The following is a 288,358-nucleotide window of genomic DNA, read 5'->3' on the forward strand; positions in this document are numbered from 1 at the left end:
AAAGCATAAGGGAGAGTGTACCTGGAAACCTGACTGTCCAAATTTGTGCTCTGAGGGGTTGAACTGGAAAAGCATAATTATCCTGGCCTGGGATAATGATTATTTGTGTGTGTGTGTGTGTGTGTGTGTGTGTGTGTGAGAGAGAGAGAGAGAGAGAGAAATTTTTTTGTGAGAAATGAATATTTGTGTGTGTATGTGTGTGAACATTTAATTTCTACTTCTCTTCGCAAATTTTAATTATACAATATAGTGTAATTTTTAAAAATGAAAATGAGAGCATACTATTCATAATGTCATGATGTTCATGTTAGCACTATACATTTGGATACATTTTCCATTCTGAAGATGTTCCATTACTTAAGCCAGCTTTTTTTGACAGGCACCATTAATATTAAAATAATATATCTAATCCTGCTTGTTTTGATTCCAGATTCACTAAGTATCCTTTTGATTATTTATAAATGTGTTTTCATGTGCAGACCAGCTACAAGGAATATAAATGTCTGGTCTTTGTTGAAATAATTAACAAATGGGCATTTTGGTTATAACATTGCATATAAATTTGGATAATGAGTGTTTTATTTAGTGCCTGGTCACCTGTGGGAGTTCCTAAAACTGTAATCAGTTTTGTGTATTTGCCCCAGAGTAGGAAATAAGGTGACTTTGCCTGTATAATACTACCTAGAGAGGAAAGTTTATACTTATCAGCCAGGCTTCCCTAGGGGAGGCCTTCTTCTTGCATTGTATTTCAAATTTTAACACTATCTGTCTTCGTTGTTGGAACTGATGGGTTTGAGCAACAAGAGCAGGGACATTATTTGGACAGTCTTAGTCAAAGGAACAGAGACTTGAATTGGACCTGGAGAGACAGATATGATTTAGATGGTTGACCCAGATGGGTCAGTCACTGTTCACTTCTGAAAGACATGATTGCAAGATGCTATTCAGCAACAACCATCAGGAAGCTTTGAAAAAATAAAGGTTTATTTCTTCCAGAACCTGGAAATTACACAGCATCCCTAAAGCCACATGATGAGCTTGGGGCGGGAGGGGGAGAATGGGGAAAAGCACACAAGGGTGGAGACGGGGGGTGGGGGGGGATGTCTACTTTTATTGGGGTGGAGAGTAGGGGCCTAGGGCTTCTTAGACTCACTGTTAATGAATCTAAATGTAAGAGTGGGAATTTAAAATGATGGCAGAGAAAAAAACAAACTGAAACAAAACAGTGGCCTAAGTGGTCAGTTATCAAACTCAAAAAGATCTCTAAAACAAAGGAGTCCAGGGGTACCCGGGTGGCTCAGTTGGTTAAGCGTCCATCTTGGGCTCAGGTCACAATCCAACGGTTCGTGGGTTTGTTCGTGGGTTCGAGCCCCGCATCGGGCTCTGTGCTGACAACTAGCCCAGAGCCTGGAGCCTGTTTTGGATTCTGTGTCTCCCTCTCTCTCTGACCCTCCCCTGCTCACGCTGTCTCTTTCTATCTTGGAAGTAAATAAAAAACATTTAAAAATAAAATAAAATAAAACAAAGGAGCCTGGGAGGTGGGGAAGTGGTTTGGCTCTATCTAATCTTGTGGCTGGTGATGTTTATTTGAGATAGTACTCTTTGAAGTGGATGCCTCAGCATTCAAAGCTTAAATCAGACACTTGCATTACAGAAAAGAAAAGGGAACTGTCAGTGTTTACCCTACTATACTCTGGAAAGGGAGCAAGAAAACTACCATTATTTGCAGATGTTACCATTGTCTCCCCCTCCCCTCCCCTCATATCCAAAAGACTCAACAAGAAAGTTTTCTATGATAATAAGTCAAATGAAAACAAAGATATAACTGTCCTATATAGCATTTACAAACAATTGGAAAATATAATGTAAAATGTCTTCTTCTTTTTTAATGTTTATTATTTATTTTTGAGAGAGAGACAGAGACAGAGCACAAGCGGGGGGAGGGGGGGCAGAGAGAGAGGGAGACACAGAATCCAAAGCAGGCTCCAGGCTCTGAGCTGTCAACACAGAGCCCAATTGGGCTCAAACTCATAGAACCACAAGATCATGACCTGAGCCAAAGTCGGACTCTTAGCTGACTGAGCCACCCAGGCACCCCTAAAAAGTCTTATTCTTGAAAGAAAAAACCTAGGGACTACCTAGATATAAATCTGATAAGTGATATGAAAGACTTACAAGAAGAAAACCATGAACTGTTTTAAAACATAAAGGAGGACTTGAGAAAATGGAAAGGTATGGTGTGTTTCTGATTGGGAAAGCTAAGTACAAGAAAATTTCCCTTCTCCTGAAATTATTCTATAAATAGAATGCACTATACAAAATCACAACCAAATTTTGTTTGTGGGGTTTGGAGATTGTTTTGATTCCCTGCTCCTTCCATAGGCCTCATCTCCAAACACCGTCACATTATGCTAGGAAAGGATCGGATAAAATAGGCAGAGGGAATGAATAGGACCTGAGGTCCCTGGATGTGGAAAAACACTGTTTTGGAACAATGCTGGGAGTGTCTGACCACAGCAAAACCCCTCAGGTGTAAGATTCCTCTCAAGAATGTAACGGATACCACCTACTCCCCCTCAAGTTTCCCTCAGGAATTTGATAAAAGACCTGAGAATGGCCTTAGACCACCCCTCAAACAATGGAAAGGAGCCAACCAGGAAAGGACAACCCAGAGTTATCCAGCCAATAAGGGTAGAACCTGAGAAGGAACAAGGGGGAAATGAAAGGGAGGCACCAGAACCTTATAAATCCGGGACCCTTCTCTATAGTTTTCAGTCATTCGCTTTTGAATGTCCCCTCTCTGTAAAGAGAGCTTTCCTACTATTCTTCCTTTCTAATCTTGTATTTTAATGAACTTTTGCCTGCTGCTCATTTTGTGTCCACCTCTTCATTCTTCCAAGTGGGGAGACAAAGAATCCCAGGTATTGTGGTAAAAAAATTCTGCAACAATATTGGGTTGGGGTCACATGAGTTTTGGGGGAACACAATTCAGGCCATAGCACTGGGTTGTTGAAAGTGTTGGAAATAAAAAAATAATAAATAAATAAATAAGAGGGGAGCCTGAGTGTCTCAGTTAGTTGAATGTCTGAATCTTGATTTTGGTTCAGGTCATGACCTCGTGGTTCTTAGGTTTAGGTCATGACCTCACAGTTCTTTGGTTCAGGTCATAACCTTGCGGTTCATGGGATTGACTCTTTTGTTGGGCTCTGCGCTGCCTAGAATTCTGTTTGGGATTCTCTCTCAGCCTCTCTGCACCTTCCCTGTTCGTGCTCTCTTTCTCATGCTCTCAAAATAAATAAAAAATCTTAAAAATAAGTGTTGGGTAATGGACACTTCTTCCATCCTCCCTTCTACAAGAGTAAAAACAGCCCATGACTTGGGAGTAAAATACAACAATCTCTTAACAAATCACCATCTGAGGGATCCAGAGAGTGCCTGTGTGCTCAGATTAGGACCACCTGTCCGCACGACTCCACATCCATTTGCAAGGATCAGGTGGGAGCTCAGACCTCTGTCTCTTAGCAAGACTCCAAAGTGACATTGTTTGAACTCATAGTTTTAGGACCTCCAGCACTGGTTATCCCTATCCTCCGGTCATGCAGTGGATCCTGTGGTGTGCTGTCGACATAACAGAGATCAAAATTATAAAAATATTAGTAACCTAAATATAGAATGTCATATAGCATAAACATGTGAAAGACCAATTCTGTGACTGTAACAGACACAACGTAGCTTTTTAGGAGAGTATTAAGTGAAGGGTGGCTTCTCTGACAATTTGTGACTATATCAGCTCTCATGCTTGCTGGCTTCTTGGACTAAAGCCACAAGCACAATCTGCAGACATCATACAAAGAGGGCATAACATAGTGGACCCGGTGATCTGGGGAGAAGGAGGCAGGGGAGTGGGGAAGAAGAAAGACGTGGCGACGGTGAATGTCTATGAGGGAGGGAAGCTGAGGGCAAGAGGAGGGGACTCTTTTCTGCAGAACCCTCTCAGTCAGGCAGGGCTGGGTATCCTCACTGGGAGCAGAGATCCTCAAATGTGTCCCCCAAGGGGACATAGTTAACAGAAATAAGAACTTGCATTTCCAGAGAGTTTTCCTCTGGAGATTCTGATTCCCTAAGTCTAGAGCAGGGGCCATGGAACCCATATGTTTATATTTAACAAGTGATGTCATGCTAGATAAGACACAACTTGACTAAAGGTAAGGATAAGTAAAGGAATTATGTTTAGCACACAAATAGCCCAATCTAAAGTTCATGGAATATTTGAATGCACAGAGATAAAACAATAATCTTATAGCATAGCATTTGCAGGGGGCATAGACAAAATGGTAAATAAAAAATCCGAAGCATCTTAATTTTGTCCTTTAGAAGAGCATTAAGTTCACCTTAAGTAGTTGGCCAGGTTTCTAAGAGTTAAATTGAAGATGTGACCAAAGAGTAATATGGTAGGGTAGGTACTCCGCAATGAAGGTTTAGGAGAGAAACTGGGGATGAAAGCATGTCGCCTGCTGCCACCTCGTGGCAGACTTGTGTAGTTAACAAAGACAGGTCACAGGACAGAATAGCAAACGCTGGTCTACTACTATTTATGAGGGGCAAACTTCTTCTTCTAGGACTATTGTTTCCTCTCTCGATTAAGATGCTGATAAGGAGGTTGCTGGTTAGAAATAGGGCAGCCAATACTGTCCAAAATAAACAAAGCTTATCTGTTGACTAAATACAGCCTGTGAAACTCTAGTTTACAAACTTTAGGCTAGAAGAACCATTGCTTGTCATTTAGTGGTTCTGTCAATGCAAGGCTTGCCAACAGAAGGGCAGCCAGAGGAGGAAGATCAGAGAATTAGTGTCATTATCTCGTACAATACATTTCAGCGGGTGCGCCTGATGCCAGTAGGCTGGGTCTGGGGGACCCCTCTGGGTCCCCCAGGACCAGCCAAGAGGATCCTTGGCTTCTCAAAGGATGGAAATCAAACTCTGAGCCAGCAGCGGGTGAGAACAGAGTTCATGAGGATGTAAAGAGAGCAGAAACAGATGGAGTATCTGTATAGGAGATACCAGGAAACTCAGAAAGGAAAGGAGCATGAGTCTTGTCTTTGCTTGGGGTCTGGGGGTTTGATTGGGGATTATTTATGGTCTGGTGTAAGTGTCCTCTTGTAGAGCCCCTCCCTAAGGAACGTGGTGGAGGCCTCCTCAGAACAACGTAAGCCAATGTGGCCCAATCAGCTCCTTTACATGTATGCATAGCTTTGACATGACTGTAGCTTGGACTGTGTCACCATATATGGGAGACAAAGAAGCCGACATTGCATAAAAGGCTACACCCTGCTGTGCTTGGGGCTCAGTTTTTCAGGTACAAACCCACTGAGCCTGTGCTGGCACAATGAATAAAGTCTCTTCCTGGACAGAAAAGCCTTCGTGTCCCATCTCTCTGTGAGAAAATCCTACTACACTCTCAGGCACTCAGGAACTGGTTAGAACAAGACAAGGTCCCAAATGCTATTCCTTGGAGCGAGGGGGTCTTGGTGTTGAGATTCTAGCTTTGGCGGTCTGGAATACACATATCATAGTTTCTTCCAGTCATCTCACTTGGTCCTTCCTTAGATGCTATCTTTATTAGAGAAATTCTTAACTCCTTGTCCCTCACAAGGAGTACATATGCTATTTGCATTACAAAGCGTATGCAAAATGGGGTGGAATGCAGGTCCTAGGAAGAATAGAAGCAGAAAATGAGCAAAAAGCCAATTTGTATGGTGTCCTTCAGTTTCCCTATCTCAGGTCCCCAGACACAGTCCTCAGGCTTCTGTGTCACCTAACGAAATTTGAATTCTTTTGGAGCCAGTTATTCCTTTCCTGGCCAGGCAAACTATTCTAATAACCCAAATCACAAACACTTGTTTACATTCTCACTTCACGCACAGGTAATAACCCAGTGGGTACAAGGACCAAAGTCTTCATATGACTAGAAATCCAGCACGGACTAGGTTTGACCCTTTTTTCAAAGCTGCCTAAATTCCACTGGGTCTTTTGCCCGCCCTCCCTCCCTCCCTCCCTTCCTTCCTTTCTTATTTTTTTTTAAGATACAGCAATCATTCTTGCGTCTCTGGACCCCTATCTGATTTCATTAGGTAGATTTTCATAGTTATGTGAGGCATGCAGCTTTTTGTTGATAATTTAGATTGATTACTCTTCTAGCATTAAAACATAGGCATTTAGTTTAATTGAATGCGAAATAGTTTGTTATTGACTAAAAATCAATGTTTAATTAGCTTAAAATGGACTAATGTTGAGATCAGAAACTACTTATTGATTTATGTTTCTTATCTTTTCTCTGGTCAATGTCTTGTTCCAAAGAAGCAAAAAAGCAGCAGCTGTCAACTCTCTTTGCACCTCAGAATCTTGGGTGGAAGAGGGACAGAGGAACGTTTTAAAAAATGTCCATGCCAGGCCCTAAACCTAGAAGGACCAAAGTCCCCAAGTGATTCTAATGTGTAGGCAGGTCTGTTTTGAATTACCTGTAAGAAAAACTACAAGCCCCGAAATCCATCAAATATTTTGGGTTTTCTCCAGAACCTTTCATTTCAGCACTAAAGGGCTCCAAGTAACGTTTTCCTAAGATGCCGGAGGCTGATTCTTTCGCCGGCACCAGAGATTGACGGCACCAGCAGCCAATCGGCAGTCTGAAAGAGTCCCGCTAGAACCAGTAAGAGGCAACAGAGCAAGGCACTTTATTTCAGTAGAAAAACCAGGTCGTAGTAACAGAGGCCAACAAGACGAAAAAGTCAGGGACACTTTCGACAGCGACAGCGCGGAGGACCGGGGGAGTGAAAGGTGGGGACTGGGGACCGCAGTGTACACCTGGAGGACCCAGCCGCCTCGCGTTGCTAGGGAGACGGTCCTTACTTCCGGGCGCTCAGCGCACTCGCGTTGCGTCACTTCCGCCCGGCCAGGTTGAAGCGACTTCCTCTTTTCTTTCCCTTCTTCCTTTACCTGGCCCCGCCCCCCGGAAGCTTCTATGGGTCCTCGCCTGCGGGTCAGGGTTGAGAAGTGGGGCTGCAGAACGGACCTTGGTGACTAACTGCCTTGAGTTCCGCTCCGCCGCAGCGCGAGTTGGAAGAACCCAGGTGAGATCTGTGCCAAAGGCGCTGTGAGGCTGTGCGGGCCCTCGGGAATCTCCACCATCTCCGGCTCTGGGGTTTCCCTCTCCTGGGCCTGCAATTGGGCGCGCGGGAGGTTGGGGTCTTGTCTGGCTCCTCAGTCTCCTCTCTCCCCAGATGAGGTCCGACTCAGGTTACTGCCACCGATACCTCTTTTCCTGGAGTTTGAATTGCAAGCAGAGTAGTGTGTAGTCTCGGTGATGGCAGGGCTGCTTTCGAAAGTAGCAAAGTGCCTTAGCATCCATTTCTCCTCCGTCGGGCTCTGAAACCCTTGAAGCAGTTTAGGTAGACAGAATCTTTGTTCGCCTCCATTGTACATATGAGGAAATTGAAGCTTTTGGAGAATTCCTTCAAGGCAACGCAAGGCTCCCTAAGAGGTAGAATTGCTATTCACACACAGATCTAGGTTCTCTAGGGTTGCACAAAATCACGAGGAGAACATTTGGAAATAGAGGAGAAACTAAATATAAAAAAAGGAGCTAGTGTTTGTGAATGCGTTCTTCGTGTCAGGCATTACGGTAAGTTCTTTCTGTACTTACTAATATCTTGTAAAGGGGCACAATAATTATATACTGTTATTCCTGGTTTAGGAAATTGGGTCTCAGAGATGATACATGACTTGTTCAGTATTAGCGACTTAGCAGATATATCCCAAGTGTCTTTCAGCTCTGTGATTTTACCAACACAATAGAATTAGTTCCTGTCCTAATCGAACTATTTTTCTGATTCTGGCATTTCAGGAAGTGAGATTTCTGACATTTTCCTCGGTCTCTTCATCCTTTGCCCATTGTCTTATTTCTTAGCATTCTATTTAGAAATTGGTGGTTGTGTAAATTCAGCCTTGACTCTGACTCCACAATTTACTTTTTTCTTTCCAAGAGGAATTTGGGGATTGTATTGCTTGGTATGAAATGAATGGATTTAGGTTAAAGAGGCTGGCCAGAAAAATTGATCGTTTTTACATTATAGTCTCTTTATTGTTACTCTTTTTTGCATGTCTTACCTAAGTTTCTGGGTGGGGGGTGTTGTTTGTTTTTTTCCTCACTCTCCAGGAAAACGTTTATTATCTGGGGCCAAGATGTCCGGAATTGGAAATAAAAGAGCCGCTGGAGAGCCTGGCACATCCATGCCTCCGGAGAAGAAGGCAGCTGTTGAGGATTCTGGGACCACCGTGGAGACCATTAAGCTCGGGGGTGTCTCTTCAACGGTACGTGGAAACAGTGCTTTGAGAGTGTGCTTCTCTCTTCTCAGTTGCAACCTGAAAGTAAGAATTTATGGAAGCCTTCTGATGTAAGAGACATTTAAAACGTAGAGGGAAATAAAAGAGCCAGAAGTAGGTGAAGGGATGTGGTGGTCGGTTCTGAAGAGAGATTTATTGACATTGATGTTTATTTTTGGAGGTGTGCTTCACACTCTTCTCTGGAGAGTCGTGCTTGCTACACATTGATTATAGGCATTTATTAGTGGGAAACTATACATTCATTCTTCATTCACTGAAAAGTTCAGTGCTAGGTACTACGAACAAGATCACAGAAGAGAGTGGTGAAGGATGAGAGTCTGAGGCCAGACTACCTGGAATTGACTCAGCGTCACCCCTTCGTAATGCATGGCCTTTTGTTAATTTCCCTGTGCCTCTTCTTGTCTGTAAAATGTAATTCTTGTACCCACCTGTTGGGTTGTTGAGAGGATAAAATGAAAGAGTCTCTGTTAGGGGTCCAAACATTACCTCTACTTTGGTAAGTACTCTCTCTCTCTATATGAGCTATTAATAATTATTATTGGGCTAGATATTATGAATATAATGGTGAATAAAATAAGACATTGTCCTTGCTCTTAGGGAGTAGACCGTTTCATTAGACTGTTATACACCAGAAGCTTATAGTAATATTATATGTCCATTAGACATCAGAAGCTCACTATAATAGGTTTGGATCTAGATCAGGAGTCTATTCTGGAACTCAGCCAAGGGGGTATGGCGTTAAAATGTTTTACATTTGCACAGCTTATAAAACCACATCTCCTACTTATTTGAATTCAGGTTCAGAATAGAGAGAATAATGGGAACATTCAGAGTAAATTGTTGATGAAGTGTCATTTCTGAGTTCATCAGCGATTCAGGTACTCCATACTGTTGTCAAGAGGTGATTTCATCTAAGCACCGTCTCACGTCATGCATCCCAAGGACATTTGCTAATTCAATAAATCTAAGTATTTGTTGTACATCTGTTATTTGCCAGACACTATGCTTTACCTGAGGACAGCTGTTGGACTTCAGTTTGTAAGGTGTCAGGACAAGGGAACAGAGTATTCTAGTATTTATGAGTGGGATATGTGCTGTTCATAGGGATAAATAGCCACATGCTCTAAGGGAAGCAGAGGATACATCCTAGTTTGGACTTTATCCACAAGGCAGTGAGGAGTCATTGGAAGGTCTTAAGCAAGAGAGTAACATGCTGTGACTTATGTTTAGAGAACAGATCGTAGAGGGGCAGGGGCTGTGAGTTCACTTAGCAGAATCATTCCCTTGTTGCTTTTTCCTCTTCTTCCCATTTCATCTCTCTAAGTGTGGGGAACTAGGGCATATATCCTCTGATTCCTACCCCAGTTGGTTAAAGGTTGTAAAGGCAGTAACTCTTCCTCTGCACTTCAGGGTTGCTGTAGTGAGCCAGCTGAGATTATGGAACAAAAAATAAAAAGACTCCAGGTGTGCTTTATGTCGGAACACTGGCGGTGTGAATGGAGCTGTCCACCAAGGCTGTGCTGAAGTCTGGCAGGCTGACAGGACCTGGCCCTGGGGCACAAAAGTGTCCCACTATAGAAAGCTGTTGCAGTAATCTTGCTGAGGGTTCATGGTGGCTTGGGTCACTGTGGAGGTAGTGTTGACAGGCTTTGCTGTTGGATCGGATGAAGTTTATGAGATTCCAGAATTTTCGAAGTACAGACTCTTCACATACTGAGCTAAGGAACAGTATGAGAGGAGCATAGTTTTGGGGAAGCTGTGGAAGATGAATTAGGAGTTTGATTTTGGACATGCAAGTTTGAGATACTTAATAGACCTCTGAGCCGGTAACTGGTTGGATACAGTAATCTGCAGTCTGGGGAGAGGTCTGGGCTAAAGCTGTACATTTGGGAGTCATCATTTTGTAGGAAGTATTATTTGTTTATTTATTCATCTTAATGTTTATTTATTTTTGAGAGACAGACACAGAGCGTGAGCAGGGAAGGGGCAGAGAGCAAGAGGGAGACACAGAATCCAAAGCAAGCTTCATACTCTGCGCTGTCAGCACAGAGATAGCTGTCAGACAGAGTCCGAGTTTCATGACATGAAATCATGACCTGAGCTGAAGTCAGATGCTTAACCTACTGAGCCACCCAGGTGCCCCATGTAGGAGGTATTTAAATCCATGAGACTAGAGGCTCTAAGCAAGCACAGATAAGGAAGAGGTCCGGGAACAGAGTCCTGTAACACTGTGATATTTTCATGTCAAGGAGACGAGACGAGACTAACCAAAGAGATGGATAATGAAGTAGGAGGAGAAAAAGAGAGAGCGAGGGCCCAGAAGCCAGATGAAGAGAGTGTTTCAGGAAGGAGTTACTCAGGTGCTGCTGATGGCTTAAGTCAGGGGAGCATTGGGTAAAGGGAAGACTGAGATGTTAGGATTAGCAGTAGAAGTTTCTTGGGATCCTCAATGAGAATCTTGTTTGTGGAGTGATGGTGCTAGACACCTAATACAGTGAGCTTAAGAGAATAGGAGAGGAGAGGAATTAGGGAAAAGAGGACAGAGACCATGATTTGCAGGAGTACTGATGTAAAGCAAGATAAAGAAAATGGGGCATTAGCCGGAGGGAAATGTGGGGTTGAGGGAAGGTTGTTTTGTTTTTATTTTAAAGTAGGAGCTATGATAGCAATGATTTGGTAGAGAGGATAAAGCTGATGGAGTAGCAGAAAGAGGAGACAGTTGCTAGTGTGATTTCCACAAATAAGGGAGAGAGCATGTGATATAATGCACAGCAGGGGGGTTGGCCTTAACTAGGAGCAGGGCAGTTGATCCATAGCAGCAAAGAGGAAGGCAAAGAGTTCAGATATGGGTAGGTCGGTAGCTGCAGTTGTGGGAGATAGATGTGGTCATTCTCTTCTGATTGCTTCTATTTTTTTTTCAGTGAAATCAGAAGCACCTCATCTGAGAGTGAGGATGGGGGAGGATGTGTTGGAGGTTTGACGAGACAGGAGAAGGTATGGAGTAGTCTCTTGAAGAGGGAATGGACCAGAGAGATGGAGTATTGCTGCTGGGCAGCACTGAGGACCTACTTGACTGTGATCATGAGTTTAAAGTCAGCCCAGGCAGCATGGTGCTTTGTGTTTTCTATTCATGTTCAGCTGCATGGATGTAGGCCTGGAGTAGTGGAGAGTTGGATGTTACCAGGGGTGGAATTTTTACTAAGCAAGTGTAAGGAAGGAGCAAAGTAGGAGAAGGTTATGGAAGGGTGTGATTGTGACTGATTGTGGAATTTAATGTCAATAAAGAAGGGAGTAAAGAAGTGAGAGGAATGGAGGATGGGAAAGTTATAGGACCAGTGGATTATAGGTTCTCGGGGAGGTGAAGGATTGTGGGAGTCCGGAAACTAGAGAACATGAGCTGGAAAAGTAGGTGGTAATTGTGGAGAAGTTGAGTACAGAGAACATACACGTACAGATCAGGCTAAGAAAAAAAATAACTGGGAGTTCGGTGGCAAAGGAGGTAGAAGACAAGATCATTGGAGGAGAGGAGGTCAATGACTTGATGATTTGAGATACAGGTAGGATCATCTATATGGGAATTGAAATCAGGAAGAACTATGACATGAATAACATTGGAGAGTGATAATAAGCTAGGTGCTAAATCTTCAGGAAACGTGGGGAAGTGACCTAGGCATTTCTAGACAAGCACAGCAAGGCAGGGTGGCAGGTGGTGCAGACCAATGGCATGAACTGCAGAGCTAGCAGGTTCTAGGGAGGAAGGTGGGGTAATGGCCTGGAAGTGGCAGTGGAGAGCGAGGCGGGGGTCTACCCGCCTCCAGGTGCAGAGCGGTGCTGGAGAAACCTGCAGGGAAACAGAACTCTCATCCAGCTTTAAGTTAGAGCAAGAAGGGGAAGGGAGTGCTCAGAGAAGAGGTTGAGGATTTCATTTGTTAATAGTATTAATAAGCTGGTATAGTTGGGAAACTATTGGCTGTTTTGGCATATCAAGACTGTTTTAACCAAAATAGAAGAAAGAAAATAAAAGCAAAACAAGAAATTGGTGTTCTCATAAACAGTTCTTACTTTTTAAAATATAAGGTAAGAATGTAGTCCTATCCAGTCCTGTTTTCTTTGCCTGGGATCTGCCCCCTCCCCCCCACCTCCAGACCCCAACTTGTCCTAGGGAAGGAGCTATGGAGAGAAATGAAAGATATTGAGAGGGGTGTGGAATTTCTGATGGAGTCTTATTTTTGCAGAAACAGAAGAGAATGGGATCCTGAGCACAAGTTGGAGGTCAAGGTATGGAAAATAGTGGAGACAAGGGACTGACAAGGAAAACAGAGAGAATTTAAAATTCTGAGAGATCTAGATGAAGGATATGGGGATAAGGACATGAGGTACCTGGAAAGCTAGGGTTTCATTTGAGGAATTTAAGATTTCAGTTGTGGCACAGTTCCAGATAATGACAGAAGTCCAAGATGTGGCTTTTGAAATGCGTGGCTGAAGCACAGGGAGTATCACTGGAGTTAAGGGATTCAGAATGCAGCCTGGGTACTAGAGGATTAGATGGTTTGTCCGCACGTGTACACATCCATGTGTGTATTGTGGTCGCTGGATATATTGGCAGGGACTGAGACAGAGAAGGACCCAGGTGCCAAGGTCTTGAATGGGTGAGGGGCAGTGCTGAGGAGGGAGATGGCAGTGTTGATCCGGGGAGGTGATCTAGCTGGACAGCAGAGCCTCACAGTATTTTGTGGCTATCCATGTGAAGAGAACAGTCAGGTGGGTGAGGTCCAAGTTCTGGCAGATTAGTGTCATTCTTACTTCCCGTTGTCATCATAGACTCTTTCCTTTATTTCTTCTGTTCCTACTTCTTATCCAGTTATTGCTTGTAAGATTTAAAAAATGAATAGCTCTAGTCATAGGAAGTAGCTAAATAATCTGACCCGGTTGAGTTTAACAGCTGGTTTGCCTAATTTCTTTGTGGAGACTAATAAGAATGGTTTCATGGAGCAGGAGGAGCTAGACATTCGGACACTGCAAACCAAAAACCGCAAGCTGGCAGAGATGCTGGATCAACGGCAGACCATTGAAGACGAGCTCCGTGAGCACATTGAAAAACTGGAACGCAGACAGGCCACTGACGATGCCTCACTGCTGATTGTCAACCGGTACTGGAGTCAGGTAGCTACCTGTGTCTTTACTCAGATTTTCATTTGGGCATTATAGTTCTCCTTTGCAATCTCTTCATTTCCAGATTCTGTTGTTTTTTCACGACTGTACCTCCCCTTCTCCAGTTTGATGAAAACATCCGGATCATCCTTAAACGTTACGATCTGGAGCAGGGCTTGGGAGATCTCCTCACAGAAAGAAAAGCCCTTGTTGTGCCAGAACCAGAACCAGACTCCGACAGCAATCAGGAACGCAAAGATGACCGAGAGAGAGGCGAGTGTCTGTGGTGGATTCTGCCACTGCATGCTGTGTGGGGTTTTAAAGTAGAGCTTGGCTTGCAGGCTTTCCATTTGAGGAAAAAAGGATTTTGATGTTTCCAGTTTTATAATGTTGATGGCTTCTTTTCCCCCACCGTGTCCTCAGGGGAAGGGCAAGAGCCAGCTTTCTCCTTCCTCGCTACCTTGGCCAGCAGTTCCAGCGAAGAGATGGAATCTCAGCTGCAAGAGCGTGTGGAGTCCTCCCGCCGGGCTGTGTCCCAGATTGTGACTGTCTATGATAAATTACAGGAAAAAGTGGAGCTCCTGTCACGGAAGCTAAACAGCGGAGGTGAGGCAAGAACCAGGACGCTGGGAACAGAGGGGGAGGAATGGGAGATCAGCTTTGCATGTTCCTTTGTAGTTTGCAAACCTGTGTATTTAACTTTAATTAAATTCCTTGGAACCTAATCTCCAGTATTACCGGTAATACCAGTAGTGCCATTGCTGTGGCATGGTAGTATTTTACAAGTGTTTTGTATGAGCCATGTGACAGTCCTGTAGGAAGCTGAGGAACGCCTCATTCTGATACTCTCTGTTAATAAAACACTTTTATAAGTAGTAGAATTAATTTTATTTTTTAACGAGTAGCTCTGTTTCTGGATGTATGTGTAGTATTGGGCATTGATTTATTACTGATAGTAACTTATTTTAAATATTGGTAATTATATTTTTAAAATTTTTGTTTATTAAATTGAATTTTAAAATTTTTTAATGTTTATTTTTGAGAGAGAGAGTGAGAGAGCGCGCGCCAGTGGGGAGACACAGAGCGCAAATAGGGGAGAGGCAGAGAGAGGGAGACACAGGATCTGAAGCAGGCTCCAGGCTCTGAGCTGTCAGCAGAGCCCGATGCGGGGCTCTAACCCCACAGATCGAGAGATCATGACCTGAGCCAAAGTCAGATGCTTAACCAACCGAGTCACCCTGGTGCCCTAGTTGTTTCACCTCAAAGAGTCAGTTTTAATATATTCATTGTTTTTTTCTGTTGTCTAATATTTTCAAAAAGAGTTGGCTTACATTTTAGAGTTGCTAGATCTCTGTGTTTAAAAAGAGAAAAAGAGGGGTGCCTGGGTGGCTTAGTCAGTTGAGCGTCCGACTTTCACTTAGGTTATGATCTTGCAGTTCGTGGGTTCGAGCCCTGCGTCGGGCTCTGTGCTGACTGCCAGCTCGGAGCCTGGAGCCTATTTAGGAGTCTGTGTCTCCCTCTCTCTCTGGCCCTCCCCTCACGCTGTCTCTCTCTCTCTCTCTCCTAGAAATAAATAAAAATATTTAAAAAAAAAAAAGAGAAAAAGAGAATATTATATGGATGGAAAAGGGTCTATTTGAAATAATTATGATGATGCAGAGACGTGTACAATATAGTAAAGTATTTGTGAGGCTAGGTTGCATCTTCTTAAGTGCCCTGATTTTACATTTTAAGTATTACTTTCAGTAATAATTTTGGTTTAGTTGTAATACCTTAATTTCTCTGATTATTCTTTTCTTTTTTTAATGTTTATTTTTGAGAGACAGAAAGTGCGCATGCATGCGAGCGGGAGAGGGGCAGAGAGCGAGGGAGAGAGTAAACCCGAAGCAGGCTCCACACTGCCGGCACAGAGCCTGACGTGAAGCTCAAACCCTCTCACACAGGCTCTGTGCATGCTCATGCCCTTTCTCTCTCTTGAATAAACTTTTTGTTTTGTTTTGTTTTTATTTATTTATTTTTTTTACAAATAGTTTATTGTCAGATTAGTTTCCAGATAACACTCAGTGCTCATCCCCACGAGTGCCCTCCTCTGTGCCCATCCCTCCTCCCCCCCACATCCATCAGTCCTCAGTTTTTGTCAGCATTCAAGAGTCTCTGATGGTTTGCCTCTCTCCCTTTCCCCCACCATTTCCCCCCCTCTTCTCCCCCTTGTTCCTCCGTCAAGTTCCTCCTAATCCTCCTATACGTGCAAACGTATGATATTTGTCCTTCTCTGCCTGACTTATTTCGCTCAGCATAACACCCTCAAGGTCCATCCGTGTTGCTACATATGGCCAGATTTCATTGTTTCTCATTGCCATGTAGTATAGAATAAACTTTTAAAAAACATTAATTTTAAGTTACAAATTGCTGAGCTTGAAAGGTAATTGCCCTTGATAAAACTGAATTTTCTAAGAGGTAAAGTTCCATAAAGTATGAATTGTGGCATGAACTTAACATGCCTTTCTGTGAGTTCATTTTTCCCCATGTTTATTTTATCCTTGTGTCAAAGGAATTGTATTTATCAGCTTGTTTATCTATTTACTAAGTGTTTATTGAGCTCTTACTGTATTCTAGGCCTTGTTCTAAGTATCTTAGGATACTAAGAGGAATAAATTTCAGCTTCTAGTTCTTTAAATTTTTTTTAACGTTTATTTATTTTTGAGAGGCAGAGAATGAGCAGGAAAGGGGCAGAGAGAGAGGGAGGCACAGGATCTGAAGCAGGCTCCATCCAGGCTCTGAGCTGTCAGCACAGAGCCTGATGCGAGGCTAGAACCCACAGACTGCAGGATCATGACCTGAGCCGAAGTCAGACGCTTAACCGACTGAGCCACCCAGGCACCCCACAGCTTCTAGTTCTTAACTTCGGTTATGAATCAGATTCACTTTGAGAGCCTTCAGAGCATACGTGTTTTTGGCCCTGCCCATAGGTATTCTTATTTCGTAGGTGTGGGATGGGTCCTAGGGAAGTGTCTAATCTTTAAAGTTCCACAGGTGATTCTACAGGCAGTATTGGTTGAAAACCACAAAAACCACCACATGACCAACCTTTTCTGTATGGTGTTTCTGAGTGATGCCAAGGGGTAGGTAGTAGGAGAAAGCACAATTTTTCCTCCTGTTACTGTCTCTAAATGTATTAACTTGGTATAATAAATTCTATAAATTTATCTGCCCTCTTTGTAAATTGTAGTGTACATTTTGGCTTTTGAGCTTTAGGAGTGCCCCTAGCATTGTATTCCAGAACATGATAAGTAATTCTAGGCTCGTATCTTTATTCTTCATGATTTTATAGGTGCTCATTTGAACAAGGAAATTTCTGCTTTCTGGCCTCTTCTGCCTCCCAAACAAGATGCTTCATGTTGGGATTAGTGAATAATTTGTGATAGCCTTATGAAATAGATTTTTATTGCTATTAAGTCTGACACTGATCAGAGATACCTCTATCTTGCCTACAGTTCTAAAATGCAGTTTTTGGGTGATTGTGTCTAGTCTGAATAAAGTTACAGAACCTCTCCATTTCTTTTCTCCATGCATTTTGACTTTATAGAAAGGGATGGGAGTTAGGTGACCTTGACTCTGTGCCAGCCTCTACTGAAGCACAAGTTTGGCTCATTTCCTTAAGCAAGTTATCTCACCTCTGAGTTCTTAGTCATGTGAAAATAATAAAAACCAGCCTACTTAAAGGTTTTCAGGAAAATAAAGTGAGATAGCATGTTAATATTTTGGTGGGATGCAGAGTTTTAAAATTTGACACTAGAGATGCTAAACTAAAGTGCAGTTCTTCTCCCTCAGATAATCTGATAGTGGAGGAAGCGGTACAGGAGCTGAATTCCTTCCTTGCCCAAGAGAATATGAGGCTACAGGAATTGACAGACCTCCTTCAGGAGAAGCATCGCACTATGTCTCAGGAGGTACTTGACCAAAAAGGAGAGATGGTAGTTTCTAGTGGCCTGTGGCAGACACTGACTCAGAATTTTGAATGCTTCAAAGGTCATCTGACTCTAGAAAGCCTATTTGTATATTGAAGAGTGAAGGGCAGGCCAAAGCAACCAGTTCTGAGAAATCAAAATCTGCGGAAAGGTTAAGGGGAGAAAACAAATGAATACTTCTCCTAGATTGTGCCTCTGTTAAATAGACACTACGATGGAGTTTTTAGGAAGAAATACCATCATATATGGTTTTGTGAAACAACAGACCGAATTCCCAAATAATGAATTACCCCAAATATAAAAGATCATGTACAGTGTTACTGAGGAATGGGTTGGTGAAATTCATCTGCGAATGAGACAGTAGAAACTACTATATTGATTATGGCCTGGGAACTTGAGGAATGTGGGTTTTCCATCTAAACTTGGGCACACATAGTGCCACGACCAAACTATGTCGTGATTTGGGTATTTATTTATTTATACACATGAGTACACACACACACACACACACACACACACACACACACAGAGTGATTGAGATAAAGTGATAATAGGCTTTAAAGATTTTTCTTCCAGTCCTGATTATTATTTTGGTTTAGTTCAAAGGATATTCAGCTGAAATTTGACCTACTTTAGGTTGGCCACCCAATTCATTCGCTTATTAGTAGGTTAGTAGTTACCATCTACTTAACGACTAGCACTTAAACACTTGAGTATTATCTCTAATGGTCAGACATTTCCTATCTTGCTCTTAAGGGAACAGATTCAAGGAGATTGCTAACTGTTTTGAGCACACAGGCAGAAAGTAATTGAACTGTGATTTGGATGTACTTCAGAGCCCATGTTCTTTTTTTTTTTTTTTTTTTAATTTTTTTAACATTTATTTATTTTTGAGAGATAACATGAGCAGGGAAGGGGCAGAGAGAGAGAGAGAGAGACACTGAATCCAAAGCAGGCTCCAGGCTCTGAGCTGTCAGCACAGAGCCTGATGTGGGGCTCGAACCCTCGGACCACAGACTGCAAGATCATGACCTGAGCCGAAGTCGGACTCTTAACCGACTGAGCCACCCAGTCGCCCCCACCCACCACCCCATGTTCTTTATTATGCCCTTGTTTCATAAACTCTATTGCCAGGGTCTGTGCTGGCTGCTTGCATGAGAATCGTCTGCGAAGGTTTTTGATACATGTGGATTCTCATCATCAAAAGGGTTAGAGTATAGCAGTGCTTATGAATAGATTGGAGTATAGTAGAGAAATAGCATAACTTCCCATCATGTTTAAGATATAAACTAGGTACAACCAAGATGAGAAGGTCCACCTCTTCTGGCCCTTTCCCAAATCTCATTTAGCATTACTAAGCTGGAGAGAGACAGTGCTTCGCTTAACTGAGCTGACGTCCACAGTGGCTCTCGTGGCTGGCTGCTGCTGTTACCGGAGCTGGGTGGAAGCCCCCCTTAGGCCCTCCACAAGAACGTCTGCATGTTGCCGCTGCAGCGAGGCAGTTTCAGGGTAGTGGGTCTTACATGGCAGTTGTCTTCTTACAGAGAATGAATGTCCCAAGAACATAAAGCAGAACCTGCATGGCCTTTCAGACGTAGCCTGAAAGTCTTGTAGCATCATTTCCATTGTGTCACTAAAGTTGACCAGATTCAGGACGAGGGGACAATGCCACCACCTCTTGATGGGAGGACTATCAAAAGATTTTGAGGCCGTATTTTTAAACCAGCCCAAAGGTTATGTATAGATTAACGCGATCATGTGACAGTATTGTAATTACAGTAGTAAATAGCATTAGCTGTTGCAAAGTGCTGAACTAAACGCAGAACAACATTTTTGTATGTTTAGAGTGTCTGATTCAAAATTACCCTGGGGTCAGCTTGAAAAAGAGAATGGACAGTTTCCTTTCATTCCCTTTGGTTTATCATTTGTGAGAATGTGGAAAGGGAAGTTGGGAGCAAAGATAGATGTCTTCTGAATATACATTTGAGTTTTTATCTCCAAAAATATTTGTTTAGTAAAATCAAAGATGTTATTGTTTACTTCTTTAAAAATAACATTTTCTGATAGGTTTGTGGTCTATCAAGGGAAATGGTGCTTCTCAGAGGTAGAAAAATTGTTGCATCCCAAGTGGTCTTTCCCTCATGAGAGTGAGAATTCTTAGAGACTTTTACAGTTTTCATGATTGTAAGTGCTCCAGAATGGTTAAAGGAATCTGTGATTTCATTTTTATATTCATACATTGGAAAGAGGGTGAAACATCCTCTATTTCAATTTTGGCTATAATGATACATAAGCAGGGGTTAATTTTGTGAGATTTATGATGTACAATAGTGATGTAAGGCATTCTTTTCCTAACATGGTCTTTTTTTGTTTTTTTCCGAATGCCTGTCTTTGGGATGTAGTTTTCCAAGTTGCAGAGTAAAGTGGAGACAGCTGAGTCACGAGTTTCTGTCCTGGAGTCCATGATCGATGACCTGCAGTGGGATATTGACAAAATCCGAAAGAGGGAACAGCGGCTCAACCGACACTTAGCAGAAGTCCTAGAACGGGTAAGTGCTCTTTCATTCATAGTTTAGAGACTAGAATCATTTTTAAGGAGTCTACTCAGAAAGGATGGACTTCGGGGCACCTGGGTGGCTCAGTCAGTTAAATATCTGACTTCAGCTCAGGTCATGATTTCACAGTTTGTGGGTTAGAGCCCCGCGTTGGGCTCTGTGCTGACAGCTCAGATCCTGGAGCCTACTTCGGATTCTGTGTCTCTGTCTCTCTCTGCGTCTCCCCTGCTTGTACTCTCTCTCTCTCTAAAATAAATGTTAAAAAAAAAAAAAAGGGACGGATAGACTTGGGCAGTAGTACCTGGGGACACAGTGGACTCCTTTGAAAGCACTTTGGTTGTCAGACTAATATCTTAGGGTCTCTCACTAAAGAATCTTTGTCCTTCCTATAGGTGAATTCGAAAGGTTATAAGGTCTACGGAGCAGGGAGCAGTCTGTATGGTGGCACAATCACTATCAATGCCCGCAAGGTAAAATCAGCGACTCACTCAGGTCACATTTCCTACCTCATGTCGGCTGTTGTGCAAGGTACTTAGGAGGTTACAAGAGGTCATGGGGTTTTGCTAGGAGAAAGGATCAGTGAGGGTGGAAGCTTAGGAATGGGAATGATTGAAAAATTCTTTCTTTGTTATGTGCATTTTGTGATTTTCCTCTTCTTTCCAGTTTGAGGAAATGAATGCAGAGCTTGAGGAGAACAAAGAGTTGGCTCAGAACCGGCACTGTGAGCTGGAGAAACTTCGGCAAGACTTCGAGGAGGTCACTACACAAAATGAAAAGCTGAAGGTAGGAGACACATCTCTGAAAGGCAGTAAAATGAAACGTTTTGCCAGTCAACTCACACACATACTGGTGAGTCCTCATAATTTATGAGGGAAGAGGAAAATGTAAGTTTTGTTGGTGTATCTATTTATTTACTTATTGTTTGGACCCTCCCTTGTTCTGCAAAGGATTTCAGGCTTCCTACAAAGATATATAGACTGAATCAAAGTGCTCTAACTTAGGAATTGTTGAGAAAAATGAGGAGTAGGATAAACTAGGGTGATGATCCAAAATGGATTTTTATTTCTTTTTTTTTTTTAATTTTTTAAATGTTTTATTTATTTCTGAGAGAGAGAGCGAGCGAGTGTGAGCGAGGAGGATCAGAGGGAGGAGACACAGAATCTGAAGCAGGCTCCAGGCTCTGAGCTATCAGCACAGAGCCTGACATGGGCCTCGAACCCATGAACCTGAGTGAGAACCGTGAGATCATGACCTGAGCTGAAGTCGGACGCTCACCCGACTGAGCCACCCAAGTGCCCCCAAAATGGATTTTAAAAAGTGGGGCTTGTATACAAGATCTATACAAGGAGCATATACATACTGTAGCAGGGTAGGCTACTCACGTGTCAGCAATTGCCAAATGTGGGTCACACAGTTTGGCCGTGCGGTTTCTAACTGCCAGAACAGAGAAAGAAACATGATCAGTGATCAATTCTCTTGGGTTTCAAACACGCCCATTAAAACTCTCTCCCCAGGTTCTTGGGGGAAGAAGATGAATTCTGAAAGTCTTCCTTACCCATTTTTCAGTCCTAGCCACGTGTCTTTTACAGTTTGATTTGTTTCTAGGTGAATATACGAAATAAAGATGTTTGAACTGAGAAAACAGAAGAAAACAACCTGACTTAAATCAATTGAAGTGTTTAGGTAATTAAAGCAAACCATTGCTTAAGAGAAGCCTAACTATTTTGGATACGATGTCAAAAATATATTTCTCAGAGACTTTTAATAAAGAGAACAGGTTAACGACAAAGGTCCTCAACTATGTTTTAGAAACCAACATCCTGACCAGTTTCATAGGGCTTTTTTGTGTCCCCACATCTGACAGATTTCAGAGAGCTCTTCTAGGGTCCTTGGGTGTAGGCTGACACACAATGTGAAACACGTATCAATTAAAACAGTTCTTGGGTGGAGAATACAGGTCTCTGATGTTACCTCCTGGACGGTTTAATTTAATTTGATGCAGATTTTACAGAACTAGAGGAGTGGGGATGTAATCCAGAATCTTCATAAAGCTTGTGCCAGTTGCACAGGTCATCACTCAGTGACAGGTTTTGATACCTGTCTAGCGTCCAGGGCGCAGATGCTACGTTGTGCCTCTGACTTGTCTTCGGGCCCCTCAGGTGGAGCTGCGGAGTGCGGTGGAGGAGGCGGTTAAGGAGACTCCGGAATACCGCTGTATGCAGTCGCAGTTCTCCGTCCTGTACAACGAGAGCCTGCAGTTGAAAGCGCACTTGGACGAGGCCCGGACTCTGCTGCATGGCACCAGGGGGACCCACCAGCGCCAAGTCGAGCTCATTGAGGTAGCAGCCCAGCTTTGTCTTCTGCGCGTCAGCTTTTCTGCCTCATAAATTTTACAGTTTTACCCTCTCATGAGCAATTACTGCTCCTCCAGCAAACATGTATAGAGGGGCCATAGGTCTTTACTCTGCTAGATGGTGGGCATCCTGCCATCAGATCAGACAGCCTGGTGGGGAGCGTAGTGTCCCTTAGAATGCAGCGTGGTACAGCAGAGGCATGGCCAGCAGAGGCAGTGATAAAGGAGACAGAGCATCTCATTTGACTGTGGAGCCTTCCTGATTCCACTTGCCAAAGTGAGGTGTGAATTTTAAGTTTGCTAGTGGAAAAAAATAGGAGAAGGGCATTCCCAGCAGTGAGAAGAGCATAATTAAAAGTAGTGCAGAATGGCTAGAGCCTTATGTGCAGAGAAGAGAGTGGAGAGGAAGAGAGAAGTGGGTGGAAGCTGCCTCACTTTACAAGCCATTAGAGCAAGCAAGGGCCAGTGTACAAGCTGTTACAGCCTGCAAGGGCAAATGTGAATTTTTTTTTTTTTAAGGCAGAAGCTTATCCATGTGTTTGCTTCTGTATCTTCCACAGGCCTTAAGGTAATGTTTATAGTAGTTGGTCTTTTACTGTGTGTCTGCCAAAAGAATCGAATTTAATATGTCTTACCTTACATATGTTTATGTACTGTTTTATTGTTTAGTACTCCAAGTAAATGACTACATTCTCGATGTGGGGAGCCATTTGCTTTATTTCTTTAATATCCTGCCAGTTCACAGATTAGTTTTTGTAGCTGCCTGGTGCTCATAAATATCGACTGAATTGGAACTTTTCAGAGTAATCCCTTTTAGTATGTTCTTATTTTCTTCTTAGATTCTTATAGGTCAGAATTAAGAAACCTAATAACAGGACATGATGATATCTTCACATTTTTATAAGAATTTTTCACTGGGTCCTTTTTCTGTGTGCAGCGAGATGAGGTTAGCCTTCACAAGAAGCTGAGGACTGAAGTGATCCAGCTGGAAGATACGCTGGCCCAGGTCCGCAAGGAGTATGAAATGCTGAGGATAGAGTTTGAGCAGACCCTCGCTGCCAACGAACAAGCAGGTACAATTATTCTTGCTCTATCTTGCAGTTTGCTGCAAGCGCCTTCCTTCAGAAACAATGTGGTTCCCTGGGTTTGTTGGTATGAAGTGGAGCTCAGGTGTCCCAAAGAGCCTTCAATCAAATCACTGGAATTCATTTTGGCTCACAGCCTAGGTGTTTGCTTTTCAAGATTGGCCAGTTTTGCTTTCTTCTTCTGAGAAGGAGTCTTTCTTTTAGTAATTTTCCCAGTTTCTCAGAGTCCCCTGACGGGTTCTGCACTTTCTCTCCTTGTGCCTTTGCCTTTACCACAGTTCTTCATAACATTGCTGTTGCTGTATTTAAGGCCCCATAAACCGGGAGATGCGCCACCTTATCAGTAGCCTCCAGAATCACAACCACCAGCTGAAAGGGGAGGTCCTGAGGTATAAGCGGAAATTGAGAGAAGCCCAGTCTGACCTGAACAAGGTAACCAGGAGGCGTGTAATGACTGATTTGCTGTCCAGTTTGGAGAGCTGGCTTTGGGTGAGGAGAGGAGTGTGGCTCTCACAGGTGATGTGCTGCTCTCTGCCTTTGTCCCCCAGACGCGCCTGCGCAGCGGCAGTGCCCTCCTGCAGTCTCAGTCTAGTACTGAGGACCCGAAAGACGAGCCCGCGGAGCTGAAACAAGATTCTGAGGACTTATCTGCCCCGTCCTCTGCATCGAAGGCATCTCAGGAGGAAGTCAATGAAATTAAGTCCAAACGAGATGAGGAAGAGCGAGAACGAGAAAGGAGGGAGAAAGAGAGGGAGCGAGAAAGAGAGCGGGAGAAGGAAAAGGAGAGAGAACGAGAGAAGCAGAAACTGAAAGAGTCAGAAAAAGAAAGAGATTCTGCTAAGGACAAAGAAAAAGGGAAACATGATGATGGAAGGAAAAAGGAAGCAGAAGTTATCAAACAATTGAAGATTGAACTCAAGTAAGAACAGAATTTAAAGTGTCTGTTTCTGGGGCGCCTGGGTGGCTTAGTCGGTTATGTGTCCGACTTTCGCTTAGGTCATGATCTCGCAGTTCGTGGGTTCGAGCCCCGCGTCGGGCTCTGTGCTGGCTGCCAGCTCAGAGCCTGGAGCCTGTTTCAGTCTGTGACTCNGAGCCCCGCGTCGGGCTCTGTGCTGGCTGCCAGCTCAGAGCCTGGAGCCTGTTTCAGTCTGTGACTCCCTCTCTCTCTGACCCTCCCCTGCTCATGCTGTCTCTCTCTCTCTCTCCTAGAAATAAATAAAACATAAAAAAAAAAAATTAAAAAAAAAAAAAAAAAGTGTCTGTTTCTGACTCAGAAGCTAAGGTTAGGACATCATGCATGAAGTGTTTGGTTGATGGCATGGCTTGCAGAACATTGTAATACTTTGGGTGCAACTAAATGCACAGTTAATTGTGATCTTAGTTCTCGATCAAGTGTACAGTCCAGATGGCTTGCATGGGGTACTGCGTAGTCTGGTTCAGTGGTCGGGTCTCGGTAAACACTGCAATTGTAGCCTCATTTTTTTTTCATGACTCCAAATTAAGGGACAGGGTGTCATGATTTAAGTATTGCTCATGAGAATTATTGAAATTAACTCCTGGCAGCTAGCTGGCATGAACTGCAATTTAAATTATACTGGGTAGAATTTATATCACTATAACTTGAGTAATATTGATCTGTTTGCCTGACAGTTAGCTGGTTTGTGTATGTATCAGGTCATTTTAAGAGATTTCTTAGGAGGTTTACTCTTCCAGGCATTGAAATGGTAAGACAAACCTTCCAGTTAATGAAACACCAACATCATGTCACATACTGCCCCTTCTCTTCCTGCATAACCAATAATTTCTCTGGTAGATCTGGTTACTTCTTGCTTCCCACTGGTCGTGGTTGTGCCTTTATTGATACTTGGATTTGAAGGACAACTGTGCTCAAAACATTTGAACTTCTTTGGTATATAAAAGTATAGGTAAGAGGCTTGATAATTTAGTAAGAGATGAAGTTTCAGCCTTCAGCTGATGGCTAATCACTATCAAATCTAGTTTTCTCCCTCTTTTTTTTTTCTTCTCTCCCCTTAATTGCTTTAAAGCAAATGTTTTGTTTTTTTTTTAAACATTTATTCATTTTTGAGAGAGATGGACTGCGAGTGTGGGAGGGTCAGAGAGAGAGGGAGACACAGAATCTGAAGCAGGCTCCAGGCTCTGAGCCGTCAGCACCAAGCCCAACGTGGTGCTTGAACCCATGAGCAGTGAGATCATGACCTGAGCTGAAGTTGGACACTTCATCAGCTGAGCCACCCAGGAGCCTCTAAAGCAAATATTTTTTTCAAGTGTGGTATTGGAATCACCCGGGTGACTTATTTAAAATATATTCCTGGACCCTATCTCAGACCCACTGAATCTTGGTTTCTAAGAGTGGGGCACCAGAATTTTGCCTGTTTAATTAGAGCCACAGTGTGTATTTTATAACTTTATGTTGGGGAACTTGGTGTGAAGGGAGAAATGACTCCATTACCCTGCTTGCGTTTCTATAGTTTCTGAGTATATCCACAAGTCTGGTGGTCTGTGTAAAAGTGTTGTTTTTTAGATCTGTGATATAAGGTGTAAATAGAACTGTTGTAAAATATTTTGCTCAATTCAAAATTCCCTTGCTCTGATGTTCTTTGTTTTCTCATTGCACCATCCCCCTCCCTCTGTCACTCTCATCATAGGAAGGCACAGGAGAGCCAAAAGGAGATGAAACTGTTGCTAGATATGTACCGCTCTGCCCCAAAGGAACAGAGAGACAAAGTTCAGCTAATGGCAGCCGAGAAGAAGTCTAAGGCAGAGGTAATCTAGTCTGCCATTACCTGTCATTCTGGTTAAAATCTTCATTTGTGGGATTTTCCTTCACATTTCTGAAGAATACCATTTTCTTTCTTCGTCTTTAAAGTTAGTGTTTGAAACTCAGCAGGATTTTCTTCCCTTTCAGAGACTCTGTATTTTCCACTGGGTGGTGAGGTATATCAGAAATTCTGGGAATAGGAGTAGCCTTTTCAGACTTTTTAGTCCCTATTTCCTATATAAATCATTGTTATGGTGAGTCTCTTTCCTGGTTTTTTTTTGGGGAAGAATGTCTGATTCTCTTAAAATTTGGAGGCCTTAAAAATAAAACGGAGTGAGAGCCACCATCCTGAAGGAAGGTACACGTGCACTCCTCACCAGCACTGTACAAGTGTGTGATGGTGGAACAGAGTGGAATTCCTCCAGCATGTGATGGTGCACACTAGGATATCCTTTATCCCTTTTCCTGGTTCGGCCAAGATTCTTCTGGTGTTATGGGCCCTCCGTCTGTGCACAGGGTTAACTGAATTTTGACATTGTATCATAGCCTCTTCTTTGTGTGTATGTGATTCCTTACTTTCTCTAGTTGGAAGACCTAAGGCAAAGACTCCGGGATCTAGAGGATAAGGAGAAAAAAGAGAACAAGAAAATGGCTGATGAGGATGCCTTGAGGAAGATCCGGGCAGTAGAGGAGCAGATCGAGTACCTGCAGAAGAAGCTAGCCATGGCCAAGCAGGTGGGCGCACTCTCTGTAGTTAATCAGGTTTTTAAGTAAATGTTACTTGACAGCTAAGTTATTGACAGTGAAGCTCGCTCTTTCATTCTAGTCTTTTTTTGTGTAAACATGTTTTACTCTATATTGTTTGTTTTTACATTGAAGTCTTTCATTCTTCAGTTATTTTGTTTTATTTATTTGTGAGGCAGGGAATTTCCTGTTATTTCTGAATGGATAGCCAGTTTTTCAAACATGGTTTATTGGGGCGTCTTCCTTCCTCTGCTGATCTGGAATCAGGGATATAGTGAATGTTAATGAAAAAAACATATAGATTTTTATATACATTATGATTACAAATATCTTCTAAGGAAGACATGTCCCCAAATAGGTTTTAAGTAAGTAACCACTATGTTAACTGTGGTTGTCTCTGGGTCCTAGAACTGTAGAGACTTTTCCCCTACTCACAATGAACATGCATTTCTTTATTTTTACGTCTCAGCAAATTTTATTGACTTTCAATAATAAAGAAACCAAAGATAGAAAAACTATATATGTTCACTGTGAGGAACACCTTCACTGTTTCTAAGAAGTAACAAAGTGACAAAGTAAAGTGGTTTTAGTGGTGACTTGATTATTTAGTACCTTGATTATTATGTACCTAGATTATGGTATGTATACTTATACTTTTTTCCTTTATTTATTTTGAGAGAGTGAGCGGGCATGAGCTGGGGGTAGGGGCAGAGAGAGAGGGAGAGAGATAATCCCAAGCAGGCTTCATGTTGTCAGCACAGAGCCCGACGCACAGGTCGATCCCACGAACCATGAGATCATGACCTGAGCTGGAATCAAGAGCTGGTGGCCCAACCGAATGAGCCTGCCAGGCACCCCTGAAGATTTTATTTTTAAGTAATCTCTGCACCCAGCGTAGGGCTCAAACTTACAACCCTGAGATCAAGAGTCATAGACTGTACTGACTGAGCCAGCCAGGTGCCTCTAGGTTAATTTATTTTTTAATGAATATTGGGAAAATTTAGTTTCCAGTGCTCATTTCTTTGAAGTTAAAAGATTGTATTAACATGTGAGTTCTTTCTCTGTACTTAATTTAATTTAATTTAACTATTTATTTGAGAGTTTATTTTTGAGTTGGGTGAGAGAGAGGGGGACAGAGGACCTGAAGTGGGATTTGTGCTGATAGTTGAGAGCCTGATGCCAGGCTTGAACTCATGAACTGTGAAATTATGACCTGAGCTGAAGTTGAAGTTGGAAGCTTAACTGACTGAGCCATCCAGTGCCCCTTATTTATTTATTTTTTTAAAGTTTTTATTTGTTTATTTTGAGAGCATGTGAGTGGGGAAGGGACAAGGAGAGAGGGAGAGAGAGAATCTCAAGGAGGCTCCACGCTGTCAGTGTACAGCCCAACACGGGGCTCAATCTCAGGACCCTGAGAACATGACATGAACAGAAATAAGAATCGGATGCTTAACTGACTGAGCCACCCAGGTGCCCCTCTCTCTCCATATTGTAGGAGGAAGAGGCTCTCCTCTCTGAGATGGATGTTACAGGCCAGGCCTTTGAAGACATGCAGGAGCAAAATATCCGTTTAATGCAGCAGTTGCGGGAGAAGGATGACGCAAATTTCAAGCTCATGTCAGAACGTATCAAGTCCAATCAGATCCACAAGTTACTTAAAGAAGAGAAAGAGGAGCTGGCTGACCAGGTTTTGACTCTAAAGACTCAGGTAACTTGAATAAAGATTTCCCGAATTCTGTTGAAGTATGGCACTTTCTACTTGCAATAAAAATGAGTATTGTGGCAGTTCTTTTATAAGAAAAGAGCCTGAAAACTCAGTGTACATTGTTAGCATTCTGGTAATAAATTATACATCCCTGCAAAGTAGTACAGTATAGCTGTTATAACAAATGTGGATCTGCTAATATAGAAAATGTTACTATTAAGTAATTTGTTTTATTTTCCTTTTGTGTTAAAAATATGTACATCTTTGTGTTTATGTGTTGTGCGTTTCACAAATTTCTGGCAGCTGTATGAGGAACTGTCAGAGTGGTTACCTGATTACCTCTGGATATTGGGATGAGAGTTTGGCGGGGTGTGATTTTTACTTTTTACCCTTTAATGTTGATTCTGCTTTGTGTGTGAATCTCCAGAGCAAGACTCCTTTAGAACATCTAGCCATTCTGAAAGAGATACCCCTGGGCTTCTGTTTGAGCTACAGTTTATGTGGTTTAATATGAATTGCCAGGCTTTGAGAATTAGTATGGCCGAAGGAGATGAATATCTATAAATATAATTTCCTTTGTTCTTGGCAATTTGGAGAAGAATATTTTCAGTGGTTTCTTAGACTCTTGTTTGAATCCTCAACAGTGCTTTATTGTTGTTGTTCTCTTTTTTTGCATGAAAAGTGAAGCTTTTGATTATTGTAGTCTTGCATGCTTTTTGAAGGGTTTATGGGTAAAGGCAGTGATGGCTTGAAATTTCAAACAAACTCTCTTTTTGTGGGCTTAACAGTGCCTAGTCAGTTAATATTCCTTTTTTCTTTCCTGTTTGTTGTTAAAATCTGGGTTTTTTTCCTTCAAAGGTTGATGCTCAGTTACAGGTAGTAAGGAAATTGGAAGAGAAGGAGCATCTGTTACAAAGCAACATTGGCACAGGGGAGAAGGAGCTGGGTCTTAGGACTCAAGCCTTGGAGATGAATAAACGCAAGGTATGATTGCTTTACTCTGTAATCTGAAGTGACAGTTTGTCTCAGAAGCAGATAAGTAGGACACTGATGAAATTACAGGTTCACTTTCTTACTGGGTTAATGTTTTGCGATCAGTATCAATAAAGTGACGTGATTTGTACGTCCCACCCAGGCGATGGAGGCGGCCCAGCTTGCAGATGACCTCAAAGCACAACTGGAATTGGCTCAGAAGAAACTACATGATTTTCAGGATGAGATTGTGGAGAACAGTGTTACCAAAGAAAAGGACATGTTCAATTTCAAACGAGCCCAGGTAGGAGTGATTGTACTTTCTTTACATTTCACCTTTTAGGTATTTTCTGAGTTCTGAAATGATCCATGTTATGAAAGAGTCATTGGTCTAATGTATGTCGTTTCCTACTGGATTTAAGTTCCTTGAGTGAAGACACCAGGTCTGTTTTCTTCACTGCCATCTCCCCAGAGCCTGCTGGGGATGGTGGGTTGAAATAAATATTTATTAAATGAATGAATTGGTGAATTTGTAAAGAAGTAGCAATGCATCAAATTAGAAAATTTTTAAATTCCATAATTTTTCTGTATTTGGCATGTCAAATGTTTCTTATGATGACTTTCTATCCTTATCCATATATCTGTAAATTATTTTAATCCAGTCTACCTTCAGTTTGAAACTAACTACCTTAAAATAAAGTGGCTTATCAAGTTCTTCTCTTTTTAAATTCTGAGACTGTTTTTATGGAACTGGACTGACAATAGTTAGGTGTAACTCCAGTTTGCTAATAGATTATGGTTTGGGGCTCTAGGTTCAGTTTTCTGCATACCTGTAAGATAATTGGACATAACAGGACAGAAAGTCCTTTTTTTTTCCCACAGCAGAGAGTCCAAGTTGAAGCATATTTTTCTGAAAAATGGCAGGTCTTGGGGAGTGTGTCTAATGGGTATGCTGTCTTACACAGGAGGACATCTCTAGGCTTCGAAGGAAGCTGGAGACCACGAAGAAACCAGACAATGTACCCAAATGCGATGAGATCCTGATGGAGGAGATTAAGGATTACAAGGTTAGGAAAACGGCCTCAATGATTTCTCTGTGTTTTCTGGTCTAGGCCTGAAGTGGCCTGCTAATAGAGTGGGAGAATAAATACTGGTCGTCTTTACATGAAGGTAACCAGAGGATGGTTTATTTTATTTATTTAGTTTTTAAAAGTTTATTATTTTAAAGTTTATTTAATTTTTTTGAGAGAGAGAGTGGGGATGTGCAGAAGGAGGGAGAGAAAGAATGCCAAGCATGCTCTATGCTGTAAGCACAGAGCCCAATACGGGGCTGTCTCATGAACCATGAGATCATGACCTGAGCTGAAATCAAGGATTGGACACTCAACTGACTGAACCACCCAGGCACCCCAAGGATGGTTTATTATGTGTGTGTGGGGGGGGGCGGGGGGGGGGATGTGGCAATCTTGTCTTAGTGTGTAGTGGGTTTCCTGGTTGTTTGTTTGCTTACATATGACAGCCATTTAAACCTTTATACTTGATCAGATTCTGACTTCTGTTTTTTTTTTTAGGCCCGCCTGACCTGTCCATGTTGCAACATGCGTAAAAAGGATGCTGTACTTACCAAGTGTTTTCATGTTTTCTGCTTTGAGTGTGTGAAGACACGCTATGACACCCGTCAGCGCAAATGTCCCAAGTGTAATGCTGCGTTTGGTGCCAATGATTTCCATCGCATCTACATTGGTTGAGCCAAGCCGAGAGAAGAAGAGGGACTGGCTAGACAGGCACTTACTCATTAACCATCAAACCTCTACCTCTTCTCTCCTTGACTGTCACCTACAGGGCAGTTTGTCTGTCAACGACCTTTCCTTCGCAGACTTTATGTCCAGGTTCTCCTCCCTGATAGCTACATGACTTCAGGGAAAAGGACTGGTAAAGGCAAGTCTTGGGTTTTAGAATGAATTAGAAACAAACCTCTTATTTGTCTTCCCCACCAGCTTGTTTCTTTCCTGCTTTTAGATTTTTCAGCATTTTTCTTCTTCAGGCTTACTGCATAAATAATCTTGGATTGTGCATTCCACGTGAAGAAGCAAGTTGGTATTTTTGACATGGAGAAGGGAACAAAGAAGAGTGTTTTTTTTGGGGAGTGGCTGTTTTGGGGAGTGAGGGCGAGCTTTTAGAAATAAGCTATCCATGGGCACAAGCATTTCTTGATTTGGGTAGTAAACTTTTTGTAAACTCGGATTATAAAATGGTATAATTGTGCTACTTTTTCCTGGATGGTTTGAAGCCTTAATGAAATCATGTCCAGGATGATTCAGTCCGTTTCCTATTCACTAACAAAGTAACTCGTTAAGGTCAGCTGGTTTCCATGTTGAAGTTACTTAAGTTTTGAATGTTCTACTCATTGAAAGGTCTTTAAATTTCTCGAGGCCAGAATAATTTCAAATACAGTAGCCCCTTTTATCTTACAATGAAATCAAGATCGGAGAGGATGGGGAACAGGACTGAGAAGGTGAAGAGATCTTCTGGGTACTCTGGGAACTTGATTACAGGGAGGCGTTGGTGAGCCATGAATTACCCTCATCTGCCTCTCCACAGGGATTCTGGTGATCCTTGTTTTCCAGAAGATTCTCTGTAATGTTTCTGTAGGACTTTCTACTCCATAAGCTTGAATTAAAGCAGGATTCAGTTTGCTTTAGTGTTTGTGTTTTTCTTGGGCAGGAGTTGGTTTGGATTTGGATATTTACTGTTCCTGACACTTGGCTAGGAAAGCTGGCCACCCAGCCTCAGGGGACTGCAGCCTGTGGGATGTCATGGAGGAAACCACTAGTCCCACGGGAAGCTGGGTTTAGGGGAAGACCCTTTAAGTGGGAAGATCAGGGAGGCTCTTGGCCCGACTGGTTTGAAGTCCTGGCAACGTGGAGAGCTCTTAAAGTCATTTTGAGATAATTACCAAAAATGGCAGTGATTTTTGGACAGTCTGGCTTCTTTTTACAGACAAGGCCAATGAACGGGCTTCAAGAATACCCACAAATTGTACACAAATTTTTTTGTGTGTTGTATGTATATTATTCATAGCTTTTTTTCAGATTCTCAGAGGAATTTTGAGACTTCACAAATCCCCAAAATGTTCAGAATTACTGCTGTAGATCCATAAAGAACTTTTTAGAAAATTTCTTTAATGCCTAAATAGAATGCTAATTTCAGAGATTCTTGGAGAAGCACTAGAAGTCTTTTTCTTTTTTTTCAGGTCTCATGAGGGATGGTCTTTTTTTCTTTACTTTTATTGTTATCTTGGAAATTGTCTTGGTAATTTGGACCAAAGTCTGGGTTTGTGTTCTCTAAGGCATGTATCTTTAACTACATGGCTTGGCTCTTACCTTCTTACCTTACCTCTGCAGGGATCTTTTTCAAAGTTGCTCAGCCATTTTTGCTAGCTGTGGCATTCTTACATGAGTTTCCGTTGGGATGCCTTATTTATTTTCTTAATCTCAATCCACGTCCAAAGGCATCTTTGTCCTTCGAGGGCAGTTCTGTGCACATAGTACTCAGTGCACATGGTACTCAGTGCATGCCACTTGAGTAATGGATGTGATTTGATATTGTGGAGATTAAGGGGGAGATACTGGTTGATTGGGAAATGGTCAATTGGCTTCTTTTAGACCTAACTGCGATGGTGATGCTCACTTCTTGAAGGAAGTTATGTGCTGCTCTCATCAGTTTCCATGGTCATTTGTCAATAGATAAAGCCAAGTACCAGTGAGTCTGCAGAAAAGTTTCGACTACTTAACCATGAAAGTCTACCTGACTTGATACGATAAGACAGCTACATTGAGAGGAAGTAGGAACTGGTGGGTGGTGTGCATGTTGGATTGGCTTCCACAGTAGGAAAAACGTGGCATAGAAAAACCTAAACATTTCCTGGATCTGTAATCGTCCCACCCCAAAGAAAAATTAAGCTTTACCTTCTGGAGCTTTCTGCCCAAGTTCGCTCTTCCTAATGTTAGATATTAGGGTCTTATTTGTAGCATACTTCACAGGTACTAAAATGAGGACATGGAAAGAGCAGTGTCTTAACATAGTTCCCAGTCCCCCGCCACAGGCCTGGCACCTAGCACTCCAGGAAGGTCCACGCAGTGAGGTTAACTCAGCTCCTTGCTTCTGCCAGCAGGTCCTCCGAGGTCTGCTGAATTGGACCAATGTGTAATTCAAACTGTATTCATGTTGTTTTCACTGCCTAAGTGGAAACAATTTTTCCTTATATATTGAAGTTACTCTTCAGATTTGAATTTTCCTAAAATATATGACTATATTTTAAATTTCCTTTTGTGGTGATAACAAAAGGAATTATTTTGAATTCTAAAACGCCTACCACTGTTCAAGACAGTCCATGATAGCTAGGGTGTCTTTTGTAGGTTTAGTCTTGTTTTAGATAAAGTTGGAAGCATAGTATATTTGCATTAGTAAAATAATGCTATGCTTTGAGGATTTGAGGCTACTGAAGTCTACGGAGTGGAATAATTGGAGAGGATGTGGGAGCTGAAAGGAACTTCAAACCATGTCCTTATTTTAAAGATGAGGAGACCGGTGCCAGGGTTACTCAGTATAGTAGCAGAATCAAAATGTGGCAATCAGACCTCTCTGTTCTCTTTTACCCTAAGTGGAGACCTTATGAATAGAGTGTTTGTCCTCAGGAAGATAATAAAATGCTTTCTGAGTCTTTTTAGTCTTTCTAAAGACCTACATGAACTTAGTATATTTATCCTTTTTTTTTTTTTTTTTTTTTTGAAGTTTGCTTGTTTATTTTGAGAGAGAGCACAAGTGGGGAAGGGACAGAGAGAGAGGAAGAAAGAATCCCATGCTCTAAGCATGGAGCGCAACGTGGGATTCGATCCCACGAACTATGAGATCATGACCTGAGCTGAAATTAAGAGTTGGACGCTTAGCTGACTGAACCACCCAGGTGCCCCAAGGAAGACAAAGTTTTAAATATACTAACATTGAAAAAGTCTTAGCTAGGTCTCTGCTGTGGACTGAATGTGTTCTCCCCAAATTCGTGTATTAAAACCCTAATCCTCAATGTGATGGTGTCTGGGTATGGGGTTTGGGGAGGTAATTAGGTCTCAGTGGTTGAACTCTCATGCTGGGATTAGTGCCCTAATGAGATGAGGTGGGAGAGCACTTGCTTCCTCTCTGCTTTACACACACACGCGCGCGCACACACACACACACACGCACAGAGGATAAGTGTCTTTTTTGCTTCCAGAGTACCTGATGTGCATGTATCAGAATATATGCCACATTGTTTTGCCAGTTTGTATGTCTCTCCCCACTGGGCTGAGCTCTGTGGGCTCAGAATCTGCTGTTTATCTTTCTCCAGCAGCTATCCCAATGTCTGGCTCAAAATAAGCATCCAAACAATGAATGACTGAACGATGCAAAACAACCTTGGGTAAGCTGGCGGTTGAATTAGGTCACCGTAGGTTTATATTTGTATGAGATTCAACTTGGTTATATTCCAAAAGGATGTGTGTGAAGAATGCATCCTGCTAGCAGGTTCATGATGGTACATTTGCCAGCCACTAAGAGGACGGAGTGTGTCACAAACTGCAGGCTGCCTCAGACTGTGGGACTGAGTGATTTTCAGCTGTATTTGTACCAGTTCTCAGTTGAGCCAGGAAGTCAGAGATGCCTAAAACAGCTGTTTCCGTGTGACTCAGGCTACGGTGTTGAGTTCAGTGGTGCAGTTAGCGTACAGGCTTCCTTTTTTGCAGAGCTGGGGGCCAGGCTGAGGCAGGGGCTGGAGGCACTGTGGCAGACTGACGGGGGTTGGAGGAAGGAAAGGGAGTCTTAAGGCAGTGATCAGAATCCTGACAATGTAGGCTGTTCTAGAATTGTACCACCTGTGTGTCAGTCTCTCTCTGCCACTACTCTTACTAGCTGTGTGACCTTGGGCAACTTCATTAATTCCCTGAGCCTTAGTGTTTCCTTCTGTAAAGTGGAGTTTACCTACTTAAGATTTTGCTTATTTATTTTTGAGACAGAAACAGCATGAGCAGGGGAGGGGCAGAGAGAGAGGGAGTCACAGAATCTGAAAAAGGCTCCAGGCTCTGAACTGTCAGCACAGAGTCCAACGCGGGGCTTGAACCCATGAACCGTGAGATCATGACCTGAGCTGAAGTTGGATGCTTAACCAACTGAGTCACCCAGGCGCCCCATGGCATTTATCTACTTTAGACTAGGTCTGGAGAACCTGTGCTGTGGGGCCCCAAAGATTAAATGAAATAAGCATTCAGTAACTGTTAGCTACAGTAGCTTTGTTTATAGGTGGGGAAAAGGGCAGATAATGAGAAGGTCTTCGAGCTTAGAGAGCATGCCCATCTTATTCACTGTTGTGTCTCTAGCACTTGGCACATAAATACAGGCTGTTTAACAAGCAGATGGTTGTTGAATTCCCTACCACCTGAGGGTGGTCGGCAGAATATTTTAGAGATGTCTCAATATTGCGGATTTTCCTAGAATGTCTTTTAGGTGAAGTCATTTTGATTCTACTTCATGATGCCTGGGCTCTGAGTTTTCTCAGCATGTTTTGTGCTATGTGGTCTTAACTAAGGAAACTTATAAATCACAGCACGAGTAGCTCTCCTATGAGGAAGGGGCTGGTGCCATGTCCCATATTTGAATCCCCAAAGATAATGCCAGCAGTACATCGGAAAATGAAGTTTCTATCCGAACATTTATTCCACAGTCATAGAAACTGAAGATGGAAAAGACCTGAGGACATCCAGTCCATCCACATGGTTGTACAAGAAAAGTGGCTGGAGCAAAACAGCCTGTTCACGTCATGCTCACGAGACAGCATTTCACTTCTTCCTGGAGCGGAGCGATTGCACACATAGTACAGTGAAGACACAATGCAAACACTCTTTACAAACCTTAAGAAAATACTTCTAAATACGTTATTTTAATAAAACGGTCGGGGACTAAACTAAAAAAGTGAAGGAGTCCTGGATTAGATGGGTGGTGTCGGTGGGTGAAGAAAGGAACAACTCAACAGAGCAGGTCGTGAAGCGGTTCTGATGACTAGAACACAGGTTCTTTCCATGAGTGCTGGGTTTTCTGGTTTGCCTATGAAAAATGAGTTGGGAGGAAGAGAGGCTCTAAAGGACTTTCTTTCCCCTTCATTCTTTATCCATGCCTCGGACGTGCTTACTAACTCCAAGATTTTGTTGGACCCAGCACCCACACCGGAAGCCCACTGCCAGGAAGATGTAGCTCGGTTTGACTTGGTGGCTGCTCTGGTTGGCGCAGAAGCAGAAGCTCCCGGGTAGGGCTTGTGCAACAGCAGGATCCGTGAATAATGGAGAGTCCCCTCCAGGCACGTTAAAGAGCTCAACTGGTTGTGTCCCTGCGGCTGCCTCACTTGTCTGTCCCATTCTTCCAACTCCTCTTTAATGGCTGGAAGGATCCCCTTGCCTCTCCACCTCGAGGGATCCACACACACTCTGGGGCCCTTATTATTATTATTTACATGAACCAAAGCGTAGCCCCTATAGCCCTACTATAGCCCTATCGGTTCCTGCTCACCCCGCCATACTTTATTGTGTGCTTCCTGTGCCAGAGGAATTTCCCCTTGGGACACGGGGTGGGGTGTGTAACACAGTCAGGCTGTTACGTGTCAGGTTTCCCCGCACCAGAGCTCGAAAAAGAACGGGCCTTCCTGGTCTCATAGAAGCCCAGAAGAGGAGGCCAGGTAGCATCCCTGATCTCCTTCTTCCTTATTAAAATACCACCCCTCCACCTGAAGATTTTGATCTTTGTGTTTTTTGAGCCTGAAGGGAGCTGAAAGAACAGAGGTGGAGAACAGAAAGAAGGGTTTTCAAAGGACCCACCATTTCATGAACTCTTTTTATAAAACACAACACACTGTTGCACACATTGCAAAAACACTGTTCAATTACTACCGATAAAAACAACCATTGCTACTTAAGACAGCTTCATTTCACAAGCAATTACGCTGTTTCTCTTTATCCAGAAAATGGAGGCTTTTTAAGCAATGCTGACAGCAGTAAGCCTGCTTTCAGCCCCTGCTGCTTCTTGCCGCATCCTGGCCACAGTTTTGGCCAAGTAGTTCCTCAGAAGGTACTCGAGAAGCTGTGCACTGGCTGTCTACTTTGTGAACAGGCAGGGCTGTCTGGCATGTTGCCACTGCTCAGCGCGCCCCAGGAGAGAAGCTTAAGGTAAACCCGATATACAAAAATCCAAACTTACAAAACAGATACATTAAGGGATAATTAATTGCATTACAAAAGGATTCTTTACAAAAGAATTCACCTCTGGGTTCCTTTAAATAGCCAGCTTCTCAAGTACAGTCAGACTATGAGCTGAGTTATAAAAATGTGTATGTACATTAGGAGCATGGCTGTTACGTGAGTTGAGGTACACCCGTAGGTCAGCCTTCCAGGCTTCGCGGAGGTTTGGGGAGCGCAGAGCATGATGGCCACGTCTACAGCATCCTCCGCTGTTGCAGATGGGTGGGGATGGCTACCAGGCATAATTTTCCAAAGGCAGTTGCAAACCTATTTCTGGGCCTGGGGTGAGAACATGGGAGTATAGGGCATTTCAAAGCAGAATTGTCCTTTCTGTTTCCAAGGGCTCCCCTGTTCTCTGTTTCATCTGTGAGGCCGAAGTCTAACTAGAACTTTCTACCTCCCTCATCAGTATCTCTGTGCCTACACCCAGCCCAGGGTTTTCTCGGACAATTCACTAAAATGTTGTCTAATTACAGCTTAGGGTATATTCTCTTTCCCTGGGGGACAAGGTAGCTCTTGGTGGAAATGCAGGAGAAATTTTGTGATCGAGGAGCCTTTCTGATGATGTGCAGCTGTTACAGAGCACAGCACTTTGGGACAGTGCTGTGAATTCATTGTGGGCTTTCCATTTGATATGAAGGTGGAGCAAAATAATAAGTAAAGAAGTCTAGTCCTGAATGGTGCCCTGGGGTGGAAGTGGCTGTATGGAAGGTGAATCAGCAGGTGTGTGCTAAAATGTAAACTCAAAAAAGGTTCTTACTTCTCCCCAGGCCTGGAGCAGCCATACTTCTAGAAGTGTTTCTTGAAAAGTGATTGTTGGATTACACTTGTCAATCACCTGGGGGAGCTGGTTAATAAGTAGGTTTCTGAGCTCACCCTCCAGACTCCCCAGCTCACCCCATCTGCTGGGGAAAGGTTCTGGCAATCACATTCTAATGGGCTCCTAGATGCTTCCTCCCCTACGCTAAGCCCTGGGAACTGATGTTCCATAGTTGGAACTTTCCCTTCCTGCATGCATGTCCACACCACTGCAGCCAGGAAAAGGGTGCCTGCACAGAGGGGAAGCCAGGTTCCGGGTATCTGTTTCTTGGGGGCACTGGGTGGGGCCTGGGGGAGAAGGGAGGGACCCCACCTGGTCACAGCCCCTCGGGGACGAATGGCTGTGTGGCTGGGTGACTGACTTGGTAGTTCCCGCAACTAGGCTCTGGACAGCACAGGGGACAGTCCCAAATGTTAAAGCTTGGTGTTTGCAGGGGAGGTTTGCATTTGGGATTCCTAGAGCGAAGAGGCAAGTGTTGACTTGAAAATGGCCTGGGATGTGATTTGCAGAGACTTTTCACTTCACCCACAGTGTCAGCTCACATGTCCTGTACAGGCAATAAGCAGGGGCATTCCAGTATCATCCTGAGGCCACATCCTTGCTTTGCTTTTCTCTCTTTTCTTTGTAAAAGGCACACTCTGTAGTGGAGATGCTTAGTTAGATTAGTCCTATTCATTCCTTAGCCAAAGAGCTTTTCTGGCCCAGAGCTTTTATTCTTGGGCATGCTGTACATTTTTAATGCCTCTTCTGCCTGTCCTCTGTTCCCGCTCACTCACCACATCCCTGCCCCCTTTCGTGGTCCTACTAAACGTGGGTCAGGATGGTGTCAGAGATCCAGGACCCTCTCAAAAACAGGGCTCTTGCCTGTTCCAGTCAGTCTTCAGTCTGCTGTGATGCTAATGAGTTCACTTAATGTTTTACATACCCAACTCCCTGTCCCAAGTTTCTCTGGCCCTTATCTGGTTCCATGTTCAGAATGTAGGAACAAATCTAGACGGAACACTTGTATCAAAAGCCACAACCCTGGATAATCCTGTCCTATGCTAAGGTTAAAACCAGGCATGAGGAACAGCTTTCTCTCTTGTTGGTGTTAGTGCAGAGAAAGGGCTAAAACCCAGAACTACTTGTGCGGCACCTGATGAGACAGGTTAACAGGAGCTGGGGTTGCCCGGTCATTCACAGACCCTTTACTGCGAGTTTACTCCTGCCTGATCTACGATCCCTGGTATTGAAATCCCCCTACCCCGGAGAGCTAGGGAGTCGGCTTCTGAACAGCTGTGGCTGCGTTTTAGGCTGTGGGACGAGCAGACCTGACCTCTAAGAAGACTAGACCTCACCTTCCCCACACTTCCGTCAGTAGTTACAAGGGAGCATTACAAAGTGTCTGGAGGGCTCAGAGGAATGCCAGGAACGGAGAAGGGGAGCAGCACGGTCACCTAGGACTCACAAGTCCGGCTGGTCCTTTGATACTCTTCCAGCTCCGTTTTCCTGCTCACAGCCAGCCGCAGTTCCTCCCGGATCACCTGAATCTGCTTCTCGAGCTCTGAGAGTTCCTGCATCACTGAGTCCCGAGCTCCGCTTAGGGAGTCCGCCTTCCCATTGGTGGTCAGCGAGGCAGGGAGCTCTCTCCTCCTCGGAGGGAGTGGCATGTCCTGGTGGGCCTGGATGTCCAGCTGGTTTCGCCCTCCTTCATCACTGAAGACGTACGCACGTCGGTCATCATGACTCAGACTGGAAGTATTCCACACACTGGGATGCGGACGGGGCCCCACGTTGGACCTAGGGAACAAAGAGGCTCGTCAGATTCACCTTCCATTCTGCAGCACCTAGAGCGCTGACCCGCCACTGTGGGCCATTTCAAACCATGACTAGAGCGGGTTATGCATTCAGAGGTGAAGCAGCAAAGCCACGGACACACTCCTGCTGGAGTGGCACGGGGACAGGAAGAGCCAAAACAGTTCGTCCCAACTGCAGTTCCGGCCCTCGCCAGATTGGAATGGGTGTAACGTCTGGAGCGCCGACGGACCAGGCTGTGGCACATTTTATGAAGGACCTTGGATGTCTTTCCATTCCCTTCCTGACGGTGAGGCTCAGAGAGCAGCAGTGCCTGGAAACATTCTCTGGCCATAAAGACGGTGCTTTAGTAAAAGTGAGAATCTGGTGGACTCGAAGCAGGATGCTGCTGATCGATACTATGAAATGGCTCATCCTCAGACCCACAGGACTACCGTGATGTTTACTGCTTGAATTTGAGGGGAATAAAAACATACAAGCTGCAGGTTTCAGCAAAAAGTTTTCCACTATAGGGATGACTTTACGTGGGTTGAGAATGACAGCTCGGGTCTGAAGCTTAGAAAGAAACCCCAAGAAAGCCTCAAATTCTTGCTGGAATAACGAAAGTCAATAGAAAGAGATTCACAGTCCTCTTTTAGGCTTCCATCAAACCAACTACCACATCTCAGAGAGATGGCTAGGGACAGCAAGAGTTGCCATCGGACAGGCACAAGAGGAGGTGTTAACTAACACACTCTGACAGATGCAATGCGAAGAGCTTCTTGCTTCAAGAACAGACTGGAGCCTTAAGCAGGATAGCTGCTGATTTCTTCTAACCTTGGAGGAGGAGGAGGAGGAGGAGGAGGAGGAGGAGGAGGAGGAACAGGGTTATGACCACTTTTGCAATCTACCACAGGGCAAACCTAAGTAGAAACACTCCATTATAAAGTCCTTGTGTTTTTGTTCCCATCCATGTAACTGAATCAAGACTTTATTTCTGGATTCTTACTTTACAGAAGAAGGGGAGGACCTCCGGGGGCAGGCGACCAGGGAGGGGTAATAAAGTCTTGATTCAGTTACATGGATGAGAACAGAAACACAAGGGCTTAATGGGATGATTCTGTTTCATCTTGCCCTGTGGTAGACTGCAGAAAAGGTCACAATCCTCCATTCCATCCTTGTCCCTCTGTAACGTGACTTTGCAGCTCATCTTTATCAAGGGGGACTCAAGGGGGGGGAATCTGGCTTTTCTTCCTCCTTGAATTTAGTCTGGTTTCATGACTTGTTTTGGCCAACAGTTTAAGTTTTTGGGCCATCGTCTAAGTCTCATATAAATGGGCAGCTGGCACCAGAGCTTAGCTGTCACGTGTCCCAGGCTGAGAAACGGCTCTGCTGGCTTCATACCTGGATCAGAGGTGTGGTTATAATTTTACTTTCAGCCCTACGGATCCCTTGGATTTTTCCTTCAAATCTTTCCCAATTGAATTTGAAAAATTTCAAGACAGTCTCATTTGTGGTGTGTGTTACATGGTTTACAGTTTTTGTGTATCTGGGGGTGAGGGGAAAGGGGGAAACGGAGGGTGTTGGAGACCCAGTGTGGTGAAGTGTAGACCAAAACTTACATGAAATCCTAGGTTCAATAAACCAAAGACTATGCATAGTCTCTTGTAATATCTACTTTTTCCCTCTGCTTTAAATAGAAAAGGAGCAACATCTACTTTCATATCATGGCCCAGAATTTCTTTGAGCCTTTCCTCCAATCCACATGTTAGTAATTCGTTCATCTATCTTTCTTTTTTTAACTCAAAGGAACCTTTATTCTCCAGCAGGTACACACACATCCACCATCCCTGGTCTTTGGGACCACACTCATCTGCATTGACCCACTTATCTATTGTTTTATTCATTCAATAAATACAGAACACATAGGAGGGATGCCAAATTGTAGCAGACACAGGCATTTGTGTAGATATTCTTCCAAGAAAAGAGGGAAAGAGTTTTCAACCCAACAGACCTAACTCTGGTACCACAGATTGAGTCCTAGGGAAAACTAGGAGAAGGGCGTCTGCACATTTTCCTGGCATGCCCGGGCAACCACAGAAATCAGGTAAGTAGAGACAGGCAATCTGGTTTTCTCCAGAGCTTTGTACATATATCTGGGAGTATATATAATACAGAAAAATAAGCAAAAGCTGGCTTCCCTGACAAACTCTGGAGGCCAGCATTTACAAGTGCCCTGGTAATCGAGGTGTGGCTCTGGGGCCCCTATGAATATAAGCTGACAAATACTCATGTCAGGTTTGATGTCTAATTGGAAGCCTCTACAGGGTTTAGGTTATGTTTTGTATCGAACCTTCCTCAGCCTTAGAGTGTGATGTGACCCGTGGGTGAACTGCATCTGACACTAACAATGAGCAAAACAAGCTTTCACACGCCAATTATTTAACATTGAAGTTCAGTACTCCACGAGACCATTCTGAGGAGATGTGACAGCTGGGGGCACCTCAAACACTCACGGCCTCTGAAAGGTCACAGCCGGGTGTTGGGTGGTAGGGAGGTGGCACAGCAAGTGTGGGCCCAGGGTAGGCCATGAGGGCATGTTCTTAGTTCTTCTCAAAATAAGGGGCTCCAGATGGGAATCTGCCAAGAAAAGTGGATCCATGGAGAGAAAGACACATTTAGTTCTCAAGTGAGGTGAGAGAGATGTGACTAGGGAATCACACCACGGTTGGAAATGGGATCACTGGGCTTCCTGTTTCTAGTGTGGCTGGAAAACAAATGCTTTGTCATGAGATAATGTCTTTGCTGCTATGTCTTCTTGTGTTCCTCTGGCTAAAAAATTGTGTTAAAAATAATGACAGAAAAAAAAAAATCTATGTAATATGACATAGAACAGCTGTGACCTGATTAGTCTACAGCTTGTCGCTGACAGGGCTGCAATATGATCCAGGAATACCACAGACCGAGAGGGCGGGAGGTGCTCGCTGACTGGAAAGAGAGGCTCCGAGAGATAACGGAAACGGTTGTGACAAGCTAGATGCAACCCGGAGACAAGGGGTGGCAGCAGTCCCAGGGGAGGTACAAACAATGAAAAAGAATCATGCTTTTCACCCCTTTGTCCTTCTCCGCTATTGTGAGTGAGAAGCGTGAGTGGCAGATTTCAAAATTACCCAGAAAGCCGAGCGTTGAGCCGAAGCTCTGCCACAGAGCTGCCTGGAGGGGGTGCCCTGAACCCAGGCCTCCGGGCCTAGGAAAGGAGGAGGAGGGCACCCCCGGCAGCAGGCAGCAGAGGCCAGCCAAGAGCCGGGCCAAACGCTACTGGCATCTTCAGCCACAACAGCCATTCCCAGGCAGGATGGGGGAAGGTGCGGAGCTTCGATTTTCCAATGTCATCTATGTATTTAATGCTTGTTACTTCCTATTAGCGAGATGCTTTTTCTGAGGAGTTGGTAGTAAGAGTGCCAGGAAATGGATTAAGCAGAACGCGTCTGTTGCATATTTCCAACACTCCTAGGAGTGTTGGAAAGGAGTAGGGAGCAGAAACATGCCAGAAAGGCAATACGGTGTGAAACGCATTGCCTGCAGTACTCATGAATTAAGTCTTATGTGTACTCTGTGCCCGAGAACAATAGCTAAAATGGCTTTGTTTTCAGGGCTTTATATGCTTTATCTCATTTAATCCTTACGGAATCTCTAGAAAGTGGGTACTGTTTTTATCTCAATTTCACAAATGAGGACAATGATGCACCGAGCGGTTAAATAAGTAACCTGCTCAAGGCCACATGTATGGCAACGTCTGTGACAGGATTTGGACCCAGACGCTTGACTGTAGGGACAACAGCTGCATTGTTAACCATGACATATATTGCCTATACTGCATGTCATGTCCATATATGTACAGATACGTTCTTTATTCTCTGTTCTACTTCTGTTTGAAGTCACATATATTTTTACTGAGGGTGTTATCAGTAACTTGGTCCTGATTTCATCTGAATTATTTATACATGATTTCCCCTTGGAGCAGGGAGTCTCAGTTACATCTCTTCACTTTTATTTTTCTTAAAAATTTTTAAATGTTTGTCTATTTTTGAGAGAGACAGAGCACAAGTGGAGGAGGTGCAGAGAGAGGGACACGCACACACAGAATATGAAGTAGGCACCAGCTTCTGAGCTGTTAGCACAGGGCCCGACAGGGGGCTCGAACCCACAGAGCTATGAGATCGTGACCTGAGCCGAAGCCAGACACTTAACCGATTGAGCCACCCAAGTGCCCCAACATCTCTCCACTTTTATTTTAACCAACGTAAAGACGCCTGGCGCTAGTCTCTTCTTACCTCTTTTCCACACGTTTAGTTTTGAAACGCTGCTGCTTCTCCTCTACAAATGATGTGTTTAGTGCTCTATGTAATCTCTGGTGGAAAGAACAGATTCACACATTAGAAACACACAGTCTGGGGAGAAAGTTACCTCCTGTGATTCAACAGTGTACCTCATTGTTACAAATCTTTTAACTTCTTTAAACAAATTTCCAGGGATGCCCCAAAACAGATCAACAGCCTTCAGCCCTAAATCTCGAGAGAACCAAATTCTAATTCTAAGTTATTATTTTACCTGGAGGGAAAAAAGTAGTTTGATAGTAAGCTTAGAAATGCTCTGGGTTGTAAAAAGGTATGTGATATCAAGAGGAGCTGTTACAACGAGTGTGTGGCAAAGGGCCTTGTGGAATTGCTAAAGGTGAGTCAGAAACTTAAGTCTGAACTTCTTAGCAGCCAGAATAAAGCAGGCAAGAACTCAGAATGAAGTCAGTCATGTTAGCCCACAACAGAGGTCACTGGTCTGTGGAGTTCTCCTGAGCAGACCAGATACTTTTCAGGATGAAGCAGGAAGAACACGGTTCCATGTGACCAAACTAATGATCGTATCCAAGAAAAAAAAAAAAAAGGTGTGCATGGGTGTGTGTGTTGTGGGGGGAGGGGAATGGTGTTAACACAGCAGAGACGTTGGCATCTCAGATACACGGGGCAGCCTCACAGCCCAGTGACGCTCAAGAGGCCTGAGGGAGGCCCTGGCCGGAGACCAAGATGGCCCCGCGGGCCTCGCCGGGGTCAGCTGACACTGCCGCCAGAGCCCCTCCCCTTCTGATTCTCAGTATCTTTCCGATTCTTCTATTTTGCCCCTCCGTGCCAGCTGCCTTCGGGGGCCGCGGTGCAAGGGAGTGTGCCTGAACGGCTGCTTGGCCTGGCGGTTTCGGTCATTCCGTGAATGAGTGTGCCAGTGTCCGGCTTACACGGCAGGACTTCGATCCTGCACGGCTCCGCCTTGGCACCACTGGACCTCAGACTTTGGGACCATTGAAAACGGGGACAGAACAGGGCTCAGTGGGTTCAACTAAAGGGAAACAAGGACTTGAAGCCCATTTAATGGGTTTCAATTTTAGCTAGAACGGAGTCTGTAGGAAAAAAAATCTTTCACACCATCTCTTCAGATTGTCACTATTAAGTGAAACCAGGTTAAAAATAATTCTGTTGCTTCCAATATGAGCAACAGTGGAGGGTTATATGAAAGGACTGGGTGTTGTGGGGTAGGCTAATTCAAGAGGAAAGTGAATTAATGGGATAGAAGGAACTCTTATCTTCTACAGCACCCTGGTTCTCTTGGGAGCTTGTCACCTGTCAGCCTGACTTGGGGCTCTGGACTCTCCCACCCCTGGGGATTCTGACAGTTAAGAATCCTGCGGCACTCACCTGGCTGGTGTGGAGCCAGTACTGCAGCCTAGATTTGTTCTTGATTCGTGGAAGCAGCAGCCTGTACACTATGTGCTCACCAATGGTGGTCAAGATGGACAGACCAAACCCGATGCACAGCAGCACGAAGAGTCCAGAGAAGTGTTTGATGCCCATTTGCAAAGTCTGGGGCAGAACGGGAAAGGAAAGGCCATGAATATGATGCTCCGCCTGGCCCCAGGCTTGGTTTTAGATGGAGAGACTTTTCCGTTGGACCCAAGGAGAGCTGGAGAGCATCCCTGCGTGCTTGGCAGCCTTCACTATACTACACGTTGTGAGAGGAACCCAGCCAGGCCCGAGGACCTGGGGACACCCTCCGGGGAGCTCCACACACGCAGTCCTATTGTATGAATGGTCCCTGCATCTGGAAGGCCCTACTATCTCTAGAGAGAGACTGAGAGATAGAGCAGGAGAGACCAAGAATTGAGATGATTTACTAAAGCACTGAAGAGTTATCAAGGAAAGAACCTTTCTCAGGGACACAGAATGAGTAGGTTTAAGGGGAAGAGATGATGAAATTTGATAATTTTGACATTTAGATCTGGAAGAAACATGGAGATCATCTAGTTCAATGTCCTCATTAAAAAAAAATTTTTTTTAATGCTTATTTACTTTTGAGAGACAGAGAGAGAGGAGGGGAAGGGCAGAGACAGGGAGACACAGAATCCAAAGCAGTCCCCAGGCTCCGGGCTGTCAGCACAGAGCCGGACACGGGGCTCAAACTCATAGACTGAGATCATGACCTTAGCCAAAGCTGGTCGCTTAACCGACTGGGCCACCCTGGCGCCCCTCAATGTCCTCATTTTACAGACGGGGAACCTGGGACCAGGGAAGTGAAGTAAATTCAGGCAGGTCACAAAATTAGACAGCCACAGAGGAGAAAAAGGAAGGACCTGATATCTACTCATTGCTTACTTTTTCTGCACTGAGACAGGCATTAAAACCACAATTTACAGTTGAAGAAACTGAAGTCCTTTCAGGTTTTAAGTAGCAGAGCTGGTCTATAAGTCTGTGTTTGTTTAGCTGCGAAGGCTGGGCTCTTTCTGCTAAACAACCAGACAGCAGCAGTTACGCGACAATAGTTACAACGACTATATGTGGCAGGCACTTTGCTAAGTGATTCCTGTATGAGATCTAAGAGAATCCTCACAAGTTCTCTAAGAAATGGGTATTATTCAGTCACGGACATCAACAACGAGAGACAATCCTGCAGAAAGAAAGACTTCTGGCACACGGAGTGCCTACTACATGTCAGGCACTCTTTGAAATACCAGGAGATGAAGAGAGGAGGCTTGCGTCCCTGCCTTTAATCAGCTTAAGACTAGGGAGGAAGCAAATGGTACATACACTGATCCATGACTTCTCAGTTTTGTGGAGGAGGTGGCTCATGAGGTAAGATTTAAGGTAAGAGAGATAGAATGTGGAGGCATGGGTGGGAAAGTAGGCATTCTGAAGACTGTAGAAAAGGAGGGAAAGAAGCGACCTCTGGTGCAGTGGTGAATGGAGTTGTGAAACAGACCAGTGTGGCTGGGGGGAAGGGGGTAGGAAGCTCTATATCAGTGACAGGGGCTGGGATCCCTGGAGAAGTAATGGCTCTCGGTGACCCGGGGCACAGAGCATGCCCCAGGTATAGGAGCCTGAGCACAAGGCAGGACTAGGCAGACCACCTGAGAGTGAGGCAGATGCCCAGCCCTAGGGAATAAGAGAATGCTGGTCTAGGAAAGACAAGAGGTGTATCAGGTCCTGAGAGCTACGCAGGTCCCATGGATTTTTCTGGGACATCTCTGTACGAGTGGTGACCAACCACATAACACTGGCCTCCAGAAAGTAGATTCAAATGTGTGAAAATAGCCATTGGGCTGGACCTGTCCTACTGTGTACAGGATATGGCTGTTATATAAGGACTCAATGAGTTATTACTACTACGGAAGAAAAACAAAATAGAATTCATTTCCAACTTTAACATTAAGGTCATTAAACATTCAGCAAAAACACTTAACATACTGGCACTGCTTTCTTAGAAGGTGCTGCCAAGATGAAGGAGACAAATGTAACTTATGGCGAAACATCACATTGTGCCTTTGAACACATGGCTTCCCCCCTTTTCTTGTGTGTGACAAGAACTGGTTTCATTTTCTTCTTCTTCTTTTTTTTTTTTTTTTTACAGATAGTTTATTGTCAAATTAGTTTCCTTTTTTTTACTCTTTTTTTTTTTTTTTTACAAATAGTTTATTGTCAAATTAGTTTCCTCATTTTCTTCTTCTTATTACCTCAATAACAAATAGGCTGTATTCAGTTTCTTTCGCACGTTTTTTTTCTTTCAATTTCTGTTGTTTAGACCCACATACATTTAATAGAGTAATAGATATAGTTAAATTGGGCATAGAATATGTGTGCCAGACATCATACCTGCATATTATGACCTTATGATAACCCTACAGTATTATTATTCCCATTTCACATTCAAGGAAATGGAGTCTCATAGAGATCAACTACCTTACCCAAGGTCTTACAAACTGATAAATGAAGGAGGCTGGCTATGGATCCAGGACTGTTTGATGCTAAGACCTGCGCTGCTTTTCAAGTGAACACCATTTACAGGTATCCCTTGCTATCTGAACTCTTACTGTCTATTCCCTAGAACAACTTGCAGATATTTTAATTAGAAATCCACCATCTGAATTGAAAATCCACTACAATCTGCCTGTGAGCATCAACGAACGCGTTTAAATTGTGTCTGAGTCTGAGTGATAAGATGTCTCGCAGCGGTCGTAATATTCAGCTGTTCTCTCAGGACCATGTTGAATGTGCTGTGCATTAGCTATGCGCCTCTGCCCCACACATCACGTGGGCAATTTCTTTCTAATAAAGTGGAACTTGCTCAACTTCACATTTATCATTGGCGAGAGGAAGAAGAAGAAGAGAAGCAATGGATATTCAACGTCAAATCTTGAAAATAAATTTAAGCAGTGAAGACAAAATGACGGCAGTTGCAAGTGATGGGAGTACGGACATCACATCCCGAAATGCGGTCCGGGCCCAGTGGTGTGTTGTCAGAGCTGCGTAAATGACAGCAAAGCAATGCCAACAGACATGAGGTTTGTGTTTTCTTCATCCCATTGCTTATTCTGCAGCCTCATTTGATAGCTCGCAGCCACACACGTCTGGGGTCTCAAGTGCCAAAGAGAGAAGACTGTCCTAGGATTTAGTCATGGGCAAATCTCACGCATTCACGGCTTCACCTAGTCCGTCACATGCTCGTTCCAGGACATCTGATCTCACTGAGCTACCTCTTTAATCAAGAAGTAACCACTCAAAAATTTGCCTTGCTTATTAAATTTTGCTAAATGTTATTTATATTTGTTATGCTTCTTTAACATTGTATTTTATTATTTATGTTAGCATAAATTCATTGCATTGTGGAGGGAAAACATATGTTGCATACCACTAATTATGAATTCAAGAAGTGGTATTTTAAGTGCTTTATATTATGCAGAAATCTTTGATGGAGTGTCATATATAACAATCCATGCATTATCCCTTAGATATTAAACATTTACTTGTGTCCAAGAGTGTTTTAGTGATATTTTAAGAAATTGATTGGGGTTTGGGGTGAGGTGGGAATGCTTTGTGTCTTTTTTTGTTTCGTTTTTCATTTTTCATTGAAAACAATGGAAAGGACTCCCACCATCTGGAAATTCAGCCAACATATTTCTAGGAATGGACTAGAATCAGATAAAGGGAGATGCCTATACTGTCAGATGTTCTGAGTGGTCTCTGCCCACACCATCAGTGTTCCCAGTGATAGACAGAGGCCAAGACCACCAATTTCGTTGCTGTCTAAACCGTGCTTTGCATCTTGCTCAGATGTGGACATTTGAAACATCTGACAGCTGGTTAGATAACTGACTAGTTCCGAAACCTCCAGCAGGAAATGCAGTGAAAGTATTTCACGCACCATTTGCCTTAGATGTGACTAAGTCCCTAGCTCTCAGTGCACATCTCTCCATACACAGCAACTACCCACTTTCTGTGGTCCTCTAAGTAGTAGTCTATACCTGTTTCAATTCCTCTGTCCTCATTCTCTTTTGGACTCACTCCAATCAGGCTTTTCATCCCAACCTATAACCTTGGTGATGACTCCTGTCGAAGCCATCAATGACCTCCACATTGCCAGAGCCAAATTAGTTTTCACTGATAAATGTATCAGGTTTGACACCATTGGTTATTTCATCCTCTCTGATATATTTTCTTCACTCTTTCAGGATACCTTTGTTCTACTTCAGTCTTGTTTACTGGTTCCTTCCCATCTTTCTGGTCATAAATGTTTGCATGCCTTTAATTCTTTAGCTACATTCACTTTCCTATCCAGACTCATGGCTTTAAACACTACTTATGTCAATGACTTCTGCATTTACATCTTCCCCAACTCCCTATTCAGTCTCCCTATTTGGATATCTAACAGACACCTCAAACTTAAGACATTGAAATAAATTAATCCCTCCTCCCACTACCCCCTCTGGAAACTGCTTCTCACAGTTTTTCTCATCAAAGAATCTCCATTCTTGCAATTGCTCAGGACAAAAGCCTCAGAGTCATCTTTGACTCCTCTCTTTCTTTAGCATTCCATACCTAGTGTGTCTGCAAATATGGTGGACCCTACCTTCAAAGTATATCCAGAGTCTGATGGCTTCCCACCACCTTGGCCACCCACTCTGGTCTATGCCACCATCATCTCTCATCTAGACTAATGAAATAGCCTTCTATTTGGTTCCCTGACCCCCTCAGTCTGTCTTCTGCACAGCGTCCAGCTTAACCTCCTCACAATAACATGTCATTCAATGCCCGGTGACAGTTTTCCGTCTCATATAGAGTAAACATCAGAGTCCTTACAATGGCCTACACGACGTTCCATGCTTTAGTCCCGCACTTCCTGAATTCATATTCTTCTCTCACTTGTTCACTCTGCTTAGCTATTTGGGCTTCCTCATGCTTCCTTAAGTCTATGGAGCAGTTGAGGGTCTTCATTTTCTGTTCTCTCAGCCTATAATTCTTCTGCCAGCAATGAATACAGCAATTCCCCACGTTTTCTGCAAGTCTCTACTTGCAGAACAGGTTCTTATTAAAGAAAACCGAAAGGGGCGCCTGGCTCACTTCAGCTTAGGTCATGATCTCACGGTTCATGAGTTTGAACCCCGTGTGGGGCTCTGTGCTGACAGCTCAGAGCCTGGGGCCTGCTTCAGATTCTGTGTCTCCCTCTCTCTCTGCCCCTCCCCCACTTGCATTCTCTCTCTCTCTCTCTCTCTCTCTCAAAATAAATATTAAAAAAAGAAAAAGAACAGGAGTAGGGGAGGAATAATGGTTTTAGTGAGAGGTAAAGAAAAGAGAGGCCATGGAGCTTCCGAAACATCGATGACTCCTAGATACTTGGAAGCAAGATGAGTAGGAAGCAAATGCTGTTTCTAATTTAGAAAACCTGAGATTATATATATATATATATATATATATATATATATCCACCCACTCTTTTGACCAGAAGAACGGCAGCTTAATACATTTGGCAGATTTATTGTTGTGTCTATACGTACTACCCTCTGGGGGGGAGGGAGAGACAACAGACCCCTGCCTGAGGTGTGGGCCCCAGAGGCACCAAGGACCACTTCCAGGGCAGGGGGTTCACGTGGCTGGAGATGAGAGTAAGACTGTAAGCTGTAATCATTTGGAATTTCTAAAAAAAAATTAATGACATGGATAAAGGAGACAGAAGATGTTCACTCAGAGGATCTGGAATTTTGTCATCAATGAAGACAGACTAAAAGATCATATTTAACAAAAGAAACAAAAAGAGATGATTTTCAAAATCCAAGGGGGTGGGCAATGTGTAAGCAAAGTTAACGGTGCTCACACATATGGATAAGCAGAATAATCTAGATGGACAGCAATCAGGGTCATGGGAACTTCCTATCACTTCTCAGGCCCTGGAGACTGGGGCACCTCTGTCTTATTAAAAAAAATTTTTTTTAATGTTTATTTGTTTTGGAGAGAGAGACAGTGTGAGCAGGGGAGGCAGAGAAACAGGGAGACATAGAATCTGAAGCAGTCTCCAGGCTCTGAGCTGTCAGCACAGAGCCTGATGAGTGGCTCGAACCCACAGACTGCAAGATCATGAACTGCACCAAAGTTAGCTGCTTAACTGACTGAGCCACCCAGGTGTCCCTGCCCCCGTCTTTTTAAACCTGGAATCTGCTTAATAGCTTTGTCAGCATGGCATTGCCCATGCTGCTGAGGAAATTCTCCCTCTCTCCGTTCCTTGCATTTCCCAAGCCCCTGTCCCTTCTAGGCTTTGACAACCATTTTTCAGCCTCAGACCTGGTGCTTAATTTGCTACATTACCTCCATTGTGCAGTCTTTTGAAAATCTGAATTTATTATTAAAACAACTCAGAAAAATATTTCTAAAACTTAGAGATGATTAACCATAATCCTTTTCTTTTACAAATATTTTCTTAGTTAAAAAAATATTTTAGGGGCCCCTGGGTGACTCAGTTGGTTGAGTGTCTGACTTCCATGCAAGTCATGATCTCTCAGTTAGTGAGTTTGAGCTCCATGTTGGGCTGGCTGCTGTCAGCCTGTGAGTGCAGAGCCCACTTTGGATCCTCTGCCCTCATATCTCTATCCCTCCCCCTCGTGCGCTCTCCCCAAATAAATAAATATAAAAAAAATTTTTTTTTATTTTTAAGCAATCTTTACACCCAACATGGCGCTTGTAAGAAATAAGCCACTGACCCAATCAAAGGAGGGACATGGACACTAGGAGCACAGTGAAGCGAGGCTTTAATCAAAATTCTTGGAAGAGTGGGTGTCTGATGGGCAGGCACACTTGGGGCAATTACAGCAGACAATTTATCTCTTAGTGTGCAAGTCCCTCCCCTGGACCCTCATTGGCCGAGTACTACAGAGGTTATAGCCTTACACAGACATCGCCTATGTCCATGTAAGGCAAAAAGTAGTCTGACTGGAACAAACGTACATTCCCGGAGGTGATGCAGAGACTTTCAGTCCCTCCTCCCTTTATTCTTTGGTGCATGCCCATTGCAAAGCCTGTGAAAATAAGCCTGGTGAAACGGAGAGGGGAAGAAGAACCAGGAAGTGAAGTGTCCAAGGGTTTGGGACTCCATTATGGGGGAGGGAGGGCTTCATATATATTTCCAATATGTTGACAGCACAGCTTTCATTTAGAATTTCTGAAAATGAATCATCTCCCTTCCTTCTCACAGGGCTCAGACTCACAAACCCAAGGTCAAGAGTCTCAGAGTCTACCAACTGACCCAGCCAGGTGACCCTACAAATACTTTCTTTCAATTCTTCATTTTCTCTTCTGAACTGCATATGAACCACATACATATGTATTTTCCAGAGTTATGTAAATATATAACAATCATGCTTTTTTAAAAAACACAATTTTCTAAAAATGTGTGAGTTTACAGTCATTTTATTTATTAATTTTATGGCTCTATATTATCACCTATTATTTATCACCTTAACTAATCTCAAACTGTCAACTGTTGGATTTTCTTTAATATTATTCATTATAGATATATATATGATAAATATTGCCGCCACAAAAATATTTTGTGTATAGCATTTAAAAAATTGTTTTTGATTCTCTGAGATACATATTGCAGTGAGTGGGATTAACAGGTCAGACAGTGTAACCATTTTGATGCCTTGTAATGTGTGAAATGGCCCTCACAAAATGTGAAGAAAATTATCCCCAGGGCTGCTTCTATGCACAGATTGCTCACATCCTTGCCAAGCCTGTTTTTTTTTTTTTTAAAAAGAACGTTTATTTATTTTTGAGAGGGAGAGAGAGAGAGAGAGAGAGAGTGAGAGAGAGGGAAAGTGGAGGAGGGGCAGAAAGAGGGAGACAGAATCCGAAGCAGCTCTAGGTTCTGAGCTGTCAGCACAGAGCCCGACGCAGGACTCAAACCCATGGACAGTGAGATCATGACCTGAGCTGAAGTGGGACCCTCAGCTGACTGAGCCACTGAGGTGCCCCAAGCCTGTTTCATAATTCATCATTTTTTCCTGTTTTAAACATTCTAATTTGTATTTATTTAGTGAGGCTATGTTTTGATGTTTGTTTTTCCTATCTCCTTTTGTATAAATCATATATTTATATCCTTTGCCAGTTATGCATTTCAGACAAGGCAAGGCTTTTTACTGGACAAAGCTATTAACCTCTTTCCAAACATGTTATTTATGTTTCTCTAATTTTTAAGTTTTACTGTGAGCTTTGTTTTGTTAGGTTTTATTACACGAAAGTTTGAAATTTTATATGGTTACATTTATTTAGACTATTACAAATTCTTCTGTTGTTTCCATTGTTACAAGAGTATCAGTTGGGATAAATGTTTCATGACCAGTTGCTTTATTTTCAAAAAATAACGAACACTCTAGTCCATCTTGAGGTTTTGTACTAAAGAGTGGAACACGTTATTTTCTCTTCGTTGAGACTTTCCATTTCAGCTCCTGGCTTCAGAGCTGCCTTAGCCAATGAAAGGTCACATTCATCTTGGGGTGGCTCACACCCCTCTACACTATTGGTTTTCATTTAAAATTTTCAGAATTTAAAAATAGTGGCAAATTGGGGCGCCTGGGTGGCTCAGTCGGCTAAGCATCTGACTTTGGCTCCAGTCATGATCTCACGGCTCATGGGTTCAAGCCCCGCATCAGGCTCTGTGCTGACAGCTAGCTCAGAGCCTGGAGCCTGTTTCAGATTCTGTGTCTCCCTCTCTCTCTGACCCTTCCCTGCTCATGCTGTCTCTCTTTCTCTCTCAGAAATAAATAAAAAAAAACATTAAAAAATATTGGTAAATAAAAAAATTGTGAGGACAGGGATGCATGGGTGGCTCAGTCAGTTAAGTGTCCAAGTGTCTTGATTTTGGCTCAGGTCATGATCTGATGGTTCATGCAATCGAGCCCTGTGTCAGCCTCTGTGCTAACAATGTGGAGCCTGTTTGGGATTCTCTCTTTCCCTTTCTTTCTGCTTTCCTCCTTCTCACGTGTGTGCCTGCTCTCTCTCAAAATAAATAAACATTAAAAAAAAATTATGAGGACAAACATAATGTAAAAGGAACAACAAAAAAATTCACTAGTGGATCAGAGTAAGCCTCTGAGCTGTCAGGTTGTATCCTTTGATCTATGCAGCTTTGTGGCTGCTAGTGTCCCTTCAGTGTTCTGTTTTTTCGCTGTGAATCAGCTAATGCCTTTAAAGCTGACACATGATTTGCTGCTCTTCACACAGTCACCGGCCTTCGGGATAGCTACAGTAGCCAGTATGAAAGGAGAGGGGTCCAGTTCTGATTCTCAGTCTAGTGGCCTGACTTTTATGATGCCACCTTGTCCTTAAAAACACCCAAGCCTCTTCCTTTTCAAGGCATGCAAAATAGACCAAACACAGTAGCTGTACCAATGGCCTCCTACATGATCACAGAGAGAATCAATAGCATAAATGAAGAATAGAATTTGTTACTAAACAACAACAAAATTTCCTGGGAGTTTTCCCTGAGAATGCCTCTAAAGCATGGGAGACGTAAGAGGATAAACCAACAATGCTAGGGCCCTACTTTCTCCTGTGTTTCACACACACACACACACACACACACACACACACACACACACGGTGTCTACTGGTTTGGGATTACAACATATGGTAGAAAGCAGCTACAATCCATTAATATAGGATTCCTAACAACATATTGTTACCGATTTCTACAGCCTTGTAGCGTATTGGTTGCCATCATAGGTTTAATCTAAATAGTGTCACTTATTTTTCAAAATGAGATGAAAGTGGAAGATGACTTAAGACTGCCTTGCCTAGATGACATATCAGATAGTTAGTATCCAAAAATATAAATAACTTATCAAACTCAACAGCCAAAAACAAATAATCCAGTGAAGAAATGGGCAAAAGGCCTGAATATACACTTCTCCAAAGATGACATCCAGATGGTGAACAGACACATGAAAAAATGCTCAACGTCACTCATTATCAGGGAAATACAAATCAAAACCACAATGAGATACCACCTCACACCTGTCAGAATGGCTACCATTAACAACTCAGGCAACAACAGATGTTGGCGAGGATACAGAGAAAGAGAACCTCTTTTGCACTGCTGTTGGGAATGTAAACTGCTGCAGCCACTCTGGAAAACAGTACAGATATTCCTCAAAAAATTTAAAATAGAATTGCCCTATGACCCAGCAATTGCACTACTAGGTATTTATCCAAGAGATACAAGTAATGCTGTTTCGAAGGGGCACATGCACCCCATTGCTTATTCCAGTGCTATAGACAATAGCCAAAGTATGGAAAGAGCCCAAATATCCATCGATGGATGAATGGATAAAGAAGACGTGGAGTATGCATATGCAATGGAATGTTACTCGGCAGTCAAAAAGGATGAAATCTTGCCATTTGCAACTACATGGATGGAACTGGAGGGTATTATGCTAAGTGAAATTAGTCAGAGAAAGACAAATATCACATGACTTCACTCATATGAGGACTTTAAGATACATACAAAACAGATAAACATAAGGGAAGGGAAGCAAAAATAATATAAAAACAGGGGAGGGGGACAAAACAGAAGAGACTCTTAAATATGGAGAACAAAGAGAGGGTTACTGGAGGGGTTGTGTGAGGGGGAATGGGCTAAATAGGTAAGGGGCATTAAGGAATCTATTCTTGAAATCATCGTTGTGTGCTAATTTGGATGTAAGTTAAATAATAAATTAAAAAAATTTTAAATCTTTTCTAAAAAAAAAAAAAAAAAAAAAAGGACTGCCTTGCCTAACTATTTTTTCCCCAATGCGCAGAATGAAAGTGGTGGCGGCTGCTTGCTCCTTGAGAAACAGTTCATTCCTTTTGTGAAAACTGAGGCTCGATTACATTAATAAGACATCAGAAATAATTTGAAGTGGGTAAATATAAGAACTATAAAAAATACGTGGCAATGCGGTGAGGTAGAAAAAGCTCAGTGTTTGGGGTCAGAAAGCCTGGTTTAAGTTCTTGCTTTGCCGCTCACCAGCTGGGAGAACTTGAAGAAGACTCTAGATCTCTCTACAGCATCATCTGCTAAACTGAACGATGGCACCTACCTCACAGTGTGCTTATGATTAAATCATATAACAAACGTAACAATACCTGGGACAGGAGTTCAATAAATGTTAACTACCATTATCACCCCAAGAAGTTGTACAGAACTAGATTTGTTGGCAACCGGCAATTAACAGAAAAATCAGAGTATTATAACTTGGAAATGAATGTGATCTTTTTTCCTGACTATCCATACAACCAAACACCCATACAGTCAGATCTTTCCAGTTGCTGAAGCTAGAAACAGGCTCGGTTCAAGGTCATTGCCATAAAGCCCTGGGTAGATACATTAAGTAGCCTGATTGAGCAATTAGCTTGTTAATTCTAGCCATTCCAGAAGCTGAAATATTTTTACTCTTCTTGTTAAACTTAAACATGTAATTCAACATGGTTCAAATGCTTGGTCATAATTTTAAAATTTCTGTATTTTAATGTGCACATTGCAGAGTACATAATGTCTCTGAGAGGTCTTCTTCTTGGCTAGCACTACACATGCTCGCTTTACTCATGCAAAATTTCCTCCACAAAGCTAAATAGGTTGGGCTTGAATGAGCGTCTTTAATTTTTTCAAAACATTTTAATAGACTTTATTTGAAGAGCAGGCTTATGAAAACCTGTAGAAAGTATAAAAATTTACATATATCCCTACTTGCATGCACAGTTTCACTTAGTAACTTCTTCAAGTGGCTTATTTGTTTCAAATGATGAACCAACGTGATATGTTATTGTTAACTAAACTGCGTTATTTACATCTGGTGCACTCTTGGAGTCATGCCTTCTATGGAGTTTCCCAAAATGGGCAATGTCGTATACCCATCATTATTGTATCACACAGAACAGTCTTGCACTCCTAAATATGCCCTGTGCTCCACCCATCCATCTTCCTCTCCTCCTTTGAACTTCTGGCAACCTGACCTGATCTTTTTATCAAAATGAGGGTCTTTCTTTTAAACTTTCTTCATCAAAATGTCTACTGTTCCCTCTGCAAATGAAAGGGTAGGAAGGACTATGACATTGCTTCCCTTCTGGATTAGGATTACACAAATAATTCAGTTAATTTTATTTATTTAAAATTTTTAATGTTTTATTTATTTCTGAGAGAGAGAGAGAGAGAGAGAGAGAGAGAGAGGCAGCGTGAGCAGGGGAGGGTCAGAGATAGAGGGAGACACAGAATCCGAAGCAGGCTCCAGGCTCTGAGCTAGCTGTCAGCACAGAGCCCAACACGGGGCTCGAACCCACGAACCGTGAGATCATGACCTGAGCCGAAGTTGGACGCTTAGCCGACTGAGCCACCCAGGCGCCTCTGTTCGGTTAATTTTAGAGTGGTGTAGCTGAGTACCAAGTAAGGGTTCAAAAAGAACCAATAGATCTCCTGTTTCCCTTATATATATTAGATCAATATATATATGGATATATATATTGATATATATTGATCTAATTTTTTTAATATTTGAACAATAATCTTTATTATTGTATTTTCAAGGGTACATATAATCCTGAGCTACTGCATTTAGACATTTATCATTTACTCTTTTAAGTTTACATGTATTTTGCTCCAAATTCTCTGATGAGTACATTTTTATATTAGTCAGAGAACATAAATAATTTAAACTATTATTCTTATCTCTGGAATAGCCAATTAATTTACTCATATCATTTCATCATCTTACTTCTACTAGGAACTAGAATGAACCCATTGTGCTCTAGGGACTTTACATATTTTATTTATTTTTATTTTTCTAGTAGGCTCTACATCTACTCACAACCCCTAGATCAAGAATCGTACTGTCTACTGAGACAGCCATGTCTTATCTTTTTGAATCCTCAAAATAACCATAGGACGGATCCTTGTTTTAATTAGGAGAAATGACACCGAGAGTTTAAGTAACTTGCTCATGCTCACACAGCTAATAAGTGACTGTCATGCAAACCCAGGTGTGAATGACTCCAAACTGAGTTGTCTGAATCTTTGAATGATGCTATCCTTCAATGGGGGTATGACTCATAACACTACAGGGTTGGTACCATTTACTGATCATTAATACATTAGGACTGCACAGGAATTAAAGGGACAAAGAATCCTTTATTTTTTGGTAGTTCCTACATAATCTCCTAAATAAAAAGTATGGGAGCCTTGATAGATGGGTGCCCTGACAGTAACTAAATGTGTGGGCTTATTTTTCTTTCTTTTGTTTTTTCAAAACTAGCTACTGTCTTCTTCAAAATATAGGGATGATAATATCTTTCAAACAGATCTTCTGCATCCTGAACAAAATCACCTGAGTTTTGTCCAGTGTAGGGAGAGTACATTTCATTGTCCTGGTGTTTTGAGACCAGGGGGAGTGGTCTACTCTGAGGAAGAAGATGGGTGTGAAGTGGCAGATGCTGGGACCAAGGACAGCTTGTTTTCTGAGAACTGACAGTCAGCGGGACCGTGGAGAGCTGGTGACATCGGGGGTACAGGCAGTGGTATACTTACTGGTACACTGGTTCTCCAAACAGAGGACCTTTCTGTGATACACTAGTCCCACCACAGCCTATTTCAAGCTATCGACACAACACCACTGAACACAGAGCTAGGAAGAGACGCCTACAACTGGTCCAGCGGGAACAGGCTCTGCTACGCCCTGTGGCTGCAGATTTATTAGGGTGTGAGGAACGGAAAGTCTTCCTGAGATGCAAGAGCTCTCATTTTTCCTGCCGGGCCCCAGGTCTGATGTTGAAAGCTAAGCTTAGCTAGTGCAGACAGCAGTGGCCCCTGCCTGCTGACCGGGAGCAGCACCAGCACCACTGCAGCGTCCCAGGGGAAGCCCGCTCCAGCTGGGGTCTTCACTGCCTCTGCCTTTTAGGAAGAATGGCTCTGAATCCGTCCCCTTCCCTTTAATTGGGGAGTGGTGGGCGGGGCTGAGTTTTGGAGGTGAGAGCTTTCTGAGAAGGTCCCTGCCCTGTCTGGAAGGAACCTTAACTGACCTTAATATTGGGGTGGGTAGCCCATCCTGAAAGACCGACCGCCACTGAGGTTGAGAGCTGGGCTGGGCACTCAGTCCAGGCTTAGTATTTCTTACAAGAGCCCTGAGACCAGTCCCAGGGCAGGCGCCGGAACACTGAGGCAGGAGGAGGCCTCCAGACACACTCAGGGAGTTCTGGATGAAGATGGGGAGCAGGCTGCACCCTGCGAAAGGGAAAGATGGGCTTTCCCGGCCCCGAGAGAGCTGCTTAAAAGCTGCTCAGCCAAGAGAAATGTATTTATTCCTGTTGCCACAACGGGAGGTTAACAATCCGTCAAAAGATACCTGGACACAACGGATAAATGAAGTCAGTTCACCTAACACCTGACTTAAATTGTGCAATTTTCTCCCCTGTGTAAAAGCACGAGAAGTAGAGGCAAAGATATGTAAATTTTCTTATTTTTGAATTTTTCAACTTCTTCTGGACTCTTTAGAGTTTGGTTTCTGGGTCAAAACAAAGAAAAACACGTTTATAAAAGCCATTTGCTTTTCTTTCCCCACCAAGCTCCTGCAGAGTGTTACCCTGAATCACTGAGAGAAGAATTAATAACACGGAGCTGGTCATGAGGTTCGTGTTAGGCCATGTGGCTTGGCAAAGAGGAACACTGGCAAATAAGTCAGAGAGACAGCTGCTGGGCTGCCTGGAGCCGATCTTGAAAGAGACACAGGAGTTAAGCGAGAGTTGGTGGGTGGTGCACTTAAAAAAAAAAAAAAAAGGCTCACACGATTACCACCAACTTCTTGTGGACCTCCAGGTTTCCAACCACCGCGCTGAACTCCTCGAAGGATATTCTCCCGTCGCCGTCCCTGTCCAGGATGATGATGGTTTTGTCCACGAGCTGCTGTAACTGCCAGTCTTGCAGGTGGTTCCCCACCATCATCTTCAGCACCTGGAACAGCTCCCCGTTGGAAATGTAGCCGTCTTTATCCATGTCGTAGACGCTGAAGGCAAACCTCAGTTTCTGCTGCTCGTCGCCTCTGACGCTGAACTGGGAGGTCCCCACGATGAACTCCTCGAAGTCCACTTCTCCGTTGCCGTCGGCGTCGAAGATGTCGATCACTCGCTGCACCAACGGGTTCTGCTGCAGCTCGGGCAGCGACAGGAACTCCTCGACGCTCAGAGAGCCCGAACAGTCCAGGTCCAGCTTCTTAAACCTCTTGCCCAGCCTTTTAATTTCTTCGTGGTTGAAGTGGGAGCACATCTCCGTCGGGTAACTGGCTTCATTTCCCATCGTGGACGCGGGCGCCTGCCCACGGGGGCGGTGGGCGCGGGCGGGTACAGGCAGGACAGTTGCGCGGCGGGAGCGTCGGGTGGGGCAGGGGGCAGGCGTGGAGGGCGCGCGGGACCCCCACGACCCGACGGAACAGGGAGGGAGGGGTAGGCGACACGAGGCGGAGAGGGAGAAGCCAGGACGATGGGGGAGAGCGAAGGGTGGAGGGGGTGGGGTGGAGTATAGGGGTTTGTGTGTGTGTGCGGGGGTGGGGGTGGGGGGGTGGATGCACGCCCAGCAGAGCGAGGCTGCGAGGCTGCTACCCCTCCTTCCTCCCCTCCGCCGCTCGTGCTTTTCTCCCGAGCCCCCTTCTCTTCTCGCTTCCTCTCTTTCCCTTAAGGAAGTAAACTCCAGGGGCGCCTGGGTGGCTCAGTCTGTTAAGCGTCCCACGTAGGCTCAGGTCATGATCTCACGGTTCGTGGGTTCGAGCCCCGCGTCAGGCTCTGTGCTGACAGCTCAGAGCCTGGAGCCTGCTTCGGATTCTGTGTCTCCCTCTCTCTCTGACCCTCCCCTGCTCACGCTGTCTCTCTCTCTGAGAAATAAATAAAACATTAAAAAGAAAATTAAAAAAAAAGTAAATTCCAAAAGGGCAGTATCCCCAGCACAGGGCCTGACAGGCAGTATGCGCTTAATAAATGTATATATTGAATGACTGAGCGAACTGCAGTCACGGGCTCTTTATGCTAGCCTCGTGTAAGGTCTAAATGAGGTGATACATCAAAGCCTTGATGTTATACATATTTCCTAAATTCCCCAGGGGAGGGGGAGCCACAATTGACATCCTTCGAACAGTGGTCACTGACCTTTTTCAGGACATGGGGTTCAGGGTCTTTGTAAGAGATCACCCCACCCAGATGTCACACAGAATTTCTCACGTGGATCACTTATAAGCAGTAACATACTCCTGAGGAATACACACAATGCTGAATTCAGGGCAGTTTTCTTTTCTTTTTTCTTTTTTTCAATGTTTTATTTATTTCTGAGAGAGAGCAAGAGAGACAGCGTGAGCAGGGGNTAGCATTATAATTTTTAAAACAATTATGAATTATGCATGTATCTCAATCAATCCCAAGGATATTTCTGGATTCATGGGCTTAATTTATCTTTTATTTTACTTCCTATTTTTAAATTTTATTTTTTATTTATTTTTATTTCATTTTTAATTTATTTTATTAAAAAAATTTTTTTAATGTTTTATTTATTTCTGAGAGAGAGAGAGAGAGAGAGAGAGACAGCGCGAGCAGGGGAGGGTCAGAGAGAGATACAGAATCTGAAACAGGCTCCAGGCTCTGAGCTAGCTGTCAGCACAGAGCCTGATGCGGGGCTTGAACCCATGAACCGTGAGATCATGACCTGAGCTGAAGTCAGACACTTAACCAACTGAGCCACCCAGGTGCCCTATCAGGGCAAGTTTTCAAGAAGACACAGTTCCCAAGAATGTAGCCTTCGTCATCCTATTACTTGGAATCCTTCATCTTGTAACTGGTCTTCATCTTTGTTGATTGGGTGCCTGATGGCTGTCCTGCAGACCACTTTGGGAACAGTTATAATGTGCCAGAGAAGCCTTTTGCATGTTTTGAGAGTGACAGTGGCCCTGACACGGTCTCTCTTCCCTTTGCTTAAACTGGATTTGTCCTTTTTGTTAAAGATTAATCTCACACGCTGCCCCTCCTTTCCTATATACCTTTTTTCCTTTAGGAGCACATCACTGACCCCAAATACAAAAGAAATAAATATGATTCAAGAGCAAATTTGATTCAAAGGGACTAGGAGGAACCCCAGGCGGCCAAATCAAACTGAAGGGGGCACTCACTTAAAAAGTGTTAGTGTTTCCTTTGTGCTTTACATTAAGCCAAAATATCATTCTAGAGGCAACTATGCTTAAACTTGCATGGCAAATCCATGGGATGGATACCGTACCACAAGATCTAGAGAGTTTAAGGGGGAAAGAAATGGTCTTTAGTCTAAAATATTTAACTTATTAAATTATTATCCCAACTGATTGATTTAACTAGATCTGAAAGAAACATGTTGGGGTGGGGAAAAAAAAATCTAAAATAGAACAACCCAGCATCAGATCTGAAAACTGCCCACTTAGTAGCAGTAAGGACTTACAACTTGAAAACATTGGTTTTTCCATCTGTAAAATGGGGCTAATAATACATTTTGTACAGCTGGATGAGGATTAAAGCTGATATTAGTCAATATGATAGGGCATTATCATTATAATTATTATTACTAACTTCAGTACTATTTCCTCTGCTGGCTGAGATGAAGTTCTAAAGAAAGAACAGCGGCAGCCTGGGCACTCACACGTATGGATGTCATTTGATGAGCACGCTCGTGTGCCTTTTACAGTATGCCACTTGCTGCTCTCACACTTTAGCAGCAGCAGCAGCCCTGGCTCCTCGCCCAGCACACTCCCCGAGGACTGGTTGCACACCTTCTGTCACAGGCCTGAGGAACACAGTGACCGACCTCCCTGGCTCATCAAGCACCCTCACGGAACCCTCACTGATTTTCCCCTAGAGGTCGTCACTTGGAAAGCAGTTGTTAGTGTGGAAACTTTTAATAAGTGTATTCCTCTATGTGTTTTCTTAGAAGGTAGTGAGGAGCCGTGGAAGGAGCATAAGAATTCAATAGACCAAGTTCCAGTCTTTGTTCGGCCCCAATTAGCCGTGAGCCCTTAGAGGAGCCATTAAATAGGGTTCCAGCCTCTGTGTCCTCAACTGTACAATGGTGATCTTAATTGTAACTGCCTCTTCCACTGCATGAGGCTATTCTGAGAGGAAGAGGAGGGAGTGCATATAGAAATGTTACATAAGAGAAGTACCGTCACAAGAATTCACTAATGGTTGAACAGACGGTATCAGGAAGATGGTACCATTTCACTGAAATAATTCAGTGTGCAGCCAAGAATTGCCCTACTCCTGCCTTGCAGAGGATGTAACCTCATGATGAATCTTAGGTTTTAGTTAATGTGCAGTTGAGTTCCCCATGGCTTCACTGTCCTAGAGCATTATTATGGGGCTCAGTGCCATGGCTTCAATTTTCTCTGGTCGTTATCCTTAGTCATTTCTACTGTTACTCTTTCTGTTTATTACCGTGGAGGGATCTGGACCATTGGACATTCCCTGCAGTAAGTAAATTAAAAGGGTTGACTGATTGTTTTAGAAGAAATCAGGAGCCTGATGGCACTTTCATTTCAGCAAGCCATTTTTTCCCCCTCAATAGTTCAGGTAAAGAACTATGAGGTGGTCATGTGCAAAAATAACTGACATTAGGAAATAAAACCAACAGAAATGGGAGTGAGGAGTCCTGTGGCTCATTTAAGGCTTTGTCTTCAAAGTTAGTCAGGAGAATGGGTTTCTGAGCCATGTCACACAGCTATTCTGGGAGCTTCTCAGGTGGGTGTTGACCTTGACCTGGAAGCCTTCACCCATCTGTGATGTTGCCAATCACCATACTGGCCATCATTATAGACTGTGGAACCATTCAGCCCTGAGGTGAAAACCATTTCTGAGCATCAGATTTCTCATCTGCAAACAGCAGGAATAATATAATGGTGTCACAGTGTTATTGTAGGTTTAGGTGAAAGAACATCTACAATAATCAAGAAGCCATCTAAATTAGCATGCCAAAGCACACTAGGTGCTCAATACCTTTGGTACCCTATCTCCTTTCTTTTCCGTTTCTTACTTCTTTATTTGCTTTCTCCAAAGCAGATGTTTGGCTTTGGATATATGTGTTTATTTTTCACAAGGATGTGACATTGTTTCAAGTTTAAATCCATTTAGTACATCCATTTAGTACCTCTACTGTGTGCCAAGCCCTGTACCAGCTGATGGGTCTTCTGTGGTGAACAAGATACAGTCCCTTGAGAAATATACAGCTTTGCGATTGAGAATCTACAGTTTTATGAATAACTGCAAGGATGTAGCACTATCTGGTCAGTCTTTTATGTTTATCATGTGTATTCAAAAGGATCAGGGTATTATGTTTGATTTTTTTAAAAAAATCCTGGAATGGTGTTTAATATGAGCAATGACTTTCAATCACCATTTTCCTATTGAACAACTCTGTGATCTTGGGCAGAATTACTTATTTGAATCACTGCTCATCTGTAAAACAAGGACAATGATTGCTAACTCACAGCATCATATTCAGAATTAAATAAGATAGAGCACAATTAGGCTCAAGGTCTAGCATATAGCAGGTACAAAAATGATAGATGTTATAATTATTGCCTCCATTAGGTTTGCCTGGAAATTTTTAATAGACTATTTACATATATGTAAGTGCAGATATACTCAACTAATCATTTGTTTTTTCCATGAATGTTTATTGAACATTTACTATATGACAGGTATGCAATACTGATCCAAAGCAGATAATTTTCCAGCTGTCTCTGTCCTATGGAACTTACAGTTTTGCAGGGAAAATGGACATTAACGAAATCACCATGCCCAGAAAGGTGAAAGGGGGTACCTGCAGTGAGTACTGCAGGTAAGAGGTAACACAATAGGAATTTGTGGTGCCAGGGGAGTTCACACAATAGGAATTCGATCTAGTCAGAAAGATAAACTACACCTTTATTGGAGAAGTGGTGATTGAGCTGAAATATCAAGAAGAAATAAAATACATGTTCTAGGCAGGGATGAGTGTTCCAGAAAGAAGGAGCTACATACGCAAAGGCCCTGGGGCAGGAGGAGCATACCAAGTAGGAGACATTCAAAAAGGCCACCGTGGCCAGAACAGGGAGGTCAAAGGAGAGCATGGTATTAGATGAAGAGAAGAAATGTCTGACTATTCCCTAGACACTGAAGAAAGTGCAGTGTTTATTCAATCATTCCTTACAGGGCATCATTTATCCAATCATGCTTCTTCACCATGTAGAGCATTGAGGGCATTCAGGGATGGTCCCTACTCAAAGCTTACTGACTGCTAAGTGAACTGAGGCATTAGAGTTATACTTAAATTATAACACAAGATGGAAGAGGAAAGATGTCATCAGAGAGGTAGGGCTAAGAGCTATAAGAATTCAGAGAATTGAGACATGGTTGGCAAATTCCTATAATTCCTGCTGGGAACAAATGGAGGAAGACTTTTCTTTGTAAGAAGTATTGTTTGGCCCCCGTGAGGACAAGAGGGACAGGCACCCTAACCACACAACTGGAAAAGGGAGGGGTGGGGTTAGCAGCAACCTGTGCGGTGTGGCTGAAGTACTTGAATAAAATATCAAAGGGAAATGGACAGAACCAGGTCAACAAGAGTTTTGAATGTTTGGCCAAAACATTTGGTTTCTATAGGACATGGAAAGAGTGACTGAAAGCACAGAAGAGTGACTGATTCAGAATTATATTCTGGAAATGGGAGACCGGCAGCTAGGAGAGCAGCTAGCAACCAGGGACCACTACATGTGCTGGTCTGGGAAATGAGAGCTTGCGCTAGGCTGAAAGAGGCACTGGAGGCGAAAGGCGAGGTGTGTTTGCTCGGCTGTCACAGCAAAGTATCACTAACTATGGGCTGAGGCAGAAGTTGATGGTTGCCCAGTTCTGGAGACTAGCAGTCTGAAATCAAGAGGTCAGCAGGACCATGGTCCCTCTGAGAGCTGTAGAGGACTCCTTTGCGTGGTCCGAGCATCTGCCTTTTGCTGGCCATCTTTGACATCCCTTGGTGTGCAGCTGCATGAATCCAACTCTTCCTCATGGTCATGGTGTTCTCCCTGTGTCTGTCTCTACAGAGGAAGTGTCTTCTTATAAGGGCACCGGTCACACTGCATTAAGGAGCCATGCTTCTACAGTACGACCACACCTCAGTTTAACTAGCCATGTCTGCAGTGACCCTGTTTCCAAACCAGGACTTGTTCTGAGGTACCAGGGGGTTAGTTCTTTAGGATCTCAACATGTCTTTTCAGGGGACACAGTTCAACCCATAACACCAGGCTTGAAGTCTTGCTGGACACAAAGATGGGCGTAAGCAGAGGTGAGGCTTCAGATGTGATTGTACTGGCTTCTCCGGCTGACCAGCCCTGTGCTAAGACATCGGGAAGCCATCTATAATGTATGATAAGAGGGGCACCTTTATGGGTCCCAGGGCTCCCCAACGATGCTGCTTTGTCATCTAGCATGTCCTGAAATTCCACCAACTCGTACAGCTGCATGGGGATAAAGTGTCTTCAGAGGCCTTGGATATGACAGAGGAAATGTGAATGCAATCTCACATTCTTAGACTTGGGAACAAAAAAGATGGCTTTTCTGATAGTTTGTGACACTTCACATTGTAGCCACTAGATGGCAATGTTCACACATTTCCAAGCTTTCTGTTTTTTTTCCAAGCCAGAATCTTTAGAGCCTGGAAGCAACTACTTAGCACAGGGAATAATTAGGGAGAGGTACTGTTTCATGATTCCCCTATAGATTTCAGTGTGTAGAAACCTTAAAAAGTGGAAGGAAGACCGTCTCTGACAGTAGTTCTAATCAGTTTAAGCACTGTTCATACCTTTTGGTTGCATAGTAAATAATTATTCATAAATATTCATGAGTCCATAGAACGTAACCAGGGGAAAAGCAAAAACTATTAACTGTATTTGGTCCCAGGTATAATTTATGCCCAAGCATCTCTGGTATATAAAGGAAGAGACCCTTATTCTATGAGCTCTGTTTACCTGATCATTAGCAAGGGTGAAGAGGGCACTCGCTAGAATTAGTTTTCCTTGTAGTAAAATTCAAAACTGTCATGTATTGTAAGCAGAGAGCACCGGAGAGACAGCCCTACCTTTGTGATGATGTGGCATGAGTCGAAAACAACATGAGAGATTGTGGGTCTTCAGCCTGCCCGCCCAGAGCCCGGATTTTGAAATACCATTGACCACATTTAAAGAAAAATAGTTACTGCTGTTTGTTTAAAAACCTGATTTAAGTGCATCCCAATGATCTGCATAAACTCTCTTCTTGTTTCCACACTCAAGTCTAGAAGCTGAGTTGGAAGAAAGTCCTCAAGTCCTCCGCTAAAACAGTCTTCAGTTTTATAACATACGTAAATAATACATAAAAGAGTATGTTGGAATTATAAGATGCTTGTAATTATAAGATGCTTATACTTGCTTCTTACACTGCCTTTTTGGAGATGGGTCCAAAAGGGAGGGTTCACCAACTATAATTTCTTGTATGTGCTTGTTATTTACCAAATATATTTTCTTCTGCATACATAGATGTATACTTAGGGAAAGAGGAAGGAACCTTTATCAAGCTAAGTATTCTTCTTAAAATAGCTCACTAAATATTCACTACTTAGAAGTACTTATTACTATCCCATTTGGGGGTAAGGATCTGAAGTGGGTTTTTTTTTTTTTTTTATGTTTATTTTTGAGAGAGAGAGAGAGCGCGAGCTCACGAGTGCACAAGTGGGGGAGGGGCAAAGAGAGAGGGAGACACAGAATCCAAAGCAGGCTCCAGGCTCCAAGCTGTCAGCACAGAGCCCGATGTGGGGTTGAACTCACGAACCCTGAGATCATGACCTGAGCTGAAGTCAGATGCCCAACCGACTGAGCCACCCAGGTGCCCAGGATCTGAAGTTTTAGAAGTTACATGGCTTGCACGGACCCATGGTGATGGAGCGGGGTGTCAAATCTCAGTATGTCTACGTTTGGAGCTGAAATTCTTTCAGTTATTTCAAATTGCCTTCGATATGGAGATTTAAAAAGATGCCCCTGCCCTTGTGGAGGTAATCAGGAGGCTATGAGGCAGAACACAAGGAAAGGTGACTATGATTTCAGAATCCCTGAGAAGGGCACCACTAACAGGGTATAAAGTTGGGTCCATCCAGCACGATGGGGTGCAGTATCTCTGGGGGATGGGGCCAAGCTGCATTGCTTTTCCAGGCCTCAGTTCCTTGCTCATGCTCAGACTGGAAGGTTCCTCCCCCTACAGGGGTTACCTCCTCCAGGAAGCCTTCTCTGATTCCTTCTTCCTCTTCCATGAGTGATTCACAGGCTTGCCTGTGTTACCTATCTTATATCTCCTTCCTCTGTCCCTGTGACTGTCTGGTGTAGGGCGTTTGTTCACAGGTCTGTCTCCCTGTGAGTTCTGGAGTCACCTCTGCATCAGCTGCACGTGGTTCAGGGCTGGCACACGGGAGTTCAGTACATGTTTGCTGATGAATGGCTGGATGGACGGATGGATGGATGGATAAATCTGTTCTGGTAGCAGAGTAAAAGGAAGTGAGGCCTTTCTGAGACTGGCCTCCCTTCCTTCATGTGCGATTCCACTCCATATCATAAAAGGACACACGTACGGCTTTATGCTTCTTCAGGTTTCCAGAAAGTACTACCTGGATAGGTTCCATCTGACCTTATGCTTGGCTTAAATATTAAACTTAATTACTTAGGCTATTCCAAGGGAAGCACTCAGCTGTCAAGGTGGCTCCCAACATACACGGGTTTTCAATTTAAAGCAATCTACAGTCATTAACTCTCCTTGCCTTGCCATAACTTTCATCAGGTTGAATAGCAGTGACATTTTAAATTGAAAAAGGAAGGGGTAGGGATGAGAGGGGCAGGAGGCTGTTGAGATGTGACCTAGTTGTCAAGAGCAGAAAAGACTGCATGGAAACTCACCCCTCCCCCACCCCCATACTATCTCCTTTGGGTTTTAAAAGATAAATTGGAAAGAAAATTGACCGGTATCGAAGCTTCTTTTTTTTTTTTTTAAGTGTTTATTTATTTTGAGAGAGAGAGAGAGTGTGATCAGGGGAGGGGACAGAAAGAGATGGAGAGAAAGAATCCCAAGGAGGCTCTGCACTGTCAGCACAGAGTCTGATGCCTGACCATGAGATGAAATGAAGAGTTGGGACATTTGGGGCACCTGGGTGGCTCAGTCGGTTAAGTGTCTGACTCTCGGTTTTGGCTCAGGTCATGATCTCACAGTTTGTGAGTTCAAGCCCCAGATCGGGCTCCACATTGACAGTGCAGAGCCTCCTTGGGATTCTCTCTCCCTTCCCTTCTCACTCTCTCTGTTTCTCTCAAAATAAATAAATAAACAAACAAATTTTAAAAAAGTTGGGACACTTAACCAACTGAGCCACCTAGGTGCCCCAGCATTGAAGCTTCTTGATGTGATCTGTGTGATTTGTTTGGGTTTCAGTGTATAGTTGACTAACGCTTTCCTCCTCCCCCACCCCAAAATTATCAGAGGGAAGAAAGTGTCTGTCACGAGAAAACTCCGTTTTCTTCGTGAACAAAATTAGAAGGCTTTACATGCGATGCACATTTTGGTGGGCTGGGGTGGTGGTCAGAGACAGAGAGCCCAGACTGGAAGCCAGTCCGTTCACTGCCCTTCTCCTAGGACACATAGTTTCAGCTAGTTAGGTCAAGATCCCTCTAAATGTATCAGCTTGAGAACCACAGCATTCTCTAAGCTGGACACGCTACACAGCTCAATCTAAGGTGAAGAAACAAGCTTAAGAGAACTTAAGTGATTTGCTCAAGGTCACTCAGTTGGTTCATGGCAGACTCAAGACAAATATGCCAACTACCGTTCATTCGGCACCTACTTTTGTGGACGTCAGGCACTTTTATGTATATCATCTCTGCTCCTTACACCAAGCCAGAGCATCAAATACTGTTCTCGCCATTTAGCAGCGGAAACTCAGAGAGGTTAAGTAGTTTTTGTTCCTAATGTTTTGATGGGCCTTGTTGATGTAGATATTTCAAAACCATGGTTATTTTTACATTTGCACCTCTACAGTGATCCTGAAAACAAACCATTCAAATTCAACTTTAAGACATTACCTAATTATCAGCTTAACAGACATCTCACTTCATCCCTGCCCAATGGCTTCATCCCTTAGTAGATGAAGTTCAGGATTGGGGAGGCCATGGGTGGAGAAATTTCAGGGATGCAGTGAAGGTCAAGTTGAGGATGAGCTCAGGGATGGAATGGTGCCCAGTTTCTTATCGTGCACTTTCCTTGGTATTAAGAAACACCGAAAAGTAAAATGGTTTACTTTTTGACTGCTCCAAAATTTACTTCTCCTTTTCCTTACGCCATGTAATCAAGGTCTCTGAAATCCCGAGATGGAACTCTTTTCATGGCAACGTCCAACTTCCTGCTTAGTGTGTATTTGTTTCCCGCAGCACTCAATAACAACACAAGGAGACACCTGGATTCAGAGGCAGAAAACATTGTAACAATCCAGGAAGATAGGACGTCAGCCGAGGTTGAGAGATGTTACGTAACTTTTCCAGGCATAAAGCTGCCTCCTCATAGGAATGGGAGAGATAGGATGGTCTGGTTCCCAAGATCACTATTGTTCCAGTGGACCTGGTTGTACTCTCTCCTTTCTGACCAGGGCAAGGCATGAGCTGTCTCGCTGTGGCCTGGACCTCCGTGTTCTGGTACAGAAGCTACACATTCTCAGATGGTCAGGCTGCAGGCAGTTTCCTCTAGCTGTCCCATCCCCACCTTCACCTACACCAGGGGCTGTGCTCTACATTCTTCTGCCCTTCCAGATCCACTCTCCACCTTTTCCCATTGAGCTTTGTGCCCTGGGGAGGTCCTCTGTGGACCACATTGACAGGCTCCCTTGACCTAAGGCTGTGGTGGAGAATGAGAAGGTGGGAGGAAACTGAGGTCAAGTGTTTATTCTCTGGCCTTCTCCCAGCCAGGTCACCATGGGCTGGTTATGTCCCTCACCAGAGGCTATGCTCTTGTTAGAAAGCCCTCTTCTTCTACTTCTTTTTAATGTTTATTTATTTTTGAGAGACAGAGCACAAGCAGGGAAGAGGCAGAGGGAAAGGGAGACACAGAATCTGAAGCAGGCTCCAGGTTCAGAACTGTCAGCACAGAGCCTGAGGCGGATCATAACCTGAGACAAAGTCGGATGCTCAACTGACTGAGCCACCCAGGCGCCCCCTAGAAAGCCCTCTTCTATCCCTTACTCCTGGGTTCTAGAAATGGCTTTCTCCATTTTTTCCCTTGAGCCTAGATGTGATAATGACTCCTTCACCTTACCTGCTATGGGACACTACTATTTCTGTTGGTTTCCTTAACCCATACCTTTACAAATGTTTTCTTGAAAACTTGCTTGGACTGAGTGTGCTATCCATTCTCTGCCAAGATCACTATTTCCTTTTGCTTCTTTACTATTCTCAGTTGGTTAAAAGGTTCAATCAATTATTTACTCAATCCATTATATAAAAGAGACTTAAAAAAAAAAGTATTATTGGGTGCCTGGGTGGCTCAGTCAGGTAAGCATCTGACTTTGACTCAGGTCATGATTTCGTGGTTTGTGGGTTTGAGCCCTGCATTGGACTCTGTGAGAATCCACTTCAGATCTTCTGTACCCTCCCTCTCCCTCCCCTCCTCTGCTGAATCTCTCTCTCTCATTCTCTTTCTCTCAAAAGAAAAAAAGGTATCGTTATACATCTTAATAATTTCTTGGAGAATTTTGGGAGTTTGCTAAACAGTGATCTGCTGCCATCCTTTCCCTAGTTTGCAAATACCAGATTTTACAAAACTGTTGGCCTGGAACTCTAAATTCACTCAGTGACGTTACCAAAAAAAAAAAATTACATTTTTTTTGCCGAGTCAAAGGAAAATGGAGGAATTTTAGAGTCTGCCATATGTTTTCCCCAGTGGAGCTGACGGACAATAAGTCTACTGTGGGCGTAAGCACAGCCGTGCTAGGAGCATCGTGAAGAAACATCTGAGGCCAATTTAAAATTCCTCTTTGAGAACTGCCAGAGTCTGGTCGGCAGAATTGGACCTGCAATTTTCTATGTGACTCTGGGGGACCAGATAAAGCCCTGAAATTAAAAAAAAAACTGAGTTTATCCTCTAGAGAGACTGCAGCTAGACAGCTCTGGGGTTGCCAAGGGATGGGAGATACATAGATCAAGGTTCTCACTGGGGATGAAGTACTAATGTCCAATTACCAGAAATAAGAAGAAAAAGCATCTTTCATATAGTGTTACTAGGCGACCATATCACTTATTAGCCAAAGTGGGATTTTTTTTCAGAGTGAAAGGGTGTTTAATTACTCTGTGGCAACATATGCAGACAAGGACTGGACATGGAAAACGGGGAGTCGGGCCAGAGATAAACAGAGGAATGTCCTCCTCAAGGGCACCTGTGGGGAGAGGTCCCTCTAGAACATAACTGCTCCTGCTGCACGGTGCCCTGAACTCCTCCCCCTGGAGGCTGAAGGAGGTGGGACACGTTCATTAAACCACTCTTTTATTCGCTCCACACAAGAAGCCCCTGACGAGAGGAAGAAGCTGAGACTGAGGAGAGTTGGTGCTTTGCCCAAAGCAAGTCGACAGCAGAGGCAGGCTTCCAATGTGGCTTGGCTGATTTCAGGGCCAGTCCTGGTTTCTCTACACTATCACAGCCCACCCATGGATGGCATTTGAGGCACAAGGGATGGTAGGGAAAGCAATCGCATAAATGCTTCCTTCTTCTGACCTTTTCTGGGAGAAAGCTTTAAAAAAAAAAAAAAAGGAGGCAGAAACTCATGGATTGAGCCAAGGGAAATCCAGCAGGCTTCATGGAGGAGCCCATGCTCAGCCAATGGAAGTCCAGTTTCATTTAATTATATTCTACCGTTAGGTTCGGTGAGGGAGACATCCTGAAGTGCTGTGTTGGGTTGTTCAAGACAAACATGCCGGCTGGTTCACAAGGACATGCACTGCTGTTTAAATGCACACATGGGAGCACCATCATGAGGTGATTCTTACCGCACAGAGCAGGATGCGCCACAGTGCAGAGCACAATGCCTGAGAAGAAAGAGCCCCAGAACATTCCCCAAGGCTGGGGTCAGCCTTCTTACCTCTACACACACAGAATATCCTTCTTCTTCTTTTTTTTTTTTTCTTCTGTCTCTGGGGTTCCAATTAAGGATCCGCTTCCCTTCCATTCTCCTCATTCCTACCTCTCTCCCCCTTCCAAATTCAGCTGACCAGGAAGGAGGGCCTGGGGTGGTCTTAACAACCATAATTTGATCCTGATGTCAGTCTCTTATCCAACTGCTTCTAGTTCACTGCATCCAGAATTTCCCAAATGCCTCTCGCCTGAATTTGGCCTGGTAAAAAAAACCATGGCTTGAAAAAAGAATTCAGTGTATTTTGTATGCATCATCTGAATGGGTTATGGCTTCTGCTGATTATTTGTTATTCAAAATCTGTCTTCTTACTTGTCCATACTTATTTTGGCTTTGCACAAAATTACTGATAAATCCATGAAATCCTGGAATATTTATAGAGAAACCTCAAAATCCTTAACAACATGAGTGACCTGGTGGCTACCGTATTTGGGCATAAGCTCGGTATTTGACCTGCATTATCCACCTAATTTTCATCATAATCCTATAAAGTAGATATTACCATCACCAGTTTGCAGAAGCTGAGGCTCAGAATGGCCAAGTAACATGTCCAGTATTACAGAGCTGATAGTGTTCAAATCCAGAATGGTCTCTGAAGCCCATGTTTTGAACCATTATGCTGTACTGTAAAGAATATATCTCCAGATGATCTTCTGGATCAAAGCTGGGAGGGCTCTTGCAGATGATAAAACCCAAGCACCTCCCTGTAGAGATGAGAAGTGGTTGGGATGAGAGAGGAAGCAACTTTTCCATTCATAGAGTGGCTGTAGAATAGGTGAGGGATTGCTTTCTCAGCGTCCATTCTCCTGTGCCCTCTTCCTAAGGGAATGCTGCTGTTGTTTAGGTCTTCCTTTGTGACCATGTATTTGAAGGGGAGCTGCCCCATCATCAGTCCTAGGAGAGGAGTCACGGTTGGTCTAATCCATCATGATTTCATTCTCCTCCATCATGATGATTTTGGCCAATGAAATAGAGAATCTAGTGAGGGTCTTCAGGGAAGTTTTCCTCACTTCTTAAAAAAGCTGTAGGAGGATACCCGAAGCCATCTGAACCTCAGGAAATGCTCCTGATGGAGGGAGAGAAACTATAAATACTTCCATGATTTAATACCTTTTGTGTCAGGTTTCTTTTTTTTTTTTTTTAAGTTTATTTATTTATTTATTTTGGGAGGTAGGGAAGGAGGGGGGAGAGAGAGAGAGAGAGAGAGAGAGAACCTTAACCAGGTCTAGCAATGCCAGTACAGAGCCCGACATGGGGCTCCAACTCATGAACCATGAGATCATGACCTGAGCTGAAATCAAGAGTTGGATGTTGAACCGACTGAGCCATCCAGGTGCCCCTGTGTCAGGCATCTTTCCGTAAATGATCTCCTTTTTTCAGAACAAAATAGCAAGGCAGGTTTTATCATGTTCATTCATGGATGAGAAAAATGAGACTTAATAGCAGTTAAGTCAATCAGTTGTTAATTGGTAGAGTCAGGATACAAGTCCAGAAATACATGGCATCAAATTTATCATGCTTTGTGGTAGCTCTTTTCATACAGGAATACATAGATTTATGTTAGTCTCCAGAAGGATGTTCCCCTCTATGTGCCTAGGGGGTTAGGTTCTGAGTCTGCAGAGCCCTGTACTTTGAATCACTTTGGAATCAACTTTGGAAATCAACTTGGAAATTTTGGCATGAGTTAACCATGGTCACAGCAAATGGTAGAAATGCCAAATGAATTGCTGCTTTGCACAATTTAAGCAACTGGTTTGTTTGCTTTCTGACCAGTATCAGCCCAATTTTACTTCGTTTAGAAAAAGCCATGCAAACCTCTCCAAATAATGATAAAAATGCCTGCCTAACAGGGGTGTAGTGAGAACCAATGAATTAATGTCCCTAATACAGGTTTTGTCATATAGTAAAAAACAGAACATGCTAGTTCCCTAGCTTCCCATTTTCCTCTTTGCTTCCTTTAAATCTTTGCTCTATGACCATTTTCTCAATGAGATATAATAGGAGGTTAAAAAGAAAGATATGACTCAGACTGGCACAGGGATTATGGGCAGGCTCTGGAGAAGCAAGATTTCAGCTGAGAGTTTATAATGAGAAGGCATTAGCTGGTAAATGTCAGGCGTAAGAGCATTAGGGAAGGAGGATGCAACAGCATGTGCTGAGATGCCAAGGCATGGAAGCCACTGGCGTATCTCTATCTAAAATGGCCATTGTGGTGGGGCTGCAATGAACCAGCGGAAAGTGGCACGAGATGAGGCTGAAGCTGTAGGCAGTATCAAGTCTTACAGGGCATTGTAGGCCATGTTCTGCGCTTCAGACTGTTCCCTAGTTAACATGGGAGGCCAGTGCAGGCTTCTAAGTCAGAGTGATCTGCATCATGGAGAACAAACTGGAGAAAGGCAGACATGAAAACAGAGAGCAGTTAGGAGACTTTTGCAGGGGCCCAGATGAGGGATGATGGCTTGAACTAGAGCAATGACAGTGAAGATGGCAATAAACAGACATACTTGAGACATATTTTATAGGAGGAAAAACTATGGCTTGTTGATAGATGCAGAAGGTGACATGTGGGAGGCATTAAGGATCCTTGGCAGTTTCTGGAATGAGTAACTGAATGAACAGAGGCGCCATTACCCAAGATGTGAAGTGCAGGAGGAAAAGCAGATTTAGGAGAGAAGATCAAGGGTTTGGTTTTTGACAAGTTAAATGTGAGGTGCCTGTAGGATATCCAAGTGAAGCTGTCAAACGGGAAGGTAGACATATGGATCTGGAGTTCAGAAGAGTCTGTGTAGAAATACAAATTTGGGAGTTGTTGGCAAATAGAAGCTATTTGAAGCCATTATTGTTGTATTGTTGGTTATAGTTCCTCCCCGGCCCCCCCCCCCCCTGAAATGTCTGGCTGACCTTGTACTGGTTTATTTGGCTTCTCTTTTAAGTACTTGAACCAATGGTTCTTGTTATATCTTTTAGTCTCCTATCTTAATTATTCACTTTGATGGCTTCTTTCTCATTACACTGTAAAGGCAGATCATTTCAATAGAAAGATGTAGATTCTGACTATTTATTTGCCCTGAGCAAATCACTTAGGACCTCTGGGTATTACTTTCCATCTATAAAAGAAAGGTATTGGCTGTTTTCAGTTTAAAAAATCTATGATTCAGTAATCTAAGAATTACTGGGTAAAGTATGTCTATTTTTATAAACCCACAAAGGATTCATCTTTGGACTACTGGGAAATTGGCTTTGATTTGATCTTGAAGGATATTCTGAAGTCCACATCGTGACCAGCAATTAACACTTAAACTGAACACTGTTAATGAGAATCTCAGATACTATTGCTGTAATTTGAACAGCATTTCTTCTGCACTTGAGAATATGGCATATAGAAAAAAAAGAAAATTCAGACATTTACTCATCAAAACCGCATCACACTTAAATCCAAGACAAACTTGTCTTATTGCAAATTCCTACAGGAATGGGCACTCTTGAAGTGAAGTTGAGAGTAATCCAAATATCATGGTGAGTTTCAGTAGATGTAATGGCCTGCTTTATTGACCACAAGATACATGTAACAGCATTTCTCCATATTCTTCAAAGTGAAGTATACAAAGCATCAACATTATCAGCACGTCTTCCTTACCTCAGTGACAGCAAAGCTTCTCTTTCCACAGGGAACCACCTTGTACCACTTGTCATGCAACACATCCATGAACCCATGTGACTTGTACTGACTGATTAGCTCGGATATGTTGGAGGTCAGTGGAGAGTTGGGTGGGAGACCAATGCCATATCCTAGAAGAAAATATAACCTAAGATCAGCTTTTCACCTGAGAGGTTCCTCAGAGGCTGCCACCACACTTGTGTGATATTGCCATCGGATCTGTTAACAAGGGTAGGGTGAGCTTTCACCATCTTTCCTTCAAAAGACTCAGAGATGTCCAAGGTATGATTACCTTGGATCTGCTGCCTTTCTGAGAAGAGTCCAGAAAGGAGAGGAATGGACTGTACACTGTGTCATAGTGGCACATTGTATTCCAAGGCCTTCTGCGCTTCCCTTTAAGGTAATTTTTTTAATGTTATTTATTTTTGAAAGAGAGAACAGGAGAGGGGCAGAGAGAGACAGTGACACAGAATCTGAAGCAGGCTCCAGGCTCTGAGCTGTCAGCAGGCTCTGGCCTGACGTGGGGCTCAAACTCATGAACTGTGAGATCATGACCTGAGCCAAAATTGGATGCTGAACCGACTGAGCCACCCAAGCACCCCCACCCTTCAAGGTAATTTGGGAAGCTATCATTGAGGTCTTTACCAGGGCTAAGATTCCCTATCCACCTCTCCAAAACCCCTCCTCTGAACCTTAAACACAGAAAATTGGATTAATTATAATCTCTAGTTTATGGCATTTTCTTATCATTGGTCATGCATGACCCTCTTTTATTTTGTTTATTAATAATGAGACCATATAAACATACAATATAGCATGAAAATGAAAACATCCACAAAAACATGTCCAAAAAAAAGAGATTCTGGTAAATACCAAGTGTTGGAAAAGATGTAGGTCAATAAGTTCACTTACACATTGCTTCTGTGAATACACATAGATATAACCACTTTGGAAAACAGTTTGTTATTATTTTGTATAGTTAAACATGTACATGCTCTAAATGAGCAATTTTAAGCACATTCCTAAAGAGCTCCTCCACAGCCATACCAGGGAATAGGTAGCAGAATGTTCTTAGAGGCACTGTTCATAATAGCAAAAACTGGAAACAACCCAAATGTTCTTTTTAAAAAATATTTATTTATTTTTGAGAGAGAGAGTGATCGAGAGTGGGGAAGAGCAGAGAGAGAGGGAGAGAGAGAGGGAGACAGAGGATCCAAAGTGGACTCCGTGCTGACAGAAGAGAGCCTGATGTGGGACTTTAACTCACGAACTGTGAGATCATGACCTGAGCAGAAGTCAGACGCTTAACTGACTGAACCACCCAGGTGCCCCCTGCAAATGGTCTTTGACAAGAGAATGGATAAATAAATTGGGTAAGATTCACACAACTATAATATTATATAGTGTGAAACATATGAACTAGAACTACATGGGATAATATTGATGACTCCTAGCAGTACTGTAAGAAAGATCAGCCCCAGAAGATTCCAGCATGAGTCCATTGTGTAAATGTAAACATGTTCACAACAAAACAATCTATGTTTAGGAATTCATATGTATGTGACAAAAGTATAGTTAGAAAAGAAATCAAGGAAATGATAAGCTGAATACCCAGGATAGTGGTTATTTAAAGCAAGAGAGGCAGAGGGAAGGATGAAGGAGGAGCACGGAGGTGGACGTAATGTGTTGTCAGAGTTTCATTAATCGGCGTGGACTCTGCATTCTCGCTCTGTGTGGTTTTACTTCCCTTCCAAACTATTAATTTGCTGTTGGTCTCTTTGATGAACCATGTGAAAAAGCTAATTAACTACATTTTGTCTTTAACTATTGGACAGCAGGGTCAAAAAAAGATGTTTTGCCCTCAGGATGATTGAGGAAGATAAATTAAAGGTACAGTTAGCTCTTTTTTTCACTGATAAAGACTAAAAGGCTGTCAAGAATTCAAAGATACTTCATGAAAACAAACCCTCACTATAACTATTCTATCTTACAATTTATTTCCAAGGACATTAGCTTTTCTTGTTTGTTTGTTTTTTAAATTGCAGATACACAAATCCTTTTTAAAAAAAAATGAGGCTTGAGATATGTTTATAACCAATAAAAGACAAAAAATAAACAATGCAAAAGACATTTTTGAGTTTTAAAGAGCTGTATGTTTTTTTTCTCCTTATAATTTTTAACAATGGCAAGTCAAGGAAATGATGACAATGTCAAAAGCATGATTAGAATTTTCCATCCAAAGAGCTATTTTGAGTGTCTACTTTGTGCCTAGTAGTTTTGGTTTGAAAAGCAAGACTGACAATAAAAGACTTTAAATAGGCAGCCTCTTCTTCTGCTGATGTTATCATTAAATAACATTTTTTATAATAGGTAACTATAAGGAAGTAAGCAGTTTTCTTTAGAAACTTTTATTATAATGAATGCTATTACAGCTCAGTTGTACATTCACTCATTCAGTCCTTATTTACAAGTCAAACACAATAGCGGCCAAGTGTCTAAGAATTTTCAAAGGCTTACTGACTCATGCATTCATTCATTCACTCATTCATTCATTGAACAAATATTTAAGTGAACAGGCACTATGTTCAGTGGTCAGGATTTAGCAGTGAGCAAGGCAGGTCTAGTACCTGCTGTCATTGAGTATATACATTAACAAGGAGATAGTTATCACTGCACCATGTAATGATTCTATCATTACAAGTAAGAGAAATGCCATGAGAGAGAACTGGGGCGTATGCAACATCCAGCAGGAGGAATTGGAACTGTTTGGTAGAAGTGGGTTGATGGTCAGGATAAGTAGGCCAGGTTTGCTGAATATTACTGTATTTCCCCCCGAGGCAGTAATTTTCAACAACAATTTCTAACATGTATTGAGAGATGACTATATACCATGCTCTCTAATAAACCTTTTATGTTCCTTACGCTATTTTGCACATCTTGCAACTAGACTAAGATTGTATGCTAGACTGTGGTATACAGTTCCGTTAAATCACTCTGAAATTTAATAAGAACTAGAACAATTAATTAAGCCCCTACTGTGTACCAGATAATATTCCACATATGTCTAACCCCTATATGAACTTATGGCACAATGTGTATGACTTAGAGACTTAAAGATTGAATCAGTAAACTGCCCAAGGTCATAGAGCTCATAGTTGGCCAAGCTAGCATTTGAAAGTAGGTCTGTTTGAGTCCCAAACCAATGCCCTTTCCACTGTGTCCAGGACAGCATGTGAGCAAGACAAGAGAATACTTGGCCTATTTCCTCTTCAACACACGCCCTATCACTACAATCATATTGATGTCCTCTCCTAAACCAGGCGATTCAGTAAAAAACCACTATCCTCTAAACTGGTGGTTTGTTTTTAGCAGACAGAAATATATATTATTCATTGGCAGATTTTGTTTATAAACTTTCTTTTTTAAAAAAATTTTTAATGTTTATTTATTTCTGAGAGAAAGGGAGACAGAGAGAGAGACAGAGAGAGAGAGACAGAGACAGCGTGAGCAGGGGAGGGTCAGAGAGAGAGAGGGAGATACAGAATCTGAAACAGGCTCCAGGCTCTGAGCTAGCCGTCAGCACAGAGCCCGATGCAGGGCTCAAACCCTTGAACAGTGAGATCATGACCTGAGCTAAAGTGGGACACTTAACCGACTGAGCCACCCAGGCGCCCCTTATTTATAAACTTTCAATAAGCTATGTAACTATAGTGTAAGTACAGCCCCAATAGGTATGTGATTGTACATATATGAGGGAATTAATTAGCAAGGACACTCCCTGACTACTGTTTCTCCTAAAAATCTTCTCAAAGCCAACAACCGCAGACTAGGTTAGTGTAGTAATGGTAAAACTGTTTTCAGTTCTCATTTGATAAGCATTTGTTGCACAAATCGGTAATTTCACAAACATGTGTTGAATGCTTATTCTGTGCCAGATACTCTGCCAAGGGCTATGGAGACCTCCAAGTTAAGTCAGACACTAATTCTTTTTTTTTTTTTTTATTTCTAGGAGAGAGAGAGAGTGTGAGCAGGGGAGGGTCAGAGAGAGAGGGAGTCACAGACTCTGAAACAGGCTCCAGGCTCTGAGCTGGCAGTCAGCACAGAGCCCGACGCAGGGCTTGAACCCACGAACCGCGAGATCATGACCTAAGCGAAAGTCGGATGCTTAACCGACTAAGCCACCCAGGCGCCCCAGTCAGACACTAATTCTATCCTTATGAAGTTCATGGTGGTAAGGGGGGAGATGAGACAGACATAAATAAGTACACAATGTGGTAAAAAGCTATAGGACTTTTCTGGAAGACAAGGTAGATGATGCATAAATTCAATGAAGGTAGAATATAAAAACCAGATGCAATGAGGAGGATGGATAAAACTCTCTGGAGTTCAGAGGAATGAGATCTTGCTACCAGATGAAAAGAATAAGAGGAGGCATCTTAGACTGATTCTTGATAGTGGCATTTGGGGTAGAGGAAAAAAAAACACACGCTGTAAAATTTAAAAAGCTGAAATTAATACTTACGATGAATCTATATATTCTAAGAATAGTTTTTTGGCACTACAACAAAAGTATTAAAAACGCCTTAGGGAAAAAGCTATGTTGAAGTTGTGGAGAGACATTTATAAAAAATTGTTACATAGGAAATAATAAATATTAAATCACTCTATTCCATCACGTCAAAATTAATCTGCAATTGACTGCTAAAAATAGATTACTGTCCTTTTAAATATTCTATTTTAATGTGTATATTGAGTATTGGAATTTAAGTGATTATTGGCATTAATAATTATATTATGAGCTAATTAAAACAAACTATGCATATAGAACAAGGGGAGAAATAGGAAAAACGCTATGTTGTGATTAGAAGAAATACTTGTTAAAAGACATAAAACTCCACTTTATTCAGAAACATAAAATAGTAAAACCTTGAAGGCTTCATTTCTGTCCTTCTTTTTATCAGTTGCTTTTCAAATTTGATTGTGTTCATTGGTCAAAGAATTCTTATTTTTAAATTGCTGACTCAACCTAGCAGCCTGAGTTGTTTTCATTATCATTAGAAACGTGGCTTTGCAATAAAGACGAGGTTGACTATTTTGTGGTTGATGGATGAAGCAAAATGGAATCCTTCAACCCTAAAGATGAAGGCATCAGGCACCCTGGAAATTGGATACAGCTTAATAGCCCAAGAGAACAATTTTCGGAACAGAATCCTGATCTTTTCCCCATGGATAAATCAGCTTTACTCAGCTAAGAGTGGTAGAAATATTATTTTGGTTAGCAAATGTATAGTTAGAAATTCATAGACTAAAAGAATCTTCCTGAAATACAGTTGGGAAATAGATATTTTGAAAATGAGATCTTAGATAGGGTTAAAAAGACTTCAGGAAGAAAGATTAATTCATTTTTGCTGTCTGTCCTTGGAATACCATATTTAGCTGTGCTGGGGCAATGGCTGTGGAGAACATATTGTAATAGCCCCAGCTGTAAGGAAGACTTTAAAAATGGGTTTCCCTCACCCCCCGAACATCAAGGTGGAGAGAGAAGTGTATGGGAGAAGCTGAGATATGTGAAGGCTATCTTTCCTGGAATAAGTTTATAGGGAACTGGTCTCAATTTATGAATTTCAATATACTGAATGATAATTAATTTGCTGGGCACTATGTGCTTGTCCATGCTTTACCTGTATTACTTTACCTTCACAATAGCTCCACTCTAGATGTACTAATCATAAACCCAGCATGCAGATGAGGAGCCTGGAGAACAGATGAAATGACCAGACCAATGGGACACAGTGAGTAACAGCAGCTTTGTTCTAACCCAAGCACTAAGACTCCAGCCGTGTATTATGTATCAGTGGGAAGCAAGTAAAGGAGCAAACTCAAAAACAGGCAAAGGTCTTTGGCAGAAAGGTCACAAATCATTACTGTGTGGTTCCATTACTCTTTCTTCTCATTTGACCTTTATTGTCAGCTAACTCCAATGCATAAATTTGGGACATGTATTCATTTATCTCAACGCTTTCTTCTTTTCCAGAGCACACTATATGTCTCTGTGTCCCTGATGTGTGGTATTTAATATGACGAAAGGCTTTCCACATGCTTCTGAATTCTTAATAGTTTTGGTTTGCTGTGCTGAGTCCTCAGGAAAAGGGTTCAAAACCAAAATGAAGCTGCTGGCTCACATTTGCCTCACCTTTTAAGCCTAAATAAATGCAGAATGGAGAAGTTGGGAGGGGTAATCAGTAGTCACAAGCTGTTGGTGTGATATCAATACTATGTAAAGTGAAGGTACATTCAACATGAAGGAATCCAAGGATGCTGTTTTCCCTCTTAAGTTCCAGAAGCCATTTAAGTGCTTGGGAAAGTAGGTGCAGACTCTCAGGGTCCTTTGATGAACTACATCAATAAGTGAATTAAATACTTACTTCAGATTTAACCTAATGAGTTATACAATAGGTAATACATCATCTATTATATAACTGTTATTTCAGAGCTGATACAGATACATATATAAAACATTTCTGTAAGCTAACAGGGTAAGAATTGGTCATAAATTGCTTTCATGCATTTTTATGCCTATAAAGTCTGATTAATTACTAAGTCCACGTCTTTATAAGTTCAAGAAACATAAATGTTCTTAAAGCATATAATATTTTTAAAATTTTCATTGAGAGAAATATTCCCTAAAAAGTTAGGACATTGACGTTTTTGTTTTGTTTTTTAAAGCAGCTATCAAGACTTTTACTAGTATCTTGATCACATTGTTTTTCATAACTTGTAAGTATCCTCCCATTGTATTTTACCAAGTTCTGGTTGTAAGCTGTGAACTTATTGGCAGGGGCAGTACTGAATTAAATTTTCTGATTGGCACGTCATCCAGACTAAACCAGCAATGGTTTTTTGTTTTTTTTTTAAAGAATAAACCAATGATGAGAATGTTTTCTATTCAAATCTGTAGTCTTTCTGTTCTCTTGCAGAGAGAGCTCTTTCATGCGCCATTTTGTGCTCATCCCTTTTGAAAACCCTTTGGAAACAATGTGGTGTGTGGAGATGATGGGAACTGTAAGGCACTAAGTCTCAGGAGCACAGATGGAAATGTAAACAGGAAACCAGTGGGGAGTTAATTGTGTGGCATCTGGCACTGGGGTCTAGCAGAGGCAAACAAGCCATCTCACCACTGTCTTTTGACAAGATAGGGTTGCACCCTGAAGACAAAGGTGGAGAATGGAGTCCCTCATTCTTATGCCCGCTGCAAATGATTCATTGTTAGTAGCTGCTAGAGGCAGAAGGGACCTCAATTACCCAGTGCATCTAGGACAGAAAAAAAACTCTAACATCCCTTCCTTATCCCCAGATGCCACAAAAAATGGTATTTTTTCCATTGTTACATCAAAATGGGGTTATATAATAAATGTTCTTTTGGTTTTCTTTCTTTCTCTTTTCTTTCTTATTCTTTTTTTTTTTTTTTTACTTTGCTATCTCAGATTGTAGTTTTAATATAAGACAACTACCACTAAATCTCTCTCTTCCTGAGTTCTATCCCTGGTTCAGGTGGAGGTCATTTTGCCTGGAGAAAAGATTGATTTCTCTTAGGAGAAGCTCGAAGAAACAGCATCAGCTCTTACATTCTCATTCATCACAAAAACAAAGACTGAAGTAAAAAATTTGCTGATAAGTTTAGGGAAGACAGAGACCAACTGTGGCTGGGAAATTGGAATCAGAATAGTTTTGATACACTAGTTAACATACAGGAAAGCAGAGTTTTCTGGAAATAGGACTTGTGCACCCCCATGGGACTGTTTCAAGTCAAAGTGTTTTCTGACAAGTGAGCATAGCTATCTTGAGAGCCAGCATGTACTGTCAGAGAAGGGAAGCTGGGGATTAGGGGATGTGAAATTTACTGGTTCAAACTATCAGCTCCATATATCAACTGTTGTCCAGAATGAAAGGAACGCCTGACAAAGCAATCCTTTTTGGTCCTGAAGTTTGACTGATTGGTTGATCACGTTGGGAGCCAAAATTTGCTGCTGGGGGGGAGAAAGGCAAACCTGCGGTCCCAAATGGGGTTTTGTTTTGGACTCTTAAAGATTCCTAAGGTACAGAAGGAGATTTGTTTTTCTATTGTTTTCCTAGCTAGTGGAAAAGCATTTATTTAGGAACCATGAGATTTGCATCTAAATGTGTGATTATGTAAAATTGATGTAATGTCCCTGGACTTTCTTGTGGATAAAACGAGTAGATTGGAGTAGATCAACACTGAGGTCCTTCCAGTTGTAGAATGCAATCATTCTAAGTTTTGTGCTGGATTCATTTCAGGATTTGGCCATTAGAAAATACAGATTAAGTGAAAATTGTTACACTGTACCACCACTCTCAGATATCTGAAGCAACATCATTTGGGTAACAGCAATGTTTTTTTGTTGATGTAGTTTTTCTAACAATTGAGTAAATAAATTTTTGTGGAGTAGGTGAAAAATAAATTCCTAACTTCAGCAACTTAATAACTAAGTGCTTATGAGTTGAAAATGAAAACAAGGGAAGATGAATAGCATTTTGCCTCTGACCTTGGCGTTTATGACTTGCGAGGTTGGCAAACTGAGCACATCCTGAGTAAAAGTGAATCGAGAGTGACTGGCTAATACCTTCTATAGCAAATGGCTTTCCCACTGTCAGAAGTTTGCAGTCAGCATCTATTGACACTTCATAATCCAGAAGGGCTTTGTCCATGATGAAGGCGTCTAGTTTCTCTGGATCGTTCCTATATTTAAGACCAAGAGAAGAAAAGAGAAAAATGATTCATTAATGGACAGAAAGGTTGACAGCTGGCTTTTGTTTAGGGGACAGAAACCTGGACAGAAAGGGCAGCCCAAGTTAGGTAGCTGTTGACTCAGCCTGTTGATAACTCCCTGACCCATAGAGATCAGAGCAGGGGAAACAGATAATCTTCTAAGACAGCACGACATCTTTCCAATGGGTTTGTCTACCAGTTCCTTTTATTACTACTAAATCCAACAAAAAAGCCAGAGTGATTGTGAATTGAAGGGGAAGGTTCATTTCTCTTTCTTAAATTAATTTATTTATTTTGACAGAGAGAGCACAAGGGGAGGGGCAGAGAGAGGAGGGAGAAAGAATCCCAAGCAGTCTCTGCACTGTTAGCACAGAGCCTGACACAACGCTTGAACTCATGAACCTTGAGATCATGACCTGAGCCAAAACCAAGAGCTGAACTGTAAACCGACTGAGCCACCCCGGTGTCCCATGGTTCATTTCTCTTACATTAACCGAATGACTCCTTTGTGCAATGCATGGTATTTATTGTTCTCCACACACTGTATCACTCATAATGACTCTGGGGTGGTTGGTATTATCCCATTCTAGCAGACGACAAGACTTAGAGAGTCAAAGTAACTTGATCCAGGTTACATAGCTAGTAAGTGTTGGAGCCAGGTAGTCTCATTAATCAATATATGGAAAATTTTATTTCTTTCTGTTAGGATCGTTATCATATTCTTCAGAGATCAGACATCATTTCATACTTAGGAATACATATTAAGAAAATACAAATATGAGATCTGGCACTCCTAGGGAAAAGATGGTTGAGGTCTCTTTAAAGTCCATGAGCTAGTATTCAATAAATGAGGAAGAGGAAGCATAGGTATATCTCCAGAGCATTAAGATTAATATATCTCCAGAGAATCATGTTTCACTCCCATCCTAGGAGGTGGTTCAGGCAAGAATCATTTAAGGTAGGTGTCCCTGACGTGTATCGGTGAATCAGACTTGGACAGGGCTCAAGATGCCAACAGATGCCTTGTGTTTTCTTCATGTGTTCTCACCATTTTTTTAAGGTAGGCATAGATATGGTCCAGAGGAAGAGGAAGATGTCTCGGCATGGGATGAGTTCCCATTTAGAAAGGAGGCAAGGAAGGAGGAGTTTCAAAAGGAACTATTTAAAGTGTATGCAATGAGTCTTGTTTCAGCCACCTCAAATCCTTTTTGGAAAATTATAGGACATACATCCACTTACGAAAGGCTTTCCAACCCTCAGAGCTATACAACCATTTTGGCAAAAAGAGTAACTCTTCTCTATTCTATCTGGGCTCAGTCCTTCCTCTCTTAGAACCAAAAATAAGTCTGTTGGAATTCAGTTCAGTGGAGTGGCCTTCAAACTCAGAATGGAACATGACTACATCCCATCAAAAATCTAAAAACAAAAGATATAACACTATCCCTTTGAGATTCATCAGTGGGGAGGAAGTCCATACTGATGTGGACACAGAATGAACAGATCAATTTCCCTTCTTGATGCCAATGACCACTACTTCCTCTTTCTACTCTTCCAGGAAGAGAATAGCCTATACAAAATGCATTCCCTTTTCCAGGGGTATTGGATTTAAGTCGCAATGAGACCTGTCTTTAACTTTAACAAAAATAAAAAACATCTCTCAGTTCCACAGCTGTGAGAAGCTTCAGAAAGGGTTGAGGATGTGAATTGTCTCCTAGGAGCTGATGATGAGGAACCTTAATGGAATCTTGGCAATAAAATAAAAATCAAGCTGAAAGATGTTTCTCCAATAAAAGTTTTACTGCCGCAGTAACGGAATGTACCTTGGGAGCTACATAGCAACAAGTCACCATTTACCAACACTGCAAATATTTGAGGTAGCAGGAACAATAGAAAAAAACTGGGGTTCAGTTTTTCTAACCAGTAATTGCTGAAGTCCAGTCTCAGTGGTGTCCTTAAATAATTACTCCTGATTTGGGACCGCAAAGTGAAGTTAGTTACGACAGGTGTCTATTGCACAGGAAGGCAAGAAGCAATTAGCTCACAGACTCCCATGGGGCCCTGAATCACTGTGAGGATGTGGCTGGGTGTGATCCAGGTATAAGCAGCTTCTAGACTGGCTGAATCATCCTTACGGCTGGCAGGGGCCCCTGTTGTTTTTCCCATCATAGAATCATCCTGCCTTTTTTGAGAGTTCACTTGATAATACCCACACCACAAAATAACACATATACCCCAATAATACGTATAGTATAGGTGACTCTAGACCTGTGCTGTGCAGGTCAGGGCTCTGGGATATCGGATATCAGGGGGGTAATAGGAGGACTGTGGTTTCCTGGAGTGGTGGCTGAGAGCATACACAGTGACTAGGCCAAAAGTGGGGAGAGAAGCCCAAGGATAAGAAGTCAGAGGGCATTAATGGTAAATTCTGCCTGTATGCCAATTCCACATGCCTCCATCAGTGAATCACCTAGGGAGCTTGTTAAAATGCAGTTTCTGCATTTCTCACAAACTCCCAAGGGCTAACTGGAACATGGATGCTGCTGGAACATGGACTATTCTTTGAGCATCAAGGGCCTGCTTTTCTGTTATGGTTCCTAGACTGGCCTGCAGCAGTGATTGGATTGTAGGGACCCGGTTCTGACCCCGACTCTGCCACCTGCTAGCTAGATTACCATGGACAAGTTGCTTCTTTAAAGGTCTCAGCATCTTCATCTATGCCTGCTTTTCTAAAGAGTTCATCTCTCCAGACTAGAGTGGGGACAAGTCTGGGCACCAGGGCCTTCTGAGGTGAAGCTTCCAGAAGACATGACTAGCCTGAGTGGAGTGGAGCTGGGGACAGCCGCAGTAGTGGCTCATCTTGCTCTGTGCACACTGCCAAAAGAGCCCGGTTTGTCAGCGATTACTATCTAGCTGGGAGCCACTGCCATCTGCATGACATCTTACTCTCTCTCTCAGCCATGAATCTTCCTGAAGGGCAGAGTACAGAAGAGGAGCTGGAAGGCAAAGGGGCACTACACTCTGTGTTAGAGACGGACTCTAACATTTTAATGCTCTTACAAAACTGAAAGTGCCATTTCCTAGTGCTTATACATCCTACAGAACTTTGCAAATCTGAGAGCCCAAGGCTTCCTCTCTAGACTCCATAAAAAGTCCGCAAGTAGTTTCAGGGGCCTGTCACCAGAGCTCTTGAGAAACATACAACCCTCATGTCCCATGAAGTTAATTTATTTATTTTTCTTTTTAAAAATTTATTTATTTATTTTGAGGGGAGGGAGAGAAGAGAGAGAGAGAATGAGTAGGGGAGGGACAGAGAGAGAGGTGGACAGAGGATCTGAAGTGGACTCTGCACTGACAGCATAAAGCCTAACATGGGGCTTAAACTCACAAACTGTAAGATCATGACCTGAGCCGAAGTTGGATACTTAACTGTTTGAGCCACCCAGGTGTCCCTATTTCCCTTCTCTCTTAAAAGAGGATTTGAAGCAGCAAGTGCTTTTGTCCATTGGGAAGATTACTGTGGTTGACCATAGATAATTTTATGGGACACAATTTTAGGGACAGGAGCCTTGAATGTACGTCATTGTCCTCAGACCATCAGGCACAAGGGAGAGGACTGCTCACCCTCATGCTGTGGTGTCTGTCAGGAGCTGTTCATCCCCTCCTCCCAGGCAGACTAGATGAGCAGATCCCTAACTGCACCATCTTTGCATTCAGCTTCGCTGAATTACAGGCTCTGATAATCTGCCATGGCAATGTGATTGCTCTTGATTGCTTCTCATAAATTCTGATGAGACGAACGCAGGCATGGGAATCATTGCCTTTTATCTTATTTCCTTTCTACAGGAAATCTCTAAGATAAATTCCATTTCCTTGTGGCAAAAGGAGACAGTCTGTGGGCTTAGAGATTCACTGTGCAGGAAAGGGTTGCCTTGGGACACTTTATCCTCTGGCCACATTCCCTGAGTGTTTGATCATTTCAGCACCATTGTTTCCTCGGTGATGGCAAGCCAACATTTACGTCCCCCACCATCTGCTACGCTAATGACCCCACTAGCACTTTGAGCAAAGCTACTGCCAACTGGGGACTATGCAGGTAACTGGTAATCTAGGTCACATAATTGAATGCACACTATTCCATACTGCCTTCTCGATCTCACAGTGTGAGGCTTTACTGAACACACAGTGGGTATATTTAGCTGTCATTTTAAAAAACCAACACATACTATATATATCGGTAGCTAAGATGTCTCTTTCAGAGAGAACTTTCTGGACCTGAGAGGTTGACACTCACTTCAGATACTCCACTCCGTCAGGGGTGGCTGGTACGTTGTACCTTCTCATATACTCATGCATCTCTGGGAAGCTTTGCCTCACATAATCTTCAGCACTGCTTTCCCGGACAGTTCCAAAGCGGAAGCCTTGAGAGGGATGATGCAGCTATAAAGGAGAGAAGAGAAAGGTCTTTAATATAAATTATTCTTAGAATTAGTTTCAAACTTTTCTTCTTCCATCATTCTTTGGGACCTAATAGTGATTCACAATTTTTCAAACACACATTGTCATTAACGCGTACATAGAAATGTGCAGATATGTACATGCTCTTTTATATCCTAGCTTTCACATAAGTAATTGTTCCAACTTCAGAAGCAAATGTATGGAAACAACAAACATAAAACAATTTTCTGCTTTATAATGAGAACCTATAAAAATTCTTTAGACACTATATAAACTGGCATGTGGAGCCAGCCTCACTATTATAAATTGCATATCAGACAAAGGCATAAGGATAATAAATTAAAGGTTGTGCTCCTTGGTTAGAACTAAACAAAAGCCAGGTTAAAATGTTGCATATTGAGGGATGGATGCCTGGATGGCTCAGTCGGTTAAGCATCCGACTTCGGCTCAGGTCATGATCTTGTGGTTCATGGGTTTGAGCCCCTGCGTTAGGCTCTGTGCTGGCAGTTCAGAGCCTGGAGGCTGCTTCGGATTCTGTGTCTCCCTCTTTCTCTGCCCCTCCCCCACTCATGCTCTGTTTCTCTCTCTTTCAAAACTAAATAAACAAATGTTAAAAACAACAACAAAAAACTTTGTATCTTGAGGTTGAAATACATCTGATCCAAAGCAGTTAATACAACTATCTGTTTTATGCTATATTTTAAGTTTGTTGAATTTATAGTTGGTAAAATTATGAAATTATCTCTTTCCTTTAGATAACTGTATTTTCCAGTGCTGAGTCATGCTGTATACTTGCTCAAATGGAATGGGATGTGAGACAGTTAGGAGCCACAGAGGAGAAGGGGAGCAGGGGTAGACTAATATAGTTTTCACATGAATATAGTGCACAACCTTGTAGTGAGGAGAAGTAGCACACCCGGAGCTCTGCAGAGGCTTTCCGTCACCAAGGATAATAAGGATACAGCACATGCAACACTATTATTCATGAAAGTTGTACAGAAGTATTAATGTAGCATCTAAACCTAAGATTATTTCCAATGTAAGAATGAACTGGAATTGGGCCATGCTATAAAAATAGTTGAATATCTTGTAGTCAGCAGTCACAATTGTCACATTAGAGCTCCTGCACTTTTTCGTTCTGCTTGTTCTCTTGATATCACTGATTTTGACCTGAAGTCCTGGGACAGGACTCCATGGATGGGCTTCATGAAGTTTATATGGTCCTGAAATTGTAGGCAGCATTTTATTTTATTTTTTTAATAATTTTTAAATGTTTATTTATTTTTGAGAAACAGAGAGAACATGAGTGGGCGAGGAGCAGAGAAAGAGGGAAACACAGAATCTGAAGCAGGATTGGGGCTCTGAGCTGTCAGCACAGAACCTGACACAGGGCTCAAACCCACGAGCCATGAGATCATGACCTGAGCCCAAAGTCGGTCGCTTAACTGACTGAGCCACCCAGGCACCCCAGGCAGCATTTTATTTAAATATGTTTGTAATTTTCTTTGATGAAGAAAATAATACAGAGTTTCTTTTTCTTAAGTTTATTTATTTTGAGAGAGACAGAGAGAAAGAGAGAGAATGCAGGCAGGGGAGGGGCAAAGAGAGAGAGGGAGAGAAAGAATACCAAGCAGGCTCTGAGTTGTCAGTGCAGAGCCCCACATGGGGCTTGAACTCATGAACCATGAGACCACGACTTGAGCTGAAATAAAAAGTTGGACAGTTAACCAACTGAGCCACCCAGGTGCCCCTCTTTTTTTTTTTTTTTTTTGCAATTTCATTTTTTTTAATAAATTAGGTTTTCAAGTTGCCTACAATGCCAGAAGGCTAAGAACTCACTAAATATGGTAACAATTTATATTTAAGATGAATTAGTTTTGTAACATGATAAAGATCTAACAATATGGCAATAAAATAAATAATAAATAAATTATATGGCCATCCTTATAGAATGTTATGCAGTGTATAAATCATGTTTTGAAGCATATGTATATATATATATTTTAATCTGAGAGAGATCATGAGCTGGGGAGAGGGGCAGAGAGGCAGAGTGAGAGACAGAGGTAGAGACAGAAAGAGAGAGAGAGAAAGGGAGAGAGCGAGAGCGAGAGAGAGAGATAGAGAGAGAGAGAGAGAGAGAGAGAGAGAGAGAAACTTAAGCAGGCTCTACGCTCGTGGAGCCTGACACAGGGCTTAACCCAATGACCCTGGGATCATGACCTGAGCCAAAATCAAGGGTTGGATCTCAACTGACTGAACCATCCAGACTCCCTTGAAGTATATTTAATAAAACAAGACAAATGCTCATATGACAAATGGACAAAAAGCTTTTATATGGTATGATCAAATTAAATACCTATATAGTTACTTTAAATGTTATGATCTCCAACATGTACCATATATGTTACAAACACACACACACACACACACACACACAGAGATAGACAAAGACACAGACACACACACTTTGGAAGAAAATGTATCAAGATACTAACAATGGTCGTTCCATTGCTGGTGAAATTACAGGTGTACTTATTTATTTATAGATTTACAGAAACAGTCCTCATGTCTATAACTAGAACAAAGTTTATTTTATGATCAGCAAAAAAAATTCCTCACTAATTTATTCAACATTTATTGAGGGCTTACTTTGTACAATTTTCAAAGTTACTGGGACCACAGAGGTGAATACCTGCAATCATTCCCACGTAGGAACTCACCACCTGGTTGTTTATATGTTGCAGATCCCCTGGTGAGGAGGAGAGAAGGCATGCCCTTGTGTTGAGTGTAATTGTGCCATACACTGAACAAATTCTAACGTTCTCGGCCAGCAGAGCCTTAATGAGGCACCAACAATAATAATAGCAGCTAATATTTATTATGTGCCAAACATGGTGTTTAGTACTTTATATGCATTATCTTGTTTATTCCTCATAGCAGCTTCACAAAGTGGCACTATTATTACTTCCTTAAAAGAAACTTTTTAAATGTTTATTCATTTTTGTGTGTGAGAGAGAGAGACAGAGTGTGAGCAGGTGAGGGGCAGAGAGAGAGAGGGAGACACAGATTACGAAGCAGACTCCAGGCTCTGAGCTGTCAGCACAAAGCCTGATGCAGGGCTGGAATTCATGAACCATGAGATCATGACCTGAGCTGAGGTTGGACATTTAGCTGACTGAACCACCCAGGCGCCCCTATTACCTCCTTCTTAAAGATTGGTAAACTGAAGCTTAGAGAAGTAACTGGCATAAGATCACACAGTTAGATGTAGTAGAGACTGAATTAAACCCAAGTCTGTCTGATTCCAAAGCCCATGCTATTATCAACCTGCCTTGCAGCTCATGGCAGCAACTGGAGAGAAGATGCTTATTACAATAAACTCACTAGTCTTTTAAAATATTCTCAGGGAACCTGATGGCTCAGTCAGTTAAGCATCTGACTCTTGAATTTAGTTTAGGTCATAATCTCACACTTCGTGAGTTTGAACCCCATGTTGGACTCCTAGCTGACAGCATGGAGGCTGCTTGGGATTCTCTCTCTCTCTCTCTCTCTCTCTCTTACTCTTTCTCTGCTCCTTCCCTACTCACACACATGCTCTCTCAAAATAAATTAATGCACATTTAATATATTGTCCTTAAGCCTTAGGCCCCCCTTGGCATTCTCACAGTGGCAAACTGAAGCCTTGTGGCTTGAGCAAGGCAAAGCTAAGAGCATTCTGTCTGCACAACACCTATTTATTTTTTAAGGCCTACGTCAAGTCTTTCTACATGAAATCTTTGGTCTTAACTAGCTTCAACCTCTTATCTAGAACAAAACCAGAAACAGTTTACTGTTTATCTGTGTTGGTATAGAACCTTCCGCATATAAAATATGTAGTCTAGCTATTTATTTAACCATCTTCCATTCTTCTTGTGCATTACTTCCTTTGATTCTCCCAAGAAACTCATGAGGTATTTTTATTTTCTTCCTTTTATAGATGAAGAGACTATTGATTAGATAGTTTGTCATTTGCCCAAGGCAAATGGACCTGGGATTTGGACCCAGGCAGTCTGATGGAAAAAAGTGAATTTTTGAACAATGTGGATGGACATTGCTTCTGACTCTTGGTGTGGTTATTATAAAACTTGTGGCTTATGTGCCTGGCAGTGAGCTAAGGGCTCTAAATATTTTTTATTCTCACAATAATCCTGCAAGATAGATGTGATTTTTGTTTGTTTGTTTGTTTGTTTGTTTGTTTTATAGTTACGATGCTGAGGTTTGGGCAGTTAATGTGACATTAAGATTCTCATAGCTAGCAATTAGCCTGACTTAGCCCACCACTTCCCCAGCATGAAGACTGAGTTTCATTCATTTGTATATCATGGTGACGTATATGACACTTGGCACCCAACAGGTGTGCTATATGTTTGTCAAATTAACTTGCTTTACCACTTACCTATTTCTCTCCACCTGCCTAATATCTCAGTTCATTCATCACTTCCCTAACTCGCTGCCTGCACCACACCCTCCTCTCATAAGCCCTCACAGTACACAGAATTGTCTTTGATAGAATCTGTCACAGTAGCACTTCTGAAATTAAATTGTGTCCTAGTTTAATGTCTAGACTTTCAGCTTTTTCACTGGACTGGAAGCTGTGTGTGATAAATGTATGATTAACCGCTGTATTCCAAAGCCTTTCATCGTATAGTTGCTCAGTTAAAACGCTTGATGGATGACTGATAACTCTTCTTTGAACCCAGAGTGAAGTGAGGACTTGGTCATCCCACTTAGTACAAGAGGAGCTAACAACTCCAGCTGTTGAAATGAACCCTCCTTTTAAGGTAAAGAGATGTTAGGTCAGTAATTCAATACTTTTGTCTTATATATGGAAAGAATCCCTTTCAGAAGTCCATTTCTGCACATTACTCTGTTATAATACTTTTATAGCCTACAAACTGTTTCTAGGCAAATCTTGAGCCTCTCTTGTCTGCTGAGCGGGTCAGTACTTCTTTCCTTCCCATGTTGTGGGAAAGAGTCACAAACCAGCAGACCCAGGCTCACATCCCAGTGGAGATCTAGCCCTTTGTGTTTCTTCTTTTCCACGCCTTTTGGTTGTCTTTTGTTCGTGGGCTCCTGAATCTGCCTCACATGGCTCTAATGCTTGTGAAGAGAAACTTCCTTCAACACTAACACAAATAACCAGGCTCCAATGGGAGGGAGCATTTTATTAGCCCAACAGGGACCCTACTCTACCTTGGAGATGTTTTATAAACACTGCCACTTGTCTGGTCCAAGCCACCATCATTTCTGCTCCCTGCATACTTCCTCTCTTTCCCTCCAGTCCAGTCAAAGTAATCTTCTTAGAGCCCAAAGCTGATCACTTAACTCACTTGCTTATCAACACTGATCAGTGGCTCCCCATTGCCCTTGGGATAAACGTGGCCTCCTCATGAGAACTCCAAGATTCTGCATAACCTTTTTCTACCTTCTTTTCTCCAGCTTCATCTCCCCACTCTCTTCCTGGTCCTCTAAGCCTCTAAGTTCTCTCATTTCTTCCAACACATACTTTTTGTTTGATCAGAGCTCTTGACCATAGTCTTCACTCTGCCTGGAATACTCTTTCTCCTCAATCCAACCTTTCCTTTGTATAGCTAACTCTTAAACATTGCTTCCCCACAGAAGCTTTCACGGACCCCCTAGTCTAGATTAGGCCACCTATAACACTCTCACACTATACCCTGCCATAGTATTGATAAAACTTGGAATTATTTGTTCAATGTCTGCTTTTCCTGTTAGCTTTTAAGTTCCCACAAGGGCAGGGCCCATGCCTATCTCAATTGTGTGGTCATAAGTTGTCAAGAAATGTTAGCTACTCTTACTGTCATCATCATGGTCATCATCATTATCATGGTTATGCAGCAAACACAGTGCTTGGCACACAGTAGATGCTTGATAAATATTGGTGTCATGAATCATCATTATTTATATAACATTCTCTTAGGTTACACACATTAAAAACTTGATACTTTTGTCACATTTCACGTTGTTTTTCTTTCCCCGTAAAAATTATTTTTTCCCTTTAATTCTTATCTTAAATCTTTTGAAACAATATATTCTTTTAAAATTTCTATGTGTGAGATTCTAATGGAAAAACACAATGGGCTATTCAGCAGTCACTGAATAATGGAATCAGAAAAGGGATCTAAGAAGAACGGATGCAACCCGATGGGCCAGCACAGTCCATCCTGTGTGTCCATGTGGTGTGTAATTCAAACAGCCAGGGATGTCAGAAAGCCTGCATCAAGGAGGGAAGATAATATATACAAAGAGCTGAAGCAGTTGAGCTGTGTTACAGCCATCACCAGGAAGTCCCAGAGAGAGAAAAATGTCTTTAAAGTTTCAGCTAAATATCTCGCCAGCTCTTCTAGTTCTGTTTATGTTTGTTTCAACCTCTTTGGGCCTTGGGGAAATATCAGAGGTTAAACTATCCATCTGTATGTGAACTGTTCAGCATTAATGGAATACTGAACTCTACACAGAGCACCTGCATGGAGAATAATCAGATACTCATTTTGGAGAAAGCAGAGAAATGCTCAAAACAAAATGGAAGCAAACTCAGGGAATAATCAAGGGGCTATGTCCAAGGAGATACGATGCTTTAGATTTGAAAACAGTCTTAATGGTGGGTATTTTCATTTAAGGTCTACATTTGTATCTATTTGAGATTGTACTTTAATAAATGGAATGTAGTCACTAGACTTGGTTTAATGTCCCTTAGAATTGAGCGGAAAGGGGAATACTTAACCTGCCAGGTAACATGGGATAAACTAGCTATTGAGACCATAGCTCCTCCCCATGTCATTATTCCATCCACTTAAAACCTGTGTAATCTATAATATGGAGTGGTCTCAGAATTCAGAGGGGTTGTAAATGTCATCTACTGTAATCACCCATTGATTTCTGAATCCTTTATGGCTAAGCTAAACACACCACCTGGAATTTCTTTAAGATGTAGATTCTGATTCACTATGTCTAGGTTGGAGCCTGAGAGTTTGAATTTCTTATTTTTAAAAACATTTTTCACATTTATTTATTTTTGAGAGAATGAGAGAGAGAGAGAGAGAGAGGAGAGAGCAGGGAAGGGGCAGAGAGAGAGGGAGACACAGAATCTAAAGCAGGCTCTATACTCTGAAGTGTCAGCACAGAGCCCAATGCGGGGCTTGTACTCACAAACTGTGAGATCATGACCTGAGCTGAAGTTGGATGCTTAACTGACTGAGCCACCCAGTAGCCCCTCTTTTTTTTTTTTTTTTTTTAAGTTTATATATTTTTTGAGGGTGGGAAGGGCAGAGAGAGAGGAAGAGGGAGAGAATCCCGAGTAGGCTCTGCGTGGTCAGTACAGAGCCCTACGCAGGGCTCAGGGCTTGATCTCATGAACCATGAGATCATGGCCCAAACCGTGATCAAGAGTCAGATACTTAACCAAATGAGCCACCCAGGCACCTCAAGAGTCTGCATTTCTAACAAGATCCCGGTTGATGCCAGCACTTGGTTCATGGACAAGACTTGGAGCAGCAAGGCTTTATTCATAACATCACTATTAAGTGCCTGTTAAGTCTCTGCTTGAATGTCTTCAGAGAAAAGGAAATCACTCCTCTTGAAGCCTATCTTCTGTATAGGAGAGATGATCCTATGTCCCACCTAATCAGTCCACCCATTCAAATATAATAATAATATTAATAACAGTGAATATTTTCCATATATTTACTATATGCTAATACATTTAAATCTAATGAGATTGTTACTTTTATTATTTGTCATTACATCTGAAGGGTTAAGATTCAGGGAGATTCGGCATACTGTGTAAGACCAGCAGAAAACGATAAATTAAGATTTGAATCTGACTCTATAATTTGCAGCTCTCACCCTGTCTAGATTTGTGTTATTTTCCAAGTTTTAAGTTTAAATAACACATAAAGTTAAAGTTTAACTTTAAATAACACATGCTACACTTTCAAAGTCATTTTGGTTATTATAAGTGTGGCCATATAATTTATAGTGCAAACTGGGACACTTCTTCAAAAGGGGTCACTACTGATTATTACAGAGGAAAAACAGACCCACTAAGATTGTTCCCAGCAAATAGGGATGTGCGTTCATGGAGTTATTACTCATGCTCCAAACATTAGAATACAGAAAAATGAGGCTGGAAACAATGTTCCAGAGCCCCGTTCAGTCTCTCTCTAATGTGAATGATGGAGTACACTTTATGTTGTAATTCTTTTTTCCATGTTATTCCTACTTTCTTCTACGAGAGCGAGGCTCTCCATTTAAATTGAAGGGTTTTCCTTCCTCTCTTGATGTTTAGGCTGAAGCCCTCTATGTTAGGTCAGCTTATCTCTAGTCAGCACCATTTTCTGACATCATGTTTGATTTATATGAGCTTTAGTCCAGGTCCTTCTGACAACCTGAGTCATTGCGTCCAAACCCTTGTCTAGACTAGAGGTTAGCAAACTATGCCACGTGGGTCAGTTGTGGGCTGCTACTTGCTTTTGTAAGTCAAGTTTTATTGGAACACAGACATGCCCTTCGTTTACATCTTGTCTATGGCTGCTCTTGTTCTATAACAATGGAGTTGAGTAGGTGTGAAAGAGATTGTCTGGTTTCACAAAGCCTCACATAGTACTATCTGGCCCAAGAAGAAAATGTTTGCCAGTCACGGGCATAGACAATATTGATCTAACTATTTCATTGATTCCCATATTTGAAAGTTTACTCCATTCTAAAACCCCATCAATCACTTATGGGATGCCACCTTCATAGGTGAGTGAACAGAAGTGGGGCTGATAAATCTCAGCAGGCTTCCTGGCGCTGCACAGATTTAGGCTTTAGTCTGACAGCACAACTCACTTTGAGCTGCTTGGAGTATCAATGTCCCAACAGAAGGTTCCCAGCTACTACAGTCCTCTGTGTCTTTTTAGGGCCAGTAATTGAAAAGCTCTGGTCACAGAATTTCAAATTGAAGCATTAGTATGATGCTTGGAATAATTTTGAATTACATCTTAAATTCAAGGGCAGGTGCCATTGGTGCTGTCTGCACAGGCCTGAAGTTATGAGAACCGGCCAGTGACACGCCTGCTCACTCTAGCTGAGATGTTTCCTGCATTTCATTCTCTTCTTTGCCACATTCCTCCAGACCTCATCCTTTTGATGCAGACTTAGTGTATCTGCCATTTTATCAAAGCTGCAGCTATTTATGAGTTCTGTATTATTTCTTTCCTTATTTTAATAATGGTAACAGCTGACCTTTATTGGATAGTTCCTCCATTCCAGGCATTGTGCCAAGATCTTAAATTCATCACCTCAAGACATGTAATGTGTAATCCTCAAGACATCTTTTTGTGCTACATATAATCATTATCCCCATTTTAAAGATGGGGGTGGGGAGGGCGGGGACTGAAGCTTAAAGCAGTTTAGCAACTTGCCCAAGGCCATACAACCAGAAAATGGCAGACCAAGGAACTGAATCCAGAGAACTTGTGCTCTTAATCTCTACTTTATACTGCCTTCAGGAAAGATTCGTCTTCTCTGAGAAACTACAGATATTATAGGCACTCCTCAAGACTAATGGACATTTAATCCGAACAAGTGCCAGCTTCAAGAAATAAGACAGACAGCCTATACTCTTTGGGTTTTTAAACAAGGTATTTATCACGACTGCAGCAACAACAGCAAAAATAGCAACATTTGAACTGTGCTGTTTACAAAACTCATTCATGCATGTTATTCCATTCACAAGGCCCAAGTAGTAGGATGGTTTCTGTGTTCTATTCATAAAAAACAAAAAACAAGCTAGATGGTTTGGCCAAGCTGCCAAAAACAAGCACATTCATCCTGTATCCCATGGGGCCCTAGCAGTCTTGGGGTGGCTGCAGGAGGACTGAACCCTGCTCCCCCTTCCCCACCCTCCCAACCCCCCGTCAGCACACCCACATCTTCACACACACCTCTGCTGCTATGGCAGCCATCCTAATGCTCTGGTCACTGGTCACTACCTGAGTTACAGGTGGGGCCTAGGGAGTGGACTTGAAAAGAGATGCCGAAGTCAGGAAGGCTATAAAAATATGGAGTCTAGGCTGGAGGACATGCTACAGATCATTTAGTCCATTTACTTACTTTTACAGCTAACAATATAGGTGGCTTCCATTTATTAGGCACTCTCTATATGTCAAGCATTGTGCTAAAACTTTAACATGCATTATGTATTTTAAGCCTCAAAACAACCCTATGAGGTATTTACTCCAATTTTCATACAAGAAACTAAGACTTGCATTTAAATAAATTGTCCAAGATCACTCAGCCAATAAGCATACAGAGGATTTTGAACTTAGACCCCAGAGTATTTGTATCTAAACATTCCCCTTTCGTACTTTCTGATCTGTACCATTGGAAGATTTAGGCTCATAATGAGTAAGGGACTTGCTCCAGGTCCCACAAATAAGGCAAAGGTGAGCCTGAAAAACCCTAACTCAGGCTCAAATATAATCCCGTTAAATAAATAATCCCCTTCCCAAAGGAATATGGCTGATAAAAGTAATTTTTATTTCTTCTTTTTAGTATGTCACATTCAATAACACTTCCCCATCTACTATTTATGAAACCATAAGTTTCCAGTCTTTATTTCTTTCTTTAAACAATTAAAGTTGTTTGGCAACATGCATGAAATGGCATTGTGGAACTCATTTACCCAGGCTTTGGAAGTCTGTGGTATATTTCTGAGTCATGTATAGTAATACAAGGATGGGGCCTATTATTATGATTTTTATAGTATCCAGCCTTTAAACACTAGAGAGACTAAACCAAAGAATAATAGGATTTCTATAGGGGAGTTACTGCTGTTGTGCTATCAGTGTTCTACCTATGTCTTTTGTTTCCCGTTCCCTTTCTTTCATATGAGTCATTTTGGCTTCTTCTCTGGCCCTGTCTTCTTCTATTCATCTGGAACTGACTATCCTATTTTTTTGTGGGTTTTTTTTTTTTTGACATTAGTTGATTTATTTCATTTGTTTTCACCCATTTTTTATAGTTTCAAATTTTTATTTAAATTCTAATTGGTTAACGTATAGTGTAATGTTAGTTTCAGGAGCAGAATTTAGCAATTCATCACTAATGTATAACACCGAGTGCTCATCACAAGTGGCCTACTGAATACCCATCACCCATTTCATGCATCCCAGCCTATCTTATTCAGTTCACTGAGATCCTTCCAATTGTCTTCCGATTGTCTTCTTCAAAATCCCCTTCAAATCCCATTTTACTTTTAGTGATCATGCAGAGCTAAGTCCATTTCTCCCTTATATACCAGATGAATGATTTCACTGCTGGTACTACCCACACTAATGGTGTTTCTAAATGAAGAAGCATGGAATAATCATACACACAATGGTCGTGATGGTGAGGATGATGACGATGATGATATAGCTCACCATTGCCAGGCATTGTTTAAATGCTTTAGACATACTAACTTTTTAAATCTTTACAACAATCCTTTGGGGCTGATTCTTTCATTCTATCCATTTCATAGATGAGAATCCTGAATCACAGAGCAACTGACTTGTTTCTGCTTATGGAGCCAATGAATGACGGCGCTGGGTAGTCTGTGTGGCTCCATTTATAATCTTGACCACTATGGTTTTACCAACTATCTCCTTCACTGCTGTGACTCAGTTCCCTTATCTGCAAAATGGTTAAATGAAAGAATTCCACCATTGTACATAGAGCTCAACAATTGATTATGGGAGCTTAATTAGCTCTTAACAATCTGCCAATACCCATAGCTATCATTTATTGTGCCGATTATGTATATGGGCCTCCTACATGCATCATCTCATTTCAGCCTTCCCATACCCCTAAGAGGTAGCTTCTGTTAATAACTCCAGTTTACGGATGGCGAATGAAGCTCGGAGCTGTGAAATCACTTTCCTCAGGCTCTTTAGCCTATAGTGTTGGAGTCGGTTGGTATGCATACTGATCAGTTGACACTAGAATCCAACTACATGTAAGATATTGTTGTAATGGGATTTTCAAAGGTAAATATGATCATAATGCTAGTCTAGAACCATAATTCTTCCAAAGATGTGATTCTACAGTAAGTGGCAGAACTGGGGCATGAACCAGGTCAGCCGAGGCCAGAACCAACACGTCTCTCGGAAAAGGGGAGGATTCCTTTAAGCCCATGACATCAGAATAACCCTGGCTTTTTGTTTATGTAATTGACTGGCTATCCAGCCAAGCTTCAAGGTGAAAAATGACCTGTGGACTGTGGAGCTCAAACTTCTCGCTTGAGTCATTGCCCATCACCAGCAGTACTGTACCCTGCAGACTGAACAGGCAGTAAGGTCCTTGCTGAACCTGGAGTCAGCAGTTCTGGGCTGATTAAATGCAAATGAATGAAAACAGCAATAAATTTATCTCCAGGCTATGTGATGTAAGCTTTTTGGCACAACTCCACCCAAATCCTTGTGCATAGGAACTTGTCTTAATGCCAGTTTTTATTTAATTATAAAATCAGAAGATTGAAATATTAAAGCATGTCCAGTTTGGTCTTCATTCAGGGTGGGGTGGGTGTAAAAGTACAGTAGGAAGTTTAGCCTGAAGGTCAGTAATCCCACAGCAGAGACCCCAGGAAACCAGCCTCTTAGAGAAGCTGCCAAAGGAAAACATCAAACAAAAAGACAAGCTCTGAATAACAGTAAAAAGAGAAATCCTTTCCTTTTGGTACATTTTTTTCCCCTAGGCTAGTCCTCGGGGGTGACTTCGGCTATACCCAATAATTTTATTTGCCAGGGCTGAATAGGCAATCTGTCTTTGCTCTGGAGCTCAAGGGAATCAGTGATTGAGCCCTTATGATGGAGGGACCCTCAAAGATGCAAGCATCTATTCCGAATAAACGTAGCCAGGAAAAGATGCCTCTCCTCCCACCAGGGCAGCTTGCCTAGACCATGGCTCCCAGCTTTTCTTTCCACTTGAGACCAACTTCCAGTTTATGACTGAGCTGGTGTTTGCTTATCTTTCTTTTCTGTTCAGCACATTTGCTCCCGTTAAATGAATCACAGAGTAGCATTTTGCTTTTTGAGCTAAGCATCAGAGGGCAGCAGTCAGCTGAGTTAAAAGACATTTTCTTTTTCCTTCTTCTGCAAATTTTAGAAAATTTTCATGTAGCAGTAAAGAAAGAAAACAAAACATGCAACGATTCATAAAGTTTGCAGTTGAGAAAAATGAGGATCAGCAAGATTAAGCAATTTGGCCAAGATTATAAACAGCTAAGTGGAGTTATGTCATACACACATTTAACATACTAAACTTGTGTGGTGCCTCTGGAATTGAACCTGAATGTAGCTTCTGATTCCACTACCTTGAATAAGCAAACAAATTAGGAGAATGAGATGAATTTATAACTCATATGCAGAAGCTGGCTTGGTGCAAACTGGAAAAACAGATCCATGAACTGTCTCCGGTAGCTAGATAGTAGAAGTAAATGCTTAGTAAGTCTGATGAATGAATATGCCCACAGTGTAGAGAAGGAAAAAAACAAAAGCTGACTCAGAACTTAAAATATTTATGATAATTAATCTACACTGAGTTTAAAAAACATGCATTCTAGGGGCACCTGTGTGGCTCAGTCGGTTAAGTGACCAACTCTTGATTTAGGCTCAGATCATAATCTCAAGGTTCAGGAGATTGAGCCACACATCGGGGTCCATGTGCTGACAGTGAGGAACCTGCTTTGGATTCTCTCTCTCTCTCTCTCTCTCTCTCCTCTGTCCCTCCACCACTCATACTGCTCTTTCTCAAAATAAATAAACTTAAAAAAAAAAAAAGGGCATACAGGGTCACCTGGGTGGTTCAGTCAGTTGAGAATTTGACTTTGGCTCAGGTCATGATCTTGCTTGCAGTGCATGGGTTTGAGCCACACATCAGGCTCTGTGCTAATGGCTCAGAGCCTGGAGCCTGCTTCAGACTCGGTGTCTCCCTCTTTCTGCCTCTTCCCTGCTCATGCTCTGTCTTTCTCTGTCTCTCAAATATAAATAAACGTTTTTAAAAAATTTTTTAGGGGTTCTTGGGTGGCTTTTAACCTCTTAACTGACTGACTTTGGCTTAGGTCATTATCTCACGGTTAGTGAGTTCAAGCCCTGCATCAGGCTATGTGCTGACAGTTCAGAGCCTGGAGCCTACTTCGGGTTTTGTGTTTCCCTCTCTACCCTTCTTCCCTCACACTCTATCTCTCTCTCTCAAAAATAAGTAAACATTATAAAATTTTTTTAATTTTAAAAATATTTAAAAAAAGAATACACTCTAAAACAAGTTGAATGTATTTCATCAGTTTAACAGTAATTGTAAGTGGAAGCTATTTGATTATTTTAAAATCATCATATGTTATATCAGTATACATTAAAAAATAATGAACTATTTGTAGCTAAAAATATTGATTTAAAAACCTGTTTAGTTATTAAACCCTGAATTAATATTTCCTCTTTTTAAAACTTTTTATGGTTCATATTCTGACTGGTAATATTCAGATGAGTGGGCTCATTTGTAAATGGACATTTTTCCCCCCAGAATTGTAGAATGCTAGATCTAGGTGATATTAGAAACATTTGATTCATAATCCTTAATTTGCAGAGGAAGAAACTAGAGTTGACCAAAGTTAAATGAATAATCCAAGACCAACAGACTTGACTATGGCAAAATTGAGGGAAGAACCAAGTTTGCTGGACTCTTGAGAATCCAGGAGTCATGCAAATAAAAATAAAGTGTGAATACATAGATATTTCAGAATGAAAAGTGACAGAAACAATCCTGAATATCTGGGTTAATGTTTAAGCTGTTGAAATGGAAATACTTAACTAGTTTCACTTTATGAAAAAATTTCAAAAACATATTCATTTGTTTAATGCTAAAAGTAATACACAAATCTATTCTCACTGTAAAATGCAAACAGAACTTCCATGGCATAAAACATAATAGTATCGCTGTTTCCTCCCTGATTCTACTGCCTCAAGAACTAGCCGTTGCTGCTATTTTAGTGGTTATTATGAGTATTTTTGTGCTTACCTTGAGCTCTCAGGGGCTGCATTTGGTATTTAGATGTCCTTTTTTGGTTACACCCTAGAAAACGTACAAGCTTTGTTTGAAACCAATGTTTCGTTCAAGGAACATGAAATGAAGTTCCAGTTTAAATGTGTGGCTAGCAGGTATGTAAACCACAGAGAGATACCAATCTCTTAGATTTCCACAGTAACTTTCTTTGTCTATTTATTCTTAGCCAAAGAACTTCAGAAACACCCTCTATACCTATCCGTCCCCAAACTCTGGGATGTCAGGAGGGAGGAACTGTTGTGTTCTCCATTTATTGAATAGGAAACCAAACTCTAAAGACATTATGTGTGTATAGTCTCTTCATTTTATTAATGGCTCCAATTCTTCCCTCTGCCATGTCACTGTGAGTGCCCCCCCTTTTGACTCTAGTTCCAGCCGGAGAACTTACTTTGGTCATTGAAATGTTAGCATAAATGATGTAAGCACAGTCTTGGAAGGTGCTTATACCTTCTGCTTTATGCTATAGCCCTCTGCTATCGCCATGAGAAGGACATGTTTGGGGTTAGCCTGCTGGAGGATGAGATATGTGAAACAGAGACTGGTAACCCTACCAAATATTGAAGCAACCCCAGATCAGCCAACAGCCAGCTTACCCCTAAATACGTAAGTGAGCCCAGACAAGGTCAGCTAAACCTGGCAAATTTGAGAGCTACATAAATGCTTTTTGTTGTATGCCACTGATGTTTTGTGGTTTATTATATGTTATTATCATAGTAACAGGTAATTGATAGAGTGGTAACAACTATAAGTTGTTAAGTGAAGATCCAGAAATCTAAGATCTTCAGTCTCTAAGCCTAGTGCTCATGTCATCTGGACCAATTTTGCCTTTTTGCCTTTGCACACATTACTTCTGCCTGGAATTCCCATTTCCATTCCTCCTGGTCTTCCTATAAAATGCAGATTAGGTACATCTCCTTTTATTTATTTATTTATATATCTATCTATTTATTTATTTATATTTGTTTAAAATTTTTTTAATGTTCACTTTTGAGAGAGACAGAGCATGAGCAGGGAGGGGCAGAGGGAGAGCAAGAAAGCAAGAGAGAGAGACACACACACAGAATCTGAAGCAGGCTCCAAGCTCTGAGCTGTCAGCACAGAGCCCAACGTAGGGCCCGAGCTCACAACCTAAGATCATGACCTGAGCCGAAGTTGGATGAGAGCCACTTCTCCCTTTGACATATTTTTATTATTTCACTAATCACAGTGTGGTACCATTAGTTGTTTACTTAAATGTATTTTTTTTTAATGTTTATTTATTTTGAGAGAGCGAGGGAGAGTGCACGTGCAGGAGAACACGTGAGTGGGGGAGGGGCAGAGAGAGAGAGAGAGAGAGAGAGAGAGAGAATCCCAAGCAGGCTCTGTGCTGTCAGTGCAGAGCCCAATATGGAACTGGATCCCACAAACTGTGAGATCATGCTCTGAGCTGAAATCAAGAGTCAAATGCTTAAATGGACTGAGCCACCCAGGTGCCCTTACTTGAATGTATTTCTTAAGGGAATAAATTTCCTTGAACTTTAACAGGACCCACCACAGTGCCTCATCATTACTTTTGGAATTCTATTAATTGGTAGAAAGAGCAGGTAAGAAGAAATGAATGATTTCTTTTTTTTTTAATTTTTAATTTTTTTTATTTGAGAGAGAGCGAGAGTGTGAGTGTGTGTGTGTGTGTGTGAGTGAGTAGGGGAGAGGGGTGGAGGGAAAGCAAGAGAGAATCTCCATGTTTAGTGTGATCTCACAACCCTGGGATCATGACCAGAGCCCAGATCAAGAGTCAGACACTAAACAGACTGAGCCACCCAGGCACCCCAAATGATTTCTTGCTAAAACCTTTCAAACTATAGGGACGCCTGGGTGGCTCAGTTGGTTAAGCATCTGATTTTTGCTAAGGTCATGATCTCATGGTTCGTGGGTTCAGAGGCCCACATCAGGTTCTGCACTGACAACTCAGAGCTTGAAGTCTCCTTTGGATTCTCTGTCTTCTTCTTTGCCCCTCTCCCACTTATGCTGTCTCTCTTTCTCTCTCAAAACTAAATAATAAGCATTAGAAAATAAAATTTTTTTAAAGCTTTCAAGCATATTTCTGATTTAGTCTTGCCTGCCATCTGAGTTAGGGCTCCTGGGTCAGGTGAACAAGGAATTCTTTGATTCAGCACATTTATATCATATATACCATGTGCCAGTTGATGATCACCGTGAATAACATAGAAAAGGTCTCTACTCCTATAGAAAAAAAAAAACCCAAAAAGCAAACCAGATAATTATAGATTAGCGATAAGTTGAAGAGAACAAGAGAAAAAAATGGTATGATGTGACAGAAAGTCAGGTGGGGAGGCCACTTCTCATAGGGAGGTCAGAGAAAGGGATATCTTCACTGGGTACTTAATGGTGAATACATTTCCTTCCCTATTTTACTGCAGGATTTTTTTTAAGTTTATTTATTTATTTTGAGAGAGAACAAGCAAGCGAGTGCAAAGGAAGGGCAGAGTGGGTGAGAGAGAGAGAGAGAGAGAGAGAGAGAGAGAGGAGAATCTCAAGCAAGCTCCACATTGTCAGTGTGGAGCCCAATTCGGGGCTCAAACTCTCCAACAGTGAGATGATGACCTAAGCAGAAATCAAGATTTTGATACGTAACTGACTGAGCTACCCAGGCGGCCCTTACTGCAGTGTTTTAATCTCAACTTGATTACACATTTTCTGAGGACAAAAATTATGTGCACTGTTTTTTTTTTAAATTTTTAAAAAATGTTTTATTTATTTCTAGGAGAGAAAGAGAGAGAGACAGCGTGAGCAGGGGAGGGTCAGAGAGAGAGGGAGTCACAGACTGAAACAGGCTCCAGGCTCTGAGCTGGCAGTCAGCACAGAGCCCGACGCAGGGCTCGAACCCACGAACTGCGAGATCATGACCTAAGAGAAAGTCGGACGCTTAACCGACTAAGCCAACCAGGCGCCCCATGCACTGGTTTTTATATTTTACTCTAGGTGTGGAGAATAACTTGCTTGCTGATTTATTAATCTGATAACAAGGGGACACAATAAGTTCATCGTGTGTGTGCGAATGCGTGTTCCTTTCAGATTTTAAAATCTATGATATTTGCTTGGAGGGTTATTATAAGTCTGTAAATTCTACAAATAAATTTCATATTCCTTGGTAATACTTCTGGGCTTCTTCTGAGATTTCCTATTTAAAAATCGTCCCCGGCTTTGTTCTAAAGATGTATGTCAAAGCATAAATCTTGAGTGCCATGAATATTGGCTGTAATTCTGCCTGGAGAAGTCAAGGATGCATTTGATCTTGGCCTATTGTTAGAGGTCTGAGAAAAGCAACTAGAGTGGATCCTAAGGCTTTGTATTAGATGTAATTTGTCCTTCATTCATCTAGTCATCTACAACTCTGGGATTATGGTCATCTACAACTCTGGAGAATTTAGATTTATCAAATATCACTGAACACTGTCAGAGGTCAGCACTGTGCTCAGGGATTTACATGCATTATCTCATAACTGTCTAAGGACAGTGCTATGAGTAGGATTTATTTTCATTTCTATTCCTTAGGTGAGGAATTTGAGGCTTAGAGTTTAAGTACCTTGCCCAGGATCATAAAGTCCAGTTACATAGCAGAGGTAAGGTTTAAAGGCAAATTTTCCGACTTGAAACAGAATTTAGAGATTTTTCACTTTTTTTTAAAGCATGTTTATCAAGGGCCACACTCTGCAGTAGGTTCTGGAAATACATAATTAATCAAAATGGCATGGGGCAATTTTCATCAGATACTTTTATGTCACCCCATGATCCTCAGAAGAAGAGAAAAGAGAAACTGAGAGAAACAGGAATGGGTTTGAGGTATTCTCTGTAGCAGTTTGTCTATTTAGAAGAGCAACTTTGGCACTGAATTCCCCAGAGAGCCAATAGATGCCAACATTTCTTCTTACTCCAGGCACTGTCCCCTAGTCATGGAATTGACCCCCAGTGCGTTGATTATGGATGCCAGGCAGTAAATGCTCCACAATGCCCAGTGGCTAGAATTTTTCTTTTTTTCCCAATCTCCTTGGACCAGGGCACCTGGGGTTTGGGAAGGCTGGTTAGCCTTCATATTTCCCTTCACTGCAAACTAGTCAAGTAAACGTGTCTTTTATTGTGGCTTGATTTTCTATCAGTATTTAGTTTTTATGTATTCAAACTTTCCTCTAATATGCATAATTGCTGAAAGAAAAAGCTGTAGAACAGTCATGAATTATGGCTTTTAGAGGAATGAACACTGTAGTTAATGTTGCAAGACAGCTTCCATTATAATCCCGTTTTCACATCCTTGTGATTTCTTAGGGGGGCTGGGGGGGGTGGGGAGGAAGAATTTTCCTTTGAGCTAAAATTTTCCATGGTTTGACTCAGCCCAAGGTGATTTTAAAAAAATGAAACATTTGCACAAATGCTTCCATTTATTCTTGAGTTATTGTATTTGGAAAATGCTGTTCATTTTTTACTCCAAGTATTATTAGTGCATAAAAAATTCCAAGTATGAATGGCTATTAAAACTTCAGTTATTATATGACACTTGTCTCAGATGTTGCCTAGATTATTTCTTTATAAAACTATTAAAGCATTTACTGCAAAACGGTTAAATATTTGTTCTCAGAGTTTTATTGTAATGCTTGGTTGACACACAGCTCTTCACAGAGGAAATAAATATTTAGGTTACTTTCACCATTTTGTAATTTATGAAGAACTCTAAAGTGGCAAAATACATTTAAAATAATTTTTATGCTTTTTGAACTATATTAATCAAGCTTCTGATTTTTAAGCTCGGGTCTGTTTTAAGGGCGTCTCTTATAAATGTCACATTGTTGAGACTTCTTCTAAAAATGTCACTTCCTTAGTGCAACCAACTTTCAGGGAGTAGAATTACCAATAATTACCATAATGCCTAAATCAGTTCTTCCAATATCTAAGAATTTCTCTTTAGAGCTTGGGGTATGTGTTTAAGTAAGTATTTTGTCCTATTGGTTTGTGTCTTTAATTTGTTTTTTTCTTCCACTTATTATTTGATATTCTGAAACATAATCTTCACTGCATCTACTTTTCATTTAAATGCATATGACTTTAAATAATTTTTTATGTTTAACTATGCTAAAACTCTGTCAGGGTACCTCCTCACAAGATGAGAAGACACGTATACATAAAATGTGATACAAATGAAAATAATATTATCATGGGGCGCCTGGGTGGCTTAGTCGGTTAAGCGTCCGACTTTCGCTTGGGTCATGATCTCGCGGTTCCTGGGTTCGAGCCCCGCGTAGGGCTCTGTGCTGACTGCCAGCTCAGAGCCTGGAGCCTGTTTCAGAGTCTGTGACTCCCTCTCTCTCTGACCCTCCCCTGCTCACGCTGTCTCTCTCTCTCCTAGAAATAAATAAAAAAAAAAAAAAAAAAGAAAATAATATTATCACTGAAAATAATAATATAGTTGTTTGAAATGATATTGAAATATTATTGAGAGGTGACCTGTGCAGTAAGTCTTTCTGGCCTTTCCCATTTGGTGGCAATCTTTATATTCTCCAAAGTGAATGACAAATGGTATCGTCAGTAGGTAACTCTTTCACATTAAATGACCTCTTGGTTGTCTCTTTTAGAATCGTGTACCTGTTATTCCATTCAACTCAATCTTTTACTTTTTAAAAAAAATTTCAATTCCAATATAGTTAACATACACAGTATTATATTAGTTTCAGGCAACACATATTTTACAATCTTATCTGATTTTGTCATCCTAATTAGTTACCCCTTGAATATTGTCTCTATAGTCTTTGCATCTTATTCTTTCCTTTTGTAACTGGAGATGAGGCATTTTATAAAAAATGGCCTGGTGTTGGAGCACCTGGATGGCTCAGTCAGTTGAGCGTCTGACTGGCTCCAGTCATGATCTCCCGGTTCATGAGTTCAGGCCCTGTGTTGGGATCTGTGCTTACAGCTCAGAGCCTGGAGACTGTTTTAAATTCTGTATTGCCCTCTCTCTCTCTGCCCCTCCTCTGCTTGTGATCTGTTTCTCTATCTCTCTCTCTAAAATAAATAAACTTAAAAAAAATTTTTTTAATGGCCTGGTGTTTTCTCATTGCAAACTCTGCTCTGGTGCACACACCTATACATATGTACACCCATACACACATATAAAATGTACATATATGCTGTATTACATATACTGTATACTTCTCATATACACATGTATCACATGCACATGTATTACATTACATAGAATATATACCAACATAATATTTATAGTAGGCATGTATATAATGAGAAGTATGTATATGCATTTTACTATACTGCATTCTTTTTCTTTTTTTAGCAACTACATGTGACATATAATGTTGTGTAAATTTAAGGTGCATAATGTATTACTTTGATACGTTTATTTATTGTAATGAGTGCCATTTGTAGTGATATTAATCCCATTGCATAGTTACAATACAATACTGTCATCTCTATTATTATACTGCACATGAGATCTCTAAGGCTTATTTACTGTTTGCTGCAAGTTTGCATGCTTGAACTACATCACTTTTATCCCTCCAGCCCCCCAGCCCCTAGTATCCACCATTTTAGTTTGTTTTTTTACAAGTTTGATTTTTTTAGATACCACATGTAAGTAATATCATTCAGTATTTGTCTTTCTCTGCTGACTTATCTCAATTGGCAAGAACGCGCTCAAGGTTATTATTTTCTGATTCTATCTCACTTTTTCCTCTCGCATATCCACACAGCTGTTCCTACCATTTAGAGGGAGGTCAGATCTCTCTATCTTACTCTCAATATGTGCTTGTTAAGAAAGAGCTTTCTCCTCTCCCTATCCTTTATAATTCTGACTCATCAAACAGAGTTTAGTTCTGCTTACTTCCTGAAGGAGGCCTTCTCTGACAGTGTCCCTACTACCCCAGTTGGTCAGGATCCTGTTAGTACATTGGCATAACATTCTATTCGTCATTGTAACATTAAGAAATTTTTTTTAATGTCTTATTTATTTTTGAGAGAGAGAGAGAGCAAGTGAGCATGAGTGGGGGAGGGACAGAGAGAGAGGAGGATGGGGGACAGAAGACCCATAGTGGGCTCCACGGTGACAGCAGCAAGCCCGATGCGGGGCTCAAACTCACAAACCACCAGGTCATGACCTGAGCCAAAGTTGGACACTCAACCCCCCGAGCCACCCAGGAGCCCCTCATCATTATAACACTGATCTCAGTTATGGTTATTTAATGGCTGATTCCCCTGCTAAAATGAAAGTGCTCTGAGGGCAGGATTAGGGATTGGACTTGTCTGTTGCTGTACCCCAGCTCTTGTCTTGGAGCAGCAGATGCAGACACACGGTGACGCATACATATTTATGGGATAGATGGATGAATGAATTGCCTGCCTGACATTCTCATTTTAAAAAATAATTTCTATATTTGAAGTCATTAGTCAATATGACTAGGCATTTAATATAGTTTTTCCTATAATTGCTATAGAGAACTGGCTAGTTATGGTACTCAATGGCTGAAAGCATTTCAACAACTCTTGCCCACGGGGAGCTATAATTTCACCTTATGATATCATAAACCACTCAAGGATTTCATGTAGTTACCAGAACCTTGGGCTAAAATTATAACCCTGAAAGCCCCTGCTACCTATTAGTCATTTGGTACATGACACAAAGCAAAATATATTGTGCATTCTTGGACTTCAGATTGGATCTCAGTATACTGGCTGCTTGATTTTATATTTGACCTGTAAAATATTCAGCTTTCTGAAAGTTTAAACCATCTGAAAACCTAAGGTAATTCACAAGTACTAGATTTATATCAAGCAGCAAATAAATATATTATGAATTTCTTATTTGTTCTGATAATTGCTTTCCTCAAATTACATTCCTGAAATGCTGAGCAAACCTTTGGGAGCCACGAGTATTCCTTCTCTTGTATGCTTAATAAGTTTTTGAATATAGCTTGTATAGTGTAGCACATTGTACTGAAGTCATGATGGATATGAAATTAGGGAACTTGGGTTTAGGTAGCAGCTTGAACTTTGGGAACAAGTCACTTAACTCTTCTGAGCTTCAGTCTTTCTTTCTTTCTTTCTTTCTTCCTTCCTTCTTTCTTTTTTTCTTTCTTTCTTTCTTGTTTGAATGTTTATTCATTTTTGAGAGAGAGAGACAGAGAGCAAGCAGGGAAGGGGCAGAGAGAGAGGGAGACACACAATCCAAAGCAGGCTCTAGACTCCGAGCTGTCAGCATTATCACAGAGTCCAATGTGGGGCTTGAACCCAAGAACCACAAGATCATGACCTGAGCCGAAGTTGAACGCTTAATTGACTGAGCTACCCAGGTGCCCTGGTGTTCTTTCCATTTAAATGTCTTTTCTGCTGCAGAGATGCAGGAGATAAACAGAGGTGCTGGACTGCAGCATCTGGGAAGCAATGGATTGCTTTACAAATGGCTTCTGTCGTTCTTATTTGTCATATTAGTGAAGCAAAATGATCATTTTCTAACGGCATGTAAAAATGAAAAGAAAATTGCTGGATCAGGATAAAAGCTTGAATTTCCTACACGTAACACTTCTTCTTTTAGTACTCGGTTATGGATAAGAACCCGTTACCTGCTTGTAGTAACATGATGCGAAAACGGGCCAGCACCCTAGTTCCTCCCGCTGAGCTAGAAACCATGGCTTGTCAAGTGATTCACAAGATGTGAAGAGCAGGGTGAGAAATGGGTTAATAATGGTTCAGAGAAAAAGCTGATTGACTGGTTACTATCTCCAGAGAGGAAAGAAGAAGAGTAAAAAGGCTTAAGAAGCAACATGAAGAACTTCTTTGCACTGAGGGTAGAATGGTGACAGAGATGAAGGATTCTTCTCTGAAATTCCTTAGGGGGTAGACTGCTGTGTTGCTGGTTTGGCTAGAAGGCACGAAGTAGTATAGATCAGTTTGATGGTGAGGCAGGTAGATAATGAAGGACAGAACTGTATAGGTCCACTATCCAGGATGTTTACCAACGAGGCTCAAACTGTAGCTGGCAGGCTGGGGCTCTGAGTCAAAGCATCCTTCAGGTGTTGGGAGAGGACTGGAGCTAGAAATCACCAGGGCTCTGAAACTGTCAATAGGGCATGATGAAAATTAGAAGATGCCTGTGGAGCTTAGTCCTGGAACATGTCACTGCTGGAGGTGAGAGCTAAGAGTGGGACCAGCGGCAACGTGACCGGATGCTGGGTCAAGTGGGGACTGACTTACAGTGACGCTTCTCCAATTGTCCGATAGAAATGAAACACTCAGCGATCTCGTTAAAATGCTGACTCTGACTCAGTAAGACTGGAGTAGGGCCTGAGATCCAGCCTCAAATTCTGAATTTCTTTTTTTTTAATTTTTAAAAATGTTTATTCATTTTTTTTTGAGAGAGAAAGAGCGTGGGTGGGGGAGGGGCAGAGAGAGAGGGAGACACAGAATCCGAAGCAGAATCCCTAAAATTCATCAAAAGGTCCATATTTTCCTTGCTGTTTATGCAGAATTATGTAGTCTAAATTAATAACCCATACAGGAAACTAACCGAAGTCTCCCTTCTTTCATGGAACATTCGTCTTATCTTGAAATGTATGCGGTATATATATATAGACGCCACCTGGAGGAAAATTTCCTAATACAAAGAACTGGCTGTTGGAAGAATTTCAGGACCTGTGCCAGGAAGAAAGAGGTGAGGAGCCCCTGATATCATTGTATTCTAGTGGCGAGCAACTCTTGTCCGTGGGTGCCAATTCAGTAAAACTAAAGATGTTAGTAGCATGTTTTTACAGATGGACTCTTTCATTTTATTTTTTCATGTTTATTTTTGAGAGAGAAAGAGAAAGCAGGGGAGGGGCAGAGAGAGAGGGAGGCACAGAATATGAAGCAGGCTTCAGGCTCTGAGCTGTCAGCACAGAGCCCGACATGGAGCCTGAACCCACGAGCCTGAGATCATGACCTGGGCCGATGTGGGACGGTCAACCGACTGAGCCACCCAGGCGCCCAAGGGCTATTTTATTTTATATGCTTGTTTTGTATAATCTACTTTTTTTACTTGACTGTATATCTAGCTCATTTTTTTTCTTAACAGCAACATTATATTTCAGGGAAAGAATGTACCCTACTTTATAGCCAATCTCCTCTTAATGAGTAGAAATGATTTCTAGACTTTCAACAGTATAAACAATATCTGTTTTGTTTTGTTTTGTTTTGTTTTTAAGTTTGGTGGGCACCTGGGTAGTTCGGTTAGTTAAGTGTCTGACTTTTGATTTCGGTTCTGGTCATGATCTTATGTTTTATGAGTTTGAGCCCAGCATTGGGTTCTTTGCCATCAGTGCAGAGCCTGCTTGGGATTCTCTCTCTCCTCTCTCTGCTCCTTCCCTGCTCTCTTTTTCTCTCAAAATAAATACATAAACTTTTAAAAACAAATTTTATTTTTGTAAGTAATCTCTATGTAGAGCCAGTGTGGGGCTTGAGCCCAGGACCCCAAAACAAAGAGTCTCGCGTTCCACCTACTGAGTCAGCCAGGTGCCCCTAAGTAGTATGAACAGTATCTTAAAGAACAGAGACTGATTTAGTCTCTCTTTCCTCTGAACAAAACTTTTGTGAGTTGAGTAGTGCTTAGGTAGAGTGGAGTAACAGTTTGAGAGATTTCTCAGAGGTTAATTAGCACCAGTGTTCATACTTGGACACCACAGCTTCGTTTGGAGACTCTGAACTGTAGCCAAGAGAGGAGAGGCTGCCATCTTAGAGGAGTGGTGACAGGGGAGAAGGACGGCATCTGCGACTGTCACAGTGGTGCTGGGGAGAAGACACTATGCAGATAAGTGAGCCCTCCTTAGTTAGGAAGTGCCCGGAAGGACACATTCCTATTGCAACACTTCCCTGGGAAGGGTGTTCATGATGATGATGGTGAGAGTGGGGTGGGAGCTAATCCTTCCTGGATCTGTGTCTCTCACTTCTTCATCCCATACATACTGTGTGTACAGATTCAAATGTCACAGCCTCAGCAGTAGTCTCTGCCTTTGAATCACCTCTGTGTGTGAGCAGCCTTCCCAGACTAAGTCCAGGGGTGGGGAAAGGACTACCTCAAATACACCAGGTCGGAAAGAACATACTTTCTACATATGTAAATGAAATACTTAGTAGGAATAATCAGTCAGATTTTGTTGGGTATGAATCCTGCCTCTACTATTCATTAGCTATATGGCTTGGACAAGTTACCTAATTTCTTTTAGCCCCATTTCCTCATCTGTATGGATGCAGTAAAATTTAAATGAGAGAAATCTATGTAAAGCAGTTAGCAGAGTCCCTGGAACATGGCTGGTATCCAATAAATGTTATTATCACTATTACTTACTGATGTTTTCAGTTTCTGTCTCTGAAACTGTCACTGGTCTTATTGTGAAGCTAATATATACATACATACATACATACGAAAGTTCATATGTATGTCCCTCAGGACTGATCACCATTTTAAATATGTAAATCATGGGAGATACATATATTTATATACATACATTCACTTATATTCTTATTTGCCAATAGATTCACTTCCATTAATTTTATATTGTCAGATCACACATGAAAAAAGCTCTAATCCAGGGCGCCTGGGTGGCTTAGTCGGTTGAGCGTCCGACTTTCGCTTGGATCATGATCTCGCAGTTCGTGGGTTCGAGCCCCGCGTCGGGCTCTGTGCTGACTGCCAGCTCAGAGCCTGGAGCCTGTTTCAGCCTGTGACTCCCTCTCTCTCTGACCCTCCCCTGCTCACGCTGTCTGTCTCTCTCTCTCTCCTAAAAATAAATAAAACATTAAAAAAAAAAATTTAAAAAAAAAAAAAAGAAAAAAGCTCTAATCCAAATATGATTTAAGGAGATGTTGACATCTTGTTTTGGTTGGCGTGAGGATCTTCTGTCATTTGGCATTTTTAAAGCAGCAGCTTCCTAATAAAATGCTATGGTAAGTGCAGTTCTTGAGTTTGAAAAGTATTAATGGATTCTGACAAACAAAATCTTTCTGAACTCAAGCCATAAATAACATCATATATGTTATATATAATTTTTACATTATATATGATGTATACATTGTACATATATACACACTTAATATATATGCACATATATACACAGTATATGTAATATATATATACAATATATATATGCATATATATGTATCTGTGCATTTGGGTGGAGCAGGTCTGTACACAGCTGCAGTTGGGAAAGTGCACTCTAACTTAGCTGAATTTCCCAGACGGAGTTCACAAAGGAGCTGAGCTCACAGTTAAGCCTCCTGACATGCCACTGGATGGATACCCAGGGTGGTTAGATCATGCTAGCTCCTGATCTGATTAAGGATCAAAATGTGAAATTGAGGCTAAATCATAAAAATCCAGCACTCATCTTAATTCACACTGTAAGGAATTAAAATATGTATTTTAGACATAAGAGAAGCCCCTTCAGGGGTTGCCTGAAACTTCTTTGGACACACAGATATTTATTAAGCATGAAAATGAGATTCTTCACAAAGAAAGCCCTCAAACCTAAGCTGCATCGAACTTTTACCTATCTAACATCAGGACTTTGTCCTCTGTATCATCCTACGCTATCTCCTACTGGAGCTTTCTTTTTATTCATTTCATAGTATCTAATATGAGAGTGGTCCAAATGCTTGTAAGACAAGATGTGTCCAGCAGGACAGAGGCAGAGGGTGGGAGCCCCTCCCACTTGCAGGTGGAGGGTGTAGCCACAAGATTTCCACATTATGTCCAAGAATGACTTGGAGTGACTTAGCTCTCCCTAATTACAAATGTGTGTCCATTTAACATGTGTTAACTTTTAAAGTAAGGTAAATATATGTGTGTGAACACAGAGTTGCTGGACATGTGTACTGATAATTGTTTATTATTAAGATGTGAATAGTTATAGATATTCAATGATATATTTATTGGTACAGAAAGTATCTATGCATACAGATATTGCTTGCTAAGCAAGTTAATAATGTAAACAAAGTTATAAGCCAATTTTCCACTAATTTAAGAGAAACGTTTGCAAAAATTTGGCACATTCTCTGTATTCAAATGAAGGAAGTGATCTTAGACATTCATTAATGCAAACCCAGCAGGGTGTCTAACTGAAGACACTTTGCTGCTGTTAGTATGAATTACTGTGTCTATTTGAAAGTAATAAAGCTGCAATTATTTTTAAAAATTCTATAAAGACGCCCTCTCAAAAATATTTTGGAAGTAGGTGAAGAAATAAACAGATCATATGCTCATTTGTTCTATTTTCCACTTATCAGTCTGAATTAGCAAAATCTTTTTGGTGTTTCAAAGTTTTTTATATTGAAGAACAGGAAGGGAAGGGAAATACACAACTGTTCAACTCCTAATAGGTGTCAGGTGCCCTGTGTCTGATCTTTACTGAACTACCTACTCCATAATCTGCCACCAGGGACCCAGAACCACCCAGGCTAGGGCAATGTGACCTGGCTCATGTTCTCATTCAAGGATCCTACACCTCTGATCCTTGGCTCCACTACGGGCATCATGGTCTTAGGTTTTTTTTGCTTTGATGATCTGATTATACCAATCTCATGGCTCAAACACTTCAGGTCACTCTTGGATATAACTTGGAGCTCACGTGGTATACTCTGCCAATTGCAAATGAGAGGTGCTCCTACCCTTTGTCTCTCTATTCCTGGACACATGTTGATCACCTCTGCTTGGCATCATAACAAGTCCATTATGTACCCAACACTTATTTAAATGAGTGATTGCTATAGGCTTAGACTCTAGGGATATAGATGTTTTATTTTATATAGATCTGGTCTCCACTCTGATGTAGTTTATAACTTAGTGGTAGATGGAATCAGAACTTCAGCTAGATTTCACATCCATTTTCTCCTCTAATCTTTTCAAATGAGGTCACAGAGGCTACGCCAAGTGACTTGCCAAACATCATGCAGCTAACCTATGATTGAGGCATGCTTCAAACTTGGATCTGTCCAACACTAGAATTTTTCCCTTTGGATCATATAGTACATTGCCACATACTGTGGCTTTCCTTCTATTTGTTCCATAGCATCTAGTAGGAGAATGGTTTTATTTAAAATTTTAAACTTTATTTCAGAGAGAGGAGAGATTACAAGTGGGGGAGAGAGGCAGAGAAACAGAGGGAAGGAAGGAGGGAGGGAGAGGGAGGGATGGAGTGAGGGAGGGAGGGAGAGAGGGAGAGAGAAAGAGAGAGAGAGAGAGAATCTTAAGTAGGCTCCATGCTCATTGCGAAGCCCATTGAGGGGCTCGATCCCACGACCCTGGGACCATGACCTGAGCCAAAGTCAAGAGTCAGACACTCAACCGACTGAGCCACTGAGGCAACCTACAAGAATGGTTTTGAATGGTCTTTTTGAATGATGTTCCTCCCTATAGAAGGCTATAGCCTTACTCTGATGCTGCTGCCATTTTTCATTCATTTATTAATCGAACAACATTTGTTGAATATTTACTGTTCACCCAATATGGTGAGAATCTGGTGGTGAACAATGGGACAATTAACAAGTAAACAAATAGATGACATGACAATTTCAGATTGTGCCAACTCCTATGAATCAACTGAGTGGGAATAATATTTTTCTTCTGAAAGTCTCTGTGGAAAGCACAGCATCTTTATATATTTTATGTTTATTTATTTATTTTTTAGAGAGACAGAAAGAGCAGGGTCCGATGTGGGGCTTCATCTCACTAACCGAACTGAGAGATCATGACCTGAGCTGAAATCAAGAGTAGGGTGCTTAACCAACTGAGCCACCCAGACACCTCAGCATCTTTAAAATGTAAATATTTTACTACAGGACCTTACCCTGCCTGGATTCACTGCAGACAGCAGCAGTGACTGTGGAGCAAACATCGCTGCTGTGACTATTGTCTCATGTCTAAATTATTCTCATTCTTGGCTTATTATGTACTTTCTCATTACATAAATAAGCCATGAACACTTGGATAGAAATATGTGAATACTCTAGAAAATATGGATGAAAATACTAAAATATTTCCTGTAGTTACACTGCTCAGATATCAGTACTATTTAACATTGTATTATATTTCCTTCTGGTCACTTCTCTTTATAGCTTAATGTATGCATATTAAAAAATTAAAAATACACTATATACCTTTATATCCCAACTTTTCACTTAACTCATATTTTGATTTTTTGACATTTTAATTATAATTTTTTTAGTTGAAGTATGGTTGACATATATTATTATATTAGTTTCAGGTGTATGATTGTCTAACATCCTAAAAGCTCTTCAGAATCATCTCTACCGGCTATATTTTTATAGAACATAGGGATATTATAATGTATTACTTGTATTATTTCTGGACATTTACATGGTTTCCTAGTTTTTGCTATTTTGGGTAAGACTGCAATGAATCTTTGTAATAAATTATTGCCCATATATTTTAGTTATTTCCTTTGGATGGATTCCTAGACATGGAAGGAAGTCAAAAGTAAAGGGGCATAAACGCTTTTAAGGCTCTTGATACAAATGGCCCAGCTGATTTATGAACACATTGTATCAACCTACCCTCCCAATAGCAGTGTGTGCTGGTCTTAATGTACTTCAACCAAGACTGAGAGCTATCAGTAAAACATTCCTAATATGATAGGTCAAAATATCATCTCATTACTGTTTCAATTAGCATTTCTTCGAATCAATTACAAGTAATATTTAATTTGTTTATATTTGTTGGTCAATTGTACTTCCTTTCTGAATTTCTGTTAACATTCTTTATTTCGTTTCTTTCTTTTCTTTTTTTTTTTTTTTTGTGGGGCCTGAACTCACGACTCTGAGATCAAGACCTGAGCTGAGATCTAGAGTTGGACCTTAAACAACAGAGCCAGCCAGGCGCCCCTGAATTGCCGTTAATATTCTAATTTATTATCTGATTTTGACATTACTTAATGTATACCTTGCTTTCTTCCTGAAAAGATTTAAGGCAGCTTAAAGGTCACACAAAATACAAGACAGGATAAATTAAAATAGGATGAAGTAGGAAAAAAACCCAATATGAAGCCAGGAATGATGCTTTTTAAAATGTGTAACACAACAAAAATAAATCTGCTGTTAGTGGGCAAGCAATTGGCCTCCAAACCTTCCAGAAGTTAGCTCAGAAAGAGAACCTTGCCATTCACCCAGGTCACAGCAAATGAGAAAGAGATAGGGAGAAAGAGACAGAGAACTAATGTTCAAGATAAATGTAATTAATATTGGTATTAAAATATGACAAGACTTTTAACTTTTCTTATTTGTGCCCCTAGTTGTCAGACACAATGCAAGTTACTTTACTTGGATTATTTTAATTTCCATGACTACTCAGTGGGAGCGTGTACTGGATTAATACTGTTTACAACAGTGCTCAGCATATCAGAGTGGTCAATGAGTATTAAATTTTCTGTTATTATTACTAAGATTAAGTATTTCAATATCTAGAAGAACAAATCCCTTGAATCTTCTTTTTTGTATATTAAATTGAATATGTATGAAAAGAATCTATTCAAAGCCCCAACCCCGCCCCTCCTTACAGACAAAACTCTCAGGTGTCTGTGCTTTGCCCTAACTCTTTGTTTTCTTAGGTCATGGTGCCTTTCATTCTCAGAAAATAGACCCCAAATACAAAACATAATATTCTCTAGCCTGATCACAACCCACATCTTGGACCAGCCCCCAGACAGAGCCTCTTGAGAACCCTGCTACCTTCTGCTCTACCTGGCCAAGAGTTGCTCCCCTCCCTCCATGGGCAAGCTATAACCCTCTCACAGCCTTCAAACCCCCTTAAAAGGTCCAGCCTGGGGGCACCTGTGGCTCAGTCTGTGGAGCATCTGACCCTTAAAAAAAATTTTTTTTAATGATTATTCATTTTTGAGAGAGAGACAGAGAGACAGAGCATGAATGGGGGAGGGCAGAGAGAGAGGGAGACACAGAATCCGAAGCAGGCTCCAGGTTCTGAGCTGTCTGCACAGAGCCTGATGCGGGGCGTAAACTCATGAACCTCGATATCTCGACCTGAGCTGAAGTTGGGCGCTAAACCAACTGAGCCACCCAAGTACTTCAAGCAACCGACTCTTGATTTCAGCTCAAGTAAAATGATCTCAAGGTTGTGAGATTGAGCCCCCCGTGGGGCTCCACACTGGGAGTGGAGCCTGCTTGGGCTTCTCTCTCTCCTTCTCTCTGTGCCCCTTCACTGCTGGCGGGCAGGTAGAAACACGCTCTCTCTTAAAAAAAAAAAAAGGCCCAGCCTGACATTTCTGTAGATGCCGGGCTCCTCTCCTCCCTTGGACAGGGAATAAACTCTTCCCTGCTTATTGCTCTACTCTTTGTCATGCGTGTCACTGGCCACCCTAAAAACATATATTTTAGCAGATTCAGCAACAGTCAAACAAGCCAACAAATATGTCCTTTGGGATTTTAATTGGATTTGCTTTAAAACCTATTAACTAATCAAGTAGAAATTTACCATCTCTAAATTTTCAGTCTTCCAATTCAGTAATACGGCAGTTTGCTTATTTATTTATGATTTATTAAAAAGACCTTACTGAGGTATAATTCACATACCATACAATTCACCCACTGAAAGGGTATAATTGGATAGGTTTTCATATGTGCAAGATATGCACAGCCATCAGCACATCCTATTTTTTTTTTTATCCAAACCATGTTGTGTTTTGTACATTAGGAAGTGTGTTAATGCAGTTCTCACAGAGAACACATCCCTGATCTACCATAGGGTTTTACTGCCAGAGTGAATGGGATGTGTCTCCTCTTAGGTTTTCTAGCTGGACATACATGGAACCCGTGAGAAGTGCAGCTCTTCTCAGACTATTGCATTTCTCAGAATTTTCTTCTTTTAAGAGGTTTTCTCTCTAGAATGTCTGTCCACTCTTCCTATTCCTCGCCCTACTCTTGCCCCCCTTTCCATGGCTTTCCAATCTCATAGCTCATGATGGAGTAGTCACGACTGCAGTTCTCTCTCTCCGATCTTAGGGCTTCTGTACACACTGCCTTGTCACCCTGAGGTGCTCTTCTCCTGACACCATCTCTGGCTCCTTGTTAGCTCATTTACATCCTTCTGATCTCAGACTGGAGGCTGAGATTCTCCATTCAGATCAGGTCTCCTGTGAGGCTCTCAGATTCTGTTGTATTTTCTTTTGCAGTGACTTACCACGATTTACATCACTAGCTGATTTATGTGCTCCCTTGATTAATGTCTTTCTTTCCCACTAAACTCCATGCTGCAAAGGCAGCGTCTGTTTTCACTGCTAAATTCCCAGCCACCGAGCCTGGTGCCTGGAACAGAAGTTGCTGTTACTGGATGAATTAAAGAACGAGTGGATGGTTTGGTGTGGCTCAGTTTTCTTTCCTGTCACCTCAAACTCCATTTTCAGCCTTGTTTGCCTTGGAGTTCTGGCATCCCTCCTTTGTTCAAGGCCTGCCTTTATTACATGAATTCATATGTTTTATTGGGCAGGCACATGCTGTTATATGAAGATCAATAAAGATGGTTTTTATTATTTTGGGAAATGCTTATCATTTCCTACTAGGGCTACGAGAGTGTCCTTTACTTTAATATTTCTGGTTAAAGTTTGCTCTTGCCTTCACAGCAGATCTATTTAATTTTTAATATTTACTTGAAAGTTCACCAGGCTAGGACTGTATTTCTAAAGCAGCAGCATCATTTGCCTGTACAAAAATGGCACTGGCCTCCTATTCCCTCTAAGGAGATGACTTTTTTTTTTTATTAGACACACAGAGTTAAAGGGGACATTTTATGTGAGAAGCTGGAAAAGCACTAGAAGGTCCATTAAAATCAGCAAATAGCACACTTCAGATGCTTATGTAGCCTTTCAACTGGGCCAATTCAACTCTATGAGGGGAGGTGGGGCTTTATTTTTTAGTGTGCTTTGTGATTTATGAAGGGATTTTCTCTTCTTGTCTCATATCTCTGCACATTGAATGTCAATGGCTGGAAGGCTCTAAGAACAACCAAGTCTGTACCTTAGGTCACAGGCCCAGAGGAAGACTTTGCTGGATAAAAATAATGCTGTGGTTTCTATCCATCTGTCCATCATCTCAAAGTGCTAAGAAGAAATGGCTTTGGATGATGAGGCAATGGATATTTGCTTCCATCTGTCTGCTTTACTCTAGTTTCTGCATTGCCTCTAATGAATAGTGCTAGTTTTATGTCAGAGAAATACCCATATAAGTTCTATTAAATACATCCCTCATAAATTCTTGCTTTCATGGTCTTATGCTTCAAGAGCCCACCTGCTTTGAAGCATGGAGCTTGCTTCCCAGAAGAGTCAGTGGGAGGCTGGGAGAAGCTACATGTAATACTTTTAGTGTAAAATAAATTATTCTTGCAAAAATCATTAAGTGAGGATATAGAACCATCCTCTTGAATTTCATTTGCACAGCAGTCCAGTCCCTCTTCCTTGGGGTTAGCTATGGGAGCAGCCAGCAACAAGATGATTTCTTCCCTCCGACCCCTGTCAGAAAAAGAAAGAAGTATTCCAACCTGCCTTGGCTACTGTAACATGTAGTGAATCATAAACTGCTCTGTTCTGCCCAACATTTTGCTTTTAATTTTACTTGATTCAAATAGTTCCCTGAAGCCAGTGAATCTCAACTCTGAGATGGTAATAAAATATTCACGCTCTTAACAGTTTTATTAATTGTGATAAATGTATAGCCAGCATGCCAAACAGTTATGATCAAGAAGAAATATGGTGCCATTACATTCGCTCTAAGTTATCTAATATCATGGTAACCAATAGTTATGTGGCCAGGGCTCAATTTACTGATGGGCTATGTATAAGACAGATCACAAATCTCAATCTCACTTTTTAAGTCAATAGGTTTTCATCCAAACACATTTTCCCATGGAATCTTTTGTAAGTGGTGTTTGGATTCCAAGACTGATATTTTTTGTTTTTAAAAATAGCTGTGGGGCACCTGGGTGGCTCAGCTGGTTAAGCGTCTGACTTCAGCTCAGGTCATCATCTCATGGTTCGTGGGTTTGAGCCCCATGTCAGGCTCTGTGCTGACTGCCAGCTCAGAGCCTGGAGCGTGTTTCAGATTCTGTGCCTCCCTCTCTCTCTGACCCTCTCCTGCTCATGCTGTCTCTCTCTCTCTCTCTTTCAGAAATAAATAAAACATTTAAAAAATTAAAAAAAATAAAAATAAAAAATAAAAGAAACTGTAGTCAAAATTTTTGGCTAGAAATAGAAACCTCTTACGAAAACCCACTATTATTATAATTTAAAATAATATATGCCACAGAATGGTAGGAGGAAAAGGAAGGAAGAGATGGAACTTTGGGGGGTTCCCTTTTTCAGATCTGGTGGCTTAGATGGCTTCTAAGAGCTGAAGACATCCTAGGAGTATGTTCTTTCATAAGGTGCTTCTAGAGGAGTCTAAGAGGTAGAATTGTCTAAATGTTCAGGCACACAATTATAACAGAGAAGGACAGAGTAACTAAAGAAGAGCTGGAGAAGGAAAAGAGCATTAATGTGGAGGCACAGGGAACTCTGCCTGAGGTGAATTAACTGAGCCACAAGGATTGCAACCGGGATGAAAATGGCAGCACGGTATAATGCGGGCTGTCCTAACATCTAGCAAGTGAGAAGCACAAAACGGGATGAAAAGAAATAAGACAGATAGTGAGTAGGGGGTGGAAGCAGCTTTACAGTGTGACCAATACACCATACATATCACCTTTCATTCAGATGTAGGGCATTTTCACCTTACAGCAGACACACAAATGTCCCAAGAAAACTACAGACTTCTATGTAAATGACATGTTTTTACTTAATTGAATTAAAAGTCACTTCTATATGACTTTTATGTAAAGGACATATTTTCACTTATCTGAACTAAAATGCCATCAAGCGGATTGGAAAAGTGAAACTGGAGTCTGGAAAAATACTAAGAAAAAGCAAGCCACATAAACCCAGTGTAATCAGACATAAAATACACGCACGTGCACACTAATAATTCTCACGGTTTGGCACTGGTCGGCCCTTGTCCTCTCTGATAACCACTGGCAAGAAGCTAGACATGGCAGGTAGGATAATATCAGTCTTTATCTCAAAAGAGTAAAAATTCAAGCTATAGAAAGAGGGGTCTGTGTGACTTCATTACAGGGCACCTTTATCTCCTATTTTCCATCTGTCTCTCCACAAATCCTGTTCTCCAACAGTTTGGGACTCCTTTATGTCTGGTGTTTTCCTTCAAACAACAACTTTTCTCCCTACCACCTTCTCCCTTGAGGATCTCATATTCTCTTAGGGCTTTAATACAAAGGATCACCTTCTGGCCAGGATTCCCACCAGCTTTCAGTCTTGCTCTTGAACTCTGGCTTCCAAATGCCTGCTGCATCTCGTCTGAATGTCCAAAACAGATTTTAAGATGCCACGTACGAAACTGAACTGATCACCATATTTTCTAGTCCATGAGTTGTCTTTTCTGCTTCCTTGAATGGTACCACCTAGTAACGCACTCAGACCTGCAACTTTGAAGGAGACTGTTGCCTCTCTCAGTTAACTGTCGAGTCCTACTGACCTGACCACCACCATAGTTCTTGCATCTGTCTTCTTTCTATCAGTGACTATAGCTACAACATTGACTCTGTTGTCTTTCTCTTCTAATCTTGTTTACACGCTGCTACCACAGCAACCATCCTAAATGGATACTGTTCCACTCTGCTATTCCATTGTTCAAGAATGTCAGTGGATAGGGAGCTTGGGTGGCTCAGTCAACTGAGCGTCGGACTTTGGCTCAGGTCATAATCTCACAGTTCGGGAGTTTGGCCTTGTGTCGGGCTCTGAGATCTGCTTCAGATTCTCTCTCTCTCTCTCTCTCTCTCTGCGCCTCCCCTGCTACTCACTGTCTCTCTTTCTCTCTCTTTCAAATATAAACAAACATTTTTAAAAAATATAAACAAAGAATGTCAGTGGATCTCTACTGTCAGATGCAGTTCACCTGTCTTAGTTGATGTCAGTGATCTTCTGTTATCTCAAGAGAACTTAATTTTTTTATTATTACTTTTTAAGGTTTATTTTAATTTTGATGGGGGGGGAGGGACAGAGAGAGAGGGATCAGAGGATCTGAAGTGGGCTTCACACTGACAGTAGTGAGCCCGACGCTCACAGGGTTCAAACTCACAAACTGTCAGATCATGACCTGAGCCAAAGTTGGACACTCAAGCGACTAAGCCACCCAGGAGCCACCAAACTTAATTTTTAGACATAGATCTCCCCTCCTTCCCTTCATGGAACATATGCTATGGCTAAATTGAACTCCTCAAGATATCCTGACTGTGCTTGTACTTCCACCTCAAAGTAGTTCATTCTGTTCCTTTGCTTGGAATGGCCATTCCTATGTCTTTGACACACATGTCCAATTTCCAAGTGTTTTTCAAGAATAGGCACACATTTTTATCATGTTAATTAAGCTTCCCTTTGGTATACTAAGTGGAAGGTGATCGCCCTTTCCTTGACCTTTGACAGTATTTCATGTTTTTAAACTTCAGCATCTTTACAACTTACTAAATTGTTTTCTCCTATACTGGTTTTATTTACCTTTGAATTTCTTGACCATTTAGTATAAGAAAAAAGATATAGTCCCCTAAAGAGCTTAGCTCTTCACTCATTCATCGATAGGATGAAAAGTGCCCATCAGTAACTGGGTGCTATATGGAAACCAACTTGGCAATAAACTATTAAAAAAAAAGAAGTATCTAAATAAAAAAAAAAAAAGAATGAATGCTGAGTGACTGAAAGGGCATGAAAATTATTTTAATCATATCTCTTCATGGGAGGGTGAAGACATTCTGTCATTTGCATAATACCACATATCTGGATGACAAGTGAACAATTCTGTCACTAACATTATTCACCCAGAGTCCAGAGGTCAAGTATTGCTTAGTCAAATAACCTGGGTATCTTTATGTGTCCAAAACCTAAAAATGAAAGACTTTACAGCATAGAAACAACACTAGAAACAACATTTTGGTTGGAACTTTAGTGGAAATTCATTTACTATCTCAAATTAAAAGTATTTTAGATTTAGTATTGTCCTACTGAATTAAGAACTTACTAGCTATAATACAAAGTCAACTGTCTAGTTCTGCTCACTTTGTCTTGGGGTTGAGTTAGATTTATAAAAACTTCACCTTTTATTCTGGAGGAGTTGGGGATGGAATGAGTGTCTTTTTGCTTAAAGAAATTATTTTACTGCTGTGTGCAGTGTATCTTTATGTTTTTTATTCAATCCCTGAAAATAATCATTGCTTCAGGCTTCTCACACACAGCATCCGTGACTTAATTTTGATAATCCTTGGTTTTGATTAATAAAACTCCAGTCAGTATTGTATTCACCTTTTTACATTAGATATTGGTCTGGAATCTTCACAACAGCCATATATTGGCTTGTTTTTTTGTACTAGATTGGATTGAATGGTTTCCACTTTGAGTTTGTAATTTAAGCACCACATTGGCAAGATTCATGTGAAAAATCTAGGTAAGCCTCTAACAAGACAGTGAACCTTTGGGAGATCTACAGGTCTACTCGGGCAAAGAATAAACAGAGGCTACAAATACCACTGCAAAGTGCAAATGTTGAAGCATCATGAAAATCTCTCTTTAGGGCGACACATTTATTTATGCAACAGACTTATTGGTGCTCACTGAATTCCAGCTCCTAAACTAAAATCCTGAGTATGAATTAAAAGGCAATGCAGTTCCTTGCCTAATCAGTAAGCCACTGTTTGTTGAATCTTTTCATGAGGTTCAGGTCATGAACTTCCCAGGAGGTTTGCAGTGTATGGGTCAAGTTTCTCATGTTCATTTGTTTGCAGAACAGATTTTATATCTTGATCCAAACCATTCATGAGAATTCTCTAAAGCTGCCTCCAGCCCTCTGGGCCACTCCATCACTTGATAAAGACAGTTATAAATGTCTTATATGTTGATGCTCTATGAAATTAATATTAAATGTTTAATGGAAGGGCATCTGGGTGGCTCCGTCGGTTAAGTGTCCAACTTCGGCTCAGGACATGATCTCACGGTTCATGAGTTTGAGCCTCGTATCGGGCTCTGTGTTGACAGCTCAGAGCCTGGAGCCTATTTTGGATTCTGTGTCACTGTTTCTCTCTGCCACTGCCCCCCCTCCCCCCCACTCACACTCCATTTCTCTCTCTCTTAAAAATAAATAAAAGATTAAATAATTTAAAAATAAATGTTTAATAGAATTTTATAGTAAAGATTCAATATCTTGAGACTTGGTGTGAAAAAGAATATTTGAAAAGGCATGAGTATTTCCCAATTTGAAATGCTCAGCTGAGCTCAAGTTGTTTTAAACACAGTGTGTCCCAGGTATGCCCACTGAGTTACAACTTTCTCTAATCTCTCCTAGGTGGGTCGTGTACATGGGAACACACTCCTGCCCTGGATCTGAATTCTGTTCCCTATCAGGACTGTAGTGCTCTCTTGGGTCTTACTCCAGTTTCCTTGAACCCTGACAACCACCTCGTCACTACTAGCCAAGGGGGACGAGGTTCTCCATACTCCTAGTCATTGGAAGGGGTCCTGTTTTAATCCGGAGAGAAACAAATATGGCTCTCCTTGAGTGTCACCACGGCTTTAGTTATTTACCTGAACTCCATCCATCTCCTGCCCCTTAGGGTCAGATGTCTAGGATATCAAACGCAGCCTAGAATAGATATACTTATTTGAATGTCCTTGGACATTATAATGTGGCTGTTGGCACCATCCCCTCAGCCAAGGTGGCCAGCTGTACAGCTCTCCTTACTGTGTAGAGATGCCCTCTTCTTTTTTTTTTTAAGTGATGTTTTGTCATAGACACTATTTCCATTCTTTTTAAAAAAATTTTTTTTTACATTTTATTTATTTCTGAGAGAGAGAGAGAAATACAGCATGAGCAGGGGAGGGTCAGGGAGAGAGGGAGACACAGAATCTGAAACAGGCTGCAGGCTCTGAGCTAGTTGTCAGCACAGAGCCCGACGAGGGGCTCGAACCCACGAACGTGAGATCATGACCTGAGCCGAAGTTGGATGCTTAACTGACTAAGCCACCCAGGTGCCCCGAGACACCCTCTTCTTAATTAATTCTCCCACTTCAGTTAGTTTAGTACTCCTTGTTCTATGTCCACTGAGTTCTGTCATGTCTGACTCTGAGTGTTTATGATAAAATGTTAGCTCTTTAATTTTAACTCTCTTTAATGGTGAGAAAAAGAGTCTTTACAATTTAAAACATGGATCCTACTATGTATTTTCATTAATTCCCAAGAGAAGTAATAAATCAGTTTCTGAAGTCTGCTTTGTGTGAAAATACTTTGTAAGTCTATTATTCTTTGATGGACATTCTGTGAGATACACAAATAACACAAGAGAAACATACTAATAGATCTTCTTACCAAAAACACTTTCTCTAGAACAAACACTCCCAGAACCCCTTCACCTTTTTCTGTCTCACTCAATAACACAATAAAATATTTAATTTAGTTCAGAGTCTCTATAGATAGCTGAGAGAATATTCTTGTGTTAGATGAAAGAACACAGACATACCACAGCATAAGACACAATATATGCAGTTACAATGGACAATAAAGAAAGCTAGAGTAAAAAGGAGTATTACCTTAGGATCATGTATTCCAGAAAGCTCTTCATAGATCTTCTCGCCTACCATGACAGCAGCCAAGTTCGCCGTGTATGTAGAAAGGCAAAACATACAGAAAATGGCCCAAAGGTTCATTAGAAATCTGCCAGTCCAGCATTTGGGGGGTTTGATGGCTGCTGTTCTACCAAACAAGAGGGCATAACAGACATTCAAGGCTGAAGAGAATGAGAAGACTTTACTTCTATTTCGCCCCTTGGGAGTCATTCCAAAGGGACTCTTCCATTCATACAGAGTGAGGAAGATGGCAGTGATGTGCAGAGCCACAAAAATCCCCAGCCACATTGTCCAGTGGAGTGGCCACATGAAGGCTCCAATGGGAGCTGCTGTGTCTCGGGTCCTCACTAAGATGCCCAAGCTGGTGGAAAAGAAAGGGCTGGTAAAATCTATCACCTGGCTTCGTGCAGTATTGATGCTGAAGGAAGTGACTGCCAGGTGGGCTGACCCACTCAGGAGATCACCCACCAGCCCAGTCCAGTGCCCATTTTTCCAGGCTCCATACTTGCCATCCCCAACAATATAGAGGTCAAAGTCAAAGTTCATGTCTTCTGCTAGCTTTTCCAGCAGATCAATGCAATATCCATAGCAGCACTTCTTGAATTTGATGGGCACTGTATCATTACTGCTATGGAGGCTGCTAAAAAGGCTGTCCAATACGGAGGAGTCATTAGTCAAGGGGTTTAGACAGAGTTGGCCCGCAGGACACAAGCCTTCATCATCTACCTCCCGTGTGAAGACAAACGGATGCTCGATCAGGGTAACCACTCTCAAGTGTAGTTTACTTGGGTGTTGGAAGTGGGTTTTGTGCCTCTGGGCCTGCTCCGGCCATATTCCATAGTCCATGACAATCTTCCCCCCTTGCCATCTGCCCAGGCGGGTCCACATTGGCTTTCCCATGGGGTCATGTTGCAGATTCCAGATGAAAAAGTTGTTTTCTGAGCTGATGATAGTGGAACCTCTTACTCTGATGGAGCCACTGAGGCCTCTGAAAGTGGTGTTAGCAAGAAACCTGGCAAAGAGGAGCAAAGGCAAAAAGTGAGGAAGAGAGGTGAGGCCAAAGACAGGAAAGAGTGCTCATCTTTGCTTCCTTGTCTTAATAAAAGGAAACTCTAGATTTTTTAAAGGGATTGCCTATAACTTCTTCTGGAATTAATAAATTGGACTCTTTCTAAGAGAAGAATCCTATTTCACCGAGCAAATGTGATCTCACCCTCAGGTTCTAACATCTGGGTTAGGTGCCTGGCTCTTGGTCTTACTCCAGATACATTTATTCCTAGTTAAGGGATGTGTTGTTTCCTGTTGTAAACTGTTTTTTCTATATTCTTACAACTTTCTAAGCTATGGAGGTTTTCAGCATCTTTAACGTGTTTCACTTCTACTATTCACTATTTGCAACAAAATCAGCTCAATAAATATTTTTTTGGTGCAAGGAATGAGTTTTAATAAGTATGCCTATACTTTTGTAATTGCTTAAAAATTGCATTCATAATTCCAGAAAACAGCCAAATTTTACTTCCAATGTTTCTCTTTTCAGAGTGGAAATAATCAACACATCTGTCCCCACGAGGCCATTCAAAGCGCAGGCATGCTGGATATCATCCATGGAACAAAGAGAAAGATGATAAATACACTTGCAGATCTCATGATAGCCTCGGGCTGCCCTCCCTCTAAGTCATTAGAGAAAAACAATTGGCTCCGGCTCTGGAGAGAGCTTCTCTTCCCAAGTCAAAGAAGAGAAAATTACCAAGTGAATGATATACTGATTCCTAACCCTAAAAATGGGTACTGTCAAGTATCTGTCCTGATATGGGCAAGACAGGAAAATGCTTGGTCAGAGTCTGGGAAGATAAGGCACTACAAGGTAACATACACTTGGGGCACTTTTGTACTCTTAATTATGGCCTGTGACAGAAGAAAAGCCTGGACTTTTTTCTTTTTTAATTTTTTTTTTAATTTATTATTTCTAGGAAAGAGAGAGACAGCGTGAGCAGGGGAGGGTCAGAGAGAGAGGGAGTCACAGACTGAAACAGGCTCCAGGCTCCGAGCTGGCAGTCAGCACAGAGCCCAATGCGGGGCTCGAACCCACGAACGTGAGATCGTGACCTAAGCGAAAGTCGGACGCTTAACTGACTAAGCCACCCAGGCGCCCCAGAAAAGCCTAGACTTTAAGATTAGACACATCATCTCTGTTTGAATTTTGGTCCAGCCACTTTCTAGCATTGTGCTTGGACACCAGTTTACTAAACTCTAAGCTTCAGTTTTTTCTTCAGCAAAATGGGGAAATTAGTACTTCCTCCATTACAAGGGTTAGAAATAATGAATATACAATACATACCTTTTGACACAGAGCAAATGCTTTGGATATGGTAGCTATTATTTAATATCATTTAATTTTCTTTTTTTAAATTTTTAAAAAAAATTTTTTAAATTTATTTCTGAGAGAGAGAGACAGACAGTGTGAGCAGGGGAGGGTCAGAGAGAGGGAGATATAGAATCTGAAACGGGCTCCAGGCTCTGAGCTGGCTGTCAGCACAGAGCCCGACACGAGGCTCGAACCTACGAACTGCAAGATCATAACCTGAGCCAAAGTTGGACACTTAACCGACTGAGCCACCCAGGCACCCCAGTGTCATTTAACTTTCAATCAAGGCTGTCCCCAGATCACTTTTCCCTGTTCTCTAATAGAATTTCTCTAGTTGAAGACACAACATACTGCATTATGAGAAACTCATAGAGGTTACCCACGACATGTTAAACTAAAAGGAATTATAATGAAATGTAGAATATAAGAGAGGTTTTTTTGAGGAATCAGCAGATACAAGTCTAGGTTCTTGGCAAAAAAACATTCATCCATTACCTGCCACCAACATTACTTAGTAATTCACAAATGCAAATACAAGTAGTGAGAAGTTATGCTGTCACAGAAGGGGCATAGAAAAATCAGAAAGTGTGAAGAATGTACTAATTTTCATTAGAGATATAAATGTAAATCACATTTGAAGATGCTACTATCACTAAATGCAATGAAACTGCTCATTTTGGTAGATTGCGTGTAATGGTTAATTATTCACGTTAGCACTCCTCAGTGGGACTCTACCAGTTAAAATAAATTCTATTTTGCAACAAGTAATGAAGTCTCAGTTATCTTAGATTTTAAAATAGCTTTATGTTTCTTTAGAGAAGCAGGGAACCAAATCATTAAAATATACAGATTAATCAATTGATAATTACCTATGTATTATAAAGAGTGACTACAATTGTGTTTCTAATGAGCAATCTACTATTAGATGTGTTGTCTCACACACACACACAGACACACACACACACACACACACACACGCTGACATAGCCTAGGGAACAAAATGGTTCATAGTAAATAGGTTAATTTTATTTGGTCAATTTGTTGATCAGGAAAGTAAAGCTGGAGTAGTAGAAAGAGAAGTCCTTCACTATTTTAAGAATATCTGGGGCTTAATGATTATAGATTTTAAGCTGGATGGAGCCTTGAAGGACTGCAGTGAAAAAATATATACTAAAATCATCTCAGAAAAGAAATCTCTCAGAGATTATGTAACTCCCTCATTCCAGTTAAGCGTATGTTTTATCAATGTGTTAAGTCACATTCAATATGGCCGTAACTGAAGGGCAATGCTCACTTGTCTCTGAGGCATTCATTTCTCACAGAAAGACTAATCAATCTGGACCTAAATGTCTTCAGTTTTCCCAGGCCAGAAAACCCAGTGCCTGCTTCATTATGCAAGTGACATCAAGAAATTGGGTCTCAGAGAATCCCCACATATAGATTGTCTATTTTACTTGTGTTTTATGGAGAAGGCAAATTAAAACAATCTCACTGATAGCTTTTAGTTATAGTCACCCTCACTATGTATTCTTTGTTATGTAGTGAGAGTGTGTAGCAAAGTTTCAGTGGCCCCCTATATTAGTTAAAAGATTAAAAGGTTGAAATCTTACTCTTGCTTAAGTCAGTTTCTACCATGTTTCTTTTTATTCTGCCCTAGATTCCTCTTGGATGAACAAGAAAAAGAAATACCAGGAATAATCTTATTGGCGAGAGAAACTGATAAAAATATGAGGCACTGCTCTTAACATTAGAGTTACAGAGATGAAAGACACACTTGTTCTCAAGGACCTTAAAGTCTACCGATGGGGAGAAAGAAAAGCAACAGGCAATGCTAAACCAGTATAATGAGTGTCATGATAGAGCTAAATCTGGGTGCCGTTGGAACAGAGAGCAAGGGCACTTGCACATTCTATGGTAGAGATGACAGGGAAGCTTCTTAGAGGAGGAGGTGTCCGGGTTGAGTCTGTAAGAAAGAATAGTTAGCCAGGAAGAGAAGCCAGGGACTGATACTAGCAACTCAGGGAGATGAGTGTGCAACAGTCACAGAGTGCAAGCTGCGTGATGAGAAATGGTGAGAAATAAGGCTGGAGATGAAGATGGGAAACGAATTTCACAAGGTCTGAGGTTATGATGAAGGTAATGGGGAGCCATTGCAGAGATTTTTATGTGGGGAAGGACATGCCCATGAGATTTGATTTTTAAAAGCCTCCCCCCCCCCCCCCCCCCCCCCCCCCCCCCCCCCCCGCCACAAGCTATATAGGAAATGATCTGGAAGGAGGAGGGAGCTGAGCACACTTTCATATGTGAGGAATAATGCTCCTTCCTTCTCTTGCTTCTCTCTCTGCTTGCTTCATAAGAGGATTTAGGTGGCAAAAGCTAAAGTAATAGCAGAATAAGTGGAGAAACGATGGCAGAGTCAAGAGATATATATTCTTCAAAAAGAAAAGTAGTGATTTTAAGGCACCAAATGCACAGGGTTGCATTTAGCGCACATTCACCAAGAATGTGTGAAACTCAGTTTGATGGAAGGTCACATACATAAGTCCTGGAGTATTTAGCTGAATATCAGCTCAGTGTAAGCCCATATAGCAATGTGGGTATTAAAAAAGAGAAATGTGATCTTAAATTCCTTTAACAGAAATTTAGAGCCTGAGTCACAGAGACTAATAATATCACCACACTGTGTGTTGATCACACTACTGCTCTAGCCTAGAAATGAATTCTAAATAAACCTTCTGGCTTCAAGAATGTTATGAGGAAAGGTAAGGAGGTGGAAAATATAACAAGGGGTAGAAGGCACAACAATCTAATTGGAGAGCAGGGTAGAAAAATACAAGGAAATAATGTAGGAAAAGCAGATTGCAACTAGACTTTAGAGGCTTTCCATGTCCATTTTATGAGATGGGATTTTATTTAATAGGAAAAGGGGACCTGTGAAGACTTCTGAGCAGAATAATGGTTATAACCAGAGGTCTGCATTATTAATATTGATCTGGAAACAGGTACACTGTGTATAGAGGAAGGGAGAGATGGTGACCAGGAGACCACTTAGAAGAATATTACCATAGCTTTGTCATGTCTGAGAAGGGCTTGGATCTCACTCTGAGTAAGAACCGAGTTTGCACTGTGCCTTCCGTGTGGGCTGTTTAACTTAACAGTCAGGTAGCCATGGTTTTTATCAGCAAACCTCCCCAGATAACACTCTGCTCGAAAGAATGAAGCTCATTAGTTAATTTGCATTGAGGTAACTTATCACTTTAGTAAAAGCTCCCAATTATCTCACTAATTAAGAATATGTGTTGAGTTGTACAGGAGCTGAGGTAAAATGTGTACTTTGCAAATTATGTAGAAACTGTTTTTGAGGCCGTTCACGGTGTAAGCAAGATCAGTGTCGAATACATTTAAGATACATTTTAGAAGCCACATTTTGCACCCACGACTTAACATGCTAATAAAAGGATTTTCTTATTCATGAAAACAAATGAACAAAGATACTGAAAACAACACATCACCCATTCACTCATTGGTTCATTCAACAGTACTATGTGCCAGGCCCTGTGCAAGGTGCTAGGTAGGGGATAGAGTAGTGAACAAAACAGACACAAATCTATGTAGCTTATATTCTACTGAAAGAGACAGAATAAATGTGATAAGTAGGTACTGTGTATGGGATATTAGAGCTACTAAGGGCAAAGGAGGAAATATAAAGCAGAGTAAGGAGAGAAGACGTTCCTGGGTCGGCCATAGTGGGGTGCAATTTTATTTTATATTTTTTAATTTTTAAATTTTATTTTTTAAATTTTTTATTTTTTTTACAAATAGTTTATTGTCAAGTTGGTTTCCATAGAACACCCAGTGCTCATCCCCACAAGTGCCCTCCTCCAGGCCCATCTCCCCCCTCCCCCCCACACCCATCAGTCCTTAGTTTGTTCTCAGTATTCAAGAGTCTTTCATGGTTTTGCCTCTCTCCCTTTCCCCCACCATTTCCCCCCTTCTTCTCCCCCTTGGTCCTCCGTTAAGTTCCTCCTAATCCTCCTATATGTGCAAACATATGGTATTTGTCCTTCTCTGCCTGACTTATTTCGCTCAGCATAACACCCTCAAGGTCCATCCATGTTGCTACACATGGCCAGATTAGTGGGGAGCAATTTTAAATGAGAGAGGCCAACAAAGGTCTCTCAGAGAAAGAGGTATCTGAGTAAAAAGCAGAAGAAAGGGAAGGAGCTAAGCAGGAGAAGATCTGGGTAGAGCATTCCCTGTAGACGGAGCTCCAAGTTCAGCTTGCTTGAAGTGGGGTCGTACCTGATGTGTGAGGAACACCGAGGGGAGCGAGGGGCATGAAAGTTTAAGATAAAGTCAGAGCATATTTATGGGTAGCGGGAGCTGCGGAAACCGCATATTGCGGGTCACTGAAAGGACTGTTTCTTCTCTACGTGACATGGAAAGCCAGTGGTGGCTTTTGAGTAGAGAAGCAATATGACATGACTTCAGTTTTTTTAAAGTGTTTTATTTATTTTTGAGATAGAGACAGCGTGAGCAGGGGAGGGTCAGAGAGAGAGAGGGAGACACAGAATCTGAAACAGGCTCCAGGCTCTGAGCTGTTCCTCAGCACAGAGCCTGATGCGGGGCTTGAACCCACGAACCGTGAGATCATGACCTGAGCTGAAGTCGGACGCTTAACCGACTGAGCCACCCAGACTTCCATTTTAACAGGATCGCCGCAGTGCTGTGTTGACAATGAACTGAAAAAAAGACAAGACCAGCAGCAGAGGACCAGTTAGGGGGCTGTTCCAACACCCAGACAAAAGGTGATGATGGCTTAGCCGGAGGTGGTAGCGGTGAGGGTGAGGGTGTGAAGAATTCGTCAGGGTTTGAACTGGGGAAAGGACGGGATTTGCTGATGGCTCAGATATGGCTGCTAGCAAAAGGAGAGGAAAGGATGACACCAAAGTTTTTGTCCCAAACAAGCGGAGGCATGGAGTTTCCACTGAGATAAAGAAAACTGTTAGGAGACCCAGGTTTGAGGTCGGTGAGGACCACCAGTTCAGTTTGCTCAGGTTAAATTAGTACATGTGCTGCCGGCGAGCACTGCTCAGGTTAAATTAGAGATAACTTGCAGAGATTGAAATGTAGATGTCGGGTGGGTGGCTGGAGATGGTGTGGGGCTCAGGAATGAGGCGGGACTGGAGCTACAAAACTGGGAGCCTTCCATCTAGCCACGGTATTCAAGGAGACCAAGTGAGACCACAAGGCAAGTAACTGCAGATGAGGAGTCTCAGGAGTCAGTCTGGGGCACCCCAGCACTTGCAGGCGGTGCCGCTGGGGAAGGACTAGCAAAGGGAACGGAGAAGTAGCCAGAGAAGTAAGAGAAGAGCAGGCTGTTTCGGGTGCTTGAAGCCAAGTAAAAAAGACGTTCCAAGGCGGGGCAGTGATCAACTGTGTCAAAGGCTTCTACGGTCCTCAGTAATAGAATGTTAACCGCAGTGTTTATCTTAATTTGCTTAATTACATTATTCACATACTATTTTTACTTTTTAAAGTCCTGTTCTAAAATTCATTGAAGTTAAAGAAAAATCTCCTGCCAAAAATAACGTTGTCATGTTCTTACAGATTTTAAGATCTGCGCCCCCCTGACTTTTCTTTATTCATAGCATATCATTTTACCAGTAATGTGTTTTTGTATTTTTTATACATCTGTATCTTTTCCTGCTTTTGCACTAGTTCTGGAATAATCCCGTTGTTTCCAGTCTTCCGTTTTGACCCCAGAGGAACCAAACCATTGTTTAAATACATCCTCCTCCTCCCACGTCTTCTTCCTTGGCCCAGTTGTTTATAGGTCATGTATTTATTTCTACTTTTATCTTTATTTCACTCAACTTATCTTTGTACATCTACGGCACTCATTTGTTTTTTATTTCTTTTTAAATTGTCCTCTTATCTGTGGCCTCGTCCTCCCCCCGCCCATTGCCATCTTCCATTAATCTTATTTGTACATGAGGATCTCTGTTCTGCTCTGTAAAGCCATAAAATTTATTTTCCCCTTTGGGAACGTTCTTTGTATCATTAAAAAAATCTGTATCCTCATTCTCATATAGCTTGAAAAATCAGCTGACTCTCTTTTCCCATGATCATCTCATCATATTTAATATTCCGCCCCTGAGGAATGAAAGATTTGTTCATCCTCCATAAAGCTCTGTAGCATTTTTTTAGCCCGTGAGAACTTAATTTTGACTTTTCGCCTTGGCCTGTATTACTGTTAGTGCCATTCTCTCCAACTTCCCTCTTTCCAGCACCATCTAATTCTTGTCAGGTTGACTTGCACCCATGCAGTGAAGCTAAATATTTATTTCTTGGCCACTTTTAATTTAGCTCCAGAGCTACTGACTACACTTTATTGACCAGAAGCTGTATAAAGCCCTTTTAGTATGAAAGAAAAAGAATACTTTTTTAAAATTATTTTTGAGGGAGAGTGTGTGTGCACATGTAAGCCGGGGAGGGGGAGGGGCAGACGGTGTGGGGGAGGACAGAGGATGTGAAGCGGCTCCATGCTGGTGGCAGAGACCCTGATGTGGGGCTTGAATTCACAAGTGTGAGACCATGACCTGAGCCAAAGTTGGACACTTAATGACTGAGCCACCCAGGTGCCGCATAAATGAATATTCTTAAAGTTTCTGTTCTCCTTCTACTGGGGGTGGGGGTGGGGAAGGAGAGTTGGGAAGACATATACTAATGTTCAGAAATTCCATATTTTCTCCATGTGATTCACTGTCTACCATCATGTTAAACAAAACCGCCAGTCAAAACTCACGTCCTCCAAAGTTCCACACTTTGACATTTGTCACAAGTTCATACTCATGCAGTTTTTTATTTCCTATTCTTTATCATGGGAGAGTCCCAAACTATTCTATCTTTGCATAGTCTTAAATCTTTTAGAGAACCTAACTTCCAGTTACAACCACTATAGAGATCTGGTTGCCTGAATTATTAGCTATTTATATTTGATGTTTCTATTTCAATCCATGTGTGTGACCTTTCTTAATTCTTCAAGACTTTTCCCTATTCCTTCTTGTTCTCTAAATTATCTTCAGTTTGTATCTCTTCCCCAGGCTCTAGATGGTTTCCCCTTCCTCCACATTTCTTAGTTTCTGGCATGTGGGTTAATCCACAGTTATCTCATTAGTTTTTTGTTCTTTCTCTTAATTTATTTTTCTGAATGTTCTCTCTTCCTCTCTTTCTGTCTCTTCCTGTTGGTAGACTTTGCATAACAGAATTGTCAATATTCTGTTGTGTGAAAAGGAGATCTTATGTTGAATCAGCTCTTGGCCATCCCCAGTTAATTTTACTATTTTTTTGTTCTTGTTTTTGCCACTCTAGGCCCCCCCCCCCACTCCCTTTAAAATCCACCTATTTTTTTCTCTTTATTATTTTGAATGTTTCTATTACCATCTTGCCACACACACCCCCTCCTTTTCTTCAATAGCACTGGAGACCCTTTGCCTATTTGTATGCCCAGCTATTATCAATTCAGCTTTCACTTTATGGCCACTTGCATTGCAGCAGACCCTTTCCTGATGACATGAATTTGTCAGCTTAGCCACAGAGTTACCCAGGGTTCAGTTGTATGAGAGGACATTGTTTTGATTTTGCTCTCTGTGTATGGGACAATTCTCCAAATTAAACATTAAATTTTAATGTCCTCTCTAATCCTTCTTAGTGACCCTGAAGTGTAAGTATTTGGTAGATGATTACCTCTATCTTTGACTTTTCCAACCCTAAGTCTGTGAGGGTGTGGATTTTGACATTCTCCGTATTCCAGAGAGCAGTCTCTTCCACACAGTGGCTGGTAAGAATAAGTAAATCCTCTCTTCCTACTACGGCTCTGCTTCCTAGCACTGCAGTCTGTCAAGCTGAAAGAGACTTCAGTGTCCATCTAAGCATCCAGAGTACTGAGTCATCTTTGAATCCTAGACACAGCACAGTGCCTGACCAGAGTTACTGCTCAGTAATGTTTGTGGGGTAAATGCGATTAAACACATGCCTTCTGCATGCAGATCAGACATGAGAGCTCTTCATCACTTTGCCAGAAGAACAGGGCTCAGCCAGCCAGGAAGTATTTGTATCTGCAATTTACAAATTGTTCAAAGCATTAAAATTCCAATACATTTCCTCCTCAATGATGGATAGTATCAAAAATAGAAATTGGTACAATGGGAAACCTCTCCGAGGATAAAAAAATTAAAAGGAATTAGAAATTGCTAAATTTCAATCCTGAGAGCAGAGGGCCCCACATATTTTAATCCTTGATCACATACACTAACAAAGCTCACCTTTTAAAATAAATTTCTATCAATTAAGGGACAACAGCAACAGCAATTTAATAACATAATAAATATATGTATGTACAGTTATGAATCATTTGGGTCTATGCTTTGCCAACATTAGCAAAACTCACTTACTTACAAGTGAAACTATATAGTGGAAGGACAGTTCCCGTCCTTCTTGACTTTTTTCCCAAGAGGAGAAAAACAGTAACAGTAACAGTGATTATGTTAATATACATTCTGGGCTGTGTTACTATTGGTGTGAATAGTACACCTCAAAATATCAGACACATGGATATAAGACTCCATTTTCCTGCTTTTGTGAGCCACAGGTGACAGGCTGGCGCTTTTTGCTTTCTGTGTTTTTCTCTCACATTAGTGTTAGAGATGCTCCATACTCTTAGGTTGTTTTCTTTTGCTTTTGCTTTTTGGTATGGACCTTGACTCTTCTCCACAATGGTGGTCTGTGCCCAGCTCTTGGATTGCTCCTGGTTGCTTTGTGTAATACTCTAACCGAATTCGTCCTAGCTCTCCCGATCTGGATCCAGCACGAATCTAGGTACTGAGATCCCTTAAGTAGCCCATTGGCACATCACACAGTATTTACCAGTCATTCATCCATCCAAAGGGTTTTAGGGTCTGGAGATTGAAGTGGCCTGAGAGATAGATCTGAAATTCAGAGTGGAGCTGCAGTATTGCCCTCTATACTTTCATAGCTCTTCTGACATATTTCCAAATTTTATAGTAGATGCATACAAAGTAAAAAGTCAACAAAGAGCACAATTTCCTCTCCGGCAAATAAAAGCTTGGAAGCTCTCCTAATTTGGAAAAATTCCACAGTTTAAAACTTGCTGGATGCTAGACTAAGCAAAATGGAACTGTTTTTGTCAAAACAGGGTCCTGAGGGAATACCTATTTCTAATGTTTCTTATTTGAGGCTTCCATGACTTAGTGAAAATTTCAGACTCAGCTCTTGGCATGATTTAAGTGACACGGAGAGAACAGCAAGTTCAAAGGATTTCAGCCAACTTACTTCAGTGATAGGGGTTCCTACTGGAAACGCCTGGAAGCACAGACCTTAAGTGTCAGTCCCCAAGATTCATGACACCAAGACATGTGCTTTCTAGAAGTATTGACACCTTGGATGACCTAGCAGATAGTGCTAACTGAGGAGTAACAGTTGGACACACTAGGTCACCACACACCAATGGGTTCTGCCTGAGGATATGAGGAACCAGTGTTACCAGCACCCAACCCCTGGCTCCCATGTTCAATGCAACTGCATCTTCTCCAAGGACAGCTGAAACATAAGGGCTAACTAGTTTGGGTCAGTAGGGTTGTTGGAACAAGAATGCTTATACACGAGTAATCATGCCTCCTGATTCATATAGCTTTTGATGGAAAGAATATGAATTACAAAGTAATGTGGTCCGAATTTAGGAAGGTTTATATCAATTTTGAATTGGAATTTGGATTTAGATGAACTGGTTTAAATCTTCCCTTATAAAGTACTAGCTGAATGACCCTAGGCATACCACTTGACTTTTCAAGGTGGGAATCCTTATTGTTATGGAAATTAAAGTTTCCAAAGATTAAATAACTTTGCTAGGGTCACAGTGCCAGCAAATTGTTGTGAGTATGGGGAAGAATATCCAAACTTATAATTATATCACGCGGTCTCAAGTTCTTCTAGAATTCTTTTAATATCCAGGAATAAAATGGGGCCCATTAATTTATATCTTGGGATTTTTTAATAGATATTTGTTTAAGTCCTTTTTTTCCTCGAAGTTTCCTAGTGCCTCACAACCTGACACATAGTAGGCTGTAAACAATATGTGCAGAGTCAATATATAAATCAACATTTGTTATTAATGAAACCTTAGTGTATCTTGGTATTGTCTTGGTATTGCTTGACCACGTACGCATAAATATGAACACAGTTTGGAGGACAGTCTCTAGCATGCTGGACCCTTCTTCAAGGACAAACACAGAGAGGGCCCAGCAATGCCAGCTAATGCAAGAGAATAATCACTAGTAGGATGGATGTTGTCTCAATGAAGAATAATAACCAAATAGCTCAATGAAAGAAAGTTTATTTAAAAATATGTGGGGGGCATCTGGTTGGCTCAATTGGTTGAGTGTCTGGCTATTGATTTTGGCTCAGGTCATGATCTCATGGTTTTTGGAATCGAGGCCTGCGTCGGGCTGTGTGCTGACGGTGTGGAGCCTGCTTGGGATTCTCTCTCCCTCTCTCTCTCAAAAATAAACTAGAGACAGAGAACTAGCATGTGTTCTCTCTCTCAAAAATAAATAAATAAATAAACTTAAAAATATACGGATGATTAGAGGAGTATATCCACTCTTAGTGAGAGAACAGAAGGGAGATTATAAGCTTCCTGAGAGCAAGGTCCCCATTTTCTACCATTTATGCCACCAGTATTAGCCAAGGGCCTCACCTAATAGTCACAACAAATGTTTTTGAAGTATAAATGAATTAATCATGGCCTCCCTGATAGAGAACTGACCTCCAGAAGCTGTTCAAAGAATAAAGCAAGATTCTATGGCCTGTTTAGAAGTTAGAGTAACTATCAGGACTATAATTAGTAAGCCAAAGGGTCAGGGACTTCTTAGGCCAAGAGAATGAGGGGTCTGTCAGTGTCTAGACTCTTGGAATTCTTAAAGAACCGGTAACAGTCTTTGACCAAGCTAAGACTAACCCAAGGGAGCTCTTTCTCTAACAACAATAAATTCATTAGCTCACAGGGCCTAAAGAGAAGCATGGGCAGAGCCTAACCCCAGAAGAGCTGGTCAAGCTACTCACTTTCACTAGAGTCTGGTGCTTACAGTGCAACAAGGGAGTAAACGTGGCCAAGGCTAAAACCAGTCTTGAGAAATAAAAACAATTTTGCTATTGCAATGGTCTAAAAAATTATTTTCAAGTTTTTATGCTGTATTACTTTAGTTGATTAATTGGTTAATTTGGAAATACATCATGGCTAATGTTCTGCCATTCAGGTGACATCCAGTATGCATATAAAATGAAAACTTCTTAGCTTGGCAAAAAAGCCTTGTGTAGCATGCTATCAAATGAACTACTTTTCCACAACCATGTCGAATTCCCTTCATATACAATGTATGCTCCAGCTGTACCAAATTCTTCTTTAGATGTTGGTGCATTTACTTATGCCATTTCCTAGGCCTATGAATTTGCTCCAAACCAGAAAATGACTTGTTTAACACAGGATCCAGTTCCAGTGTTTCTCCCTCAGTCTTTGTCTATATGGACATATCTCTCTTTTTAAGAATCATGTACTTTTATGTTTTATAATTACTTCTCTACTTTTCAACCTCAAGCATGAGGCTGTCAGCTTGAAAACGACACGACAGTATGTCTTCATTCTGTCTACCTCACCCTAGCTCAACAAAGAGTCACCAGCTGCACAAAAACACCCACACATATGTACTTAGGAAGTTATTACTGGATAGACCAGATATCATCGCTTCAATAATTAACATTTAATAAAATGACTGGCAAATAAGTTGTTAAAGATTACACTATGAACTTAGTCCCCAATGGTTTTATCTACATTTACTTATTATTATTATTAATTTATTTATTTTTATTTGAGAGAGAGAGAGAACACACACATGAGCAGAGTAGAGGGGCAGAGGGAGAGTGAGAGAGTCTCAAGCAGGCTCAGGCTCCACACTTAGCATGAAGCCTGATGTGGGGCTTGATCTCATGATCCTGGGATTCTTGACATGAGCCAAAGTCAAGAGTCAGATAATCAGCTGACTCAGCCACCAGGTGCCCGTACATTTAGTTATGATGGACCCTGGAAGAAGGAAATCCTTTATACCTGTAATTACATTTTTTTAAATGTTTTATTTATTTCTGAGAGAGAGAGAGAGAGAGATAGACAGAGACAGAGACAGAGAGAGTGTGAGCAGGGGAGGGTCAGTGAGAGAGGGAGATACAGAATCTGAAGCAGCCTCCAGACTCTGAGCTAGCTGTCAGCACAGAGCCCAACATGGGGCTCAAATCCATGAACGGTGAGATCATGACCTGAGCTGAAGTTGGACACTTAACCCACTGAGCCACCCAGGCACCCCTGTAATTACATTTATGTACTCTGTCATGAGAACTGCTTTTTCTAGTCCAAAAGCCTATGCTGAAAAGTCCATGCTTTGGGGTGATTTCATTAACATTTTAAAACGCTAACAATTCTGTCTGCCCAAACTAAAAATGACTGTGTGAGAAATGAGAGCTTGCATAACTGACACTCGCTATTCATGGCTCATTATCCTCAGGACTTTTCATTATGCCATGAAGAAGTGGGGTCAGCCTCACAAAATTTAGGAACAATTAAGAAAATTACTATATGCAGATGTGACTTATGGACTGAGAATAACGAACTTCCTAAAAGACTGTATTCAACAAAATAAATAAGACTGATGGAAATTCCACAGATGTTTTATGGCTTAAGGCAGCTTTTCAGTTACTCATTATAAAGATTCCTTCCAGAGATTAGCCCACTTCTCTTGAACCTTTCCCGAACACTTTGAAACTTTCTCTTTGACTGTATTCCTCAGGGAGTCTAAGAAATCCTAGGCCTATTTCCTGAAGTTCTTGGAGTTCACTCACAAACACATCCATGGAGATGAATATATTGTCATTGACCCTCATACATTGTGAATTGCTGCCAGGCACCAAACCTTACATTCTTCTTTTAAACTTTCAAATTTTGTGAGATAAACATGTAGAAACAGCCACAAGGGCAAAAGTTATCCAAGAATCTAACATTTCATCAAAAAGGAAAAAAAAAAAGGAAAAGAAGGACAGTAAGTACCTAAGTAAGAAAAACCCTATGTTTTTAGTTTAGAAAAAATTTTATTTGTCTACCAGCACCTACTTTTCTTCTACAGCAGCAGATAATGTAGGATGTAAATATAATAAAAAATTTCCTTTTCTTCCTTCTATTCCAATAAATGTCTATTAAGTGGCTGCTATGTGCTAGGCATTAAACTATGCTGAATAATAGTGTCTCAACTTAACAGAATTTCTACTTTAGCTCCAAAGTCAGGCACATGGACAAATAATGATGATGAAATAGGCTAAGTACCATCATCTAATTTCATGTACAAAGTACCAGGGGATCCTTGTGAAAGGAGGCAAATAACTTTAATATAAATTAAACCTTCTGGAGCCAGAAAGATCAGTTTGATCTTGATAAAATGAACCCCTACAGTATATAGAACTTAAGCCAACAATTTCTCTTTGTAGTTTGTAAACATTTTTAAGAATGTTTTTCCTTGTGCTCTCCATTGTATGAGACATGAAACAGAAAGACGCTAAATAACTTAATGTAGTTTTCATAGGGGTTTTTCTTATCTGCTATTTGTGATTACTCTTCCAAAAAGATGACTATTCAAAATTATAAATAAATGTTTTGCTTATATTTTGGTACAAAGGAGGATTTTCTTACCCTAGATAAAATCCTGGGCCTCAATTATGTGCTAGTTAAAAATGGTAGATTAAACCTTAATAGTGACTATAAAATAAGATTTGCAAAGACTTTAATCTTGTAGAAATTAAAATACAATATGGGGAAAATGGGAAGTTCAGGTGATGACAAAATATCTGATTTTATCATCAGTAGATTCCTAATAAATGAATTTTGAATTATTTTCTTGTTTTAACCACATTCTTTAGGGAGTGTATAGTTAAACACTGTGGTTAAACTCTGCCAATATATGGCATTTGGCCATATAATAGGTGCTCAGTCCATATATGTAAGATTAAACATAAAATGCTTATGACCTCCTGACATCTCATCAAATAGTTATGTCTTCTTAAAAGGCAAGACACTATAAGGTTGTCTTTTGTTTCTCAATATAGTAGGATGTCCTTGTTCTAAGGTTTGCCTGCTCAGTCAGAAGGGCATGCGACTCTTGATCTCAGGGTCATGAGTTCGAGCCCCACACTGAGTGTAGAGATTACTAAAAATAAACTTTAAAAATGGGACCAGCCTAGAGCTAAGACCTCACCTCTAAAATAGCCAAAAATTCTCTGATATAGTCTCTCTGATCACAGGTAGTCCTTTTCAGGAAAAAAATCTAGGTCCCAATAAAATATCTTTTAAGGATAGTCTCCTTTTCCCAAGTATCATGAAAACTAGTTCCATATGATAGGTATTCTTTAAATTAAATGGACTTTTTCCTTGTATCTTCTGAACCAAACAGAGAACTGGAGCAGAAAAGCTACCTAATTAAAAAGAATGTGTGTGTGTGTGTGTGTGTGTGTGTGTGTGTGTGTATTTAAATAAAACTCTGTGGAACTATTAGTGCTATCTATCTATCGATCTATCATCTATCTATCTATCACAATGACCCCATGGGTAGTAGGATCTATTTTACACAAATGGATATAAGACATAGGAAACTAAGACTCAGAGAAGTTAAGTAATTCGACCAGGTCACACAAACAGTAAGTGGGAGAGCTAAATTTCAAGCTCAGAGAGTGTGGCTCCATGGTCTATGTCTTTAACTACTACTCTATACTACTGCCTTAAGCACCACAGCCTGGGAGGAAAATGAAGAACCCATTTCCTGCTTGACTATTTTTTTTTTTCCTGTATAGATTTAGAGAGATTTGTCCAAGTCTGTTGATATGAGAAAGAGAGGGCAGGGACAGAAACATTTGTTTTGTTTCTGCTCTGAGCCGAGCACAGTGTTAGGTACTTTTCATATATAATTTCATAGCTTATGATCATAGATCAAGCTATTCAATTTAATCCTAGCTTATTAATTAGAAAACTGAGGGCCAGAGTTTTAAAATAACTTGCGAAGAACAAATAGCTAGTAACCGACTAAGCCAGGGTTTAAAAGCAGGACTGTGTGTTCCCTACTGTACACCATGTGCTCTCAAATCTATAGATCAAATTCTAGGTGACAGATTATGAAATACTAGCCTATGTAACCAGAAAGGCTCTCAGAAATATTATTAGAGTTTAAAGGTACTCAAAGTCAAGATTTCTACAAAGGAGACAGATAGGGAAATTCTACTTCCTGTCAAAACCCTATGAATGGGGATGTAACACACACTTCACATCCTACCTTGATAAATATTGTCCTGAAGTGAGATTTGCAGATTCCACATCCATGCAGTTCATTGTGCTGGGAATAAGAGCGAGTTCTGGCTGGATCATGGTGGCTGTGGCTACAGCTCTTGCGACCAGTTCCATGGCGTCTTGTACATAGTACTCAAAGATGGACTGTGTTGTTTTTCCATGAGCAATGAGGCCTAGGGGTAGACCTTCTGTCCTCAGTTCCTCAACGTTCTGTGAATCCCCCAGCACCCAACGAAGCTCAGGGGGAGTTACTCCAAACTGGGTGGTAATTTCGAAAATCCGTCGGATACTTTCCATGTCACAGCCAAACATCACCATTGTGGGTGTGCTGTTCTTAATACTCTCAAGCTGGACCTGTAAGAAGCTCAGGAGGTCCTCGGTGGAGGAGAGGTTGGCGGTGATGTTGATGATAGACCCGAGGTGGAACTTGGAATTATTCTGGGTAAGAATGAGGAAGTCGGTGATGTTCCAGTCTTCCTGGCACAGCAACAAGCTAAAATTGTACCAGTTGTTCATGGTCAGGACTGAGACAGTGACATCAGCGTCAGAACTTAATGAATTTTCTAAACTCAGTTGTAGGTGAAGGGGATTCTGTATTTAAAGATATGAAAAAGAAGAATTAGAAAGCATTGGCCAAAGATGGTAACATAGGGTACGTTTGCTTTCCTAAGAGGCTTAATTCTTTATTTTTCCCTGTGATATTCAAAGGCCTCTGGGATAAAATCCCCATTATCTGGAAAATTATGTTTCCTATCTAACGGAATTATTGATTCCTGACAACTGATGTCCTTGCTAAGTAAGTACCAAAGGGCGAATGATTTCTGATGTAAATGTCAGGGCTGATGCAACCAGTCTTAAATTTTTATCAGGCTTGCCTATCTTCTTATAGTTTGTCCCCTTCATGTACTCTATTTCTAACTATGGCTGTTATTAAGTTATTTGTTAAATTCTCCTTTCAGGTGAAATAATTAAAAGAAATCATGTTTGGTTTCCTTTAAAATGAATAGCAGGGAAATCTCAAAACAGTGAAGGTGGTGTGAAAAATGGATACATCCGTTTCTTAAATTTTAGCCTCTGAGAATGGCATTTTCAATATATGTGGTGTTACAGTCTACATGCTTGTGTTGCCCTCAAAGTCATGTTGAAATGCTAGTGCTCAATGTGATGGTATGAGGAGGTGAGGAGATGAGGCCTATCGGAAGTGACGAAGTCATGAGGCCAGAATCCTCATGAATGAGATTAATGCCCGAGACGCTTGAGAGAGCCCATCTGCCCCTTCTACTGTGTGAGTACATAGTGAGAAGTTGGCAAGCTGTGACCCAGAAGAGGACTCTTACTCGATCATACTGGCACACTGATCTCAGACTTCTAACCTCTAGAAATATGAGAAATCAACTTCTGTTGCTTACCAGCCACCCACTCTGTGGTATTTTGTTATAGCAGCCTGAATGGATTAAGACATTAGGTATAATTAGCCATATATACATTGGGATGGTTCGGTACTGAAGGCTCGATGACATTTATGTCTACTGAGACTGTTTTTGCTGTGAAATGTGAAATGTGTGCCACTTAAACACATTTATGGAACTTCCGTCATGATTTCATCTACTTATGTAACTCACCAAATCAATGAAGGAAGAGTATCTTATTTGAAAAGTCACAAATTAATCGTACAGGTGAAGTGGAAATAGTTTTCCAATGAATAAATTTGTTAATTGTTATTCCTGAGAGCAGACATTTGACTTATTTATCCTTTAACATTGGCATCCCAAGAATGTTTAGCACAATGCCTTACACGTATTAGGTGCGCAATAAATATTGGCTGAATTGAACTAAACATGTTCCCACTGAAAATTATTAGACTACTGGACTATTTATGAGAACTTGGCAAACATTCAGGCAAATAATATATGTAGAGAAATGAGGAAGGCCTTCTCAATAAAGTGTGAAGTGCTGAACAAAAGGGATATGTGGCTTCCCCTTACCCACCAACATACATGTCCCAACAAATAGGATTTGAGCTGAAGTTTGAATTCTGTGAGGGAGTGAAAGAATTTTGATATGAGTGGATTAAGGAGTGGACTATGGGAGGAGGAAGACTATGGCCAAAGGCCCTAAATGAGAACAATCATGCTGGTAGGTAGAAAGAAGTTTTTAAAATTTGGTCTATGAATTTAACTTCTGTCCTTCAGCTTAAGATTTTAAGCAGGGTTTATAATGATAAATGCAGAACTTTTAGAGCATCATCTATGAGCAACACTCAACAGGGAGAGAAGAAATAAGCCCTTCTGGATCTTGGTTAGGTGCTAAGAGTTTAAAATGGAAGCCAGTGTTGATAATTGTAGGAAGGGCATGAGAAAATATGTCGCCTTTTTTTTAATATTAAAATTTAGTGACAAGATCAGATGTGACAGGCAAAAAGGGGAGAGGTGTTAGAAACCAGGAGACAGCATCCAGTAGGTAGTTCCTGGTTTCCAGGCTTAAGATGCCATATAAGATCTTGAGGTGAGAAGAATGGAAGCTTCACTTCCTCACTCCTACTACTGATTAATATAACTTCTTCCAGAGAGTTTTTCTCATCCTCTTCTGACTTTCTTCCTTTCTATTCCCTCCTCCATTTTAACCCTCTTCCAGAAGCAAAGAGGAATGGAAGGCAAACTACATTTAGCTGGGAGGAACAAATTCTTCCCAACTATCTTCTTGGCATCAGCTCCCTATTCTGTTGCCAGCTTTCTTTCTAAAACATAAATATGACCATTTCATTCTTCTGCACCATAACCTCTGAGTCACCCAGAGAACAAATTTCAAAATCAGTAGTATGGCTTAGGAGGCCAATCCTAGTCTTTAACTTCACGTCCAACACCCCAAACATGCACACCAGGATGAGTCACAGCGGACAATTTATATTTCTTGTATCAGATTAGGCATTTTCACACTTATGCTAGTTAGGTATGCTGGATCTCTCAACATCTCCAGGATGTTCTTTCCTGTGTTCATATTCATCCTTTAAATCTCAGCTCTTCTATGCAGACTTCCAGAAACTAGTTCATGTAGCATCTACTATTGTTTCTGCTACTGCTAAACTTAAATTTTTTATACTTAAAAAAATTAAAAATTGAAGTATAGTTGACAAAACTGCTGATCTTTTTTTTCTTACAATATTTTGGCCTGTTGATTTCCTGTAATGGTGAACTGAGTGTTTGTTCGTTTGATTGTTCCTCTGACTCCTGACCAAGCAGAAATAATCATCTCATGTCTTTATAATGGTCTCATTTTGGTCATCCTTCTAATACAGAACTCTTCACACCATAATGCAGCTATTTGATTGTTTATCTCCCACACTAGACTAGAAGCTTCTTTAGAATAAAGAGCAAATCGCAGCCATCTCTTATCACACGGTTCTTAGTTCATAAGAGATAATATTTGTCAAACGTGGTTTTCTTTTGCTCACTTCAAGTCCTAGACTATGCTCATAATCCCTGCACTGAAAGACTAAGAAAAAGACCATTTCTAGCAGAGCTTCAAGAATTAGTATTGAACTAATATTGAACTAAGCCTAGTTGGAACAAAGGCCCATCCATATACTTGCTTAGGAGGGATTCATTAAACTGGTATGTGAGGAGCAAACTGTAATAAAGGCAGGGATGGAAGTCAAACTAGCTAATCATATTGAGCATTTAGCACCAGACAGAAACAAATGCATTTGGCATGAGAGTGAAATGGTAGTAAAATGAAGGACAACCTCCCCTCCCCACCTTGGATAATTATTAATCCATATAATCACACTCATCTCTACAAACAATTCTATTAAGAAATTCCAGTTGTTGAAGTTAATCCTTTAATAAACTTGAGGAACACCATCCTTCAAACAAATATTTATGAAATAATAGCTTGGAAACACCCAGTGATATTATATTTATCTAGCCATCTCAGATGCAGCATCTCCCAATTTTTTGCCATATAATAATAATAAAAGCACAGGTGCATCCAAGTGCCTGTGGACCCGCGTGCATGCACGCACGCGTGCGCGCACGCACACACACACACGCACACACACACACACACACACAGACATGGAAGCTTAGAACACTAAAATCCAAGCCTAAAAGTAAAACTTCCATCAAAATCTGGGACAAAATTTAAAAAAGACTCATCAAACCAAATTGAGAATCAAAATCTATGTTTTACATATAGTTTTCTGTTTGTAAAAGAGCAAACCCACGGCCTGAAAGAAGATATACTTAAAAATATTTTTTTAATGTTTATTCATTTTTGAGAGAGAGAGAGAGAGACAGAGCACGAGCGGGGGAGAGATAGAGAGAGATGGAGACACAGAATCCAAAGCAGGGTCCAGACTCTGAGCTGTCAGCACAAAGCCCCACATGGAGCTAGAACCCATGCACTGTGAGATCACAACCCGAGCCGAAGTTGGACGTTTAATCAACTGAGCCACTCAGGCACACCAAGAAGATATACTGTTTAAAAAATAATTTGTGCATTGCTTACCTCCTAAATCAGAGATTCAATAACAAAATAACCTAAGAATTAGGAGGCATCTCTTAAACATGCAGACAGAGTGAAACTGCCTCATAAGTGCATTTAATTTATATAAATTTTTAAAATAAAGACAATAGAGGAAGGTAGGGAGAGAGACAATATGTTAAATAGTACTGATAATTCTCACTCCCCTGAATGAGTGTACTCTTTAATATATATGAAATGTTATATATTACATATTGTAATATATGCATATTATTGCACAAAGTTGTGTACACAAAACCATATATGCCAAACTAAATAGATAATTTAAATGGCCTTCAAATATAATTTTCCTACTTGTTGAACTGAATCTTTATTTCTACCTAAGATGACATGCTACTTCACTCCATTGATTTTTAAGATTTTATTCCCATCATAATCTGTTTCTACATTATTTTGGAAACTTAAATTCCCAAAAGTATAGGGCAAAAATGGTCAGGTTGAAATGCACTCATGGAATGAAATCTCAACAAGTTAAGTGCAGAGCCGGAGGGAGAGAGGGGTTGCCAAGGTGGCAATGTAGTTGCCAGTGTCCGAGGACTGCAAGAACGTCCTAGAATCATTCAATGGTGTAAGGAAAGATTACTTCACCTGCTATGATCAGACTAGATTTAAATATTAAAGTCATTAAATACTAAAATAATTAAAAATTTAAAATCCCACAGAAAGTAAAATCAGACAAGAATGGTAAGAAAACTTGGAAACAGGAAAATGATAGAGGGGTCTTGCCTTAAAAGATATTGGAATACACCGGAATATACAATTTTTATCAAATAATAAATAAAACAAGGAAGTACTAACAAAAGGATTAACAGGTCAAAAAGTAGAACAGATGTGTTAATGTTTGTAAAGAAGTACATTCATTTAGGTGCGCCTGGGTGGCTCAGTCGGTTAATCGTCCGACTTCGGTTCAAGTCAAGATCTCACAGTTCATGGGTCTGAGCCCCAGGTCAGGTTCTGTGCTGACAGCTCAGAGCCTGAAGCCTGCTTCAAATTCTGTGTCTCCCTCTCTCTCTGCTCCTCCCCAACTCATGCTCACTCTCTCTCAAAAATAAATAAAAACATTAAAAAAAGAAGTCCATTAATTTAATGGACTATATTAATGTATTATAGGTTGCAAATCATAAAGGAATATGCAAGAAACATACACAAGATTAGAAGTTGAGAAAATAGGGGCGCCTGAGTGGCTTAGTCGGTTAAGCGTCTGACTTTCGCTTAGGTCATGATCTCACGGTTCGTGGGTTCGAGCCCCGCGTCGGGCTCTGTGCTGACTGCCAGCTCAGAGCCTGGAGCCTGTTTCAGTCTGTGACTCCCTCTCTCTGTGCCCCCCCTGCTCACGCTGTCTCTCTCTCTCTCTCTCTCTCCTAGAAATAATAAATAAAAAAAATTAAAAAAAAAAAAGAAGTTGAGAAAATAGATCACTACTAAAGATAATTTGATTTAAATTCCTAAATCTACCATATGTTAAAAATCAACTCCAGACCATTTAAGAGTTAAAATGACAATGAGAAATCATTACAAGATAGATCTGATTGGTACATAAGTCTCAGAAATCACAGTAAACTAAACATTACAATATATCTTATTTCTAGCATTAAATACTTATCGTAAACAAACCCAAAGGGGACATAAGAAATAAGAGAATATGTGCAACAAATCTGAATAGACAAAGAGTTAATGTTCACAAAATATGAAGAACATTTACTGATCAATCAGGAAATAGAATCCTCAACTGAGCACTCATTAGATCAAGAAAAATAATTTTAAGCTCCTACTGTGAGCCATGCCGCTGCAAGAAATTTCCCATTGCCTGTATAGAGGGTGAGAGATAGACCATACATAGGTATGGAGACAAATAGGCACTAATTATAAATGATCAAAATTTCTGTCAATGAAACTAGTAGGGAGTGGCAAGAATGGGCAAGAATGAGCAAACGGGAAGAGGGTCTGAAGAAAAGTGTATTAATTATGATTCACAGGGTAGGTGGATGCAAGTATCCATATTACACAAGCACTCTGAAACTGAGAATTTAGCAAAACATAAGGAATGTATATAAAATGACTAATCACTATATATAGGTAAACATATATAATGATTTTTAAAAACATAGACACTTAACTAAAGTCGTGGTTTCATTTTGACCATCTGTTCTTCTCCAACTAGGTACTATCTTTCTAGTCCCAGATAAACGGCTGGAGCCGCCACCTGCTTCTGTGTTCCTTTTCATTCTTCACTCTCCTGTTTTGTAGTGTCTGCAACATTTCCCTTAAGTCCTACATGATGAGGGAGCAGGAGGCAGGCTGAGGGGTAAAGCACAAGCCAGCACCCCACCCCCACCCCAGGTTGGATCTGTGTGATATTTCTTGGACGCTCCTGACCACCCAGAACAAAGGAAAGGGGTTTAAGTGCTTGCCATAGTAATGTGGTAAACTAAGGCAAATGAAAAATTAAATTCCCTTACTGCCTACATCCCATTGACAAGTCCTTGAAACCGGCAGAGTGACCTCCCTCTGGGGGCTCAGCTGCCTCGATGATGACACTTTGCTAGGGGTAAAAGAGAAGCTTAGCTTAACGTTATCCCAACCTCAAGGATCATGTAAGCCTACATCCTTTATCTCAACTACCCCACAACACATGCTGGCAATCATACTCCAAGCTTATGGCCCCCTGATATATAAACCCCCTGAGGTTTTATTAAATGGTAATAAATGGCATTTTGCTAGCAACAGCTAACCCCTCAAGGGCCTGGAAACCTTGTTTCCAAAATTCCTTAGAGACTTACTCCATCCCTGACCCCCTCCCAGCCTGAGGGTATATAAGGAGATACCAGTCAGGACCCTAGTGCTGTTCTTCCTGCCCATGGGTCCTGTCCCCATGCTTTAATAAAATCACCTTTTTGCACCAAAGACGTCTTCAAGAATTCTCTCCTGGTCATGGCCTTTGGACCACCCCATCATCACCCCAAAACTTCATCACTAAACACTCCTTGCTGGCTTGACTACTGCCTTCTTCAGTCAACTGAAAGCAGTAAGTATAAGGGTTAGGGTTTAGTAGCCTGGTAAACTAATTTTGGGGTGCCTGGCTGGCTCAATTGGTAGAGCACGCACCTCTTGATCTCAGGGTTGTGAGTTCAAGCCCCATGCTGGGTGTAGAGATTACTTAAGGAAATTTAAAAACAAAAGTATTGTTTAAAAAAATCACAACTACTCTTAAATTCTGGCTCCATCATTTATGAGCCAAGTGGCCTTCTGCAAGTCACTTAGTGTTTCTGAGTCATAAATTCTTCTCTAAAACGAGGCTCATTCTACCTCCTCCCTTACAGATTCACTGGGAGAATTAAATGTGAGAAGGTGATAATGCATGCAAAGTGCCTGGCACAGCAAGAGGGCCTAGTAAGAGGGAGCGGTTACAATTTGCTTAGAGTGAAGTCATTGTGATGGAAGTGCTTGTTTTTAGTGACTGTAATGTGATTTTTTTCTTTGCTATTGTTCTTTTTCCTTTTGTCTATTTTCACACAATAGCCCCTGCAATAGGCATCTTTTACAAATACCAATTACACCAACTCCCTAGCAGGAAAACAGCAGTTCTGTCTGGCTGGAGGAGGCTATTTATTTGGGAGACATTTGTTCACGGCAGAGTACCTGCCTCCCACACCCCCTGCTACGCCTCCCATGAATCCCTCCCCAGACTCTTCTTTCTTTGATACTGGTTCTAGTGTCACTTCTACAAGTTAAGGAATTTTTGGCGCCAACTGCTGGAAATCCCCCATCAATCTTTGTTCTTCCTGAGAGCACAGATTCGGCTATTTTCTGGATCAGTGTAAGTTTCAAAAACAGGATTGGCTGCAGTAAAGGGCCTGTCAGATGCTTTGAGACGCTCCCTGACAGAAGAAAAGAAGTAATGAAGCCAGGTTTGCTTTGAGAGTGAAGAAAGGGTGAAATTCTCTCAGCTCTTTCCTGGGCAAGCAAACCACTCAGTTTTGCCTTCTAGGCCAAAGCCCAGAAAGCTCAAATGAGCATAATATTTCCACTACTTTTAACAGAGATGAAATTCCCTTCCTTTCAAAAGCCTGCTGATGACTGAAAGTGTTCAAGGGGCTCAGAACTGGCGTTCTCTGGTCTTGCTTCTCCGCAGCCAAAGAGGCTGCTGGAGGCTGGTGGTTTCTCATTATCTTACACCTCATTTGACCTATATTATAGGTCTTTTTTTTTTTTTTTCTGAAAATTAAAGCTGATTCCTTTAGAAGCCCAGGCTTTTAAATAAATTAACTGTTTTTTTTTACTGTTACATTAGGGATTCAGGCAAACAAAAGGCATAGTCCCTGCCCAGAAATTGTAATCTAATAATAATAATACAAATGAAGAGCTAATATCTACCAATGGCTTTAGTGCTGTATGCATATTGTCTTATTTTATCCTCATGATGACCTCAAGAGGTGAATACAATGATTAGCCTTCTTAAATAAATGACAAAAGTGAGGCTCAGAAGGAGTAATTTTTCCAAGGTTGCACAGCTACTAAGAAATAGAAGCCTCGATCCAAAATCCAACTTTGTAGGACAGGAAAGCCTGTGCTTTTGGCTTTTCTCTCCTACTCATTCCACTTGAGAAGAATATCGCATGAAGTAGAGTACTGACATTTATAGATTTAATATTTATAGTTCTGCTCATTTGCAAGTAATCCTAAAGGCTCATGGAATCAAGTCAATTTTAAGGTGTGTCATGGCATGGGTTAGAATGACCATCCTCTGTGGTGGGCCCCGGGAGGCCCTGGGGGTGCTGGCCTGCTGCCCCGCTCGCACACGGCTTCCTAGCAGTTTTCTTCATTCATCCTGCCATTTGTAGCAACTCTTGTGAGATGACAATACTTGTATTTCTTCATTAACAGCAATTTAACAAAGAAAGCCAGTTTTATAATTAATGAAATCAATTTTGTGTTTGGTAGAATAAGAAAAGTTTGGAAAGGCTCACACATTTTTCACTCAGAGTCTACTGAATTTCATGGTTGAAACTATAATCTATAATGGTGGTCAACTATTATGTATGGGGATGTCAGTAATGATCTTGGAACATATCCCTCGGGATTTTTGAGTGATATATAAGACAACATATAACAAAGTAGTAAAATACAATGAATGCTTCAGAAGTTAGGATTATGGAAGCATGGTGCAATTGGCATAATATTACCACATGCCTAATGTGTAGGAAATATCTGGTAAGTATCAGCCTTACTATTATTATTATTAGCATTGTGAATAAAATTAGCACACTTCCATGAGCTGGCATAGTTAATCCTTCCTTGGTGACTCACACATTCTGATGTCAGCACTAGTCATTATACCAGGCTGCAAGAACCACGATGTCTTTGGGGGCTATGGCGTCAGTGGGTGTCCATGTTGACTGAGCCAAGTAGAGCTGAACTTACGACAATGCAAGAACTCTTGAGTCTCTTCAGAAAGTGTATTTTCTCACTTTCTTGCCACAGTGTCAGGCGATCTATTATCCCTTTTCACTGCATCAGTATGCCCACCTTCATCAACTTCTTGCAGCCCCTTTAACAGAGAAAAAGGGCACAACTCTCATGTCACAATTTTGTCTAAAATAAAAGGATAAAATATATCAATACCATCCTATAAGCAAAATGGATCAGCTTTAGCAGTATTAAGGATGCTATGGACTGAATTTGAGATCAAGACTGTTCTGGGGATTGTGGTTTCCATTTCTTCAACTGTAACAAGAGACTAATAGTCAACCAACTACCTCAGGCCAGTGGGAGACCTCACGATGTTATGCATGTGAAGGTGCTTTTATGCACCTTCTATGAAAATAGAAGACAAGATGTGTTTGTGTATTTGTTTCCTGGATAGTGGGGGGTGGCAGGATCAATAACCTAGAGTGAAGTAAAGGAAGCATTTCTGGAGTAGGATATTTTTTGTTTGTTTTTATGTCTTCAACTATATAGAAATTATCATATATAACGTAACGTAACGTAACGTAATGTAACATAACGTAACGTAACGTGAGAAGCTTTCCAGAGAATGAGCTTTGAGTAATTCTGTGCAACCTCTGGGGTAGGATATTAAAGCTAGATTTAATTGTCATATTCTATGCCAACTTTTTAAAGTTCATCTACAAAATGACAAGATTATTTGTTATATTTTAAGAACTTATGGAATAAAAATGTTAGTTTAACACTAATTTTAGTTACTATTTCACCACCCAGGTTTTGGTCAAATTAAGTAATACTTGAATGAATGTACACATTTATATGTATCAGCAGGCAGATGATTTAGAAGATAATTAAAATTTATTGAAGTGTTCAAACTATTGTTATAGACACTCTCGGTGACAAACTCTGGCATATTTTCTTATAATGGGAACTATTGAAATGTGCACCAGATAATTAAACTGTCTAGCATGCAAGTTAAATTTCCTATGGAAATTTGATTACTTTATGTCAATGCAGCTTGAAACTATTATTAAGAGATGGCTTATGTCACATGCTAATTTGCTTTATTACAGTAAGAATGAAAACTCAGCTAAATGCTGATTATTTCTATTTTTAAATACCCTCCAGAACTGACACCACAGTTGACATAAGCTTTTTTTCTCAGTTCCTTAAGCCAGGTTTTTTTTTGTTTGCTTGTTTTTTGTTTTTTTGTTTTGTTTTGTTTTTTACTGATACAAGTATATGTTTTGTACACTTAAACCATGGTTCAACTAATTGTGATATAATATGGCTTTTATATATACTGGTTTAGCAACCTGGATTAATTTCATAATTATAAAATCAGTTTAATTGCATAAAATCAGCTTCTTATTTCATTTGAAAATTTAAAAATTTGTATAGTCTCACATTCATTGCTGCTACCAGACACTGACCAGTATAACACTATAAAGAGTATTAGCATGCCATTAAGCAGTATCTCAGTAAATTTTCATTTTAGTACCTTATTTCAAAACCTGTGATCCACTAATAATGATTAAGTCTTACTGCAATGACATTTTATTTCACTTGCATTGCTAGGCACACATTAGCATAATTAATTCTTCATACCTTTCAAATCCAGGTTCAAAGTAAGAAGGCATTGGGAATATTGAATTTAGTTCTTAAAGTTCCTAGTCACAGAGGCAGTAGTTTCTTATGAATTAGTGATCAAATTCAAGGGCTCTTTAAGCAGTTCTGGTGACCTCAGGTCCAGGACAATGAATCCTGAATGAATGGGTCTATGTTCTTTCAGAATGGTTCATGTGAGTATTGTCGGTGATTACAATATGAAAAAAGACCTAGTTGGCTAGTTATCAAATTTAAGATTTGGATTGCATCTGCCCCTGTTGTGAACTCACATGTCAAATTATTGTCAGTATCCATTCAAGCTCATTAATAATCAGATAGGGCAGAACTATTAAGTTGGAAATAGCTACCGAAAGCCAATTAGTGTACTTATGATTTTATCATTTTGTTTGGAAAGGACCTAAAGTTTACCTAACCCAAACTCCTGTACAGTTTAAAGAATGCTATAAAGGGTAAGAATGAGTTAAAGGCATTTCTCAAATTAGGAAGGTTGCTAGTTTATTTAATTGAGGTGGTCTGTCTTCCTTATGATCTTAAATGGATATGACTACATTTTAATATTTATGAATACCTGTTTGTGTTTAATTTTATCTCCTGAATTTTAAAGGAAAGATTTAGTCTCAGCCCAAACTTTCACACTCTAATGTCTCTCTGTAGTGCTTAACCTATAAATAACTGCCCTTTATAAGAGCGGTATGAAGAGTGCATTGATTTATGAATTCAATAATTTTTCTTCCCCACTGTGACAAACATATATAATCACATCATGTCTTGAGAGCACAGAAACATTAATTACTAATATATTTAATGCTAAAAAGAATCAAATCAAATGCAATGAATTTTCTGGGTTTCCAACTGATTTACTGTATGAGCCCTGGAATTATGTCCTTCTGGAATTATTTCCCGTCCATGTATAGTCATTCTGTTCACATATTTTTAGCCTCTTTTGGCATTATTTTCTTTGTAACTCTTGCATGTCATACCAAAAGCTTTTAAAATGGGAAGAACCTTCAAAGCCCATCATTATGTTTTCTAAGTCGGATGTGTAGCACACAGACCCAAAAAGAGAACAGGGACCGCGAGAGGCCCTTGTTTTTTCCAGAAAAAAAAAAAAAAAAAAAGGAGATAACTGTGCCTTTATAATATAGACCAGCACTCAAAAGGCTGAGTTCACAATGTCAATGGTTTTCTCTCCTTTCTGCGTGTGCCCTGGATGATCCTGGAGAGCTCTGATATCCTATCTCATGCCTCCCTTCCCAGACTGCACAGGATCCGTCAGAGCAGACAGTGACATCTCTATGTATTCTAGCCCTCATGCTAATGTCCTCTGAAGCAAAGCAGTGGTGTCATCTTGTCCTGTTTATTCAATTGTCTAAATATATCAATTTCCTTTTATCTTGGAAGCCATCCCCCAAACCTGGAAACCACCAAGTGCTCCAGATGTATTGCTTCCACATGCGTGAGTGGGTCATTCTCTCCACCCAGAACACTCCTTACCTCTCTCTTGGCTTCACACACTTACAGCCTGCAGTTAAACATTGCTAACTTGATTCATCCTCAAGTGGTATTGCTTGCCTCACTTTTATATGCTGACCTTCCACACTCAGTACATCCCCCAATTATTTATTACATGGCATAGTTATTATTCCTTTCCTCATTTCTCTCCTTCCCTTGACTATTTGGGGGCTAGATGTATTGTGTCTTATAGTAAAATCCTGAGCAACAGTGCCCAGAAAACAGACACTCACTGCGAAGATGTGTTGGTTGAATGAATAAATAGTGGTGTGTAGTTTAAATTTAGATAGAGAAACCTGACCATTAGCTGAGATGTGGGTCTCTTTCTTATGAGTCATTTTCCTTACTATTTGACTAATGGGGTTTCTCTCTAAAGGCAAGAGTAATTACGATCTGCCTTCCCATAAAACCTTATCCTTCCAGATGACACAAATATTCTCTGATGTCAATCACAAAAGTGGCACTTGAATGCTGACAGCATTGACAGAACTGCTTGAGTGCTTATGTGCCCAAGGCACTGTTTAGAAATACAAGCGCATCGTGACATGGGCAAACTGAATGTGTGTCACTCATATTCTTTACACTAAAGATGGTTGCAGGGACATATTTATTGTGCTTTATAAATTATTCATAATTGACTTTGTTTAAATGTGCAACACTGATGCACTTAAAACAGAGTCGAATATACAAAGGTATCAATATGGAGGCCACTGTTCGGTTACTCATCTGTTACTTAAAGTGAAGTAACAGAACAGACCCTCAGAAACGAGGCTGCTATCTCAGCGACCAACTGAGAATGGTGTTCTAACAAAGTAAATGGAAAGGATAGTAAATAAGAAAGGCTATGGAAAAGAAGAGCACAGATAAAGGAAGATGATAGAAGTCTTACCAGGATTTTGAAACTTAAAATAACACACCTATTATTACTATGCACAACCGAAAATATGAGCATTTAGCACAAAAAAGCAAGTCATCAGGCTTCTATTTGCTTGAATTCAGAGACACAGCTATACATGGCATAGAGGATGGGAGAGGGGAACGTGGACAACCAAATTACAGTACAATTCTTGCTGCTCCTTTTTTATGCAAAGTGAGAACACTTCCCCCGATGGCTGATTCTTTTTCAACATCCAGGTCAGCTCCAATTTCTAGGCTTTCTACTTAACACTAGCAGCCTCCTCACTGCATCACCCACCATCAAATCTACCTTTGTAGAACACAACTTCCTCTTCTCGAGCACTGGTCAGTGATGGAAAGTACCTTATTTGTTGATGAGTTTGTTGAACATTCTCTCCCCATGAAACTGAAAGTTTCTAGAGAACCCGGAAACGACATCTCGGGGCCTAGAATAATGTTTAAATGGCATTTGACAGCTGACTAATGCGGACTCGAGATGTCTCTTTATCACATATTAAAACTTGTCTCTTCAAAAATATACACATTTATTTATTTTTGAAAGAGAGTGAGAGCGAGTGCGGGAGAGGGACAAAGAGACAGGGAGAGAGAGAATCCTAAGCAGTCTCTGCACTGTCAGCTGAGAGCCCGATGTGGGACTCTAACTCACGAACCGTGAGATTATGGCCTGAGCGGATATCAAGAGTCAGTCGCTTAACTGACTGAGCCACCCAGGCACCCCTAAAATGTGTCTTTCTACTAAAAACCTTCAAAAGCTGATTTTGTTTGACTGATAAGACATATCCTAGAAATTGGCCTTGTGGAATTAGTTTGGAGTGGGTGACCTATAGAAATCTGTCTTTCTTTGCTACCTCTGTCTCCATCCAAGCCCATCTGGGGCTCCCTTTCCCTCCATGTCCACTCCCATCCCTGTCTCTGTATTGATCTTGATCTCTACCTTGTCTCTAAATTTCATTATCTCAACATTTACCTCCTTTTGTGGCCATATTTCTAGTTTTCTCTCTTGTTTAAACACAGGGAAAGGCCTTTCTTTAAAAGGAGCATACTAATGTCAAGTGACTGTATTTACTAGAAACAATTATCATTGTATTCAAACGGTTTGCTGCTATGGCTATAGTCCTAAAAAGATGAGGCCTTTTAAATATTATTTTAAAAACTCATTATGGCACAGCTCTTTACTGCAAAATTGGTTATCTGTGGATGGAAATCATGTTTCCTAAAATATTCTCATATAGTATTTCCTGATAAAATCGGGCTTGTTCATTCAGTACCTTAATGTAATGTTACGGAGGCAAAATTTAGTCCTTTGGTGTCTGAGGTCATATTCACTTCTAGTATCTCATATTTCTAGGCACTCTCTCTCTCTCTTAAAGTTTATATATTTATTTATTTTGAGACTATACTATATATAGTCTCTCTATATATAGATATATATATGTATATAAATAAATATATGTATATATATATATTTAAAGTTTATATATTTATTTATTTTGAGAGACAGAGAGAGAGAGAGAGGAGAGAGAGAGAGACCACAAGCAGGGATGAGACAGAGAGAGAGGGAGAGAGAATCCTATGCAGACTCTGCACGCACAATCTGTGAGATCATGACCTTAGCAGAAACCAAGAGTCGGATGCTTGACTGACCGAGCCCCCCAGGAGTCCCTTAGATATATATTTATTCAGAAAATATTTGTTGGAAATTGCTACTATGTGCCAGGCACTGTGACATATATTGGGACCATAATGGGAATGAATAAAACAGACATGCCCTTTGTCTTAAAGTCTCAGGGGGAGGCAGATATTTATAAAATTAAACATTGGGGCACCTGGGTGGCTCAGTCGGTTAAGAATCCAACTTCAGCTCAGGTCATGATCTCAGGGTTTGTGAGTTCGAGTCTCACATCAGGTGAGCTTGAGCACCATTTCAGGCTCTGTGCTCATAGTCCAGAGCCTGTGTGGGGTTCTCTCTCTCTCAAAACAAACAAACAAATAAACAAAATAGTTTAAGATTAAAAAAACAAAAAATGATAATAGGTAACACTTATTGGATAAACGTTCACTGTGTGCCATGCAGTGTTCTAAGTGTTTTGCAAATTTGAAAAAAACTTTGTAAAAATGTTTATTTATTTTTGAGAGTGCGAGTTAGGGAGGGGCAGAGAGAGAAGGAAACACAGAATCCAAAGCAGGCTCCAGGCTCTGAGTTGTCAGCACAGAGCCTGACACAGGGCTCGAACCCACAAATGGTGAGATCATGATCTGAGCCGAGTCGGATGCTAAACTGACTAAGCCACCCAGGTGCCCCTAAGTGTTTTACAACTATTAATTCATTCAATCCTTACAACAATTCTATGATGTAGGATAACGTGTCCATTTTAGAGAGAAAGAAATTAAGGGCATACAACTGGTAAGAAGCCAAGAAGGGATTCAAGATGGGTTTCTAGAAGCCATCCTTTTAAACACATTTCGCTGCCTGGTGGGACTTATTAAAAAAAAAATGAGAGATGAGATTCATTCCAAGTAAATTTATAATTTTAATGATAAGTTCCATGAACCTAAAGAGAATGGAGAAATATTTCAGAGTGACCTAGTCTGGGAAGTCAGACAAGATTTTCTTAGAGAAAAGGTGTTAGAATTGAGATGGGAAGGATTTAATCAATTTATATTTAATTCCCTTCAACTCAGTTCTGCCCACCTAATCCTTCTAGAACCATCTTTTCAAAGGATTACAGAGGCTCCTCATTGACAATTTGGTAGTTAATTCATCCTTCTGACCTTTCCACTTTCTGCAAAATAATCAATCTCTGCTGTTGCTTAACATATTGCAAAGTCAGAACAAATGAATATGGGTCAGATGCACGTAAAAACTCCCTGGGTGGCCATGGTATGTCTCAGGATGAATATGAATTCAGGATGAATGTGATGCCTTCAGGAATAACCCTAAGAAGTAAACAATGTTTACTATGATTCTTTTGTAACCCATTCTAGCCACTTGTAGATAAAGCTACAGCTTGGAGAGGAATTATTTAAGAACACAATCAGATTATGCAATCAGAGAGCTCTAAGGACTGACATTATTGCATTTAATTCATGACACATTATGTGATAAACCATTTCAGGGAAATGGAGCCTCTCCTTTTAATGCAGGTCATTAGGAAAACACTCCTCACTGTCCATGTGGCAGAACACTAGAATGTGCTGCCAGAGGAGGTCATCACAGGTTCTTTTTAAGCAACAGCTCATTTAATTCCCAGATAGGCTAGGAAGCTTCAATTTGTTCTTTGGACACAGGTTTCATTCTTCAGCCCAGCACTTATCTAAAAATGTAGAACGCTGCACACAAGGGAGACCAAGAGAAAGAACGAGAATGAATGTGTTGCCAAATGACCAAATTTTATAGTCTCTCAAATCTGAGAGGATTGATCTCCTTTTTTTTTTCACTTGCACATGAAATTTACAGATTTCAGAAAAGAAATCACAGACTTGTAATGAGGTGCTGAGACTAAATCAGCAAATGAGAAGCAAGAAACATCCAGAGAGCAATTATTCAACAGCCACTGAAATTTGCAAAAGATGCCAGTATCTCCCAGGAGAGCAAACAGTCATGATGTTGAAATGTCAACTGTGGAAATAGTATGTTAAAAATGCAGTGCAAAATTTCCCAGCAGTGTATTTTGTCTTATGGAGTGTAGCATCTTGCACAATAGTCCATAAGTAGCCCGAGGGTTGTAGCAACATCAGCAGAAACCTCTATTTCTCTGTCCATGGTAATAATTAATGAACTGGACTGGAGACACACTTGCTAGCTTAATTTATTATCACCAATAACTGTTTACATCTAATAAGGTTAAACAACAGAACTCAATCCAAATCCCATATATACCCATCTGACCCCTCTTCTTTATGGCTAGTTTACTGTGAGATCCTGCATATCTTTGGCACAGCAGAGAGGCCTCCCTTTTGACTGCCCTTGTGATGCCGTCTTCATATGTGTTTTAAAATATCCCAGATTGGCAGCTTCTCATATATAAGATAAAGGTATAGAGGGGGCTCATATTACTCTAAAAATAGACTAATTATTAATAGGTTAAGTAAGCACTGTTTTTATTTTTAGATTTTTACAAATGCTCCCAGTCCTAAGAGAGACATTTTGAACACTGCATTTAAGATAATATTGGTCCAATTGTTTGTATTTTTAACTCTAGCAGACAATCTATACTAAGGATTTTGGATTAGACAGTGAACTTTTACTTCTCTCTCGGAATGCTGGGTACCTCCAGCAAGGGTGAGGTTCGACTCTCCCCACATTGAATATTTCTGCAGAGGAGGAGAGGGGAAAGGAGCATGAAGCGAGAAGTTGCTCACTTCTTTTTTTGATAGTTCTTTGCAAGACCTTCTTTTAAATGTTACCAATTGTATCTTGCTGAGTATCTGGTGAAGAAAGGAGGCAGTTTCTCAATGCAAAATGTTGCGGTAGAGGTGGTGCTGAGAGGTACTAAATATATAATGGATTTAGATTAAAAGAGAATGAGAACAACCCTACCATTTAGATGAAGAATGTAAAATGAGTTCGCTAATGAGGATAAAATATTTTTCATTCTAAAGGGTCCTGAGGCCATGTCAGTGATTGAGTGCTAAGAGTAGTCAATAGATCACTAAGTGACTAATGCAATTGCATTCTAAGACTTGAATAGCTAATTGGATTTTATGATTTTCAGAGATTTAACATTACTTATTATGGGCAAGGGGTTGTCCAATGGTTGGGGAGACAGGCATTATATGCCCTTTAAATATCTTTTTAAACAAGATAATGTGGTTTTTGTGATGGCTTTACAGATAGAGCCAATTAAAGCATATTTTGCTCCACGGACACTGGGGATCTATCTATGCAATAGTATTGCTAAGCCACAGTGTGGGAGTAGAATGCTCTGGATGAAAGGAGAGGTGGGGTCCTGGGGAGGGGGTTAGCCCCCTAATGAGCTCAAGGTCATAGATATTAATATGGCCTAGGAATTACCTATATGATACCTACCATGACAGGGTTCTACTTTTATAATTATAATTAATAACGAGTGAGTCATTTTGATTTAGAGATCCAGAATTTATCATCTGCTTAAAGCATAAATCTTCAGAAATAATGGGATAATGATTTGTCTTATGCATTTCTATGGCTAGACTGACATTTTTATGCCAGATGAGTGAGCATCCAGCTCCAAAATTATAAGGTCTACTACACCAATGTCTCCCAAATGTTTATCGAAAGTCCTCAAAGTAACTTTGCAGATTTTCACATAAAATTTTGCAGTAAATCCTCAACAAATGAATATGTCATAGAACGCATTTTATGAATCCCATATCATAGTAGAAAGCTCAAGATTAAAATTTTAACTGTCATAAATGTTTTCATAAACCTTTGAAAAAGATTCAAAATGACCATAGCACACAGGCAATTCTGAAATGCTCCAATGACCCTTGGCAATGGACCTACCCTTTTAACTGCATATTTTCCCCACCATAACCTGTATTGCAACTCTTTAAGTATTTTTTTTCTCTCGGGGCGCCTGGGTGGCTTAGTTGGTTAAGCGTCCGACTTTCGCTTAGGTCATGATCTCACAGTTCGTGGGTTCGGGCCCCGCGTCGGGCTCTGTGCCGACTGCCAGCTCAGAGCCTGGAGCTTGTTTCCGTCTGTGACTCCCTCTCTCTCTGACCCTCCCCTGCTCACACTGTCTCTCTCTTTCTCTCTCCTAGAACTAATAAATTTTAAAAAATTTTTTAAAAAATAAGTATTTTTTTTTCTCTTTTGAAACTGATTTTTCCTGAGAAGATGGGTTGCTTAAGATTTCTAGAAGTTGGACAGGAATAAGGGAAGCTAATGATAAAGATGTTAATGTACTCAAGGTCAAATAGGTCTCAGAAAATGCAAACCATCTTTTCCAGAAAGAAATAAGATTATTTGTCCATCTCAGCAGCTTCCGGTGATAAGAAATAACATTTTGAGATGCCAAAGGGGTCATCTAGAGGCAGTTTTAAAGAATATATCATTTATTGAAACAGAGTACACCTTTCTGCTTATGGGATTTTGGTGGAATCTCCCTGGTTTTGTTGAGGCAGCAGAGCCTGGTGATTAGTCTCAAGAGAGGAGTCAGGACCTTTGGATTTTGAAGTTGGTAGCACAGTAGCTCACATGCTCGTTACTAAGCTCTCAGAAGCAGAAGCTCTGAATCCACAGTGATTCAGAGGACAGAGGACTGGACTTAAAATCAGCAAATTTCTTTTTAATACTTACTTGGTAAAGCAGTCCACCTGAGGCTCAGTTTCTTTATAATGTCATTTGTAATTTGGGGGAGTAACACCTTCCTCCCAGAACTGTTGTAGGTGGTTGTGTGTACATGAGGTTATGTGAACTGAAATTACTTTGTAAATTGTAAATCCTTATCAAATGAGAGTGTCTGCTTTATTATACACATACCGGAAAAGGCCCATGCTCTATACCCAAGACCTAAAGGGAATGAGCCACTTAACCCTAAATTCATGCTGCACTTATTAAAATACCTCTTTCAGTTGTGATAGAGTCTGTTAGAAAATATAGGAATGGTATTTCTATAATCTATCAATATGATGGTATAAAGAAAGGACCTTTCAAAAAGTGTTACTTGCATATCCCAAACTTAAACTTATTCTATATACAGTTTTCTTTACTATTATTCCTCTTAATTGTTTTTCATGAAAATCCTTTGTTTGAATTCTGAATGAATCCCAGTCATTTGGGAGGCTAAAGGAACAGCTATGAAGGGATTAGATTAGAAGTACCGGCAGTGTCAATCCAGTCTTTAAAAACTGGAGAGGTAGTGGTGCGCCTGGGTGGCTCAGTCGGTTAGATGTCAGACTTTGACTTAGGTCATGATGTTGTGGTTTTTGAGTTCAAGCCCCACATAGGGCTCTGTGCTGACAGCTCAGAGCCTGGAGCCTGCTTCAAATTCTGTGTCTCCTCTCTCTCTGTCACTCCCCCATTTGTGCTCTCTCTCTCCAAAATATATAAGCATTTAAAAAAAATTAAAAGAAAACTGGAGAAGTACTTACAGGTAAACAATAACTGGAAGTCTGGGCAGAGTAGGGGTGGATGAGTGGAAACTAGGGAGCTAACATATTTAAGAATCTAAATCTCAACTGTCAAAAAATCGTGAATAACAGATAATAGTGGCTTTGTATTCTTACCAAATTTCCTGTGTCAGAGAATGCTTCTTTTTTTTTTTTTTTGAGTCTCAAACAGCAATACAAATTAAGATAAATATTCATTTATTGTTGCATGGGGAATGCCAAAATATGTGCAAATATTAGTAATCTTTTGCAGATATTAGTGGATATACTAAGGTTTGAAGGTGACTAATGTCATAAGTCCATCTTCAAAAATGCAGTAATTTATTATCTAGATATCTCTACTAGTTTAGAGATCTATGATAGGTTAATTCTTTCCAATTTCTACCCTGTTCCATAGATCCATATTATAACTCAGAGATTTCTATTTATGGCAAAAACATACAATCAGTTTATCCAAGGTGCTTTTCTAATGGAGAGGATACTAAGGACAGTCAACCTTTGGTGATGAGGTACCCGAGGGAAGAATTTTGCCAAGTAATTACAGTGGCATTACAAGGCATAAAGTCAATTGGCAACTAGGCATTGTTCCAGGCAATCTGAAAGAACAAGTACATGGCCAAAGCAAATAATTCACATTAATATATTTTCCTAAACTTCGTATTGTCTGATTCAACTATCTGTTTAGTTCAGATGAATTGGAAATTTGCCCAGTCTCCACAGCTCTCAGCAGTTAGGCACACATGTCTAACATAATAAGTTAAATAATGAGTTAAATGTTGTGAAATAATAATTTTATTGAGAATAAAACAAAATCAAACAATGTTGAGCAAAGAGACATTAATTACTCACAAACACATCTCAGAGTTAGAAGAAATCACAGCATCAACGCCATACACAATAGGAGGCAGAGCTGCATAGAAACTTTGTGCTGGGAGCTGCACTGGCCTCACTGGATGACAGTCACAGTGAGGAAATGGCAGCGTCTGCACAGCTCCTGTCATGAGAAATGAAAACTGGTATCTCCTGCTACTACTGGTTCATGTTGGAAATGAGACTGCTGGTATGGACCAGGTCTCACAATATTCCAAGTCAGACTGATATTCCCCACACAGATTCCTCATAAGGAAAAGCATATTCCTGCCTTTGAGATTTTAGATGAAAGCATTGTGGATGATTGTCAAAAGGCTCTTCCTACGGACCTTGCAGATCCAAGACTTACATAATAAAGGGGGCTAAGAACACAAGAGTTACAATGGAGTCTGGCCCTGAGACAAAGAGCCTAATTTAGAGTTAAGGACAGATATCCACCCCCCACCCAATTGTTTCTGCTAGGAGCACTGAACCCCCAAGGCATTTGTGGTCAGTATTTGGAGTGACTTATTCTGGCCTTGAATAAACTGATTGCACCCTGTGAAGGAACCTATTGAGGAACCTCTTTTGTGATTATGGGAGCAAACATTGTGTTTCCTGAAAGACCTGCTTTTCTTAATACTTCTCCTTAAACAAACAAGCTATTGACCCCTGCCCACAAAGAACTAACTTCACTTTTCTTATGCTAAAAACATTGTCTTGTATGCTAAAGATACCTTCCTTCCCCACAGGATAAGCATCTAAATCACCTACCTCAATCACTATTGATAAAGGTTATGCATGAGTCTTCTACAAACCTATGTTCTGGGAAATTCTTACATTTTGTCATCAGAAATCATTGTCGAAGGCAAATGCCACTTCTGTGCCATCCCCCAAACATTTAATTATAAAATAAAGTTGAGCCCCAGTCAGAGCAGAGATGCCTGCCTTGTGATCAGAAAGAATCTCAGGGCTCTCTCACTCTCTCTCTCGCCAACACTATCCATCCTTCAGGGACCCCTGGACCTGGCCAGAGCTGGCCTCCAACAACTTTGGAGCTACAAAGAGCGAACTTGACTCCTACCTATCCCTCTTTCCAGGTGAGTGACCTAGAGCAAGTAAGGTCCTTAAATAAGTGACTTAACTGAGTAGCTCCTAATTTCTTTACCAATAACATGGGAGTAAAAAATTATTAGCTACCTGAGAAGATTCAGTAAGAATTAAGTATGAAAATGCACGATGACAGCAACATGCAGAAGAATGAAACTAGATCATTTTCTCACACCATGCACAAAAACAAACTCAAAATGGATAAAGGACCTAAATGTGAGACAGGAAACTATCAACACCCTAGAGGAGAAAGCAGGAAACAACCTCCTTGACCTCCACAGCAGCAACTTCTTACTTGACACATCCCCAAAAGCAAGGGAATCAAGAGCAAAAATAAACGATTGGGACCTCATCAAGATTAAAAGCTTCTGTACAGCAAAGGAAACAACCCACAAAACTAATAGGCAACCAACAGAATGGGAAAAGATAGTTGCAAATGACATATCAGATAAAGGGTTAATATCCAGAATCTATAAGGAACTCACCAAACTACACATCCGAAAAACAAACAACCCAGTGAAGAAATGGGCAGAAGACATGAACAGACACTTCTCCAAAGAGGACATCCAGATGGCCAACAGACACATGAAACGATGCTCAGCATCCCTCCTCATCAGGGAAATGCAAATCAAACCACACTGAGATACCACCTCACACCAGTCAGTGTGGCTAAAATGAGCAAATCAGAGAACTCTAGATGCTGGCGAGAATGTGGAGAAACGGGCACTCTCCTACACTGTTGGTGGGAATGTAAACTGGTGCAGCCCCTCTGGAAAACAGTGTGGAGGTTCCTCAGGAAACTAAAAATAGAACTCCCCTAGGACCCAGCAATAGCACTGCTAGGAATTTACCCAAGGGATACAGAAATGCTGATGCATAGGAGCACATGTACCCCAATGTTCATAGCAGCACTCTCCACAATAGCTAAAACATGGAAAGAGCCTAAGTGTCCATCAACAGATGAATGGATCAAGAAGTTGTGGTTTATCTATACCATGGAATACTACATGGCAACGAGAAAGAATGAAATCTGGCCATGTGTAGCAACATGGAGGGACCTTGAGGGTGTTATGCTGAGCGAAATAAGTCAGGCAGAGAAGGACAAATATCATATGTTTGCACGTATAGGAGGATTAGGAGGAACTTAACGGAGGACCAAGGGGGAGAAGAAGGGGGGAAATGGTGGGGGAAAGGAAGAGAGGCAAACCATGAGAGTCTCTTGAATGCTGACAAAAATTGAGGACTGATGGATGTGGGGGGGAGGAGGGATGGGCATGGAGGAGGGCACTCCTGGGGTGAGCACTGGGTGTTATGTGGAAACTAATTTGACAATGAACTATTTGTAAAAAAACAAAAAACAAACAAAAAAAAAACGGGGAAAAAAAAGAAAATGCACGATGCCTAGCACCTGGTAATGGTGCAATGAATGCTGGCAATCAATACTACTATTTCTTTGCTACTTTGAACGGCCCACTGTATGGATATGGTTATTGTCTTTCTAAACCCCTCTCTCCCTTCTCTGCTTTGGACTGGGAGAGCTAGTACTCTAGTACACATCACATTTCTGCTTTGCCAGCAAGATCCTGGTAGGCTCTGCTAAGACCAGGGACTTGCTTCCTCTGTCTGTTCTCTACTTCTTGGGAGTTTTCTGTCTGCTTCCAGTTCTTTTCAGCATCCCTTCAGCAGTTCCTTTTCAGGGCAGCATTAAATCTAGGGCAGCCTTTCTAATGTTCGCAGAAACACTTTATCCTGCACCCTCAGAGATACCAACACCAACCAGCCAGTTTGCAGTTTGGATGTGGGCCCCTTAGGATCCCTAGTTAGAGTTCAGAGATACTATCACCAACTGAATAGTCCCACTTTTCCCAGATATCTCAGTTTCAGCTTCTCAGATCTCTTCTTCTAAGCTTCTAAGTGTTAATATTTGTAGCCTCTTCCTATTGTTTCCTTAGCTTTGGGATGATAACTGCTCCAGGATTTGCTATCTTCATACCATGGAGTTCTATAATTATCCTTCCAGTTATGTAATATCTTTGTCCCTACCTAATTATTCATTATATTAAAATTTCTCTTTGAATAACTGGTGTTTCTATGTACTGTGTGGCCCTTACTGATACACTCCATTCTATGACAGCTTATTTAATCACTTGGACAGCTTTGAAAGATCTTGCTTTTGGGCTAAACTTTCCTCCTAGTGATTAGCACCCACAGGGCCCTTTTGAACCACAGAGGACAACTTTCTTCCTGAATGTCACTAGCTCATCCCGTATTGGCATGTTTCAAAGCAGGTTACTGCTCCAAAGTCACAGAACTAGGTGGAAGAAGAAATGAGGTAGACAAGGCAGCCAGTAGGAAATGGCAGAAAGGCATGGATAGAAATAAGATGATTGATTGTCTGTTCAAGCCAAAGCCACAGTGATGGATAACCATTCTAGAACTTATTCATAAAATTCCAATTAAATGCACAAACTGATCTGATGCCGCATTCCTCAACTTTCCACTAAAATATCAAATAAGACATAAAAAGATATGAAGGCTCATAGCTCTAAAAACTTCTACGAACAATCAACTTATTGCTAGAAGAGAAGAATGTTGTGCAAACTGCAAGCTGGTGGAACCAGAAAAAATATGAAATGGATATTATATCTAAAAATAATAGTAGATAATATTTCTTGAACATTTAATATTACCAAGCATTTCTTAACACTTTCTATAGGTTATTTCATTTAATCTTTTAAAAACTCAGTGGGAAAGATCTTATTATCCTTATCTCATAAATGAGGAAACTAGAGCATGGAGAGGTTAAGTGACTTGCCTCGTTGCATTTAGCTAATATAAGTGGCAAGATGGGATTCGAAATTCGAAAAATCTGGGTCCTCTAGCTCTTACTTGGTACACTGACTATAATATCTTTTCTTCTATCCAATAGTTCAATTAGGAGACTCACCATGGTCCCTCTACCGTATGTCTTGCTTTTTGAGGTAGTCAGAATGACATTCAATCATTTCCTTCCTCTGATTCATATTTTTATTCCTAAATCTAGATAGAATGCATCTCAACAAGAGTGTGTATGAGAAAGGTTTAATTCCTACAAGAAAAGCACCATATAAGATAGCAGAATCAGAAATCCCCCTAATAGACACAAAAACCAAGAGCTGTGTGTGTGTCTGTGTTTCATATACTTCATTGGCTCAGATCAGTGATTCTCAACCAGGTGGGCACCTGGAAACACCTGGGAGTTTTGTTTTGTTTTGTTTGTTTGTTTTTTGCTTTTTTACATTCAGAAGCCTATGTTTCCTCATGTTTTGAGCCAGGAGATCTAGGATGGACCCTAAGTGTGAATTTTGAAAAGGCTGCCTAGGTTGAGGAATTGATTAAGAGCCACTGGTTTGTATCATCAAAAAGCAACTCAGGAGGGGACAAGTAGATTCCAGCTGGTTGAGCAGTCATACCACACACTTAATGGCTGCTGAAGACTGGGATTTGGCTTACATGATATACACAGCAACTTCGCATCCACCTGTATTTATTAGACAGAGATTCAGCCAGACCATAACTGAATTCAAAGTAAGGCAATTAGCAATCTAAGCAGCTAGTCTATTGGCAATAGAAGGTATAGATAGTTTTCCTACTGTTCAGTAAGAACAGTAAGGGAGTTCAGTAAGAACTCCCTTATCCAACAAAAACACAAAACAACATGGGCCCTATGCAAATGCAATATGCAATATGCAATCGGCAAAGAAAAGGATATTTATTAAAAAGCCAATGAAAATTTTGAAAAACAAACACAGTATCTAACATTTAAACAGTACCAGGATAACATGACTTTTATGAAACATAATTCACAGGAGGAGGACATGTTGAGATGAATGATAATAGGATGGAATGAAAACAAAAGTGTTATATGGAAAGACACAGGGAAACTGAAAGTCCAGTAACAAAATCCAAGATTTCAAATATGCTTTGGAAGTATAAAAGGTATAATCAATATTGCAAAGGATTGAATTAGTGATATGGAAGACAAAATATAGAAAATCTTTCAGGATACAGAAAAGGATCAAGAAGTGTAAATAATGAAGAAAAAAAAAAGGCAGGAAGGCTGTGTCTCAGTTCCAGGTTTATCCCTAATGTCCTGTGTAATTATTAACCCCTTTCACTCTCAATATTGTCCCAGTTTGAATATAAGCTATTTGGTCACCTAAATATGGTGAAAAAAACTAAGAATTATGGTTTACCTAACAGAGAAACCATAACCACAAGACCAGAAGGGCTAATCAAAGACTTATCTGAAGACAAATTTTCTGTTTAAAAAAATCTCAAGTTGATGGATTTACTTCATTCTTGGCATAATCAATAAAAATGAATTAGACATATCTGGAAAAGTTTTTTAATTAAAAAAACTGTCAAGCACTCAGGAGGAAAAAAAACATAGCCTTCCAAGGGATAATTATAAATATCATGGGTTACTCATTTCTGCTACAGTAAATGCTCAAATATGATAAAAGGATATCTAACTGAATTTGTTTGGTAATTTTATGTCGTTAACCTGTCTTTTATGTGGAAGAAAAATAATGAAGACACATTGGGGTATATAAGTGTGTAGAAAATATGCCGTTCAGACACCCCAACAAGTAGTGGACAAAAAGTCTATGAACTAAGATCTTTTTTTTTTTTTTTTAATTTTTTTCAACATTTATTCATTTTTGGGAAACAGAGAGGCAATGCGAGCAGGAGAGGGCCAGAGAGAGAGGGAGACACAGCATCTGAAGCAGGCTCCAGGCTCTGAGCTGTCAGCATAAAGTCTGATGTGGGACTCAGATCCATGAACCACGAGATCATGACCTGAGCTGAAATTGGACACTTAATCAGCTGAGCCACCCAGGTGTCCCTGAACTAAGATCTTTATTGTGGAAAATTTCATGACAAAAATTGTAAAAACTTAAATGTCAACATTCTAGGCATATCCAAAAGCTTAGGATAATGTGCAGTTAATGAAATAATAGTGACCATGGATTTCCCATGACATGCGGAAACACTAGCAATGTCACATCAAATGAAAGAATCTGAAAAGAAATTCTCCATGTTTAAAGCAAAAGTTATACATCACAAAACTAGGGGAAATATCTCAGCAAATCAGGAATGAGTGTCTCTGGAGAGCAGGATTAAGAGAGTTTTTCCTAGGATTTCATATTTTCTTGATTTTATAATTAGAAGAAAATCAATAAAACAGGTAAAGAAATATGACTTGTTTGAAGTTTGTAGAGACATAAGATTCATGACCTAATGGGAGTGAGCAAAGCAGAATACAAAATGGACATTTGTGCGTTTATCATTTCAAAAGTCCATTCATTCTTTCCTTAAATAAATACTTAAGGGACTAAAAAGTGCAAAGGACTTGAACAGGCCCTTGGATGGTAATGACATGTAAAACAGAGATAAAAATGTACACAAGAGGACAAAAAATGGAAGGAAATAGATGTGAAGGTGATGAATTTATTACTCTTTAAAACTGTGAGGGGCACCTGGGTGGCTTGGTCGGTTAAGCATCCGACTTTGGCTCAGGTCATGATTTCACGGTTTGTGAGTTGGAGCCCCATGTCGGGCTCTGTGCTGACAGCTCAGAACCTGGAGCCTGCTTCAGATTCTGTTTCTCCCTCTCTCTCTATCCCTCCTTTCTTCATGCTCTGTCTTCCTCTCTCAAAAATAAACATTAAAAAATTTAAAAAAACAAAAAACTGAATACATTTTTTATCACTATTACATTGTTTTCATATTAAAATGTTCTTTGTTTTATTTTTTTTGTTTATTTGAGAAAGAAAACATGAGCAGTCAAGGGGCAGAGAGAGAGGGAGAGAGAGAGTCCCAAGGGATTCCAACTGTTACACTGTCACACACTGTCACACTGGAGCCTGACGTGGGACTCGAACCCACAAACCACAAGATCATGACCTGAGTGCAAGTTGGACACTTGACCGACTAAGCCACCCAGGCGTCCCTCAAGCTATTATTTTAGAAAATTATTATTATAATTCTTTTAAAGTCAACGAATAACAGAGTGCTATAAAGGGAAGGCAATCTTCTTAGACCAGAGTGTTATCAGCTCTCTCAGAATTATCCAGAAATCTTCAGGCCGTTTGTTTAGCAATTTCCTTTCCACAGGATTTAGCATCACTGAACTCATGGAAGAGGGAAGAATATCAGGGATGAGATGCAAGGGCATGTTTGTATTCTGAAATGACACTTCTTATGAGGAACTGGAATCACTTTGTCATCACTACCTTGTTAATGATCTCATTATAAAAGTATTATCAGTTATCTTTAAGACAAAAACAAGAATACCAAGGGAGTTTATCAGCTTTTTCCCATGAGCTTACTTTTTACTGCCTGTTGAATTTTAATGGAAGGGAAGAGTGGCTTAAGGAATGGGAAAATAAGAGAAGTAGCATATTCTTTGTTTTTAATTGGGTACCTACTATATGTCAGATGACATTGCTAACCCACTTGATATAAACCATCGTTCCTAATCAATACCTCAGACACTCTGAGTAGTTATCATTATCTCATTATCTCTATTTTATGAGTAAGGTTTCTAAGAGTTCATTTATGACCATACCTGGAATTGATTATATTCATTATCTTTTAGTGCCTTTTTTTCCCTCTTGTTCTCTTGCTTTTAAATGAGGTTGGCCACCTCTCCTTTACGATATGTGTTTATTTCAGTTCTTTCTAGCTGCACCTTAAAGCTACAGTACTTAGAGTGACAGGCCTGTGTCACCTCCTATTGCCTAGCCAGTCACCGAAGCATTTCTGGTTAATCCTTGTCTATGACAAATGTCTTGACATTTCCCAGTCCAGAAGTGTCAAACTGGTGACCCTCCAGCCCTAGAGGGCCTGCAGATTATATTTTAAAATGTGAGTTACTTAATATATTTGATGGGAGGGATCCTTTCCTAATGTACACATCTATCAAATCGTCACACTGTATGCTTTCAATATCTTACAATTTTATTTGTCAATTACACCTCAATAAAGCTGAAAAAAAGATGAGTTAGTTGTCAACATTTAAGGAAATGTTTATATTAAAAAAAATTCACGGCTTGGCTTCTTTTGAAAATTCTAAGTATCTGGCAACATCCCCATGGGTGGTGAATAGCTGTTTGCAGCTGAGTGATGGTAGCTGCCTTCTTTAGAAAGGTCAGGCACTCTTCAGTTGCCTACAGTTTTTACTATTCCCTACTGTATTATCTGGGACTGTTTTTCACATTTCCATTACCTTCCTGGTCCCTGTAAGGCATCTGAGTTAGAGACCTCTGCCCCAGGTCATTGGTTCTCAAACTGTACTGTGCATAAATGAATCACCTGGGGTAGTTTCTTTAAAAAAAACACAGCATATATGAGGCCATAGCATAATATTTAGTGGAGCTCAGTGAGGTCAATCTACACTTCAGATCTACACTTAAAATTTTACCTTGAGCTTAGGAGGATAGGGCCAAGATGGCAGAACAGCATGGAAATTTTTTTGCATCTCTCATCCCTGAAATGCAGCCAGATCAACACTAAACCATCCTGCACACCTAGAAAACGATTTGAGGATTAACATGACAATCTGCACAAGCTGAACCAGAGAACTCAGCAGGTACCCAGTGCAGAGAGGTAAACTAGGGAGAAAGCCGCTGAGGGCAGGGAGCTGTTTTTGCTTGTGGAGAGCAAATGGAGACGGGGGAGAGTATGGAAAGCATCTCCCTCCCCTCCCCCCGCCACCCGGAAATAGCTGGAGAGAAAAGAAAGTACACAGGGACTGAACAAAAAAGGGAGAAAGGAGAAAGGAGAGGGCTTAAATTCCATTAAGACTCTATAAACAGGGGGAGTGCAGAGTCTGAAACTCCGCAGCGTGATACCTGGCAGCGTTCTGGTGGGAAGGGGGAATATCCAGGAGCAGAGAGCAAGGTCCTAGGAATCCTGTGGCCACATGGTGAGAGGTGGATCCCTTGCCAGGAGGACATTTGGTAGAGGCTATGTGGCCTCCTCAAGGACAAAGGTCTCAGTGGACCCCGGAAAACAACCACGTTCACTCTTGCTGGAAGAGGGATATTAAGGGGGAAGCCTGGTGCTACATGTGTGTTGTGATTTACCATAATCCCTGAAACACTGCTGCTACACAATCCCGTAAACTTTTTCTGGAGCGGGCTGGCACCCAGCGGCAGTTTCTGGGCATCAGCAGCAGTGCGGTCTCCCAAATGTTCCTGGGGGTGGCCCGGCATCCAGCCATTGCTCAGTGAGACCCTCACCCAGAAGGGCTGAGCAGGTCAGAGCCGAAGTCTGTCAGAAGTGAGGTGTTGGGAGACACAGCCGCATCCGTGGTAAAACTCAGGACGTAGATGCCGCCTGGCAACCTGACAGCTTGGTCATGAACAGTGTAACAGCGGGGAGTAGATGGAAGCCGGAGACAAAAGAGGGATGTGCGATTGCTGGTCGGGGAGAACACAGAGTTCTAGAGACTGGGTAGCTGGGTGAGGCCATTTTCACCCCTCCTTCACTTACACACCTACAGGCACCACAACAATCTACCCAAGCAAGCTAAGCAGCGCCATCTAGTGGACAACAGAGCTGTTACACTAAGCCCCGCCCAACTGGGCCAACGTCACTCTTCAGAAACAACACAAGTCTCTCCACCTACTTAGTTTACAGACTATAAAGTGCTTCATAGTTTGACTTCTAGGGGAAATGGATGTAATTTCAATCATATTTCAGTCTGTCTGTTGGTCCACCCAGTCAATATTTTTTTCTTTTCTTATTCTTGAATAGAGAAGGAGAAAAATTTATTTTTATTTTCCATATCTATTAAAGATACTTTTCTTTAATGTTTTCTACTATATTTTCTACTTTTTTGCAAATTTTTCAAATTGTTTTTATTGCCATCATTTTATTTAATTTTATTTCATTGTATTCGTTTTTTCAGATTTTCAAACATTTTCTTTTTCTTTTCCTTTCTTTTTTTTTCTTATCTTATCTTTCCTTTTTTTCTCTAATCTATCAAGCTCTTTTCAACAACCAGACAAGAACAGACGCAGGATCTAGCATCCTTTATTTGGTTGTTTTGTGTGTGTTGTTTTTAATTTTTTAATTTTATTTTTTTATCTTATTAATTCCTTTTCTTCCTTCAAAATGATGAAATGAAGGAATTCACCCCAAAAGAAAGAACAGAAAGAAATGACAGCCAGGGACTTAATCAACACAGATACTAGCAAGATAACTGAACCAGAATTTAAAATCACAATAATAAGAATACTAGCTGGGGTAGAAAACAGATTAGAATCCCTTTCTGAGGAGATAAAAGCTAGTCAGGATGAAATAAAAATGCTATATCGAAATGTTTTTCAAATGTAATATCAAAAAACCAGTGGCAAGGATGGATGAGGCAGAGGAGCGAATCAGATTTAGAGGACAAACTTATGGAGAACAATGGAGAAAAAAAGAGGGAGAATAAGGCAAAAAAGCATGACTTAAGAATTAGAGAAATCAGTGACTCATTAAAAAGGAACAACATCAGAATCATAGGGGTCCCAGAAGATGAAGAGAGAGAAAAAGGGGTAGAAGAGTTATGTAAACAAATCATAGCAGAAAACTTTCCTAACCTGGAGAAAGAAACAGACATCAAAATCCAGGAAGCAGAGAGGACTTCCATTAGATTTAACAAAAACTGACCACCAACAAGGTATATCATAGTAAAATTCACAAAATACTCAGGCAAGGAAAGAATCCTGAGAGCAGCAAGGGAAAAAAAAGTCCTTAACCTACAAGGGAAGACAGATTGGGTTTTCAGCAGACCTATCTACAGAAACTTGGCAGGCCAGAAAGGGGTGGCAGGATATATTCAATGTATTGAATCAGAAAAATATGCAGCTGAGAATTCTTTACCCAGCAAAGCTGTCATTCAAAATAAAAGGAGAGATAAAAAGTTTCCCAGACAAACAAAAATTAAAGGAGTTTGTGACCACTAAACCAGCCTTGAAAGAAATTTTAAAAGGGATTCTCTGAGGGGAGAAAAGACAGAAGAAAAAAGACCAAAAGCAACAAAGACTAGAAAGGACCAGAGAACACCACTAGAAACTCCTACTCTACAGGCAACATACTGGCAATAAATTCATATCTTTCAGTATTCACTCTAAACGTCAGTGGACTGAATGCTCCAATCAAAAGACATAGGGTAACGGAATGGATAAGAAACAAGATCCACTGTTATGCTGTATACAAGTAACCCACTTGAGATCTAAAGACACCTTCAGATTGAAAGTTAGTATCATGCTAATGGTCACCAAAAGAAAGCCAGGGAAGCCTTACTAATATCATACAATCTAGACTTTAAAATAAAGGCTGTAACAAGAAATGAAGTAAGGTATTATGTCGTAATTAAGGGGTCTATCCACCAAGAAGATCTAACAATTGTAAACATTTATGCTTCAAATGTGGAAGCACCCAAATATATAAATCAATTAGTCACAAACATAAAGAAACTTATTGATAATACTTATTGATAATAAATATTATATTGATAAAAAATATGATCAATAAAACTTATTGATAATAACGTAATAGTAGGGGACTTCAACACTACACTTACAGCAATGGACAGAGCATCTAAACAGAAAATCAACAAGGAAACAATGGCTTTGAATGACACACTAGACCAAAAGGACTTAACAGATATATTGAGAACATTTCATCCTAAAGCAGAGGAATACACATTTTTCTCCAGGGCACAAGGAACGTTCTCCAGAATAGATTACATATTGGGACACAAATCAGGCCTCCACAAATACAGAAAGATCAACATTACACCATGCATATTTTCAGACCACAATGCTATGAAACTCAAAATCAACCACAAGAAAAAATTTGGAAAGACAACAAATATTTGGAGACTAAAGACCATCTTACTAATGAATGAATGGACTAACCAAGAAGTTAAAGGGGAAATTAAAAAGTACATAGAAGCCAATGAAAATGATCATACTGCAGTCCAAAACCTCTCGGATGCAGCAAAGGTGGTCATAAGAGGAAAGCATATAGCAATCCAGGCCTTCCTAAAGAAGGAAGAAAGGTCACAGATATACAACCTAACTTTATATCTTAAAGAGCTGGAAAAAGAACAGCAAATAAAACCCCAAACCAGCAGAAGTCAGTAAATAATAAAGATTAGAGAAGAAATCAATGCTATCGAAACCAAAAAAACAGAAGAACAAATCAAAACAGAAGCTGGTTCTTTGAAAGAATTAACAAAATTGATAAACCCCTAGCCAGTTCATTCAAAACAAAAAAGGAAAGGACCCAAATAAATAAAATCAAGAATGAAGGCAAAGTGGAGCACCTGGGTGGTCCGTTGGTTAAGCTTCCAACTTCGGCTCAGGTCATGATCTCATGGTTCATGGGTTCGAGCCCCATGTCGGGCTCTGTTCTGACAGCTAGCTCAGAGCCTGAAGCCTGCTTCAGATTCTGTATCTCCTTCTCTCTGACCCTCCCCTGCTCACACCATCTCTCTCTCTCAGAAATAAATAAAACATTAAAAAAAAAAAGAATTGAAGCGGAGAGATCACAACCAGCACAGCAGAAATACAACCAATAATATGAGAATATTACGAGCAATTATACGCCAATAAAATGGGCAATCTGGAAGAAATGGACAAATTCCTAGAAACATATAAACTATCAAAACTGAAACAGTAAGAAATAGAGAATTTTAACAGACCCATAACCAGTAAAGAAATAGAATTAGTAATAAAAAAATTTCCCAAAAAACAAGAGTCCAGGGCCAGATGGTTTTCCAGGGGAATTCTACCAAACATTTAAAGACGAGTTAACATCTAATCTCTTGACGCTTTCCAAAAAATAGAAATGGAAGAAAAACTTCCAAAGTTTTTCTATGAAGCCAGCATTACCTTGATTCCAAACCCAGACAAAGACCCCACTATAAAGGAGAACTATAGACCAATTTCCCTGAGGAACATGAACACAAAAATTCTCAACGAGATACTAGCCAATGAGATCCAACAATACATTAAAAAATTATTCAGCACAGCCAAGTGGGGTTTATACCTGGGATGCAGGTTTTGTGGATGCTCAATATCCACAAAACAATGAGTGTAATACATCACATCAATAAAAGAAAGGACAAGAACTATATGATCCTCTCAATGGATGCAGAGAAAGCATTTGACAAAAATACAGCATCCGTTCTTGGTAAAAACCCTCAAGAAAGTGGGGATAGAAGGATCATACCTCATGATCATAAAATTCAAGAGATGAAAGACCCACTGCTAATTTCATCCTTGATGGGGAAAAACTGAGAGTTTTCTTCTTAAGGTCAGGAACACAACAGAGATGTCCACTCTCACCGCTGTTATTCAACATAGTATTGGAAGTCTTAGCCTCAGTAATTTACATGTGTTCTACAAAGGAATAAAAGGCATCCAAATCAGCCAGGAGGAGGTCAAACTTTCACTCTTTGCAGATGAGATGTTACTCTATATGGAAAACCCAAAAGACTCCACCAAAAAACTGCTAGAACTGATCCATGAATTCAGCAAAGTCGCAGGATATAAAATCAATGCACAGAAATTGGTTGCATTTCTTTCTACACACCAGTAATAAAGCAACAGAAACAGAAATCAAGGACTCGATTCCATTTATAATTGCACCAAAAGCCATAAAATACCTAGGAATAAATCTAACCAAAGAGGTGAAAAATCTATACACTGAAAACTATAGGAAGCTTATGAAAGAAATTGAAGAAGACACATAAAAAATGTAAAAACGTTCCATGCTCCTTGATAGGAAGAACAAACATTGTTAAAATGTCAATACTCTCCAAAGCAATCTACCTATTCAGTTCAATACCTATCAAAGTAACTCCAGCATTCTGCACAGAGCTAGAACAAACCATCTTAAAATCTGTATGGAACCAGAAGAGACCCCTAATAGCCAAAGCAATTCTGAAAAAGAAAACCAAAGCTGTAGGCATCACAATCCTGGACTTCCAGATGTATTACAAACCCGTAATCATCAAGACACTATAGTACTGGCACAAAAACAGACACTCAGATCAATGCAACAGAATGGAGAACCCAGAAATGGATCAGAAACATATGGCAAACCAATCTTTGACAAGCAGGACAGAATATCCAAAGGAATAAAGACAGTCTCTTCAGCAAGTTGTGCTGGGGAAACTGGACAGCGACATGCAGAAAAATGAACTGGGCGACTTTCTTATATCATACACATAAAAAAAACCCTCAAAATGATGAAAGACCTTAACTTAAGATAGGAAGCCATCAAAATCCTAGAGGAGAATGCAGACAAAAACCTCTTTGACCTCAGCTGCAGCAACTTCTTACTCAACACGTCTCCAGAGGCAAGGGAAACCAAAGCAAAAATGAACTATTAGAACCTCATCAAAATAAAAAGCTTCTGCACAGCAAAGGAAACAATCAGCAAAACTAAAAGGCAACTGATGGAATAGGAGAAGATATTTGCAAATGACATATCAGATAAAGCATTAGTATCCAAAATCTATTGAGAACTTATCCAACTCAACAGCCAAAAAAAACAAATAATCCAGTGGAGAAATGGGCAAAAGACATGAATAGACACTTCTCCAAAGAAGACAGATGGCCAGACATATGTCAGATGGCCAACTAACATATGAAAAGATGCTCAACATCACTCATCATCTGGGAAATACAAATCAAAACCACACTGAGATACCACCTCTTGCTTGTCAGAATGGCTAAAATTAACAACTCAGGGAAAAACAGATGTTGGTGATGATGCAGAGAAAGGGAAACTTTTTTGTAGTGCTGGTAGGAGTGCAAACTGGTACAGCCACTATGGAAAACAGTATGGAAGTTCCTCAAAAAAATGAGAAATAGAACTATCCTACAACCCAGCAAGTGCACTACTAGATATTTATTCAAAGGATACAGGTATGCTGTTTCGAAGGGACACATGCATCCCAATGTTTATAGCAGCACTATAACAAAGTATGGAAAGAGCCCAAATGCCCACTGATGGATGAATGGATAAAGAAGATGTGGTATATAGATACAATGGAGTATTACTCGGCAATCAAAAAAAAAGAAAAAGAAATCTTGCCATTTGCAACTATGTGCATGGGTATTATGCTAAGCGAAATTAGTCAGTCAGAGAAAGACAAATATCATATGACTTCAGTCATATGAGGACTTAAAGATACAAAATAGATGAACATAAGGGAAGGGAAGCAAAAATAAGATAAAAACAGGGAGGGGGACAAAACATAAAAGACTCTTAAATATAGAGAACGGAGGGTTGTTGGAAGGGTTGTGGGATGAGGGATGGGCTAAATATGTAAGGGGCTTAAGGAATCTACTCCTGAAATCATTGTTGCACTATGTGCTAACTAACTTGGATGTAAATTGTAAAAAACAAATAAATTCTAGAAAGTAAAAAAATAAATAAAAATTACCTTGGGCTTATGTTTCAGGTGGTGCCTGGTCACAGTTTAAAAATCACATTAGATGGGGGGACTCTTCGGATAATGTGGTCCCAAAATATGATACTCTGAATCACCTGTGGACACAATCACCTGTGAAGTTGTTGGTTTTTAGACAGATTTCAGTGCTCCAACCCCAGGGGAATAAATTGGGATTTCATAAATTTGGCAATCTACATTTTGAAAAGTTGTCTCGGTATTGCTAACACATAGATGGCCACCACTCCAGAGGTCTGAAAGCCTACAGAATTCTACTTAATGAAAGAAAATGAGCCAGGAATAGAACTGGTTAGTCTTAGCCAAAACTGAACTTTTGTATGATTTCCTGATTATTTTGTTCGACAAGGGATGACAAGATGAAATACAATTCTAGGCTTTTCTCTTCTTAACTGGTGATTATTTCCAGTAACTTTACTTTTCATCAGTTCTGACTTTCTTTAATTTTACATGTCAAGAATCTTTGGCTATACAATATAGTGAAATTGGCTGAAGGGGGGGATTATAATTTGGGAAAGCAGTGGCTCAAAGACATGACAACAATGTCATTTTCCTGTCACTGTGGTCTCCAGAAAACTGAAAACTGATTTGGGGACAATGAAGGATATGTAAAAAACTTAACAGGGTAGTAGAAACATGTTTTCTACTTCTTACAAAATCAGTTTCCTCAAGGCCTTACCCTTTCAGTTTCGTTCTACATAACAGTAAATTCTGGGTGGTTATGAACTCTATCCACCACAGTGAATGAGCATCCTTTTTCATAAGGTGGTACACTTTCTTAGGTTCTCATCATCCCGCCTGAACAGTCAGCGGGTTTCCCATAGGGGTTACTGTGCTTAGTTCTGTTACACCGGAAGGGACAAAAATGGACCATTCATTCGCTTTAGTCCCTGGTCACTGAGCATCTCTTATGAGCCATGCACTGTATTAGAAGCTTAGGGTTTAATTTAATGGAGGACAGAAACACACGTTAATAAATAATTACACTACTGTATGATAGATCTAGAAAAGAAGAATGCCCCACAAAAGTGGAATTGGTTAGCCATGGTAGGGAAAGGCTGGGCAGCGCTATGCCTATGTGATATTTGAGCAAACATTTGAAGGTTGAATAGGAGTTTCAGGCAGACGCAGTGGGAATGATCATTCCAAGGAGTGAGAGTAGCATGTGCCAAGGCTTGGAACAGCATTGTGCATTTAGGCACTGCTGAGCAGAGTACAAGGGCAGAGGGTCAGTATCAAGAAGAAAATGAGAAGACAGGCACCTGGGTGGCTCAGTCGGTTAAGCATCGGACACTTGGTTTCAGCTCAGGTCATGATCTCACAGTTTGTGAGTTGGAGCCCCATGTCGGGCTCTGTGCTGACAGCGCAGAGCCTGAAGCCTGCTTTGAATTCTGTGTCCCTCCCCTGCTCGCACTGTCTATCAAAAATAAATAAACATTTTTAACAAATTTTTAAAAAAGACATGAGAAGAGTTAAACAAGGCTCAGATAATGAAGGGTCTTGAATGCCACGCTCAGCTGCTTAGAATTCAACCTATAGGTTAGAAGCTGGCAGAGCGTAGGTGGTTCACGAGAGGATCTCGATCAGGGACTTGACATTAAGTAACACTGAATCACACAGTGAGAATGTTAATCCCTTTTCAATTAGTGTTTAATCCTTCTGCTAAATCTAGGAGAAAGCGTCCATTTGGTGTCAATATGCCTTTAACATTTCCCGAACACCTGGAAATATTCCCTTTTGAAGAAGGGCTTTAGGCACGGCTACCTACCCAGCTAGAAATATTTTATTTTCATGCTGTACTTATTTCATTGTGTACTTATTTCTTAAGAAATTTTGTTAATGTTTATTTTTGACAGAGAGAGAGCACAAGCTGGGGATGTCAGAGAAAGAGGGAGACAGAGGATTTAAAGTGGGCGCTGTGCTGGTAGCAGAGATCCAATGTGGGGCTCGAACTCCCAAACGGTGAGATCATGACCTGAGCTGCAGTCAGACGCTTAATTACCTGAACCACCCAGGCTCGCCTTTTGTGTACTTATTTCTATTTATGGAAAGGGGGACTGGTTTTTCACTGATGTAATCATAAAATTTTTAAAAATAAATTTATTTACGTTAAACAGTGATTTTAAAAAACGAATGGCAATAGGTGATGCAGAGATATGGCAAAACTTATGAAGGCAGTACACAAATGTCTGAACTGGGAAACTACGCTGTGGTTTTTAGGGAGGAGTGACCAGGTTTAAGTAGGCCAGTGAACTGTTTCTTTTTCTGACAGCAGTTTGGAGAATGTAATGGAAGGGCCAAAACTGGAGGCAGAGAAGTCAGCTAGGAGGACAGTGAAGTCCTGGATGGTGTGGCCAAGCGTAAGCCTGCTGCTTTATTCCTGATCTTTCCCAGCATTACTTTACATGAAGGGGATCCTAAGGGTTCTCCTGGCCTGGGGGGTGGGTTGTGGGGTGATGAATTCAGAAGTGGTTCCGAAGGAAGGAAAGGAAAAGATTTTTAAGTGGCTGCTGTTCAGCAAGTCTAGACTTGTAATGAATGGTAGAATGAGATTTGATTATTCTCCAGGATCCCAGTCCATTATGAAATATTATTTAGAAACTGATGAAATCTTAAAGCTGAACAAATGTGTGTTTATGAATATAAGCAGGCAATCTGAGCTTTAACATTTGACTTCCAAAGTGTCTCTCATTCAAATTTGTGTCCTGGCTGTGACTTTCCTGTCAGCTCCTCAAAGCCCTTTCTTTCCCTCCTCAGGCCTGAGACGAGCAGCCGACTAGAGGGGCATTCAAGATGAGCACTTTGGGTTTTTTTTGTTTAAGCTTATTTATTTATTTTGAGAGAAAGAGAGAGAAAGAGCGAGTAAGGGAGGGGCAGAGAGACCAGGAAAGAGAGAATCCCAGCACAAGGCTCGAACTCACGAACCATGAGATCAAGACCTAAGCCGATGCTTGACTGACTGAACCGCCCTGGTGCCCTGACAGCAAGCACTTTTTAGTTTCTGTTTGGAAAGTGTGAAGCCACTCTACCCCCTTTCCTCCCCTTCCAGCTGCTGGTGACCGTTTAGGAGTCATAGTAGCATCACTCTGGTTTGGTGCATGGGGCCAGGACAAGGGTGGGCTATTCCCATGCGAGATGAGCACTGGAGAAGAGATGTCCTGGCTTTCCTAAAGTGGAACTGCAAGTGTCTTCCTGATGAAAAAGATGCTTTGATAAGAATGCTTCTCTTCTGTTTTTTAAATTTGAATTTACAAAGTGTCTTTATGTATATTAACTTACTGAAACCCGTATCGATTCTTTCAAACAATATAGTAGGTATGCAACCAATACCTATTTAATGAGGGACTATTTATTTATAATTTATAATATAAAAAACCTCAGACTCAGAGAGGTTTTCCAAGACTGTACAGACGACTCTGGAATTAGAATTTAAAGCCAGGTCTTCTAGTTTTCCTCCTCAATCCATATCCCCTTGGTCTCAAACACAAAGAGCCTTTAATAGAGAGTGTTCAGCATCTACAGAACCACTATTACCAGAATTGTTACAGCATGGGTCAAACAGACTTTTGTGGCCTGGTCTCTGGTCTTAACAGCCACAGATAACGTTGTTTCAATGGAAAAATCAATTCTGAATAGGAGCTTAATTCATCTGCAAATCATGACAACTTGGGTATATATCTGTCTTTCCATCTAGATGTATAATGGAAAACTGCTTTTTAATATAATAATTTACATCTATTGATTTTTTTTTTTAATATCACACACACACACATTTCTATTCCTAGGGATCTTATGCTTTCTGGGCACCTGTGTCTCAAAAGAGTGTCATGAATTGGAAAGTTATTTGCACATGTTTGTGAAAGGTCTTGAGGACCAGGTTCTGTATGTTTGCTAATCATTAACCTGTGTTTCTCTGGCTTCAGGAGAGATATGTCAGAACTTGAGAGTGGGGGATGGAATGCTTTTGAACTATACTCACAAAACTTGGAGAATCTGATACGCTCTCTAAAGGTCAGTGTACCCTGCTCTGATTCCATAAATTACTCTTGTACTGAATCACTATTATTAAGGAGTATGCTTCATCCCTCAGGAGTGTTGGGACATGGAAAAAAATGATGACATTGCCATAGTAAGATGGCTATTGAGGACGGTGGTGCCATGAAACTCAGTGTGCTACACTTGAATAAAAAATGGAGAATGAAGGGGCACCTGGGTGGCTCAGTTAGTTGAGTGTCTGACTCTTTGATTTTGGCTCAGGTCATGATCTCATGGGTTGAGAGTTTGAGCCCCACAATGGGGCCATACTGAAAGTGCAGAGTTTGGTTGGGATTCTCTCTCTCCCTGATCCTCTCCCACCTGCTCTCTTTCTCTCTCAAAAATCAACTTAAAAAATTTTTAAATAAAGAATGAATAAATGAATGGAAGTTGCTTTGCTTTCAGAAGATTGTAGAATGGTTTTGGGGAAAGAAACTAGAGATCTAGAGGCTACTCAAGAATATTGGCAGGAGCAGCTAATGTCTTGTGAAAAGAAGGAAAGATGAAGGTATGGAAAGTATTCAAAGGAAGGCAACAGAACCTGATGAGAAGAGGAGAGAGAGGTCCAAGATGGTATGAGAATTCTTGTTTATAGGTAAAAAGGGACATCGCCTTAGGATATCTTTAAATATTTTGAGTTTAAGGTGAGAATGAGATAGAACCACAAATTCCAATTAAGGTATTGCCCTATGTCAGGAGACAAGTTCAGGGGTCCAAACCTTGGGAAATACTGCCTTACTAGTTATACCTTCTTTGAAACTATGCCCACTCACAAATGTTACAATGGATAGTACCTAAGGTTAGTCCATTTTTTCATTTATTCAACAAATGTTTCTTGCTTTGCTCATTCCTACCTCAGGGGCTTTATATTTTTGTTGTCTTTGCTTATAATGCTCTTCCCTTAGCAATTTGCATGATTCACTTCTTACTTCATTGTATGCTCAGCTGTCACCTCTTCAGATAGGCTTGGTGATGAACCACAGTTATTCTCTAATTCTTTACCCTGATTTATTTTTCTCCATCGCACTTGCCTCTACTTAATAATACTATATTTATATGTTTGTATGTCTTACTGTCTGTCTCCTCTGCTACAATGTAAGTTCTAATAGCTCTTTTATCTTATTTACTGCTGTACTCTCGGGTTTCTATTGAACACTTAGCTCAGAAATCTGGCCATTGCTGATTGGACTAAGGGACGACATATAACTTGAGATGGAGGGGGAAGCAATCCATGTGTCTTGAGCCCATTAGATATCTGAAGAATGTGAATGAATTGCTGTAAAAGACACAGATGATTAGAGTTACAAATCCTACCGAGTTCAGGGTACATCTCATCCTAGTAAATCAGAACCACCTCCATGCAGAAGTCATGGCAGGGCAGAGGAAGAAGCCGGTATCCACACAGAAGGATGGAGCAGATATGAGGAGCTAAGAGCAGAGCTTTTGTGCCCCAGAGGATGGGCAGAGAGTAGCTGCCTTACCAGATTCCAGCAGCTTCTCCAATTGTCTTCCTTGTCATTCTCCTGTAGTTTTTAGCACAAAACCCTCACTTTTGAGCTCCACAGAGTGAGTTTCTGTTTCTTACAACTGCATGCCCTTTGACAGCGATAGAAATGTCCAATAGAACCTTCTATGAAGATAGAGAATATATGTTCTGTCAAATACTGTAGCCACTACCCACATGTGGCCACTGAGTCCTTTAACTGGGGTGAGAGTCCTTTAAATTTTCTATCATTTTAATTAATTTAAATGTAAGTATTCATATAGGGCTAGTAGCTACCATGTTAGCACAGCCTTAGTATTGTTACTACAAGGGGCCAAAGGCAGGAAATACAATCAGCAAAAGATAATGAAAGAGCTAGAAAAACCACACACACAAAAAAACCCCAACCATGATGATGTCCTAGAGCTAAGTAGAAGGGGTTCCAGAGCACCAAAAAACTACAAGGAGGACCAGTCTGGTAAAGTCCCATTAGTTAAAGTGTTATTGATTTTTTTTATGTGGGAAACACCTGGATTCAAACAACAGGGGTCAAACAAATGAAACAATCTATTCAAAGGCAAATTATCTAGCCCTTAAAAATAAAGAAAAAAAATATTAATGACACAGAAAGATGTTTATAATATACAACTTAAAAATCATAAAATAGCATGGTTCCCAATTGTATCATACATACATGTGCCTAAATCTCTGGGTTGTGGGTTTATGAGTGATTTTTATTTTATTCTCTGGCATTTTTTAATTTTTGGAATTATCCATAAAGAACATAAAATTTTTATAGTTAGAAATAAAGGAGCAAAAGATATGCTTAACACAATAAAATGGCTACATCTTTTCAAGTTGCATTATAAACCAAAGTGATAGTAAACACAGCTACTATAGTAATTAGTCACTCTGCCTTCCTAGAGTTACTAAAAGTCATTCACATTTGCTTCCTACCCCTCGAGACATACGCTTTCAGATAGTCTTCCTTTAAGGTTTATAACTGCAACTATAGATATGGTGGCCAAAGAGCAGGGATGGTTGGATCTTCCGAGAAGGCATTAGAAGATCTTTCCTGTGGTGGGTTAACCTAGATTTCCCATAGTCAAAAGACTGGGACATGGACTAAAAGCTCTTTGGAATCCTTTTCCTGCTTTGTCAGTTTACATTTCTACGATGCTTTACCTAAAAGCTGTATTTTAGGGACCACTAGATGGCTCTCTGTGCCTGCGACCAGGTGAAGGCACCTTGGATTAATTCAGGCATGGATTTATCATTCATTTTCAGGTACACAGTGAAGCATTTCCTTGTGTGTAGAATACAGTGTGTGAGGTGACTCAAATGAATTCCTTGCATTGGATCAAGACAATAACAGCTCTCCATCTGAACCTATTAAATGCAAAATATACAGAAGCAAATTCTTTAATGGAATCCCTATTTAAATGCCTCTGGCTGGGACTGAACAAATGGAATTCTGCAACAGGCAGACTGTGATTCTGTTAGATGAAGGCATGCTAAGCATCTCACTTTGTTTATGAAATAAAATTTCTTTATTTTTAATGTGGAGAGTATTAACCCGACTTTTGTTTGGCTTTGAGTTGGGGCTTTCAATACAAAAAAACAAAACAAAACAAAACAAAAACCAACAACCAAAAAAACAAAACAAAAAAACCACCAACAGATTGCATGCAGGCTGTGTAGCCATCAAAGTGCTTGACACTGAAAGTTCTGCTAATGACCATCCCGAACTGAGAAGAGAGTAGTGGCAACCCATTTCTAAGCCATTCTGGTCTGAAAGATCTAGGCTGAGCCATTGTTCGGAACTGTACAGATACAGCCACTTGCAGAATATTGAAAATATAAAGCTAGATTACACATATAAAGGAAAATACCACCTTTTAATATAGAAATACCATCAATTCAGAGTGCCCAAGTTTAAAAAGACCCTGTCAACTCTGACTTTTTGAAAAGTAACAAAAAATTTTTTTACCTCTCTTCTGTCCTTTGATGTAAATGCTCAGCTGGACTGACAGTAAGGCTTTCTTTAACTGTACCCAATGGTTTCTGAAAATTTTAAACCATTAGCCTTGAGAGAATAAAATATATCAAAATGTTGCTCAAGTTTATCTGCGGACACCCATGGGAAGTAGTACACATGCACGCACGACTTTTATAATCAGAACAGCAATATGCATTTAAAAAGTCCCTCAAAGTTGTATGCATCAGTTTTGATATAGTCAGCATTCAATAAAACACAGTTTGCCTTATGGGTATCTTTTTTTGGTAAGCCTTAATATATAATAGTGCTATTGTCCCTATTGTCCCTAAACTTTTGAGCTAACGTATGCCACAAATCAGTTACTTTAGTACAGATAAAGCCTGTATGAAATGGGAAACTTCTGAACCTTCAATCCATGTCAAGTTAGACTCTGCCCTTTCTAAAAACCTCATATTCCCCTAGAAGTCTAAAATATCAATTGGCTCATGGTTCTACTATTCCTTAAGTTTAATTCCTGGGGGCCTCCAATGAGAAATTAGGGTAGTAAAGGTGAGAATTATGAATTCCTCACTTATACCAACTAATAGAAATAGAACATTACGTTTTTTCCTCTGAAATAACCAGTCCAAAGATTCAATCATTCAGAACCAAGTTGAAAATAGACCTCAAAATTCACCTCATTGCTGACTAACTTTACATACAGGTAAGCTGAGGGTGTACTTCAGTGAATTGGAACTCTAGATGGGGTTTCAAAACCACAGATTTCTTTGCTTTGCTTGGGGCTGGTCCACCGGCACTGGATCTCCTAAGCTGGAATATCACGTGCATATTGAAAATGCAAATGGAGGGGCGCCTGGGCGGCTCAGTCAGTTAAGCATCCAACTTCGGCTCAGGTCATGCTCTCACGGTTCATGGGTTCGAGCCCCGCGTCGGGCTCTGTGCTGACAGCCAGCTCAGAGCCTGGAGCCTGGAGCCTGTTTCGGATTCTGTGTCTCCCTCTCTCTCTGACCCTCCCCTGCTCACGCTGTCTCTCTCTCTCTCTCTCTCAGAAATAAATACAACTTAAAAAATTTTTTTTAAAAGAAGAAAATGCAAATGGAGGTACTCTGGAGAGCAACTCAGAATATTTGAGGTCTTACTCTGATAATTTTAGTTTTTATTAATCTTGCCATGTCAACACTTTGTATTAAAAGAATGATCATTGACACAATAACACTATTTGTCCTGCTCACCTTACAAAGATTGTGAGGATAAAATGAAAAATTAAAAACAAAAGATGTGAAAGGACTTTGATAAATCTAAACATATTCTACAACTTATTTTTTCCTAAATTCTGTATTTTCATATTGAAGTAGCAAAACCACTGGTGAGGAAATGTGAAGGTAACTTGTCTTTTTTCTCTTAATATTTTTGATCATGTAAGTATTACATACTTTAAAAAAATTGGAGCACAGATAGGGAAGCATAGATCATCTAGTTACAGTCACATTTACCAGTTTTATCAATAAGATTCTAGACTTCATAGTTCACAGGATTGGGGTCACACTTTACATACATTATAGATTTTTTCCTCTCTGTGTGTCAATATATTTTTATTTGAAGATAGAACTCCACTATAAAACTATATCATGATTCATTTAATTCAATTTCCATTATTGGTTATTTAGTGTGAAATATGCTCTTAACAATCAAATCTGAAGTAGATCTCTCTCTCTTTTATCCTCTTTTCTAAAGTAATTCAAAAGCAGTGATGGACCCAGTCTGTTCTTGGATTGTAGGCTAACAAATATACTGAATTTAGAAGGAGCTATTAGTCTGTTTTTCTTCTTGGTGACTCCTCATTTCCTATAATGCATAGCTCTCTCAAGTATCCTATATGTTGTCTACACATTGTTATCTACCTCACAAGACTGTTAGGATTCTGTGAGCACATCTGTGAAGACTTGAAAAGCATAAATGCTACAAAAATATATATGATTTAGTTTGTTCCTAAATGCACGACTCAAAAGAATAACAATGGGGCATAATTCAGCCTGACTAAAAACAAAGTCATCCTGCTTAATTTCTTACTACTTGAACCTCTGAAGGCTCGTCTCTACCAGTAGACCATTGCTGGACAAACCAGATACTCGCCTTTCAGTGTCCATACTTACTCCCGTTGACAAAATACCAGTCCAGGTCCGTGTGATCAACCTGGTCCCTCAATGCAGGAGATCACAGTGTCCCCCGAAAGTGACTGAATCATACACGTTTAGAAGGAGACCTGAAAATCTGGCTGAGGTGTTAGGTTGGGCAAAGGGGAGGGATGAGGCAAGAGTGAGGGCAGACAGCTAGCTTACTCTTTGCTCACCTTTTCCCTATTGCTCTTTTCTTCCAGTATCCAAAAAAGAAAAGATCTGAGAAAGACAAATCAGTGGTGTAAAGATTTCCATTAGTTTGTTATTCATGCTTCGCTCAAAAAGCAATGTGGCAGATGCTGAGATGTTCTTTCTTTCTTCTTGCCTAGTTTTATAGATTCAGCATCACATTTCTGGTGCTCTACACTTCCTTTGCTTTTCTGTGTATGTGAGTGGCTGCAGTTAGGGTAGGCAGGAGAAGAGACGATGAAATGCTCATCTCTACATTTAGTGATGTGACCAAAATGAACAATACTTTGCTATGAGAGCCCCACATAGTTGTCTAGGGCCATAGTGCTCAAAGTAGCTGGTTTGCAAATTCTTTGTAATCTGTCCATGATGAGCTAAGGAGCTTGTGCCAGAACGAACCAACACACTGCTTTTCTCATCAAGAAAGACTTGCTGTGAAAATAATGTGATGATGAGCCAAACCATGTGCTCAATGATACAGTAGGTGGAGTGGGTTAACTGTATGGCCATAGTCTCATAAACTATGAGGCTACTCATAAACAATCTATTGTTGTAAGTTTGCTCACAGGAAAAACTCATGACCAATGTGAGAGACCAACATTTCTGAAAAACTTTGAGCATCTTATTGAGGCTTCTACCTAAGGCTCTAGAAACTGTGTTACATGTGCAAAAGGTAAAAATTTGCCATCAGTATAGAAACAGTACCTATGGCATGTCCTCTATTTTGGCGCAAGTGTGCAACATACTTAAGAGGTTTTTTTTTTTCCTTTTTTGGAGGGGGATTAAACCTACTTACTAATTTTTTTCTCTAAAGAGGAAGAAAATGAGGGAGTAGAGAGTAAGGTGGAGAATGAAGACACGTGACACTGTGAATCACATCCCAATTTGATCATTAATTACAATGAGAATAAGTGAAGAATTAAGACTTGGATGATTCTTATCAGATCATAACCAACACTTCTCTGCCAGTCATTGGGCTAATACTATAAATTTTCCCAAAGGACTTCATTTTCTTATTTGATTCACAGAACAACTCTGTCAGATTGGTAAGTACCTTCTTTTGACTGATAAACATGGAGCTCAGAGACAGAAGCACTTGCCCAAGATTACACAGCCAGTAAGAGGCAGAGGTAGACTGAGAGTCTTGACTATTACTTGATATACCTTCCATTATATTGTGCCCTTTTAACCAACACAATTGGAATTTGACTGGAGGTATTCATGAAATAAGATCTAATGGCACAAAATCCATGGTGGATTGCGCAACACCAAAAGATAAAACATTAAGGGATTAGACATTGAAATTGGTCTTCAGATGATTCAGATACTCAGTTCAGTTGATTCATCATAAATTAACTCCAAGATGAGTCAAAGAAGGTCAAGACCAAATATTCTCTATGATTATACTGTGGAAGGCACAAAGAGAAGTGAGTGAGACAGATTAATTGCCCAATGAATGTATCTTCTGGTCTGTTCTGATCTATTTATCTGGAAAAAAAAATTTAAGTACTATAAAAAAAATCCCCAAATTAAAAATAAAAACTTCCAAATTAGTCCTAAGTCTCTGTTCCTCAAGAGGAATCTTTAAAAGATGACTTCTAAGAAAAGTTTTGTGTCACTTGACATTTAATTTGAAATCATTTATCTCCAAGTCAGCAACAATTAGGTGCTAGTATCAGCCATTCATCATGAATTGCAGAAGAATATATTTCCCTCAGAGGACAGACAGCAGTGCTTTGCATGAAGCAAGTCAAGGAAAACCAATACAGTCGAGAGAAGATCTGTTAAAAATAAATGTCCTTTACTTGTCCCTTAATGACACACAGTAGTCCCCCCCTTATCTGTGGGGATACATTCCAGACCCCCAGTGAATGTCTGAAACCATAGATAGTACCTATACAATGAATACTGTGGTTTTTTCCTGTACACACATACCTATGATAAACTTTAATTTATAAATTAGGCACAGTAAGAGATTATCAATAATAACTAATTATAAAATAATTATAACAATGGGCTATTATAAAAGTTATGTGAATGTAGTCTTTCTCTCAAAGCATCTTATTGTATTGCACTCCCTTTCTTCTTGTGATGATGTGAAATGATAAAATGCCTATATAATAAGATGAAGAGATGAAGTGAGGCATTGTGATGCAGTGAGGCTACTATTGACCTTTTAATGCTACATCAGGGGAGGAGAAATCTTCTTCCAGACCACGATTGGCAGTGCAAAGCAAAACCTTGGCTAAAGGGGCACTGCAGGTATCCCCCGCTTTCTGAAACTCCACATTACGCCACTTTGCTTTCATAAAAGTGAAAATCCTCTTCTGGGTGTTTTTTTCCCCAATATGTAAAACAGGTGCTACTGTAGGTCTTTCCTTAAAGCCAAGTGGCATTATGTGAACTTCAGGAAACCGGAGAATACTCTTCACTTTATGCCATTTTGGCTTACAAAAGGTTTCAGAGAATGTTTTACTTTCAGATAGTAAAGTATACTTCTAGACAGAGGGAAAACCTGTACCTTCTGGTCCCTGTACCATACAGAAGTGGCACTATGTTAGCTGAATTCTAATAAATAAGCTTCTGTACTTAGCACTGTATTGTCAGAGAAAAGGGACCATCTGAAACACTTATATTTCCATGGGAATAAACATGTATTAATCAGCATATATGACTCACGAGACAGGTGAACTGCAGTTGGTATGTTCAACTGGAATGGAAAATAGTACAGTCACTTTGTAATTGCACTAGAGTTTGGGATCTAAGCAAATTATATCACTCCATTAATTCTACCTAAGGGACCAATATGGAATGTGAGATATACATTTTAGAAAGAAACGTGTATCTGTCACTACTTGAGCAGGTAAATTCCAAGAAGTTGACTTCAGAGAAACTACAAAAATCCTAGAAGGAAAAGTAGTAGGGGATGGAAGAAAGAAAGAACAATTATAGGAACTTCTGTAACTTAAATGTAAATGTAACTGGATCCATATGCAGCATCATTATTTGAAGGTCACGGGAACAGAGTTTAGAACTAAGAAATTATCATTTTAATAAAAGGAGTTAGCTTCAAGTGAAGGTTTGAGTATGTAGTAAAGCCAATTTTTTGGATGGAAACGTGCTTTGACCCTATCCTATGTGTAATGCTGTCTGAAGCTTTGATTATGCAGCGAGGATACATATGGTTTCCAAAGTGAGTGGTTTATTATCTTACTTATAATGGATTTCCCTGCCTGAATAAAGTTGGTTCCTTACAAGCTAATAATCTAATGCGTTTGTTTCCAATAAGTAGTTTATTGAAATAAAACTTATCATGCTTTTCTCAGGGTTTTGATCATTTCAGGGGTATCTCTTTCCATTCATGAGGTGTGGTAGAATACTATCAAAGCCATTATCATTTCAAGGTTTCATATGAAAGAAATCAGCAGTAAAAAGAAAGTGAGAGAAAAGACTGTTGCTGCCACTGCTCTAAGCAATTTTGATTTGTCTGAACGAGAGACACAATTTTATTGTACTTGGTGTGTGGACAATTCCACTTTCTGCTAGCATCCTTTATTCAGGCACTGGCCTAATCAATGTATTATATTAGGTCACTGGGCAGCAAAATCCAATGAGAATGGTGGCTAAATTAACTCAATTTGATTTAATGCTTAAAATGACTCTGACATTGTTTTATATTTTGAAAGTTTTTTGTAATCACATCAGTGTATGGGAGAAAGGTCTACTTTTTAGGAGAAGCAAGGGAAAGAAAGATCTGTTATTTTTGCTGAAAGCAGATTATGGTTCTATCCTAAAATTACATATTATAGTGACTAGGCATTGAGTTGGAGATTCTTAATATAGAACACTGTAGAATGACATTTAAATGATATATGAAAGGTAAGACAGGTTAGATATGTTTGAATATAAAATACAAAGACAAATGAAAATGTCACTTGGGCAAACAAGATCAGAGTTAATATAATAATCTCTCCCTTTCATGATGTGTACCATGAAAATAATGGTGACAACAGTGACTTAAAATACATTTCTGAACTGAAATGCAGAAGAAAATGTGCTTGGCAGAGTGTTCATTTTATTGTCAGTTTTGTAAGGGTTGTCCTGGAAGGCTGTTCCCACAGTGGTCCTAAAGCTTTGAAGTTGTTCGATTCTAGATGCTGCTTCATGGTTTCTCTGGTCCCCTCGTACTGTGCTGTATCTGTACAAATCCATCATGGAACACAATCTCCTTTCTAACTGACAAACACTAATTTGAGGAAAATTCTTGCTACTTACGATTTGTCAAACAATCTACAAATGGAAGGGAGTCTGGAGACTGTACACACTATTGGCAACTTATGAAGTATTAGGTAATAAAGAAGCAATGATGAGAAGCAAGTGATGCTGACTCTTCCATTTTGTTCAATCTGATTCTGCATATATATTAATAATGATGCACCCTATGGATGCAATTTCATGTTTATAACACTTTGGCCATTGGCAGCATTGTGCACCTGTGTTTTCCATGCCTTCCCATCTGCTGCCTACAGTCATTCAGATTCAGGTGACGGAAATGTTTTAGATAAAAGTTAATTAGCGTGCACTCTGCAGATCAAATCTCTATAGTTCAGCATTAAATAGCAATCTTCTGGGCAACTGTTGCAAGTAGCGGGTGCCCGGCCTTCCTAAGATTAAAAATGTAAGATCCATTTTTCTAGAAAAAGAAACCTTTAGTACTCTCTTGATATTTTATGCATCGATTCTATCAAACTTTTCACTTGTATTTGGCCTTACTCATTTGAGCTTTTATCTCTGTATATATATCAAAAGTGGAGGAAAAGAGATTAGAAAAATTTTTTTCAGCCAAAGGGGTAGTGAAACGATATAGTTAGAAATTCTCCAGTGTCTGAACCCTTTTATTAGCACACTGATGAAAACTTTCCTTACTTTCTCAATCTTTAACATGAGGCCAACAACAATTAAACCTACTTGTTTCATAAATACTTTGTGCAAGACTAAATGAAGCTTGATATTTTGATAACGATAATGCACAAAATGCAGAAAACCCCTATTGCTGAAATGACTTTGCCCTCAGGTCCTCAAAATCACAACTGTCAACAGTAAGTTCACAAATATCTTTTCTTTAAAATATATTCAGTTTTTTCACCCTTAAGAAATGGAATCATTAGATTCTCCTTTCTTTATTACTAGATAATTGAGACAGAAATGGGCTGAACACAGCAACTGCATACAGCCAAACTCAGCCCACATCACATAGAAAGAAGGTAGGGACCAAAATAACCAAAACATAACCCCAAACCCCCAAAACAGCAACAACAACAAACCCACCAACCCCAAATGAGTCCTCCCATCCATTCACATAATATTTCTAATGCATTCCAACACCTAAACCTAATTAACCACGCTTCTTTACCGATTGCTTCTGTACTAGTTGCAGATTTTTTATTGACTCAAAGGAATTCTGAGGGATTTCTTCCTTCCACCCCCGCCCAAGCCTCAGGCACACCTTCTAAAGGAGTAGGAGCAGATGCTGCTCTTCCCGCCACATGCTCTCAGTTCCTCTAGAGAGTGAAAGGCTCTAGATTTGCCTGGGATCTTCCATCACCACCCCACCCCCCGCGCTAGTCTTTAGAACCTCTATTGCTCTCTACGATCTAGAATTTTGAGTTCTAACTTCCTCCAGCATCCACTAGGTTTCCGCATCTGGTCAAAACAGGAGGATTTTTTTTCTTCCAGTTATTTCCTCCACTTCATTTCTTCTATCTGCTACCGCTACCTCTCATTTTCTTTCAGTCCGCACTTAAACGGTCTTATTTTACTTGTACTGAGGTCCTTCTACCAACCATCTACGGATATGGTCCGATCCCTAAAACAATATCAAAGTTGTAAAGCCCCAAGTCCCTCTGGACCTCACCCCTCCCCTTCCTTCCCTCCTCCCTTCCACAAGGTCCCGGCCCCCAAGAGGAGCCCCCACTCCTCTCACCTGACTGTCCCGCGGAAACTCGTGGCGCACGATGCTGATCACTGGAATGTGCAGGACGGAGCTGACCAAGTCGAGCTCCATCATCTCGCCCTGGCTCTGGGGGAAGGCGAGCAGAGCCGACACCCCTTGCACTACCACGGTGTGGCACACGCTCTGCAGAAAGGAGAAAGGGTCACTGCTCCACGGCGAGCTTGGGGAGGAGAAGGGCAACAGCGGCAGATCGCCCAGGCCCGCCTCGATGGCCATCACTACTTCCAAAGACAGGTTGTAGGGCAGCAGCCCTTCCACGCGGTTCAGGTTGTCCACGGCGAAGAGGAGGGCGTCCCGAGGCCACAGGGTCTCCGCCCCGGCGCCCTCCCCGGGTTTCCGGGCGCGCGGCGGGCCCCGGCCGTGCAGGGCGCTCCCCAACCAGCGTGCGCCCGGCGAGGGCGCCGGGGGTCGCCAAGCCCCCGGCTCCGGCTCATCCCGCTGGGCTCCCGCTCTGCTGCCGTCCGGAGCGCGGCTGGCGCCGCCGGGGGCCGTGGTCCAGGGCTGCAAGTGCACCGCGCCCACCCTCACCGCGTGCCCGATGCGCTTGAGGATCTGGCAGGGCTGCGGGTGCGAGGAGGAGCCGGGCACCCCGGCCAGCACCAGAGCGCAGGGCGGCGGCAGCAGCAGACAGACCCTGCTCAGCAGCCACCACAAACTCAGTCTCCTCATTACTGAGACCCGCAGGGAGAAAGCGCGCCCCCTCCTGCGCCCGGCTCGTCCCCCTGCAGCCGCTGCCTAAGGTCTCCGCCCCCAGGTCCCGCGGGCGGCTCACTCCTCGCGGCCAAGCGCTCCCAGGAGCCGAAGCGGTCCCCGCGCCATGCAAGTTGGAGCCTAGCGCGCCCACGTCCTTCGGCCTCGCATCCTCCGCCCGCCCGGTCCCTGCGCGGAGCCAGGCAGGCGGCGGGCCGGCGCAGGTCACCCGCGTCTTGCGCGCCCGTTCCCTGCCCGCCCCATCTGCAGGGCGGCTCGGGCACTGCGCTCGGCCCCCGGGGAGGCTGGGCTGGGAAGCGGCCGGAGTTCCTAGGGGCCAACGCGACCCCGGAGGCGATGCGCTCACTTGGATTCTTTTCTTTTCCTTTTCTGCCCGGGCGAGACCCCCTTATTTCCTTGGGATCGCTCGGGAGCAGGCGTTCACGCCCGGGGTGCGAAAAACAAGCCAAATCGTCCTTGCTCCGCCGTCGGCCACCCTCCGGCGGGGCCCCCCAGCGCTGACTTCATCTTTCTTCCTGTCTCGCTACTTCCTCCCTTCCTTGCTCCTCTCCCCTTTCCGCCCGCTGGCCGCCGCCGCCTGCTTCCTCAGCGGAGCGACGCGACTGGCCAGCAAAGGGTGGTTCTGCTCGGAGCGCAAAGTTCTCCCCGCCTCAGCCGGCGCCTCCCTGTTGCTGAGCCCTGGCGCCAGCCTGTCGCTTGGCTGCGCTAAATGCCCGCTGATGGGGAGATTCCCGGGTGGCGCTCCCCGCGCCCCTTGGAAAGTCCGCTCCCCGCCACCGCGACGCGTCTCGGCTTGTGAAATTTCCTGCGACCCGAGAGGGCGAGGCCTCGGAGCTGCAGAGAATCCCGAATTCGAAGTTGTGCCCGAGGAATATGAAATCCAGTGGTTCGCAGGGATAGGTTCTAAGAAGCTGTGACTTGAACGAGCTTCTCTTCAATGTGTCGCTTTAAAGATTTTTCTAGCTAAGGGCACTGAAGCCAGATTCATTTACACATTTAATCTCCTCCGCTTGCTTCTCTCGGGCACGCGGGCCTTTGCGGGTTTTAAAGGGTCCCTACGTGTTTAGGTTCTCGGAATTAAAAAGTGAATCGGAAGCAATTATTTGATCCAGAAATTAAAGAGATTGAAAATACTTTTAGAGTTTAAAGCACAGTCGACCGTAGTTTCTAGTTAAGACCAAAAGCCCAACCAGATCACCATTTCCAGTAAATTCTTTCATTTGTATGGTAATACAGTGAAGTCAGCTGGTGATGATTTGGTCTCTTCCTCCAGGACCTGAATCACCTGAAATGAAAAGCGAAAGAGAGGGGTAAGGGCGGACCCGTGGTTTCCACGCATACAGTAGATTTAGACCTTGGTATCCTCTAGAAGGAGAGTAGGAGACACATCCTTGGGGTGGAGCAAGACTGGGGACCAGCAGCTCTGAATTTCAATACACTTCAAGAGAACCGTGACCTTGGCAATTTATTTCACCTCACCTTGCCCTGCTGTTTGGAGCTGCTAAATTGTTATGCAAATACAGCTAGCTTTTAGCTCTGGAGGGCTGTTTTGATTCATGAGCTAAAGTTTCCATCATGCTTTAAATCCTCGGGAAGAAGAGACTCTGGCTAAATAAAATTCCCAAAAAGGTTGCAAAGTGCATGCTGTTTTCCTCAAAACAGACCTTTAAAGGCATCTCAGTGCAAAACTTATCTGATTACCAAAGTAGCTCCTGCAAGGCTGGGGTGTCGGAGAAGAGTGAGAATCATCGTAAAGGATGAGCCACAAGGGAAAGGGGCCCTTCTAAGGCCCTAGAGAGCATCCCATGCAAGGATAATGGAAGTTCTTTCTTGTTTCAGAAGAGCCATCACTTGGGACCTGAATAAGAAAAGTATAGAATTTCTTGCTCCCTGCACTGCAGGAAAACTGGGAATCTCTCAGTTGTGTAGTGTGAAGATGTGTTTGTCTGTGTATATGTGCATTGAGGAGTGTTACATTCCAGATCAGGACCATCATACACTAAAGTGGCCATCTTAGTATGTACCTGGCATTACATACATGTTTAGATGGTGATGAAGAATAGATGGGTCTATTGTTCATTTGATCCTAGTGTCTCTGGCGTTCTTTAGGCCTCTCAAGTACATGTCCACCTCGAGGTGTAAGGACACAAGTCCAAACCATACAAACTCCATGACAGGCCTTAAGTTTCCCCTCTAAACTAGAAGGCCTAAGTTTCAGCTTCCCCGAAACTATCAGGCAGCTACACATTGCCCAAGGCCGAAGAAACTGCCCACCACTTCACTCCACCACACTACCTTGGCAACCCCAATCAAGAAAGGCCAGCAACTATAGATAAATCTCAGCTGCCTAATGTAAAAGTTAACCCATTAGTCGCCGAACAAGACTCTAGGCTCGCTCTATGGTTGGTTGAATTTAAGGGTACCCTGAATGTTGTAATTGGATCCTGCCAAAAGTAACAGATACTCTGGATAACATGTATGGTTAAACCCGCTGTCAATAATGCTGTATAATTACGACTGGATCACTGTTCTCACGTCACAACTTCTTTAACTCCCCCGTCACAAACCTTATAAAAACCCTACTGTTTATTTGTTCTGGACTCACAGCACGGATCCACTGTGCTGGTGAAGTCTGTGAGTCCGAGCTCGAGCCCGTAATAAAGCCCTTTGCCTTTGCATGCATGACTCAGTCTCCCCGGTGGTCTCTGGTCATTGAGGATACTGTGATCTGGGGGTATAACATTGGGAACAGTTGACCTGCTTGTTCACTGAAGAAGGGATGATTCCCAAGGTTCTGAGGAAAGTGCTGTACTAGCTCATGATAAACCATAGCTAAATCGGGCAAAGACTGAGTGTACAGTGAAGAACAGCGCTTCCTTCTTGTGCTTCATTTTTTGTTTCTTTCCTGGGCTTTCTGATGATGATATGTTGTGCCCGAATCATGAGTCCCAGAGACCTCCAAGAAGCCAGCACCGATGCAAGTACAAAAGGGTCTTTATTACAAGCTCGAGCAGGGGCTCACCAGCCTGCTGGTGTCATGGCAGCAAGGTGAAGCCAAGAACAATAGCGAACAGGGTTTTTAAGGAGTAAGGGATGGGGGTGTTACAGTACAAGTAGCATCATCACATAAGCACCAATTACAATTACAGCTTTGACCAATCAGTATCTGTGAGGTGTTCATTACTTTTGGTGGGACCCAATCATGACTTTTGAGAATCCTTTGAAAATGACCAATTGTGAGGTGAGTTCAAAGGGCCCACGTGGGGTTTAGACAAGCAGTGAGAAATTGGCTAGTTTGTATCTGCAGTTCCCAGCCTTGACTCAGACCATTGGAATGTTTTTTNTCAAAGGGCCCACGTGGGGTTTAGACAAGCAGTGAGAAATTGGCTAGTTTGTATCTGCAGTTCCCAGCCTTGACTCAGACCATTGGAATGTTTTTTGATTAGCTGAACTGAGGGAGGTCCGAGGATGGCTTTAGCCTTGAACAGTCTGAGACTTTTCCTGGGACTGGGACTGGGACTACGTGCAGCCCGAGGTTTCTCTTAATGGAGGACTTAATTTTTGGCTCTTCAGATACACTGGTTCCTTTTCCATTTTATTTTGCTGCTTCGTTCTTTTCTTATTAGTATTTTTAAAAACTTTTTTTAAAAACTTTATTTTGAGAGAGAGAGTGCCTGCAAGCAGGGGAGGGGCAGAGAGAGAGGGAGAGAGAGAATCCCAAGCAGGCTTTGCACTGTCAGCACAGAGCCCCATGTGGTGCTTGATCTCATGAACCATGAGATCATGGCCTGTGCTGAAATTAAGAGTTGGCCTCTCCACCGACCGAGCCACCTAGGTACCCTGCTCCTTGGTTCTTTTTATCTGTACCACTGTAATCTGAACATCTATGATGTGATTCTTTTCTCTCCTTTCTTCGTATCTCCCTTTTTTCTTTTCCCTTCCTTCGCCTCTTCTTTTTTTCATGGTTCAATGGTCATAATGTCGAAAGCTCTTTTAGAGTCAGTCATCAGTTCAAACAACCACTTATTAAGCTCCTCCTCTGTGCCAGGCATTGCTGCAGAACTCTGCCAGAGATAGATGAATAAACTCTAGATCAGAGAAGTTGAGGGTTTCCCCCTGCAAAGTCACATATTTAATGAGTGAACAAAAACGCTGACATTGAACTTATATTCTAGTGGGAAAGACAGACAATAAAACATACAGAGAAGTAAATGTGGAATATGTCATTTGATGCAAAGGAGAAAACTGAACCAGCAAAGAGGAAGAATTAAGAGGAGAATGAGTTGTAATTTTAGATAGGGGAACCACAGTAAACCCCTCTGAGAAGATGACTTTTGAATAAAGACTTAAAGGAAGTGAGGGGATGATTCATATGAATATTCAAGACAAGAATTTCCAATTAGAGGAAACAGCAAGTGCAAAGACCCTGAGGAAGCAGTGTTTCTGGTATGTCTGAGGAACAGTGAGGAGCCCAGAGTTGTTAGAACAAAATGCTCCAGGTTTAAGAGTGGTGACAAGTCAGGCCAGAGAGGCAATGAGGAGGTGGCAGATAATATAAGCCAGTAGAGAATTTTGGCTTCTATTCTCAAGAGGATGAGTAGGTATGGGGGCAGGTGTTAAGCAGAGGGGTGACTGGACTTATGTTTTAACAAGACTAATAGATGAAAGGTAAGCAAGGGTAGAAGTCAGAAGACCAGATATGAGGCTGTTGGCAATAATCCGTATGAGAGATAACATTACTGTCAAATCATAAAACTGCCTTCTCAGATTCGTGTTATTATTCCCATTCTATAGAATAGGAAATTGTGTTTGAGAAAAGTTGAGTTATTTGCACCAAGTCATTGCATAGTTAGTGAGTGGCAGCATGGATTAGAGATTCCAAGTTCGCCGCAGCTGCATGATTGGTAGCAAGTATCAGCCAAATTTCAAAATTGGCTCACCCAGCGAAGATGAAGCTCTTTTTATTACCAGATTCTAAATGAGAACTACTGATCTAAGAACCCATGTTGGAGAGTCAAATAAACAAAAACAAATCCAAATTCTCACAATTTAAAATGTGCTTTTGTGCACATCTGTGCTTTCTGGTACCAGCAACGGGTAAACTAAAAGCTGAGATATTCTGGAAGTAGCCCAGGAAAGGCTGTGGTGAAGGATGCTGTGGGAGTCAGAAACTTGGATTCTATTTTCAGCACCGTTTCCCTATGGGTGTGACATTTAACCTCCTGAAGCACAGATTCCTCCTTTGTACTGGGGCTGTGGTGACAGCTCTTGGCGTTGTCTACATGGCAGTGTGTGGACTCCTGTGAACCCTTTCAAGTTCCATGGGAGTGGGCGGCTTTTTGTAGGGCTTTCAGTTCAGTCACATTTTTATAAAGGTTTAGAAAATGACCTTTCTTTTTCTTTCTTTTTGCCTATACCCTGACAAATTTCAAGTTCTACCCATATTTAGCTTTGTTTTGTAGATGGCAATAATATTAAATGACATGGGTCAGCCTTTTATGCAGTCTTTTATTAGCAATTGAGGTTTTTTAAAAAATCAATATTCAGACAAAAAACGTGATCGCCTATTATTAGCTAATAATACCACTAAGCCCAAATTGTGCCTTCTCCCACATCGACTTCTTTGTATCTATTGACAGGGACCCTGTTGTTATGAGCATCCTTCTGGGTAAAAACAAGCAAACAAAACAAATGAACAAACAAACCCAAACCAAAAACATAATCATAAATATAGAGAACTGAGTGGTGGTTGCCAGAGGGAGGGGGATGGGAGATAGGCGAAAGAAGTGAAGGGAATGAAGAGGCGCAAACTTCCAGTTTGTTTACGAAATAAATAAGTCACAGAGATGAAAAGTCTAGCATAGGGAATATAGGCAATAATACCATAACAACATTGTGCGGTGACAGATGATAGCTACATTTGTGGTGACATTGCATAATGTATAGAATATTGTGGAATCACCCTGTTGTGCACCCTAAACTAATAAAACATTGCATATCAACTATACTTAAATAATAAAAATTAAAGAAATATATATGGAGTTGGTAGAGAGGTGATGGTAACAGAATTTGAGAAGGGAATGAATCATGAAAAAATTCGATCAAGTTCCAATTTTTAGAGGAGGCAGACCTTAATAGCTCATCTATCTGAAGCCTAATTATTCTTTTTTTTTTGCCCCCCCCCCATTAAATAAAAAGGCTATATTCACTTGGTACCTTGTAACACTGTTCTCTATTCTACTAATTAGGCATTAATTTTGGCAATAGTCATCCTCCTCAAAAAATGGAAGTAACTTTCATCATTATGGGATTATTAGGATAAATTATTCTACCCTGATTGCTGTAAAATTAATATCCTGTTGGGAATTTTTTTGATGGGGGAGGGGAAGGAGTTCATTTCACATTATAAGGGGATTTGGAGACATAAGAAAGGACCAGGTTGTATTTCACTAGTTGTTTTAGGCAACTGGAGGGATTGGAATAAGAGGGGAAAAAAGAGTCAGGAGCTAGGAAAATGGAATGAAGAAAAGGAAGCAAAAAATTAGTTTGTCGTATCTATTTCAAGTAGGGCTCAGGCTGTGCCAAGATACCAGAAAATATAAAGGGAGATGTCTCTTCTTTTGTACCGCATGATCACCTACACCCAAGAAACCAAATTCAGGCCAGGACTATTACCTATCTATAAATTAGGTACTTCCAATAGTTGTTTGTCTTTCAGCTATGAAAAAGAACATTGTGGTGTCCTCAGGCTAGTTACTGTCAGGGGAGTAAGTTATCAGTTGTGACAAGTGCGTGGCCTTTTCAACATCCACCAAGATTATTAGCTGAGTGTTTGGATTTCCTGATTCTTCTCCTATATAACACACTACAGGAAACTCAAATAGAACTTAGAAAGGCCAATATGGCAGTCTCTCTCAGTCTCAATCTCTCTCTCTCTCTCTCTCTTTTTTTTTTTTTTTTTGGTAATATCATTCCAATTTAGTGTTTATCCAAATGAATTTTGGAATAAAACTTGGCCCATAACAGACTGCAACATTTTTAAGGACCTTTCTTTGTGCCCAGTTGTGGCACAAATTTTACAGCTGTAGCCAAAGAATTAGGTAATTTTGTAAAGGCCATTTGCCTTCATAGTTCTCATGCCTTGTGTCTGTAAAAGCATTTTGTTTAAGAAAAATAGTTTTTGTTTCTTTAGAAAGAGACTTTCAGGAAGGCTTTTCACAAGAAGATAAGAATTATGAAATCTTTATCATTCTAGAGCTTATTATCTTGAGTGACTTCTACATGCCGGACACTTTGACTACATGATCTCCTAATTATATGAATAAATGGTATTATCCTTATTTTATAGATGATGAAACTTGTGCATGGTGAGGTTGAGTCATTTGCTAAGAACTGAGAAGCAAAATCAGATTTAATCCTCTGACTCTGAAGTCCATACTCTTCATTGCCATTTCCTAGTGCAAATGGAAGCATGATGTTCAAGCCTGGCTGACTCTAGGGCCACTAGCTAACTAATGTACAAGGATTAACATAAAGTTACTTGACTGTCACTGTCAGAGTATATAAATGCAACCTCTAAAAGTCTTAATATTTCAGGAGATCTTAGGAAATGGTTTCCTTACTGTTTAATGCTACATGTAAGTAGGTATGAATCATTATGATTTTCTATTTTCTTATTGGCCACAAACATTCCAGCAGATATTTTTTTTTGGTCTATTTCATATGTGAAATGACTCTCATCTTGGCTACAGTTTTAAATGTGATTGGAAATATTATCTTATACCTAATTATCCTCCTGAGGATCTCTTTTCAGCAACCACATTCTCAGGATCTCAAGGAATATTTTAATATATGAAAATCTATGTGATGTGAGATGGTGCTTCCAGAATGTTCTAACTGGGAAAGTTCAATTCGAAGGGAACCTTTATTCTCTCTAAGGCAGACTGGAGACTCCTCTTCATATAATGTAATTGGCAAGACTTCTATCTTGATCAAAGGATTGAAGAGTTTGCATGGTATAAGGTAGATCACTCAAAAATGAGTTTGGATATACCTCATATTGTGGTGTGTAACCTTTTGCTGAACAGAATGATCCTCCATGCCATTTCTAGGTGTTACAATTGATGCAGACAGGAAAAAAATCTCATGATTATGCTGAAGGAGAATCTTCTGAGAACTGAACCTCTCTTTGAAATGAGGGTTAGTCATCTAAAAATTGTTATTCTCTTGCAGAATTTGAAATGCCCTCAGTATACACTGTAGCTTTTCTTTTGGGGGTGCCATTACTGAGTTTAAAAAAAGTCAGTTGGCCCCTACCCCCAACAGTACTATCACTGCAGGGTACACTATGGAAAGCAGACTGAGCAAGACTGAGACAGTAGCAGCAATGATTAGCTCATGATCACATGGAACTCTACCAAGAACTCAATGGGAAAACATTACATCCATTAAGAATGCTGGTACAATTTACTTGCATATCATTATAAACTTGTAAGATGCCTTGTTTTAATGTATCAAAACAATGAAAAACTAAGGAATGTTAAAATATATGAAAATACAGGTTCTTTTCTGTTGTGTTTTTTAAATAATAGCCATCCTAATGGGTGTGAGGTGATATCTCCTGTGGTTTTGATTTGCATTCCCTAATGATTATTGGTACTGAATATCTTTTCATATGCTTGTTGACCATTTGTATATCATCTTTGGAGAAATGTCTATTCAAGTCCTTTGCCCATATCTCAAAAATTGGGTTAGTTTGTTGTTGTTGAGTTGTGACAGTTTTTATATACTCTGGAAGTTAAACCCTTATCAAATATATGATTCAAAAAAAAAAAAAAAAAGGAATGCTGGTACAATGACCCCGATTAGGATGAGGCAGGATAAAAATAATTACTGTACTTCGAATGGAATAACAACTCTTTGTTTGAAGAGCTTAATGCTTTCTTGCAGAAGTTTTTAAAATTCTCTCTCAAGTAGAGTAGACATATTAATATATTTATATAGTTTTAAATCAATTATGAATAGCTGATGCCTGAGGTGGAGAATTAGTAAATGATATCCCAAGGTTCCACAGCTTAAGGCAGATGCAGAACTAAAACTCCATTTTTTTTTTTTGCAGCAATCAAAACGGGGAGGCAGCATATACTACTATGACCACAGATGGTGGAGCTGGTGCTGTGTAGACTGGTGTTTGTCTTCTTACCTGCTCCCAGGCAAAAAGACCTCTGCGTGATTGTGATGTTTGATGCCATTAAGGTGAGGGCTCAGCTTTTCTGATAATGAAAGCACTTGCAGCCCATTTGTTTATCATGGCCATATCTGCCTTAATCTTCATTCATGTTTTTTTAACTGGGAGATTTACAGTTTCTTCCCACTTTAGTATGGCTTCTTCCTAAAGTCCTTCATTTGGTTGGTGGCACAGTCATGTTTCTGTGGAGTTTCAAAATGGTTTTCAGCAAAAGCAATCTTCTTTTCTATTGTACTAGCTATTCAATCTTCCTCTTTAAGTCTCCACACTAGCTCCCTGCTGCTTTCTAAATCAAGCAGTGAGTTTTCTGGTTTATCAGCCTCTCCATCATGGGGTTTAAATTTGCTATTACAGATCTTTTTTTTACTGGTATCTTTCCCAGTGCCAAAATACATCATCTTCATTCCAGGAGTGGCCAGAAGCCTCTTCCCGGCAGCATCCACGGTTAGTGCTGCCAGCATCTGTATGTGTATGGGATGGCTAGGGGAGTGCAGCGTGTTGGCTTTGGCATCCATGGTTTTCAATGGACTACAATGTCTATAGATTCCCCATGCATTATTTAATTCTGCTTATGCTAATGCCAGCAAGTCTTTGCCTACATGGTCAAGGGATATGGTTTAAAGAAATGAAACCAGCTGATAAAATCTTTGACTATATTTTTCACAAGATCAGAAAATATAATAGAGAGATTACACTGAATCCTATGCGTGTAGCAGGAAAGGCTTTAGCAATGTATTCACATATAAGATAATGTAAAATATATGTATAATAAAAATATGATTTAGCAAGATGTACAAGTCATTAGTCTCAATTCTGCCTTTCCCTATAGTAGTAGTATGCCCTCATTCTAGGGTAGAGTGTATTTACCTAGTCTTTGACTTAGGGCTTGGCTAACTCATTGCTTTGATCAATGAATCAGTGGAATTTTGTGGACAGGATGCAAATAAAGGCTTGAAATGTGCCTGCACAGCTGAGCTTGTTTTCTTGGGCTCCTACCTTTCACCCATAGAAGAACATTCTTAGGATAGCTGCTGTTCTGAAGACCATGAGAGGTTTGTAAAACAGACCTGGGCCCAACAGCAGGTGGAAACCAAGTCCAACTGACCTCAGCCTAGGTCAGCTGAACCCCAGTGAACAAAAGTCTCATGAAAGATAAATACATGCTATGTTCTGCGTTGCTGAGATTTTCCTGGTATCTGTGTTGCAGCAAAGTGACTGACACATATGTATATATCTGTGGGAAAAATTTAATTATATGCATCTTGTTCGCTTTTAAAAGAAATATTTTAAGACAAAGCAGAGATTTATGGGTTAAGTAAAACCCTCAAGTATAGATATTCTGGGGATAGATCACATTTAGTCTAAGCACTTACATTTACTTCTACATCCTCATGTGGTGAAAATTCACCTCTTTGCATGATCCAACACAATGAAGTTCTTAAACCATCATGGAATTGAACATAAGCAGCATGTCCTTATTAAATAAAAAACATTCCATGTATTCGTATAGTGCCTAGTATAAGTGGTACCAAGGTTAAAATGAACATATCCAATCACAAAATAATCTTAAAATAACAAATACTTTATTTGCATTTCTCAAATAGCATGAAGATATACCTCCAGGGCAGGCAGTAATATTTTAAATTTTTCTTCATTTTTCTCATTCATTTCCTTTCTCTACTGCAAGTGCTTCCACAATTTCTTTCATCCTAAATTGTCCCTAAAATCTGCAAGCCTTTCCCTATTTGAAGATTTCCTCGGTGCTATCTCATTTCTCTGCCTCTAGCTTTCCTCCTCGTTCTGCATAACCAGAAAAGAACCAGGCCTAATCCAGTTGTCAGGTGATTGAGGACTTCAAGACAGAATCTTCCTCAGTAGTCTGAGTTGGTTAAAGCCTACGAATACTCATAGTTTAATAACTGTTGACACATCACATGTCACGGCTCTCTCTGTATTGGGGACATGATACTATAGAGTGCAGAAACAAATGAAAAGGTGCCTGCTTTGGGATCTCACTAGTGTTGGAAAATTTTGTCATTCCAACAAAGCATTAAAACATATGAGGAATAAAGCTTGAAATGGAAGATCATTCTTGAGTTGCAATCGGGTTCTTTGTAAATACATCAAACATAAAGGAATCAACAGAAGAATGACAGATAAAAGAAAATATAATATGTACCAGAAATCATGAAGTTGAACTAGCAGGATAAAATAAAGCCTAAATATTAGGCTAATAGATGTATACACACATGTAAATACACATTTTGTATTTGGCATAGTAGCTATAGGCGTTTCCAAATTTTATCGTCTCCAAAGAGGTGGCATCTTGGGTTGTAAAAATGTCACTTTACTTCTATAGAACTAAAATAATTTAGCTTTCAAAGTTACATTTCTACTGATGGTGAAAAACTTAAATTGGCCAATTTAAGAAAAATTAATTATTAAGAAGGAAAAAATATCAAAATGTAATTATGTCCATAGATGTAAAAAACTGTGGGCAATGCTATTATTAAGTGACTGCTTCTTGGAAGCCTGCATATCAACACTGAGAAAACTCACTCTTTACTTGATGTACTTCAGTTAAAGAGCTAAATATAATCACATGGGAAAATTAAAATATATGGATCAAAGTACTTAAGGCCATGTTGTTGATGCTTTGAAGAAACAGGAATACTTCTATGCTGGCTGCAACATCAAGTTGTCAAAACACATGGTGGAGTCACACAACTGTTCATTCTTTCTGATAAAATGATCTGCTCTATGGAAACTAAGACCAAAAAACAAAGCAGAGAAAAAGCACAGAAGGAAGGCAAAAGGGAAGAAAACCCAGAAGTATAAGTAGAAAAGTATTTTGCAGCACAACTGAAACGTGGTAGAAACCTGGAAAGCAACATAAATATTTAGCAATAGGGGAATGAATACATTTTTTAAGGCATGTTAATCCTATGGTATTTCATTTAGTCCGTAAAAATGATGAACATGAAAATTTTAGCATTTGGTAAATCACCTACAAATATGAAAAAAAAGTCAAGTAAGGATTACTCACACTTTGATTATAATTCTCTATATAGACCCTTCATTTCCACATTGGAAGAGACCAAGGAATTAATATAGGAAATAATGGTTATCTTTTTAAAAAATTAGCAGCACCTCATTTACACATTTTAATGTAAAAAAAGTGATATGCAAATTAAAGTTATAACTAATTTAGCAAGTAATTACCCAGTAACCTCTCATATTTGAAACATATTTGGGAACCAGAAAATAAGCAAGTACATTTCTAAGGAGCCAAAAAACAAAAACCAAAATACACTGGAGCGTGGATGCTCTTGAAGTTCACACATTTTATTTATAGAGAAACACTTCCAACTTTTCCTTAAGGCATTCTAATGAGCCTGCTTCCTATACCAGTGCAGATTTGAAAAGATAATTAGAAGAGAGGGAACAAATCTCAGGGAGTTAATGATAATAATAAGAGCCACACAATATTTCATGCTATTGATAAAATGCATTCACATGCATTTCATTTGATTTATACAAAACTTTGAGATATTATTTTTTCATTATGTCCGTCTTACAGAAGAGGATGTGTCTGTCCATGAGCACATGGCTTAAGCTCAAGTGTCCTAAGTTCAAATTCCTGAATCTCTTTCCTTTACTGCTTCCTCTGTCTTGCAATTGTGAAAAGTGTCATCTAATCGTCTGCCACCTTGGAATGTCAACATAGCAGTTTCTTCATCAATCAGATTGAAGTCAGCCTCTCGACTTACCTGCTTTGTGACAATTCTAAGCCTCAGTTTCTTCATTTATAAAACGGAGAAAGCATTTTTCTGTGATGATTGGATGAGAAGAGGCAGGTGAAGTGCTTGACAGAGTGTCTGGCTAGTGGTATGGAAAATTTCAAATGCCTACAGTAAGCGTGTACTTAAAGTTAGGACACAGTATGGAATCAACTGAATAGACAGATTGCTGTGTATTCATTTTGGGATTTGGGATTATTTTAAGGTGAAATATCTTCAAGGGTTATACAATTGTATAGATGTTGGTTTCCCTTCTTTTAGAGAATCCATCTTTGTGCTTCTTAATCTTCACGCTTCTCTTGGCCTCCATGGTATGCATCCTAATCATAGAATTAAAAAAATTAGGAACACTGAGCTTTTTCATATACAGGTGCCAATTTTCATTCCAGAATGGAAATATGTAGAATTCTACTTGGTGCTGCTTTATTTCATGGGTTTTAGAAAGAAGACAAGGCCCTGAATAAATGGACGTTAAAAGCTTCCACCATGAGCAAAGACTTCTGTGATCTATCGAAACCTGACTCAGATGATACTCCTTTGAGGTGAGCTTGGGCCTCAAGTTATCCTTTCTCATGTTGTCTTCTGGCTTTATGAGGTACTTCATATTTTCTAAAGTCCTTTGTCCAAATGAATTGATAGTTTTTAGATTCTTTTTGAACCCATGAAAGGATTGGTCGGGGAAATAGTTTTGGTGCTGGTAATTTTTCAACACACACACACACACACACACACACACACACACACACACACACACACAACACACACTCCACATAGCATTGTCATTTATATTTTTAAATGCATTGCATCGCATTTCTGTCATGTCTTTGTTTTACACCTAGGAAAATAAGTTTGATTGTACAAAAAGAAAATGGGATCCACTCTTTCTTGGATGATATATATGAACTTATCTCTTTGGTATCTCCCCCAAGTTGCTTATGATACCACATAAATGGGCAATAACAGGTGGCAGACTTTCCTACTTCTAGGAGACCAGGTACTAGCTGTATTAGCCACATTTTATTTGCTTTCTAGCAGGTATAGATGGATCACATACATGGACTGATACATAAAAACGTGGTAGAAGTTACTAGAGGTTTCAGCTTTGGTCCTCCCTCCCACCCTTCACCTGGGTCTGCAAGAGGAAAGAAGTGATTCATCACAAAAACAAGACAATAGAAAGACAACAAAACAAAAACCCCACCCACAAACAAACAAGACAAAGAAGCACCTGCTAGAAGCAGCTGGAAGCAGACCTACAAATGTAGACAATCTCTCTAAAAGGCCAATCCATAAATTTAAATAAATAAATAAATAAATAAGCCAATCCTTCTATACATATGAGCTTATGTCTGTGGCCAAATAGACTCAGCCACAGCTGGGAACTAATCTTAGGTTGAAATATTCTAATTCATATTTCTTTGTTTTAAGAGGACATAAGTGTTCATCTTAACACAGATGGGATGTGATGAGAAGTGTTCCTGATGATTTTGGAAAACTGATTAAGAGAAAGTTAACCCTAGTGGTGCACAGAGTGAGATGAATGGGTCAATCATCAATCCCAGGACCTAACCTCTGAGTAGGAAAGAAGTTTCAAATTTTGAATGGAGTAACCTTTCTGAAGTTCTGCATTGTATACCATAAAAACCTGCCACCACCACCAAAACTCTGAAAAGTGTATGGCTTCAGTATAGAGGCAAATGGTTGTTACTTAACTCAAAAGTCTTTGAAAGCATGTCTGCATTTCAGTAGGGAGGCACAGGTCAGTTTATTCTCAATTAGATTCAATCACCACAAACCTATACATTTGGGTTGCATTGGCAGTTTCCCTTTAAGACCTGCATATAATAAATTATATGGAATATTATGCACTTGTCTTTTATTTTACTTGTTACAACAAAATTAGCTAAAGCATTTGCTGGAAATAAGGTTGAAGATTTTCTCTACTATCTTAGTTGTGCTTATGTAAAATTATCTGTAATAACTCCTTTAGAAATAATTTATAGAAAAATCTTGATTTCTCTTTAAGAACTGTCATATTTCCTCCTTTCTAGAAATGAGAAAGATAATTGGTTTTAATTACCCCTTTTACTGTCTTTACCAGAAAGCTCAGTACCGATTTAGAGATGCAGGTAAAGGGAGCATACTGACATAATTCTTATTTTTTTGGCTATTTAGAAATGTTTGTTTATTTTTGAGAGAGAAAAGAGAGAGAGGGAGAGACGTAGGGGGAGGCAGAGAGAGAGGGAAACAGAGTACGAAGCAGGCTCCAGGCTCTGCGCTGTCAGCACAGAGCCCAATGCAGGGCTGGAACTCACAAACTTCGAGACCATGACCTGAACCAAAGTCCAATGCATAACAACTGAGCCACCCAGGCACCCTGCTTTTTTGTTTTAATTTCATGATTTTCAGTTTGACATCCATGTATATCCCACTCTTGCATTTCATGGCTTTTGCTTACCAGTTGTCTCAAATCCTTTGTGTGAAAAAATAGATCAAACTTCAATTATCCAATCATTCAATGAATCAATCCCATCACGTTCCGTGTATTCTTTTTGAATTTAGAGAGAAGTGTACAAATGACACATTATGCATTTATCTAAATTTATTAAATTTGATAAGGGAAACACTCAACCCGAATGCAGAGAACTTCTAGATGTTAGATGCTTATAAATGAAAGCACTTCAGAGGTCATCTATTTATACTTTCACTCTCTTAGCTTTTGCATTCTTGTTGACGCCATATTTTCTAAAGATTTTTTTAGTGTTCTTATTTATTTATTTTTATTAAATTTTTATTTTTAAATAAATTTGCCCATTATAGTTAACACACAGTATTGTATTAGCTTCAGGTGTACAATATAGTGATTCAATAATCCCACACATCACCCAGCGTCTGTTACACTCCTTAATCCCCATTGCCTATTTAACTCGTCCTCTCCCACTACCCCTCTGGTAATCATCAGTTTATTCTCTATAGTTAAGAACCTGTTTCTTGGTTTGGTTCTGAAGATGTTTTAACACCTAGTATATAATTCTTCAATGTTAAAATTTGGTGATAAACAAGCATTTTAAAAATATACTCATTTAAATTAAAGTGGAATGCTCAATACTGATAATTTAAATTGCAGCACATCGGATAATTTTAACTAAAAGAGAAAGTATTTTGATCCCTTTTATTTTTCTCATAATTTATATATTTATAAATATCCTAAGGTTCACTCAAATCACTTATTTCTAAATCACTTCTATGCATCTGAATGCTGGTAGGTAAGAGTTATCTGCTATTTAAAAACAGCATCTAATTTGTGTCTTTGTAAACTTTTTTAAGATCTGGGGGAAAAAAGGAAAAGCAATTTATTTTAATCATTATTTACATTTGGTCCTGAGCTTAAAATGTAGTATGTTTTAAAAACTTAGAAACTTGGTAAATAGTTAACCCCAAACACAGGGGCATGTATACCCTTAGCTGTAAAGAATAACGGAAGCTGTAGAGAATACAGTCAGTTGACTACATCCCACCTCCCCAACACCCTGTCAACCCGCAGATAATATGGAAAGATTGTTTAGTAGCTCTGGACAAATTAACTGAGGAGCTGGGAACATCTGAATCATAAAAGGAGCTGCCAATGAAAACAAAACTGCTAGTTCTGGCCGGTTCTGTGTAGGAATGGGCAGTCATCACAGCTGGGGTTGCTGGGGTAGAATTCTGCCCTCGGGATCACCCACTTTCCAGATTCAGTGAGCCTCTTCCCAGGCACTGTTTTGTGGAAACACTTCCTTCTAAGAGACTTTGAGTCATATGTAGATGCTTGTGACGTTCCCTTTCCCTGATAAGGAAAGGGAAAAAAAGCTTCACTTATTTATTTTGGGTAAACTTAAAGTACTCCTTCTGTGGGGGAAAGCACCTGTGGATGCTTAGAGAAGTTCTCTTTAGATGTGAGAACCTGTCGTAGTCCAACGTGCTGCTGTGACAAAATACCACAGACTGGATGGTTGGTATACAACAGAGATTTATTTCTCATGGTTCTGGAGGCTGGAAGTTCAAGAGCAGAGTGCCTCCTGGTTAGTGAGGACCCTCTTCTGGGTGGCTGATTTCCCCTTGTATCTTTACATGGCGGAAGAATCTAAGGAGCCCTGTGAGGTCTCTTTTATAAGGGCACCCATACCATTCATGAGACCTCCACCCTCATGACCGAATTGTCTCCCAAAAGTTCCTCCTACTAATAACATCACCTTTGGGGGTGAGGATTTCAACATATGAATCTGGAGGGTGGGGATACACACACTTTCAACCTTAGCAAATCCTCTGCAAAATGGTCCTTGTGTTTCTCAATTTAAATGTATACCAGTACCAAAAATAGGCTGAGGGACACCCGCATATGGAAAACCATGGGCATCGCTTTCTTCATGGACAAATGTCTGCCTCATTTCCTCCGAGGACTGTAGTCTTGGAATGACAGCTTGTGTTTGCTCTTTTCTTTCTCTTATGTTTGTGCTTTGTCAGTATCACTTCAGCACATCACATGTTCAGCTAGCCAATTAGTGTAAAATTGCTTTATCGTCATATGAGCAAGTGTTTGGATATAGATAAGATATACATATATAGGCTTTTTATTCTCAAAATAATCTCAATCCAAGCTCACTCAAAAGTTGATATTCCAATCCGACTTGATGAATTATCAGGTGAAACAATGATAATTCCTGTTTAAATAATGCTACTTCCTGGAGCATGGCAAGCGAACCACATGATTCTTTTACAAGAATTAGGAGTGAAACTTTGTATCTTTATGCAGGCATTGAAGAATCATGAGCATTTCTTTCTTCCATTTTCCCCCCTGGTTAATTCCATTAACCTATACATAACTCTTTGCATAACTTGGGCCCAGGTCAGAAAAGCTCAACTCAGCCAATCCAGAGCATATAAAATTGCAGCCACACTTGGGCTCCAGTAAGGGGCAAAGTGAGATGGAAACTCTGTTTTTACAGTATGATTTAGGGAAATTGCAAGATTATTACCAAGTTTGTATTAATAACTTGAGTTTTTAAGCTACAAACATAAGAATATTTTTTTGTGCATAAGCTAAGTCAAGATTACTTTGAGGATGATTCTCCTGTTTAGGCACCAAAATTAAGAAATGAATGTAAGGACATTTTAAATTGGATTCAAGTTCATACTTCCTTGCAAACTAGTTGTGTCATGTTTTAATGCTTTTATTAAATAGATAAATTGACTCCATACTTGTTAACTAATTTTATATACCTTTAACACCAGCTTGTCAATGAGAGTTTGTGACAAATTCAATATGGAAACAGGTGGGTAGAGAAAGGTATGTATCAGGAAAAATGGTGGGGTAGGGATGTTACAAAGAAAGATGATTCAAGAAAGAGTGGGCCCATCATGAGAGAGTCCCACCCGCCTGGGTCTGTAAGAGATCTGGGATACAATTCTTTGTGAGAAACCAAACACTCATGGAGCATCCCATGGCTTCAGGAAGCTGTGAGGCACTGTGGAGTCTTCTTTTATTGCCTTAGGCCAGGTTTTCCAGAACAAGACTCTCACGTGAAGATTTGAATACTAGAAATACTGGAATATGTCCTCGGGAACAGCATCAAAGGGGATGAGGGAAGCAAGATTGTGTAGAGGGAGAAGGTGATGCAGTTGTAACCGAAGTCTCAGCTGATGCCACAGGAAACTCTGGAGCAGGGCTAGTCTTTCAGGTTTGTCCCAGATTGAGGCAAGGGGATAGAGCCTTTGCTCTCTCATTCCCAACCTTCTGTTATCAATCAGATGTTGAAAGAGAACTGCTCTGAAAGGGTGTGAATCTTGGTGAGGTTTCTTACTTTATCTGAGGCATTTCCTAAAGACTTGAGACTTGGTTGTGAGTTATCAGCCATCAACACTCCTCGTAGCTGGGTTCTTGAGGTCTTTGTTCTGAAGGGGGATTATGTGGCCTGACCACAGCATTCCCTATGGTTACCATGCTCTGTTGAATGCAGAGCTTATGATTGTTATATTATAATTGATCAGACCTAACATTTACTGAGACGTCTTTATGTATTGGACACTGTGCCTAATGCTTTATGAAGCTGGCCACTTTAAGCATGACCACACTGTGAGGTAATATACAGCACTGGTTACAAATACAAGCGTTGGAGTAGAAGTGCTCGGCGGAAATGCCAGCTTGGCTTCCTGCTTCCCAGCTGCACAAACCAGAGAAAGATCATTAAGCTCATAGATGCTATCTCACAGGGTGTCTGGGAATGTTAAATGAACTTAACTGTATAAAGCATTTAGAACAGTGCCTGTCATACAATTTATACTGAAGAAAGGTTAGTTATAATTAGTGTCATACCCATTTTACAGAGAAGAAGCTGAGACTTGGATAGTAAATGCCCAGGCATATGAGCTCAGGTGACTTGACTGCTGCATCCATTCTCTTACCTTTATTGAACATTTTGTGTAATAAAGTACCAAGCATACTTGATAGGTAGAGGTCCAGGAAATCTAATGGATTATGTTCTTCATGCCTTCTGGATGAGAGGGTCAAACCAAGTGGAGATTAACTTCACAAAGTAATATGGGTTCTCCTGTCATTGCAGAAAGATTCTAACTTTAAAGAGAACATAATCATTTATTGGTTTATTCACTGATTATTCAACCATATTATTTTGAGTGGGGCCATTGTTCCAGCTATTCTACTGGGTTCTTGGGTAAAGTGATTAGCAGGAAAGTCATTGTTCTTGCCCTTGGGGACTTTCGGTCAAATAAGAAAAGTGTGTTAAATAGTATAAAACTGAAGTGTAAACTATGTGGATATGAGAGAGAGAGCTTCAGATTTAGTTAATGCTTAAGTACTTAGTACAGCTATGGCAAAAACTGCCACTCATATAATTATAACCTACATGAATCACTAATGATTATGCTATTTCCCCCAACCTTTGATGTAGCCTCACAGCATGTAGTAGAAGCACATTACATGTGTTCAAAAGAAAAAAAAATTAAAATTTAGTAATACAGGTGAGCCATTTCATTCAATGGCTATATGCCCTGGAGAGAGCATGAAATGGGAAACATTACTTTCCTATTTAGTCAGTTGGCTTCAATTTCCATTTACCTCTTATAATACAAACACTTTATTGAGCTGGGCATGGTTCTTATGTTAAAGACACTTACTTTTCAAAAACATGGCCTAAAAATAGTTTAAACATAAACTATTTCATCTGTGCTCAAATGAAGAAACAGCAATCTGTTCCAATCCTGGAGGAAAAATTTCTGGTGTTGCATTTATGGATCCCCATCGTAGTATAGAATACATCCATGTATGGTACTTGATCTGTGATTAAAGGGACTTTTAGTGGTAGCTTTGATTATACGCAATTTTTGCCTTATATGCTGACATGAGAACTTAACCCCTGTATAAGATGTGACTCTGTATAAGATGTGACTCTGTATAGTATCGTCTTTAAGCAAATGGACTCTGGAGCCTAGTGAATTTGGGTTCAAATCACAGTTCCCACATACTTAACTGTGTGATATTGGGGAATTCAATTAACTTCTCTATGCTTCATTTTCCTCCTCTGTAAAATGGGGATAACTCTATAACATAGGATTGTTATGACGAGTAAATGAAAACATCTGAAACACTGGGCACAATGTTTTATTGAGTGATAGTGGTCCATTAAAAAAATCCTTGTCAAGCATAGAATTCTTGAGAGACAGAGTTGGCACAACAGTTGAGAGTTATTTTGTGCTGATACGTATAGCAGGAGCCAATAAAACATGGAAGAAAGTAGTGTATAAAACAGTGATTACGTTTAATTTTAGAGTTAGTGCTGAGCTTGAAACCCCACTTACTACCTTACAAACATTGTAGCTTTGGGCAAATTATTTGATTTCTCCAAGCTGTTCATCTGTAAAATGATGCAACTAATAATTCCTAACTCGCAGGGTTGTTGGGGGAATTAAATGAAATGATCCATATAATGCACTTAGCTGAGTTCTTGGCACATAGTATGTACTCCAAAGTGTTAGCTGTTATTATTATGGAAAAATTTCACATATATGAACTTTTTAATCCCCACAGTTATTTATTGTACAAATGTAAGAAAGGAAGTTCAGTGATTTGTCTAGGTGGGAAGTGGTGATACTTCTCTCAGTCATGGAGTTTTGACTCCAATTACAGGGCCTTTTACACAACCTGCTTCCCTCCTCCCAGTCCCCCCAACCCCCTCACACCTTGTTCTCCCCTCTCCAACAAAATATGGGCAAGATGCTGTTACAATGTATGCTGTTGATATAATTTTATAATAGCACACACCTGATATTCAAAATTAATATTATCACTAAAATCACTCATGGAACATCTCTCCAAGGTTTCAATAACATACATATATGTCAAATTGTGAATGGTCACCATACCAGAATGAGTCCCCAGAAATAATTCAGAGGATATGTCAAACTTAAATATTCAGACAGAATCTTAAAAAGAAAATGAAAGATACATTTCTGCAAATACAAAGCATAGACTAAAATCTGCAGGAGAAAGGCATGGAAGCAAACTCTTCATTGAAGTTGTCTTAGTTTAGGAAGAATTCTCCATGATTTCAACTTCATGGTTTAGGAAAGCAAATATAATCTCTTGTTCTCTCATGAATGTCATTTTTTTTTTTTTTTTGGCTAGTTACAGAAGCCTCTTTACATGTTTAAAATCCATTTTAATGTTAAGATCTACCAATGGGGAGCAGAGTTAATGTTGGCTGTACGTTGGTTAGATACTATAGAAAGCTGATTTATGTCTTTGGGTCTTGGACTGCAGTGTGATTAGCAGATCCTCAGTGTCATATTCAGACTTCTTAGAACCCTGAATTCAGACTGCTTGCTGCATATCATGTCTGTGGCACAAAGCAACAATATATACACTCAAATTCATGGTGGTTTTATTTTTTTAATTTTTACTTTTTAAATATTTTTATTTATTTCTAGGAGAGAGAGAGAGACAGCGTGAGCAGGGGAGGGTCAGAGAGAGAGGGAGACACTCTGAAATAGGCTCACAGAGTCCGACGCGGGGCTTGAACCCACGAACCGCGAGATCATGACCTAAGCGAAAGTCAGACGCTCAACCGACTAAGCCACCCAGACACCCCCATGGTGGTTTTAGTCTAGTTAACCTAGATCATGGTAATTGTCCATCTGGTTTCAGTGCTGAATCTTTTTGTCCTGTGTGTGTAGGCCTGTCTAATATCCACTGACTCAGAAAAGTGAGGCATATAGTTCAAGCAAGAGTGAAGTAATTGTCTCATTTCCTCTTCTTTAATTCCTGCCTCTTTTCATTGTGACTCAACTCCTGTCAGTTTCTGGGACTGGGCTGAGTCCTTTCCACTCTTCACACTGTGTGTGAGGAGCTCCTAACTTTCATGTCATTCTTAAAGATTTTGACTTGGATGTTTTACTAGTGCTCTCTGCTTTGAATGTCCTCTGACAGGACACTCTGTCTTAGTTGGCTTTCTGCCCCTCACACAGGCTCCTACCCGCACTCCAGGGAGAGAATTATAACCAAAATAGCCTGATGGCATTATCAGGTAGCCTTCTCAGATAACTGTTCCTCTCTTGGGAGATTTCATAATTATTGGTCACCACCCCATTCCCTACTCACATAATGAGAAATTCTCATTATGTATATATAAATATACATTATATATATATGTATATATAAATATACGTTATATATATATAATGTGACTTTTGAGTTGCTCTTCAAATCACCACTTTCTACACACATTCTACTCAACTGCACATGTGCAATGAGTAATTTGCACAATCTTCCTCCTGAAAATTATAATCATAATTAATATTGATATAGCAATTACTATAGACCAGGCACTATTCTAAGCACTATATACATCAAACCCATTTAATCCTCAGAACAATTCTATCAGGTCGGTAAGACTATCTTCATTTTACAGATAAGATAACTAAGTTGCAGAGAAGTTAAGTAATTTGTCAAAGGCTACCTGAAGTACTATTAAGTAAAACTTACACAGGATTCTGAGTCTTAGAATTTATGTTATCTTATGTTAGTATATATGTATATATACTGACATTTGAAAAGCTCTAGGATATATTGTTGGGCAAAAAAGAAACTTCTAGAAAAATAAATAAAAGCACCAGTTAACTTAAAAAGGAAATGCAAAATTACATCACTACATGAACACACGTGCCATATGGTTTTAAACCAAACAGAGAAGCAGCTATCTTGGGGAAAGCATTTTGAAAGTGGAGACACTATTATTTGAAGTTTTTATATCTACATACACAAAAAAATTCCTGGCTTTTTGTGTGTGTAAATTTTAAAAATAAAATAAATGTATAGTGTATCTTTCTACAGAGAATTTGTGTCTTTCATGCTATCCTTCCCTGTTTTATTTGCTTTTTAAAAGAGGGTACAGACCAGGGCTATTTGATCCTTTCCTATCTTCTCAGAAGAGGCTATTCTACCATCAAGGCAGATTAACGTCAAAGGCTTCCTGGTGTGTGTATATCACTTTCAAGGCAGGTGGACTTAAATGATAGGGGGGTGATACCACAAGGAACCCTGCAATCCCAGGATTTAGAATGATTAAATTCTCAGTATTAGTCAAACATTATATGGAGTGATGAAATACAGTGTCGTATATTTTGAATTTTTGGAAAAAGCAATACAATAGATATTCTACCATTAATTTTGTTAGTGGTCCCTGGGCTTATTATTTAATTGACTGGACTGTTACCAAAAATGCTCCCAAATAAATTCAGTAGAGGTGTTTATTCATAGGGAATCCTCCCAATTGTGAAGATCCTATTGTTGTAAAGATTTTTTTCTTTAAATTGGTATACATGCAGGTATTCAATAAAGACATTCTTTGTACTTTTCAGAAGCAGTTAATTTGAAAACAAATACGTAGGCAATGTCTTCACATTATTTATCTGTAATGAACTTTAAAATAATCTAACGTGTTCAAACCCAGGGCATTCACAGTATTTGTTTTTCTATCTATAGTCATTGAACTTTGTTTTCTCTCTCATTTAGATTGAGAAGATTTGGCCCAATACCCAAGTCTCTGGGTACACATGTTAACACGATATGGAGGCAATAGAATGCTTAGAAACCATGGTGATTTGTGTTGTTAATACAGATTTTTAAAGTAATAACAACTCTTGAACTTAAGTTCCACTCTGGCAAAAGCTTGATTAAAAAGAAAGCATTTGCAGTTTGAAAATCAACTTATTACTTGTGCTCTAAGGATAATGAAAAGAAGCACTCAGCATAACCAACCAATAATCTTCCAGATTTATTTATTTATTTTTAAAATATTTTTTATTTATTTCTAGGAGAGAGTGAGAGACAGCGTGAGCAGGGGAGGGTCAGAGAGAGAGATACACACTCTGAAATAGGCTCCAGACTCCCGACGCGGGGCTCGAACCCACGAACCACGAGATCATGACCTAAGCGAAAGTCGGACGCTTAACCGGCTAAGCCACCCAGGCGCCCCTAATCTTCCAGATTTAATGGAATGCAATGAGAGTGAACGACAGTTATGAAGTGCATCACATTTCTAGAAACTTAAACACAACAGTCATTGTTCTCCCCAAACTATACCTCGTTTGACTATTCCCTCTTTGTTATTTTTTTTTTTTTTACAAATAGTTTATTGTCAAATTAGTTTCTACATAACACTCAGTGCTCATCCCCAAAGTGCCCTCCTCCATGCCCATCCCCCCTCCCCCCCTCTTTGTTATTGTTCCTATCATATATTAATATATTAACAGAATTATTTTCAAAGACAATCAAGGGAATAAAAATGATTTTGAAGCCCCCCACTAGGAGACACCTAATTTTAGCCCTGATTCAATTATAATGTGAGTCAAATAATTTGCTCATTGTACATAATTTGTGTTGCAGCTTTTAAAACACAATGTGAAAAGCCTCTAAATGCTTGGCGTGGTCCTTCATTATGGTGGCATTTTTGTAGTCCAGAGACAATTAAAATTAAAGAAATAATGGTTGCTAACATTTATTGAGTGCTTACTATATGCTTATTACTTTCATTGATGCAACTGACTTTTTTGCACTGGCCTCCCTAACTAGACAAAGACTCTCCTCTTGAGAATTTTTCCTCTCAGTTTCAGATTAGACTGTGTCTTTTCCCTGGATGGGTCCCAATCCTCCAGCAAACACTCCGTTATCTACTGGGAGGCATGATGATAACAATTACACATGGTCACTGCCTTGTGAGTACTTACTTAGATGCTATATATTAAGTAGGACACAGAAAGCTATTGCATGCTTATCACTGCTTATAGGTATAGATTTTTAGTTGTCTGTCTTTATGGTTAGACAATAAACTTCTTGAGTTCAGAGACTATCCTATGTTGCCCAGTGTTGCATGTCAGATTTGTAGAGTTAACAGTCTAGTGGAAGAAACAGAGATGTAAACATAATAATACAGGAACAAGAAGGAGAGATGATGTTGAAAGATGATGTTTGAAAACCACAGTATTACCCTTCTCTTTGAAATATGATAGCAATATGGTGAAATTCTATTGTTATATCTTTTTTTTTTTTTTACAAATAGTTTATTGTCAATTAGTTTCCACATAACACTCAGTGCTCATCCCCACAAGTATCCTCCTCCATGCCCATCCCCTCCTCCTCTATTGTTATATCTTAAATTTGATGATGGTAATAGTATTTAAGGTATAATAATACCTGAATCACAGTATGTGACTTTTGACTTTTTTAGGTGATTTCCAAGCCACTTCTCATATTGTAATCAATCTTTCTGAAGGAAGTAAAGGAGGCATTGCCCTCATTTATAAATGAGGAAATTGAGGGAGCAATGTTCTTTCATTTTTATTTTTTCCAACCTTTATTTAGATACACTTGACATATATAATGTTAATTGAGTCTAAAAGGTACAACATGTTGATTTAATAGACTTTCATACTGTGAAATTATTACCACAGTAGGAAGAGTTAATACCTTTTCTACCTCTCATAATTACCATTTCTTTTTTTGTGGTGAAAAAGTTTAAGGTCTACTCTCTGAGGTACTTTTGAGTATATAACAGTATTGTTAACTATAGTTCCCATTCAGTACATTATATTTCCAGAACTTATTCATCTTAACTGGAAGTTTATGACCTTTGACCAACATCTTCCTCCATTCCCCAGCCCCTAGTAGTTACCATTCTAGTCTCTGTCCCTGCTTGTTTTTTTCATATTCTACACTTAACCGATATCATACAGCATTTGTTTTTCTCTATATGACTGATGTCACTTAGCATAATGCCCTCAATGTCTATCCATGTTGTTCCAAATGGAAGGATTCTTTTTCTTTCTCATGACTGAATAGTATTCTATTATGTGTGTGTGTGTATATACACTGCTGTATCTATATCTATATATATCTATATGTCACATTTTCTTTATCCATTCATCTGTAGATAGACACAGGCTATTTCTCTACTTTGGCTATTGTGAATAATGCTTCAGTGACCATGACAGTGACATATTTCTTTGAGATCCTGATTTCATTTCCTTTGGATATATGCAGAACATTGGGATAACTGAATCACATGGTAGCTCATGTGATTTTTAATTTTTTGAGGAACATGGCTATACCAATTAACATTCCCACCAATAGTGCATAAGCGTTCCTTTTTCTCCATATCCTTGCCAATCTTGACAAGTACATTTGTCATCTCCTCTACTTTTGATGATAGCCATTCTAACAGGTGAGAGGTGATACCCTTTAACTCCTTACCAGATATATGATTTGCACATATTTTTTTTTATTTTTACAAATAGTTTATTGTCAAATTAGTTTCCACATAACACTCAGTGCTCATCCCCTCAAGTGTCCCCCTCCATGCCCATCCCCCCCCCCACATCCATCAGTCCTCAGTTTTTGTCAGCATTCAAGAGTCTCTCATGGTTTGCCTCTCTCCCTTTCCCCCACCATTTCCGCCCTTCTTCTCCCCCTTGTTCCTCCATCAAGTTCCTCCTAATCCTCCTATATGTGCAAACATATGATATTTGTCCTTCTCCGCCTGACTTATTTCGCTCAGCATAACACCCTCAAGGTCCATCCATGTTGCTACACATGGCCAGATTTCATTGTTTCTCATTGCCATGTAGTATTCCATCGTATAGATAAACCACATCTTCTTGATCCATTCATCTGTTGATGGACACTTAGGCTCTTTCCATGTTTTAGCTATTGTGGAGAGTGCTGCTATGAACATTGGGGTCCATGTGCTCCTATGCATCAGCACTTCTGTATCCCTTGGGTAAATTCCTAGCAGTGCTATTGCTGGGTCCTAGGGGAGTTCTATTGTTAGTTTCCTGAGGAACCTCCACACTGTTTTCCAGAGGGGCTGCACCAGTTTACATTCCCACCAACAGTGTAGGAGGGTGCCCATTTCTCCACATCCTCGCCAGCATCTAGAGTTCTCTGATTTGCTCATTTTAGCCACTCTGACTGGCGTGAGGTGGTATCTCACTGTGGTTTTGATTTGTATTTCCCTGATGAGGAGGGACGCTGAGCATTGTTTCATGTGTCTGTTGGCCATCTGGATGTCTTCTTTGAAGAAGTGTCTGTTCATATCTTCTGCCCATTTCTTCACTGGGTTGTTTGTTTTTCGGGCATGTAGTTTGGTGAGTTCCTTATAGATTCTAGATATTAACCCTTTATCTGATATGTCATTTGCAACTATCTTTTCCCATTCCGTTGGCTGCCTATTAATTTTCTGGGTTGTTTCCTTGGCTGTGATTTGCACATATTTGTTCCCAGTCCGTAGGTTGTCTTTTTGCTTTGTTGATTATTTCCTTTCCTGCTTTGCAGTGTGTTCCTTTGCTTCTTAGTTTGATGCAGTCTAACTTATTTATTTTTGGCTTTTATTGCTTGTGCTTTGGGTGCCATATTTTAAAAATCATTGCCAACACTATTGTCAAGGAGTTTTTTCTCTATGTTTTCTTCTAGGAGTTTTATGGTTTCAGGACCTATGTTTAAGTCTTTACTCCATTTTGAGTTCATTTTTGGGAATGGAGTATGATTATGATAGGGGTCCAATTTCAATCTTCTGCATGTGATTATCCAGTTTATCCAATGTTAGTTATTAAAGAAACCATCCTTTTCCCACTGAGTATTCTTGGCCTCCTTGTTAAATATTATTTGATTTTATATGGGAACGTTTATTTCTGGGCTCTTGATTTGCTTCCATTAGCCTGTGTCTATTTTTATGCCAGTACCATACTGTTTTGATTACCATACCTTTGTAGTATAGTTTGAAATCATGAAGAGTAGCAATATTTTCTTGATAATATTTTATTATTTTTTTCTTTCATATTTTATCGTCAATTTGGCTTCCATATAACACCCAGTGCCCATCCCAACAAGTGCCCTCCTCCATGCCCATCAACCCCCTTCCTCTCTCCCCCACTGCCATCAGCCCTCAGTTCGTTCTCAGTATTCAAGACTCTCTCATGGTTTGCCTCTCTCCCTCTCCCCAACTATTTTTCCCCTTCTTCTTCCCCATGGTCCTCTGTTAAAGTTTCTCCTGATCCACTTATAAGTGAAAACATATGGTATCTGTCTTTCTCTGCCTGACTTATTTTGCTCAGCATAACACTCTTGAGTTCCATCCACATTGCTATAAATGGCCAAATTTCATTCTTTCTCATTGCCATGTGGTATTCCATTGTATAGATAAGCCACATCTTCTTGATCCATTAGTCAGTTGATGGACTTTTAGGCTCTTTCCATGATTGGGCTATTGTTGAAAGTGCTGCTATGAACATTGGGGTACATGTGCCCCTATGCATCAGCACTCTTGTATCCCTTGGGTAAATTCCTAGCAGTGCTATTGCTGGGTCATAGGGGATTTCTATTGTTAATTTTCTGAGGAACCTCCACACTGTTTCCCAGAGGGGCTGCACCAGTTTACATTCCCACCAACAGTGTAGGAGGGTGCCCATTTCTCCACATCCTCGCCAGCATCTAGTCTCCTGATTTGTTCATTTTAGCCACTCTGACTGGCGTGAGGTGGTATCTCACTGTGGCTTTGATTTGTATTTCCCTGATGATGAGTGACGCTGAGCATCGTTTCATGTGTCTGTTGGCCATCTGGATGTCTTCTTTGGAGAAGTGTATGTTCATGTCTTCTGCACATTTCTCCACTGGATTATTTGTTTTTCAGGTGTGGAGTTTGGTGAGTTCCTTATAGATTTTGGATACAAGCCCTTTATCTGATATGTCATTTGCCACTATCTTTTCCCATTCCGTCGGTTGCCTATTAGTCTTATTAATTGAGTCTTTGAAGAGTAGCAATATTTTTGACATCAGGTCCATGCTCTCTGGACACAGCTGATGGGATTAAAGAATGATACTGATCCAAGTTCAAGTAATCAATAAGCTGGTCTGATATAAAAAGACAAACTGAGCCCATTAGATTGTATCTCTAGAGAATACTAAGAAAACGTGGCAGAATCACATGAACAAAAGTTACAAGAGGGAAGCCCTGGGTAATAGACACAATGGAAAAGCTGGTAAAGAAGCTGGGAGACACAAGCATGGGGAGAATGGCCATGTTATACAAATGGATGAGCTTTTGAGGGGAGAGGCATATGGTTCCTAGAGCTGCCATGAACTGAACACAAGTCTCTAGTTTCTTCTGTTCCTCAGACCCAGATGTCTAGGGTTTTTTAAAAAAATTATTTTTCAATTTATTTATTTATTTGAAAGAGAGACAGTGTGAGTGGGGGAGGGGCAGAAAGAGAGAGAGAAAGAGAGAGAGAGAATCCCAAGCAGGCTCCAAACTGTCAGCACAGAGCCCAATGCCTGATCCAGGGCTTGAATCCAAATCATGAGATCATGACCTGCAAGAGAGTCAGATGCTTAACTGACTGAGCCACCCAGGTGCTCCACCTAGATGTCCAGGTTTTAAAAGCCACTCCTGTTGCCTGCAGGAACTTGGATAAATTGCTGTTTTTTGTAACCCTAGAGTGTAGTACAATACAGTGCTTAAGCATGGTGCACAGGTTTGATGATCAGCTCAGAGGCACTGCCAGCACCAGGCTGACCCCAGGCCCAGCAGAACAGGAAATACTGATGGAAGTCCTTAGTATAGGATTCAGGCAAGGAGTAAAATGGCAGGAGACTCATTACTGAAACTGTAATATAGGGTAGAACTAGTGACCATGGGTATGTCAGCAGTGAGATCATACTACCAGTCATTGGAACAGTGAGTCTCTGTTCTGGGGCTTCCTTTTTCTTCCAAGCCAAGAACAGTGGCTTCTGAACCGAGGGCAGTACGGAGATGGTTGCAGGGGTCAACATGGACCCAGTTGTTATCTCTCCTGTCTCATTTCATCCTCTGCCCCTATTCATTGTACTTTCTAGCCAGATTGGCCTTTTTCAGTTTCTCAAGTTTTGCTCAATTTTCTTCCCTCAAAGACCTTATTTTCTCTTCATTATTAGTGTCTACTCATTCTTTAACTACTGGGTTAAACATCCCTTCCTCTGAATGCCTTCCTTTACTAATAACTCCAAGATACACTACATTGCTACTTTATCTTAGAGCCCTTAACAAAATTTGTAATCTTTACTTGCATGCTTATATGTTAAATGTATGTTTCCCTCTAGACCTTACATTTCACAAGGGTAGGGCCCATGTTTGCCATAGTAATGTCTATATCCTTAACACCTAACCTTATGGCACAGAACTAATCTTTAATAATATCTGATGAATGAATGAATGAATAAAAATGTGGGAATTAAAGTGATATAGGAGTAGAGAGTTGAACAGTCTATTATTGAACCACTTACTTACTTTTGTTCAATACAAGGTCATTATGGTTGCCTAATGATAATTTTCTTCTTACTCCAAAATTGTATTGCATTTTTAGTGTTTTTAGTCTCTCTGAATGCCTTTTTTTAAAGCTCATAATCAAGGAAATGTCTCTTCTTGGGTGAATTTTCTTGGTGACTGACATCTACTGCATGATTCTATTAATGACAGACTTAAGAGTTGCATTTTGAATAATTTTTCAAAAAGCTTCTCATAACATACAATGTCATTTGTAAATAATATCACCCTCTCCTTGAAAAATTCTACAGTTACTGATTTCAGTTGGAAATCTGAGTATCATGAGCAGGAGTGACTCAGAAGTTTTTCTTCTTTTAGAATGTGTGTTTAATCCTGATAGTCTAGCTTATGCTGGCCCTGTAGAATTCAACATGTCAAGAACAATTTTATCTGCTTTTCATATCAGATTCTATAGCAAATTCACAGTTGGATCTAGCAGAAGGGAAGGCAGGGATGTCAAAGAAACAGATGTTGGCATTGTAAAAGCAGATGCTCCATGCTTAATTTTACATGCCAAAAAAATTCTATTATTAAAATTCAACATCTGTCTTTTTAGAGGAATTACTCACTTTCAACCAGGTTAAAACTAAACCCTTGTATTCAATTACAGGAATTTTTTTTCCACTCAGAATGTTACACACTTGAAAATCAAGTCAATAAACCAGATGCAAACCTCTCCCAATATTAGAAGGCCTTTATAGTGAAGTATGTAAGTAGCTTCAGACATGAAAATTTCTTTATACAATTGCATCTAATTTCTGTCTCCTGAACACTCCTGGCTCCCTTGAAGAACCTGACAATGACAGGGATGCTAGTATGAGACTACCCATTAGAAGGAAGCATGAAAAGGCAGCTTTGGTTTTTGAGGAACTGAAGTCTGAGCCCAGGAGTGTTCCTGGGGAGACTTTTGATCAGTAATGAAGGGAGACCTATCTAAGCTCGTGCTTTGAAATCCTGCATCCTTGATAAGGTCAAAGATACAGAGCTAGCTGCCCTAGGAACCTAATTAAAGCCCTGCCTATCTGAGAGAAATTAAACATTGGCAGGAAGGAATGTACCAGCAGCTGTCAGGAAGCCATTTCTTCAAGGACAGCCGCACCTTGACAGCACTTTAAAAGTGTTTTCCTCATCTGCTCTGCGAACTCCTAAAAAATCAGTCCTTTCATCTCTGATTTGACAGCTGGCCCTGAACAACTTAGTGAGTCAGGGCTGCTTTTTCCATGTAGGGAACTGTGTTCATGCAAAGGCCTTTTCATTTGTGGCAACTCAAAGTTGCAATGATTGGACAATGAGGTAACGGATGGCCCGTTCATTAGGAGAAAAGTGAAGGGGAAGCATCATGTTAATTAAGGAACCTGGGTTTCCACTGCAATGCATGTTTAAACAGACTTTCAGAGTTTTAGTGCAGCTTTTCACTTGTTTTTTATGGGAGAGGGTTGCAGAGTCTCTTTAACCTCACCTAAACTAGCTGGCAGAAGGGTACTTGGGCACTCAGTATGTGTTGATTTGTTTTCAGACAGCCTGAAGGCTTGGAGGAAAGGGTGTAATTCCTTCTAAGTTTCCATAATATTTCTCAATGTGGCTTCTTGCGAGTCCACTGTGATTCTCATCAGGAAACTTCAGGAGGAAATTGCTTGTCATCTGTGGCTTCAGCATCTAGGTATTGGTGCCTGTAAGAAGAATTAGGGTTTGACAGTAGCTTGAGGATGAGAAACCCTCAAGGGAGTATTCTGAGGACAAAAGAGAGAATTCAAAACCTTGTTAGGAAAGTCAGAGAAAAATATATTTCTTCTACAAGAAACCGTCAAGTGTATACTTCACTTCTTGCTGAAATGAAGACTGAATTTGAAAGTTGAGCAGCATGAACTTTTATAAATATGCAAGATACTGATGCACTTGAAAGAAATCCATGGGGTAGTGATTATAGTGGGGAGACTTCTGTCTCAAGACTATTGGGGAAGTTTAAGAAGGTATCGGTAGCTGTCCAGGGTAGTGTCTGCTACAAAGTGTTGAGATCAGTAGTAGAAGCAACAAACAGAAAACAAACATAAAAACATTTATTATATAGAGCCATTTCTTTTAGCACTTGATATTTTAAAGCTCTCCTTTTAACTCATATGTACTGACTTTTAGGATAAGTTTGCTCTAGCATGTTGGCTTTATATAGAAATGACTATGCCCTCTTCAAAAGTGCAACTGATTCTTTAGTCCAGCTTCAACTTGAAGAGCCAGAGTAAATTGAGACAGAGTGACAGTAGCAACATTTTCTCTAGTATATAAAGAAAAATAACACAGACACCAGAAACATACATTATTCTCTGATCCTTCCAAAGGACTGTGGGCTTTAACAATGTGCTCTGATTCCCTCAGATGCAATGGTATTTCTGGAGGAAAAAGTACTCAGATCTTCCTGGGTAAATGACTGGAGGCTTCACAGAGGTGCCAATATTTTGGCTGAGATCTAAAGGATGAGAAAAGTTTGCTGAAGTTGTAAAATAGAGAGGTGTGGGCAAGTGTGGTATGCTCAGGAACCTACAAATTCTGCTCCTCCCTTTGTTCCCTATAATTCACACTTTACCCAGTACCCAAAGTGCCCCTCTTAAAACAAAAATCTGTTATATCACTCCCTTGCTTGGTACCCTCTTTTGGCTTTACAATTCCAACTCTCTTATTTGTCCCAGTTGACTCTCTCCTTGCCTCAGACTCTTCAAACACATCAACCTTCTTTCTGTTTCTTGAACCTGCTGACCTCTTTTCCCTTCAGTCTTTGCCTTTGTTTCTTCTCCTAGAAAATTCTCTCCAAATGTTCAAAAGTTGACTTCTTATTATTCAGGCCTTACCTGCCCACCTTTCCAATCTAGTTATTCTATAACAGTTTCTGATTTATTTTATTCACATTTATTCCTTTTAATGTATTAATTTTTCTACTTACTGTATCAATAAAGAAATATAATAAGCACCAGGAGAATAGGGACATGATCTAGCTTCATTAAATTTCTTGTTAAGACAGAATTGTCACACGTGGGTCGGTGCTCCACAAATGCGTAGTGAATGGCTGAGTAAAGAATGAAGAAATGGATATTTTTGTAAGGTTGAAAAAATAGTGGGAGTTTCAGAAAATAAAGCTGGGAGGTAGACAGACACTGGATAATTAGAGAAGTATGCTGTGTTATGAAATTTAAACTTTATTCTGAAAGAGTGGAAGGATTGGATAATTTTGAGGATAGTGAGTAGGTTGTAGCTGGTGGCAAAGGAGAAGGGAAAGATTAGAAGGGATGAAAGAAATGTATTCATTTCCCAGGGCTGCCATAACAAAGTATCACCAAGTTGTTTTAAGGGTGGCTTGAAACAACATAAATGTATTCTCTCATGGCTCTGGAGACTAGAAGTCTGAAATATGAGGGTTGGCAGGTTGACTCCTTCTGGAGCTTCTGTTTCATGCCTCTCTCCTAGCTTCTGGTGGTGCCAGCAATTCTTGACATTCCTTGGTTTGTAGATGTACCACTCCAGTCTGTTTCCTGCCTTTCTCTCTTCCCTTTCCACTCTTACCCTTTGTGTGTCTCTATCTCTGTTTCTCTTCCTGAGGACATCAGTCATTGATTAGGGCCCTCCCTAATCCAGTATGACTTTCTCCTAATTGTATCTACAAAGACTTTATTTCCAAATAAGGTCAGGTTCTGAGGTTCTAGGGAGACAACAAATTTAGGGGGAATACTATACAACCCAATACAAGAAACAACAAGGAATGAAATAATGCAGGTCTCTGTGACATATTTGGCTTTTACTCTGAGGGAAATGGGAAGTCATAGGAGGGTCGTGAGCCAAGAAGTGACATGATCCAAGTTAGATTTTAAAAGGATTGGTTTGGGTGCTGCCTTTAGAATGGACTGTAGGAAGCAGGGGTAGGAAGAGGGGACTAGCTGGGAAACCATGGCCTCCTATTATCACTAGAATAATTCAGATGCCAGGGATGATGTTTTGGATTTAAGTAGGACCAAGGGAATGGAAAGTGATTGTATTCTGGATGTTTTGAAGGTAAAGGCAACAGGATGTTCCAATGGATTGGAGGTGGCATGGGAGAAAAAGGAGTAAAGATTACTCAAAATGTTTGACCTCAGCCACGGAGATGAGAAGTTGCCATCAACCAAAATGAGAAAGGCTGTGGGCAGGACAGGTTTACAGGAAATATTGGATTATCCATTTTTTATATAATTTCAGATGCCAATTAGATATGGAAGTGGATATGTCATACAGTAAATGGCTATATAAGTCTCAGTGCAGTGAAGACCGCATGGATGGAGGCCTGAGACTAAGAGGCATGAATACACAGATGGTATCTAAATCTGTAGAATTGGGCGAGCACCACAAGAAAAAGTGCGGATAGAAAAGAGGCTCAAAACCTTAGGACACTTCACCAAGATCAGAGATTGGAAGGAAAGTGAGAAGGAGCAGCTTGTGAAAGGATATGAAAATCAGGTGAGAGAGGTGTCCTGTTATCCAAATGAAGACAACATTTCAAGAAGGAGGGAATGATCAAGTCTGTCAAACGTTGGGAGGAGCATAAGGGAGACCAAACATTGAACACTGAACTTAGTAATCAGGCGGTTACTAGTGATCGTAATAAAAGCCCATTTAGTGGAGTGGTGGAGGTGAATTCCAGATAGGAAAGCCATGAAAAAGTAGGAGGAAAGGAATTGAATAAAATAGAGAAATTTGGTGTAAAGTTTTGCTGTAGAGCAATGGTTATCAACTGGGGACATTCTCCTGAGGGGAAATTTGGTCATGTTTGGAGATATTTTTAATTGCCATATCTGAGGTGACGGGCACTATTGGCAACTAGATAACAGAGGACAAGAGTTCTAACATTTTACAATATACAGGACAGCCTTCATCAATGCATCCAGACTATTCTCCACCCTTCATCACTAAAACATGGCTTTGAAACTATTGCCATCTATCTCTAACACCCTCATTTCTTATTTTAAGCAAATTTTTAAAAGTTTATTTATTTTGAAAGAGAGAGAGAATGTGAGTGGGGGAGAAGCCGAGAGACAGGGAGAGATGGAGAATCCTGACACGGGGCTCGAACTCATGAGAACCGTGAGATCATGACCTGAGCCGAAATCTAGAGTTGGAAGCTAAATTGACTGAGCCACTCAGGCACCCCATCTAACATCTGCTATTTCTTTATGAGGCAGCCATCTAACATCCTCTAGATCATTATCCTTCGTTTTTAGAAAAGTTTAACTCTTGGTTCACTGTCACTCTAACAATTCCCATCCTAGTTGTTACTGATTTCAATGTCCACATAGAAAATCCTTCCAACATTCTTGGCCTCTCTGTTCCTTGAATTTCAACAATAGAAGAGATACTCCTACTGTAAGGCAGGGTTCTGGAAGCTAGGGACCATGGGCCAAATCGAGTACACTGCCTCTTTCAAATGCCCTGTTAGCTAAGAATAATTTTAATACTTTACAAAGGTAAAAAATAAGGAAGAATATTATTTTATGACATGTGAAAATTTCATGAACTGAAAATTTCGGCATCCATAGGTGAAGTTTTATTGGAATACATCCAAGCCCATTGGTTTTTGTGTTGTCTATAGGTGTTTTAACACCACAGTGGCAAAACTGAGTCATTAAGACAAATACAGTATGGCCCCCACCAGCTTAAAATATTTACTATTTGGCTTTGTGTGAAAAAAATTTGTAGACCGCAGCTGTAAAGCAACACTTTTCAGGTTTGCCCAATATAGGGAGTTAAGGAGAAAAATTGCTAAGGAAGGAATAATAGTTCCTCTGTAATTCATGAGCACAGGTGCTTATTTTTTTCCAAGTTATTTCTTCTTTTAAATATTTTTAAAATTTGAGTATAGTTGACATGTAATGTTACATTGGTTTCAGGTGTATAACATAGTGAGGTGACTTCTCTATATGTTATACTATGGTCACTGAGTGCAGCTACCATCTGTCACCATCCAGGGCTATTACAATATCATTGAGTATATTCCCTATGCTGTGACTTTTAGTCCTGTGAATTATTCATTCCATACTGGAAGCCTGTATCTCCCACTCCCCTTCATCCATTTTGCCCATCCTTCCACCCCGCCCCCCCGGACCCCCCGTTTCAGCTGGTAGCCATCAGCTTGTTCTCTGTATTTATAGGTCTAGTTTTGCTTTTTGTTTGTTTATTCTTTGTTTTTCTTTTATTTTTTTATTTTTATTTTTTTTAATTCCACATATGAGTGAAATCCTACAGTGTTTGTTTTTCTCTGTCTGATTTGTTTCACTTAGAATAATACCCTCTTGGTCCACCTTTGTTGTTGCAAATGGCAAGATCTCATCCTTTTTTATGGCTGCAAGTTATTTCTTGTTCAAATACATGTCAGATTCTCTTTGGTACTGATGATCAATATTTCCATGATATGAATCACATCATTTTTAATGCTCTGCTCTTCTTGGTATATGTTAACAGGATTACCTTTGCCATATGGCAGCCATCAGAGCTCGGAAATTTCTAACTATGTTGCTTTTCCCATTTTCATTTGCCATTTTTTAAAAGCAGAATATGTCCAAGTTCTTTATTCTGTAGGAATTCTCCATTTACTCTGCAGAAGCATGTTACATGAGGAGGAAATAAAGTCTACAGCTGATATGCATTAAAGCAACTTGCTTTATTTCTGGGAGTTAAAACCATTTTGTCAAATAACTTAAAATAACCTTGCTCCTTTGGCAGAAATTGGACTTCCAGCAGCTGATGGTAAAACTGTTATCTGGAGGAGGGAATGATCTGTACATTTATTGTATAACATTCACAATCATCAGCCCTGTTGCAAATGTGCCCAAAATCATTTTCCATAGTATATTTTTAAATCTTTCACTCAGCCTAGTGAGCTTTCTAAGTTAATCTCTGTGGAGAAATTTAAATTAGAGAAATTAAATAACCTCTTTTTTCCCCACTTATTTTGATTTCCCATTAAACAATAACAGCAGTAATTTAATAAGCTACTTCTGGTACAGAGAAGAGACCCCTGGAGGGATTCTGAACCACTGATGTTTAATGGGGACTCCACATTCTTCTGCACTTTGACTTCGGATCACATAAGAAAATCTGGCTGGAAGAGGTTTGTTTCTGGGACGAGTTAGAAGTAATTAAGCAGTGGACCAAAGAGAGCATATGAAGGAGGAGCCAAGGCAGGATGAATTTGCAGGAAGGATAGAAACACTGCAGATTCAAATTAAGAGAGGTAAACAAAGGTATTTTGGGGATTAAAAAAAAATAACCACATGGCTGTTCACAGGAGGGAGTTCAGGTAAAAGCCATATATATGGTGTTGTATGTGGTGAATATTTTGAGTTTTTTGAGTCTGTCTAATTTAAAAGAGATTAATTCCCATTAGTAAACACACTATTTGGGGGAAATGCTGTAACAGAGAGCTAATTCTAACGAGATCTCTGGCAAAAAGTTAGGACTCTCCTGGAACAACTGGAGAGGGAGAAGAGGAGACAGGAATCCATCTGGCAAAATCTCAATAAGAATTTCCTCACGTTGTCACGATCTTTTCCATTTCTTTATACAAACTAGTTAGCCTCATCTACACCAGTGGTTCACAAGTCTGGTTGAGTGGCAGCCTACACATCACTTGTGGAACTGGCATGTATATATAGCCAGCGTCTACCCCAGGTCACTTAGGTCCACATTTTTGGTTGGGGAGTGGCCCAGGCAATACCGTCACTTAAAAAAAAAATCTCCCTGGGTAATTCTAATGTGCAGCTGGGGTTGAGAACTACTGATCTAAGCAAGAGTTTTTCAATTTCAGTACTATTCATTTTGGGCAATTCTTTGCTGTGGGGGTGGTAGGGGCTGTCCTGTGCATCTTAGGGAGTTCAACAGCATCTCTCGCCTCTAATAATTAGATGCCAGTAACACTCTTTTGTTCATCAAGTTGGGGCAACTAAAAATCTGTCCAACATTGGCAAATTCCCTTGGGGGGCAACAGCAAGTTGCCCTGGAAGGCAAAGTTGCCTCCAGTTGAGAACCACTGATCTAGATCAAATGAAAACAGGAATAATGAGAGAGGTGCTCTGACCTGCCTTGCAATTCCTTTATGGAAGAGGTGATGCCTTGAATAAAATATTTTAATAAATCCAGTTACATTGAATATTGGTGCAGCCACCATGGAAAATAGCATGGATTTTCCTCAAAAACAAAAACAAAAACAAAAACAAAATAACAACAACAACAACAACAACAACAACAAAACTACCATATGATCCAGAAATAAGGAAATGAAATCAGTGTCTAGAAGAGATATGTGCACTCCCATATTCATTGCAGCATTATTCACAATAGCTAAGACACAGAAACAACCTAAGTATTCATCAGTGGATGAATGGATAAAGGAAATGTGGTATATGTGCAGTAGAATATTATTCAATCATGAGAAGAAAAAAATCATGCCATTTACAACAACAACACGGAAGAATTTTGAGGGCATTATACTAAGTGAAATAAGAAGAGAAATACAATGACCTCATTTGTGATATCTAAAAAAAGCCAAACTTATAGGTAGAAAGAGTAAAATAGTGGTTTCCAGTGGCTGGAGGGTGGCAGAAATGTAGAGATACTGGTCAAAGGGTACAAACTTCTAGCTTATAAAATGAATAATTTCTGGGGATCTAATGTGCAGCATAGTGACTATAGTTAATAATACTGTATTAAATACTTGAAACTTGCAGAGATTAGATCTTAAATGCTCTTAACACACACAAATGGCAATTACGTGAAGTGATAGATGTATTAACTAACCTTATATTGGCAATCATTTTGCTATACATATGTGTATCAAATCATCATATTGTACATCTTAAATTTACACAATGTTATATGTCAATTACACCTCAACAAAGCTGGAATTTTTTTAAATTCAGATACATTGAATACTATGGATAATATGGACCCTGAATTTTCTCTTCATATTTTTATATTAATGTGTACACACAAAGATGCCTCCTTGACTTGAAGATATCCCTTAGGCTTGGCTTTTTTAAAAATTTTAAATGTTTATTTTTTTTGAGAGTGAGAGAGAGCTCATGCAGGTGAGGTACAGAGAGTGAGGGAAGGTCAGAGAATGAGAGACAGAGGATTAGAAGCAGGCTCTGCATGGACAGCAGAGAGCCCAATGCAGGGCTTGATCCCAGGAACTGTAAGATCATGACTTGAGCTGATGTAGGATGCTTAACTGACTGAGCCACTCAGGTGCCCCAGGTTTGGCTCATTTGTTACAGGGTAGGGTGGGGTATGTTTATATTTTGGAAAAAAATATTAAAATTAACATCATGCATTCTATTTTATTTATAGTGTTATGTGTGTGTGTGGTATTAATACAGAATAAGAATTTCTAGTTATCTAACCCATGAATCAAGTGATCAATTCTGATATACTTTAAAAAAGAAAGTACAGCAGAGACTGATCAACTTGAGGATGGAAGACAGAATCCCATACCCCACAAGGGATTTAGGAAGCAAAATGGGACATCATGATAATGAGGAAGAGTAAGTGCCAAGTACTAGCCTAAAACCTTAATATGTTTTATCTTTTTAAAACATTCACAAGTAATTCCATGGAGATTAATACCATCTCTTGGTAAGAACTATGTCCATATTTAAAACAGTTTGCTCTGCTTGGAGGATACTGTGGTATAATGGGAAGGAAATCTTTTAAGTTAGAACTAGATTTGAATCCCAACTGCATCAATTGCTAAATGATTGCTCTTGGGTTAGTTACTCATTTTGAGCCTCTGATACCTTATTTTTAGATAAAACATGGCTACTATGTGTGAGAATTAGAAACCATGCAATAAGTTGCATAAACGTCTGGCAAGAGTTGACATACAATATCACATTAGATTCCTCTCTTTTCCCTTTTTATTAAGTACTGACTGTTCTAGGTACATTTTTCTCATTTAATCCTTAGAACAGTTGTGCAAGTTAAGTATTACTACTTTATTTTACACTCGAGGAAACCAAGACTTAGAGGAATTAAATAACTTGTCTGAAGACAAGTGCTAAATTACAGAGTCAGAATTTGAACCCAAGGAAACACCAGAGTGAGAAAACTGTGTTAGAAAATGATTTGCCTGTTAGGTTGTCTCCCTAACTCCCCTTTAAATAGGGGATACTTTTTGTTTGGATGTTGTACTGCTGATCACCACAGGATCCTATGCAAAGAAATATGGAAATAAGTATGGGAATTAAAGACATTTCAAAATTGCATCCATTTATCAGTTATAGACTTTAAATATTAGCAGGGCTGAGTTTTTTTCACAGCTTTTTTTTGTTTACTTATATTTTGGTTTGTTTAGTGGAAATCCTCTAGATCCACATTCTTACAATGTTTTTCTTGAGAAGGGTGGGAAAAGCTTCTCCATTTCCCCCCATTTTCCCCTTCCACAAAATTTCTTGTTGGTTTTCAAAGAAGAAAATAAGTATGAAATCACAGCAATTAAGAACAGAATCCTTGCCCAATCAAAGTCCCACCTTTTCTTAATTTTTGCAAAAGGTAGATCTAGCAGGTGGGAGACTAAGTTCAGATCAGTGATCCAATTAATCTAAGTCTTGGAAATAAATCAAGATATTGTGTAAAGAGAGAGCAACTCCCGAACTGATAATCATATCTCACTATGATTAGAGTTTATTAATTGGAGATCACAAAAAGAAAGGCAAGAAGCTAAAGAGTCTCACAAAAATCCCCAAACAAACCGCAAATGAGAGCAACTTGCTAGAAACTGCAAAGAAGCGAGCAGATAAAAAAATAAGGAGAAAAGAGAAAAGACGGAAGGTTTTCATAGAGTCTCTCTCTACTCTTTTACTAACTATAATCAGGAAAACTATAAGATGGTGCAGTATTTCTTTTCAATGATCTGGACGAGCCAATCAATTACCATAGAACTTCCCTACACCTCCGTCACTGGGTCCAACTGTAGTGATTACCACTGAAACAAGGGCATCCTCAGTTTTTCACTTTTACTGGCAATTTAAGTTTCAGTGGAAGCTCAGGTATCCATATTTGATTTGATACATTCTGCCTGGACATTTTGAAAATAATACCATGGAAAATAATTAAAATAGATTCAATTAGTGATAGAAACTAGAGTATATGTGGTGGTATAATCTCTTAAAAATATCTTAAAAATAGTGAAGGTAATTTCAATAGGTTTTTTAAAAGGAAATTTGCTACGTATCTACATATCTTTCCCTATTTTTTTTAGAAAGTGAACCTACCAAAAATTAATCATAATTACCTTTGGGGAGAAGAACTAAAGGGGTAGGGAGGTTTTGGATAAGAGGAACAGAGGAATGATCCTTAATTTTTTAAATGTTTATTGTTTGGATTTTTTTTGTTCACATAGATTTTTTGGGGGGGTGTTTTTTCTTTAAAATTTTCTGTATTAAAATAAGTATTATTTTAGAATTAAGCACAGGCTTTAAAAATCTTACATTTGCATGTGAAAAAATCTGTCTGAACTTTACTTAGATGAATCCATAGAATGTCTTAAGTTTAATTCTTTGTATGGTGTATCTATGGAAACAGAGTATTTTATAATAACTATCATATCAACTGGAGAGACATCTGATGTGTTCTTTGGCACAGTGATTGTACACCTGGCCCTTGCCCCTTAGTCTTAATCTTGTTCATTTTCAGTTAACTGACAGCTTCATTAAAGCATTCTTATTACCTTTATGTTTTGCACTACCGAAGCTAGAATTCATGTTACCCATTGATGCGCTAACCATCTCTTCAGCAAATTTGCTTTGCTCTGAGATGAGTAAACATCATCACTAAATTTGTTATTTGGCCCATGTGGCAGGACTTCAAGCCCAAGAATGTCACACTGGAACCCATCTTTTATAAGATACTTTATATCTATGGAAATGGCTTCCTGATATTAACAGTAGGAAAAGCCCATGATAACATTAAGACATAGTTTTATCAATTCTTTTCCAAAGTCTTTGGGTCTATGAAACAAGAATATTTTCACAGTTGCTTAGAAGTGATCTGGCAATGATGTATGAAGGTTAAGAGATTGGGCTTTGGGATTAGACACACCTTGGCTTTGTTCTCTACTTACCACTTGAGAACTATTTAACCTTGAACAATTTATTTAACCTCTCTGAACCCGAGATTCTTCATCTATAAAATGCTTATAATATTACCTTACTTTATAGTGTTGAACTGAAATTAAATGGACAATTAATTTAAAGCACTTAGTGCTCAATTATTATTGCTATTAATATTTTCATTGTTCCACACTTTCCCCATATTTATGAAAACTTAGTTCATACAATAAGATTTGTCTAAAAGTATCATCTAAATGGCTTAAAACTCTGATGCTAATAATAATAATAATAATAATAATAATAATAATAGCTAACATTCACTGAACTCTTTCCAAGCACTTTTCTTTCATTATCTTATTAAATTTTCCGTAACATTGGACTTCTTCTGGCTAAGATAGATTAGCAAGGACATGATTTACCCTTCTGTCTGAAATAACTAAAAATATCACACAGTATATGAATGGTTTTTAAGACATTGTACATGAAGCAATGGAGGAGAGATATCCCTGAGAGATGGTAAACAATTCAGGTGAGCTTTACAATTTTCCTAGTTTACTGACTTCAGAGCATTCCTATGCCATGGTATAGGGAGGGGGGAATCCAGGTCTACCCCAGGGCACTTCTTGAAGACAAAGATAAAAGTCTGAAGAGATCAAGGTAGCTGGAATTTATGGGATAGAGTATTAGAGAGGAGGAGAAGTCACAGAGAACTCTGGAGATCTGAAGAGATTTTTCTACCCCCTCACCTGGGTATTCAGCAGGGTACTGATCAGCATATGCATATGAAGAAATCACTGAGGCATGGGGGAAAGAAAAACCTGAATGGATTGGAGGGAACAGTAGCTGGCACTCACACAGGGCCAGAAATAGTGCCTGCTCCCATTAGCCAGGCTGGAAACCTCATAATTCATGAGTCTTGGATAGAACATTTGGAAGGGTCTTTCCCTGGTAATGGGGAGTCATTAACCCTAGGCTAAATGCTGCTCTGGTTCTGCCTAACAAATGTTAAAAGCAAGGCCCCAAAGGATCAATCTGCTTCTAAGTACATTCTGGAACAAAGTTCAAGAGTATTTATTGACATAAAAAAGAAATGTAGCACCAGATGAGATAAAATTCACCAACTCTGACATCCAAAAAAACACTATTAGACATATAGCATGAAAGTACAATTCATAGTAAGAAGAAAAATCACTACATAAAAACTGGCCAGGAACTGTCCCCAGATGTTAGAATTAGCAGACATTGATGTTGAAACTGTTACTGCATTTTATATGTTCAGAAACTAAATGAAAGATTGAACGTGTTAAGTAGAGATGTGAAAGATATTTTTAAAAATCCAGATTGAAATTCTATAGATAGAAACTACAATGCCTGAGATGAAAAGTACACTGGATGGAATTAATGACAGATTAGACACTGCAGGTAAAAAAGACTAGTGAATTTCAAGACATAGAGGTAGAAAATATCCAAAATGAAGCACAGAGGAGGAAAAGGAGTAAGTGATGATGATGATGATGATGATAAAATAAGAATGCATTAGTGAGCTGTGTGACTACTGTAAGTGACCCACGATGTGAATAATTAGAGTCCCTAAGACAGGAGAGGCAGACAAACATTTGAAGAAACAAAAGCTGAAAATTTTCCAATTGGATGATCCCACAAATGCAAGAAGCTCGGTGAACCCCAAGCACAAGAACCCCAAGCACAAGAAATGTGAAGAGAATTACACCAAAATACATCATAAATACATTTTCCAAAACCAATGACAAAGAGAAAATCTTAAGAACTGCCAGAGAACCAGACACATTACGTACTGAGGAACACAGTTAAGGATGTCAGCAGAGTGATGTAAAGGAGAAGAAGAGGAGTAACATCCTCAGTGTTCTGACAGGGAAAAAAAAACTTGCCAACCCACAATTCTATACCCAGTATAAGTGACTTTCAAAAAGAAAAAAAAGACTATTGTACTATACCAAATGTAAGTGCGAAGCTAAACAAAGAAATATTTTAAACACCCCACTTAAGGGCAGAAATTGTCAGGATAAAGAAGTAAAACTCAAATATATGTTACCTACATTAAATGTACAAATGGATTAAAAGTCAAAAGATGGAAAATGAGAAACAAGCTAACAATAATCACAAGGAAGGTGAAGTGACTATATTAATGTCAAGTCAAAGTAAATTTCACGAGCAAAGATTTTTACAACACTACTATGAGGGAGGGTAGTGTACTAAGGTTCTCAAGAGGAATACAACCAGTAGGATGTAAAATCTATCTGTCTGTCTTCTATCTATCTATCTATCTATCTATCTATCTATCTATCATCCTAAAAGAGATTTATTCTTATGAATTGCTGACATAATTGTGAGGGCTGGCAATTCCAAAGTGTGCAGGCAGCAGGTAAGCAGCAGACTGAAGGAAAATTTGCTGTTGTAGTCTTGAGTCTTAAAAGTCAGGAGGCTGAATTCCTTTCTTCTTAGGGGATCTTTTCTTTCTTTCTTTTTTTTTTTTAAGGCTTTCAACTGACTGGATGAGACCCACCCATATTATGAAGGGTAATCTGCCTCACTCAAAGTTTGTGTTAATCATTTCTTTAAAATACTTCACAGCAATATCTAAGACTGGTATATAAACAAATAAGTAGGTACCACAGCCTAGCTAAGTTTACACATAAAATTAACCATCACAGGTGGGTAATATTTTTAGCTTAATTCATCTTGTTTTATTTTTTAAGTTTATTTATTTATTGTGAAAGAGACAGAGACAGTGTGAGTGGGGAAGGGGCAGAGAGAGAATCCCAAGCAGGCTTTGTATTGCCAAATCAGAGCCCGATGTGGGGCTTGAACTCAGAAAACCATGAGATCATGACCTGAGCCCAAACCAAGAGTTCAATGTTTACCCAGGTGCCCCCCTAATTTTTTAAATTAAAGTATAGTTAATATATAGTGTTATACTGGTTTCAGGTGTACAACAATTGATTCAACAATTGTATACAGTACACAGTGCTCATATTTACCACCTGTCACTAAACATCATTACAATCTTATTGACTATTCCCTATGCAACCCAAGTATCCATTGATAGATATGGATAAAGAAGATGTGGCATAAATACAGAATGGAATATTTAATCAACCATAAAAAAAATGAGATCTTGCCATTTGTGACAACATGGATGGACCAGAGGGTATTATGCTAAGTGAAATAAGTTGGACAAAGAAAGACAAATACCATATGACTTCACTTATATGTGGAATTCAGCCTCATTTTATTGATGAAAACACTATGGCTTTAGGATTAGATAATTTGCTCCTGGACACATGGCTAATAAGTAACAGAACATAGTCAATTCATGGAGGCTGCCTCTAGAAAGTATACTCTTAATCAAAATGTTAAACTGATAAATGTAAACATTATAATATAAAAGTATCTCTTGCTTTGATACAAGCTCTATTTGATACCTTTTTGTTGAATCTCTGTCTATTACACATTTGAGTGATAACTGGTATTTCTTAGATTAAATTTATTAAGTGAGATTAGATTCTTCTACTATAAAGTTAATTTCAGGATTATTCTGTACTTAGCTAACGGATGAATGCAGCATAAAGGTGAACTCAGGCTGAGAAAAATATCTTACATTCATTATGCGTCTATTATGAGCAGACACATTTTACATGTATATTATTTAATCTTAGAACATAGTAGGTGTTCTATAAACTTTATTTCCATTATAACACCAAATGTTATGAGTAAATGGTCCATTTAGGAGAAGTATTCCTCTTTAAATATTGTACTAAAAGATTTCTTTTGTGTATTTAATTTCATTAATAAAAATTAAATATGCGTGACGTGTACAACATGATTATTTGATAGACATATACACATTGAAATGATTACTACAGTCAAGTTAACTAACATCTTCTCACGGAGGTTCTGTACCTTTTTAATTTATTTTTTGGTGAAAAGAGCATCTGAAATCTGTTCTCTTAGCAAATTTCCAGTATTCAATATAGTATTATCAACTATCATCAACATGTTCTATATTAGATCTTTAGGTTACTGTAGATTGTATTCATCCTTTTAAAAAATTTTTTTAAATTTTTTTTATTTCTTTTCTTTTTTTTTTTTTTTTAAAGAATAGGGGTTTTTAAAAAATTTTTTTTAATGTTTTTATTTATTTCTAGGAGAGAGAGAGAGACAGCGTGAGCAGGGGAGGGTCAGAGAGAGAGGGAGTCATAGACTGAAACAGGATCCAGGCTCTGAGCTGGCAGTCAGCACAGAGCCCGACGCGGGGCTCGAACCCACGAACCGCGAGATCGTGACTTAAGCGAAAGTCGGACGCTTAACCGACTAAGCCACCCAGGCGCCCCAAATTTTTTTTATTTATTTCTGAGAGAGAGAGAAAGAGACAGCATGAGCAGGGGAGGGTCAGAGAGAGAGGGAGACACAGAATCTGAAGCAGGCTCCAGCCTCAGCTGTCAGTACAGAACAGGACGCGGGGCTCGAACCCACGAACCGTGAGATCATGACCTGAGCTGAAGTCAGACGCTTAACCGACTGAGTCACCCAGGCGCACCAGATTGTATTCATCCTATAAACTGCAATTTTGTACCCTTTGACCAACTCTATTTCTCCCACCTCTCCACGCCTCCTTACCACCATTCTAGTCTCTGCTTTTATGTATTTCACTTTTTTATATTTCACATATAAGTGAGATCATTCAGTTATTGTGTTTTTGTGCCTGGCTTATTTCACTTAGTATATATCCTTCATGTTCATCCATGTTGCTGCAAGTGGCAGGATTTCCTTCCTTTTCAAGACTGAATAATATTCTATTGTATATTATATATACATTATATAGTATGTTATATATGTGTATTCATATATCTATAAATACATCACAATTTCTTTATCCTTTCATCTGTTGTTGGACACTTCCCTTGTGTGTTTTTGTTTGATTTGCTTTGTTTTTGTTTGAATGGTAAAAATAAACAATGAAGTATTTCCAAACATATTTCATACAAGTTTGATCTATAAGAATGTCATTTTGTTTTTCCCTCAACCACAGATGCACAGATTTCCAACTGTGCTGTGGAATTCATGCAGCTCAATCAGTCTAATGCATCTTTATATCTTTTATGGTATTGACCCCCAAATAAGTTAAACAGCAAAATTCCAGAGCTAATTCATGCAAAGAAAATGTTGAATAACGAGTTCAATAGGAAGAATAGTGGTGACTTTATTTCTTGATGTGTTACCCATCTTCAGCTCAGAGGCAAATCTGAAGATCCTCTTCCTGCCAAAAAGAAGTGGGATAGCCCCCTGTCCATCACATAGTAGAGCAGAATACTGATTTTGTAGAGCATAGGCCAGAAAATAAAGACACAGAAAAAAGGATCTGTTCAGCTATGCAAGCGAAAGCAGAAATAATTCCTCTGGAGAAAAGCAATTGGTTGCAGACATTTATTAGAAGGTATTGGAAGGTTCATAAGAATTCTCTCACTTAAAGTTATCAGCTAGAGAACGAGGCTGATGATTTTCTGCAATAATAACAGGTATGGGATGCAAGGAAACAATCATCCCATTACAGACTAGGTTGGGTCAGTGATGGGGTAAGACCAGAAACAGCGAAAAGTGAGTGAAAGAGCAAAATTCAGAGTAGGACAGAATAGACAATGTTGTCTTAGTCAAACCACGTTAAGAGTTTTTCCAGTTCACTAGGTAAAATGTACAAGGCAATCCCCTTCATTTATTTAATAACTCAACAAATATTTAAAAAAATTTTTTTAAATGTTTTATTTATTTCTAGGAGAGAGAGAGAGACAGCGTGAGCAGGGAAGGGTCAGAGAGAGAGGGAGTGACAGACTCTGAAACAGGCTCCAGGCTCTGAGCTGGCAGTCAGCACAGACCCGACGCGGGGCCCGAACCCACGAACCGCGAGATCATGACTTAAGCGAAAGTCGGACGCTTAACCGACTAAGCCACCCAGGCGACCCTCAACAAATATTTTTTGAGCACCTACTCTGTGCCAGCCCTGGACTACATGCTGGAAAGAAATTGAACAAAGTAGATAGGGGCTTTGCCTTTTTGTAGATTATAGTATAATGAAGGAGGAAACTGTGAAAATAATAAAAATAGGGGGGGCCTGGGTGATTCAGTCTGTTGAGGGTCTGACTCTTGATTTTGATTCAGGTCATGATCTCGCAGTTTATGAGATTGAGCTCCTCACTGGGCTGTGTGCTGACAGCGCAGAGCCTGCTTGGAATTTTCTCTGTCTCCCCCCGCTCCCTGTCTCTCTCAAAATAAATAAATAAACTAAAAAAAAAAAAAAAAAGGAAATAATCCAAATATAAATGTAAAATCACCACTGTGGAAAGTCCTCCCATCATGGGGCCCCCAGTCCTGCTGCCCCCTCTGCCTGGGAACACATTTCCCTCTTTCACCCTTTTTAAGAGGTTGCTCAAATCTTGCTTCCAAATGAAGCCTTCCCCGGCCACCCTGTTAATATTACAGCTGCCGCCCAACATCCATCACTGGTGTTCCCAATCCCTGTGGCCTCCACTTTTTTTTTCATAGAGTTTATCATCTCTTAACATACTAATTTACACATTTATTGACACTGTCTTTCTACTGCTAAGATATAAGTCTCTTGAAGGCAGGGACCTCGCTCTGTTTTATTCATTGGGGTCATATCCTGAGTACCTAGAACAATACCTGACACATAGGAGGCACTCAGTATTAAGTGAGTGAATAAATGAGTTTATGAGAGTTTGTCAAAACTGTGGTCAAAGTGATTACAAATTGTTATAATGGACTTAACTCCATTGTAAAATGTATATTGTTTTTATATATAATTAACTCAGATTTTTCTGCTTTCTCAAATAATTTCTTCATTCTTCACAGAGCAAGAACAAACCTAAAATTTGTATGGAACTACAAAAGACTCAGAATAGCCAAACCAGTCCTGGAAAAGAAAAACAAAACAGGAAGCATCACGATTCTGGATTTCAAACTATATTACAAAGCTGTAATCATCGAGAAAGTATGGTTCTGGCACAAAAACAGATGCGTAGATCAAGGGAACAGGACAGAAAACCCAGAAATGGACACACAACTATATGGTCAACTAATCTTTGATAAAGTGGGAAAGAACATCCAGTGGAAAAAAGACAATCTCTTCAGCAAATGGTGTTGGGAAGACTGGACAGCTACATGCAGAAGAATGAAATTGGACCACTTTCTTACACCATACACAAAAATAAATTCAAAATGGTTGAGGGGCGCCTGTGTGGCTCAGTTGGTTAAGTGTCCGGCTTCAGCTCAGGTCATGATCTCACGGTTCATGGGTTCGAGCTTCTCTTCGGGCTCTGTGCTGACAGCTAACTCAGAGCCTGGAGCCTGTTTCAGATTCTGTGTCTCCCTCTCTCTCTGACCCTCCCCTGCTCATGCTCTCTCTCTCTCTCTCAGAAATAAAAAAAAATTTAAAAAAATGGTTGAAAGACCTAAATATGAGACAGGAAGCCATCAAAATCCTAGAGAAAGTAACATCTTTGTCCTCGGTCAGAGCAACTTCTTACTAGACACATTGCTGAAGGCAAGGGTTTCAAACAAAAGCAAGCATGAACTATTGGGACTTCATCAGGGAAGGGGAACTCTCTTGCAGTAATGGTGGCAATGCAAACTGGTACCGCCACTCTGGGGAACAGTATGGAGTTTCCTCAAAAAACTAAAAATAGAACTGCCCTATTATTGAGCAATTACACTGTTAGGTATATACCCAAAGGATACAAAAATACAGATTTGAAGGGGTACATACACCCAAATGTTCATAGCAGCCTTATCAATAATAGCCAAAATATGGAGAGAGCCCAAATGTCCATCAACTGATGAATAGATAAAGAAGATGTGGTATATATACACAATGGAATATTACTCAACCATAAAAAGAATGAAATCTTGCCATTTGCAATCATGTGGATGGAGCTAGAATGTATTATAGTAAGTGAAATAAGTCAATCAGAAAAAGAAATACCATATTATTTGACCCATGTACGGAATTTAAGAAACAAAACAGAAGAACATATGGGAAGGGGGGGAATAGAAGAGAGGGAAACAAACCACAAGAGACACTTAATGATAGAGAACAAACTGTGGGTTCAGGGAGGGAAGCAGGTGGGGAGATGGGCTAGATGGGTGATGGGTACTAAGGAGGGTCCTTGTTGGGGTAAGCACTGGGTGTTGTAAGTGACCGATCACTGAATTCTACCCCTGAAGCCAAAATTGCACCGTTTGTTAACTAGCTAAAGTTTAAATTAAAAAATATAGAATTTCGTCATGAAATCCCAAGAATTATTAAAGGAAAGAAAGAAAATAAGAAGGCAGCAAGCCTTCTTGCTCTTCATTTCAATTCTAATACTCAGATTGTGCCAACCAGGAAAGTGACAGAATGTTGCCGTGCAGAATGTTGTCTTTATGTGGTTTATTTTTATGTGATCTATTTGTGTACACATTTAGCATTATATACCTAGACATGTGTGACATGGGTTAGTATGCATTATTTTCATGATATATCACAGTACTTCCCTGACTTCTGATCTCTCAAAATTTTTCCATTTTTTGTCTTTTAACATGTATAATTTTATTGCAATGCTTACTTACTTGATCCTCTCCATAAGTATTTTCATAAAAACTGTAATTCATGTAACATTTCCATGGTTTGCAGAGAGGAATATTTGAGCTTATAATTGTTCTGGAGGATCTGGGTTACATGGTTAAAATCCCTGCAAGGGATCTTCAGCACATAGTGAAGCATTGATTATGTGCCAGCATCTGGAGATTTAAAAATGAGAGGACACAGAGCATCTTCCAGGAGTTGCTTGGGTCTATTAGCCTTGGAATTGAGTCATTAGGGATGGTTCACTTCAGCCTAAATTCTGGGCCAATCATGTGTAAGCGTTGTCATAATTTAAGGAGCCTGGTGTAGCTAAAATTTTCTTGTTAATGGTGTTTTTTCCCCCTTTTCTTCAGTGGCCCCCTCAGTACTTACCAGAATTCTCTGTAGAAACCAAATCTTTGTGTAACCGGCTATCTTTATTCACAAATCTGGGCATTCATTGACATAGGTTTCATTAGAAACATGTCTTCCACTCTCAGACAATTAATAAGGAAGTCTTCTCGTCTTAGATGTAAGCAGAGGTATAATTGTTCTGAGAGGGTTTTAGATATTTTAGGTATTTCAGCATGGTTGGGGCATAAGGGGGTGAGGGATATTAGCAGAATGGAAGGTGAGGCTGGGGAGGTGATGGGGAGTCAGATCAGAAGAGAAGGCTATTCTACACTGGGGAGTCTGAACTTTATCCTGAGAACAGAAGGGTTCTGTTGAAGTGTTTTATCTATTTATTTGTTTGTTTGTTTCAAATCAGGAGAATAGTATAATCAGATTTGTATATGTAGAGAATCACTGCGGATGCAGCATAAAGAAATGACTGGCAGAATGGCAGGAGGAGATCCAGGACAATCTACTTGAGGAACAGTGGTGACCTGGGAGGAGAAAAATGGCAATGGAAAGGAAGTATAGAAGTAGTCTTGAGATGGGTGGGTAAGGGAACTGAAGAGGGAACAACGAAAGATGAAACCCATATTTCTGGCTTGAGAACTTACATGTCATTCTGAGGACAAGCAGCTCATTTGGGAAAAAGATAAGGAATTTATCTGTGGATGTACTGAATTTCACTACCTGTGGGCCATCAAAAATATCACCTGTTTTCATAGGTATGTGTCTCTGGAGCTCAAGAGAAATACTTGGATGGAGGTAAAGCTTTGGTATTTATTAGCACTTACTTACCAGGGGGAAGAGTGTGGAATGAGAAGAAAAAAGAGACAATACTGTGGTTTACTACTACAGGGATATGCAAAGAAAAAGATCCTGTCAATGACACTGAGATGGAGTTGCCAGAGAGTAAGAAGAAAACCACATTTGTAAGTGATGGATCCATTATAGCTTCTATCGTCTATGTGGATCCTGAAGTTCTCCAGGACAATGGCAGAGTGGAGATGAAGACAGTTACTGCCCAGTTCTTCCATGAGGGAGGAGAAGAATAAGGTGATAGTAGATGATGTTACTGCTGGTGACTAGGAGGGAAGAGTGTCACTGGATGACAGGATGGCACACCCTTCTTGGGGGTTAGGAACAGTGTTGGAGATGGGGAGAGAATGAGGAACCTTCCTTTGAGAAGTTTGCAGGAAAAACAAGGTTTTGAAGGGAGTGTTTACAGGCTGAATGTTTGGGTTCCCTAGAATTCAAATGCTGAAATTTAATCCCCAATGTGACAGTATTAGATGGGCTCTTTGGGCAGTGATTAGGTCATGAGGGTGGAGTTCTCATTAATGCAATTAGGGCCCTTATTAAGGACACACCAGAGGGCTCCCTCACTTCTTCTGTCATGTGAACATACGGCAAGACATTGTCTATGAATCAGGAGGCAGTTCTTGCACGAGAATCATTTACACTTTGATTTTGGACTTACCCTCCAAAATAGTGAGAAGTAGATTTCTAGTTTTTACAAGCCAACCAGTCTATAGGAATGTGTGACAGCAGGCTGAAATGGCTGAAACAACATGTAACTTAATGACATGAGAGGGATGAAGCAAACAGTGAAAGGACTGTGGATAGATTTTATAAAAACCTGAGATTTTATAACTCAGGACTTAGGATTGTAGAGGACACAGTGGAAAGGTTTGGGGCAGAGGGGAGCAGTGGTGGCTGCTGTGCAGGGTATTTTGGGCTGGTGGTATGGTAAAAGATAGCAAATAGAAGGCTTTCTTTGAGTGCTTATAGAGATAGCAGAGTTTGAGGTAGGTGGGTTTAACTGTTAAGTTTCTTAGAAATCATCTTTGTCCAAAAGATGTCCCTAGCTTCTAATGGATGAGTAGATCTTGAAGCAGAATAAGTGACCCAAGGTCTGGACTGATGACACGTGTTACGTGAGTGACCCGATTTTTTGCAGAGTGGACAAGCATATTGGGTTCTATGTGCTAAACTTTGTTCTATATGAAATACCCTTCACCCCCATTTTCAGATCATAATTTGAGACCTGAAGTCTCTTTTGTCCCCAAATCATAGTTCTATTCCTCCTTTAAATGCTCCTATAGCATTAGATAATTTCCTGATCATAACACTGGCCCAAATATATCATTGGCAATTTATATATATAGCTATATCCCTCATTAGGCCATACTCTTTAAAGGACAAGGAATTTCTGACCTACTGATGTATCTCCAGAAACTTGGCTTAGTGAAATATTTCCCTATTCATGGCTAGTATATCCTGTGGATTTTGTACCTTTTGTCTGAGGAACTGGTATGTACCGGTGCTCAGGTGCTCAGGATAGGTGCCCTACTTTACGGTGGAGTTTTTCTGTCTTCAGTGTCAAGGGGGATGTGTGGTGCAGAGGGCTTGTCATCAGCTCACATCGACTATGGCCAAAAGAGGGCAGCAGCGAGTCACAGACCAGAGGTGATCTGAAGTGGTGCAGAGAAGTGTGTGAGAGAATACAGAATCAGGAGAGTTTGGGAGGCTAGGGATAAGGTGGTGCTCCTTACAGGAGTTAGGACAATGGGGGGAGGTTTAGCAGGGAGAGTGTTGGGAAATCCCCAGGTCTAAAGAGAATATTTTAAAAGTCTCAAAACTAGGGGATGAAGCGAGAAGTAGTGAGGTATTTCCTACTTGGCTAGAAGGCAATTTGTAATAATTGTGTTTTTACCACTAAGAACATCCCTTGAAACCCAGACTGGGCTCTGAAAGTGAGGCCTCTTAGTCGTAGGAAGGAGTGGATTGATGGAGAGGTTTCTCCGGGTGCAGGGAAGCCACAGATGTACAACAGAGACGTTTCAAGTAAATGCTCTCTCAGAAGCAGAGCAGGTCCATCTGTTCTGAATGGGCCAGAGGGAGAAAAATGGGGACTAATGAGTAGGAATGAAAGGGAGACTTATTTCAATTTAAAATGAGAAGTTTCTTCTCTAGCCTTGTCTCATGCCACCTCTCCCTCTTTGTCTGCCATCCCAGAGTCATGCTGGCTCCCTTTCAGCTCCTGAAGCCTACCAAGAAGTTGTGGGTTGTATTTTCATCATCCCAACTTAGATCTTAACTGTTAACTTCCTATGAGAGTCCCTTTCTGACAATCCTCTGCCATTCTCTGTCATAGAATCAGTCTCATTCCTTTTAAACACCCATAACTACTTATCATTATGCATTCACTTATTTCACTCTTGCTTATTATCTGTCTTCTCCTGAGGGGCAAGGGCCATGTGTGTTTTACTCCCCCATGGTATACACACCATTTAGTATAAAACCGATTGTAGGTATTGTACTGATTGTAAGTAGTTTGATATGAACATTTGCTGGGCAAATACACTCAATAGATTACCTTTGGAGGGAGGGAGTTGCCCATGATGGAAGGTATTCAATATGAACTGGACATACTGGAGGCCCAGAAGTTGTATACAGGATTCAGGGATCAGATGGATTTTTACATAAAAATGACATTTGAAGTTCCTTTCTGTCATTCTATTCTATTACTCCAAGAAATGAAGAGTGTAAAATTAATGACTCTGAAATGAAGGCAATAATGAGTCCATTGCTCATCAATATGAAAAGGAAAGAAAATAAATGTGGCTGATTAGAGAGTAATAAAGGTCTTGCCAAACCATTAATAAAAATGTAATTTGTAAGAAATCTGGACCTTAAGTAAGTCAGTAAACTAGGATAAGTTCATAAGGAAATAGTTACGGACGAATACAGAGATAGATCTATTGTAACTACCTATTCTCTTTGTTACTTTAATAACTAGCACAGTATCTGGCATATTGTAAATGAACAATAAATATTTGCTGAATAAATAAATAGGAGAACTTTTAGAAACCATACCATACTTCCCTTTCACAAATCTATCTAGCTGTATACCTTGCTTGGTATAATTTTCCCATTTACAGCTTAACACCTTCCAACAGGTAATATACTTATGACATGTCATTAACTGAAGATAAGATGAATCCTCCAAGAAGAGAGGCACAGTCATCACTGCTAAGTGCTGATGTAGGACCAAATTATTGCTAACAGCACTTTCAGACTCTGAAATTGCCTGTAAGTTGCTCTTATGTTTTTGTCAAAATTGACATTGAAATAAATGCAGTAGCAACTAACGCTCATTAAGATAGTAGACGTAATTTGGATTTTCCAAGTTTTTGTTTTAGCACACCTAACCACTGAATATCAAACATTAATACTAATTTAGTGTATACTTACTGTCATATTAACAATTGTGGTGGACAGACTTTAAGGCGGCCTCCGTGACCCCCAGCTTTTGGTGTTCATGTGCTTGTGTGATCCCTGCCCCTTGACTGTGGGTGGATCTGTTACCTGCCTCTCACTAATAAACGGAATAGGCCAAAGGTGATGGGATGTCACTCCTGTGGTTGCGATAGTCCACAAGATACCATCTTGCTAGTAGACTTGCTCTAGGCCCTATTAGTACCAAACTACTTAATAAACAGAACTCCTAGGTGTTTCTTTTTGACTTGGTGGTGGTGGAAGGGGTGCCATTATTTCACAAGGCACTAAGGGTGTTGTGAATGGAGAAAATTTGGAAACTTCACACAGAATGCTTAGATAACAACCTTTCACAATGACCCTTTAGGATTTGTAGCTCTACTAACATATGTTTTAAACAAACAAATTAATCTGGCCATTTGGAGATTTGTTGTTGACTAAGTGTCTGGGGCTATTATTAAAAATGTCACCACTGGCAGCAAAAGCAAAAGTTGACAAATTGGACTACGCCAATCTTAAAAACTTTTGTGCAACACAGGACACACCAGTAGAGTGAAAAAGCAACCTACAGCGTGGGAGAAAATAGTTACATATTATATATCTGATAAGGAGTTCATATCCAAATACACTGAGAGCTCTTATAACACAAAAACAAAAAAATCAGATATATAATTATACCTGTATATGATTGTATATATTTATTATAATATATACTTTCTAGGAAATTGGGTTGAAAATTGCTGCTCTACTTTCCAGCTGTAGATTTTGAGAACAGAACTCAACTGCCATGTAAATAATAAAGTGATGGAAGCTGAAGGCAAAATGCAAACCTTCTCTAATAACGAGAATTGAATTTAATCTTACTTCATTTGAAGACTAAAGAGAAAAATATAAACCTACTGAACATATAAAGCAGAACAATAGAAAGGGAACAACACCCTAAAGACTCAGGTGAAAGATATGCTCCTTGCAACTTCATTCTGTGGGACACAGATGATTGTTTGGTGTTTTCAATACAATGCAAGAATATATGGTCAAGAAAAAAAGGAACTCATAAATGGAAAACAAGTTTAAACTTTTTAAAAATGTTTTTTATTTATTTCTGAGAGACAGAGACAGCGTGAGCAGGGTAGGGTCAGAGAGAGAGGGAGACACAGAATCCGAAACAGGCTCCAGGCTCTGAGCTGGCTGTCAGCACAGAACCCGATGCAGGGCTGGAACCCACAAACTGCGAGATCATGACCTAAGCCGAAGTCAGACGCTTAAATGACTGAGCCACCCAGGTGCCCCAACAAATTTAGATAAAAATGGAGATTGAGGAAATAACGAATGCTTATCTGGGATTTAAAACTAAAATACATTATTTAAAAAGGGGCTTCTGGGTGGCTCAGTCGTTAAGCATCTGACTTTAGCTCAGGTCATGGTCTCATGGTTCATAGATTAGAGCCCTGCGTGGGGCTCTGTGTTGACAGAGCCTGGAGCCTGCTTCAGATTCTGTGTCTCTCTCTCTGCCCCTTCCCTACTCACACTCTGTTTCTCCAAAACAAATAAACATAAAAAAAACCCAAAATAAAAAAACCTAAAATGAATTATTGACAGGAAAACCAAGATGAACAATATGAAAAAAATCACATCAGTGATGGCTGGATAAAACTGAGATACTCTACCTGAAGGCAGACATGAAGCAAAAGTTAATGAGAACCCATGAGTGGAGAGGAGAGGCAACAAAGTTCAAACTGGAATATGTAAATCATTCAGATAAACATCAACATTTCTAAGTTTCATATTTGAAGATAAGAACTATGTAGCTTTCTGCTCATTTTTTACCCAGTGCCTTTTGGAGTTCAGTAATCATTTGTTGAAGAAAAAGGAATAACTTTTTAGTTATTTGAAAACTATTAAAGAAAAAGCATTTCTAATAGGCAGCTAGCAAACTTTGTGTGCCACAGAGAATATACTTTCTTTTTAAAATTCCATAGAACATATGCAAAAATATTCGTAACAATTTTTTTAATGTTTATGGTTGAGAGAGAAAGTGTGAGTAGGGGAGGGGCAGAGAGAGGAGACAGAGAATCTGAAATGGGCTCTGTGCTGTCAGTGCAAAGCTTGATGCAGGGTTTGAACCCATGAACCATAGGAGCATGGCCTGAGCCAAAGTCAGACACTGAACTGATTGAGCCACTCAGGTATCCCTGTACAAAATATTGTTAAATTAGGCTACAAAAAGCATCAATTAACTCTCCAAACCAGGAAATATAAGGCCATATGCTTTTATCAAAATGTGCTAAAATTTGAAATTAATAAAAGTTCATATATCCTCTATACAAATCCAAACCTATCATCTATTTGGTAAATGGGAAAAAAAAGACATTCTTAAAAAGCATTGGGCCAGAATTAAAATCAAGTGATGGCTAAAGACTACTTATAATAAGAATAGTTGTAGAGAAATTCTTTAAGTGACATATAAAACTATAATAATTTAAAAAGTATGGTATTAGCCTAAAGATAATCAGATAGGTCAATGGATCCAAATGAAGCCTAGGTATAGATCACAGAATATGTAAAAAATGTGGCAGAAAAGTAAACATAATAGTAATCCAATAACATCTGTTGAATGGATGAATCACTAGCTTTTCAAATCAACAGGATCACTAAACAAATATTATTTTAACAATTGATAAAGACTTTGAAAATAAGATGAAGTAAGTTCTCTATCTCAGATTCCATATCAGAATAAACTCAGTATGAATAGAGATAAGAGAAAGGAATGAAACTATAGATACAGAAGAAAATGATATTGAATAGGTTTCTAATTTTAGGGTGGGAAAGTACTCTCCAAATATAAAATCAAAGACAAAAGCATTATAATGGATTTTACTAAAAATATCTGAACAATAAATATATATGCCTACTAAAGGTCAAATGGCAAACTGGTGTTAAGTATCTTGGATAGTTTGTGAAAGGGAGTTTAATATCTTTAATATAAAGAGCAGTGATAGAAATCAATACAAGAAATAGAAATACCCCAGTAGAGAACTAGGTCAAAAACATGAGCAAATAATTCACAAGAAGGAAGCTAGCCAACAAAATACGGAAAAAATATTCAATTCCAAGAATAACCAAAGTAAAATAAATAGAAACGTGTTACCAGTTTTAAATTTTGAAATCGGCATGCTTTGAAACATGGGAATGCCTAGTTTGGGCTAGGGTGCAATTATGACTACTCTGGAGGGAAATGTTGCAATATGCCAGAGCTGCCTTTCACTTAAAAAAATCTGTTATTTATTTGTGTGTGTGTGTGTGTGTGTGTGTGTGTGTGTGTGTGTGTGAAAGAGAGAGAGAGAGAGAGAGGGAGGGGGGAAAGAGAGAGGGGTGGGGAAGAGAGAGAGAGAGAGAGAGAGAGAGAGAGGGAGAGGGAGGGGGGAAGGGAGAGAGAGAGAGAGAGAGAATGAGCAAGGGAGGGGCAGAGAGAGAGGCAGGGAGGAGGGAGAGAGAATCCCAAGCAGGCTCCATGCTGCTAGCACAAAGCCCAGATGGGGGTTGAACTCATGAACCGCAAGATGGTGACCTGAGCCAGAATCAAGAGTTGGATGCTTAATTGACTGAGCCACACAAGCACCCCCATGCTTGCACTTTTTGACTTGTAATTTCTCCTCTAGGAATATATTCTTAGAATATCCAGAGAGATCTGCCAAAGGATTTATATACAGAAATCTTTGTTGAGGCATGATTTATGATATTGAAATATTCAAAAACAGATTCAATGTCTTCCCATAGGAAATATTGTACAATTATTAAAGTTATGTTTAAAAATAACATTTAATAACATATTTAAATGCTTAAGATATATTGTTACATGAAAATGTTAGTTATAAAGGTATTTACAGAATGTCCAATTTTAAATAACAACTCTCTATTCCTTTTATAGAAATAAAGACCAAAAGACGTTATTAGTGAATGTCTTTGATCTTTGTAGGAATCGTAGGAGGAATTGCAAATAATTTTTATTTTGGTGTATTTTCCAAAGTTAGTAAAATATAAACATATTACTTATATATATAGAAAGCCAGGAAATGATACTAAAAAAAGGCATGTGTCATTCAGATAAAACTTTTGAGTTAAAAAATAAACTTATGAGAGTGGCAGGCACCTGGGTGGCTCAGTCAGTTAATTATCTGACTCTTGATTTGATTTCAGCTCAGGTCATGATCTCACCGTTTGTGAGTTCAAACCCTGCGATGGGCTCTGGAGTAAGAGCACGGAACCTGCTTGGGATTCTTGCCCTCCCTCTCTCTCTCTCTCCCACTCTCTCTGCCTCCCACCTGTATGTGCACGTGCACGCATGCATGAGCACACACACATGCACTCTCTCAGAATAAACAAATCAATAAAAAATAAAGCTATGAGAGATAGTGATGGTATTTTGAAGATGTTTAGTGAAAACACTGTATCACAATTGTGAAGAACTCTCAATTGAGAATGTTAAGGCCATAATTGCATAATATGTTCTTTTCCAATATGTTGTTGTTTTGCAGGGCACTATGGTTATTCTTCAACTGTTTTTCAAAACCTCCCCCTTTTGGTGTTTTAGAGAATCTTGGATAGTCAGAAGTGGAAGGAACCTTGCATCATTTGATTTGATTATTTTCATTTCACATATGGGAACACAGGGACATTGTATGACCCCTTTACTGAAACAAAGCCAGAAGGCAGTGGTAGTCTCTTATTCATCCCTTCTTCTATAATATGCTATGCTTTATACCTAAAGATGATTCTGCAGATTTGTCTAAAAGCTTTTACAGTTTAAGTTTTTTAGATAGAGAGATAAATTCCTTTTTGGTTAGAAAGGAATATTAGATATTTTGTCTAACGGTCTATGTGAAAATCGTAAGTGTGTAAACGTATGGCACACCCACTTATTTAGGACCTGTACACAAGATACACTGATCTACCTGAGAATAGGCCTTTGGGTTCCTGAAACCAATACCAATAAGTGTGTGTGTGTGTGTGTGTGTGTGTGTGTGTGTGAGAGTGCTTTAGGGGTGGGCAGTGGGGGCTTTTATACACCAAGAAACAATTCTCAGACACCAGATGGGTGTCCTACAATTTAACTCAATTGTGACACGATCTACCCAGAAGACAGCATCAGATTAAGGGTTCAGTCCCTCAAGACTCTCTTCCTCTCACATCCACTTCAGATGCCAGCTGCAACTAGGTTGTTACCTGTATGTCTGACCCACTGGCTACAAATTAGAGGTTTCATGACTCTTTGCATGGGTTTGATTAATTTAATAGGCTCACAGAGCTCAGAGAAAGATTTTACTTACTGGATCACCAGTTTATTATGAAAGGATATAATTCAGGAATATCCAGATGGAAGAGATGTATAGGGCAAGGTATGGGGAAAGGATGTGTGGCTTCCATGCCCTCTAGAAGAGCACCATTTCTCCAAATCACCTTGTGTTCACCAACCCAGAATATTTCTGAAGTCAGTCCTTTTGTATTTTTATGGAGACCTCTTACATAGGCGTGACTGACTAATCACTAGCCATTGGTGACTGATCCATTTGGTTGGGTCCCCCTGGCAACTGGCCTCCAGCCTTAGATGCTTTCCAAAAGTCACCTTAATAATACAACAAAAGACATCTTTATCCCTCTAATCACTTAGGAAATTCCAAGGCTTTCAGAGTTTTGTACCAGAAACAGGGACAAAGACTAAACACATATTTCTATCATAAATCACAATATTGCAATAGGCATTTATTTGTGGCAAAGGAGTGAGGTGGAATATTAGATCTTTAGTATTGTATGAATTTCAGGGAATTCCCAGTCTTTAGATGTAATTTCTCAACTATAAAATTTTAAGTGCAGTCCTCATCAATTCTTTATTTAACCCTTTACCTTTCTTAATTAGAAATTGAGGAGCTTAATTTTCCTGTGATACAAGCTTTGAAACATTCTTGTTGAAGCTACGTTCTGGTCTAGAATGGTTTCTGTCTCTTCTTTTGTGGTTTAACAGGACTTTATAGGCTGTGACAGCTTTTGATTTAATGATATTGGCTTCTAGTTTGAGTACTAGAGAATGTTTTGCATATGATGTAAAAGATACTGTTTCAGATTCCTTCCTATTTTATGTTATTAAATATCACCCTCGGGTTTAGAAATGCTGGCGTTAGGGGTGCCTGGATAGCTGAATTGAGTGTCTGACTAAATTCAGCTCAGGTCATGATCGCACCTTTGTGGATTCAAGACCCATTTTGGGCCCTGTGAGGACAGCTCAGAACCTGGAGCCTGCTTCTGATTCTGTGTCTCCTTCTCTCTCTGACCCTCCCCTACTCATGTTCTGTCTCTGTCTCTCAAAAAATAAAATAAAACGTTAAAACCATTTAGAAATACTGGCATTTAACTTAAATTATGCATGTGTAAAAATGACTTCTTTCTGAAATTAAGTTATTAAATTTAAATTATTCACTATGTATAAACTACATATATCCCATAACTGCTAAGGTGGTGAGCATCTTTTAGTAAATATACCAAATGAAAGTATTAAGAAAGCAAACAAATAAAATTCATATGCAATTCAGTAAGCAAGGTATATTGATTTCCCAGGTTCGTGGCCGTGCGACGTCCACCAGGGATTGTGACTGCAGCTTAGGAGAACCATTCAGAGGTTCGGTCCAGTGGTTAACTCATCCCATTCCAGGGTCTAGTCTTCAGCCTTGCAAGGCCAGAAATCTGATCTTGTCAGAACTCTGAGACAATTAGACTCTAGGAAATTGCTTCATTACAACAGAGAGAGAGAGAGATGTATAAACTAGAATATCAATTTACTCACTTGTAATGAAAAATATAACTGTAGCTAGGATTGAATTACTCTTGTTAGCAGATCAGCATTTTCTTTCCCTGTAGGCAATAGACAAAGGCTACAACATTTAATCAGAAGTCTCATTTGATGAAAATAGATTTGTTTAATTTTAGGGAGTGCTTCTCTTAAATTCAGGAGAGACTAAATGAAGACCATAAAGATAGTTTACCCCTTAGAGGATAGATACCTATTGAATCTACTGGCCTACAGTCTCCATCCCCTGAATATGCAATCACTGTATTTTGTAACGAGTCCCTCTCTTTCTGTAGGCTATAATGTCTACCTTCTATTTTCCATATTATATGTTTTAAACTTTGATGTCCCATAATATAGCACTACATATAATTATACAGTCTCATTTCTACACTGGTCACACAAGTTAATGCCTAAGTAAATATTTTGAATGTAAACTTCTGAGATATTTCAGATATAAAGATATAAACTTGCTACAAAAACAAATTATGTGTTTTGGATCAAACTAGATCTCAAATATGGTCATATCTATATTTTAAGGTTTGCTTGCATTTCACTTTAAGTCTCCTTGCCACTACTTCTGGAAGTCCCTGGAGGGTGTTGCACTCTTAAGGACGCTGACGCTCATGAAGGAAGTGTTGCGCTTCTGGAGATGCCCACCAGTGTGGATCCTGCAATTACCCTTGCCTGGTGTCCCTGGTACTACTTCCTGCCCTGAGAAATCAGTCTTTTGCTTGCTGCATGTATCAGCCTTCGCTGCAGGCAGCTCTGTGCCCCGTTGCTGCAGGAGCTGTAGCTAATAAGCCACAGTGTCACAGAAGCAGAAGCAAAAATAATGGGGTTAAAATATATCGTGATAATGGCCAACAGAAAAATAAGAAACTTCTGGGTAAAGTCAGACCCTGAGAAAATGGGCCACAAGGGGCCACCAAAATTGGTGACAACCACAGGGTTTGCCTTAGAAAAGAAGAGGATTTTGGAAGCGGAAGAAAAAAAGAGAAGAGAGAAGGGAGACAATGGAGGGTTAGGCGTCATTGTAAAAGGCCAGAGCAGACAAGACATTTGTGCCAGGAGGCCTCTAGGTGAATTAGGAAAAGGTACCCACCGCCTCCTTCTTGCAACTCCTCCCCAGGGCGCAGGATTTCAAGAGACCCAGAGCGGGCTGAGTACAATGACGCAGGGCACAAGTTACACAACGGCAAAAGAACAGGTGACATTTAACAAGAATATCGAAAAATGATATAATTAAGGGAAACTGGATTTTTTTTAAAATTTATTTTTTGGTAATTTATATCCAAGTTAGTTAGCATATAGTGCAACGATGATTTCAGGAGTAGGTTCCTTAATGCCCCTTACCCATTTAGCCCATCTCCCTCCCATAACCCCTCCAGTAACCCTCTGTTTCTTCTTCATATTTAAGAGCCTCTTCTGTTTTGTCCCCATCCCTGTTTTTATATTATTTTTGCTTCCCTTCCCTTATGTTCATCTGTTTTGTATCTTAAAGTCCTCATATCAGTGAAGTCATATGATATTTGTCTTTCTCTAACTAATTTCACTTAGCATAATACCCTCTAGTTCCATCCACATAGTTGCAAATGGCAAGATTTCATTCTTTTTCATTGCTGAGTAATATTCCATTGTATCTATATACCACATTGTCTTTATCCATTCATCCATCAATGGACGTTTGGGCTCTTTCCATACTTTGGCTATTGTTGATAGAGCTGATATAAACATGGGGTACATGTGTCCCTTCGAAACAGCATACCTGTATCCCTTTGATAAATACCTAGTATTGTAGTTGCGGGGTCAAAGGAAAGTTCTATTTTTAATTTTTTGAGGAGCCTCCATATTGTTTTCCAAAGTGGCTGCACCAGTTTGCATTCCCACTGGCAGTACAAAAGAGATTCTCTTTCTCTGCATCCTTGCCAACATCTGTTTTTCCCTGAGTTGTTAATGTTAGCCATTCTGATGGGTGTGAGGTGGTATCTCATTGTAGTTTTGATTTGTATTTCCCTGATGGGAAACTGGATGTTTTTAAGAATATGAACTTTTTTGGTGCTTATCACTAAGTAAAGATATTTAATCTAGTAGCAAGAAATTCTTCTGAGTTGCCAGTGGGGAGAAAAAAAAAAGGAAGAGATGTGGGTTTTTAATACTACACATAGATTAGATTAGTGTTGGCTTTCTAGTTTATGTTGGATTAATCTAGGGATTTCCACTCCCAAGTGAATCATACTAGGAAGGCCAACTCAGGGAATACCATCTTACAGCATTTCATGCTCTAGTCGGTTCTATTTTCATAACTGTGGTTTCTCACCCCCCTCTCTCTCAACTTGGAATATGCTTATCAACCACATCCAAGAAGCTGTTACACGAAGTGAGCAATGCCTGACTGTGCAACAAGATTCCTAGACAGTATTACTTTTCCAATATTTGTGGCTAGTGCTACATTTAGGTCATAATTAAATTATTTTCCCTTGAAAACTACCTAAAATGGAGCTTCTAGTCTTTCCCTCTAGTTTTCAGTTCCCTAAAGTATGAAGTGCTTTAGATTTCATTCTACCGAGAAATAGGATCAATGTCCTAGGAAAATACAGCAAACTTTTTGACTCAGTCACTTCCTTAACATTTTCCAGCATGTGTGTCTGTATATTTACGCATGGATATATATGTAAATATATATATGTGTGCATACGCATATGCATATGGTATAAACATGTATATAAATGCATATGTATGTATATATACCATATTTGCTATATGGACTTCAGAAATTTAAAAACATTATGAAGTTTCTTGCCTCTCTATAGGTGGTTGGTGCCTTAGAGGGAATTAATATCACTGCTTTGTAAATTCAAACTGTGAACGTTTTCATCTGAGGTGAAATCCAGAGTGTGCTAGAGGTGTGTGATACAATGGGGGAGTCCCTGGAGGGAACACGGAAATGTAAGGATTTTAATATAGATGCATGCAAATAATAGAGTTGTCAACCTGTGCAGAAAAGCAGCTACTTCCCTTTTCCAGAAAACTGACGTTCTGGACTCACCTCAAATCAATTTCTAAAATTGCTACGGTCACTGTTAAGCTTGTCTGGACTGCCCTGCACATCCCTTTCCCCCAACTTTTCTCCAGCTGAATGTTTCTGCTTTTCAGATCTGGACTGTATCTCCTTTTTTTTCTTTGCAAGGTGGGTTATCCTCCACTGTGTGCCTGGGGTATGTGCTTCCCCGGGACCTGGCTGTGAAGCCAAACTGCCTCCCTAGTCTTCCTAGGAGTCCTCTCTACTCCCTTCCTTTCCTGTCCTGCACCAGGATGGCAACTAGAAATGGCTAGTTTTAAGGCTTAGCTCCTGAATATATAGAGAAAGGGAAAATAAAACAGTAATACAGGTGAAGAAGATATGCATTTTTGAAATCTTAAAAAGTGCCTACAGGGCTAGTTCTTCGATCAGAGATGGCACCTGGTGGATGAGGCGAGCACCTGCTATCTTGTTCCCAAGCACTGAGCTACTCTCAGCGGCCTGCCTTCCTGCCACCAGCTACAATAATTTTTGGGCAAACTCTCCCCTGGGCATCAACAACAATGATGATGATGACAACAAAAATATAAGGGTAGAAGCCATTATTTTTGATGTAATCAAATGTTTTACTGCTAATAAATTGATATCTTAACTTCAGGCAATAATAGACATGCTTTTCCATGTATTGATTTATTCTTGTTTCTTCCTTTTCTTCCTATTTCTGGAACTGGACTTCAGGAATAGTCACTTTTGTTTTGAATAGAACAGTTGAAACAATCTGAGCTACTGGATCTGAAATCCCTGGGAACATCTTTTAAGATCCACAAGCTAAAGTGCTGATTTTACGATGTCCTCCTTGATTCCCATTTTGTCTACTCAGTATTTTAATGTTTGTTTATATTTTTTAATTTTTTTAATGTTTTATTTATTTCTGAGAGAGAGAGAGAGAGAGAGACAGCGTGAGCAGGGGAGGGGCAGAGAGAGAGCGAGACACAGAATCTGAAGCAGGCTCCAGGTTCTGAGCTGTCTGAGCTGCACAGAACCCGATGTGGGGCCTGAACCCACGAACCGTGAGATCATGACCTGAGCTGAAGTCGGACGCTTAACCGACTGAGCCACCCAGGCACCCCTAATGTTTGTTTATTTTTGAGAGAGAGAGAGAGTGAGAGAGAGAGAGAGAGAGAGCAAGCAGGGGAGGGGCAGAGGGAGAGGGAGACAGAATCAGAAGCGGGCTCCAGGCTCTGAGCTGTCAGCACAGAGCCTGATGTGAGGCTTGAACTCATGGAAAGCAAGATTATGACCTGAGCTGAAGTTGGATGCTTAACCAACTGAGACCCTCAGGCACCCCTCAATACATTTTAAAAATATGATATAATAATATGTTTTGAGCTCCTCAGTTGCTTATTTCTGTAGCACTGAACTACTTGAATGCTATAGTCAACATTGAAATATAATACTGACATTTTCCTCACTCTTGATCAGGCTATTAAATTTCATTCTACTAGGCTTGTACTAATTGTTATCATTCACTAACACTCTACTTTGTAACTTTTGTTACATAATCTTTAGCCATAAAATACCATTTGAAAAATATTTTAATATTTCATTATTAATAAGGGTAATTTTTCTTTATAAAAATTGTGACTTTATAAAAAATTACAATTATTACAGAACAGTATTTAGAGTATAAAATGTCCTTTTTCTATTGCTCTCTTCCAAGAAATTAAAATAAATGCTAGAGAGTTAACAACCACATCATCATTGTGAATCAAACAAGAGGTATTAGGCCCTCGTATTAAATAACTTATGAAAATTATCATAGAGAATAAATTAAAGCATAATGAAAATTAGAAAAGGTAATAATGAGGTGCATTGTTTGGTTTCCCAAAATCCAGAGACAGAAAAGTCAGTGAGTCCCAATGGTAGAAGGGATCATATAATCCAATCTCCAACTGTGTTGGACAGAAAATCATAAAGACACTTTAAATGACTTTCCTAAGGCTTGTTGGTGGCACATAAGGCTGCAGCACCCATTTTTTATAACACCCAGTCTTAAAATAGCTTATTAACTGCTGTAATCATGTTGGTTGTAATCATTATTCCACTAAATTTTTGGCATCTTTTTCAACCTCGTCATCGTCACCATGAAATATATCTGGTGATAATGAACTGCTGTCCCTTAAAAATATACTTCATTATTCCACATTAAAAAAGATTCTTAGAGGAAATCTTGTTTCCTTTAGGCCTTGTCTGATTTTAATATACACGAATGCTTGTTAATACAATTTATGAAGAGTCTTGATGGAAAACATCTTAGGGCCATGCTGTTGCCCATGTTATTCCACAGTGTAGCTGCTCCTGCTGGCTCATTTTATGCAAATGCTATTATTGGAGAGAGGGATGAATTGTTTATTGCCAATCTGCACATAGGAAAGGATTCTTCTTAAGGTTGTATTAGTCAGGGCTCTCCGGAGAAACAGAACCAATAGGAAACATACAGGTATTAACGAGGAGATTTAATCTGGGAACTGGTTCACAGGGCTGTGGAAACCCAAGAGTCCCATGGTCTGCCATCTGCAAGCTGGACAGCCAGTGGTATAATTCAGTCCTAGAATCCAAAGTCCAAGGACCAGGAGCTCTGATGTCCAAGAGAAAGAGAATATGGACATCCCAGTTGAGAAAAAAAAAAAAATTGCCTTTCCTCTGCCTTTTGTTCTGTTTGGTTTCTCGGTAGATTGGATGATGCCAGCCTACAATGGTGAGGGCAGATCTACTTACTCACTCTACTGATTCAAGCGTGAATCTTTCCAGAAACACCTTCACAGATGTACCCAGGGACAATGTTTTACCAGCTATCTGGGCATCTCTTAGCCTAGTCAAGTTGACACATGAAATCAACCATCATAGTGGTTACGTTTTTTATTTTCAGAAACTGACATTGATTGAGTTTAACTCTGAACTCAAAATTCTACTGTCTATGTTGTCCTATTGTTGAAAAATAATCTACCATTGAATCCACCCTTATCTCACATTTTGTATAGCAGTTTGGTTTGCCTGTCACTATCAATCAATGTTTCCATATCTGTAACAATTCAGCCAATGTCATTCTAAGTCAGAAGGAAACAGCATTATCCTCAGGCATTACTGCAATGTGTTTCAAAAAGTATAGACCTATTTAAAGGTGATGTGAAGCATTCTTCACATTTATAGCTACTTAATTGTTGTTTTAATAGCGAAGTTAGCCTTGACTATGAACTGGATCCTTTTGAGAGACTTATTTATGAGGAAGATAAGCTCCCCTTTTCAAGGATTCTGAGGTGCCAATATACTTTGATGTGGCTTTGAGTTGTTCCCAACTGAAGATCGACAACTCAACATTAAAAAAAGAATTTCAATTTTTACTGAAATGTGGAAGTTGATGACCATATATTTTAGCACTGTAGAGTTTTTCCATTACCTTTCTCTATAGAGAGTCTTGTCAATGGGAACTTAACAACATGCATCATCTGGTGCTTTCTTCTAAAACTCAAACACTGCTACAAGGGAATGGCATGTTCAGAGTTTTCACAGAAAATTATTACATTACTTTTTTGTTCCCTTCTTCCATTTCTGGAGGGTAACTCAGACATGGGAAAGGGGGCAACCTGACTTATCCATAAACACAAATATTTGCAAAACCATACGTTCCTTTGAACAGTTACCTTTCCCAGGTCTGATAAAGTTATTGAATTACAAAGCTATAGAGGACAGCGAATGACATTAACCAAGTTATCTCTGAGTGTAGTGAAGAAAATCTGGATTCGATTTTTGTAATGGAAAAGCGATTACCTCATTGAACCCAACATTTGTGATGGCTATTACACTGAATGAAAGAATTAGTTCACCAATTAGCTCTTGGCAGTTCACTCTAGTTGATTTTCAACTCTGAGGGCAAAGCAAATAAATATAAGGAAAATATTCATATATATATTAGCTGGAATGAAATGAATAAGAAATGAATGTATTTTTTTCTTTTTTTAAGAAAGCACAGTTGGAAATGATCTCTTACCTTTCATTCATTCCCAGGTCAATTTTTATTTCTCCTTTTCATCTTAATTTCTTTAACAGAGAACTTTGTTAAGCTGACCTCATGGTCTTTTAGCTTTATCAATCAAGTGGTTCAGCTACTATCTGCATCAGCACTGTGTCAGGCACTAGGAGAAATACAAAGACATAGAACATGTAGAACATGGAGTTTCCATCTGGAAGAAGGTAGTAATATAGCTGGAGGGACAAACAATGTACATCAAAGGTTCAATAATAATTTGATAATTAAAAACAATGGAGATTAGTGTGAACTACTCTCAGTGTGAACAACTCAGGATTTGCATTTATCTAGCTAAACAAAGAGGTAAATAATCTGATCGAATCCTAACTTTTGTTTTTGGAATACCTGAAGTATCATAGTAATTTGAAATGGTTCTATATTTCCAGAGGAAAAGCAAATCATCTTCTATGAGTATAAATGAATAGGTTAGACATGTTAGAGGAAAGAACAGAGTTGGAGTCAGAACACCTGAGCTTCTGGCTCATTCACATAGTTGATTCCCCTTGGGCAATTATCTCACCTCCTCAAGTCTTGGTTTCCTTATATATAAAATAATGAAAATAATAGCACATTCTTGTGGCAGGTTGAATTCATTCATGGCCATAATTAATGGCATTTCTGTAGCAACATCTTTTCCTTACAGCGTAACCCTGGGGTCAGGCATACGACTTCCTTTGGCCAACGATACGGTAGCAAATAATGACATCTGAGGCTTCAAAAAGTATACTGCTTGTTCTCTTGATCCGCTATCTTTATCATGAAAACATGCCAAAACTAGGAGATGACCAATGTGAACTAGTCAAGACAGCCCACTTTGACCAGCTAAGACCCACGGTATGTGAAAGAACGCAGCTAAGGTCATCAAAGCTGTCAAGGTGACCTGCAGTAATTGTAGATGCATAAATGAGCCCCCTTTGATCTCAGCTAAACTGTGCAGCCTATGCCACCAAATCATGAACACACATAAATGATTTATGCAACTCAGCTTTTGTGATGGTTTGTTACAGAGCAGTAGCTAATTGATAAAAATACTTCGTTGTTACTGTGGGAATTAAATAAGATGGTGTGCATGAATGAGTTTTGCAAAGTGTGAAGTAATATATAAATTGAGTTACAAATCCTTAAGATGTGGGTTATGGGGGATAAAGACACAGAGGAGTGACAAGACACAGATTTTAGTTATTTCTAGCATTTATCCAAACATTCAAGTTACTATGTCAATGTTTTCTTTTTGTTCAAAGTGATATATATATATTTATTGTGGTTACCTATGTATTTGTATAAATGGCTTAGAAGTTCTTAACACTTATAAATAATTATTTAAAAAACCAGTAGAGATAAGTCCAGTGTTAAAAACTACATATGGAAGAAGGTGACCAGATTGTGTTCACTGAAATGGTTTAAGTATTAAAAATTTTCATTAGCAAGCAGCCAAGTTTTCTTCCTTAGCAAGTTATTAATAGTTTGGCTTGACCAAGGTCAAGGCTGAGAAAAATACAAGAAGGAAATTATGCATTTGATATTATTTAACACTAATTCATAGAATATTTTTATACTGCTGATTTTTAAAAAAAAATAGATGCTGCAAAGATACATAAAAAACAAACCCTCTATTTCTGAGTAGACCGTTTTAAAGGATAATATTAAAAAATAGGACCTTTGGATTTTGGAGTACGTTTTTCTAATATCAACGATGATATGTTCTGAGGGTAACCTATCCAATTTAACAGTAATAATTTAACAAATATTCATTGGGAATCTTCCATGGGCCTGGCTCTCTTCTAAGGGATAGAGACATATTAGTGCATAAAACAGACAAATATGCCTCTTCTCTTGGAACTTACATTCTATTAGGGAGGACAAAAAGACATATAAGTAAATATGTAGTATAGCATCTGGCAGTAAGTTCTATGGAGGAAAACAAATCAGGAAGAGGGACATGGAGTGCATCAGTAAGGCTGCAGTTTTAATAGGTGGATTTCATTGCAGGGGCTGAAGAAGTGTACCAGGAGCTGTGAACACAGACAACAAAGCAAAGCAAAGCAAAACCAAATCAAACCCCAAACTAAAAAACATACTTTGTGGCTGATGAATGATTATTTTGGGTGATTTGACACTCCTTTTCCTGCTCTATTCTCTGTGGCCAGAGTTTTCATTCTGGATTTGTTGAGATAAAAAATAGAGATGGGGTGGGAATGAGTGAGGAGGACACAACAGCTGAGGGAGAAGTAGAAGGAAGATGAGAGGGAAATAAGAGGCAATGGCCACTAGTCCTCCTTCCTGAGATACTGCTCACATCAAGGTAAATCATAGGACATGGAACTTAGAATTTTATGTCTTATCATGTTCTTTTGTATATCAATGTTTTTCCCTCTTTCAGAGTATACATTACTCAAAGGTGGGAAATATGTGTGTGCTGGGGGTAAAAATAAAGGGGGTTACTAATGTGTTGACTAAAAACCTCAAAATGTCCTAAGAAGGTTATCTCTTGTGAGGCAACAGAACCCTGGATAGTGGGTACCTGTTGACTGTTAAACATTCTCACAGCAAAGAAGTAATCACTAAGGGATGTGATAGAGATGTTAGCTAATGCTATGGTGGTAATCATATTGCAATATAACCAAGTATCAAATCAACATGTTGTACACTTTAAACTTATGCTTTGTTATATGTAAATTATATTTAAAAAAGAGTGAGCGTTCTGTCAGTTTCATAAGTCTTGGGTGAGAAACAGGTACATTCTGCAGTATTCCATTCACTAAAGTAATCACAGAGTGCACACAGAATCAAGAGGAAGGGATATAGACTCCCATGCTCCATGGTTACACTACATGCTGAGTGAAAAAAAATGTTATTCATACTAGGCTGTAAAAAATCCTTGAATTTTAAGACTCTGGTCTAATGTTTCCAACAGTGCTAAGGCTGTCTTTGTAAAAGTTTATTTGTTGAATTGAAGAATGATTTTACAGTGCTTAATTTTTGAGGGGAAGTGCGTGAAAGATGTTTTCCAAAAGTTGAGAGAGAATAAACCATGTAGGACCTTTCCTATGTTGTTTGCTTTATTCTAAGTAGTTCATGTTACTTCCCCTGAGCTATTTTCCTTTCATTGCAGATATGCTTGACTAACCACTTGGACACTTGCTGTAAAATCAGAGGGGGAGAAATTACTTTAGTAGATTCAAAGGCAGGAAAGAATGTTTCCTCCATCGTGAGCCATTAAGCTGCAGGTACTGAGGGCTGCTGTTGTTGGAGATCCCTGAACAAATCTGAGAGCCCATAAAGACAAGACAGGCTTAAGGCCAAGCTACAGGGTAGAACTGTCAGAAGAGTTTTAAACGAGAGTCATGTAGTGTTGATTTTAACTCAATGTCATGCTTAGGTATGAATAATAACCCACTTATCATTTTTTTACTGATAAAATTGTGCTCAGTGCTCAGCTAGAGTATAGCCTAGGAGGCTCAGGGAGAACATACCTTTCATTTTTTGTCGGTATTGGTTAATAGTGTTTAGAGAAGGGCATACAGAGATTACAAACACTTTTTAAGAACAAAAGTTGATAAATGTGATAAAAAGAAAATATGACTGACAGCTCATTGCTGCCTAGAGATCAGACTGACTCATTATTCTAGGTATAGCGCGGTAATTCTTTCTGTATGTAGAAGGTCAGAAGTTTTCAGAGTAGAAATGGGTCCCTACATCTGCAGACAAGATAAAGAAAGTCCTGTTCCCGGGAACTAAAGGGAAGTTTGCATTTTTAAGAAGTTTTTCTAATGGACCAGTAATTACAGTGTTGAAAGAAGAAGCAGGAAATTAGTCACTGTATAGAAATTTTTTTTGAGAGAGAGAGAGAGAGAGAGAATGAATATGCATGGGCAGAGAAACAGGGAGACAGAGAATCCCAAGCAAGCTCTGTGCAGACATGACCAAGCAGGCTTGATCTCATGAACCGTGAGATCATGACCTGAGCTGAAATCAAGTTGAATGCTTAACTGACTGAACCACCCAGGCGGTCCCTAGAAATTAAAAAAAATCAGCAATGCAAAGAAGGGACAAGTTGGCACTTTAGAGACAATTTAGGGGCCATCCTCTAATCGGTAGACAAGTTGGTTCATGTCAGAGTCTGATAAAAAGTATGAGGCTTGTGACGGTGTCTTTGGAATGGCCTCAGATAGAAGTCTTGAACACTTAACCTTAACAGAGTCTGAAATCCAGAAAAGAGAGAAATTGACACCTAACTTTAACAGTAGAGATTCCTTCCCTGCCTACTGGCCTTCCCTACTGACTATGAAGTGTGTATCTCCCAGCTTTGGCTTGGTCATATGGTGGTCGGGATGTGGCAGGCTCCAGTTCCCCTTGGCCAGCTGGCTCCTAGTGGGCACTATTAAGATGGGGAACTGGAGAGAAATGGAATGGCTTAGGATGGAAAAGGGGACTGCTCCTCCTTTTTTGTCTCCTGATCCCATTAGGCGCCCCCCCCCCCAAGTAATGGTACTTCATTTTAAATGCAGCCATTCGTTCCAGTAGTAGCAGGTGGCTCCAGGTTTCATTTCCTGTTTTCTATTTCCTGCACCAGCCTCATTGAATCTTTCCACATTGCTAACACTCGCCAGCTGTGTCCCTCCCTGTAAGTCTGAGTCCCAGCTCTGCACGAGTCCTCTTCAACTCCTGAGGTACCAGTGCTAGCTGGCACCCCTTTCTTAGAGATAAATGCCCAGTTCTTTTGGACCTTTCTCCCAAATTTCTAAGTTCTTAGCTCCCTAGGGCCGTACTTGCTTGTTGCATTTACCATTTCTGTAATACCTCACTATTTATTTTTCGTATTTTTTATTCCTTTTTCCCTATTCATTCTTTATATTAAATCTCTATTTATTTATTTTTGAGAGACAGAGTGAGACAGAATGTGAACTGGGGAGGGGCAGAGAGAGAAGGAGACACAGAATCCGAAACAGGCTCCAGGCTCTGAACAAGCTTTACGCACAGAGCCTGATATGGGGCTCGGACCCACGAACCGTGAGATCATGACCTGAGCCGAAGTCAGACGCTCAGCCGACTGAGCCACTCAGGCGCCCCTTAAATCGCTATTTAAGTCACTGATAAACATGACTGTGACTGATACATGTACTTTGGAGGACTGTTACAATAGCCTCAGGGCTACTTTGATTTCACCATGGGAGTGTATAGCCTGAACCCCTCCAATCTATTACAAGCGGAGAGACAATAATAATGCCGAGCCACAGGTGTTGCCATAGCACAGCTGACAACCAATGAGCTAGGCATGCTAAAGAAGGGAAACATGTTGGATTCTGCAGAGAGGTCACTATTTAACTTGTCTAGAAGTTCTGGGCCCTGCCAAATCTCCATGGGCAAGCATTTTCTCTCCTCAAATTCTCTTTATAATCCTTCCATCCACCACCACCCCACCCCCAACTGTAAATGTTACCCATGGTGTACTGGTTTACATGTATGTCCCTGAGAACTCCATTTTGTCCTTGACACTGATTGGTATTCTTCTTTGTTTTTAAGGAGTGGGTGAAGTGAAGTCGAGGGGCAGGGGTGAGAATTAATTTTCTGGGGGATTAGGGTATGGTGGCATTAAGAAGACATGTAACAGGATGTCCAGAACACAGATTAAAGATACCTAATCTATAGAGTATGGATCAAGAAATTCTTCTTACAGAAGGCACATCTGAAGTGAATCTTGAAGGATGAACTGGAGTTAACAGGATGAGAAAGGAGAAGCAGACAGATGATTGATGATAGATAGATAGATAGATAGATAGATAAGATAGATAGATAGATAGAATCAGATAGATAAAATGTACCTAGATAATTTGGGTAAAAGGAGCAAATGGGAACATTTTGGCATATTATTACAAAGCAGATGGGAAGTAGAAAATAAAATTAGCTTTTCTGCCATATCTATTTTCCTAGCCCAGAAAGACTTGTTGGGAACTGGATACTAAGAAAGCATTAGGATATTCAGAATTTTAATTGATTTTAATCAAAGCATATGAGTTGTATTATGCTATTCACTAATTGTTTGGAGGGTAGATGTATCTTATTTTCCCGATTAGACTAAGTTGAGACAGTGTTAAATGCTATATTGTGTCCATCTACCATCACCTTACAAAAGGACACATAAAAAACTTAACAGATGCATATGGCATGAATAAATGAAAAAAAATAAATGAAACCTTTAAAATAACATTATGTGTCATGAAAATGGGTCACTGAGACCAGTAGCCGATCTTGGAGAACAGCATGTTTTTTCCCTTTTATGACATTGATCTCAAAAGGTAAGGAATAAATCCACAATTCCCAGTGTTTCCCCATAATACTTTCTTAACACAATATGAATTTAGACTTGGCTAATGATTGAGTCAGGATCGATTTTCCAAATACAACTGGAAGAGAGTTTTTTTCTGGCTGTCATAGAGGGGTTTGATTTATGGTACAATAAGTAAAATTTTTGCCATTTGTGGGATGTTTGGCTTCCAGCATGCTTCATAGTTGTATTCTTGAATTAATTCAGAGAAACTTACTTGAAGGCAGTGGTTACCTTCTACTGTATGAACTGAAGGAGGTAGGTCCCCTTTCTCATTTTATCCCAGTAAAATCAGACAGTAAAGCTATGACATAGGCTTGGCCAACAGGTGTTATCTGATAGGACTTTGAATCTTGAGAGAGTGATGGCACAATTCAGTGAGACTGTTAAAGTTGTGTGATCTTCCCTAGTTTTCTTCTGCATAGTTCTCTAGAACTCACTTGGTACCTGTCAAGTTTACAAGCCTGGTCCTCCAGTATTCTGATACCCTTCCAATAAATTCTTTTTGCTTCAGACTATCTGTGTCATTTTCTTTTGTTTGCAACCAAATACCCAGGTGATATAGATAGTGTTGTTAAAAATATAAGAAAACATACCACTCTTTATCCTCATTCAAAATGGATTGCTTTAAAGAGCAAATAAAGTGAAATTTCAACCCACAAAAGAGCATTTCTGTTCTTAATATCAACCATTTGCAAACAAGTTTCTCACTAGATACAAAAGTTTTTGACAGGTATTGTAAATGTCTTCGAGTGACACATGCATTTTTGGATGGAGATTTCAGGATTTCCCCAGTGAATGTGATGAGTTGTCCAGATGGTGCCCTGATAGCCACTCAGCAGAGTCCTTTAACGATAACAATTAACAGCTAATTACATTTAATGCATTGAAAGGAGTCCAGTAGCATTCATCTGATCAGAATCCATCCCTGGGTAGATCCAGAAGAGAGAAAAGACTTCCAGCATAGCCATCTGGATGCTCTTTTTTTTTTTCATTGCTCTTGCCATTGAAGAGGCTTTAGTGATGTCTAGGACTCCTTACGGAGTACATATTCTACTTCTGGAAGCTGCTTAAAGAGTGAGCCTTGCTGAATTAAATTGGCTTTTGTCCTATCAGAGGCAAGAGTCAAGTTGGATGCAAATCCTGTTTGGATGGAGAGGATAAGAAAAAGAGCCTGGAAAACCTGCACCAGACCTTTGTGGTGGCTCTAGGAATCAGGACATGAACAACCATGCCGAAAAAAGTTGGAACAAAATGCCTCAACTTATTAATTCAAAGAAATGTATGTTGCTTCTACTCATATTTTTCTCTATAAACACTATTTCTCTTTGTATGGTATGTACACAGAAAACTAGCATTATTATAAAACTTAATATATTTGTAGATTCTCAATTCAGAATTCATGACAATTCTGATAGAAACTGGCATGGAGCATACATTTTTCAAAATATGTTATTTACTTTCTTATTCAAGTGATAGCATGTTCACCTGACAGTTATAACTTATGTTAAGTTCTTCCTCAGTGGGAGACTTCTGGACATGATGTAGTAATCTTCCATCTAGCAACTGTATCTTGGTGTCACTGTTTACCAAGTCTAGGATCTACATAGCTGAGTCATTGTAGGAAGCAAGTGGCCAAGCAGTGAAATGTAGTAAAATAATAATTTTTCCTTTCTGGAAATGGCCTCACAACACAATAAAGTATATCAAAAGGCTAAGAGGCCATGGCTGTGCTATTGAATCCCCCATGTTTGGATATATAATTCACCCAAGCTGTGCTGATTGGGTTTTCTTTCCTGAAATTATGAATTTTGGAAGAGGGAGGAAGAGTGACTGCAAGTTTTGAAAATGGGTCACATTAATGTCAATGCTCTAGAAGGAGGGCCCTTGTATATTTTTATGTTTACTTAAAGCAAAGCTTTTAAAAAGGTATATTTTCATAGGGTTTGATACAGTGTTTTTATTATCTCTTTAAATAGATATTCTATAATTTCAATTTGGGTTTTCTTTATTGAAGTGTTTGTATCAGTCAATACAGGATAGATTAACATTAACTTGATTTTCATTAGGGTCAGTTGAGGACTGTGCTCAATTATTGCTGACACAGGGCTATCTGAAATGTCACCAGTCACTGCAGCACAGGTTGGAGAGAAATAGAGAACTGCACCTTAAACATATCTGCTTACATTTTACTGGCTAATTCAAGTCATATCACCATATCTAAATTCAAAGGTGTAGGGAAACAACCCTATTGTGTCCTGGAATGACAGAAAGTAGAGATACTAGAAATACTGAAGAGAAGCACTAATGTAACACACCAGTTGGAGGGATTTCTGTTCTTGGTTTTGTTATGACCAGAGAAGTTGCCTGTACTCCTTTTAAATTTTGGAATTTATTAAAGTTTGTTTAGTGGTGAGTATATAATCAACTTTTGTGACTGTTGCATTAACACTTAAGGAAGGCCTATTGCTTATACTCAAGTTATAGAATTTTATATTTATATCAATTACACATATTTTCCACTTATGATATTTAGTTTTAAAAAATGTATTCTGTCCATTTGATCTGCCATGATTTAAGAGAAGGAAATGGAAACCCATTATTTTGAATATTGATCTGTTGATCTTTGTATCTTCTGTGATTTAACATTAATAACTATTCATCATAGGTGGTAAATGTTAGTTGGTGGATAACATTAATAACTATTCATCATAGTTGGTGAATACATTAATAACTGTTATTCTTTTGACACAACTTGTGTGTTTTATAGTTGCAGAGCACCCTACTTTTTAAGTATTTATTTTTTTAGTAATCTTTACATTCAATGTGGGGCTTGAATTCACAACCCAAGATTAAGAGTTGCGTGCTCTTCTGACTGAACTAGCAAGGTGCCCCCAAAGTACCTTATTATTATAATTTATTTGTTCTCCCTTGAATTCAATCTTATCTGACATCAAGGTAATTTCTGATACCTTTTAAACACGTTCTAATCAAGCATTTTCTCCCACCACTGGTAGGCTACTGGTGACTGCCACTTCGCCTACATTGATCATACTCTCTTTCTTGAAAGACTATTTTTACTTGTCTTCCAGAGTATCACATCATGTAATTTCTCCTCTACTTCACTAGTTGCTAAATTTTTTTTCTGACTTTTTTTTGCTGTTTTCTTCTCATTCCCTGAAACCTCTAAATTAGTTAGAGTGCTCCAGGGCTCACTTCTTCAAACTCCTGCCTTCTTTATTTATATTCACTCTTTTGGTGATATCTTCCACCCTTATGGCTTATATACCATCTAAATTTGTATCAGTCAGGGTCTGATCAGGATACAGAAATCATACCAGTCATTCCAACAGAAAGAATTCGATATAAGGAATTATTAACTAGGCATCAATCTACTGACTATATCACAAATAATTATCATTCTGAGATACTCTGTAGAGCAACATGTTCAGCAAGTAGTTTTTAAAGGGATAAGGGTTGATAGTTTTTCAACTTTCAATTATCAACTATCAACAAGGGTTGATAGGGGTAGTTTTTCTTTTCCCACATGCGAGCTACATTTCTGTTGTGAAAGCACTGAGAACAGGTCTGGGTATGTAGACTATGTGAGCTACACTCTAGGCACTGTCATAAATTTTCAGGTACCTCTTTTGATTTTCACTTGCTCATACGCTACTTATTGGTCTTTACTTGGGTTGGAGAGGTAAGAAGTAAGGTAAGGTAAGAAGGTATGGAGATGTGCACTTGACTATTTCTTATTGAAATAAACAAAGGTGTTCAGCTTTCTTTAGTTCTAAGCCTCTCAGAATCATCTGGATAGGAAAACTAGAGGTTCTTCTCAAGGTCTCTACTAGTTCAATTGATTCCTCTGTTGGGGTGAATAGAAATCAAGGCAGGAATGGTATGTTCCTTTGCACTACTCTACTGTCTCTGTGTCCCCATATATTCACTGGGAATTTTCTTCCCACGGAAGCAGAACCAACCATCTACCTAGTTGTAAATATCAATTGGCATCTCATTAAGCACTGCTTCTAATTTCATTTGATGTTTTTGTGCAATCGAAAGGAAGAATAAAATACATATGATAGTAAGAAACAGTGCTAAATTTTGATTATATTTTCTTCTGCTCTTGTATAGGATTTTCTTATTTATATATTTTCTTATTACAGTTTCTTATTAACTGTTAACAGTTATATTAGCTTTTTTGTCCATTTTATGAATGTTTTGCTCTCTTTGTGTTATTGAAATATGATTATTTTCAATAACATACTCATATAGATATATCCAATTAAAATAAAATACTGTCCAAAGAAATATAATGAATATATGTAATAATGATATTGATAGTGATTTTCTTCTCAAGTGTTTTGTTATATGTGAAGTTATTTTGACTTCATCACAGTCTCATGAAATATTCTGGGCAAATGCTATCCTTTAGATTTTACAGTGGAGGACACTGATGCCTAGAAACATTAAATGACTTGTTAAGGGCCATAGTGTATTTATTTTTTTATCCTACATTATGGTGAAGGCTGAGCACCCATACTCCCACTAACAACTTACATTTTCTTTTTAAAAATTTTTTTTAAATGTTTTATTTATTTCTGACAGAGAGAGACAGTGTGAGCAAGGGAGGGTCAGAAAGAGAGGGAGACACAGAATCTGAAAGAGGCTCCAGGCTCTGAGCTAGGAGGGTCTGATGTGGGGCTCGAACCCACAAACCGTGATATCATGACCTGAGCCAAAGTCGGACGCTTAACCGGGTGAGCCACCCAGGCGCCCCAAGAACTTACATTTTCTTATTCAAGTGGATGCTGAAAACCTTTCATTGGTTACAATATTTTAATTGCTACAATAACAGAACAGTTTGACCTACTGAATTGGCCTTTATGAAAGCTAATGAAGAATTAAACTGTCTGAGAGCCTCAAGATGAAAGATATTCCCAGGTCTTTTATATATTGTAAACATACAGCAGGCAGGGACCAGGACTTGCCTTCGTACATTGTGAGGTACAGAGGAGGGATTAATAAACAGGGAGGAATTAATTGTCTGCTGGGCACTTTTAATGTTGAAGAGCTTCCAGTAATTGTCACACTTCTGCCCTTACTTCAATCCGATACACAGGGCATCTTTCTGTCTCTAACCATCCTGTCAGTGATCACACACCTGTGGTCTCAGGGCCACACGTATCCAACAGGCAGGAGAGAATAACATGAGCAGAGAAAGCCACTTACTGTCTTAGGCTCAGAGCCTCTTTACTGTTTCTCCTCATGAATGCTACTGCTTCAGATTCTCGAAGCTGTTGGATTCTGAACTTGCCGCAACCTTCAAGATTCTATTGATTTCTCCAGACTTCCCTAAAACTATGGACTTAATCCCTTCCAGCTCTCTGCTGACTTCAGACATCTGTTTTATGAGCCCCAATTTGTAGGACAATTTGAATTCCTGACCTGAATCCTCCTCTGACTTCAGATTCATATCTGCTCAATTCTGGTTGGAATCCAAAACTTCTCATTTTGCTTCTGTATGATGATTGCTGCCCTCTTCAGTGCTTGGACCTGACTCTTCATGCTTTCATCTGTTTTTTTTTACATTCCTGGTACCTGGACCTTTAGCACTTGGAAGGCGGCTGGCTGCCCTGCCTGTATGTGAGGAGAGCCTGAATTTCAACCAGTCATGACAATGCTGCCACCACAGTGCTATCAGCTGCTCTGCCAAGTTGCTGCAGCAAATCTTGGGCTCCTTCACAATAGCAGGTGGGCTAAGAACATGCCACTGCATTGTTGCTTCTACCAGCTTTGTCTACTCAACACCACCAGGTGTTGCCCATGTTGGTACTAGCAAGATTCATAGGTTCCATTTCTTGCCTCTGCTGTTGCTGAACAACATTTTTAGGTGGAGTTTGTCCCCATAAGCCATATAAAAGAATTTCCTAACTGAATACTTAGCATGGCTTTACTGATATAAACTGGTTGAAAAGTTTAGGGTTGGTATGGTGGCATGATAGTATTTGGGAATCTCAGTTCCTTCTCTTCTGATGCTCTGTCATACTCGGCACTGTGCCCTACAGTTCAAAACAGCGACTCAAGCTCCAGTCATCATGCCACATTCCAGCCAGCAGGAAGGTAGGAAAATGGAGGGAAGAAAGGTATGGTATCTTTTTAAACAAAGACTTCCTTGATGCAACATTTTCTTTACATCTCTTTGTCTAATATTTAGCTACAGCATCACACGCAGGACCAAGAGAGCCTAGAAAATTTAGTCTGTCAACTGACAGGCTATGTTTCTATCCCATAATCAAGATGATGGTTAAACACCGGCTGCCAGAGGGACCTTGCATCCTGCCACACCACCTTTTAATTTATTCCCTTGTTTCCTTAAGGATGATAGCAAAGGCACTAAAACATAAAGAAACAGATGGAAAATATGGAATGCCCATTCAAATGATCACCTGAAGGTATTTCGATTCGGGCTTACGAACTTTTGAAAACACTTGCCAGGAACAACTTTCTTCCATCAGTATACAAGAGATCTTCATCTTCCGGTCCTACCTTCCCAGAAATCCTTGACTTGGACTTGGATGCTGATGAAAACAATGACAATATTTTATTGTGTATTTAAAGGCTTTAGGGGAAGAAAACAGAGATGGGCAGTTCTGGATATTGCTGAGTATGTCTGGTGTGCTGGAGAGAAACAAACTGAGAGCAGCTCTGAGTTCATAGTTGTTGACGTGGCCCCACCACTCAGCCACATCCAACTGTGAAGATTTTATAAGAAGAAACTACATCATCCCAAGAACTCTAGTCTGAGGGGGATAAAATAACAAAACCAAACTCACATATGTGAGAATAGTAAACGCTTTCAAGAGGTCCCTTTCTTGAGATGTTATAATTGCCTCCTGTTCACGCTGTTGGTGAGGGAAAGATTCCCATCCCAGGGTAATGGAGATGGTTACACATGACAGCTGACACTGGACAAAGGAATTTGACAGTAGTTTAGCAGTCACACATTCCTATGGTCTGGTGGGGGGCAGATATGGTATGCCATCAAGGGCCACACAGAGTAAACAAGCTGTGTAGTAGTAAACAGTGAGATGCTCCTTGGTCCCTTTGGGAGGAT

The 288,358-nt window shown here is 40.1% G+C and overlaps 3 protein-coding genes across 3 annotated transcripts; 1 reads left to right on the top strand and 2 right to left on the bottom strand.

Moving 5' to 3' along the window:
• The first annotated feature begins 7,012 nt into the window (after nt 1-7,012).
• On the top strand, nt 7,013-32,413 carry RNF20 (ring finger protein 20). The gene is made up of 20 exons (XM_039218186.1): nt 7,013-7,127; nt 8,213-8,367; nt 13,396-13,563; nt 13,677-13,824; nt 13,975-14,157; nt 17,383-17,501; nt 19,922-20,068; nt 20,467-20,544; nt 20,738-20,857; nt 22,234-22,413; nt 23,365-23,500; nt 23,823-23,944; nt 24,061-24,431; nt 26,179-26,296; nt 26,877-27,026; nt 28,531-28,743; nt 29,599-29,724; nt 29,876-30,016; nt 30,678-30,779; nt 31,284-32,413. Exons 2-20 carry the CDS (start codon nt 8,239-8,241, stop codon nt 31,458-31,460), a joined length of 2,928 nt encoding a protein of 975 aa, XP_039074117.1. The 5' UTR covers nt 7,013-7,127; nt 8,213-8,238; the 3' UTR covers nt 31,461-32,413.
• Nucleotides 32,414-36,432: 4,019 nt separating this feature from the next.
• On the bottom strand, nt 36,433-204,528 carry GRIN3A (glutamate ionotropic receptor NMDA type subunit 3A). Its single transcript, XM_039218187.1, has 9 exons — nt 203,830-204,528; nt 150,326-150,930; nt 132,488-133,535; nt 91,462-91,607; nt 87,025-87,140; nt 78,362-78,513; nt 46,365-46,529; nt 44,955-45,031; nt 36,433-40,626 (listed from the first exon to the last, which is right to left on the bottom strand). The coding sequence occupies exons 1-9, from the start codon at nt 204,526-204,528 to the stop codon at nt 40,284-40,286; spliced, it is 3,351 nt and encodes a 1,116-aa protein (XP_039074118.1). The 3' UTR covers nt 36,433-40,283.
• On the bottom strand, nt 60,958-61,907 carry PPP3R2 (protein phosphatase 3 regulatory subunit B, beta). Its single transcript, XM_039218189.1, has one exon. It carries the CDS (start codon nt 61,804-61,806, stop codon nt 61,294-61,296), a length of 513 nt encoding a protein of 170 aa, XP_039074120.1. The 5' UTR covers nt 61,807-61,907; the 3' UTR covers nt 60,958-61,293.
• Nucleotides 204,529-288,358: the final 83,830 nt, after the last annotated feature.

This window comes from Hyaena hyaena, unplaced genomic scaffold (genome assembly GCF_003009895.1).
Source record: "Hyaena hyaena isolate Hyena2069 unplaced genomic scaffold, ASM300989v1 scaffold_739, whole genome shotgun sequence".
NCBI lineage: Eukaryota > Metazoa > Chordata > Mammalia > Carnivora > Hyaenidae > Hyaena > Hyaena hyaena.

Excerpts from the sequence above, each read along its gene's own strand:
- PPP3R2 (XM_039218189.1), bottom strand. The coding sequence starts at position 61,806 with ATGGGAAATGAAGCCAGTTACCCGACGGAGATGTGCTCCCACTTCAAC.
- GRIN3A (XM_039218187.1), bottom strand. The coding sequence starts at position 204,528 with ATGAGGAGACTGAGTTTGTGGTGGCTGCTGAGCAGGGTCTGTCTGCTG. Across the intron at positions 78,514-87,024 it reads AAAGCCATTTGCTATAGAAG|GATATGGCATTGGTCTCCCA; the intron begins GTATTAGCCAGT and ends ATTTTCTTCTAG. Across the intron at positions 40,627-44,954 it reads ACTAAACGTGTGGAAAAGAG|GTCCAACGTGGGGCCCCGTC; the intron begins GTAAGAAGAGAC and ends TTTGTTCCCTAG.
- RNF20 (XM_039218186.1), top strand. The coding sequence starts at position 8,239 with ATGTCCGGAATTGGAAATAAAAGAGCCGCTGGAGAGCCTGGCACATCC. Across the intron at positions 13,564-13,676 it reads TCAACCGGTACTGGAGTCAG|TTTGATGAAAACATCCGGAT; the intron begins GTAGCTACCTGT and ends CCCCTTCTCCAG. Across the intron at positions 17,502-19,921 it reads ATCGCACTATGTCTCAGGAG|TTTTCCAAGTTGCAGAGTAA; the intron begins GTACTTGACCAA and ends TTTGGGATGTAG.